Here is a 248,231-nt window from a genome sequence, read left to right on the forward strand (position 1 = left end):
TGTAGTGTAAGGTTAGTTCACATAGCGATAGTGTTAAAATATACCACAAGTCAATAAATAAGATTATATTGCCTTTTATTTTTATTTTTTTAATTTTTTTGAGATGAGGTCTCACTCTCTCACTCACGCTGGAGTGCAGTGGTACGATCTCGACTCAATGCAACCTTTGCCTCCTGGGCTCAAGTGATCCTCTCACCTCAGCCTCCCAAGTAGCTGGGACTATAGGCGTGCACCACCATGCCAGGTTAATTTTTGCATTTTGGTGGAGACAGCGTTTCACCATGTTGCCCAGGCTGGTCTTGAGCTCCTGGACTCAAGGAATCCGCCCACCTCAGCCTCCCAAAGTGCTGGGATTACAGGCATGGGCCACCATGTCCAGCCTCCAATTACATTGCCTTTTATAAGCTGCTTTTGGATCAGATTAACGCATCTGTGGCTTCCGTGGAAGAATATATTGCATTTAACAATCACAGTTACGGCTGGGCACGGTGGCTCACGCCTGTAATCCCAGCACTTTGGGAGGCCGAGGCGGTTGGATCACGAGGTCAGGAGATCGAGCCCATCCTGGCTAACATGGTGAAACCCCATCTCTACTAAAATACAAAAAAAAAAAAAAAAAAAAAATTAGCCAGGTGTGATGGCGGGTACCTGTAGTCCCAGCTACTCGGGAGGCTGAGGCAGGAGAATGACGTGAGCCTGGGAGGCGGAGGTTGCAGTGAGCCAAGATGGCGCCACTGCACTCCAGCCTGGGCGACTGAGCAAGACTCCATCTCAAAAAAAAAAAAAAAAATCAGTTACAGTGATTTGCTAGAATTTACCTCCAGTGAGGTGGGAGCCCAGAGGGTGCCCATCTGTGCAGAAGAGAGACAGGGTGTCACTGAGGGCTGGCTGGGTCCTTGCTGGCTGTGGAGGACAGGTGGAAGGGTGGAAGCGGGTCCAAGGAGAGGGGGCCTGGGGCTTGGTGGGGGTAGACCAGGAGGAGGCAGATGCTGGACAGAGCACGAAGGTGAACTGCTGGGACTTGCTGCCCGCATAGCTGCTGGGGACAATGAGACAGGAGCTCAGGAGGACACTGCGGTTTATTGTTCAATGCCTGAGATCATGGTGATGCTCAATTCCTTTGTGGTTTAAAAATCAACTCCTGCGGCCGGGCGCGGTGGCTCAAGCCTGTAATCCCAGCACTTTGGGAGGCCGAGACGGGCGGATCACGAGGTCAGGAGATCGAGACAATCCTGGCTACCACGGTGAAACACCATCTCTACTAAAAAATACAAAAAAACTAGCCGGGTGAGGTGGTGGACGCCTATAGTCCCAGCTACTCGGGAGGCTGAGGCAGGAGAATGGTGTAAACCCGGCAGACCGAACTTGCAGTGAGCCGAGATCCGGCCACTGCACTCCAGCCTAGGCGACAGAGCGAGACTCCATCTCGGAAAAGAAAAAAAGAAAATCAACTCCTGCCCAAGCCCCACTCCAGGCAGACGTAGTTCTCCCGTGCTTGTCCCTCCATCCTCCATGTCACCCTCTCCTAGTCACTGCAACCGTGATCAATCAATCCCTGGTTGTCAACTCAAACCTCAGTTTCTCCTGGAAGCTTTGCTGCCCCCTCCCTGGGGGTGCCCTGCCTCGTGCCCTCCTCCGCCACCTGTGACCCTCCCCCATACTTGGGGTATGTGGCTCGTGCTGGTACTTCTCACTCCCTGGTTTCATCTACTCGGCTGGACTGGCAGCTGCTCACTGGCAGTCTGTGTAAGCAGCTTCCCCTGGAGCCCATCTCCAAGGTGTGATGGGACTCTCGCCCCCTGGAGTTGTGCAGCAGGCAGTCCTGGCGAACAGCCCTGAGTCCAAGCAGACATGGATGGTAGTAGGATTTTCCAGAACAGTGTCCCCTCTATTAGTCTTCCCAGCATGTGCCTTGAGTCCACACAATATCAACCTGCTCATACACCCACACTAAAGATTACAAAGGGAGCTCCTGCCCTGTTTTCTTTACCTTCTATTTTATTTTTGAGACAGGGCACCACTGTGTTGCCCAGGCTGGTCTTGAACTCCTGGACTCAAGCCATCTGCCTGCCTGAGCCTCCCAAAGTGCTGGGATTACAGGCATGAGCTGCTGCACCCAGCCCCACCAAGCTTTTATTCATTGATTTACATCCATCCTGCCCTCAGAGCCTCCAATGATTCTGGGAGGTGCACAGGGCCGGTGAATGTCCCCATTATGCAGATCAGGACCTGGGAACCAGGGAGGCCTGAGTGGCTCAGGGCCACTGTGGTGAGGTCTGTGTCTCCTGACTTGGGTCTTCACCAGGGTCAACCCCAGGTTTTCTGTGCAGCCCCTCCTGGGTGCAGCCAGGTGCCTGGTGGTGACAGCACCACCAGGGGGCAGCAGGTACCCATGGCATTATTGGCGGGTGGCTGCCTGGGTCCCAGACCTGGCTGGTCCTGTTGGCCAGAGCAGGCAGGCCAATGGCAGTGAGGACAGAGGCCCCCTTCTTGCTGAGGGAGCCACCTGGGGAAAGAGACATTTAGGGCATTAATGCCCCGTGCTCCAGGCGAGGGGTTGGGAGAGTGGGTAGTTCTTCCTCTCTCAGCCCTTTCTGTCCCACCACCATGGGAAGCCTCTGGATAATTTATCCGTCCATTCTTCACAAGCAAGTCGGGTGGGAGCGGTGTCTCCCCACTCTAGAGCCGAGGGGTCGAGGTTTTGCACGAGGAGGCATGGGCGCAGGCTCTCAGATGGGACTGGAGGGGCCGGCTCAGGTTTCACTCCTGGCTTTTTGATTTCTCAGGGAGATGCTGATGGGTCCAACCTGCTGCCCCATCTTCCTCCGGTGAGCAAGGCTCTCCCCCTTGCCCTAAAGGTGCCCACTGCTGCTTCCTCGGGGAAGGGCAAGAGACGGGAGCCGCCGGCTCACCTGTCACCTGGCCTGAGTTTACCGCTGCAGGCCAGAACCTAAGCGGGGACCCCTTGCTTCCACTTCAAGTGGGGAAGGGGCGAGTCTGACTCTCTGCAGAGGCCAATTTCCAGGACAGAAACTCCATCGGAGGCCCTGGGCCCAGGAGACCCTCTCTGGGCTCCCTCCTAGCATCCCCCTGTTCCGGCCCCTGCACAGGGAAGCCAAGGGGTAAGGGGTCCGGGGGCTGCCCAGTGCTGCCCCAGCTCGTACAGGCCCAGGATTCCACCAGAGTCCAGGGTGGGAGCCCTCAGAAACTGCACCCCAGCCTCCGGGGCTGAGCTAGTCTCAGAGAAAGGCTTGGACTTGCCCGGGGTCCCCCAGTGAATCAGCAGTGAAAACCCGCGGTTCCTGGCAGCTGAGCCAGGATCAATATAATTTCAATTGCAGAATCTGTTTGTCCTTGAAGCCCCTCCCACCGCCACACGTTGCCAGCTGGACAGAACGCGCCCCCACCACCCAGGGTGTGGCCCAGAAAGGAGATCAGGGCGGATCAGCATGGGGGCCGGCTGCGACCCTGGGCCGGAGAGCACCTTCCTGCGCTCACTTATGTCACGCATTCCGTCCTGGACGCCAGGAACTGCCCGCTGGGCAGCTGCGAGTGGCCAGGACTCTGGGCCAAAAGCTGGGGAATCCTGGCCTTTATGCAGCGTCGGGGGTCTTCCTGTGGGGCCCCGGCCAGGGCGGAGGACAGGAAGAGGGCTCTGGGAGTCCTGGGTCCGTGCGCCTTCGGCCTCAGCCTCGGGTATCCCGCTGGGGCGGCTTGATGGGCCGAGGGGGCTCAGGAAGCTTCGGCCCAGCCCGGTGCCCCCTCCCGAGTCTGTCATTTCCGAACGGCCATGCGAGGGCGCCCAGCGCGACAGGGACCACCTCCTGACCTCCACGGAGACCCAAAGACACCCAGGAGGGACGCCCGGCCATCACTCCAAGGGTGAGGTCACTCCCCCATGGAGAAGGGCCCCCCAAAGTCCGAGCGCCCTTGAAGAAAGTCGCCTGGACCTGGGCCTTCGCCTCAACCCCCGCCCACCGCAACTTTCGCGGGCGGTAGCGGGGCAGGAAGTGGGGGGGCGGGGGCGGGGGCGGTGCTTGGGACGCCGGGAGGTGCCAGACGAGTGCTCCGGCCCCGCCCCTGCCCCGCCCGGCCGTGGCCGCGCCCCCTGAGCCCCCTGCGCCCCCAGCGCCCCGGAGCCGCTGAGCCGCGGAGTCGTCGAGTCGCAGCGCGGGGCGTGGGTCCTGCGGGCGGGGCGAACAAAGCGGCTGCGACGCGGACGGCCCAGGCCCGGGACGCGCGGAGCGAGCGACCCCACCGGGCCTTTGTCTCGGGCGGGGCAGGAGCGGCGGCGGCCGCTGGGCGCCCGGAGCGCAGAATGCGGCGCCCGGCGGCGCGGATCGGGGAGCGCTGCGGCGACTGGCTGCGTGGAGTCCGGCCCGGGGCCCGCGGGCACTTGCGTGTGTGAAGCGGGGAGATCCGGCGCGCTGCCCGTTGCCAGCCCGGCGGCCGCACGTGGGCGGGAGCGGCGGCCCGAGAGGAGCCCGAGGAGGAGGAGGAGGAGGAGGAAGAGGAGGGGACGCGCGGCGGCGCAGCGGGGGACCTGGGGCAGCCCGCGCGAAGCCCCGCCCCGGTCCTGAGCCCCGCGCGCGCGGGCGGGATGCCCCGCGGCCGCTGCACTTTGGCTCAAGCGCTACCCTGAGCCGGTCGGGCCCGCGGGCGCCATGGAGCAGTGGCGGCAGTGCGGCCGCTGGCTTATCGACTGCAAGGTCCTGCCGCCCAACCACCGGGTGGTGTGGCCCTCGGCCGTGGTCTTCGACCTGGCGCAGGCGCTGCGCGACGGGGTACTCCTGTGCCAGCTGCTGCACAACCTCTCCCCCGGCTCCATCGACCTCAAGGACATCAACTTCCGGCCGCAGATGTCCCAGGTGAGCGCCCGGCGCGGCGGGAGGGCCCCAGGGCTCCGGCGTTCGCGCTGCCCGACGCGCAGACGGACCGCGGGGGCTCGCAGCGGCGGCGGCCCAGGCGCCCTGGCTGTGGCGGCCGTGCTCTGGGACGCGGGCGGGCGACAGGAGGGCGCGCCCCGGCCCTCCGAGCCGCGACCTCAGGAGGCGCGAAGTTGGCCAAAGTCCCTCCAGCCTGGGTCGCGCCGCAGTTCTCCCCGCCCCCGGGCACTGCTCCGGTGCGGCGGTTCCGCGGTCTGCGCCGCCTGGGATGGGGGAGGCTGCCGCGCTGCGCTTGCTCTGCGGGGCCCTGCGAGTGGCCCCTCAGTGCCCAGGGAGCCTGCCGAGCCGGGTGTAAGCGTCGTGGGTCGTATCCTCGGGCCTCGCGCCTCCTGGCCGGACGCCGGTGGAAGAGCGGGCGCGGTCGCTGTGCCGGCCCGGGGCGCGGCTGGAGGGCCCGGGAGGGGCGCGGGGCGGGAGCCCTCGGGGCCGGAGGGAGCTGGGTTCGCCCCGGGCACCGCCCCCTCTCCGGCCTCCGCCTCTTCCAGGACCCGGGCCCGGGTCGAGCCGCCTCGAGGATCCCCAGGGCTACTTGGCGCCGGTCCTGGCCCCCATCTCTTTCCTAACACCCCCACCCCTCCTTCGGGCGCTGAGTGTGGCCTTTGTCGCTGCGGAGACACGCGTGCGGCCGCAGGGCCAGGCAGGAAAATGCCTGCCCCGCCGAACGGAGCTGCTTTTCTTGGCCTCTTAAAGGGAACTTGGCTAAGACTTGAGCAGAATCGAGGCTTCCATCCTCTTCTCCGGGGGTCGCGGAATCCTTACTGGGAGCAGCTTAGAAGAGGTCGGGGGAGGCAGAGGGGGTGCTAGCTCGGTCCAACCAGCACCGACGAGGCGCCACCTTCCAGCCAGCTCAGCAGCCCCTCACGGCGCGCAGTGGCAGCTCCATGTGGAGAGGGACCATTCACCAGTGGGACTTAGGACGTGGTTCCTGGGAAGGAGGGAGAGTGAGTCACTAGCGAGTCCAGGCTGGGCTGCCGAGGCCTCTGCACTTTGGTGGTGACTGCGTTTCCTAGGAGACCGGGCCCTTCTCTGCTGGGTGGGGGGGGGGGGGGGTTGCTGACAAAGGCAAGCCCTGAGGGGAAGGGGCCGCCTTCCCACTGGGTAATGATTACCCAGCACCGCCTGGACCGACTTAGTAGGAGCCCTCAGGAGCCTCCCTGGGAGCCAGCCCTTCTTCCCGCAGGGTGTCAGTGGTCAGGTGCAGGTGGCGGTCACTGCTGCAGAGGGCTTCCCCAGATCTGTTCTCAGAGCCCCACCGGGACTGGGAAGTCTGGACTCCATTTTATGGCTGGAGAAACTGAGGAGAAGGGTAGCTGTGGGGGAGCAGGGCTGGGCCTGGAACCAAGGCGGCTGCCTTTGATGTGAGTTCCAGGGGCTGCCCAGGCTGACTTGCTGGAGCAGGATTTCCGGCTGCTTGCAGGCTGGGGCTCAGGGCAGAGGCAGGGCAGCTGGGTCAGCACAGAGGAGGCTTGGGAGGAACCCAGCCTTGCGTCGTGGACTCGCTGGGTCTCTGGGCTGCCCCTCCCCAGCTGTGGTTTGGGAAGATGGGAAGAAGAGGGGGCCCTGGCTGTGGCAGGTGGCTTGGCTCAGCCTTTGCACTGGAGGTTCAAGCCAGAGACTTCCTGGGGTCTCTGGAGCCATTGGCCAGGCAGCAATATGAACCCTGACACAGGCCCCTTGAGCCCTGCTGCTGGGCCAGTGGAGGGGTGTCTGGGGGTCCTGCTGCTGAGCCGGTGGAGGGGTGTCTACCGGCCCTGCTGCCTGACTGGTGGAGGGGTGTCATAAGGGCCCTGCTGCTGGGTGGGTGGAGGGTGTGTAGGGGCCTGGGCGGTAGGAGGACCAGATGGGTGTGTGTCTGTGTGGCTCTCTGCTCTGATTGAATGCTGGCACTGTCCCCTCCCAGGTAGGCAACGACCTCCAGAGCCTCAGTTTCCCCATCTGTGTCATGAGAACAGTCACAGCAGCCCCCTCTTAGCCATGCTGTGAGGATTTGCTAAGGGCAGGCACAGAAGGCACACCCTTAGCACAGTGCCCATGAAATGACCATCACCTGGACACTGGCATGTATGGATGGCCCTGTGTAGCTGAGGCTGACCTTGCCCTCCACTCCTCTGTCCCATGGAGGGTGGGCCACCTTTGTACGACTGTTGCCTGCACAGGGATGGCTGCAGGTGGTCCCTTAACCCTCACGTTGGCTATGACAGCCCTATCTGTACGTTCACACGTGGAGAAACCCCTTTACTGCATCTGGCTGCACACAGGAGCTGGGAGAGGGACTTCATTTCTCTGTATGGCTGGTGTTTATTATCTGGGAAACTCACTTTTCTTTTTTTTTGTCTTTTTGGAGATGAAGTCTTGCTCTGTCGCTGAGGCTGGAGTGCAGTGGCGCGATGTCGGCTCACCACAACCTCTGCCTCCCGGGTTCAAGTGATTCGCCTGTGTCAGCCTCCTGAGTAGCTGGGATTACAGGCATGTGCCACCTCACTCAGCTAATTTTGTACTTTTGGTAGAGATGAGGTTTCTCTATGTTGGTCAGGCTGGTCTCGAACTTCCGACCTCAGGTGATCTACCTGCATCAGCTTCCCAAAGTGTTGGGATTACAGGCATGAGCCACTGCACCCAGCCTGTATTTTTAGTAGAGATGGGGTTTCACCATGTTGGCCAGGCTGGTCTCAAACTCCTGACCTCGTGATCCACCTGCCTCGGCCTCCCAAAGTGTTGGGATTACAGACGTGAGCCACGGTGCCCGGCCCACACCCAGCTATTTTTTGTATTTTTAGTAGAGACGATGTTTCCCTGTGTTGGCCAGACAGATCTCGAACTCCTGATCTCGTGATCCGCCCGCCCTGGCCTCCCAAAGTGTTGGGATTACAGGCGTGAGCCACGGTGCCCCACCCATGCCCAGCTATTTTTTGTATTTTTAGTAGAGATGGGGTTTCACTGTGTTGGCCAGGCTTGTCTCGAACTCCTGACCTCGTGATCTGCTCACCTCGGCCTCCCAAAGTGCTGGGATTACAGACGTGAGCCCCGGCGCCTGGCTGAAACTCATATTTCTTAAGGGGTGGGGCTGGGAGGGGGAAGAGGTCATCTCCACCCTTGGTGGTTGGGTCATAGAAAAATCACAGCTGCCCTTTCTTACCTGCCCTGCTGTGGCCTAAGCACAACCTTAGGTGGGGGCTGCCGCCTGTGTTTAATGGGTGAGGCTGTCAAGGTTCGGAGAGCTTGAGTGACTCCTCACCATGCCACCACTCCTGCCCAGATCAGTAAGTGGCAAAACCAACATAGGGATTGCAGTCTCCCTCCCAAGACTGTTTAAATAAATGATGACTGCAGACTTTCCTAAGCTGGCTTGCTGTCGTGCGGACTTTCTGAGGGATGTCCCTGGCCTCGTTCTTGGGTTGTCATGGTGTGTGTCTGTTTTCAAGGGGTGGCTGGGATGGGGGGTGGGTGCCTGTGATCCCTGGCTAGTGAGTTGCAGGGCCCCTCAAGGGCACATGCTGGGGAGTCTCCCACCTCCCTGCCAGTCATGGCATATGGGGCCGTCTAGCCCGGAGGCCTCTGTGATGTTCCCTCCTTCCAGAATTTCCCCTGGCTTCTCATGGTGACATCCTATTTTCAGAGGACTTGGAGCACCCCTCCCACTTTGAGTTTAATCTAGGCTGGGTTATTTGCCCTAATGGATCATCATAGCAATGTGCATTTATGCAGCACCTGCTGTGCACAGAACCGGGTGCTAGGAGGTGGTCACAGGGATCCCAGTGGCCCACCTGGTCATTTCTTCTGAAGCTGGCGGGATCTACTTTATTTTATTTTATTTTTTATCCAAAGTGCCTGGAAGCCCCATGGGTTTAATTAAGCTAATTGGGTATGGCCACAATCTGCTGACCCTAACAAGAGACTGGGTATGTCTGGAGCAGCTTCGGTTGGGAGGTCCCGAGGTTGCCTGTGCCAGCATCTCCAGATTGCACCCTTAGGGCACCACCCACCCAGTCTCTGACTTGCGCACATCGCCCTGGTGGCCTCTTTCCAGTAAAACAGATCAGGCAGCCATTGCTGGAACACCACGCAAAGGCTTGGCCCCAGGCCTGCCAGAGTCTGTCCCCAACCTCCACCTCAACTCCCTGTGCTCCCTGCCTCTTCCCAGACACACCAGCCTGGCGATGTTTTTGGCACCCCCCTCCAGGGCCTTTTTGATGTGTGCCATCATAAGCTGTGCGCTTGCTGGAAGACCTTCTCTCCTTCTAGCCCGGTTCTTCCTGTAGGAGCTGGTATCGGGGCTCCCTCCCCTTCGCAGCCTCCTTGGGTTTCACCCTCTCCCCACCCTGTCCTGCACGCGCTTCGAACCTCCATCTCACTCCTTCACTGTTCCAGGTGTCCCTCTGGCCTCCTCCTCTCCGCTTTTTGTCATTACACAGTACCCTTGCTGCTCGTTCTGCAAAACTCAGCAGCTGGACAGCTGGAGAGTGTGAAGGATGATCCTAACGAGAGACCGACTGTGTCTGGAGCACCTTTGTGTGGCTCCCTCCCTTCCAGGTCTGAGCCCCTCCAAGGCAGGGCCATGGCTGGGCTCGCTCCTCTCTGGGTCCCTCAGAACCTTGTGCCTTCGTTTGAGGAATAATAAATAAATAAATACATAAATAATATATAATTAAATAATAAATAAGTAATAATAAAACCCTACCGCATGCCACGCGGGCTTTGTGCCTGTGAGGGGAGGGAGGAGAACAGGCCGGGGCTGTCCCCACTCTCATGAGGCTTCTCGTCACACGAGGACCCCAGTGGATGTTGATGAGGAGCTTGGTAACTGAAAAGCGACAGAGAAATGCCCGAAGGGCCCCCGGTGCCAGCAGAAGGAGCTTGGCTGGTGTAGCTGGGGCACTGGGCTGCCGGGAGCAGAGGAGGGGATGCTGGCTGTGAGGAAGACAAGGACGTCTTTTCTTTTTTAGGGGGTAGATTGTATTTTCTAAAAAAATTCGAAAATATCTCAGTCGTAGGAAAGTTACAAGTACAGCACAGGTAACTTTTTCTTGAACCATTTGAGGGGAAGTATGGGGCTCGATGCCCTGCACCCCAAATGCATCAGTGCTTTTCCTACAAACAAGGTCATGCTCCTCTGTAACCACAGCACCACTGTCTCCATCCAGCCAACAGCAGCAATCCGTGACCCGTCCGCTTCTCCACAGTTGTCCCAGCAAATGCTCTTCACGGCATAGAGCTGCCTGAGGACCCTGGGCTGCCGGTGGCTGTGTCCCTCTCTGTCAACCTGGGCCCACTCCTCAGCCTTTCTTTGATGTTCATGACCTTGACTCTTTGGAAGGTTACAGCCTCCTTTGGTTACAGGATGTTCCCCCATCAGCAGGATCAGGCCACGCACCTGTAGGGGCCTAGCTCAGCCTCCGTGCTGCATCCTTCCTGCTTCCTCCTAGCAGCTGGCACCGGGCTTGGATGTGCCCCATTGCAGGTGATGTTATATTTAATTACTCTGTTAAGGTGGAGATTGCTTGATTTCACTGTAAAGTTACTTTGCTTCCCTTTGCCCTTAACACATACTTAAAGAAGATACTTTGAGTCAATATAAATATCTTGCTATTTGCTGCTTCTTTTCTCCCTCCTTTCCTTCCTCTCATCCTTCTCTGCTCATCTCTCTCACTCTTTTCTTCTTTTTCTTCTCATCCATCTCTGCTTTTCTTTTTCCTCTCTCCCTCCCTCATTCTGTCCCTGCCTGCCATGTCTGCAGTTTGGGTTATGGTTTCCTGTTTTATTCCATGCATATAACCTGTTACCATCATTATACTGATGCTCACACAGTCTCAGGTTTGGCCAGTGAGAACCGTGTTACACCGGCTTTTGCTTCCCTGTGTCTTTTGATTCGTCGTCATCATTCTTCGAGTGCAGAGGACATGTGAATACCATGCCTGACTTCCTGGCACAAGATGTTCCAGGCTCACTTTGCGTTTCCATCGTCCCAGCTTAGGAACCAGCTGTTTGTTCAAGGAGCTCTGGCTCCTTGGTAGTGGAGAGGGGTATTTAGAAGGCAAGATAGGCGGTGCGCGGTGGCTCACGCTTGTAATCCCAGCACTTTGGGAGGCCGAGGCGGGTGGATCACGAGGTCAGGAGATCGAGACCACGGTGAAACCCCGTCTCTACTAAAAATACAAAAAAAAAATTAGCCGGGCGCGGTGGTGGGCGCCTGTAGTCCCAGCTACTCGGGAGGCTGAGGTAGGAAAATGGCGGGAACCCGGGAGGCGGAGCTTGCAGTGAGCTGAGATCGCACCACTGCACTCCAGCCTGGGCAACAGAGCAAGACTCCATCTCAAAAAAAAAAAAAAAGAAGGCAAGATCAGGGCTGGGCATGGTGGCTCATTCCTGCAGTCCCAGCACTTTGGGAGGCTGAGACAGGCAGATCATTTGAGATCAGGAGTTTGAGACCAGCCTGGCCAATGTGGTGAAACCCCTGTCTCTACTAAAAATGCAAAAATTAGCCGGGCATGGTGGCAGTCACCTGTAGTTCCAGCTACTTGGGAGGCTGAGGCAGGAGAATCGCTTGAACCGGGAGGTGGACGTTGCAGTGAACCGAGATCACGCCATTGCACTCCAGCCTGGGTGACAGAGCGAGACTCCGTCTCAAAAGAAAAAACAAAACAGAAACCCCACAGAAATAGTGCATCTGCAGCATTAAAATTTCATGCAGGGAGGGAGATTAGGAAAAATATCTGAAAAGGCTCCTTGGAGGGACAGTAATGAAAGTGAGGGTGAGAAACTTTCATCTTGCGAGCACTGGCATTCCCGCTGGGCAGGAGCCCGGGAGCATGGGGTGAGGTGGAGTGGGAGCCCTGACTGTTAGTGACAGGGATTCACCGGGAGTGGGACTTGAAGGCTATGTTGAGCAGGATCCAGGCTCAGGCCTGGGGTCAGCAGGAAGGACCCCAGGCCGCAAGGAGGGTATAACCTGGCATTGGCGAAGATAAGAGATTTCTGCCGAGTGTTGCGATTGCAAAAACCCTGGCTTTGGTGTAGGGCAGGATGAGACCGGGAGGAATGCTGGATGTGAGTTGTGGAGGCCGCCGTGAGAGTGACCTGCATCTGCCTGCGGTTTGGGCCTTGGAGATTAGTCGGGCCCTGGCGTCAGGGCGGTGGACTTCTGGAGGCAGGACCTTGTTGGGGGTCTGGCGTGGGTAAGCATCCGCCCCACCCACGTGCCTCTGTTGAGCCTTTTCTTGCTCTGAGGCCCAGGTCATGAGGATGTCTCCTCCCTGGAGGAAATCTTTCTGGTCTTCCTGGAAGTACACTGGGTTCTGGCCTGGGTGGTGGGCAGTGTGGTGGCCTCTTTCAAGGTGACTTGTGAGGACACATGTTCGTCCCTGTGTCCAGGCCATGTCTGTGGGCTGTGGCTTCCCAGTTTGAGAGGTGGGATTCCCAGGACAGGGACGGCGTTGGCAATCTGGTGGGGCCAGTGTGGAAGACCCTGGCTTTACGCAGATGCCCAGACCCGAGCCCCCAGCTGAGGCTCCAGCAGGCCTCCCTCCTGACTGCCCCTGAAGTCACCTTCTTCTCTCCCGGTGTCCCAGCCTGGCCGCTGCCGTCTCTCTCCTAAAGCAGGCAGAGGTCTCTCCCAGTGTCCCTTCCCAGCCATTGCTGTCTCTCTCCTAGAGCAGGCGGCGGCAGATGTTTCAGTGCAGGGCTGGTTGGTAAATATTTTAGGTTTTGTGAGCCAGACGGTCTCTGTCACGACTGTGCAGGTCTGCTCTTGCAGCACGACAGCAGCCCTGGGTGGTCTGCAAACGGAGGAGTGTGACGATGCTCCCATGAAATTTGTTTTTGTAGAATGAAATTTGAAATGTATATCATTTTCACATATCATGAAATATTATTCTTATGCTTCCCCCACCAACCTGCTCAACCATTTAAAAACATAAAAACCTTGGCCCGGCGCGGTGGCTCAAGCCTGTAATCCCAGCACTTCGGGAGGCCGAGGCGGGCGAATCACGAGATCAGGAGATCGAGACCATCCTGGCTAATACGGTGAAACCCCGTCTCTACTAAAAAAAATACAAAAAATTAGCCGGGTGTGGTGGCGGGCGCCTGTAGTCCCAGCTACTCAGGAGGCTGAGGCAGGAGAATGGCATGAACCCGGGAGGCGGAGCTTGCAGTGAGCAGAGATAGCGCCACTGCATTCCAGCCTGGGGGACAGAGCAAGACTCCGTCTCAAAAACAAAAACAAAAACAACAACAAACAACAAAAACATAAAAACCTTCCTTGGCTTGCAGGATGTACAAAACCAGGCAGTGGGCCCTATGAAATCAGGCGGCGGGCCCTCTAAAACCAGGCAGCAGCCAGAATCTGCCACGCCCTGTCCTAGGTCCCCTCTTGCCGTCTCCTGCCCTGCCAGCCTGGTCTGCTGCGCCCTATCCCAGGTGTCCCTCTTGCAGCCTCCTGCCCCGCTAGCTAGAGTCTGCTGCGCCCAGTCCCATGTGCCCCTCTTTAGGCCTCCTGCCCCACCAGCCTGGTCTGCGGCCACGTGTGCTGCAGCCATGCATGGTTTGGCGCTGCTACCCTGGAGGCACCCCCCTGCCTGGTGTCACCCCCACCGAGTCTCCCTGGCCTTCCGTGCCCCAGTTTCAGGCACAGTGACTGCCTTCCTGTGCCTCCCAGTTCAGGGCCTTTCCACTGCAGTTCCCTGAAGGGGAACCCTCTTGCCTGACTCACTGCTGCCGTCTGCTTAGAGGCCTGTCCTGGAAAACCTTTCCTGCCCCCAGGCCCGCTCGGGCCCCCTGGCAAGGGCTCTTTGTCTCCCGGACTTTCCCCTTCCAGGTCGCACTGTTTGTCATGTTTACTGTTCCATTTGTATCTAAAGCTTTTGGCAGGGGCTGGTCAAACAGGAAGTGATCAGTAAGAGCAGAGCTTTCTCCCAGGCCCTCGTTGTGCCAGGAAGCGGACTGAGCGCCTCCATGACCGCAACCCCCACCCTTGGGCAATCTAGAGGGGACTTAGCTCTCAGCCCCATTTTCCTGATGGAGGCCGGGCTCCTCATGTCTGGAATGACACTGCCAGAAAGAGATCACTGGAAATGCTTGGAGACATGAAGAGTGGCCCGCAGGGGCGGCAGTGGGGACCGCACTGGCCTGCTCGGCCACACTTAGCATCTTAACGGTGGCCGTGTCCCTCGAGCTCAGCCTCGTTGTCTGAAATGGGATGACTTTGGCCACCTTGCAGACTCTTGGAAAGATTTGATGCAAAAAGTGTGTGCCTGGCACCCAGCATAGTTTCTACCCCATGGTAGGCCCCATTGAGCCTCAGGACATGGCACCCTCACCCCGAACCTGGTGCCTCACTCCCAGTGAAGGGCACCGGCCCTTGCCCGCTGCCTGCCCTCCCTCAGCATCAGAGCTGGGGGCAGCGGGCAGCCTGAGGGAGCGGCTCTCCTCCTGGGGCTGCTGCCTTACCACCCACCTCTCCTCCCCTCCCCTCCCCTCTGGCTGCCAAGTGGAAGCTGAAGCCCTGGGTGTGCTGCTGGGTGCACCTGGACACCGCACTGGTGTAGTGGGGTGTGGTTGTGGTCACTAGTGCCTGTCTGCAGAAGGAGGCATTCTGGGGCAAGCAGAATCAGGTGAGCCAGATGGTCCTGCAACACCTAAGTCTGAGATGGGGAAGGGAGCTGTTAATTGTCACATGAGGACCATGGGTGAGGAAGAACCTGCCGGCGACGTGGGACGCTGAAGAAGGGGCCTCACCCCATCTCTTGCTTCTCCCCAGGGCCTCCTGGGTTGGACTGGGTAGAAGGTGGGGCACGTGCAGGCTTTGCTGTTGGCAGGGTCAACAGCAGGCTGTGCCACTCCTCAGCAAATGCGGTATTTAGATTCCTGGGGCAGGGTGATGGTGGAAAGCTTCCTGGAGGAGGTGGTACTTGAGATGCTCTGAAAAGTAGATTTTGGTAGCTAAGGTTTGGAGACAGGTGGTTGGAGACAGGCTCTGGGTGGCCACAGGCTGGAGGTGCCAGCACACTGCTTCATCCTGGATCATTGCTGGAAGGGGTGTTGCAGTTTATGAAATCCATGTTCCAGCAGCAGTTGGGACAGAGGACGCTGCATGCCAGCAGCTCTGACGATTGGAGACATAAGGCAACGGCCGCCGCTCACTGCAGAGCTCGACCTGGCTGGCACCGGGCCACCTGCTTGGTGTCCTTCCCTCCGCCTTGCAGGGGATGGTGTTTCCCTGCAGCAATGATGAGTCTGAGACCCTGGGAGATGCGTGATAGAAGGTTCCAGAGAGGTGGCTGTGCCCCACGGCTGGCGGGGCAGCTGGGTGGTGATCAGCCTCTGTGGTGTCAGGGTTGGGGGCAGCACCCCAGTGTCCTGGGGAAAGATCTTGTTGCCAGGGCCCCTCTGCCCTGACACACTCCCTTTCTCTATTCTGGATGGGTTTGTTTCAGGACCGCCCAGCACCGGCACCTCCCCTGGTCCTCGGAAGACCCTGCGCAGCACCAGGTGGGGGCAGCTCTGCCTCTGTTAATGGATGAAGGAGGGGACGGGTAATGGGCCAGTCTGAGATCATGCAGCTGTGTGGGGGTTGAGGCCTCGTGCCAGCCCATGCAGGTCTCTTGCCTCTGGAGCACCCCCCTCCACCAGCAAAACGGCCCATTGGGTTGCTGGGAGGTTGGGAGACAGAGAACGAGGTGCCTGAGTCCAGAGATGGCCCCAGGGCTGACTGGCTCTGTCCTCTGGCCACACGGCTCCCGGCCTCCTGATCCTCCTGCTCCCGGGTGGCTGGCGGCCCAGCTGTCCTCCACTCCACTCTGCTTGCCGCGCACCAGCTTGTGGCATTGGGCAGCAGACGCAGAAACCCTGTGCTTGTGTTCCTGACTTTCTGGAAGGGTCAGAATAAGGATGAATGGAGAGAGGAAGATGGTACTTTCAGATGAGAGACAAGGCAGGCCGGAGGCAGGGCCGCCTTCAGGTGACTCCGGCAGGCTCCCTGATGAGGTGGCAAGGCGGTGGGGTGTGCAGCTGGCGCCGCCTTCCCCTCACCACTAGCACCTGTGCTCCCCGAATGCTGTTTCAGCTGTGTGAGTTCAGCTGGGGCCTGCTGGGGAGCGTGAGGCCCTGACAAAGTCAGCAGGCTGACAGCAGGAGGTCCTGGTGGGCCACAGGTCAGTGGTGGGGCTCTGGGACATGGCCGGAGGCGTGCCTGGGCTCAGGTCAGTGCCTGGCTGCCTGTCCTGCCGGTGGCGGTGGCTCCGGGCTCTGTGTCTCTGCTGCAGGAAGTCTCCATTGGCTCATCCTCCTGCCCTGTCAACATCCTTTGTCCGAGTTCCGGATGGCTGCGGCGTCCGCTCCTTCCTGCTGCCCTGGGAGCCCAGCTGTCCTCATGCAGCCCCTGCCTGGGGACCCATCTCCTCCGGGCCTGGCCTCGTGTGTGGTTGGGCATTGGGCGGCCGACACATTCCTAGGGTGGAGACGGCACAGTGTTGAACCTCTGACACCCGCTTTCAGATCCTGCCTCGGCACCTCGTGGCTGTCCCATGGCGCCTCTCCGGGCCCTGTATCCTCCTCTGTCAAAGGGGTTATTTTAGGAGCCCCTCCCAGGGGTTGGCTGAGGACCCGGCCCTCAGCCTGGTGCCTGGCAAGTGGGAAGTGCTTGGCTGACATGTCTCCCTACCGCTGCAGGGTGGAGCCATGAGCTCACCTCTCTGACGCCCCCACCCCTGGCATGGAAGCTCTTCTGAAGCCTTAGTGCCCCTCCCCACGTGCTCACTTGACACCTCTGGGGTGGGTGCTCCGGGACCTGCAGACCTGCTCTCACACTGGGGTCAGGAGCTGCCTGGAGGAGACCCTAAACCCAGCAAACTCCCCCGCCCTGCCCCCATCAGCTCTGATGCGCCCCCTTCACCCAGGCAAGCCCCATGCTCAGGTGCCCGGTTTTTGGTCCCCTGAAGCTTTGTGCTCTGAAGGACTCTTTGCCTGGCGCTGCGGACACTGTTTGGCTTCTGAATCCAAAAGATAAACAAGAATAACAAACCCAGGGCCGCGGAGGGGATGGTCTGGGCAGTGGGAGCTTGAATTTCGGGCCAGACTGAGCGGCCGTACCCCTGAGTTAGGTCTCCTCCCGGTGCATGGCAGCTGCAGGTTTTGCAATCCTGATGCTGCTAGAAACACGTGTTTCTGTTTTGTGGGGTTCATTTGTCAGTCTTTTTTTCTTTTTTGAGACGGAGTCTCGCTCTGTCGCCCGGGCTGGAGTGCAGTGGCCGGATCTCAGCTCATTGCAAGCTCCGCCTCCTGGGTTCACGCCATTCTCCTGCCTCAGCCTCCCGAGTAGCTGGGACTACAGGCGTCCGCTACCTCGCCCGGCTAATTTTTTGTATTTTTAGTAGAGACGGGGTTTCACCGTGTTAGCCAGGATGGTCTTGATCTCCTGACCTTGTGATCCGCCCGTCCCGGCCTCCCAAAGTGCTGGGATTACAGGCGTGAGCCACCGCACCCGGCTCATTTGTCAGTCTTTAAAGAGTTTGTATAAGGTGAAGAAAAATCATTTTAACAGACCCACTCCTTGTCCCCCTGGGCCAGCTTGGCCTTGAAGTCATCAATATTTCTGTTGGTTTGTTTTGTACTTTTGGTTTCAAAGGCAGCGCGAAAACACGGTATCTTTCCGTTCCCCACCAGGTGCTTGTCGGCCGTGGCCTTCCCAGGATCGAGGAGCGTGTCTCTAAGTTTGCTCAAGGCCTCCGAGCCCTGTGTTCTTTGAAATCTGCATGGGGTGGGGAGGGGGTGCCTGTCTGTCATCTGTTGTCAGGGACTTTAAAAAATGCTGTGTTGGGCCGGGCGCGGTGGCTCAAGCCTGTAATCCCAGCACTTTGGGAGGCTGAGACGGGCGGATCACGAGGTCAGGAGATCGAGACCATCCCGGCTAACACGGTGAAACCCCGTCTCTACTAAAAATACAAAAAAAAAAAAAAAAAAAAAACAACTAGCCGGGCGAGGTAGCGGGCGCCTGTAGTCCCAGCTACTCGGGAGGCTGAGGCAGGAGAATGGCGTAAACCCAGGAGGCGGAGTTTGCAGTGAGCTGAGATCCGGCCACTGCACTCCAGCCTGGGCGACAGAGCGAGACTCCGTCTCAAAAAAAAAAAAAAAAAAATGCTGGCTGGGCGCGGTGGCTCAAGCCTGTAATCCCAGCACTTTGGGAGGCCGAGACGGGCGGATCACGAGGTCAGGAGATCGAGACCATCCTGGCTAATACGGTGAAACCCTGTCTCTACTTAAAAATACAAAAAAAACTAGCCGGGCGACGAGGCGGGCGCCTGTAGTCCCAGCTACTCCGGAGGCTGAGGCAGGAGAATGGCGTAAACCCGGGAGGCGGAGCTTCCAGTGAGCTGAGATCCGGCCACTGCACTCCAGCCTGGGTGGCAGAGCAAGACTCCGTCTCAAAAAAAAAAAAAAAAAAAAATGCTGTGTTGGCTGCCTCCAGGGTCATCCTTCCACAGGGAGATCCTTTCTGCAGTGGCTGGAGTCGGAGGGGGTCCCCCAACCCCCCAGTGGAGGAGGTGGCAGTGAGATCCTCCTAGGGGACCCTGGGACCAGCATCCTCTGGCAGGCGGGCCAGGGAGGGCAGTTTCCCCAGCCCTGCCCAGCCCTGCCTCTCTTGGCCTCACCCTCAAATGCCGTGTGCCTCCCCGCCCCTGATTTTGGACATACGTCCAGTTTTCAGCTACGTTTCTTGGAGAGACACGTAGGACATCTCCAGAGGCAGGGGGCGTGGGAGCTGTGTGTCCCAGGGCAGGTGGACAATCCATCCCCTTTGCCAGCTGAGGGGCAGAGGCCCGAGGCACTGAGCCACCTGGACTTGGTGTGGTCTTTCTGACTCAGGTGCTGCTCCCTTGACCTTGGCTACTCCCCCAAGTTTGAGGGCTATGTTTTAGTTTTTCTGGCTTATTCTGTCCTCCGGTGTGTCTGTGGTTGATGTCCGGCAGGGGCTGCAGGCTGCGTGTTGAGGGGTGAGCTCTGGACACTTGCCTGCAGCTCCAGTGTCCCACCTCTGACTGTTGTCAGGAACCAGAGGTGCTGGGTGAGTGACAGCTGTCATGGATGGAGATGGACCGCCTGTCATGTCATTTGCCTGGGTGAGTGACAGCTGTCATGCATGGAGGGTGACTGGCCCCAGGGCCGTTGCCACATGTCCCTGGTGCACAAGGTGCCTAGGCAGTCCTTGTCTAGCAACATTCTGTGTCCCAGGCCCCCTGGGGTGGCGGAAGGTCTGGTCCCTCATGCTCATGAGCGCCACATCCTGAGACCCTCCTGCCCCCTGTGACTGGGCCATCTGTGCGTCCCTCCCCCAGGCCCCAGCTCATCTTTCTGCTGGGACAGGAGAGAGAAACGATCCCACAGTCATTTTGGTGAAAGCCAAGACCCCCTTCAGATCTGAGCTGTTCCATGTACAACGGCTGGGCTGCTCCTCAGACGGACACCAGGCACCCATTGGATGCCGGAGGTCCTCGTGGGATGCTATGGGGGCCTCACTCTGCCTGAAGTCCCTCTTGGTTTTATCTGTTTTCATTGCAGAGCTGGAAGGAGGCAGGCTTGGGGCAGGGCAGCTGGGCGTGGCCCGGGCCTGGAGTTGGGCCGGCTGGGCTCGACGACTCCCAGCACCTGAGCCTCGCTGCATTGTCACTCCCCTCTGGCCGGAGTCCCTGGCTGTAGGAGAGCCACACCCTTCATCCCTGGGGTGTCCAGGCACAGCGCAGTGTGGTTGGGACCTAGGGCTGGAGTCCTGGAGCTGCTGACACTGTGGGTTTTTGAACTTGACCTTCCTGGAGCCTCAGTTTCCTTCTCTGTAGGATGGGGATAAAAAGAATGGTTTCCTCAGTGGATGAGTGGGGCATACACTCGGAGTCCGTCCATGCAGTGGAATATATGTAGATGAACCTGGAAAACGTGATGCTAAGGGGAGGAAGCCAGGCCTGAAAGACAAGTCCTGCGTGATTCCCTTAAAATGTCCAGAATAGCAACTCCTGGCACAGAGCAGAAAGCAGATGCGTGGCTGCCGGGAGAAGGTGCTGGGAAGAGTGCCCGTGGGCTTGGGGGTCTGTGTGGGGGCGTGAAAAAGTTCCACAACTCCATAGTGTGGAGGGTTCATGGTATTGTGAATGTATGACACTAAATGTCACTAACAGTAAGGTTTGTGTTATGTATACTTTACCACAATTAAAATAGCCTCTCCCTTGTGGGGAATGAAGGTCTCATTTCATCAACTCCCACCCAGAGGCAGAGCCCATCTCCTTACTCGGGCTCCAATCTAGGGTCTCGCTGTCTCCTCCTCCTTCGAGGGTGAGGCCAGGAGAGGCGGAGCTTGTAGTGAGCCGAGATCCCGCCACGGCACTCCAGCCTGGGCGACAGAGTTGAGGGGTTCATGTGAGTGGCAGTCTCTGCCCAGAGTTGGCAGGTTTTATTTAATCCTGTTTTGTAAGGCTCTGAGGCTGCGCCCCCCAGAAACAGACCCTGAGATGGGAGGTGAGCCAAGTGTGGGAGGCCAGGTAGGGAAGGAGAGAGGCAGATAACATTGACCGAGCAGGTTGCTGCGGTGGGCGACAGGCTTGGCCCACTGAGCGCTGAGCGAGGATGTGGGGTTTGTGTCCAGCCCTCCTGGCTCCTGGTGAGGGAAGCCATGGACATGGAGGGGTGCTGGGGCAGGTTGGGGTGCCTGCCGCTCCTAGTAAGGGGATGGGTTCTGCCTTGGGGTAGGAGCTGATGAAATGAGACCTTCATTCCCTTCATTCTATGGAACGGCCTGTTGGTGCTGTCACCTGCCTTGGTTGGCGTCAGCAGGAAAAGGCTGGAGAAAGGGCCTTGAGGTGGATCACACCCGCTCTGGGCCATGACACACGCTGGGTTCTGTCAGGGGCATGAATCACACTGAAGGCCTTGCAGGAGGGTGGGTGAGGCCTGCTCCCCACGGTAACACAGGGTACAGACCTTGAGGGAAACTGTTGGCCTGAGAGACTGGAGGTTCTTGGAAGACTTCGGGGGCTAGTCAGAAAAGTGAGTGTCCTGTCTGGAAGTCCTGGAAGCAGAAGCCTTGTGTGCTGACCTGTCTGTCCATGGTGCAGTGCTGGGCACAGTGCTGGGTGCAGGGCGTGACCTGTCTGTCCACAGCACAGTGCTGGGCGCAGGGCATGACCTGTCTGTCCGTGACGCAGTGGTGGGCGCAGGGCGTGACCTGTCTGTCTGTGGCGCAGTGCTGGGCGCAGGGTGTGACTCGTCTGTCAGTGATGCAGTGCTGGGCGCAGGGTATGACCTGTCTGTGGCACAGTGCCGGGCGCAGGGTGTGACCTGTCTGTCTGTGGCGCAGTGCTGGGTGTAGGGTGTGACCTGTCTGTCTGTGGTGCAGTGCTGGGCTCAGGGTGTGACCTGTCTGTCTGTGGCACAGTGCTGGGTGCAGGGTGTGACCTGTCTGTCCACAACGCAGTGCTGGGCACAGGGCACAAGATGCAGGGCGTGTGTGGATTTTCTGAGTGGGTGAATGGTACAGTGAGGAAGAGGACCGTGTTAAGGAAGCTGTTTCCAAGTCCAGCCCGGAAACTGTAGCTTGCTCATGTTTGCCCTTGGGCAACTTGCTCAACCTTTCTGAGCCTCAGTTTACCCATTTACACAGTAGGAAGGTGGTGCACTCCCCGTCCTCCAGGTGGATGTGGAGTGGTCATACCCGACACAGGGTGCAGGTGTGTGCTTAGCCTAGCGCAAAAGCAGGCAGCACACGGAGGCCGCTGCCAATGTGACCACTCCTGCCCTGTGCCCTGGTCACCTCCCCTGACGTTCACTCCCATCTGGCGAGTGGCTGCCTTAAGGGGAAGCTGGAGGTTGGAGGGGCACTGTGGGCCATTCTGGGACCACCTCCCTGTCTAGGTCCTTGTGCAAGGGAGCCGGAGTTGCAGTGGGCCTGGGTATTCACCCACCCAGCAAGCGTTTACTGACCCCTACCCTGTGCCTGGCTCTGGGCAGACGGGCAGCCCTGCTCACGGCCCAGGAGGACACAGGCAGATACTGCAGAGGCAGTGCGGAGGGAGTGTGAGGAGGTGCTGGGCCCAGGTCATCCAGGGTCATCCTTCCACAGGTTTACCCAGTGCCCGCCTCCCCCGCCTCCCACCCTTCCCTTGGCATCTTCAAGGTGGTGATGGGGAGCTTCTCCGCGGACTTGTGAGAGACCCCTCATCGTGCAAGTAGCCAGTGCCTAACTCAGGTTAAGTGAAGAAGGAAGATGGGTCCAGTGGGCACGTGAGATCTTGGGCCACTTGCATGATGCCTGGGCCTTGGCTGCCTCATCTGTAGAATGGGGCCATCATTTCTGCCTGGGTGGGGCAGGGTCTGGGGCTTCCTGGAGGAAGTGGCCTTTTAGCTGAGCCCTGCACGACGATCGGAGTGCACCAGGTGAGCGTGAAGAGAACGTTCTGAAACAGGTTCATAACACCCCAACCTCCACCTTCCTGGCCTGGTGATCTGAGGTCAGGACTCTGACCTGCTGGATCCTGCTTCCGCATCCTCATTTCCCTCCTGAATTGCCGTGTTGTTTTTCTGCCCCGTGGTTCTTTCCCAGCAGTCAGCTGGGTGGGAATTCGATGCTTATACCAAGGCCTGGGTGGGGGGCCTGCCTCTCGTCTTCCTCTTTAGGGACACGCAGGTGTCCTTTCTCTTAATGGGGGTGTTGATGGGTGGGTAGGCGTCTCACCAGCCGCACATTGGCAATGTCCCAGGGACAAAGGGCGACGGCGTCACCCTTGTGCGGGTGTCTGGGGTTCCTCACCCACCACTTTGATCACTGGAATTGGCAGGGAGAGCGTTGTGCTATTGTGAGCTCATCGTCCTTCTCTGTAGGGCATGCGTGGGTTGGGCGCTGTCAGCTCGTCCGCCCTGGCTTCTTTGGGTCTTCTTCCTCTCCGGGGATGGTCTTCTGCACCGCTGCCCTTTGCAGATGGCCTTCCGGGGAGGGCCCACCTCCAGGGTCAGGACCAGAGGCCAGTGGCATAGGGATGCCGGGGTGACAGGATAACTCTCCAGTCCCGCCCGGGGGGCATGGGAGGGCGGCTGATGTTACTATACACCAGAAGCCCCTTCTTTTGTGGTCGTGGGACTTTGACAAATTTCTGAACTCTGAGTTTCATGGTACAGCACCAGTTTTTCCTGCACGGAGTGGGTGTGAGGATGCAGGGAGGTGACGCCCTGGGCGTGCTAAGCGCTCAACCAGGCGGGGCGGATGCTGGACAGATGGTCGCATTGAGGTCTCTGCGTCTGTGTGCAGACGGGGGAGCTTGTCCAGATCCCCTGTGCCCATGGGCCTTCCTTGGGCCCTCCGTGGCACTGGGTCTTCACTGCCCGCTGACTCGGTACCAAGGCAGGGCTCCCTGGGGATTCCTTACTGTTGCCTTCTCTCTCCAGGAGGGAGGCTGGTTGGTGAGCCAGGCAACGGCTTCCCCAGTGCCCGCCTCCTCCGCCTCCCACCCTTCCCTTGGCATCTTCTAGGTGGTGATGGGGAGCTTCTCCACGGACTTGTGAGAGACCCCTCATCATGCAAGTAGCCAGTGCCTAACTCAGGTTAAGTGAAGAAGGAAGATGGGTCCAGTGGGCACATGAGATCTTGGGCCACTTGCATGATGCGTGGGCCTTGGCTGCCTCATCTGTAGAATGGGGCCATCATTTCTGCCTGACGCCTCCAGGAGTGGGTGGGAGGAGGGTTTGGGCAGGTGTCTGCAGTCAGGTCCCCCTCGCTGGAGTGACTAGCAAAAGCCGCCGCTGCCTTCGGATCTGCATGTGTGATGACTCTTGAGGGAGGCCCTGCGGACGACTCCGACTGTCTGTGTCCGTGCTCTGGGTGACAAGTTCCGTTTTCTGGTGTTTCTTAAGGAGATGTTTCTCAGGGTGGCTCAGGCTTGCAGGAGGCGGGCCGCCCCTTGGCTACTTGTGTCTGCAGGAGCCAGTGGCAGGGACGATGTCTGCTTTTAATAATGACTTGGGTTTTCTACTGTTTTCTTTGGGTGAATCTCCATTTTTCTACATTAGCTAATGATGCAGTGTGTTCTTGGAGCCTCCCCGATCCCCGCCCTGCCCCAGCATCGGGGCGCCTGGGCTGCCAGCCTGGAGATGTTCTTAGAGAAGGCTCGGACGGACGGGTACCCAGCAATTCCTGACTGTTTAGTTAGCGGGAGCCGAGGGGGTGGCCGTGAGAACAGATGCCTTATCTGGGAGTGAATAACCGAGTCAATAAATCCAGGCCATAAACCTCACCTTTCGAAGCAGTCGTGTGTGTGTTTTATGGAGTGGCTGATCTGTGTGGCGACTTCTTGGCAGCATGAATTCTCGGGACTTCGATGTGTGTGTGGGTGTGTGTGGCTATGGGTGATTCAGAATGGCCTTTGGGGACAGGAACTGGGGCTTGGTCTGCATCTGCGCTGTGTGACCTGGGGCGGAAGACTCCTCTTCTGTGCCTGTCTGCGTCTCTGGTGAATCTGGGCCGTGCTGTCCACTTCCTCAAGGTTGTTTTCTGCCCTTTGAAGTGACCAAGGGGATCCACAGTCCCAGGAGGCTTTTTTTGCCTGCAGAGGTCTGTGCACTCTTTTGGGATGCCATTGGACCAGGAGTTGCCGTTTCTGTTGGGGGAAGCCCTGGCTGCCTCCCCATCGTGAGTCAGGACCCGGGTGCTGCAGGTGGCCCCAGGCTGTGGGTTTTGTTGACAGCTGGGGACCCATGACTGGCTCAGCCCACACCCTGGACCGGCTCCTGGGGCCCCTGTCCTGCCCTGCTCCTTCCCTCACTGGCCTTGGCCCAGCATGTCGGCAGCCTCCACACGCTGGCCATGGTTGTCCTTTGCAGCGTGAAATGGGTGGCCTGGGCAGGAGGCCAGTGTCACAGTCACGACTCGCCTCCCCAGTGGAGTGGTGGAGGCCCCCCAGCCTTTCTCTGGCATTGCCGTCTGGTGGCCTGGGAGGGGTGGGCCGGCTCCTGGGCTGCCCCTCTGTGTGTGGGTGGGCCGTGGGTCTGGCCAGGACGGTTTGTAGGCTAGAGAGTCATTGGCCTAGAACATGTGGCTGCCTCTCGGGTTCCTGGGGCACAGCGGAGTCACCGGTCCCACAGTGCCTGCTTGCAGCTGCTCCTGGGCTGTTGCGGCGACCCAGATGGTGATCAGTTAAACGCTGAGGGGCCAAGTGGGCCCGGCCCCCAGAGGGCTTTCCCTGCCCCGTGACAGCCCCTCGCAGCAGCAGTTACGACTGTTCCATCTGCAAGCTTTGGAGACTGAGGCTCAGAGGGCACACAGACTCTGCCTGAATTCGCTGGGGGGAGCGATGGTGGTAGTGGAACCCAGGGCTTCCCGGTCCAGACCTTGGTGTCGCCGCCTCCCGCAGGAGGCATCGCAGGCTCCTGAGATACTGTGACTTGCACCTGTAATGTATATTTTTTTTTCAAAAAGGAAAAGATAGAATTTTCACACACCATTCCCTTCTCATGCAAATGAACCTTGGGAGAAATTGGCCTGTCATCTCTTTGGGTGTATTTTGTGGTCATTTAGCTGCTTAAATGAAACTTCTGTTAAGCAGGGAGAGCCAGGCTGTAGATTGAAGCAGGAGTACAGAAGCCGTTTGCATTTACCATGATCGAGCAGTGGCCTGCTAGGTCAGGGGCTGCCCTGCGGACGGACGAGACCATTTGACACCAGAGGCTGTGGGGCAGGTGACAGGCCTGAGGCTTTCTGCTGCCTGCCCTTGGGGCCTGAGGAGAGGCAGTTTTCTTGTTGGTGGCTGGGCCGGAGGCTGGGGCTGGGCTCTGAAGTTGGAGGTGCTGGGCCAGCAAGGCTGGGCTCAGGGAAGGAGTGCACCCATTTCTGCAGCCCCACATGTCTGTCAAAGGGCCCAGGCGCCCCAATCACAGGCTGTGTGTGCCGTGGACAGCCTCGTGATCGCTACCGCCATGCCTCTTTGGGCTCCTCTGTAGAATGGGCTGCGGGGGTGGTCAGGTGAGGTCTGGTGAGGTCCCGTGAGCCTCGGTGGCCTTGTGTGGGCCAAGGTCCCTGGCTCCCAGCGAGCACCGAATGTGGGGCCGTCCCCCAGCCTCCACTTGGGAAACTACCTCTTTACGAGTCTGTGTTTTCGAGACATGGCAGGCGGGGGTTTTCATTGTGTCGCTGGCTGTGTGGGGTCGTCCGGTGGGGCCCTTCCCTAGGCTTTCCTATGCCCAGGGAGCTGAGGACCTGGCATTTGTGAGTGATTGGCCCTTGGGGCAAGAGGGAGATGGTTGAGACCTGGTCTGTCCTTCAAGGAGTCCTGCAGAGTCTGTGGGGAGCAGGAGGGGTGTGGCCATTGTGGGAGCTGTTGAGTGGGCAGGGAGGGTGGAGGGGCAGGACAGCAGAGCAGCGGGTGCTGAGGCCGGGGGTGCAGACCACCCTGCATGTCTACGGGGGTGGCAGGAGCTCTGAGCCACTGCCTTGAAGGCTGCAGGGAGGCAGGGCCGGCTTCATCCTGGGGGTGCCAGGGAGCCCTGGGCAGGGTTGGCGCGGGCGTGGTGTGCTCAGATTTAGCTTTGGAAAGCTCCACAGTGTCCGTACTACAGGGACTGCTGGAGGAGGAGGCCTGGAGTCCCAGAGGCTGTGGCAGAGGCAGATGGGGGTGCCCAGGCTGGGGGGTGGGGAGAGAAGTAGGAATGGAGAGAGACGGACGGCCCCGCCGGAGCGCAGGAGGAGTGGGTGGGCTTGGGATGGACTGGACTTGGGTGATGAAGAAGGTCCTCTGGGGTCAGGCTTGAGCAGGGCAGTGGGGCCCATCTGGAGTTGGCCCTAGGGGTTCAAGTCCCCCATTGGCCAAGGTTGCAGGGATGTCTGGGCTCTCCCAGCGGCCTACCTGATATCTGCCCTGAGCAGGATTAGGGGTGTTTCAGCTCCGCCCCTGAGGTTCCCTGGTTGGTCCCGGGCTTCTCCTCTCAGTGGCGCTGATGCTGGTTGGTGCCCAGGTTTGCTGGACTTGAAGGTGGGAGATCAGTGGTGCTGGTGGATCTAGCCCCAGCCTGGGAGTGACCAAACTTAGCAGCCTCTGGTATAGCCAGATCCGTGGAGAGAGATGTCTTTGGCACAGACTGAATTCCAGATTCTCCCTCCTTCCTGGTTCCTTATATTCTCTACCAGGCGAGCAGCGCAGCGGTGAGAAGCCGCAGTTCATCCGGCAGGAGGGAAGCAGGTGCAGATGCTTGTACTCGCAGGCCTGGCGGGCACGGTGGAATCCAGCTCTCTGGGGGAAGCGTGAATCCCGCATGTGGGATTCATCTCAGGCAACAAGACGGCTTTCACCGACACCCGGCCAAACTGCCTCAAAACCCAAAACAGTTGTCTCTTATTTTAAAGTGGTTTTTGCCTGTGGAAAGAGTGGTTTTTCTTAAAAAAGGGCACTGCCTTAGATTGATTTTTGGGGGACTCACTTATTGCTATTGATCCGTTAAAGCTTTAATCAGGAAATAGCCTCGTGATGGTTCTGTTGAGGTGGAAATAGCCTCGCAGTGGTTCTCAGTGAGGCGCGTTTGCTGCAACTAAGGGTGGCTGTGCTGTCGCGAGCCGGTGAGCCAGCCAGCCGGGGGTCTCGCCCTCCAGATCTGAGCTGGGGACAGGGCCCTGCCAGGAGTGAGCCCACGGCTGACAAAGGACAGTGCCATGGTCTGAGGCTGCATGAGAGGCAGAGGCCGAGGGTGGCTGTCTCTCCCGACTGCCAGGCTCTGTGATGGGACACTGTGTGGCCGGAGGGTGTCCCCAAGCGGCCCCAGAGCACGGGTGGCGTAGGCTTTGTTCTCTAGACAACCAGTAGCTTCATCCAGGCCCCCCGGGATGACCCCAGGGGCAGGGACCCTGAGGAGCGTGGGACTGGCCCTGAGCACGTTTCTCTTCCTCTTCATGTTGCCCGGCACATGGGTGACACCAGAGCTTTGCCAGCGCATCTCTGAGCTTCTCTTGCCTTTTGGTGGTTCCCCCCGCAATGACCTTTTAAAATGTATTATTTATTTATTTAATTGGTACATAATAATTGTATGTTGTTTATGGGGTACGTGTGACACTTGGTTACACATACACCATTGTTCATGGGGTATGTGTGACCCATTAATCCATGTACACCATGTGTAATGATGAAATGAGGGTCATTAGGATGACCATGATCTCAAACATGAGGCATTTCTTTGTGTTGGGAACATTTCACGGCCTCTCTTCTAATTATTTTGAAATATACAATAAGTTATTGTTAACTAGAATCCTCCTCCTGTGCTTCTCAGCACTAGGACTCACTCCTGTCTGATTGCGTGTTTGCCCCCATTAACCAACCTCTCTTCACCTTCCTGTCGCCCCACCCGGCCTCTGATGTCCATCATTCCACTCCCTCCCTCCATGAGATCAATTTTTTTAGCTTCCACATATGAGAGAGAGATCATACGATATTTAGCTTGTGTGTGTGTGTGTGTGTCTCACTCTGTTGCCCAGGCTGGAGTGCAGTGGTGTGATCTTGGCTCACTGCAACCTCTGCCTCATAGGTTCAGGCCATTCTCCTACCTCAGCCTCCTGAGTAGCTGGGACTACAGGCGCCTGCCACCACGCCCGGCTAATTTTTGTATTTTTAGTAGAGATGGGGTTTCACCACGTTGGGCAGGCTGGTCTCAAACTCCTGGCCTCAAGTGATCCACCAGCCTAGGCCTCCCAAAGTGCTGGGATTATAGGTGTGAACCACTGCACCCGGCCCATATGACATTTAGCTTTCTGTGTCTGGCTTTTTTCACTTAACATGACTTCTAGTTCCATCCACGTTGCTGCAATGACAGGATTTTATTCTTTTTCCTTTTTCATGGCTGAATAGTATTCCATTGTGTATATATGTCACATTTTCTTTATCCATTCATTCACTGATAGATACTTAGGTTGATTGTGAATAGTGCTACGGTAAAAATGGGAGTGCAGATGTATCTCAAATACTGATTTCCTTTCTTTTGGTTTTATGCCTGGCGGTGGGATTGCTGGATCAGGCAGATCTATTTTTAGTTTTTTGAGGACCCTCTGTACTGTTTCCTGTAGTGGCTGTACTAATCTACATTCTGACCAGCAGTGCACTAGTGTTCCCGTTTCTCCACATCCTTGCCAGCGTCTGTTGGTTTCTTGTTGATAAAGCTATTATAACTGGGGTGAGATGGTATCTCGTTGTGGTTTTGACTTGCATTGCTGTGATGATTAGTGATGTTGAGCATTTTTTCACATGCCCATTGGCCATTTGTATGTCTTTTGAGAAATGTCTTATTGTTAATAACAGATTATTTGCCCGTTTAAAAATCAGATTATTATTATTATTACTATTTTTTTTTTTTTTTTGGAGACAGAGCCTTGCTCGGTTGCTCAGGCTGGAGTGCAGTGGTGCGATCTTGGCTCACTGCAACCTCCGCCTCCCGGGTTCAAGCGATTCTCCTGCCTCAGCCTCCCAAGTAGCTGGGATTACAGGTGTGCACCACCACACCCAGCTAATTGTTTATATTTTTAGTAGAGACGGGGTTTTGCCATGTTGACCAGGCTGGTCTCAAACTCCTGACCTCAAGTGATCTACCTGCCTCGGCCTCCCAAAGTGCTTGGATTACAGGCATGAGCCACCATGCTCAGCCCTGTTATTAAGTTGACTTCTTTTTTTTTTTTTTTTGAGACGGAGTCTCGCTCTGCCGCCCAGGCTGGAGTGCAGTGGCCGGATCTCAGCTCACTGCAAGCTCCGCCTCCCGGGTTTACGCCATTCTCCTGCCTCAGCCTCCTGAGTAGCTGGGACTACAGGCGCCCGCCACCTTGCCCGGCTAGTTTTTTTTTTTTGTATTTTTTAGTAGAGACGGGGTTTCACCGTGTTAGCCAGGATGGTCTCGATCTCCTGACCTCGTGATCCGCCCGTCTCGGCCTCCCAAAGTCCTGGGATTACAGGCTTGAGCCACCGCGCCCGGCCCTTTTTTTTTATGTTTTAAATTTTTTATGTTTTTTGAGGCAGGGTCTTGCTCTGTCACCTGGCTGGAGTGCAATGGTGTGATCACAGCTCACTGCAGCCTCTACCTCTTAGGCTCAAGTGATCCTCCCACCTCAGCCCCCAAGTAGCCGGCACAATAGGTGCATGCCACCATGCCTGGCTAATTTTTGTGTGTTTTGTAGTGACGGGGGTCTTGCCATATTGCACAGGCCAGTCTCGAATTCCTGGCCTCAATCTTCCCGCCTCGCCCTCTCAAGAGTGTTGGGATTATAGGCGTGAACCACTTCGCTGGGCTGAGTTCTTTATGTATTCTGGTTATCAATCCCTTGTCAGATGAACAGTTTGCAGATATGTTCCCCTATCCTGTAGGTTTTCTCTTTACTTTGTTGATTGTTTGCCTTGCTGTGTGGTAATTTTTAGCTTGATGTAATCCCATTTGTCTATTTTTGGTTTTGTTCTGTCTGCTTTTGAGGTCTCACCCAAAAATTGTTTGCCCAGACCAATGTCTGGAAGCATTTCCCCAATGTTTTCTTTCAGTTGTTTTATGGTTTTGGGTCTTATGTGTAAGTCCTTAATCACTTTTGATTTGTTTCTTGCATATGGGGAGACATGGGGGTCTAGTTTCATTTTTCTGCATATGGATATCCAGTTTACCTATCACCATTTATTAGAGATTATTCTTTCCCCACTGAATGTTCTTGGTGCCTTTGTTGAAAACGAGTTGACTGTAAATGTGTGGATTCATTTCTGGGTTCTTTATTTGTTCCACTGGTCTAGGTATGCGTTTGTTTTCATGCTAGTATCATGCTGTTTTTGTTGCTATAGCTTTGTAGTATGTTTTAAAGTCAGGTAGTGTGATGCCTCCAGCTTTGTTGTTTTTGCTCAGGATTGCTTTGGCTTTTCAGGGTCTTCTGTGTTTTCGATATGTATTTTAGGATTGTTTTTTCTATTTCTGTGAGGGATCTCTGGTTATTTTGATAGGAATTACATTTAATCTGTAGATATTTCGGTAGTATGGTCATTTTCAAATTATTAATTCTTCCAATGCATGAACATGGGATGTCTTTCATTTTTTGGTGGCTGCTTGAATTTTTTTAAATCAGCGTTTTACAGTTTCCCTTGTAGGGATCTTTCACCTCCTTGGTTAAATTTATTCCTAGAAATGTCAGTTATTTTGTAGCTGTTATAAATGGTATTGCTTTCTTGACTTTTCTTTTTTTTCTTTTTTTTTATTTTTATTTTTATTTTTATTTATTTATTTATTTTGAGGCGGAGTCTCGCTCTGTCGCCCGGACTGGAGTGCAGTGGCCGGATCTCAGCTCACTGCAAGCTCCGCCTCCCGGGTTCACGCTATTCTCCTGCCTCAGCCTCCCGAGTAGCTGGGACTACAGGCGCCCGCCGCCTCGCCCGGCTAGTTTTTGTATTTTTAGTAGAGATGGGGTTTCACCGTGTTAGCCAGGATGGTCTCGATCTCCTGACCTCGTGATCCGCCCGTCTCAGCCTCCCAAAGTGCTGGGATTACAGGCTTGAGCCACCGCGCCCTCTTTTTTTTCTTATTGAGACAGTCTTGCTCTGTCGCCCAGGCTGGAGTGCAGTGGCCGAATCTCAGCTCACTGCAAGCTCTGCCTCCCGGGTTCATGCCATTCTCCTGCCTCAGCCTCCCGAGTCGCTGGGACTACAGGCGTTCGCCAGCAGGCCTGGCTAATTTTTTGTATTTTTAGTAGAGACGGAGTTTCACCGTGTTGGCCAGGATGGTCTTGATCTCCCGACCTTGTGATCCGCCCACCTCAGCCTCCCAAAGTGCTGGGATGACAGGCATGAGCCACCGCGCCCGGCCTGATTTTTTAAATTCTGCTAGTCCATTGTCGGCGTATGGAAATGCTACTGCTTTCTATATGTTAATTTTGTATCCTGCAACGTTACTGAATTAGTTATCAGTTCTGGGTATTTTTGGTGGAGCTTTTAGGATTTTCTATATCTCAGATCGTGTCTGCATACAGGTACAGTTTGACTTCCTCCTTTCCAATTTGGAGGCCCCCTATTTCTTTCCTGTGCTTAGTTGCTCTGGCTAGGACTTTCAGTACTATGTTTAATAAGAGTGGTGAGAGTGGGCATCCTTATTTTATTCCAGTTCTTAGAGAAAAAGCTTTCAGGTTCTCCCCATTCAGTATAATGTTAGCTACAGGGTTCTCATATATGACCTTTATTGTATGGAGGAGTGCTCCTTCTGTACCTAGATTTTTGAGGGTTTTTATCACAAAGGGATATTGAATTTTATCAAATGCTTTTTCTGCATCTGTTTAGATGATCATGTGGTTTTTGTCCTTCATTCTGTTGCTGTAATATATCATGTTTATTGATTTCTGTATGTTGAGCCATCCTTGCATTCCTGGGATAAATCCCATTTGATCATGGGAAGAGATCTTTATACAGTGTTGTTGGATTTGGTTTGCTAGGATTTTGTGGATGATTTTTGCATCTGTGTTCATTAGGGTATTGGCCTATAATTTTCTTTTTATGTTGTGCTAAAATGTATTTTTCATTATACATATATGACATTCATTATAAAAAGCATACACATGCAAAATTATGTATCATATAATATATACATAAATATGTGTAGGTATATATATTTATGCAAATGTAAATACATGTATGTGTGTATATGTATTTGTATAAATATAAATACATCTATTTGTGTGTATGTGTATATATACATATATATACACACACACATATATGTGTGTATATATATATATATCAGAGCTCACTGCAGCCTTGACCTCCCAGGCTCAAGCCATTTTCCTGCCTCAGCCTCCTGAGTAGCTGGGACTACAGGCGTGTGCTGCCATACCTGGCCAATTTTTGTATGTTTTGTACAGACAGGGTTTTGCCATGTTGCCCATGCTGGTCTTGAACTCCTGGGTTCACGCAATCTGCACTTTGGACTCCCAAAGTGCTGGGACTACAGGCGTGAGCCAATGGGCCTGGCCTATTCAAATATATATAAATTTTTTTTTTAAAGTTTGTTAGTCGTCTTACTACCTAGAGGAGAGCTATTTACATTTAATTGTGGGCACCCCTGTTTGATTTACAGAACTGGGCTGTGCTATACTTTCCATTAGGACTCAGCTTTTCTCATGTCCTTGCCTATCCTAAATGGTTTTCTGTGTACTTTATTTCATTGATTCCAAGATGACATAGTTTTCCATGCACGTGCTGACATCTCTGAAGCCAGAGTGGGTCATGGAAGCCTTGTAATCAGAGGCATAATCAGAGTTTCACCGGCGTTTTATCCCCTGGCGATACATAAAATCATGCCATGTTTCACATGTGACAGTCCTTGGATCTGCTACAAGGTGGCATTTTATATTCTTGTTTTAATGTCTTTCTGGTGCTTGGAAGTTCTGGAGTTGACCAGATCAAGCCCTTGTGATTGGACGCCCACAGCCCTGCTGTGTACAAAGCCTACCTTGGTTACTCCCAACACAGGGACAGCCACCCTGAGAGCTGCCTGTGGGTATGACTGGACCCTGCTGGCCGACTTGGAGTGTGGAGCTCATGTGTGGGCTCTCTGTTGACACGCACCCTTGGCGAGCTGGCTCATGAGGATGGGCTGTGCCATCTCTGCCCACCCTGGGTGCCCCCAGCCCTCCCCACTTGGTGGCCTCTGTGCCCTCTCTCCCTTGGTTCTGGTCAGTGGTGTTTCCTGGGTCTTCCTGGCTGTGCTAGTAACCCTGGGCTGCTGACTCTGCTGAGGGCTTGGATCCCTGATTGATTGATCATTAATTGATACTTATTAGAGGAATGCTGTCTTCACAGAACCTCCTGGTGCTGGGTCCTGGGGACGCTCTTGTAGCTTCGATCCCGAGTTCTGCCAGGCACCATCCTGGTTTCTGTGCAAACGGCCTTTGCTCCAAGACATAATTACTGCCTTTATTAAGTTCTAAGATGCTTATTGGTAGAAATAATCAGTCCAAAATAAAAGTGACTGTTAATAAAGCTGTAGCCAATCACGTTATTGACTAAAGTGGATGAAAAGTCAAACCTCTTGGCGAAATTGAGATTTGCAAAATTTGCTCTGGAAAAAGAAGACTTTTAGCAGCCATGAAATAACTTCAGGAGGGAGGAGGTAAGAGGTCTGGGGAAAACCCAAGGATGGAGCCAGGACCTCAATGTGGTTTTGAAGCAGAAAAGATACTCTTAATAACATAAAAGGGAAAATTGAAACCTACAAAATTAACAATGATGTCTAGAAAAACGTTCAATGAATTAATGGACTCAGTGGAGCCCAAATCAAATGGTGCTTTCAATTCCCTTAATGTTGATGAAATTATCACTAAAATGTTGGTGTTCACAGCCTTGAGTCTGGAGTTTTGTGGGGGGCGGGGCAGGGGCGGGGCTTCTGCTAACTGTGCTTGGAGAGCTGGAGCCGGGCCTGGGCGGGCGTCCCAGGGTACCCTGATCTGCAGGACCCCCGCAGCAGCCCAGGTGCCCCGGGTTGGGGGATGAGCAATCCCTCGAGACCCAGGGGAGCAGGGAGGACCCAGCTGCTCCCACCAGCTCCTCTCTGCAGGGACAGCAGCGCCCCTCTGCCTCTGGGTAGAAAGCCTACCTTGGTTACCCCAGCTGACAGGGACTGCCACTTTGAGAGCTGCCTGTGGGCATGGCTGGACTCTGCTGGCTGACTTGAGTGTGGAGCTCAAGTCCAGGCCCTCCTAGAAGCTGGGGCGTTCCCTACATCTCCCTCCTGCCTTCAAAAGACACTGGTCATTGAATCTGGGGTCCACCCTGATCCTGGGTGGCCTCATCTTGAGATCCTTACCTGTTACCCCTTCTTCATTCCCCTCTGTGCCCAGGAGGGTCCCATAGAGGAGCTGGTGGGTAGGGTGGGGTTGGAACTCCTGTGGGTTCTGTCTGCTCATTCCCTCCACCTCCAGTGCTGAGCCAGCTGGCTTTGCTGTGTCAGTGCCAAGCCTCTGGCTTCCATGAGGCCATCCAGGTGGGAATGGTGGTGGCTGAGGACCATTCAGGAAGCGGGTCCCCGGCACCCGGCATGCGGGATGATGCTGGATTCCGGCAGGGGCCACTGTGGGGTGAGGAGTCAGGGTGGGGGCACCCTCTGGGTGGATGAGGCTCATGGTGAGGGTCTCCCAGTTCCCAGCCTAGGCCTGGGTGGCCACCAGAACAAGGGGCCGCTCTGCTCCTGCGGGCTCCCTGGTATATGCTGTGCAAGCCCGGGTCTTCTCCCTGAGACACTGGCCTGTGGTTTTGTCCTGTGTCTTCTGCAGCTGGCTCAGGAGTTCGCAGGCAAACCAGCGAGGGGTTTGCAATAGGAAGTAAAACCGGCTGAGGCTTATGCGTGCTCTGGGGGCTGTGGGCAGCTGGCATTCAGAGGCACCTGGGCTGGGCCTCTCAAGCCAGCCCCATGGGTGTATGTGAGGTCAGACCCCAGAGAGGTGAAGCAGCTGTGCTCCTGTTGAGTGGGGAGTGGGAAAGGGCTCCCTCCAAGCCTCTGACCTTAGGTCACTGAAACCCGACTGGGTTGGAGAAGGGGATTCCAGGCCCCTCTGTGGTCTGCAGTCCCAGATGCTGGTGTTCCCCGACCCTGGTTCCCATCAGAAGAAGCCTGACCGGTTTCTGGGTGCAAAAACGCACATTGCTCATTCCACTGTCCATGGCGTCTTGGTCACAAGCCCTCATTGGCTGGCTCGAGTCCTGGCCTGGGTCCCTGGGAGGCCTGCTGTGAGAGTGAGGGACTCTACTCTTACTGGACACTCCTCCAAGATCAAAAGGTTGACTATTCTGTTGGACCGCGGTGATCGTTTTTTGGGGACCACTTGGTGAATGAAGCCAAGGTGGCCTTGGTCCATGTTGGGCCAGCTAAAAGTGCTCAGCAGCTCCTGCCTGGAGAGCTCAGGGCCACCCGTGATGTGTGCCAGTGGAGGCCCCTGCTCTTTCACCTGCCCTTCCAGGGAGGCGTTGCATTGCAAGGCGGGCCTGTGGTCACCGTTCCTCTCCAAGCACGCCCTGCCCTGTCTCTGTGCTCACTGTCCTCCTGGGCTTCTCCAAGGCCGGCTCGAGCACCCTTCCCATGACGGCCTCCTGCCCTGTTGGCTCTGTCCCCGGGGAGCCTGGCACCAGCCACCGTGGAGTAGGTGGCCCCTGAGCTTTACTGATGAGAGTCCTTCTTCCCTCAGGGAGGCTGCAGCTTCTCTCTGGGTTCGGGACCCCTGCGTTCCGCAAGAGGTGTTACAGAGTCAGGCAGACAAAGCGCCACATGTCAGGGCTGGGGGAGGAAAGAGCCTGGCCCGGATGCTGGGTACCTCCCTTTTCTGTGCCAGTCAGCAGGGCGTTCACTGACTCCTGGTGAACAGGAAAAGAATGCACTTAACTTCCCGTTTTCTCCGCAGATAAGTCCTTGATCCCCTGGCTTGGGAAATAATTGGCGGTTGCTATTAAGCGGAGACACGATTTGGGGAGAGGCTTCAAGGAGCCACTTTCATGACACCTCTCATGCATGTGGGAGTCAGAGGCTCCCGTGGTGGGCACTCAGGGTCAGCCTGCAGGGTGTGAGGCTCCAGTGGGGTCCGCCAGCTCCCCTGGGCCTCTGTCCGGTGTGGAGACCTTGTCAGAGACCAAGGAGCAGGAGGCCGGGGCAGGCAGGAAGACTGAGAATTTAAACTGAGAGATGATGAAAACCCCCATGGATAAGAACTTTCTGGCCCCGCTTGGTCCTGGAGGGTGCCCTGACCTCACAGTGCACCTGCAGCGATGCCTGTTGGAACGCGTCGTCTTGCTGGGATCCGCTGGACTGTCGGCCCTAGCTTGGTTGGTTGCTGCTTTTTCGCAGTTCTTTCTCTCAATAGAGAGTGGAACAATGAGCAGCAGCCCCGGGGCAGGGGTGACGGCAAAGAGGATGCCTCAGAGACGAGGGCCTGGCGGTTGTAAGGTTTTGGGGCACCGGTGTTCCCGGCTCTCAGTGTGTGCTTTGTGGCTGCCACAGCAAATGACCACAAACTTAGGAGGTTCAGACAACAAACGCGCATTCTCCTCCAGTTCCGGAGGCCAGAGGTACGAATTCTCAGGGACATCAGGGCCGCAGCCCCTCCCTCCGGAGGCACTAGAGGAGGGTCCTCCTGCCTCCTCCACCTCTCTCGGCTCTGGGCCTTCCTTGGCTGGCCAGCCTCTGCCTTTGTCTTCTCAGGGCTTCGTCTCTCTGTCTGTCTCCTCTTCTGTCTCTTAAGAGGATGCTGGTCATTGGATTCGGGGCCCACCTTAACCTGGGATGGCTTCTTCTTGAGGTCCTTACCTCAGTTACATCTGCAAAGACCCTTTTCCTAAATCGGTCATGTTTGGAGGTTCTGGGAGTCAGGACAAGGTGGGGGGCGTGGTGCACAGTCCAGCCCCTACACTGCTTACTCTTTCTTCCGTCCAGACGCTTACAGGGCGTGTGGTGCCCCTGTGCCCTGGGCTCCCTGGTAGGGAGGGGCAGGGGTCAGAGCCTGCCCTGAAAGCTCAGGCCTGCAGCAGAATGGGGTGTGAAGGGGGTGGTGAGAGGAACAGTTTGAGGGGTGGGCACCCTGGGAGCGAGGAGTCTGACGCAGAGAGCGGGCAGGAGCTTGGGGAGGTCACCGTCCGGTAAGCCTGGAGCAGAGGCCTGAGTGGGGTGGGTCAGGGTGCAGGGCCTGGGTCTGTGCCTCCCAGCTGTGCCTCTCTTGTGGCTTCCATGCAGCAGCTGTCCCAGGTGACAGCCAGGGGCTTGGCCAGGCAAGTTCTGAGCATCTCTCCTGCAGCCTGGGGGTGAGGACTGTTGGTGGCAGTGGGACCATCTCTAGTGCCTATGGATTTGCCATTTTCAGTAGCTGTCAGCACGGAGAAGAGCTTGGTCAGGAACCCCATTGTCTGGGGCTGTCTCTGCTGCAATCCCTGCCCTGGTCCTGGGCCCCTGGGGCTGTGGCCGGTGCGGTGGCCTGTGCAGTGGCCTGTGCTCAGTTTCTCAGCACCTCTCACTTCCCTGGGAGGCCCCCACCCCCTCCTCCAAAAATAACACCTGGGGCAGGGCGGGGAGCACCTCGCAGGCCTGGCCTGGGAAACTTGGGTTGTGACTGTCTCTTCCTGTGGGCAGGGCCCAGGGCTCTCTTCCTGGTACCTGGAGCCTGGCACAAAATAGGACCAGTCACAAGATTGAGGAATGAATGAATGAAGGATGAATGGATGAATGCAGGTAGTGATGGAACCGTGCTGTGCGGCATCCTTGTTGGCTCCACCGTTTTTACTTGGTGGAGCTCATCTTGGCCATAGGCTCTGGGGTTGTGACAGTCACTTGGAGTGGCCTGGGCAGGGTGTCCCGGCTGAGGTGGGGCCAGCTGTGACAGTGACAGCGGGTGCAGGGAACTCAACACTCCTTCGTTTCCTGCTCTGCCCACGGAGATGACGTCCCTCTTGTCCTGGAAGGTACCAGGCCTCTCAGGGACTGCCTGTCCCTGACCTCCCCTCCTCGCCCTGTCGTGCAGCTTGGGGAGGCGGGGAGCTAGGACACCTGTGCTGTCAGCGAGGGGGTGCCAAGACTCAACATGCTGTATTGTTCCCAGTAGTCAAATATGTAGAAAACACCACACACACGACAAAAAACCCCTAAAAACCCAGAGTCAAGAGACGACAGAGAAACGCCCTCAGTGGTTAGTGGTGTTTTAGGATGGGAGTTCTTGTCGGTTTCATGTTATTCTACTTCCCTGCCCTTATCCAGGCGGGGTTATTTCTATACTGGGAGAAAAAACAAACCCGTTTCATCCCAGGGAGAGGTGTCCTGGGCACACCTCCTTCCCTGGTGAAGTGAGACCGGACCTGTAGCAGCTGGGACAGGGGAGGCCCCTAACTGCCAGGCTGAGCCTCAGTTTCCCCACCTGGTAAAGCAGGGACGGTTATCCCAACCCAGAGAGCACCAGAGGGTAGGCCTGCACAGAGTGAGGAACCAGAGAGACACCAGTGGTGTTGGAGAGAGTCCTGGGTACCGCAGGCAGGTGGGTGGGCGGGGGGAAAGGCAGGGAGCTGGGCGGGGAGCTGGGCAGACCGCAGTCTCCCCTTTTTGTGACTGCGAGCAGGTGTGCCCAGGACTGGAGTTCAGCTCCCTGCTGAAGTACCAGCTCTGGCCCAGTTTTCCTTATTGAGGATGGCTGGGTTTCCTGCCTGGCCTGTCCCTCACAGAGGTCTGTGTCCCAGGCCCTGGCAGGGGCAGCCTCCCTCCCACTGGGCTCCCGCCTGGGTGGGGGTGGAAGGCAAGGCTGCAGCTGCAGCATTCCTGACCTCGGCAGGCCCAGCTGTTGGCCTGGCAGCAGGGAATCCCCCTCCCGCTCCCTCAACCCCTGGTGCTCTGCCCGCCAGCCGAGGGGCCTGATGCTGGTTTGCCTGGAGTTTCCAGAAAGCACAGCTTCTCAGTTGATCTTCGCATTTTCTGACTTCTCAGAAACTAGCTGGCTGTGTTCTTTTTATACATTCACAGGACTCCCTCCTCCCAAACCCAAACCAAAGCTGAGATAACTTTTTAAGAAATTCTAAAAGTAATGTCTACTCGTTGGTAAAAAACAAAACAAAGCAAAAGAAGAAACAACTCAAAACAGTAGAAAGACACAGTACCCCAGACTCCCATCCTCCCCCAGGCCCCCAGACCCGCTGGGCCCAACCCCACGCCTGAGAACCAGAGACCCTCCCCAGGGGCTTGGGCTGAGGGTCACAGGGTGGGGAGGGGCTGCGGGGCCCAGGTGGACGAGGGGATCACGGCACCTCCGGAGATCATTGAGTTCCTGCCTGTGACCTAGTGAGGAAGCTCCCTCCTCCTCAGGAATCCAGGGAATTCTTTCAGAGCCACTGGGTTGGGGAAACTGAGGCTCCAGGAGGGTTAGTGACTTGTCCAAGGTCACTCAGGAAGCTGTGCTTTGTGCCTCTCGGCCCCGTGGGCTCCAGGTCTTGACTCTGTGAGTAAGCAGGAAAGGAGCAGATGGGCAGTGAGGTGCTTGCTGCCCGTCTGAGAGTTCCCCAGAGCAAGGGCTTCCAGCTGGGGCCCTGCCCTTGTGCTGAACAGAAAAGGCGGGAACTGAGCTTCACTGAGCAGCCTGAGCTGGAGGGTTTAGAGGCCTCCCTCAGGCTGGCAGAGGTCAGAGCTGTGGGGAGCAGTGGGGAGGAGTAGGGGTGGGAGTGGAGTGGAGTGGAAGTGGAGGGGAGTGGGGAGGAGCATGGGGGGTGTTGGAGTGGTAGCAGTGTGGGGGGAGTGGGAGGTAGTGGGGAGGAGCGTGGTGGGGGGAGTGGGGAGGAGTGGGGGTGTGGGGAGGAGCATGGGGGGAGTGGGGAGAAGCAAGGGGGTGGGGTGTACCATGGGGAGTGAGGAGGAGTGGAGAGGAGTGGGGGGAGGGGAAGGAGCGTGGGGGTGAGGAGGACTGTGGGGAGTGTGGAGGAGCATGGGGGAATGGGGAGGAGTGTGGGGGGTGTGGGGGGACTGAGGAGGAGCGTTGGGGGAGTGGAGGGAGTGTGGCACGGGGAGTGGGGAGGAGCATGGGGGAATGGGGAGGAGTGTGGGGGGTGTGGGGGGACTGAGGAGGAGCGTTGGGGGAGTGTGGCACGGGGAGTGGGGAGGAGTATGGGGGTAGTGGAGAGAAACGGGGGTGGGGAGGAGGGGGGGAGTGGGGAAGAGCATGGGGGGGAGCGAGGAGGAGTGTGGGGGCCATGCTTCTGACTCAGCTTCCGCAGCCAGGAGCCTCGCCTTGGCGTCGGGCATGGAGCCACCCTCCCTGGCTGGGCTTCTCGAGGGTGGCATGGCTGTGTTGCTCCCCGTGGGGTACCCAGAACCTGAGTGATTAAAGGGTTAGGACCTGAAGGGGCAGGAGCACCCCACAGGAAGCAAAGTCTGGCTGGAAATGGCCTGGTCAGGTTCTGCCCTGCCTACACCCCCGGCCGAGCCTGGAGGCGACCTCACCGTTGCCTCCCTCCTGCAGGGGCGCCCTAGTTTCTCATAGTGTGGGTGTCTGTGGGGTAGCCAGAGGAAGGAGTGTCTGCCTTCCTTTTTCCTCACCTCACTACACTTGCGTTCATTGCAGGCAAACAGCAGTATAATGAAAACGAAGTACATTTAAACAACAGGAAAAATCTGTTTACATCTTACTCTCCACCTGTTTGGAGTTCAGAATGATTTATCTCGGTCCTTGCCCTCCTGCAGATGTATTTTTCTTAGCTTTATTTATCATAATGCAGACACACACACCACACATACATACACTGTTACATACACACATCACGAGCATGCACACATACTCACATGTGCACACACATGAATGCACGCACGCCTGTACACCCCTAAGCACCTGCATACCCCCACGTGTATGTGCATGGACGCCCCACATGCATGCACATGAGGACAGGCACATCACGGACCCTGCCCTGCTCGAGTGTCAGCAGCATCGCCCGCTCCCCCCGCAGGTGTGCGGCACATGTAAGTGCTTGGCTGCAGTGCCACGGCTCCTGCTTCCCCCAGTCTTCCATGGCTGGACCTGGGATGTCGCCTCTGGAAGCCTTCAGGCACGCGTGGATTTCGCTCAGTTACACTGTGCACCTGTGATGTGCTGCTGCGGCCCTGGGCACTTTGGGTCCTTCCCAGCACCAGGCGAGAAAACTCCCTGAAGTACAGACACCTTCCTGGTGGGCGTCTCGCACGCACTTTGTCCTCTTTGTGCCTTGCCCCCCCACGGTGACAGAACTGAATTGGCAGCCTGGGCCATGCGTGCGGGGCCACAGGCCCTCAGCAGGTGCTGGTGGGCAGATGGACAGATGGACGGAGGGACATTAGCTGTGGTGTGTGCCCGTGGGGACAGCCTCTTAACACCAGGCACACTCCGCTGCTAGAAATCCCTAGACACGACTGGGATGGTAACAGAACATAACAATTGACTCTTATCTTTTCGAAATGGTGGGTGCTCACCATGGAGTGTCTCCCCAGCAGCTGAGAGGCGCGGTGCTCTCGGTGGCAGCATCGGCCGTGTTTGTTGCACGTGAGAAGGGCGTTTTAGATCCCTTGACGTTTATGGTGCTGGGATCTTCAGAATGTCACACCTGTGCTTGTGTTGTACCACATGTGGGGGCCCCCTGCCTGTACAAGGGGTGGTGGGAGGCGCTGCCTGTCAGGTGCTGGCTGCAGCCTCTGGCAAGTAGTGGGTGCTTCTGCAGAGGGAGGACACCTAGGGGTGGAGGCACATAGGTCTTGGTTTTGGGGAACTCGGGCTAGGTGCCTTCTGCGGAGACAGGGAGGCAGCTGTTGGACAGGTAGGCCCAGGAGTGTGAGACGTGTGGTTAGCCTGGAGCCGGGGTCGTGGGAGCTGGGTTTCCCAGGGTGGGTGTGGGGGTCCTTCAGGATTTGAACCTGCGTCTCCCTGCGGGAAAGGTGCCCCACCCTTTGCCTGAGTCCCCTGTCCCCACTCAAGGGTGTCTGAAGCTGGGCCCCATGGTGGTTAGAGGGAGCTGGGTCTGAGGTCCCACACAGGTGCTCACTGACTTCCCAGAATCCCTCTGGGGACTTTGCTTCCCAAAGAGCCCTGAATTGGGCCTGCGGGTCAAAACCACATTTTCAGAGGGCCCCAGTGTGCCAGGCCCAGGGTCCAGGGTCTCCCAACTCTGAGCCAGGGGTGCAGGGCATTGCGGAACCCATGCTGGCATGAACAAGGACAAAGGGCAGAAGAAACCAGGAGAACTCCTGCCTCAGTTTCTCATCCAAGCCCTATTCATTCCATTGTGTGCCCATTCATCCCACAGCCGTTCCAAGTGCCTGTTGTGGTGGGCTTGGGGGGCACAACGCCAAGGGCACAGGACTGCCTGCCACCAGCTGGCCACCAGAGTTGCCCAACAAAGAACCAGAGACCACTGCCTTCCAGCAGCAGCTCTGGAGGCCACAAGTCTGAAACCAAGGTGTCAGCAGGGCTGTGCTCCCTCTGGAACCTCTAGGTGTTGGCAGGGCTGTGCTGTCTCCAGAGCTTCTAGATGTTGGCAGGCCGTGCTCCTTCTGCAGGTTCTAGGTGTCAGTGGGGCCGTGCTCCCTCCAGGTTGTAGGTGTCATTGGGGCTGTGCTTCCTCCAGGTTCTAGGTGTCAGCGGGGGCCGTGCTCCCTCCAGGTTGTACAGGTGTCAGTGGGGCGGTGCTCCCTCCAGGTTCTAGGTGTCAGCGGGGGCCATGCTCCCTCCAGGTTCTAGGTGTCAGTGGGGCGGTGCTCCCTCCAGGTTCTAGGTGTCAGTGGGGGCCGTGCTCCCTCCAGGTTGTATAGGTGTCAGTGGGGCGGTGCTCCCTCCAGGTTCTAGGTGTCAGCGGGGGCCGTGCTCCCTCCAGGTTCTAGGTGTCAGCGGGGGCCGTGCTCCCTCCAGGTTGTGCAGGTGTCAGCAGGGGCCGTGCTCCCTCCAGGTTCTAGGTGTCAGCGGGGGCCGTGCTCCCTCCAGGTTCTAGGTGTCAGCGGGGGCCGTGCTCCCTCCAGGTTCTGGGTGTCAGCGGGGGCCGTGCTCCCTCCAGGTTCTAGGTGTCAGTGGGGGCCGTGCTCCCTCCAGGTTCTGGGTGTCAGTGGGGGCTGTGCTCCCTCCAGGTTCTAGGTGTCAGTGGGACTGTGCTCCCTCCACAGGCTCTAGGGGAGGATCCATCCTGCCTCTTCAAGATTCTGGTGGCCCCAGGCACTCCTTGGCTTGTGGCCGCATCATCCCAATCTGTGCCTCTGTCGTCACACGACCTCTTGTCTTCTGTCTTCTCTTCTAGGGACACTTGGATTTAGGGCCCACCGGGTAATCTGGGATCATCTTATCTCGAGAGCCACAGGTTTTTTTTTTGTTTTGTTTTTGTTTTTGTTTTTTTTGAGATGGAGTCTCGCTCTGTTGCCCAGGCTGGAGTGCAGTGGTGAGATCTTGGCTCACTGCAATCTCCACCTCCGGGGTTCAAGCGATTCTCCTGCCTCAGCCTCCTGAGTAGCTAGGATTACAGGTGCCTGCCACCACGCCTGGCTAATTTTTTGTATCTTTAGTAGAGACAGGGTTTCACCACGTTGATCAGGCTGGTCTTGAACTCCTGACCTCATGATCTGCTTGCCTCGATCTCCTAAAGTGATGGGACTATAGACGTGAGCCACTGCGCCCAGGCTTGAGAGCATCAATTTAATTTTACCTGCAAAGACTGTTTTTCCAAATACGGTCACAAATAGGCTTCTCAGCGTCTGGATGCAGGCCTGCCTCTTTGGAACCCACCCATTCAACCCATTACACTTGCTGTTATGGACTGAATGTTTGTGTCTCCCCAAAACTCCTGTGCTGAAATCCTACCCCAAAATGTGATATTATTAGGAGCTGGGGCCTTTTGAGGTAATTGGGTTTAGATGAGGTCGTAAGAGGGTACCCTTCGTGAATAAAATGGTCTCTTTTAAGAGTACTAGGAGGGACTGCTTCTCTCTACACTCTGCTATGTAAGGGTACATAGGAGAAGCCACTGGAACCTGACCATGCTGGCACTAGGCTTCCAGGCTCTGGAACTGCAAGAAAGAAACCGTCCCTGTGGTTTATAAGCTCCCCGGGTTATGGGATTTTGCTATAGCATCCTGAGCTGCTGCCTAAGCCTCTGGGCAGATCACTACACTTCCTGAAGCCGCACTCTGCTTGTCTGTAAAATGGGGAAAACGCCTCTGCCTTGGGGATCATGTTCCTGTAGCAGAGCCCCACAGCCTAAAAGCCCTGTCCCCAGCACAAGGTGAGTGACCCAGCTGTGGTCTGGTGTCAGCTGCTGTGGGTATGACTGCCACCTCTGCTTGACAGGTGAGGAGACTGAGGCTCTGAGAGGTGAAGGGCAGGTCCCAGGGGTCCAGGCTGAGAGGGGCTCCAGTCTAGCGGTCCCAGCGCCCACATATGGGCCTCACGAAGCACAGGGACTGCTGGGGTGGAGGTGCCACATTGGGTCCAGCTGGGGTTGCCTGGCAGGTGACAGCCACTCCCCGGTGGGTGGGGCTTTGTAGGCACCTGCAGGAGAGGCTCCAGCAGGAGCTCCAAATGGGGACATGGTGGGCGTGAGGGACTTTTTCAGGCTGAAAGCCCCACAGTGCCTGGCCCACTCCTGCTCTGATCCTGCTGGGTGCCAGCTCTTGTCTCCAGCCCCCATAGTTGCCCGTTTGGCAATTGGCTAAGAAGAGTTTTTGACACTTTGCTGTCGCGTGGCTGGCTTGTGGCCTTCGGCAGGGGAAGAGGCCGCCTCCCACCTTGCTGCCTCCATAGCCAAGGGCCGTGCCTGCCTTTGGTTTGCAATCATAGGAGGAGGCTCATTTTCACCCTCAGGCTTGGGAAGCTTTCTGGTGCTGCAGTTGCATTTTTCCTTCAATATTTTTAGCCCAGCAGGAAGGGATAATAGCGAGAATCGTTCCTTCAGACTGGAGAGCGATCATCCGGTGTCTGCTGGCTGCGAAGGGATCCACTTGGCTTTAATTTTAGTGGGCGGCGGGGAACGGGAAGAATCGCGCGCTCTGCTTGGGTCCGTCTGGAGTTGGATTGCCCAATTGCGCTGGAGAGAGGGTGCCCCGGAGAGCGTGCGCGTGTCCTGGTGTTGACCTTGGAGGCTACTTTCCGGAAGAGGGAAGAAATGGAGAAAATGAGGCGGCAGAGACAAGAGCCTGTTTCACAGATGGCTTGTGAGCTGCAGCAGAGAGGAGGGACTGAGGTCCTGTGAGAGCAACCCGGAGGGCCGAGGCGCAGGCGTGCGTCTGGGCTAATCGCTCAGAGCCAGGCGGCAGGAGAGTAGGATTTGAACCCTCCGGCACTCAGAAGCCGGCTCAGGGAAGATGGTTATAAAGAGAAATACTAGAAAAGCAATTTCCTGCTAGCTTTATAGAAAACCTGTGGTTTGACCCTGACCTTGAAGTCCTGATTACGTGGGCCACTCTTTATACCTCCCGCCTTGACTTAAACCCACTGTCAGCAGCAGAGGTGGGTCCTTGGAGGGCTTCGGGGCATGGGCAAAGGCAGATCGGGTTCATCACTCAGCCTGCTGGCCTGGTGCCTTGGCCCTGGTGCGTGCGCAGCTGAGGAAATGGGCCTGAGTGAAGGAAGGTTCATGTTCAATCGTCCAGACAAAATCGACTCGCGACACTCCTCAGTCAATCCCTGGCTGAGCTGTGCTTTCCCTGCCTGGAGCAGCGAATGAGCTGGAGTGGCCTTGGACATCTGCCTTGGGAGCCCTGCACTGCAGTGTCTCTTTAAGGGCTCAGTGGGGTCTGGGCATAGTTGCTCTTGCCTGTAATCCCAGCACTTTGGGAGGCCAAGGCAGGTGGATCAGTTGAGGCCAGGAGTTTGAGACCAGCCTGGCCAACGTGGGGAAACCCCATCTCTACTAAAAATAGAAAAATTAGCTCGTCATGGTAGCACAGGCCTGTAGTCCCAGCTGCTTGGGAGGCTGAGGTGGGAGGATCGCTTGAACCTGGGAAGCGAAGGTTGCAGTGAGCTGAGATCACGTCACTGTACTCCAGCCTGGTTGATGCAGTGAGACTGTCTCTCACACACACACACAAAGACCTCGGCGCAGGGGCCCTGGTGATGGCCTGGGAAGCCTCTCAGTGTTGATGATGACTGTCAAGTTAGACCAGTTTTTTTTTTTTTTTTGAGATGGAGTTTCACTATTGTTGCCCAGGCTGGAGTGCAATGGCACGATATCCGCACACTGCAACCTCCACCTCCCGAGTTCAAGCGATTCTCCTGCCTCAGCCTCCTAAGTAGCTGGGATTACAGGCCTGTACCACCACACCCAGCTAATTTTGTATTTTTAGTAGAGATGGGGTTTCACCATGTTGGTCAGGCTAGTCTCAAACTCCCGACCTCAGGTGATCCACCCGCCTCAGCCTCTCAAAGTGCCAGGATTATAGGTGTGAGCCACCGTGCCCGACGACAGACCAGTTTTTTGTTTTTTTTTTTCTTTGAGACGGAGTCTCGCTCTGTCGCCCAAACTGGAGTGCAGTGGCTGGATCTCAGCTCACTGCAAGCTCTGCCTTTCGGGTTCATGCCATTCTCCTGCCTCAGCCTCCCGAGTAGCTAGGACTACAGGTGCCCGCCACCTCGCCCGGCTAGTTTTTTGTGTTTTTTAGTAGAGACGGGGTTTCACCGGGTTAGCCAGGATGGTCTCGATCTCCTGACCTTGTGATCTGCCCGTCTCGGCCTCCCAAAGTGCTGGGAACAGACAGACCAGTTTTAATGCAGATGCAGACGTCCCTGAGTCTCGGTCTCCTCATCTGTAAAATGGGCGATAAAGGACCACCATCCCGCTAGAATGGTTATTGGATCTGACCAGCTAAGGGGTCCCTGGTGGGCTGGTGTGTAGAGTTGTGCAGGTGACATTGATGTGTGCAGGAATAAGGGGTCGAGGCCAGACGCTAAGTTCCACCTGCATGCTTGTTTTTGGAAGAGATGCCTCTGGAAGTGAGGGTTGCCACCTAAGCAGCAGTGACTGTCCTTGGAGACCCCGGACACCTTGGAAGGCTTCGTGGACTCTCTGCTGCTTGATGGGAAAGCAGGGCCCTTTGAGAGGTGTCAGCAGTCAGAGGGCACCTAAGGGCGCTTCCTAGACATTCATTCACTTGTTCATTCATTAATTCATTTGTTCATTTGTTCGTCTACCAGATACTGAGCCCCTGCGATGGGCTAGGCATTGTCCAGGGTATTTGGGACCCAGAGGGAGCAAACGGCCTCAACTCCTGTCCCCGTGAGCCCCTGGCCAGCCTGTCACCCAGGGTCACCTGTTTATCTACCTGATGGGCCCCAAATTTGATCCATTCCATCAAGCTGCATCTGTTGAATAGTAATCAAGCTATTTTAAGTGGCTTTTGGAATGAGCTTGGCATAAATAAAACAGGAAATTAATTTGTTTCCCCATTTTTTATTGATCAAAGACATCCTCAGGTGCCAGTCAGAGCTTCTGATGAGCACGGCGCAGCAGCGTGGCCCCAGGGAGTCAGTGCCACTCCAGCCGGAAGCAGAGCAGCTGGGCATGCAGTCAGTCTCTGCTAAGCGCAGTGTTAGTAACACTTGTTGAAGTATTTCAAGAAATCGCACTATGTCTGTGGGTACTTCCTGGAGCCTTTGCTGCAGAGCGTGGAGGCCGCACACGGAGACCCCGACTTGCTCAGAAAGACCCAAGGGCTTGAAAAGAGAGTGCCTGTTCTCCTGAGGCCCAAAAGCTATGGTGTCCTGTTTCTTTGGGGGGTGTAGTGCCCAGATTCCTTTTTGCAGCAAGGGGCACATGGGGCGGGGGTCTTCACCTCCCAGTTGCTGGGCTGCTCTGGCCATGAGCAAAGAGCCTGAGGCCAGGCCCTAGAAGTCCCTTGTCAGCCTATGTCCCTCCCCTAGTCCCTGGCACCTGCCTTGAGGAGCTCTGCTACGAACTAAAGGCCAGCGGGGTGGTGGGCTAACAGCTCCAGAGTGGGACCATGGTGGTGAAGGGCCCAGGTTCTCGTGCAGTGTGGGTGCTCCTCAGCTCCAGCCAACTGTGTCCCCCCAACCCCCCTGCCGGCTCTTCCAGTGACCAATGTCTCAGGGGATTTCTGGACTTCCCCAGTGAGATGGCCTCAGTACAGTCTCTTTTTATTTTGAGTGAGAGTTCCAGCATCGTGGAAATCAGAGGGCAGGGTTCTCCTTGCCCATTTTACAGATTGAGAAACTGAGGTACAGAGAAGCTGTGTGGCTGTTGAGGAGGAGCAGGCCTGGGTTGTCCCCACCTGGAGCACCTGCTGTGGGGTCTGCACTGGAATGTGGCTGTGTGCAAGAGGCCGGGTCGGGGAGGTGGGACTGTGCGGGACAGGAGTGGGTGGTTCAGGGATGCCAGCCAGAGGCCTGGGAGAAGTCCTGCCTGTTGGTGACAATCTACATGGATGGGGAAGGTTGGGCCAGGCGATCTGGAGACCCCAGCTTGGGGCTTTCCCTGTGGGACCCCACCTCCAGCTGAGTGTCACTCCTGGGACTAAGGACACCCGGGCCCCTGACCTTCCTGGTGGGGCAGCCGAAGGGATTTTCCCGGGGATGGGCCTGCCAGAGGCTGGGAGCATCCTGAGAGGTACTGGGCCTGGGTTCAGATTGCGGGTCGCCTGCCTTCTGGTGCCTCCTTTTCCACATCTGCAAACGAGGGGGCTCAAAATACAAGTTGTTTGTGGGGACGGAGCAAATGTGGATGTGAAAGTGCTAGTGGGCTGTGAAACGGGGCATGCATGCTAGTTAGTTATTGTATGCCGATCAACCAGTTCAGCCCCCTCCTCTCTGGCCTCATTCCCAAGCCTTGGTTTCTGTGGGTGGAGCCTGCCCCTCAAGGCCAAAGGCCCGCTCCTACACTCAGCACCTCCCCATCTCCTCTGAACAGACCGGATTTTCCTCAAAGTACTGTTGTCATCTTAAAAAAGGAAAAAAAATAATGAGATTTCCCTGCCCAGAAACCCACAGATGGGATAAGGCCAGCAGTCTGGCCTTGGGGGTCAAACCATCCCAGATCTGTTGTTAGCTCGGTTACATCCTTGCTAGTGACCTTGGGCAGGCCAGGTGACCTCCTGAAACCTCAGTTTCCTCATCTATAAATTAGGAATTGCTGCAGTGACGCAAGGGAGCTCTTAGTCAAGCGCCTGGCCTTCTGGAAAACCTGGCGACCGTGGAGCGCCTGTGATCACTGAGTCAGCGCACCGAGATGCGCAGCCAGTCGTGGCCGGAAGGACCTGGAGCTCTGTGCCAGAGCCTGATGCGCAGCCAGTCATGGCCAGAAGGACCTGGAGCTCTGTGCCAGAGCCTTACTGTGCAGATGAGGAGACTTGCCTGAGCTCTCCTGGGAGGAGGGAGCAGCGAGGGTCACCTCCCATAAAGGTCAGCCCAGCCCCACCTTCCTCCTGCGTGGTCCAGCTGGGGCCGGGGCGTCAGCTCCTGAGACTGTGTGGCACCTGCCTTGAAGATCCAGGCCTTGTGCCACCATCCTTGGTGAGACAGGACTTTCTCGCATCTCCTTAGGCAGGGGCCTGCTGCCCTTTCGCATCCTGGCCACTCCTTTTGCCCCGGAATCCTGGGCCTACCCATGAGCTCACTGCTTGGAGCCTTGGTTGTCTGTCTGTGTAATGGGCCCGTGCACACCTCACAGGCTGTGCAGGTGGTGAGTGAGTTGGCTGCAGGTGGTGAGTGCGTTGGCTGTTGGTGCACGTTGGCATCCACCCTGCCTGTGGTCATCATCAAGCTCTGCCATTACTCCATCCCCATCGCCCAGGGGTTGATGCCCAAGCCACCTGTGTCCAAACTGCAATTCCCCAGCTGAGGCCTGCTGGCTGTGTGACTCAGGCAAGTAGATTTGCCTCCCCTGGCTTAGTTTCCCCTTTTGTAGCCCTCTCAGGGCATGCCAGCTAGATGTCAGCTCTGGAGGGCGGGGCAGGCCTGTCCTGTGTCCCACTCCAGCACTGCCGGTCACCCGTTGCCAGTAAGGGGCAGTGGAAGGGCTCACATAGGCTGAAGGGCACCCCTGCTGTTGGTGGGCTGCCGTGGGTTCTGCAGGGCAGACAGGCCTGTCCCTGCCATTGTGTCCCCATCACAGTAGATTGTTTCAGAGACTCTAAAGAGACGTGACCGTCCTGTGAGCATGTGAGCGTGGCCATGAAACTTGCCCTCCAGGGTGCCGTAGGGCCTCATCTGTGGCTCAGACCCTGGGTCCTGGCTCTGGGGTCTTGGCTCTCTGGCCCTGCCCTGCCTGTCCTGTCTGTGACGCCCCGCCCTGGCGCCTTGCAAGAGCTGAAGGACAGTGCAGCTGAGCCTGGGGAGGTGGGTGGCTGGGCATGGAGCCTGTGTCACCACACTAATCCGATTTCAGCCGATTAGATCCGTGGCTGCCGATGAATGGGCTGGAGAGAAAGGGGCTGACGTTTCCAGGGCACAGTACGCGCCGCCTCTCGTTGCAGCGACAGGGCCTGGACAAGGGATTCTTAGGGCCCAGGGGCAGGAGCCCTCCCTGCAGTCTGGGACTGTGGACAGTGGGAGGTGGGGTAGCCCATGCCCGCTCAGAGTGCCCTAAGCAAACACAGTGGGAACCCCATAGCCGCCAGCCTGGGGGAGAGGCCACTCACCCTGGGACCCTTGTCACAGGGCTTGTTTTCTGGGGACAGACCCTTGCTGTGACCACTCAGCTGGACTTACAGTCCAGGATGCTGGGGCAAGCAGTGGCTGCCTTTGTTGGGGGGGGGGTCCCGAAGTCCAGGTTGGATCAATGAGAGAGAATGCCACTTGCTCCTGCAGCCACAGGTGACAGCTGAAGCCAGCCCCCACAGCTTGAGCATGGACAGGGGACTTTTCACCTGGCACTGACCACCATCTGGGCCTCCCTTACCCACTGTCCCTCGGCCTGTGTCCTCAGTGGGCCCCTGTGGCCAAGACGCACTTGCGGCAACCTCAGCCTTGGGTCCAGTCCCTGCCAACCGTCGGGGTCTCTGTCTAGAACCTGGACCTTGAGGCTCTGATTGGCTCCAGGGCGACCACAGACCTTGCAGACTGGGCCACCGAGGAAAGGGGCTCAGGGATGGCAGGAGGGACCTGGTGCCTGCTCACACACCCGTCCTCTCAGAGGGCCTTGGCCCTGGCCAATGCCGACGTAGCTTCATTCTTCGCGCTGCTGCCCTCTGATCAGGTGCCCACGTCCTTAACGCTCTGTGCCTCAGTTTCCCTTCGTGGAAAATGGGATGAACTGTAGAAAGCACAGGAAACGCTCACTGAAGGGAGGCCGGGCCCTGTGCGGCCTCCTTTGAGGTGGAGGCTGACGTGGTGCCCAGGCTTCGTCCCGGTCTCTGTCATCCCTGTCCATATGGTCCCTGTTCCTGCCATCTGCATCAGCCTGTGTGGCTCAGTTTTGCAGAGACCACCCTGGGTTGGGCCCAGAGCTGCACCAGGAGGACTTCTTAAAGGTTAGGGTGACCAGAGTGGCCACGAGTGGGGCCGGGCCAGGCACAGCAGTTGCTGGGCCCACGGGAAAGGGGTGCTCTGGCCCCATCCTGCGCCCGAAAGGAAGCCTGGGCCTGGCCGGCTGTGATTATGGTTGGGATCTGTGTAATTAACTCTAAACTTGGGAGGCTGAGGAAGAATGAAAATAAATGCTTCGTGGAAATTACAGACGAGCCATATGCAAAAAATAGTCGCGCCGGGCTGGAAGCCACAGCGCACGCGGCAGTACAGACGAGCGAGAGGGTGCAGCTCGTTCCCCGGCGCAGGCCCACTCCCAGCTCCAGTGTCTGGCGCTGCCCTCACCAAGCGCCATGGACGTGGTGGCTTTAAGCAGCAGAACCTTATTATTCCTAGGGCTGCAGACCAGAAGCCTGAATCAATTGTGTGCAGCAGCAACAGTTCCTCTGGGGCCTCCAGGGAGAACCCGTCCCACACCCTCTCCTGCTTCTGTCAGCAGTGGCCACCCTTGGTGTGGCTGGCCCACAGCTGCATCACTCCCAGTTGCTAAGGAAAGGGGCCCATCGTCACATGCCCTCCTCGTGGGTCTGTGTCTCCATGTCTCTCTGTCTCTCTTCTAATTAATCTTTTTATTGTGGTAAAATACACATAACATAAAACTCGGCATCTTCTCCAGTTTTTCTCTAGGCCACTGTCCAGTAGCATCAAACACATTCACTTTGTTGGCAGGCGCCACCACCACCATCCACAGGACTCTCTCATCTTCCCAAGCGAGAGCTCTGTTCCCCACAAAACCACAACACCCTGTCGCCCAGCCCTTCGAGGGCGCCCGCCATTCTGCTTTCTCTCTCTGTGGATCTGACGACTCCGGGGGCCTCATGAAAGTGGAACCATGGCCAGGCACAGTGGCTCATGCCCGTAATCCCAGCACTTTGGGAGGCCGAGGCAGGCGGATCACCTGAGGTCGAGAGTTGGAGACCAGCCTGACCAACATGGAGAAACTCCATCTCTACTAAAAATACAAAAATTAGCCGGGCTTGGTGGCACATGCCTGTAATCCCAGCTACTCAGGAACCTCAGGCAGGAGAATTGCTTGAACCCAGGAGGCAGAGGTTGTGGTGAGCCGAGATCGCGCCATTACAGTCCAGCCTGGGCAACAAGGGCGAAATTCCGTCTCAAAAAAAATAAAGAATCACACAGGATTTGTCCTTTCGTGTCTATATTCTTCAGAATTAACAGGTCGTGGCCGGGCGCGGTGGCTCAAGCCTGTAATCCCAGCACTTTGGGAGGCTGAGACGGGCGGATCACGAGGTCAGGAGATCGAGACCATCCTGGCTAACATGGTGAAACCCCGTCTCTACTAAAAATACAAAAACTAGCCGGGCGAGGTGGCGGCGCCTGTAGTCCCAGCTACTCCGGAGGCTGAGGCAGGAGAATGGCATAAACCCGGGAGGCGGAGCTTGCAGTGAGCTGAGATCCGGCCACTGCACTCCAGCCCGGGCGAGAGAGCAAGACTCCATCTCAAAAAAAAGAATTAACAGGTTGTGAAAAACAAAGATCATGGAGTGTTTTAGATCCACATTGTCTAAACTAGCAGTTACTAGCCACATGTAGCTTTAAAATTTAATTTAAAATTAGCAATCCAGTTTTTCAGTAGCCACCTTTTTTTTTTTTTGAGACAGAGTCTCGCTCTGTCACCCAGGCTGGAGTGCAGTGGTGCGATCTCGGCTTACTGCAACCTCCACCTCTTGGGTGCAAGTGATTCTCTTGCCGCAGCCTCCCGAGTAGCTGGGACTACAGGCATGAGCCACCGTGCCTGGGTAATTTTTGTATTTTTAGTAGAGACGAGGTTTCACCATGTTGGGAAGGCTAGTCTTGAACTCCTGACCTCAGGTGATCCTCCTGCCTCAGCCTTCCAAAGTGCTGAGGTTACAGGTGTGAGCCACTGCACCCGGCCTTACTAGCCACATTTCAAGTTTTCGGTGGGCACAGGCATCTAGTGGCTGCCCCACTGGACGGCACGTGGATAGAACATTCCTATCATTCCAGAAAATCCTGTTGGAGAAGATTGTACCAGATTAATGGAGACTGAAGAGGCATGGCGGCGTACACTGTGTGTGATCCCAGATTGGAACGTGGGCCAGTTTTTTTTTTTTCTTTTAACTATAAAGGACATTTTGGTTGTGCTTTATGTATTAAGGAAATGCAAGTAAGGTCTATAGATAAGATAACCACGTGGGGTCCATGTTAGTTTCCTGGTTTTGCCATAGGTACTGTGATTATGGAAGAGGATGTCCTTGTTCTTAGGAAATACACACTCAGGTATTTAGGGATGAAGGAGTACCATTACTGCAGTTAATCTCGAGTGTTCAGAAACACACACACACACACACACACACACACACGGAGAGGGACTATAGGATAAAACAAATGAGTCTGTTGTCTATGAACAGCCGCCGACCCCTGCCAGGATGGGAGGAGTGGCCTGAGGCAGAGGGGGCTGGGGTGAGCACTGCCTGCTGTGAGGCGGAGGAAGGGGCCAGCAGGGGCGTGTGTCCTGGCTGAGGGACCCTGCACTCCCAGGGCATTCTCAGTGCTGCTTACTTCACGCTCTTAGGCTCTGATTCTGACCTGCACTATATCTAAATCTGTCCATTCCTCTCAATTTCCAGTGAGCAGGGGCAGGCTCTCTGAACTTCTCTTGGAGCTGGGTAGTTTGTCGGTAGGGGACGGTTACTGATGAGGATGACAATCCCAGGCTCTTCTTGGGCCATGTGTGCCGCGGCTTCCCCTTGTGCATCCCTATGCTGAGCTGGACTGGGGGGCTGACGGCTCCCACACCCCACTGCCCACTCTGGTCATCAGGGCACGTGATTAACCCTGTGAGGCAGGTGGCGGTGGGAAACCAGGCCTGGTCTGGCCACTCTCCCTGGTCTCCCTGCTGGAGTCAGCAGACAGGATTCCAACCCGGGCCTGAGTGACTCCACATCCTGCCCCCCGGGCCATCTCACCTGCTGCCTTATAAGTTTCCTTACCAGCTATTTCTCCACAAGGACTGGGCAGATGGCCATTCCGCCCCGCCAAGCCTGCCGTCCCGGTGGCACGTCAGGTGCGGTGAGGGCCGAGAGCTCACTGGTTGGCAGTGGGCAGAGAGGAGATGGCCCACGCGTTGATTTGGGATTTCTGGCTTTTGTGCTCCCTCCACCCTTCCACTGTGGTTGGCACCTGCCACTCTCTGGGTCCTCCATGGCTTCCTGGGGGTGGCCCCTGGCTGTTGGCTTTGTCACCCGTGAGTAGGAGGGATGTGTTGGTGTTGTCAGAAGCCTCGTGTGTGTGCGCACGCCTGTGCATGTGCCCACGTGAGCATGCACCAGCCATTCTTGTTGACTCAAGGCTGCCCTATTCTGCTTCAGCCGTGACTGTCGGCCTTGACGTGTGCTGGGTGCGCTTGGGAGGGCTGGGTTGGATGGCATGGAGGGTGCTGCCTTGCCGCCCTGACTAACCGTTATGGGGAGTGGCGTGTCTTCTGAATGCAAAGGCCTTGGGGGTTTTGCAGCTGTGTGATGAGGAGGCCGGGGGCAGTGGTGGGTACACACTCGGACGTGGGGCTGGGCTGTCTGCTTCCATCCAGGCCTTGCTTCTCACCCAACAGCCTTGGGATGGGGGGTTTCGTCGTCTCTCTGAGCCCATTTCCTCCTTGAGAAAACAGGAATGAGCTTGGATGTGCTGGCACACGGAAGCCAGAGCTTGCTGCTGTTGCTGTTATGGTTTTTTACAGAGCTTACAGTTTTAATAAGTTTTTCCCTACCCTTTGTTTTCTCTCTCTAGTTCCTGTGTTTGAAGAACATACGGACCTTCCTGAAAGTCTGCCATGATAAATTTGGATTAAGGAACAGCGAGCTGTTTGACCCCTTTGACCTCTTCGATGTGCGAGACTTTGGAAAGGTGAGCAGTCACTTTCTCCAGCCCCAGTTGCCCAGCCGTGGTGGCCGATTTGCCGGCTCAGTGGCTGGTGGGGCAGATCCATGGAGCAGCCTGACTGGCTCCAGCACAGAGCCAGTGGATTTCTGCATCCTCGTGTCCGGGAGGTGCAGGCAGGTTGTGTTACAAACAGGAAGGTGTGGAAGCCAGATTTGTGTGTGTCAGGGCTGGAACAGTGGGATGGCCCGTTTCTCTCTCCAGTCAGGGTGAGGCCAGGCATGGTGAATTCAGGCGGGTGGGGGAAGAGCAGAGTGCAGACAACCCTGGCCCTTCGGTTCTAGCCAGAGGACCCTGAGCATTTACCTCCTGCCCCGAATCTCTATTCTTCCTCTGAGAATGGGCCATCTCAGGGACACTGGGAAAAGCGTCTACTTTGTGCTCTGTGAATGGATTCTCTCGGTTATCCCGGGACAAGCAGAGCTGTTTCTGACTCCACGCAGGTGTTGGGCAAAGAGGGGGTGATTCTCCAATGGTGACCCCGGGAAGTGTCTGTGTTCTCAGGAAGCCTCACGTGGTACCAGTCCTGCAGGAGCCCGGCTGATGCACATGACGGGACCCTGAGGCTGGCAGGTGCAAAGGGCCCGGGAGGCTGTAGTTCATTGGTGGCCTCCTGGTTGTCATGCGCGTCCGTGTGAAGAGACCACCAAACAGGCTTTGTGTGAGCAAGAAAGCTTTTTAATCACCTGGGTGCAGGCGGGCTGAGTCCGAAGAGAGTCAGCGAAGGGAGATGGGGTGGGGCCGTTTTATAGGATTTGGGTAGGTAAAGGAAAATTACAGTCAAAGGGGGTTGTTCTCTGGCGGGCAGGAGTGGGGGTCACAAGCTGCTCAGTGGGGGAGTTTTCTGAGCCAGGATGAGCCAGGAAAAGGACTTCCACAAGGTAATGTCATCACTTAAGGCAAGGACTGGCCATTTTCACTTCTTTTGTGGTGAAATGTCATCAGTTAAGGCAGGGGCAGGGCATTTTCACTTCTTTTGCCATTCCTCAGTTACTTCAGGCCATCTGGGCATATACGTGCAAGTCACAGGGGATGTGATGGCTTGGCTTGGGCTCAGAGGCCTGACACTTGTGAGCCTGGGCACAGAGGGACTCGGGCCACCTGCCTTCCAGAGCCCAGCAGCTCCACGGTTACTCTTTTTTTTTTTTTGAAACGGAGTCTGGCTCTGTCGCCCAGGCTGGAGTGCAGTGGCAGGATCTCAGCTCACTGCAAGCTCTGCCTCCCAGGTTCACGCCATTCTCCTGCCTCAGCCTCCCGAGTAGCTGGGACTACAGGCGCCCGCCACCTCACCCAGCTAGTTTTTTTGTATTTTTAGTAGAGACAGGGTTTCACCGTGTTAGCCAGGATGGTCTTGATCTCCTGACCTCGTGATCCACCCGTCTCGGCCTCCCAAAGTGCTGGAATTACAGGCTTGAGCCACCGCGCCCGGCCCACGGTTACTCTTTTTAAATGGATGGGATCAGGGCCGCGATCGCTTCCTGGTGGATCGGGGGCTGGACGCCAGAGGTGCTGACAGTGACCGAGGAGGCCCCAGGCCCCTGCCTGCTGTTGGGCTGCTTCTAGGAGACACTGCTTCCTGGAGCACCAGGAGAGTGGATTTCCACCTGCCGATGGGAAATAACAAGATATTTACTGCCTGGTTTATTTGCACATCATTTTCAGGGACTTGGTGACTAAGGAAATGCTCTGTGAATGCATGATTTGTGAGTTGCAGAGGGAATTCGGGTTTGCAGTGGCGCGTGCTGAGAAGTCGGTTCCAAGAGGAGGGTGTGGAAGTGCTGCTCGGCCTCAGGTCAGGACCTGGAACAAGGGCCTTCCAGGAGCCACTGGACCTGGCGCTCCCCTTTCTCGCTCCTGGAATTCTCTAGACGTGAGATCCAGGGACCTCTTCATGAGCACATCTCTGTGTAATCATCCAGTTCTTAGAAGGTTGTCTCTCTTAAATGACTCACTGAGGCCCCCCTGCAGCAACGCACATGCCTGGGAGTTTGATGCCTGGTGGAGGCCCGTGGGTCCTGCTGTCCAGGGCTTGCCTGCTGGCCTAGAGTCAGGGAGGCTTGAATGGCCTGGGCTGGTTTCCTTTCCTGTAAGTGGCTTCTCAATTATTACAGATTTGTTTTGAAATGGTTTGGAACTCTCTCCCACTCCTTCCTTGCAAACAGCAGAGATGAATTTGCCTGCAGGGCCCTGTGTAATGGAGAGGCTGATGGTTCTGGACTTAGAGAAGGGCCTTCAGGGCCGGGCGCGGTGGCTCAAGCCTGTAATCCCAGCACTTTGGGAGGCCGAGGCGGGCGGATCACGAGGTCAGGAGATCGAGACCATCCCGGCTAACCTGGTGAAACCCCGTCTCTACTAAAAAAAAAAAAAATACAAAAAACTAGCCGGGCGACGTGGCGGGCGCCTGTAGTCCCAGCTACTCGGGAGGCTGAGGCAGGAGAATGGCGTAAACCCGGGAGACGGAGCTTGCAGTGAGCTGAGATCCGGCCACTGCACTCCAGCCTGGCGACAGAGCGAGACTCCGTCTCAAAAAAAAAAAAAAAAAAAAAAAAAGAAGGGCCTTCAGAACACACACACACACACACACACACACACCACACACACTCTTGCACCAACCCCATACATGTTCACACTCAGGCTCAGACACACACAGCTCACATACACACATACACTCATTCACAGACATACAGTCTCACACACACACATTCACAGAGACACCCATGGACACACCACACGCAAACGCACATACACACACTTGAACCCGTCTTCCATATTCACACCCACACCCAGACACACACAACTTACACACATTCACAGACGTATCGTCACCCATACACGTTCACACAGACATCCACGGACAGCCCCACAGCACAGACGTATCACACACATTCACACACACATAGTCTCACATGTACACACGTACTTATACACGCAACTGGTTTTTATAATAACTCTAGAGAGAAAAATACAGGAGAACCCTGGCCAAACCTAATTCTTGGCCAACAGTTAAAATGTAGCATATTCAGTATATAATTTCATTTTGCTTTTAATTTGCTATGGCGGAACGCAGTGATGTAAGACGTACATAAATTTGGATTAAACTCTCATTATTCACTTTGCCAGCTGTGTGGCCAAGCAGTTTGCAAATGGGCAGCCCTTGCCATCGTCCGTGGTTTCCAGTGAGGCGGCTGCAGCTCTGAGGGGCCGCAGAGGGGGCTTCTTGCGCCGGCCTCTGGTCTCCCCATGTCTCACTGTGGCGGTCAGTGGTGGTACTGGCCAAGCTGTGGCATTTCTTGTGGGGAGCTGGGAGTAGACGGCGGGTTTGGACCATGAGTCATGGTGTGGAGTGCTGGGAATGGAGGTGATGTCACCGTGCAGACCCCCGGGCTGAGCTGAGGAGCCTGGGTGAGGCCCACAGGAGGTGTTCGTGAAGCACAGGTCATTGCTGCTGCTGCCCCCACTGGTCGCTTGAAACATGTCCAGACTTCCACACACAGATGGCAGCGCCTATCGTTTTTCTTTGCATTATTTTATTTGTAAAGATGCAATGGCTGGGCTGGGCGTGGTGGCTCACGCCTATAATCTCAGCACTTTGGAAGGCTGAGGTGGGCGGATCGTTTGAAGTTAGGAGTTTGAAACCAGTCTGGTCAACATGGTGAAACCCTGTCTCTAATAAAAATACAAAAATCAGCCGGGTGTGGTGGTGGGCGTATGTAATCCCAGCACTTGGGAGACTGAGGCAGGAGAGTTGCTTGAGCCCAGGAGTTGAAGGTTGGAGTGAGCAGAGATCATACCACTGCACTTTAGCCTGAGTGAGAGTGAGACTGTCCTAAAAAAAAAAAAAAAAAAGACACAATGGCCGCACCTTTTGGAGACAGAGCAGGTGGCTGAGCACGTGGACTTGGACCTCGGCTGGCTGGCTTTGAGTCCCAGCCCTGCCATCTCCAGGGTGCGGCCTCGGCCAAGTGAGTCAGCTTCTCTAAGTCCCATTTGTAAAATGGCGGTGACAGTACCACCCTCAAAGGTCCCTTGAGTGGGTCAAGCCATGTGTGCAGGGTCTCAGCACTGCATGTGCCCCGGGGCCCTGCCACTCTGGTCTCCGCATCTGAGCCACGCCCTTTGCCTCCTGGAGGCCGTGTGAATGTGGCCTGTGGTGTGTCAGGGACAGCTGGCTGGGGACCGGACCCCCTGGGACCGTGTGCTGGGTGCTGGTGCCCTTGGGAGCAATGGAGCCGGAGCCCACACTTGCCCTCCAGAGTGGGCCTGGCCTCAGCCCCGCCAGCCCTATTCTCCGTGGCGGTGCTTTCTTTTTCTTTTTTTTTGAGACGGAGTCTCGCTCTGTTGCCCAGGCTGGAGTGCAGTGGCCGGATCTCAGCTCACTGCAAGCTCCGCCTCCCGGGTTTACGCCATTCTTCTGCCTCAGCCTCCTGAGTAGCTGGGACTACAGGCACCTGCCACCTTGCCCGGCTAATTTTTTAAATTTATTTTTATTTTTTTTTAGTAGAGACGGGGTTTCACCGTGTTAGCCAGGATGGCCTCGATCTCCTGACCTCGTGATCCGCCCGTCTCGGCCTCCCAAAGTGCTGGGATTACAGGCGTGAGCCACCGCGCCCGGCCCGTGGCGGTGCTTTCTTCCTTCCCTGGATGTTTTTCCTACCATGGTCAAGGTGTGGTCAGCACTTCCAAGTGGAGGCTGGCCTGGGGCCAGCGGAGGCTGGGGTGCTGGGACATTCACCACAGTCCGGAGCCTGACAGTTCTGCTCTGCCAGTGCCTCCTGGCTTTTCTGGGACAGGTGCTCTGGAAAAACAAAACACAAGCAAAAGCCCAGCTTCTCCCTGCGGCCTGGTCTGCCCAGGTGCTCAGACTCCTGGGGACCTCTTGCTGGGCCGGGGCATTTTGTTCCAGCCCCTGCCATGGATAGAGGGGAGGAAGGGTCTGAGCAGGGAGGGGACTTGCCAAGGCTGCTGGTCTCTGGCCTCCCGGACTCCCAGCTTGTTGACCACAAGGAGCGGGTGTGGAGGGGCAAGGCTGATGTGTCCTTCTCACCACAGAGGTGAAGAGCGGATGCCCCTTTCCTTTATTTGGGGCGTTTACTGAGCGTTTCCCACATGTCCAGATTCATCTTTTGTTGTTCATGAGCTCTGCCCAGTAGGGACACCCTGGCCATTCCAAATGAGCTTGGTGGCCTCCAGCAACCTCAGACCACAAAGAGGTGGCTGTGCGCCCACCCCCTGTTCCTCCCACCCGTGGCCTGCCCAGGAGCAGGATGGCAGCTGTTTCTCCCCAGAACACAAGGCTCTGCAGTCAGAACTGACTGTTGTCTGGGATGGGTGGGGCTGGTCAGGGGTAGCTGAGGGGTGTGGGGCTGGGGACTCCAGGGCTACCAGGGGCAGAGCTAATTCTCTTACTCCTTGTTGATCGATTCCTAGTTATATTCACAGCATTCAGGGCTGAAAGGAGCCTGACGGACTGGTGTTCATCAGGGTCCTCCAGAGACCAGAGAGAAGCAGCTGGGTAGAGGCAGACAAGAGGGACCGACTAGGAGCATCGGCTCTTGGGACTGTGGAGGCCCAGGGGCCCCTAACAGGCTTTCTGTGAGCTGGAGACCCAGGAATGGGGGTGACAGGGCTTGGCCCCAGTCCCAAAGCCTCAGAACTGGGGAAGCAATGGTGAGATCTTCAGTCTAAGGCCAAAGGCCTGAGAACCTGTGGGGCAAGTCTTGGAGACCAAAGCCGGAAGTTCTGATGTCCAGGGGCAGGAGGCAAAGAGTCCCAGCTCCAGGAGAGAAAGAGGGAATCACATTTTCTCTGGCTTTTTGTTCTGTCTGAGCCCCTAGCCGGTTGGATGGTGCCACCCACAGGAAGGGCCATCTCGTCACCCGCTCACACGCCCGTCTCCTCTGGAAACACCCACACAGCCACACCCAGAAACAGTGCTTCCCTGGTTCTCCAGGTATTCCTTCATCCAGTCAAGCTGACACCTAAAATTCACCATCACAGCTGGCTGGTATCTCTGGTTGGTTTAGGAAATGCCATTTCCCCTATTAAGGAGGTTTGTGGTGTTTCAGGTCTTGTCTAGGCTCTGGTTTGTTGTCATTCATTTTCTAAACAGCTGCCTCCCGGCTCCCCAAGTCTCTCATGTTGTGGGAGTCATTCCTTGGGAAGACAAAAGCCATTCATTTATTCATTCATTCACTCCTCCATCCATGTATCCATCCATCTATCTATCCATCATCCATCCATCGATCCATCCACCCATCCATCATCGATCCACCCATCCATCCATCATTCATCTATCCATCATTCATCCATCCATCCATCATTCATCTATCCATCCTCCATCCATCTATCCATCATCCAACCATCCATCCATCCATCCACCATTCATCTATCCATTCATCTACCCATCCATCCATCCATCTATCCATCATCCATCCATCCATCCATCAGTCATTCATCTATCCATCCATCTACCCATCCATCCATCCATCCATCATCCATCCATCCATCCATCATCCATCCATCCACCCACCAATTCACCCATCCATCCACCCATCCATCCATCCATCATCCATCCATCCATCAATCATTCATCCATCATTCATCCATCCATCAATCATTCATCCATCATTCATCCATCCACCCACTCACCATCCATCCATCATTCATCTATCCATCCATCTACCCATCCATCCGTCCATCCATCCATCCATCCATCCACTTGCCATCCATCCATCCATCAATCATTCATCTATCCATCCATCTATGCATCCACCCATCTGTCCATCCATCCATCCATCCACCCACTCACTCTCCATCCATCCATCCATCCATCCATCAATCATTCATCTATCTATCCATCTACCCATACGTCCGTCCGTCCGTCCATCCATCCATCCATCCATCCATCATTCATCCATCTGTCCATCCACCCACCCATTCACCCATCCATCCACCATTCATCCATCCATCCATCCATCAATCATTCATCTATCCATCTACGCATCCACCCATCCATCCATCCATCTACCCCCTTACCATCCATCTATCCATCCATTCATCATTCATTCATCTATCCATCCATCTACCCATCTACCCATCCGTCGGTCCATCCATCCATCCATCCATCCATCCATCATTCATCCATCCGTCCATCCACCCACCCATTCACCCATCCTTCCACCCATCCATCCACCAGTCATCCCTCCATCCATCCATCAATCATTCATTTATCCATCCATCTATGCATCCACCCATCTGTCCATCTATCCATCCATCCATCCACCCACTAACCATCCATCCATCAATCATACATCTATCCATCCATCAATCATTCATCTATCCATCCATCTACGCATCTACCCATCTGTCCATCCATTCGTCCATCCATCCACCCACTCACCATCCATCCATCCATCCATCCATCAATCAATCATTCATCCATCCATCTACCCATCTACCCATCCGCCCATCCATCCATCCATCCATCCACCCACCCATTCACCCATCCTTCCACCCACCCATCCACCCACCTACCCATTCATCCATTCATCCATCATCCATCCATCCATCCACCTATCCATCCATCCATCCACCCATCCATCCATCCATCCACCATTCATCTACCCATCCATCCATCCCCATCCATCCATCCATTCATTCATTCATCCACCCATCTATCATTCTGTTAAGCATATAATTTACCAAGTATTTAGTAAGCACTTACTATGCTGGAGATAAAATGAAGAGACTCACATAGTCTTTGCCCTCACAGGGACCCGCAGATTAGCTGCTGAGCAATTAATGGTAGGAGAGAGGAGTGAGAAAGTGAAAACTCTGGCGCTTTGGCCCCGAGGCCTGCTGGCTCTGGCCCGCATTCAGCACTGAACACTGGAGTCTTTCCTCTGTGATTTAATCATGGAAAGGATCACTCTGTGTGTTAAAGGGACGCTATTATGAGTGAGACTCTCTCCCTCTCCCAGGGATGGCCCCGTGTAGAGGCGGAGCTGGTTTGGCCAACATTTTCCCTGCTCATGGCCCTTAGCTGCTGCTTAAGGGCGGTCTCCACTCCCTGGCCCTTGGGTTTTTTCTTTTGCCTTCCCTTTGGGACAGGGCCAGAGGGTTTCCTTAACCCAGGAGGAGCGCTGAGAGGGGACCCCCCCGAGTCAGCCAGGTTCCCTCTGCTCTTGGCCCCTGGCACCTGGGGAGACCTGGGCAGCAGCCAGATGGACCCTTGGAAACCTTCCTGGTTTCAGAGCCCTGGGAAACCCCCCAGGTGGTCCACTGCACCTGCCTTCTGGTTCCTCCTCTCATCCAGGCTCCGTGGAGCCAGGTGGGCCCTGGAGGAGGTGGGCGAGAGCAAAGCTTCCCTTCAGTCAGACCTGGACGCAAGTTGGACTCTGCAGATACTTGGTCTCGTTGAGCCTTTGTTTCTGCAGGGGTCAAATGAAGCTCAAGACTGTCCCCTTGGAGGTGTTGCTGTAAAGGACTCTGAAAAAAATGAACAGCAGGTCCTAGTCATTTTTATTAGTATTTTCTTCCTCTTCACTCACCCCACAAGTTCCAGTAGGAACTAAAGGATCCAGAAAGTTTATTCCAGAAGTGTTTCTCTTCTGGCTGCCTCTCCTGGTATTTTTTTTTCAAAAGGTTGCATTAAAGCGATGAGGTTTTGGCTCAAATAAGTTGTGTCCAGCTTCCTGTGCTGCCCGGGGTGGGCGTGCTCGGAGCCGGGTTATGGCCAAGCGTGAAGAGTGAGTCCGCAGCCCTTGCTGATGGGAGCCGTTGGCGCTGCTCTGCGGCCCGTAGATCCTTTCCTGTTTTCCTCTGTGCTCTGTGTCTGGGTGGTTTGTCCAGTTGCCTGGCTGGGGAGGAGTGTGGAGAAGTCCATGGGCCGCCAGCTCTGGCGGGTTCTTCCGGGGATTGGTTTGCCTCAGCTTGGAATCCGGTTGGGCATTTGGAGGGAGAATTCTGGTGAGGCTGCAGGGTTTCTGTGGCTTGCTTCTGAGATTCTGGTCCCTGGACTCTGCAGATCATAATAATTCTGACCGTAGGGACCCTGATCTCCTTATTGCGAGCCGGGGCTGAGCACAGGCCTGCGGGTGGGCAGGCAGGCACCCTGGCAGCACACTCACTGTTTACCATGCGCCGTGGCGCTGCCTCTCTTATCCCCACCTAAGCAACTGGTGCACGGTCACGTGGCTGTGGGTATCTTGGGTCCTCAAACCCTCGCCGCTCTCCCTCCCCCAGGTGCCTGGTCATGGCATTGTCATTGGGATCCATCCAGCTCCTTTGCGGGGCTGTGGGCACGTGGCTTTCTCTGAGCCTGATGTCCTCGCCTGTGACGTGAGGACAGTAGTCCCGCTTCCCCTGTTGATCGGAGGCTCCTGGGCGCCGGGTCACAGGCAGCTCTTTGTGTAGGGGCAGAGCAGGGTGAGCAGAGAGTGATGAGGGTGCTGTGGCTGTCTCCCTTTGTGGGGACAGTCACCATTGACGGTGTGCACTTGCACCCTAGGTCAGAGGACAAAGGGACGGACTCTTTCAGGAGGTGAGGGCAGGGAAGGCAGGTGGGCAGGAGGGAGGGAGAAGGGAGGGAAGAAAGGAGGGGAGGAGGGAAGAGGGAAGGACGTGCTTCTCCTGAGCAGCACAGGGTGCTCCCTGCCTGCAGGAGGGGTGCTCTGAGGCCCCCTGGGCGCAGCTCCTTCTGGTTGTTGGAGGGAAAGCTCTGTCCTGCCTGGGCCCTGTCCCCTGCTTCTCCTCACTGCTGTAGAGCTGCTGCAGCCTCTCCTGCCGCTGGGCTCTCTGGCTGCCCCCTGCCTGGAGGTTCTCCCCAGAGGTGCTGGTGCCTTCCCAGCGTCCTGCTTCCCACCCTCCTGCTTCCCACCCTCCCCAGAGGTGCCTTCCCACCCTCCTGCTTCCTACCCTCCCCAGAGGTGCCTTCCCACCCTCCTGCTTCCTACCCTCCCCAGAGGTGCCTTCCCACCCTCCTGCAGGCGCTTGCTCAGCTCTGGCCCAGCGGGGCCTGCCCTGACGGCACCTTGTCCTGTGCAGGGACAGGTTTAGGAGTGAAGTCTGGGCCGGGCGCGGTGGCTCAAGCCTGTAATCCCAGCACTTTGGGAGGCCGAGACGGGCGGATCACAAGGTCAGGAGATCGAGACCATCCTGGCTAACCTGGTGAAACCCCGTCTCTACTAAAAAATACAAAAAAATTAGCCGGGCGAGGTGGCGGGCGCCTATAGTCCCAGCTACTCGGGAGGCTGAGGCAGGAGAATGGCGTAAACCCGGGAGGCGGAGCTTGCAGTGAGCTGAGATCCGGCCACTGCACTCCAGCCTGGGCGACAGAGCGAGACTCCGTCTCAAAAAAAAAAAAAAAAAGGAGTGAAGTCTGATGCTGCTTCTCTGGTGTCCCAGCCCAGGCCACCCAGCCCAGGCCACCCTGCCCGGCCCCAGGCACCCGCGGCGCTGGCTGGGCAGTGCACTTCACTCCAGCTTCACTTGGGGCGGAATGAACCTTCCCAGAGGAAATCACTAGGCCGCTTCTCTCGCTTGAGTTAAAGAGCAGTGCGCACCTTCCAATAAACGGGCTTAATTCTCCTATTTATTATTCATTAAAACATTTTGGGAGGTTCAGAGACTTCTGAAGCAGTTAAAACTGGCTCTCAGCACTGTCTGGAGGTGGCTCCATGGCTGCTTACGGATTCTCAAGTGCCAGCTGGCAACGCTGGACACACACCACTGGTCACCTGAGTGCCAGCCTCTCCTGCTGTCCCTCCCTCCCTCCTTCATGGACGTAATCACTTGTGGCTACTGGACCTTTGTGTCCACGAGCACCTGCACCCTGCAGGGACCTTAAGAAGTGAGGAAGGAAACAGGCACAGAGAAGATGCATCTCTGCAGTACAGTGGAGCTGGGGGCATCCTCAGGTCCTGCTGATGGCAGAGGCCCCGTTTTTATCTGCTCAGCTGTGCCCTCTTCTCTCCGACTACCAAGGCAACTGTTTGCACACAGCGCAGTTGGCTATATGGAAGGCACACGGAAGACAGCCATGGTGCCGGGAGGCAGAGAGGAGGCCGGGTGGCAGTAAAGAGGCCAAGAGGCCGTGAGGATGCTGGAGGGCAGTGAGAATGCCAGGAGCCACTGTGGATGCCAGGAGGCAGGGTGGAGGCCAGGAGGCAGCAAGGAGGCAGGGAGGGTAGTGAAGAGGCCGGGAGGCAGAGAGGAGGCCAGGAGGCAGAGTGGAGGCTGGTGAGGCTGTCTGGGGAGAGGAAGTAAAAGGTCTGACCCTGGAGGGGAGGGCGCTGACCAGCAGTCTTTAGAGGACTCAGTGCAATGACCACCGGTGTCTGTGCTGACGGCGTCAGTTCAGACCCTGACCTTCAGACCCAGATCGTTCCCTTCAGCTGAGAATCTCAGACCACTTTGGGCCTTCTCAGGAGGCTAGGAGGAGGCAGGGAGGGCAGGGCCCAGCTGAATCAGACCAGTTCCACTTTTATCTGTTTTTTATATGGCATTTTGCTGACATTTTGCTTAAAGAAAGGGTTCTGAAGAGGCTAAAATCATAGCTGGAAACCATCGGTCCGTCACCGCTGAGGAAACTTGCCTCCTTTGAGTTGGGCCTGGGGCCACTGGTGGTGGGGACAGGCCACATCACTACATCCAGGATGATGGGAGTCGGCTGTGCACCTGCTGCAGATGAGGGACAGGCAGCAGCCGTCATCCCGGTCCCTCTGGCCCTGGGCTTGTCAGCAGCTGACAGGCCTCTTGGCTTTTGCGTGCAGGCAAAGGGGCCCTTCCTCCTTGCCGGATTAAGACCCCTCCCTCTCCACCTCTGTTCCCCTCCTCTTCTGCCTGGGACCCTCTTCCATCTGCCTTGGGTCCCCATGCCCCCATGGAAGCGCCTGGCATGCGCTGCCACCCTCTTCCCCTGAGCCAGGGCAGGCACCTCGAATCCATCCTGGTACCTCCCACCTGTCAGCATAGTACCCCAGCACCTGGCAGTCACTGGGAGCTGGCATGAGGGAGGACCCCAGTTTGTCACCCCAGACTTCTCATCCACTCCCTGGTTGTTGTTACAACCCCTGGCATTACCCCTTCCCGCCCACCAACACCCACCCACTGTGCGGACTTGACCTTGAAGGTTCAGGCTGGAGACTGCCGGTGCTTCTGGGGCCAGGTGCGTGGACCCATGGAAACACCACTGAGGGCTGGGACAGATTGTGATGCTGAAGATCAGGCCGTCATCGGGACCCAGTTTGCCCCACAGGTTGCTTCAGGTCTCGCGGCTGTTGTTTCCTCATCTGTAAAATGGGTCTAAAGATTTGCCTCCCCCATGGCGAGGGCTGCGGGAGGGAGATTCCAGATGGTGCTGCTGTGTGTCTGTTTGGGGCGGGTCTCTTATGGAAGCTCTCGGGAGTGGTGCTGTGATTGTACCAGCCGCGTTTGAGCATGTGAGTGATGGCCCTGGCAGTGGGCAGGGGTGCATCTGTTGGCCATTCCAGTGGCCTGGAGTACCAGCCTCACCCGGCCAGTGCGTCCTGCCCCACACCTGCCATCCACCTGCCCCGCGTCTGGGGCTGGACAAGTATATCCAGATGCTGTCTCAGCCGTGTCATTGATTTCTCCATTTTACATCTGCGTTGATGAATGTGTCCCCCAGGCCCTGTGTGGCCAGGGGAGAATGCAGCAGTAACCTTGGGGTATCGATCCAGCACCCCTTATCTCCACACCCAGGCCCCGAGGCTCCATGTGTTTGTTCATTTCCTCTTCGTGTTTGTTCATGAATTTGCTGAGTGCAGAAGACTTTGTGCTCACCCGAGGCCTTTCTGCCAGTCGGTCCGATGACTCTCAGATGCTGATGCTGCGGTGAGTTCATTTGCACTCCCTGCCTTAATGCTGGCGGTGAGACGCGCTGGTCTTTTCAGCAGCATCCACTTCGCACTAATTACTTATTAAAATGCAGTCACTCCTTGCTAGGGAGGGGAGCCGCCTCGGGCTCCCAGCAGAGCCCAGCGCAGGGGCTGTTGGCAAAGGCCTTCTGAGTTTCTGCTTGAAAACGTTTCCTCTTTTATATGCTAGTTGTTGTCATTTCAGGACATTATTCACCCACCCACTTTCCGGTGAACTTGACAACCAGATATGCTGCATGTGGGCACAGACACACACATGCACGCACACACACACATACGGAGTCGGTAAGCCCATCGGATACTGACTCACCGTTTTATAACTGGTGATGGGAAAGGTTTTTCTCTTCTTCCTTTTCCAGGCGGGAGCCATGCCCATCATTACCTTCACACTGGACAAGGGTGGAGGGTGGGTCAGTTTTGGTAGCCAAGTCCCTATAGGTCTGATGAGCTGCGTGCCTGGAGACCAGGCTCAGCCCGCTGTGCTTCATGTGAGGTGGCTGAGCCTGGCACGCCAGGCCAGGAAGCCTATGGGTCTTTGCATCAACCCTGCTTACAGGGTCCTAGGAGGCTGTGATTTCCAGACCTGAGTTCAAGCTCTGGGAGTAGCCTTGGCCAAGGAGTGGATCCCTTGATCTCCATGCCAGTGGTGTGAGGTAGGGATTCTTGCTCCTGTGCCAGGAAATACGGTGCCAGGTTGGGAACTTGTACCTGCTTGAGGGTCATTACTGTTGGCTTTTTATAGAAGGCTGGGAGGGGGGGTGAAGGAATAGAAACCAGAGGGATAAATGCAGAGGGAAGGATTTGGGTGCTGGTTGGAGTGGGGCCAACTCCAGACAGAAAGGCAGAGGTGCCGGGGGTGAGTTGGGGTGCTGGGTGTGAGTGGGTGGCCAAGACCTCTGGAACAGTGTTTCAGCAAATGCCAGGCCCCACGGGCCACCCAGCACGTGGATATCCAGTTTTCCCAGCCCCATTTGTTGAAAAGACTGTCCCATGGAATCGGGACAAGAGCCTCTGCTGTGTTCTGTGACTGTGGGTGGCCTCCCATCTCTTCCCTGTGCCTACTACATCAGTAGAGGTAGGATCCTAATTGAAGACTTGGTTAATCCTGATCGATTGGTAGTGGCCGACTGGAGGGCTCAGCTGAGAAGGGTCCCGAGGCTCAGCCATTGATTAGCGTTGTCTGCCATGGGCGTGGTGTGATGGCCTGGGTACATGTGCCAGGGGTTTCCCACTCCTGGGCTAACTGGTCTTAGGTTTTGTGTCCCCAGAGAGGGGAGAGAGCACAATAGCTGAAGGGTGCTTTCCAGAAGCCTGCCTTGTTCTTGCCACCACTGATAAGGTAGGTCCTGATAAAAGCATGTGTTGGGAGGACTCAGCCTGAGTAAAGCCAGGGCTGGATGCTGGGTGGGCATCTGCAGAGGTGCCACAGGTGTCTGTGACAGGCTGCCTAGTGTCTACAGAGTTACATTGATTTTTCTGAGACGGCTGAGGTTTGGGGAATTGCTATAGTTGTGGCCAGGGCTGGTGTTGGGCCTCCCCATCCCTCTGCAGTGGGGCTGTTGCTAGGAGGTGGCCCTCTCTGCTTCTGTGTCCTCTGCTCAGCTCAGCTGGTGCCAGGACATGCAGCCTCAGATTATTGGAGCCTGGGAAGACAGGGAGCCAGGGGCCACTGCCTACTGTGCAGAGTGACAGGGACCGTGGTGGGCAGAGGCATGTTAGACAGTTGAGCTGGTCAAGGAGGGCTTCCTGGAGGAGGTGCTGGGGTTCGAGATCTGAGCTGCAGTTCACCAGGTGAAGGTGGTGGTGTGGGAGGGCTTAGGGGCAGCATGTGCAAAGGTCCAGAGGCTGGTGGCAGTGGCCTGGCCTGCTCAGGTTTAGAAGGGAGGTCTGCTTGGAGTAGGAGACTGGGAGGGGCAGGAGCTAGGGCAGTGCCAGGGAGCCCTACCAGAGAGATTTGGGGTGCTATCCTGGGGTTTTCAGAAGGGAGACCCACGTTCTACAAAGCTGCAAACCGGGTTGTTAGAATTAGTGATAGTAACTTAGCACCTGCTGGGCTGCCAGGTACGGCGCCCTGGGGAGTGATGTACACGTGTTGTCTCCCTTCCCTCTTAGGACTTGGCTCTGGGAAGAGGGGCCTCTGGGTGGCTGTGGTGGCAGCAGCCCATGCCTGAGGAGGTGCCAGGAGCAGAGGAGGTGTGCTCAGGCCTTACCATTGTTCCTCATTGTACGTGAACTGGTCACTGCTCTCCTCCCTGGGCCTCAGTTTCCCCATCTGGGAATCAATCCATTTGATTGGACTGGCTGAATGACCTCTTGGATGGGTCTTTGTGACTTCTCTTTCCTGTGAGTCCCCAACCCCTTGGCTGAGAGCTTGCATTTTCTTAGCTGGTCCTGGTGCAACTGGTGCATACTTCCCTTTTTTTTTTTTTTTGGTCCATGTCCACAGTTAATTAAGTTTTAATTGGCTAATTGTTCCTCCCAGTGCCCCCAAGACATTAATTGTGTCTGTTGGAGCCTGACAATTTGATGTTTGCAGTAAAAAAGCTGAGTGAAGGCCGGGCGCGGTGGCTCAAGCCTGTAATCCCAGCACTTTGGGAGGCTGAGACGGGCGGATCACAAGGTCAGGAGATCGAGACCATCCTGGCTAACACGGTGAAACCCCGTCTCTACTAAAAATACAAAAAAACTAGCCGGGCGAGGTGGTGGCGCCTGTAGTCCCAGCTACTCAGGAGGCTGAGGCAGGAGAATGGCGTGAACCCGGGAGGCGGAGCTTGCAGTGAGCTGAGATCTGGCCACTGCACTCCAGCCTGCGTGACAGAGCGAGACTCCGTCTCAAAAAAAAAAAAAAAAAAAAAGCTGAGTGAGACCAAGAAGGAGAAAAAAAAATAGCAAAGTGTAAATAATTAATTAGAACAAAGTATCATTTCTTGGCACCCTGGAAGACCTTTCTCCAAGAGTACTGGTTTTTTGAAGGTAGATAGGAGCGGGTGGCCAGCCTGGGACTCAGGCGTCAGCCGTGGGGTCAGGCCCTTAGGGTTGGGGAAGGCAGCGGCTCTGGAATGACAAAAGTGTGTGGCTGTGAACTTGCTGGGCTTCCTACATCCCCAGCAGCAAGGGCCACGGAGAAGCATGCAGATTCCTTGGCCACCCTGCCCTGGGGACTTCGGCGCTGGAGCCCTGGGCGATCCTTTTGATTCTCAATCTTTAAAAAAAATTATTGTGGCCAGGTGCGGTGGCTCACGCCTGTAATTCCAGCACTTTGGGAAGCCGAGGCAGGTGGATTGCCTGAGCTCAGGGGTTTGAGACCAGACTGAGCAACATGGTGAAACCCTGTCTGTACTAAAAATACAAAAAATGAGTGGGATGTAGTGGCGCCCACCTGTAATCCCAGCTACATGGGAGGCTGAGGCAGGAGAATTGCTTGAGCCCGGGAGGCAGAGGTTGCAGTGACCCAAGATTGTGCCACTGCACTCCAGCCAGGGCAACGGAGCGTGACCCTGTCTCCGGCGGGGGGAGGGGGGGAGATAAAATTATTGTGATAAAATAACATCACATAAAAGTTGCCATTTTAAAGTGTGCTGTTCAGCAGCATCGAACAGACTCACAGTGTTGTACAACCATCCCCTCTGTCTTGTTCTGGAATTTTTCCCTCACCCTGAAACAAAATCCCATTTCCTCCTGCCCCATCCTACCAGTTCCTGGTAACTACTAATGTATGTTCTGTTTCTGTGGATTTGCCTGTTCTGGACATTTCATGTAAATGGAATCCTACAATATGTGGCCTGTAGCGTCGGCTTCTTGCACTGAGGGTGAAGTTTCAGCTCTCACCTGCTCTGTAGAACCGCCAGTGGCTCATTTCCTTTTTGTGGCTGAATCATATTTTATTGTTTGGATCGACCACAGCTTGTTCATCCATGCACCTGTCGGTGGACCCTGGGCTCTTTTCACCTTCGGCTCCTGTGAATATTCATGGTCATTTAGTCCTGAGCCCTCTGGCCCACAGCCCCCCTCCCTTCCAGGGCTCAGGAGACCATCACCACCAGGAGCCCAGGAGGTGACATTGCTCCTTGGACCCTGAAGGCAGTTGTTCTTGAGGGAAGAGCTGGTGATACCCTCCTCCTAGTGGACGTGTTCTTATCCGAGCTCAGGGGCAGGCCTGCTGCAGTGCGGGAGGCTTAGTGTACAGATTGGAGCCGTGGGTAAGGCGAGGCTGGGGGCTGTTGTGATTAGTGCTGTTGTTAACGTCACACAAATAATAAGGGCTGGGCGCGGTGTTGGCTCAAGCCTGTCATCGCGGCACTTTGGGAGGCCGAGGCCAGTGGATCACTTGAGGCCAGGAGTTTCAGACCAGCCTGGCCAACATGGCAAAACCCCATCTCTACTAAAAATATAAAAATTAGCTGGGTATGGTGGCACATAACTGTAGTCTACCCCAACTACTCGGGAGGCTAAGGCAGGAGGATGGCTTGAACGCAGGAATTGGAGGTTGCAGCCAGCAGAGATGCACCACTGCGCTTCCAGCCTGGGTGACAGAGCGAGGCTGTCTCAAAAAAATAAAAATAAAAATAAATAATGCCTTCAAGACCCTGCTTTGAATTCTTTTTTATTGTTATTATTATTATACTTTAAGTTTTAGGGTACCTGTGCACAACGTGCAGGTTTGATACATAGGTATACATGTGCCATGTTGGTTTGGTGCACCCATTAACTCGTTATTTACATTAGGTGTATTTCTCCTAATGCTATCCCTCTCCCAGCCCCCCACCCACCAACAGGTGGAGGTGTGTCATGTTCCCCACCCTGTGTCCAAGTGTTCTCATTGTTCAGTTCCCACCCATGAGTGAGAACATGCGGTGTTTGGTTTTCTGTCTTTGTAATGGTTTGCTGAGAATGATGGTTTCAGCTTCATCCATGTCCCTGCAAAGGACATGAACTCATCCTTTTTTATGGCTGCATAGTATTCCATGGTATATGTGTGCCATATTTTCTTTCTTTCTTTTTTTTTTTTTTTTTGAGATGGAGTCTTGCTCTGTTGCCCAGGCTGGAGTGCAGTGGTGTGATCTCGGCTCACTGCAAGCTCCGCCTCCTGGGTTCACGCCATTCTCCTGCCTCAGCCTCCCAAGTAGCTGGGACTACAGGCGCCCACCACCGTGCCTGGCTAGTTTTTTGTATTTTTTAGTAGAGACGGGGTTTCACCATGTTAGCCAGGATGGTCTCGATCTCCCGACCTTGTGATCTGCCCGTCTCGGCCTCCCAAAGTGCTGGGATTACAGGCTTGAGCCACCGCGCCCGGCCTCTTTTTGTTTTTTGAGATGGAGTCTTGCTCTGTTGCCCAGGCTGGAGTGCAGTGGTGTGATCTCGGCTCACTGCAGCCTCCACCTCCCGGGTTTACTTAGCCATTCTTCTGCCTCAGCCTCCCGAGTAGCTGGGACTACAGGCGCCCGCCACCATGCCTGGCTAATTTTTTTTGTATTTTTAGTAGAGACAGGGTTTCACCGTGTTAGCCAGGATGGTCTCGGTATCCTGATCTCGTGATCTGCCCGCCTCGGCCTCCCAAAGTGCTGGGATTACAGGCGTGAGCCACCGCGCCCTGCTATGTGCCATATTTTCTTCTTTTTTTTTTTTTTTTCCTGAGACGGAGTCTTGCTCTGTCACCCAGGCTGGAGTGCAGTGGCCAGATCTCAGCTCACTGCAAGCTCCGCCTCCCGGGTTCACGCCATTCTCCTGCCTCAGCCTCCCGAGTAGCTGGGACTACAGGCGCCGCCACCTCGCCCGGCTAGTTTTTTGTATTTTTAGTAGAGACGGGGTTTCACCGTGTTAGCCAGGATGGTCTCGATCTCCTGACCTTGTGATCCGCCCGTCTCGGCCTCCCAAAGTGCTGGGATTACAGGCTTGAGCCACCGCGCCCGGCCGTGCCATATTTTCTTAATCCAGTCTATCAGTGATGGACATTTGGGTTGGTTCCAAGTCCTTGCTATTGTGAATAGTGCCACAATAATATACGTGTACATGTGTCTTTATAGTAGCATGATTTATAATCCTTTGGGTATATACCCAGTAATGGGATTGCTGGGTCAAATGGTATTTCTAGTTCTAGATCCTTGAGGAATCGCCACACTGTCTTCCACAATGTTTGAACCAAATTACACTCCCACCAACAGTGTAAAAACGTTCCTGTTTCTCCACATCCTCTATTGTTTCCTGACTTTTTAATGATCACCACTCTAACTAGTGTGAGATGGTATCTCATTGTGGTTTTGATTTGCATTTCTCTCATGACCAGTGATGATGAGCATTTTTTCATGCGTCTATTGGCTGCATTGCTTTGAATTCTTTTGGCTATATACCTGGAAGTGGAATTGGTGGATCACATCACATATAGTTCTATGTTTAATTTTTTGAGGAACCTCTGTACTGTTCTGTGCAGTGGCATCACCATTTTCCATGCCCACCAACTGTGAGCGGGGCTCCCGTTTCTCCACATCCTCACCAACACGTGTCTTTTTGTTTGTTTGATAATAGCCATCCTACTGCCTAGGTCTGAAGCTCATTGTGGTTTTGCTTTGTATACCCTAATGATTAGTGATGTTGAGCACCTTTTCATGTGCTCGTTGACCACGTTTACATCATCTTTGGAGAAATATCTATTCAAGTCTTTTGTCCATTTTAAAATCAGATTTTGTTGTTGTTGAGTTGTAGGAGTTCTTTTTTTTTTTTTTTTTTTTTGAGACGGAGTCTTGCTCTGTCGCCCAGGCTGGAGTGCAGTGGCCGGATCTCAGCTCACTGCAAGCTCCACCTCCCGGGTTTATGCCATTCTCCTGCCTCAGCCTCCCGAGTAGCTGGGACTACAGGCGCCCGCCACCTCGCCCGGCTAGTTTTTTATATATTTTTTTTTTAGTAGAGACGGGGTTTCACCATGTTAGCCAGGATGGTCTCGATCTCCTGACCTTGTGATCCGCCCGTCTCAGCCTCCCAAAGTGCTGGGATTACAGGCTTGAGCCACCACGCCCGGCCGGGAGTTCTTTACATATTGTGGATATTAACCCCTTATGAGAGACATGGTGTGCAAATATTTGCTTCTCTTCAGTAGATTGCCTTTCGCCCTCTGGATGAGTTCTTTTGCTGGGCGGAAGTTTTAAAGTCTGATATAGTCTCATTTTTCTGTTTTCACTTTTGTGGCCTGGGCTTTGGGGTTATATCAATAAATCATTGCCAGATCCAATGTCATGAAACTTTTCCCCTATGTTTTTGTCTAAGAGTTTTATAGTTTTAGCTCTTATGTTTAGGTCTTTGATCCATTTTGCCTTAATTTAATTTTTGTATATGGTGTAAGGTAGGAATCCACCTGCATTCTTTTACATATAGGTATCCAGTTTTCCCAGCTCCGTGTGTTGGAATGATGATTCTTTCCCATTGAATGGCCTTGGAATCCTTGTTAGAAGTCACTCAGCCATGTACCTGAGGACAGATGTTTGGTTCGTAATACAGAACCTGTGGGTTGGCAGCCAGAAGCCATCACCTGATGGGCAGGAATGTAAATGCTCACCAATGACCATTTCAGCTGCTCACCATGAAGGGGCTGCCCTGCCAAGGCCAGTTCTTCTCTGCCCTGTGTCCCTACATTTAAATTCCCCTACCCCGGCATTGTTACTGCCAGGCCGCTTGGTCCACTGGGCACATCTGCTTCCCTGTGGGTGTCAAGCCCCTTCCTGGGTGTGTGAAGCCCAGGCAGTTAGACACTCTGGGGTCACAGCTATGATAGAGCCAGAGGGAGGACTTCTGCAGGGTGGGGTTCCTTCTTCTAGCCCAGCCAGGCATAGCAGGTGGGTGCTGCCCCACCGCCTCCCAAGACTAGGCTGGAGAAGCTTCCCACTACCACCGGGCAAACAAAGCAGAGGGAGCCGGGTCCCCCCTGCAGCACAGGGCTTGGGGTCCAGCAGGTGGGGCCCATTCCATGCCTGTATGTGGGCGTCTGCACCAGCCAAGCACACCTGTGTGCCACTAGCTGGCCTGCTCGCCCTGCCAGGGCCTGGAAGCAGGCAGGCTGACTACTGCCCACCAACAGGATTAGAACCACCCTCGCTTCCCGTCCCATCACAATGAGAACCACACCCGCCTCCAGCCCGATTAGAACCACCATGACGGTTCATTTCCATGACGGATGGGGCTCTGCTGAAATTCAGGTTCATCCGCAGTTGATTTCTTGTTCTTGCTCAGGCCAGGGGTCCTTGTGCGTGGCCGAGCCCCTCAGCGCCGCAGAGGCTGCTGAGAGCATTTGGTCAGGGGAGCAGGGCCTGGGCCGTATATGGGCTTATTGTAGGAGTTCTTTATATATTGTGGATATTAACCCCTTATAAGAGACATGATTTAATCAAAGACTAATTATGAGCTATATCCCCAGTTAGAGTTTCTTTCCCCAGCCTGCAGGGAGAGGCACTGGGAAGCTGGGTTTCTTCAAGTGAGACACAACTTTCTTTCCTTTTTTTTAATTGTTTTTTTAAAAAAATAGAGATGGGGTCTTGCTATGTTGCCCAGGCTGGTCTCCTGGCCCCAGTCGGTCCTTCCATCTCATCTCTGCCTCCCGAAGTGCTGAGATGACAGATGGGAGCCACCATACCTGGCCTAGACACAGCTTTCCCTTTGGACGTTCAGTGATCTGAAGAAGAAGCCATTCATTCACTCATGTGTTCATTCGTTCATTCATTCATTCATTCATTCATTCAGCAAACATGGTGCTCCTGCCATGGCCACGTGCAGGGGTGCAGTGGTAAGGGGGCAGAGCCCACAGCCCTGCATGCACAGCTGTCGTCTGGTGGGAACTCTCAGGTGTCTGAGACAGCAGGCGGAGGGAAGCGGGCTGACTCTGCATCTCCTGCTATCTCCCCTCCAAGGACCCCTCTGAATAGCCTCCCTTCCCCTCTCAGGGCCGCACAGCTTCGGAGATTATGCATATTAAACCAACGACATTTATTAAGTAATTGGGTTTCTCATTTTTTAATTAATCAAAGACTAATTATGAGCTATATCCCCAATTAGAGTTTCTGATCCCGCACGATGGCAGGGCCCCCCACGGAGGGCACTCAGGGCCAGCTGGGAAGAGGGTGGGCAGACAGGTATGAGTTAGACTTTTGGGGATGTTCAGGGTGCTTGGAGACTCCTGGAACATGACCTTCAGGGACCTCGGTTGGGGCCCCTTTCACTAGTGGAGGTGCGGCCCTGTGTCGTCAGGCAGCCGCAGCAGTAGGTGGCCAGTATGTTGTCCGGCGCTGGCCTGCTATGGGGAGACAGCGGAGGGAATGCCGATGGTGACAGGCCGCGCCCCCCGCCTTGAGCCGAGCAGCTGAGCCAAGGCTCCTCTGTGTAATGGGGCCTAGGGCGGGCAGGACCTGGTCCTCCACGGGTCTGCAGGGTGCTCAGAGGGTGGGATACCTGGGGAGGGGGCACCTCCCCTGCTGGTATCAGTGACGCTTCCCCATGTGGCCTCATGGACCTCAGTGCTCAGGCCTCCCAGGTCAGCTGGGCACATGGAGGGGCCACTGGACACATCTGCCCAATGACCATGGGCTTTTGATGAGTGACTTAGTGGCATGGTTCTGGGCCAGCCCAGCACCGCCTCCTCTGTGAAGCCACCCTGGATTGCCCCAGCCTGCAGGGAGAGGCATAGGTGCTCACATGGCTAGCGAAAAGATCTCTCAGCCGTCCTGCAGCCTGAGCCCCTGCTGTGCAGTGGGGACACTGAGGCCTGGTGAGGGCCAGGGCTGCTTCGTGGCCCTCTGTAGGCTGGAGGCAGAGCCCAGGCTGTCTCTCTCCTGGCCTCTGGCCTCCATCTGGACCTTTCTGGGGCTGACTAGAAGGAGGCTCTTGGCTCTGCCTCTGATGGCAGATCCCTTTACGTGCTGACCTATCTGGCGGCCGCACGTGCAGGAGTGAGCGAGGCCTGGTTCTTGGTGTGTGGTAGGAGGGAGTACCTGTCAGTTCCCCGTGCAGCTGGAGGATGCGGTCGACACTGGGACCCTTGCCTGGGCCTGTCTGGCCTCCTGGCACGTGGCTCAGCACAAAGAACAGGTGCTGACTGACGCCTGGGGCCCGGCAGAGCAGGACTGGGCAACGTGGAAAGCGGCCTTGGGCCTGCCACTGTACGTGCAGCAGAACTGCCTCTGGGCTCCGTGGGGGACATGCGGTGGGGCTGTGGGTGAGGCAGGGGTGGCGGGGGTAGCCGGGGGGTTGGGGACGTTCCATCTTCCATGTCTCTGCCCCACAGATGCCAAGAATGTACTGTTTGTGCTGCTCCTCTGAGACTGGCCACGTCCATCGGGCCCCGCGCTCTGCGCTGTTTCCGGCTTGTGTTCGTTTCTGGTCTGAGACTGAAATATCTGAGCTGGTGGCAAAAGTGACTGAGCATCTTTTCTCTCTCCCAAGATGGGAGGAATGTTCAGGAAAAACCTGGTGTCCTGGCAGCTTCCCTTACTGAGTGGGCAGCCCTTGACCTGTGGCTTAGAACGGCCTGGAAATTGCCAGCCGACCTGGCCCTGGGGGACGGCGAGGCCCTAGGCTGGGAGCCGGGACACCTGGGCTCCTGGAACCCCTCACCCAGGGCTGTGCCTCCGGGCAGGTCCAATGAGGAGGCCCCACCCAGTGAAGCAGATTGTGGCCTGCAGCTCCTAGGATCTGGTTTCAAAGCCCGGCAGGGCTCTAAGAGTCTCCAGCCTTTCTGAGCCTCTATTTTCCCGTAAGTGCCAGCTTAGCAGGATTGCTGTGAAGCTCAGGTGCCAGCCGCAGAGAAGGTTCCAGGACAGCAGGCAGTTGTGATTTTACCTTTCAGTGGTCAGTCAGAGATGCCAGGGCATGGCAGTGAGGGCGGTGCGTGGAGAGGCTGTGGGCAGAGCCAGGCCTGATGGAGAGGGCAGAGCTAGGTCAGTGAAGATAGTGTGAGGCTGGGAGGTGGGGAAGTCTTTAAAAACACAGCCTGGTGGCCAGGGGTGGTAGCTCACGCCTGTAGTCCCAGCACTTTGGGAGACCGAGGTGAGCGGATCACGAGGTCAGGAGTTCAAGATCAGCCTGGCCAATGTGGTGAAATGCCATCTCTACTAAAAATACAAAATTAGCCTGGTGTGGTGGCACACACCTATAATCCCAGCTACTTGGGAGGCTAAGGTTGGAGAATCGCTTGAACCCAGGAGGCAGAGGTTGCAGTGAGCTGAGGTCACGCCATTGCACTTCAGCCTGGCAACAGAGCAAGACTCTGTCTCAGAACAAAGAAACAAACAAACAAAACCATGGCGGCTGCTCCTTGGGAAGCTTAGGATCTCAGGGGTTGAGAACGGGACTTTGGACTCAGACAGCCCTGGATTTGAGGTCTGCCTGTGTGTTTATTAAAGGCGCGACCTCGGGCATGCTATAGGACTCTGTGAGCCTCGGTTTTCTTACCCGTGAAATGGACATAACAGTATCAGCCACGTGGAGTTGTGAGGCAGGAACGAGTGAGCTGTTGTAAAGGACTTGGCACTGTCCTGGCACGGGTGGGGGCTCAGAGATTCCAAGCTGACTCTTACAATGGGTGCCACCGAGAAGGAGCTGCCACCTTTCCAGTGCCTCTGGCCTGGGTTTCTGAGTGTTTCCTGGTGGTGGTGATAGCCAGGGCTAGCAGCTGGGCCAGGGTCCGGACCAGAAGATAGAAGTGTGGGAAGTGCAGACACAAGGCTCAGAGCCAACGCCGCCTTCCTCCTCTCTGGTTTGCTTTTCTGCCGCAGCTGAGACTGCGCTCCTTTGTTTAAAAATAGTTTCTAGCCGAGCTGGAGGCACCCTGTCCTCTTTAGCATTTCCGATGGTTTCCCTATTAATGTCACTGGAGGAAACCACCCCGAGATACCTTTCAAGTGGAAAAGGAGAGCTGTCCTCATACTGTGGGCATATCATTAGGAAAAGCAAATTAAATCATGTTTAATGGTGTTAGAGTCTCAATCACTTTGGAGAATGGAGTTGGTGAAGCAGGGAAATGAGAAATTGCTGACGTCCTTTGGAAGGAGGTCAGCGAAGGAGAATCTGGGAGTTGTGCTCGTGGAAGTAGCGATGGGCTGGGGCTAGGGGGCTGGGGGTTCAGCCGGGAGGGTGGGGCTGCCTGGACCAGGGCTGGGGACCAGGGTCTCCAGGAGGCTATGTCAATTCTCTCTCCCACTGTCCCGGTCTCCGTCTGGAGGGTGTGGGTCCAGCCAGCCTTTTCTGTCCCCAGGGTTCTCTCTCTGGGATTTGTTCGGTCCTGTCCTTGGGGGCCCAGCATAGGTCAGTGTCAGATGAAACCAGCTCAGTCCTTCAACCGGATGCCTGGCCTGGGTCAGTTGCTTTCCTCCCTAAGCCTCGGTTTCCCCGTCAATAAAGGGGAAGATGGCACTCGCTCAGGCAGGCTGGGGCAGAGATTGAGGCCCAAAGGGGGCAGGCAGAGTCCCAGCTGCGTGGCCTGTGTGGGATGGGCAGGGCTCCTCTGTGCTGTGTTGACATTTTCAGTGGCATAAGTATTCCCTTTGGAGGTTATGCGTCTTTACTAGAAAGGATAAACAAATAAAACCCTTCTAGCCAAAAAAAAAAAAAAAAAAAAAAGTTTTCTGTTTTTCTCATGGTGGGTTCCCAGCTCTCTGTTAAGTCATAAAAAATAGTCAGCTTGACATTCCACCATTAGAGAATCATTCCTTTGACTTAAGAGTTTGTCCCTGTTGGCGCAGGCAATCCATTAGGCTCCACCATTGCCTTTGGAGTGCTGAGTTTGTCACCTCCTGTCCTGCAAATGGGTTCCGATCAGGAACAGATAAAGAACTTGGCCCCTGGAAGAGGAGGGCGGGGAGGGAAGGGAGATGATTTAGTGAGCTCTAGGACTGGGCCGTCCATAGGCCCCTGGGTGGGGAGTGGGTCTGGGGCCTCCTGGGTGGGCTTTTTGTGCAAAGAGATTTGCAGCAGACAAAGAGGAAAGGCCAGGTGGGATGTACAGGGGACAGGACCCTGTGAGAGTGGCAACCTCATCCTTATTAGTCCATGCTGAGTGTTCACAAAGCTCTGGGCTTCTCTGTATGTGTGTCTCAAGTAATCCTCACGTTTGATGGACAAGGGCACTGAGGCTTAGAGAGGGTTGGGTGACTGACTCCGGGTCACACAGCCAATGGCAGAGCTAGGACATTCTCCTCAGCTCTGCCATGCCAGCATCTTCCTTCCCACCCCTTGACCTAAATGGTCCTAACGGTCCTCACGTCCGCATTCAGAAGGTACTTAATGCTTTTAGCATGGCTGGAGGCATCCGGGGTGTGCTTTGCAGGGAAACCGACAAAGTTGTGCTGGTCCTGGAGGCCCAGCGATGAGCCTCGAGCCAACGCTTCCTTCCAGCGCAGCTTCTGGAATCAACACCCAGGCACTCCCGGCCCTTCTCTCTCTCTTTCTCTGTTCACCCCCTCCTTTCCCCTCCTCTATCCATATCGCCAGTGAGACCCCCACTCACCCAGCCCTACATCCTCAAAGTGCCTGGCTCCCCAGCAAGAGTCCCAGCACTTCCCAGGGTGGCAGAGAGCCAGGCTCTGGGACGGTGACGTGGACACTTTTGTTAGTCCTGGGCCTGTGCGCCCGGGCCCTCGTTAGCGCCCACCACCTTCCCTTTCTACAAAGAGGGCTTTATCCCGCGGAGAGAAACTTTCCAAATGAATCACTGTCAGTTAGCATTCAGCGCAAGTCACAGGCTCGGCTGGCAATTCATCTTGCGCCTTTCTTCCTTCTTATCGAGTGGGACCAAGCCCAGCTCGGTGTCGCCTGTCCGCCTCCTCCATGGAGCCTTGGATAACCCCACTGGCTAGGAGCAGAGAGGCAGTGTTTGAGCAAAGCCCCTCCTTCCCTCCATTCTCCCTGGGGGAGCAGCCATGGCCTGTGTCCGTTTCCTGCCAGGCTTCCTTCGGAAGGGAAGGTGCATGTGTGCACGTGTGTATCTTGTGTGCATGTGCGTTGTGTGTGAGTGTGCATGGGTGCCTCGTGTGCATTCCGTGCAGGTGTGCACATGCATATCATGCGTGCATCATGCGAGTGTGTACATGTGCGTGTGTGTGCATGTGTGCGTCGTGTGTACATGTACATCGTGTGTGTGCACGTGTGCATTATGTGTGCAGTATCTGGTATGCATATGCATTGTGTGTGTGTATGGGTGCATCGTGTGCATTTCGTGCATGTGTGTACATGTATATCATGTGTGCATTGTGTGAGTGTGTATGTGTGCATGTGTGTGTGCACGTGTGCATCGTGTGAGTGTGCATGTGCATGTCATGTGTACATGTACATCATGTGCATGTGTGTGCATTGTGTGTGCACGTGTGCATCGTGTGAGTGCATGTGTGCCTCATGTGTGCATTCTGTGCATGTGTGCACATGTATATCATGTGTGCATCATTGTGAGTGTGTACGTGTGCATGTGTGCATCGTGTGTACATGTACATCGTGTGCGTGTGCCTGTGTGCATTATGTGTGCATTGTGTGGGAGTGTGTGTGTGTGTGCCTTGTCTGTGAGATTGGCACAGTTTTTCTAGGGGGTAGTGTCAGCTCCCACAAGCATACAGCCGGCCCCGAGGCTCACTGACCCGGGCACGGTGCCCCAGGCCTGGCATCGGAGCATCTCCGTGGGGTTGGATCTTCTCAGCCGTGGCCCTGCTGTTTGCCCTGACTTTGCTGCCTCCTTGTAGGTCTTCAGAAAACTGGCAGGTTCCATGATGAGTGTTGATTGTGCACCTACTGTGTGGGCATCTGGTCCCCTGCCTCCCATGATCCACGTGTGCAGGCTCCACCTTCGGTTTTTTTTTTTTTTTTTTTTTTTTGAGACGGAGTCTCGCTCTGCCGCCCAGGCTGGAGTGCAGTGGCCGGATCTCAGCTCACTGCAAGCTCGCCTCCGGGTTCACGCCATTCTCCTGCCTCAGCCTCCCGAGTAGCTGGGACTACAGGCGCCCGCCACGTCGCCCGGCTAGTTTTTTTGTATTTTTAGTAGAGACGGGGTTTCACCATGTTAGCCAGGATGGTCTTGATCTTCTGACCTCGTGATCCGCCCGTCTCGGCCTCCCAAAGTGCTGGGATTACAGGCTTGAGCCACCGCGCCCGGCCCACCTTCGGTTTTTTACCAGAGCAGATGGAGCAAAGGATCGGTCATTTCTGCACTTTTTGGAGAAACTGCCCGTGAAGATTCTGATTGGTGTCCCTGGCAGAGAAGCATCCGGATTGGGGCACCAGCAAAGTGCGCACCACCCCTGACAAGGGCTTTGGTTTCTTCTTGCTGGTGAAGTGAGGTCCCTTCTGTGCTGACTGCCAGGTGGCTGGTGCCTGCGATCGTTCCCACCTTCCTCTTACCTTTTGTGTCTCCTGCTCTGTGTGGTGGCAATGCGTGTTTTTATTGTCCTTCAGCGCCAGCTGTGAGCCATTGTTTGAGAGCACAGGGGGCGTTCCAGCCCAGAGTCACCAAAACACTGGGCTCTGGGACATTGTCTCACCAGAGGTGGGTGTTGGGGGCACTCCTCGCAGAGTGCCAGCTCCCTGGAGAGGAAGGGGGCAAAGGGCTCCACCCAAAGGTGATGTTTGTCTTGGAAGTGAGGTGAGGTTTGCATGGTCTGTGAATAGCCCTGAGTGTCCGGGGTCAGGCTGGGCCTTCAGAGGAGACAATGCCTGCCTCCTAAACCCGGTTCCAAATGGCATCCCGTGGACTGTTACGGCTGAAGTTGGATTTTCCTTCTTAAAGTCACCAGGATCAGGAGCCCCGATTCTGATGAATGGAAGCTGTGTCTGGAACGAGTGGTCACTGGCTCACAGGACGACTGTGATTTTAGAGGGGCCTGAACTAGTACTTATTAGCTTAATGCAGAAATAAAAGAACACAACTATCCCCCCTAATAGTCAACCACCGGTGACTGCAGCCCCTGAGGACGGCTGCCTGGCAGCTTGGGAGCGCCTCGGGACTGCTGTGCACGCGTGGAGAACAGCATCACACATGTAATTTGTGTTCCGCGATTGAAATGGGTACAGGAGCCTCTCTCCGTGTGCCCCCACCCCCAGAATTTGACCACAGCTCCCATGCTCGGACCCAGCACCAGTGACATATGGGTGTTGGTATATCCTGACATGCTGGGGTACAAATGGAAAAGCGTCACTCCTGTCCTAGTTCCATCATGTAGGCACACCATCCTCTGGAAGCCTCTGGCTCATTTGCATGGCAGGACTATGGGGATTTGGACACAGCCTCGTGTTCAGCCTGGGCCTCGTGTTCCCAGGCCCGGAAGCCATTCCCACCTTCTCGGACGGTCCTTCTGTGACAGTGTCCTGATGCCGTAGGTTTCTGGTGTGTCTGTTTTGTACTGAAACACTCCTGGTTGCCAGCCCTTCTCCCACGTGTGCTGGAGGCCGGGACTGTAGCCGTAGCTTACCCAAGTTGACCAGCGGGAGCTGGTGGCTGTCCTGAGCTCGACTGACACCCCATCTTTGAAAATCAGGTGTCTTCGGAGGGCAGAGAGGGGATCAGGAAGAAAAGCTAATGGATGCCAGGCCTAATACCTAGGTGATGGGTTGATCTGTGCAGCAGACCACCATGGCACATGTTTACCTATGGAACCAACCTGCACATCCTGCACATGTGCCCCGGGACTTAAAATAAAAGTTGGAAATAAAAAAAGAAAGAAATTCAACTTACTTTCTTGGCCTGGGCAGTCCTGACCTGTGGGGCTCTGGGCCACCTGAGAGTGGGTTTGGAGGACGTTCGGCGTGTGGTTGGTAACTGGCACCCCGAGGCTCTTGCTGGAGACCTGTGCTGACGAGCAGCCCTCTCTGCCCAGGCGGACCTTGTTTAATGCACTCACTTTTGGACATGGCGTCTTTAGTGTGTGCGTGATGCAGAGGTCAGGAGGTTGATGGGGGAGCAGGAAAGATGAATTACCTGATGTTCAGCTAAAGTGCCTGCCATCCTGGCTTAGGCCTCAGGAGTGACACTGGCCATACAGTGGGGTGTCACCAGTGGGCACTGGAAAACATTTTGGGGCCGGTGAATATGTTCACCATCTTGACCGTGTTGACAGTGTCACGGGTGCGTACATACGTAAAAATAAGGACGTGACACGCTCTGGAGCGTGTGCAGCTTATCCCTGTGGATCTTTCCCCCATAGAACTGGTAAATTCAATACAGTTGAACCTCAAGGCCTTAGTGTCACCAGCCATAGTTCACGTGTGCAGGCTGCGTGTGGCTGGCGGCCCAGGCATCCGCAGCACAGACACGGCGTTTCTCTCTTCACGGAAAGTTCTCCCGGGCGGCACGCTCCAGGGCGAAGGGCTGGGGAATGGGTGTTCCCGGTGGGACCTGCTTAGTGAGTGAGGCAGGCTCTTTCCTTTTTAGTTTTTATTAAAAATGTGCTTCCGGTCCCCAGGGCGTGCGTGAATACATTCCTTTCAGTAAACATGAAACGGTAGAGATCAGACCTGTGCTCCCGAGAAGTGGTGCACCCGGCCCTGCTTCATGCACCCCGTGTAGCCTCTGCCAGGAGCTGGAGTGCTCAGGAGACGATGGCACTCCCAGATGTAGCTTCGTCTCTGGCTCTGTCCCATCACTGCCATGACCCATAGACAGTGTGTTGGGATGGGCTTGCCCTCTGCAGGACTGGATTACACTCCCGTGCCTGCCTCTGCACTGGTGCAGACAGCTGTGGCTGCACTTCTGTCCCCGATTTTCTTTTTCTTTTTCTTTTTTTTTGAGTTGGAGTCTCGTACTGTCGCCCGGGCTGGAGTGCAGTGGCACAGTCTCGGCTCACTGAAGGCTCCACCTCTCGGGTTCATGCCATTCTCCTGCCTCAGCCTCCTGAGTAGCTGGGACTACAGGCGCCCGCCACCATGCCTGGCTAATTTTTTGTATTTTTTCTTTTTTCAGTAGAGACGAGGTTTCACCATGTTGGCCAGGATGGTCTCGATCTCCTGACCTTGTGATGCGTCTACCTCGGCCTCCCAAAGTGCTGGGATTACAGACATGAGCCACCGCACCCAGCCTTCTGTCCCTGATTTTCTAGCCGTGTGACTGGGGAAGTGACTCCCTGAACCTTGGCCCCTCCTCTGTCAAGTGGGCTCAGTGCTGGTTACGTGAGAGAGCCCACTGCTTGGTTCCCCCTTGAGTCTGGCGTCTCCACCCAGAAGGTCTGAACTCGCAGCCTGCGCCAGTTAGAATAGGCTTGACTGCTTCTAACAAAAACCCCAGTACATCAGGAGCCAAAACTCACAAGGCTTTGTTCTCTCTTGGAGGGTTGCAGTTAGGCAGTGTAGGGTAGGGGTGACAGTACCATAGTCTCAGGGACCCAGGTGCACCCAGCTTCTTGTTCTGCCTCTTCAGCACCAGCTTCCATCCTTGGGGTCATGGTTCACAATGGCTGCAAGAGCTCCAGCCATCACTTCTTCATTCTAAGCAATAGAGAGGGCTGGGATGGGGGAAGCTGATTCATTGAAGCTGACTTTTCAGAAGCTCCAGTCACGGTGTTCATTCCTCTTTACTGGCAAGATTCTAGTCACATGGCCTCATGTAGCTCGTGTGGCCCGTAGGGGGCTGTCTGATGGAGTGCTAGCATAGCTGGTAAGGACACAGGGGAGGATGGAGGATGGGAGACCAGCAGCCCTGTCCTTGCCCTGTGAGCAGCTGAGTGAAGGAGGGAGAGAGTAAGTGGCAGGCTCATCCCTCTTGGCACACACAAAGAATCTGAAGTTAATACATGTGTTTTGGGATATAAGAGGGCATGTTAATCAATGGAAATATTAATACAATCCTCAGGCACAGTTTCCAAACAGAGGAGAGGAGAAAAGGCAGAGTGTTTCCTCCGGCCTCACACACTGTGTGTCTGTCATCTTCTGTAAGGCTGTCTCCCCCTCTTTGCCCAGTCAGACCATCTGGTCTGCAAGCTCTGGCTTCATGTTGTAAGTGACCAGGAGGAAGAGATAGCCGCTGGCTGGGCTTGTGGATGGCACAGCCTTCCACCCTCGCAAACCTGCAGTGAGCATGGATTTGTGCTAGGCACTGTTCTGAGCACTCTCTGTGGCTCATTGAGGTGGGTCCCATAGCTGGATGCTGTTTAGATCCAGGGTTTGTTTGCTACAGCAGTTGAGCTACCCTGACTCATTTTGCAGATGGAGAAACAGAGGCAGAGAGAGATTGTTAGTTGCTCCCACAGTTAGCAGTGTGAGAACCGAGTTTTGAACCTGCTACTGAGCTCCAGGACTCAAACTCAGCTCTGGGAGTGGCTTCCAGACCAGGGACTTGGGGGAGGCAGCTCACATCTTCACCCCATTCCGAGGAGGCAATGAGGCCAAAGCACCCAACCCAACCTCCCGGTGTCCAGATTTGTCTCCACCGGGAGACAGTTTCTCGGAATGAGTCAATAACCATCTTCATCAAATGCTTCCTCTGTGTGGCTGGGCTGGCCAAATCCATCCTTCCTTGTGATTGCTGGGGGTGCCTGGAGTTGGGTCCCTGCTTTGCAGTTTTGTAACTTAAAGTTCATTTCTTTTAGAGTTCGATGTTCTTACCAGATCACGTTCCTTCCCAATCATTCCTCCTGGGTCCCTGCCCATTTTCGTGGAAGGTGTGAGTTCTGTGTGGAGATTCTGGGAGCGCAGCTGCCTGCATGCCCGCTGGGCCCATGATGGCTTTGCTCTCACCAGATTGCGGGTGCCTGGGTCCCCGCACGTTGTTTTCAGAACTGCAGGGGCTGCAAAATCAAACCAGGCAAGTGGTTGAAAGTCCGCTCCCGAGGGGCCCTGCTACTGGCGCCGGTTTGTAGCTGCATCTGCCTCAGAGAGGTGCAGCGCTGGCAAGGGCGTGGGGATGCCTTCCCAGCAGTTGCCTTAGTAGGAGCATACATCCACCGCAGCCTGCTGCCTTCACCTCCCCAGGTCTTCCTGGGCCGTTAGGTTCAAAGATTCCAGACTTCCAAGGAAGCTCTGGGCTTGGTGCAGGGTGCCCTTGTGTACCAGGTGGTGCTGTGGGGGCCTAGGATGGGCTGGGGTGGTCACTGCAGTTGGGGGGCGGGTCCTTGTCTGGCTTGAGGGCATCAGGGAAGGGTCTGAGAGGTGAGGGAAGATTTCCAGGGAAGAGGGTGTGAGGTTGAGTGACCGAGGGCCCCCATTGGGGAAGGACGGGGTGCCCACCGGCCTTGCATGGGGAGTGTCAGCTTTGGGTGTGGCGATGCTGGGGGACAAAGTCTCGGTTTTTAGGGTGGCATTTTCCCTCTGTCTTTTCCTGCTGTGGGTCCAGGCTCACCCCCTCTCCGCCCATCTTCTGGCCCCTTGGAGCTTATGCTTTAAGAGGCCACAAGGACTGTGGTGCCAGTTCAAAGGGGAGGGCTGCCCCTCACTTTAGCATCCACCCACTTCCACTCTTTGCGGGGCCAGTGAAGGAAGGGGGCGTGGTGGGAGGGGTGCCCCCAGACCTTCCCTCCACTCTTCGGGGGAGGACAGTGAAGGAAGGGGGACATGGTGGGAGGGGCGCCCCCAGACCCTCCCTCCACTCTCTGGGGGATAGCAGAGAAGGAAGGGGGGTAGGGTGGGAGGGGCACCCCCGGCCTTCCCCACTGTGCCGTCTGTGCCACTGCAGTTGGGACTGCCAGTGACTGGCATTCTCTTTGTTACTTTCAGCCCGGTTGTTTCAAAACTCATTAGGCTTGGCATTTATTTATAAAGGCTGGCATGGCCCGAGCCGAGCGGAGAGCAGGAATTGATTTACGAGGATGGCGGTGGATCTAGGAAATGTCAGCCTTCCCTCCAGAGTCTATAAATCAGTTTGGATTCTGGCGAGACCTTCTCCCATCCCCTAAGTCAGCTGCCAGGGGTCTCCCCAACTTTGTGGAGCTTAAATTTAGGCAGTCGAGGAGCTAGTCTCTTGGGTTTGCTGAGCCAGCTGGGTTAAAGATCCTTCTCCCCATCCTGTCTCCAGGCCACCAAGGTCAGCTGGAGCGTGGCTGAGAGATTCCTTCTGTCTTTTGTATGAGGGACAAGTGCCCAGCCAGGATCGGCCTGGGCTCGAACCGTGATGGGATGGAGTGACTGGCATCCGGGAGCTGCCTGGGGGAGCAGTGGCCTTCCTCCGGTGTGGCCTGTGGGCTCTGAGCTGGCCTGGTGGGCTCGTTGGCCTGGGCAGGGCAGGGCTTCCCGGGTTCAATGTTCTGTAGGGAGCGAGGATGCATTTGAGGTGCTGGGGCCCATGTATCCGTGTGTCCAGCGTGGGCTGGCACCGGCAGTCATCTCCCTGTCGTCACTGCTCTTGGCAACATGTTTGGGGCCTTGGCTCAAGGAGTTATGGACAAGGGAGTGTGGATACCGGAGAGCCACACCAGGTCCTTGCCCCACCCCTTGCCACTGGCCAGCCAGGCTGAGGCAGGCCTGAGGGGGCCGAGCAGCACAGTGGCCATCACTCACGAAGGGGCTCACTTGACCCAGTGGTAGGCCAGGGGTCCCTGCTTCTGCAGGTCTCTATGTCTGTCTGTTGTGAAGGGATGGGACGGGGCGAGGGTCCCCAAAGTGTCCCAGCTGCAGTGACTTGAGTAGGCCCCCAGTATAGAGCCACGGGGCTCCGCGTGTCCGAAGAGAGGGCCACCACCCTCTGACACCACCTACACCTACACCACCACGCCCAGCTAATTTTTGTATTTTTTTTTTTGTGGAGTTGGGGTTTCGCCATGTTATCCAGGCTGGTTTTGAACTCCGGGGCTCGAGTGATCCTCTTGTCTTAGCCTTCCAGAGTGCTGGGATTACAGGTGTGTGAGTCACCTCGCCCAGCTACAGGAGTCTCATCTGTGCTGCAGCCCCATTGACCCACTACAGAGGTGGCTACCCTCCCAGGGCTGGTATTCCGGCCCCATTGTCCATCAGCTCCCCAGACTTCACGGGGCCCTGAGGGTCTTCCGGGTCACCTCTGTGCTGCTCCAGTCTCCAGGCTGGCAGCAACGGCCACGGCAGGCGACAGGGCCCAGGCAGCTGGACCTGGGGAGAAGGGATGGGCATGTTGGACTCAGGATGGCATCATGTCCTTGGTAGGCCCCTCCCCGACTCAGAGCTGCTGTTCTTCTTTTTTTTTTTGAGACGGAGTCTCGCTCTGTCACCCAGGCTGGAGTGCAGTGGCGCAATCTTGGCTCACTGCAAGCTCCGCCTCCCAGGTTCACGCCATTCTCCTGCCTCAGCCTCCCGAGCAACTGGGACTACAGGCGCCCGCCACCATGCCCGGCTAATTTTTTGTATTTTGTTTTAGTAGAGATGGGGTTTCACTGTGTTGGCCAGGCTGGTCTCGATCTCCCGACCTCAGGTTATCCACCCGCCTTGGCCCTCCGAAGTGCTGGGATTACAGGCGTGAGCCATCACGCCCAGCCAAGCCACTGCTCTTGCTGTGGTGCTGTGAAGTGTGGGCCGGGGCTTGGTGAGTGACTTTGCACAGGGCAGCTGCTCAGAGCCCCCGCCCTCGGAGAAACCTCCATGTGTGGTGCTGCCCGTGGCACTGCCCAAGCCACAAGATGCACCCTCTCCCTTCACCGGTGCCCTGAACGCTTCCTACATCCCTTTCCTGCCAGGGCCCCAAGTCTGACTGCCCAGTGCAGCAGTGCTGGTGCTATGGCCCTAGATGCTGGACAAGGGCCAAAAACACCATCATTTACTCAGGTGAAAGAGTATTTTGTGCTCAGAGGCCCAGAGAGGGCTTCTGTCCACACCCCGATAATCTGGGGCCTTCTTGGGGAGGTGAGCTTCACGGAGTCCTCAGCACTGACTCAGCAGCTTGGACAGTAAGAGGTGCATTGAGAAGCTCGTGGGGAGGACGGAGCCCTGGCTGCACATCTGGCACCCGACGGCCCCATGACCGGTTGCCGTGGCCTGGGAGGAGTGGGCATGTCGTCCGACTCCACTGGGAGAGGGTGTGCTACACGCCTGCATGCTTATGCCCATGTGCCTGGTACCCACATTCGGGCTGGGCTGGGCGTGTGCTTTGTTGCAGGGGCTGCTTTCCTGCAAGTGCATTTGCCGTTGTGAGCCTGGGCACTCATCGAATTCCACGTGGTCGTCTGGGAGCGATTGCATGTGCTTCCTGGTTTGAATTTCACAGGACCCTGGAGGACAGGAACTCAGAAAATGAGGCATTGATCGTCGCTTTTATTGGTATATTAGATGCATTGAGGTTTTGAAAGGGAGGACTTGGGATTCTCCTCTGCCTTTTTAATGTCTTAGAGCGTCTAGAAAAAGCATGTGCTCTTCAGTTCTCTAGAGGGGTTTCCAGAAGAACAAAGCTGCGTGTGGCAGAGTGGTTCTTTTTAGAATGCGAGCTCTTGGGGACAGCCTGGCGCTTGGGCTGGGGCCGGCCCGCCGGGGCACGGGCTGGAGCCCCATTCGCTCGTTTGTGATTTGGGCCACAGAATATGCGGGATAGGAAGCAGCTCAAAATACAAGCTGATTCCACCCCTTTCCCAGTAAGAGGATTTGGAGTTTCTTAGTCAACGTGATTTTATAAGCTTTTAGGAATAGATGAATAGTTAAACATTTACTTAAATATTTGATTTGCTCATTTGTTTAGATTTTTAAAAACATAAAAATAACGCGTTCTTGTAGAGTTGCCCTTTTTTACTCACGGTGTGTGAAATGGGTTTCTTCAAACTCTTCCCCTGGCTTTCAGGCTCAGGGTCTCTGCCTCCCCCCGCCCTCTCCAGGTCTCGATGTGGACCTGACGAAGTGGATTTGTGTGCCCTCCAGGGACCCCTTTTCCCTCGCCAGCATCCCCCTGGTGAGAGTTTTTCCTGACGCTGTTTTTCAGTGATGCCCACGCTTGTGAGATCAGAGCCCTAGAAGCGGGGGTAGACCTTTGCTGAATTTCTTTATGGTTCAAAACCAAGTGAGCCACCAGACCCCGAGGCTGGCTGAGGCTGTGTCTGATTTTGTGTCCTGAGAACCCCAGACAGGACTTATATGCAACCCCCACCCCCATATTTTCTTTTTTTCTCTTTTTCTTTCTTTTTTTTTTTTTTTTTTGAGACGGAGTCTCCCTCTGTCACCCAGGCTGGAGTGCAGTGGCCGGATCTCAGCTCACTGCAAGCTCCGCCCCCGGGTTCCCGCCATTCTCCTGCCTCAGCCTCCTGAGTAGCTGGGACTACAGGCGCCCGCCACCACGCCCGGCTAGTTTTTTGTATTTTTTTAGTAGAGACGGGGTTTCACTGTGTTAGCTAGGATGGAAAAAAAAATAATAATTAAAAAAAAAACAAAAAAAACCCCCAAAAAACCATATTTTCTAAGTGATACGAAACCTCTCCCTTTGAGCCCGATGTGGGGCTCCAGGGGACAGGGCAGACCTGGCACACCCTCATAGAGGGAATCCTGGCGCAGGTGGGCATGGGACCCTGAGCCGGGAGCACCGCCCAGCGTGGGGTAGAGGAAGGGGCCTGAGGGACGGTGCGACGGGGAGGGAGGGAGCCCAGTGAAACAACCGAAATGTACTGGAACCAAAATGAGGCTGCAAGTCTGAGATCAGGGTGGCGGCGGGGCTGGTGCCTTCTGGGGCAAAGGGAGACCGTAACCTGGGGCACTCTCCTTGGCTTGCAGACAGCGTCTTCTCTTTTTGTATTCTCGTCATCTTTCCTCTGTGCCTATCTCTGTGTCCAAACTACCTCGTTTTTTTGAAACGGGGTTTCACTCTTGTTGGCCAGGCTGGAGTGCAATGGCGTCATCTCGGCTCACTGCAAGCTCTGTCTCCTGGGTTCAAGCAATTCTCTTGCCTCAGCCTCCTTAGTAGCTGGGATTACAGGTGTGCATCACCACGCCCGGCTGATTTTGTATTTTTAGTAGAGATGGGGTTTCACCATGTTGGCCAGGCTAGTCTTGAACTCCTGACCTCAAGTGATCCACCTGTCTCGGCCTCCCAAAGTGCTGGAATTACAGGCGTGAGCCACTGCGCCTGGCAAACTTCCTCTTTTTGTAAGGACATGGGTCATATTCTATCAGGGCCCACCCCAGTGACAACATTTTAACTTGATTTCTCTTAGAAGTCTCTGTACAAGTAAGGTTAAATTCTGAGGTCCTGGGGGTTAGCACCCCATGCATCTTTTTTGAGGGGACACAGTTCAACCCGAAACACTCCCTCATTTGTCTTTTGAGCAGCTGTGTGTCTTCCCCCGCACCAAATGTGGGAACCTCTCCGCAGCCTGCACCCCAGCACCCCTGGCCTCTGGATATCCCAGCGGGGGTTTGTGGGTGAACAGTTTCTCTGCTGGAGCTCTGGGAAAACAGAAACATCTCAGTGTGGGACTTCTCCCCGCTTCCAGTGCTGGTGCATTTCAGGCTTCTCAAACCTGGGGATGTGGTAGCCCCGGGGCCGCAGCTGTGTCTGCATGGAGGAGGTTTGGTCAAATTCAGAGGGGTCTGTTTTCACGGGGCTGGGTGTCCTGTGTCCTGCAGCAGAGGCTCCTGACACGTCCCAGGCCCCGTGCGTGTTGTGTGGATTGTCCTGCGTGGTCCTCATCCGTCCCAAGCAAGTGCCCGTTTCTATCCCGGTATGTAGACAACGAAGTTGGGAATCAGGGAGGCCAATTGCAGGGGGAGCTGATGGGCCTGGCCTTAAACTGGGTCTTCCTGGGTCCAAGTCTGTGATCTCCATGGTTCTGACGAAATTGTGTCACTTTTGGCCCAGAAAGGTGGGGATGGGAGGTTCTGGTCCGACTTTCAGGACATGGAGGCTCGGAGCATCCACAGACTCTCCTGACATGCAGACCGCTAAGGCGGGCAAAGATGTGTGGTAGGAGGAGATGCACGGTAGGGACGTCGGCCCATCTCCTTTGGCCTCTGGGGCGCAGCTGTCCTCCCCACCCCAAGCCCCCTTCGATGGTGGCGGCACATTGCCACCGACCCCATCAGCCTGTCTCCTGGGAAAAGGTAGACTCTGGCAGTGGGTGCTGGGGTTCCAGAGTCAGGGACAGCGGGGCTCTCTGTGCTTGCGGGAGGGCCTGGTGTCAGAACAGTGGGGAAATACCCCAGGAGGCCTGGGCCCAGCCCAGTGCCTACAGACCTAGGCAGGGTCACCAGGCTGGGCCGGAAGAGCCCCTCAGGGCAGCTCTGGGCCTTTGCTGGAGGGCGGGAGAGGCCCCTGCGGCTCAGGGCCGGCCTCCCTTTGTGGGCTCTCTGGCGAGGGAGTTGGACTTTTTTATGTGGCGCCCACGGGAGCTTCATGAGGCCAGGCCCGAGCTGGTGCCATGGCTGTCCTGACAGGCTCCCCTGGTCAGAGCCATCACAGACCATCCTGGATCCAGGAGGACACAGACCCTGCCTCTTGACAGGGGGAGTCTCAGAGAGTGTGCCGCCATCTTTACTCTGCATCAGGGTCCCTGTCGCAGACAAGGAATCACCATGCCTCTTCTGAGGCCGGGGAGGAGACGAGCTGGGGAGACCCATGGGGACTGGGTAGCCAGCCTGTCGAGTGGCAAATGCCTAATAAACGGTCACCACTGTGACCACTGGGCCCCTGGAGTGGTGCTTTTATATGAAATGTTCCTAAAACTGGGCCGTGGTTTTAAATATCAGTTGAGAGTGTGGGGGGTAAGGCTCTCGGCCCCCTAAAGATTCACTGAAAAATCCCACAGGAGGGGCTGGGCACGGTGGCTCATGCCTATAAGGCCAGCACTTTGGGAGGCCGAGGAGGGCAGATCACCTGAGGTCAGGAGTTGGAGACCAGCCTGGCCAAAATGGTGAAACCCTGTCTCTACTAAAAATGCAAAAATTAGCTGGACATGATGACACGTACCTGTAATCCCAGCTCCTCTTAGGGGGCTGAGACGGGAGAACTGCATGAACCTGGGAGGCGGAGGTTGCAGTGAGTTGAGATCCTGCCACTGCACTCCAGCCTGGGCGATAGAGCAAGACCCTGTCTCAAAAATAAATAAATACATAAATAAATAAATAAAATCAGACAGGAGGTGGATTGATTAATTGGAGAAAAGGCAAGAAGATTGAACATTTATACAGGAGAACCTTCTAAATAAAGTCCCAAAGATAGGGGAAATTGCTCATTTTTATGCGTAGGTTCCACAAAGTATGGGCAGGCAGATGAGCCTGGATTCTTCCTGGCCTCTCTGAGCCGCGCTCCTTCCTTCTGGGTGTGGGGCAGGATCCTCCCTGGAATGGTGAGTCTTATGATCTACAGTCAAACAGGGTAGGTCAGGGAATTTCTTTACGGCCAGTTTTTACACAGATAGGGCGGAGGGACAGTTAGAGTGTTATTTTTAGGTTTGATGGCTGGCTTTAGGGGAAAGGGGTTCTGGTTTCTAAGACCTGCTTGGGGGAAGAGGCATTCTGGTTTCTGTGGTCGGCTCTGGAGGAGAATGGAACTAGTGACAGGAGGGCCTTCATGTTGGGGTGTTTTCGGAGCCCCAGTATTACCATGGGGCCTCAGCAGTGGCTTTTTTCATGAAATGTTCCTCAAATTGACCCATGGTTTTTCTTTTTTCTTTTCATTTCTTTCCGTCCCTCCCTCCTTCCCCTCCCTTCCCCCTCCCCTCCCTTCCCCTTCTTTCCTTCCCTCCTTTCCCTCCTTCCCTTCCCTCCCCTCCCCTCCCCTCCCCTCCCCTCCCCTCCCCTCTCGTTCCCTTCCCTTCCCACCTTTCTTCTTCTTCTTCTTTTTTTTTTTTATTGAGACAGGGTCTTACTCTGTCACCCAGGCTGGAGTGCAGTGCTGTAATCATGGCCCACTGCTGCCTTCATCTCTGGGTTCCAGTGATCCTTCTGCCTTAGCCTCCCGAGTAGCTGGGACCACAGGCATAGAGGCCAGGCATGGTGGCTCATGCCTGTAATCCCAGCACTTTGGGAGGCCAAGGTGGGCGGATCACCTGAGGTCAGGAGTTTGAGACCAGCGTAGTCAACATGGTGAAATGCCTTCTCTACTAAAAATACAAAAATTAGCTGGGTGTGGTGATGGGCGCCTATAATCCCAGCTACTTGCTACTTGGGAGGCTGAGGCATAAGAATCGCCTGAACACAGGAGGCGGAGGTTGCGGTGACCTGAGATCGTGGCAACTCCAGCCTGGGCAACAGCGAGACTCCGTCTCACAAATAAATAAATAAAATAAATTAAATTTTTGGTAGCAATGGGGTCTCACTATGTTGCCCAGACTGGTCTCAAACTCCTGGGCTCGAGTGATCCACCCACCTTGGCCTCTCAAAGTGCTGGGATTACAGGCGTGGACCACTGTACCCGGTCTGAGGAGTCCCAACTCCCCGTGGGTTTCCTCAGGTCATCTCCTCCCAGGCCTTGGAGGAGACACTGTTATTCCCCATTTGTGATGAGGCCCCTGAGGCAGACTGAAAATACCTGCGCACTCTCTGTGACTCCTCCCATCCAGAGGCAGGGCCAGTGTCCTCCCCGGATCTGAGATGACCTATGGTGGCTCTGACCAGGGGAACCTGTTGGGAGAGCCACGGCACCAGCTCGGGCCCGGCCTCATGAGGCCTGGAAGCTTCCCTGGGCACCACATAAAAAGTCCAGCTACCTCGCCACTCAACTGATGGTTTTAAATACCAGTTAAGGGGATTAAAAATGGTCTTTTAATTTATTTTTTATTTTTTTGAGGCAGAGTCTCGCTCTGTCATCCAGGCTGGAGTACAGTGGCACGATCTCGGCTCACTGCAACCTCTGCCTTCCGGGTTCAAGTGATTCTCCCACCTCAGGCTCCTGAGTAGCTGGGATTACAGGCGCCTGCCACCATACCCGGCTGATTTTTGTATGTGTATATACATATATATATATATATATATATTTTTTTTTTTTTTTTTTTTTTTAGTAGAGATAAGGTTTTGCTATATTGGCCAGGCTGGTCTTGAACTCCTGATGTCAGGTGATCCACCCGCCTCAGCCTCCCACAGTGCTGGGATTATGGGGTGAACCACCACTCCTGCCCTAAAAAGGCTCTTTCTGTTGAGGGTCTGGCATTGTGGAGAGAGCGCTGGACTCAGCCTTGGAGCCCCTCTGGCCACCCTGCCGGCTCCTGGGTGACACTAGGTCAGTCTGTGTCTCCCTGGCCTCAGTTTCCTTCTCTGTGAGAAGGATGTGGGGCAGGCCCATCTCCCTGGTCCCTCCCAGCCTCAGGGTACCTGGATGCAGTATGTTGGAAGAATTTGGGATTTTCAAAGGGGGAAGTGATCGTGGACTTCCCTGGTAGAAACCTTTGGGTGGTCTGGCTGGGCAGAGTGTCCCTAAGCCCTCTGAGGCCGCTTCCAACCACCAGCAAGCCCGCTGCCTGTCTCTGCCTTCCCAGAGTTTCTTTTTTTTTTGAGACGGAGTCTTGCTCTGCCGCCCAGGCTGGAGTGCAGTGGCCGGATCTCAGCTCACTGCAAGCTCCGCCTCCCGGGTTCACGCCATTCTCCTGTCTCAGCCTCCCGAGTAGCTGGGACTACAGGCGCCCGCCTCGTCGCCCGGCTAGTTTTTTGTATTTTTTAGTAGAGACGGGGTTTCACCATATTAGCCAGGATGGTCTCGATCTCCTGACCTCGTGATCCGCCCGTCTCGGCCTCCCAAAGTGCTGGGATTACAGGCTTGAGCCACCGCGCCCGGCCCAGAGTTTCTATAGGTGGTGGGTGCTGGACACTTCTGAAGAGGAGTTTTAATTGGCAGAGGCTGCCGTCTCCCTGGTAGGGAGACATTCTAGAGGCCTGGGGGCGGGTTGTTTTTTCTTCACTCCATTAATAGCAGTGACCTTTTTGCCTCCAGCGTTAATTAAATACAGACATTTCAGGCATCTGCATGGTCATGGTCTGGCATTATCTTGACCTTAGGCGACTTTGAAATTCCGTATTTGGCCTTCACTCAACGAGGCATAGAGGAGCAATCAGGGACGATCTGGAAATTGAGAGCTTAGAGCCACACCTTGTGGCCACCCAGAGGTGGGCCCATGTTGCTGCGGAGGTGGGGAGAGAGCAGAGCTCTCTGGCTTGACCACCGTGGATGAAGCTGGGCTCAGCTCTGGGCTGGGGGAGACAGGAAGGACCTCGCCCTCCTGGGACGCAGTTTTATTCAAGGAGACACAGCCCAGCCACCTGGGTAACAGGTGATGGATGGGAGGCAAGGGTGGAAGTTGTCTTGAGGGACCCGCCAGACGGTGGATTACAGGGAGGCAGAGCAGGGCGGTGAGGGTGAGCCCAGATGTCCGGTTCCCCACCTGGGTGTGCCCTGTGCTGGGCTCCTGACCCAGCGAGAGGCTGAGGCTGGCACCTGCCTGGACACCTCTGCCACTTGGGCGGAAGGAGGGGGACTTAGTCTCTTGTTGCTGCTCAAAGGAGAGGCTTTCTTCCTGTCCGCTCATTTTCCTGCGTCCTTCAGCAATAACCAGCATGTGCTGATAGGCTCCCGAGCCGCTTCCTAGTGCCACGTTCTCACAAGACCAACATTTGTTTTGGTTGGATTTGTTTTGTTGTTGTTGTTGAGAAAGAGTCTTGCCCTGTTGCCCAGGCTGGAGTGCAGTGGTGCCATCTCGGCTCACTGCAAGCTGCGCCTCCCGGGTTCACACCATTCTCCTGCCTCAGCCTCCAGAGTAGCTGGGACTACGGGCGCCGCCACCTCGCCCGGCCAGTTTTTTATGTTTTTAGTAGAGACGCGATTTCACCATGTTAGTCAGGATGGTCTCGATCTCCTGACCTCGTGATCCATCCACCTTGGCCTTCCAAAGTGCTGGGATTATAGGCATGAGCCACCGCGCCCAGCCTGGTCGGATTTTTTTTTTAAAGTTTCTAAGCAAAAGAAAAGAAAAGAAAATGTCATTTATATTAATATCGATATTTCCTCCTAAACGCAATTGTAGACACAGCTGGTAGAAGTTGTGAAATCAAACCAGAGTGGAATTACAGTGTGGCTATGTGAATAAAGTGGTCACAGATCCAATTAAATGAGCAACTACCCTCAGAGAGTGACCTTAACACCAGTTTGAAAGTTTCACCTGGCCGGGCGCGGTGGCTCAAGCCTGTAATCCCAGCACTTTGGGAGGCCGAGACGGGTGGATCACGAGGTCAGGAGATCGAGACCATCCTGGCTAACACGGTGAAACCCTGTCTCTACTTAAAAATACAAAAAACTAGCCGGGCGACGTGGCGGGTGCCTGTAGTCCTAGCTACTCGGGAGGCTGAGGCAGGAGAATGGCGTAAACCCGGGAGGCGGAGCTTGCAGTGAGCTGAGATCCGGCCACTGCACTCCAGCCTGGGTGGCAGAGCAAGACTCCGTCTCAAAAAAAAAAAGAAAGTTTCACCTAGTGGAGCCGATGATGAGCGTCGCCTAGACCTAACACCGCGAGAATGGCTGTCATCCCCACATTTAGACCTGCTCTCACGTTTATAAAGATTTTATTCTTTTTAATTTTTATTTATTTATTTTTGAGACCGAGTCTCACTCTGTTGCCCAGGCTGGAGTGCAATGGTGCGATCTTGGCTCCTTTCTACCTCTGCCTCCTGGGTGCAAGCGATTCTCCTGTCTCAGCCTCCCGAGTAGCTGGGATTACAGGCGCCCGCCACCACGCCCATCTAAGTTTTGTACTTTTAGTAGAGGCGAGGTTTCACTGTGTTGGCCAGGCTGGTGTGAACTCCTGACCTCATGTGATCCACATGCCTCATGCTCCCAAAGTGCTGGGATTATAGGCGTAAGTCACCCGGCCCGGCCTACTAACGTTAATAAAGATTTTAGTGTGGCCACCAATTAAGAAGGCCGAGACCCAGACAACTGTGGCCTTACAAGACAGTTTTTTGCCAATGTGTAGAAAGCCGATGTTCTCGCTCTTTTTCAAGTAGTAGCATCGTTGAGATGCAGTTCACACACCATGGGATTCACCCGTGTGAAGTGTGAGTTCAGGGGTTTTCAGTGTATTCACAAGGCCATGTATCCACCATTAATTTTAAAACATTTTCATTACCCCCAAAAAGAAACCCCGAACCCATTAGCAGTAAGTCTTCATTCCCCCAACTTTCCGCAGCCCCTGGCAGCCACTAATTCAAATTTCTGTGGATTTGCCTGGTCTGGAAACTTCCTATCAATGGACCGTCACAATAGATTGTCCCTATGCATGACTGGCACCCCCTGGCACGTTGCGGCAAGAATCAGAGCTTCTCTCCTTTTCATGTCAGAATGATAGTCCATAGTGGCTCCACTGCAATTTCTCTATCCATTCATCTGTTGACGGACATTCGAGTTGTTCATTTAAAATGTTTATTTTATTTTTCTGCCAAGGTAATTATAGATGCACAAGGCAGAAAGAGTCACGTTACAGACGGGCTTGAAATGAATGGTGGCCTCCTGCCTCCCCGACCCCAGCCCTGCCAGGCCTCCCCCAGGAACTGCACCTGCAACTGTGTCTTTAATTCTCCTGCAGTCACCTTTGGAGCCCTCAGGGATCTGCACAGAGCCCAGCACTTGATTCCCTGCTTTCAACACCTGTTGATTCTTTGCTGTAGGAGATGAGCCCCCTCCCCTGCCCCTTGTGCTGATGTTCATTCTCCTGCGGGTGGCCCTTCGCACTTTGGCTTGGAGCTTAATTCCCTCTTTCTTGCCGCCCTGTCCCATGCCATCTCCTGACGCCCCCACGCGATCTTCAGAACATCGACCCCTGCCCTTCCTCCTGCCTCCCGCGTCAACAGCGGTGACGCCGATGGCAAGGGCTCTGTGTTCCGCCTGTGCTGTCTCCCATCCTTTGCCCCAGGGTCTAGGGCAGGTGAAGGCTAGCAGAGTGCTCAGCTCTGGACCCTGCCTGGGGTCGTGGCAGGCCCTGCTGGGGGACAGGCTGCTGTTTCTCCTCAGGAGGCCCAGGTCTGGGCTTCTTTCCCTGGGTGTCCAGGGTGGGTGCCAGGATCCAGAGCCTCCTGGGGTGCCCTGTGTTCTGGGGAGAGGCCCACAGCCTTCCTTAGATTCCTGGAGGGGTTTGTGGTCCCCTTGGGGTTAAGGATCTGCCTGAGACAGTGGGGAGAGTGCTGGCCCCTCCTCCTCCTGGGAGCCTGTGAGCCCTGCTGGGGCCTCAGGCCTCCCTGGACAGAGGGCAACTGTGGCAAAATCTCCCAACAGCTGCCTTGTGCAGGGTCACCCATGGGGTTCTGGAGATTTTTGGGGGCCTCTCCTTTGGGCTCAGAGGGCTTAAAGGCAGTTTCCGCCTTTGCTGGTCCCCGTGGCCCCTGTGGTCCCTGTGGCCACGGTGTTCCTGTTGGTTTCGTGGATGGACGCGCCCAGCCGCCTCTCCTGTCGTCGGCCTTTGTTGAAGGAGCTTAGGTCTCCTTGGGTCAGTTGCACCAGGTCTGGGCCTTGCTGCAGCTGGTGTTGATGGCCGGCACCATGCCTGGCCAGGCTGGGCCCCGGTTCCTCTATCCTTGGGAAAGGGTGAGACCCTGTGTGTCCACGGTCCCTGGAGCCCTCACAATGCACTTTAGAGCGGGTGTGGTGGTGGCAGTGGGTACTGTGGGGGATCCAGCGAGGTGACCTCTGGGGTCTCACCCACCCAGCTTCCCTGACCGACAGTGGAGGCGGGGGGTCGGGGATGGATCCTCAGCCGTGGGCTGTGGGGTGGATGTCGTGCTGCTTGGCAGGGTGGCCTTGGACCTGTTACTCTCTTCCTTCTCTGCGAGCCTCAGTTTCTGCAGATGTAAGGTGGAGATTACAACAGAACTTTCCAGAGCGCTATGAGGGTCCGTGAGGTCCTGTAAAGCGTTCAGCTGTGTGTGCGGTACATGTGGGCACCTGACCCTCGTGGCTGCCGTGTGGGTCAGGTGCGGTGGGTTTCAGGGGCAGTGGTTGGACTCTGACTTCTCTGCCGCTTGCTGCAATGCTGGGCCTCGGTCACCGCAGCTGTGGGTGGAATCGCTGTCCCACCAGCCTCCGAGGATCACCATGCAGTGAAAGCTACCCCGTGGCGACAGAGGAAGGCTTGGGCTCCTCCTGTCCTTGGCTGGGCTGGGCACTCACCCTGTTCTACAGGCGCCGTTGACTTTCTGCGAACCTCGTTTCTTGAAGGTGACCTTTGGAGCTGCCCGGAGTGGGTGTTGGCTCTCTGGGCTCCTTTGTCTACATTTTGCTTTTATGAAGGCCGGGGAGGGAGGGCTCACCGCTGGTAGGTGGATGTGCGGGGCAGGTCCTTTGCCGCCTGAGGACCCCAGAGTTGTCACTAGGGTCTTCTCCTCCATCCTGCCCCTCCACGGCGCTGCCCGACTGTGGGACTGAAGACCAGCTGGGGCCCAGCTGCTGTCGCTGCTGCCCCTGCCACCCGAGCCTCCTACCTTCTTTCCTCCTTTCCTTTCTCCTTCTTCCCTTCCTCTTCAGCCCTCTCCACCCTCCACCCTGCAGCTGTGGGACCTTTGTGTGACCCCTCCACAGCCTGAAGGGACCTGGCTGTCAGACTCCTACCTTTAGAGGCCTGTGGATTTGGGAGGGTGGCGAGAGGAGTCTGTGGGGGAGGTGGGACTCAGGCTGTCTGGTAAGTGCCCACATCGGACTCAGATCTTGGACCGTGCTGTCCTCTGACAGAATGGGCAGCTGAGTCCGCCTTACTGTGTGTCCAAGGGCCAGGGCCCTTCACCGCCCAGCAAAACCTGCACCTCGTGACCAGGAAGGAGGTGTTCCTGGGCTCACTTTGAAGTCTTTTTGTGAGACATCGTCCTGATGATAATTCTGGGGGTGGGCTTGGGCAAGCTCCGTGGATAGAAACTGCTTGGCTCTTTCTGTTCCCCGTATAAGAACCTGGAATGCTTTTTATTGTCCAGGCTGGGCCAGGTCCACTTTTCTCATCTGCAATGGCCTCTGAGCCGAAGCCTGGCTCGGATTCGCCCCTCCTCTTGCATCTCTGGCCTGTGAATCTTCTCCCTCCAGCCCTGCAGCTCAGCCTGCCCTGCCCTCCCGGGCTCCGTGTGCCCCCATGTCCCTTGTTGGAGCCTAAGGACAGTTGTCCCTGCTGGACTCTGATGCCCGATTCAGGCACAGAGACCCACGAGGGACGGCCAGGCAGGTTAGGTGCTCGGCTGCCCTTTGGCCGAGCCCTGCATGGGGCCCAGGGATCGATGCAGATTGATTTTTGCTGACCCCTGGGATGACCTTGGCCAAGTGGCTTAATTCCGTCTCCTCCCCAGTGTGCTTATAGACAGAGGTGTATGCACCAGTAAGGGTGCTCTAAAGAGTGTCGGCTTTCACTCCCCACCTCCTCAGCCACCACATTTCCAAAATAAACAGAGGCCTGTTTGTGTTCAAAGGACGCTCCTGGCTCACAAAGCCCTGCAGCCCCGCGGAGGCACCAGGAGGCCTCACTTCCAAGCAGCACAGCCCCATGGAGCCAACCCGGGCCACCTGTTCCCCCTGGCACCTGAGCAGCCTCTTGCTGATCCCCACCCCTCCCCTGCATCTCCCTTTATCCCCCTCTACCCCTCCCCTGCATCTCCCTTTATCCCCCTCTACCCCTCCCCTGCATCTCCTTTTATCCCCCTCTACCCCTCCCCTGCATTTCCCCTTTATCCCCCTCTACCCCTCCCCTGCATCTCCCTTTATCCCCCTCTACCCCTCCCCTGCATCTCCTTTTATCCCCCTCTACCCCTCCCCTGCATCTCCCTTTATCCCCCTCTACCCCTCCCCTGCATCTCCCTTTATCCCCCTCTACCCCTCCCCTGCATCTCCTTTTATCCCCCTCTACCCCCCCCTGCACCACTGGCCTCTGTTCCCTCATCCCCCACCCTGCCCTTGGGTCCCCTCCACCCCTACCCTATACTCCCATCCCTCTCCTTCCCCCTCCTCCCCACACCCCACCTCTTTCATACCTTCCTCCCCACAGCCCCTGGCATCCCATCCTTTGTCCCTCTCCTTCATCCTCCCCATCTCCCTTTCCTCTCTCCCTCTCTCTCCATCTCTCCCCCGACTGCCTTGGTCCGCTCACCCACTTCCTCTACCCCTCTCCTCCATTCTCACTCCACGCCCTCTATCCCCATCTCTCCCAACTCCATCCCCGTGCCTCCCCCTCCATCTTTCCCCTCCATCCTCTTCCATCCCTCCCCCTCCATCCTCCCCCTCCATCCCTCCATCCCTCCCCCTCCATCCCTCTCCCTCCCTCCCCTCCCTCTCTCCCCTGCATCCTTTCCCTCCATACCTCTCCTTCCATACCTCTCCATCCCTCTGCCTCCATGCCTCTCCTCCATGCCTCCCCTCCATCCCTCCTCTTCATCCCTCCCCCTCCATCCCCCATCCCTCCCCTTCATCCCTCCCCTTCATCCCTCCCCTTCATCCCTCCCCCTCCATCCCTCCCCCTCCATCCCTCCCCTTCTATTTCTGCTCTCTCTCTCTCCCCGTCCATCCCCCATCCCTCACCCTCCATCCCTTCCCTCCATCCCTCCCAACCATCCTCCTCCCATCCTCCCCCCATCCCTCATGCTGGGAGTTGGTGGGGGAGGGAGGGAGGAGAAGCTGGAGCTGGAGACTGTGTTCCCAAGGGTGGCATGAGTGCCGGGCCCTGTTAGCCCCCTGCACCCTTGTCCCCCGTGCCTCTGCTTGCTGAGCACCTTGAGGAGGGTTCCGGTGCTTCTTTGCAAGAGCCTTGGAGAGAAAATCCTCTTTGCCTTTTTTACTTTTTTCACTCCTTTACCTTATTTCGTTTAACTTCCTCACTTCAGACCAGAAAATGCCCAGGTAGATACTAGAAGACCTTAAAGTATTTTTGTTCATCAGGTGTGAAAGGTGCAGGTCCTTGCCAGTTTGCAGGGATGGGTAGCTGGCAGTGAGGAAGCAAGAGAGATGCTCCTCCATAGTGCCCACATCCCAGGCAGTGCCATCGTCCCCACAAGCAGCTCAGGCATGCTGAGTATCTCACTCTGCTGTCACCAGTGTGCGGCTTCCACCTTGTGCTTCAAGGTGGCTGCTGAGCTCCTGCCATCTCGTCCATGTTCCATGCAGCAGGAAAGAAGCAGGGGAGGCGGCTGTTTCCTTCTAAGTGCATGAACCTTCCTTCCTCACCTCCCCTTCCTTTCTTACAGTGTCCAGAATGTGGTTCTGGGGCCATTCCTTTCTGCAAGGGAGGGTGGGGAGCGCTGTCTTTAGCAGGCAGCCCTGAGCCATCAAGCATCCACCTCTCGTGGAAGAAGGGGAGAAGGACTGTAGGGGGTGGTGGGGGGCAGTAGTCTTTGCCCCAGCTGGGGAGAGCTGTGGCCCCTTGACCCTTGGCACTTTTCCCATTTCTGCCCTCCCAAGTGGTTTCTTGCTGTACCTCTTGGAAGGAAGAAATGTAGTCCGGGGCTGGGAGTCTGCAGTGTGTGCTCACTCCTGGGCTTATGGCCACGATTCCTCCTGGATTCCCCACGGCCTGCGTGAGGCGCGCCGTCAGCCCCTCTGTGACAGGCACAAGGCTCCGTGTGGTCACGGTGGAGCTGAGTTCTGGCTCTTCAGAAGAAACCACTGTGCAGACTCCTGGCCTGGGCTCCCTGGTTCCACCCCTGGAGTGTCAGCTGTGTGGAGGGCACTCGGTCGCTGCAGAAGCGGGTGCCGACGGGCCGGCTGGCTTGATGTGTTTGTGCAGTTGCAGTGTGGGACTGCGGTGGTCCTGGCTGCGGGGCTGTGGGCTGCCCGCACCTGTCCCAAGGAAAGCTGTGTGCTCCCCCAGGCCCTGGACCCAGTGCCTTTCCCTCCCAAGCATCTCTCAGTCTTTCCAGCAGTGTCAGGGTGGCCCTGGGGAGAGAAAGGAACCAAGGGTCACAGATCACTGTGCCCATAGCCACCTTCACCCTCCCCCTTGACTCCCAGGCTCTTAGGAGGTGTCAGGCCAGTCTAGAAAGCCAGCAGCTAGCACCCAGAGTGGGCGTGCCGTCTCCTACACAGGCGCAGGCACGTTCTAGGCTCGTGCCCCTGAGCCCCACTCTTCAGCGCTCCCTGTAAGAGAAACATTGTGATGACTCTAATTTCCTGGGCGAGGAACCCAGGCCAAGACATGGGAGTGGGGAGGCTTGTCTGGGGTCCCCCGGCATCCGACCCCTAGCCTGTGGTTTGCTGGGTCTTGGTTTCCCACCCCGAGGGCAGAAGAGCAGGTGTCACTGAGACCCCTTTCAGCTCAGCTCCAGATCCCTGCTGGGCCTGCCTCAGGCTGCCCTGATCTCAGCAAAGAGCTCCTCAGAGGTGAGGCTTCCCTGGGACGTGTTGTCCCAGTCCCCCGGCAGGGGCGCTTCATTTCAATGCTGTTTGTGTCGTCTCCTTGTGAATGATGGGCCTCCGCCAGGGCCCGGCGTCCTGTAATTGGGGTAAGTGTCACTTTTGTTTCTGCGGTGGGGGAAATTAAATTGTGTGTGCACACAATTAATCTTGCTAATGGCAGCCTCCCTGCATCTGGAAATTAAATGTTAAGTATCTTGAAGCCAGCCGCTGGGATGACGCCCTTTGGAACAGATCAGTTGGCTCAGGCTCGTGATACTAATTGGGGTGGAGTCTGGTGTTTGTCTCGCTCTGACCCTGTTTGGGGGACGTTGGTCTCATCGTGTCCATGGTGAGGCTGAGACTTGGAGATGTGGAAGCTGGAAGAGCCCTTCCCAGAGCTGCGTCCGTCTGACCGTCTGTCCTTGAGAGTGACGTGGCTCCTGGACACCGTGGTTTCTATGGAAACTGCCCTATGGCCGGTGGTGCAGGGACAGACGTGTCTGGACCCACCTGCCCCTGTTTGGACTTGGGTTCAAAAGAGCTGGCGGCCTGGAAGGTCCAGGTGTGCGTGGCCCCCACATGCAGCTGCTGCTTTGTTTTGTTTTATTGACTGTGGTAAAACACACAGAACACAATATGTAGCTTCTTAACCATTTTCCAGGGCACAGGTCGGTGGCTCTGAACACAGTCACATTGCTGTGCAGCCGTCACCACCGTCCATCTCCACAACTGCTTCGTCCGTCTGCCCCCATTCAGTGCTCACCCCGCCTCCCTGGCCCCTGGCTCCCCACTTCTGCTTGCTGTCTGCATGAGTCTGCCGGCTCCAGGGGCCTCATGTAAGGGAGTCCTGCAGGGACCTCCTGTGGGGAATCCCGTGGTATTGGTCCTTTGTGACTGACTTATTTCCCTTAGCACAAGGCCCTCAAGGCTCATCCAAGGGGTGCTCCTGGGCAGGGTCTGCCCCTTCAGCCTGAGCTCAGGTTTGGGAACTGGGGGTTCCCGGTGGGAAGCAGCAAGGAGTGGCTGCCTCCCGTGGACGCTGCCTTGCTCTGCGTGGAGGACGGTCGCTGTGAACGCGCCTCGTCTTTCCTTCAGGGCTGGTGGTGAGGAGGCTGGCCGTGCAGGATCCTTACCTTCCCTTCCTCTGCGTCCGGAGGCCTGTCCTGGGCAGGTGGGGAGCTGGAAGTCCCCGGGAGAAGTGGAGGCAGCCGGGGCCACAGGAGAGCCCTGGGCCGGTCCAGCTCTGTCACCTCCACCTGCAGTGTGGCCTTGGGCAGTGATTTCTCTCCTTGGGCCATAGTTCCCTCATCTTACAATGGGGGCTCATCCCACCCACCCCCGGTTCTCATGGGGATGTAATGGGCACTGAAGGTGAGAAGCCGTGAAGATGCAGAAGCAGACCCTGGGTGGGGGGCGTGGGATGGGAGACAGAGGCAGAGGCAGGGGCAGGGGTGGCTCCTGGCCTCACTGATTGCAGTGTCTGGCCGGCCATCAGCCCTCTGGTCTGTGTCCTGGCTGCTATGATCTCATCCCTCAGCCTCTGATGTCCTTGGGGTGCTGGGGTCGGGGAGGGTCTCTGCTGGGGGTAAGTGGAGTCCATGGTGTCTCCAGGGAGGTGCGTGGGGAATGAATGTGTGACTGTGGTGATGGCTGCACAGTATGAGTGCTGGTCGGTGCTGCTGACTTGTGCGTTTGAAAATGGTTAAGAAGTAGGCCGGGTGCGGTGGCTCAAGCCTGTAATCCCAGCACTTTGGGAGGCCGAGACGGGCGGATCACGAGGTCAGGAGATCGAGACCATCCTGCCGAATGCGGTGAAATCCCGTCTCTACTAAAAAAATACGAAAAAAACTAGCCAGGCGAGGTGGCGGGCGCCTGTAGTCCCAGCTACTCGGGAGGCTGAGGCAGGAGAATGGCATAAACCCGGGAGGCGGAGCTTGCAGTGAGCTGAGATCCGGCCACTGCACTCCAGCCTGGGCGACAGAGCGGGACTCCGTCTCAAAAAAAAAAAAAAAAAGAAAATGGTTAAGAAGTTAAGTTACATTTTGTGGAGGGTCGGGGGGTGCGGTGGGGTGGGATCCACGTGGCCCTGGGGCTGCCCTTGCTGTTTTTAGAGTTAGGGCAGGATCTCAGGCCCTGTGAATTCCCTGAGGCCAGATATCCACGCCTCTGAAAATCCAGCTTCTGGGGCATGCCCTCCCTGGAGTGGCAGGTGGGTGGGCTTGGAGCAGCTGTGTTCAGCTTTGTTTCCCATCCAAGGGGGTCTGGGGGCCTCACTGCCCCTTCCCCCTCCCCCATCCTGGGGTAGTTTTATGCTTCAAGGCAATGAGTTTCCATGGCGAGTCTCCGAGGACGGTGGGTGTGAAGAGGCCCCTTCCTGTTGAGTGGGCCGGCAGATGGCCCCTACCCCACCCTGCCCCAAAGGAGGTGCGACTTCTGCGTGGGGCCTGCTGCCTAGGCCCTCCTCTGAGTTGGGCTGAGCCCCAGGGAACCCCTCTGGGAACCACTACTGCTGAGGGAGAGTAGGAGGGCGGGGCGGGGGGGGGGGGCTTGGCACCTGCCTTGTCTGGCTTCCCTCCCCTGTGTGACTGGGAAAGTCCTGTCTGAAGGGCAGCCTCAGCCCCTGTGCCCCCCGGGCGTCTTAGAAGAGTGGAGCACACCTTTTCCTGCCCACCTGCCCCAGGCCGGGTCGCTGCGCTCCGTGAGCCCAGCAGACCCCTGGAGTACGGATATGAACACAGGTTTTTGCGCTTGCAGAATCCGCCTGCTCTCCTAGTAACAGAGCTCTGACCCTCTGTGTGCAGCCATGGGGGTTCCGGACGTGGGTGTTGCCAGCAGAAGAGGAAGGTCTTGCCGGGGTAAATAATGTGTGCAGGTGCCCTGCGGAGCGGGGCCGAGTGGGCTCCGTGCTGTCTCTGGGCCTGTCTTGTTTTCTTGTCTCCAGTAGGAGATTGGGGATTTGCATCCCCCAGACACACGTGGGCCTCACTGACTCCGACACAGGGCCCGAGCTCAGGTGTGTGGTACCCTCAAGTCTGGGGCTTCTCCTTGTCTGGGACGGGGTTAGAGACGGACCCTGGCCAGAGCTCAGACTGGCGTCAGACGGACGTGGGTTTGAGTCCTTCGAGCTGGGCAACCTTCAGCAGGTTTCTGAATTATAATGGACCTCCCTGTGGCAGGGTTAGGCCCAGGGTAGGCTCTGAGACTCCTCCTTCAGAATGGAGATGCCTCTGGGCTGAGGCAAGCATCAGACAAGGCCCAGCCCTCATGTGCTGATCTCGTGGAGTTTCTTGCACGTGACGGAGGCTTCCCACCTGCAGGAAGCTTTGGGGTTGCCTGGGACCCTAGGTCCCACATGGGTGCTCCTTCCTGTCTTTCCCTTCCCGCCTGTGTCAGCCCCTTCACCCCGGTTTCTGAGCTGCATCCCAGCCTCCCAGGGTGTCTCTGGGCCCAGCTGGGCCTTCCCGCCCCCCACCTGTCAGTACGGAGATGGGACCAGATCAGTCTCCTCCTCGTGCTTCTCTCTCTGGGATTTGTAACAACTTTAAACTTGGTTGTCTAGCACAGTCTGCTTAATGGTGGGTGTGTAGGTAGCTGAGAACTTTGGTTCTCAGGAACACCTGAGTTTGGTTGTCACCAAATGGGCCTGTGGTTCCTTCTAGCCCAAGGGTAAGTGGGTGAGTGCTTTGTGAAGGCTTTGTGCCGGCACTGTGGTGGGTTTGCGAGGTCAGGGACGTGGCATGGAGCATGTGCCCACCTCCACCTTGGGGCAGCTGAGCGTCACCAGGTGAGGCCAGATGCAGAGTCCAGTCGTTTCAGAGCCATTAGATGGAAATTCGAGGCGGGGGCCCAGCAGAACACCATGCCTTGGGAAGGGTCCATCCTGGGGTCACATCTCACCTGCAGCCTGAGCACCTTGCTTGTGTAAAATCTGAATGACAATTGCACGCTCCTGGCGGTGCACAATTATTAATAAATACAGCACTTGCGGAGTCCACAGTGGCAGGCCCTCAGAAAATATTGGCCGCCGCTGTGCCCTTGGAGCAAGACTTGTTTTGGAATGAGAGGGCTCTGAGAAACACGAGTCGCTGAGCTGTGTTTGCTCATCGATGGGACAGGGATGCCTGAGCACACCAACCTTGAACTTGTGGGGAAGAAGCAGAGGCAGACAGTGTGGCTGGGCAGGGCAGGCGCTCCCACTGCAGCTGGACTTGGACCAAGTAGACAGCCGCGGGGGCTACATGCATGCCCCTAGCTGGGCCGCCCTTGGTTGAGTGGGCTTACAGGTTCAGAAGAATCAGTTGCAGGACACTGTGGAGCAGATGAAGTCACTGGTTCAGAGACGATTCGTGCATTTTGATGAATATTGGCTGTGCTTTCCAGTCCGCTGGAGAGAACCCTCTGGAAGGGCCCAACTTATCTAGGCTCTGTCTGTCACTGTGGCTGGCTCAGATGGGGTCGTCAGCCTGGAAGTGGAGCCTTTGGAATTATCTTTGGAGTTTTTGGAATGATCTAGGCTGTGCCTGTCACTGTGGCTGGCTCAGGTGGAGTCATCAGGCTAGAAGTGGGGCTGAGGGTGTGAGTTGTGGACAGTGCTGCGCCCCTCTGGCTGAGTGGGAGGGGATGCTGGTGTGCACCTGCGGTCCCTGATAGAGCTGCCTGCTCAGTAGTCCTTCCTTCCCTGGATGTTTGGTTCTGCTCCATACCAGCATTCTCATGGAGCCATCAAGCTTATCCATGTGTTTTGAGTGAATAAAGCTAATTAAAAGTCTTTGGAGTTAAAACATGTTTAAAGCCAGAGGGTTTTTTTTTTTTTTTTTTTTTCAAACTTCTTATTGAAGCATCTTATGCATATAGAAAAAGGCAGCTGTGCTAAGCGGACAGCGTGGTGATGTTCCATAAAGTAACAGCCCAGGAACCAGCCTGGGTGGAGTGGTTGGCCTGGGTGGGCCAGCATCTGTTGAGTGCTTACAGGGTTCCCACCACGCCCCCCAGGCTGGCACCCCCCTCCCTAATCAATAGACAAAGTGTGGCCGGAGTTGAGAAGGGCGGCCGGCCCACTGCAGTGCACACCCAAGTGCCTAAGGAAGCACTGCTTTGATGAGCACCCTTTGAGTTGTACTTTGGAGAATACTGAGGTCCGGCTGGGAAGCAGGGCAAGGGCATCCCAGCGGAGGGAGCAGCGCCAGCACCCGCGTAAGAGCGAGAGGCAGGGCGCGTGGTGGTGGTGGGTAATTAATGATCACATGTTCGGCTGGGCGCAGTGGCTCAAGCCTGTAATCCCAGCACTTTGGGAGGCCGAGGCCAGCGGATCACGAGGTCAGGAGATGGAGACCATCCTGGCTAACATGGTGAAACCCCGTCTCTACTAAAAATACACAAAAAGTTAGCCGGACGCAGTGGCGGGCGCCTGTAGTCCCAGCTACTTGGGAGGCTGAGGCAGGAGAATGATGTGAACCCGGGAGGCGGAGCTTGCAGTGAGCTGAGATCCGGGCACTGCACTCCAGCCTGGGCGGCAAAGCGAGACTCCGTCTCAAAAAACAAAAACCAAAAAAAAAGGATCACATGTTCATTTGATATGCTCCCATGCTGCTCATCTAGGTGGCTTCATTGCACGTGTGTGCGTGGGGGTTGGTTACCATTTATTCTGGATTCCCTCTCTTTGCTCATGAGTTGCTAGAATCAATTTTTTTTGTTGTAGTTGTTGAGACAGTCTCGCTCTGTTGCCAGGCTGGAATGCAGTGGCGCAGTCTCAGTTCACTGCAACCTCTGCTTCACTGCAACCTCTGCCTCCTGGGTTCAAGCGATTCCCCTGCCGCAGCCTCCCAAGTAGCTGGGACTACAGGAGCGCGCCACCATGCCCGGCGAATTTTTTGTATTTTGGTAGAGACGGGGTTTCACCATGTTGGTCAGGATGGTTTCGATCTCCTGATCCTCATGATCTGCCCACCTCAGCTTCCCAAAGTGCTGGGATTACAGGTGTGAGCCACCACACCCGACCTACTAGAATCAATTTAAGCAAAGTTGCTAGTCACCTGTGGACCTCAAGTGAGAGTTTTGGGGTGTACTTGAGCCTCACAGTGGCACTGGATCCCAGGGAGGCTTCTCGTCTGCCGCCTTGGATAGTGAGCTCCCTGTCGGGAGGCGTGCAGGAAGCTGCTGGTGGTATTGCACGGGTGACCGGAAGCCTCCCCAGGTCCAGTGCCTGGGGGCCTGCTCCGGCCGAGCCGAAACCTGCCTGCTGCTGGGCCGCCTGCCTGTCGTGGCTGGGGATGACTTGGGAGTCTCTGCTGGGCCGCCTGCCTGCCGTGGCTGGGATGACTTGGGAGTCTCTGCTGGATCGCCTGCCTGCCGTGGCTGGGGATGACTTGGGAGTGTCTGCTGGGCCGCCTGCCTGCCGTGGCTGGGGATGACTTGGGAGTCTGCAGGGTGAGTGGTTGTTCTATCCCCTCATTGTTTCAGCGTGTTCCGATGAATTTTGAAGTGCCTGAGCTTCTGCAGTAGGTCAGCAGCTGACTCGGCTCTGTTCCTCTCCCTGGCCCCGAGTGACCCCTGTGGCCCCACACTCACCTGGCACACCCCGGCAGGGAGGCTGTCTCAGCGGGTGGGTCTCCGTGCCTTCGCTCCTTTGTGGGTCCACCATTTGTGCAGAGAATCGTTGTCAATTACCAGGGCTCTTCGCATGATTAGGGGAACGTAAAATGAGCAAATGATGAAGGGCCCATCTGCTCCAGGAGTGGTGTGTGGGGAAATCCAAGCCTTTTGCAGGCTCAGGGACTTGACTTTCCATGCCAATTAGGAGGGAAGGATCCAGAGAGAGCAGCAGGGGGTGGGGGCACAGAGATGGAGTCTGGGGAGATTGTTCCCTGGGAAAGAGGGCCATTAGGGGGCCAAGCCTGGTATGGGGTGGGTGTGGGGCTCACATCCCGAACCCGGGGTGCCAAGGCTCTCTGGGGAAGGTGGACCCCCTGTCCCTGCAGTCACAGCGCACCATCCCTGACTTCTTGGCATGGCAGAGTCCCTCTTGTCCTCCTGGGCCTCTCAGCTGTCGCCCCCCACTCCCCAGGGGTCCTGTCTCAGTGGCTGGCTGCCTCTGCTGCAGGGGTTCAGGGGCCCCGGGAGTCATCTTATGGCCTTTGTATCCCTAAGCCTATCTGCTCTGAAGGGCTGAGCACTGCATTTGCGACATTTGTCCTTGTTCTGGCGTCCACTGTCTGCCATAACAAAGTGTCACAGGCCTGGTGCCGCAAAACAAGGGGGATTTATTCTGCCCTCTCCTGGAGGCCAGAATTCCAACCTCAAGGTGTTGTCGGCAGGGCCATGCTCCTTCCAGAGGTCCCGGGGGCAGCATCTGACTTCACATGGCCTCCCCTTTCTCCCCATGTCTTTTTTCTTCTTTTGAGGGCCCTGGTCACCGTGGATTGAGGGCCCACCTTACTCCGGGGTGACCTCATCTTCACTCATTACATCCGCAGTGATCCTGTTTCCAAAGAAGTTGGCATTCTGAGGTTCCAGGAAGGACATGAACCATAGGGGATGCTATCCAGTCCCGTACAGATGTCGGCTGGCTGTGACGGCAGCATGTTCGGGCCAGGCACAGCAGGGCCGCCCCTTTGGGGCTGTGAAGGCTGAGGAGACAGGGTCTGTGCCCTTGGGGGCCTGCGTGCTTCACCTCCTTCATTGCAGGATTCAGTCTGGACCCAGCATGTTCTTTGCCTTGCTTTCTGTTTATGGACAGTCTGCTTCCTGCCCTGAAATCTCCAAGAGCTCTGCAGGGCATGGCTGGGCCTATCTGTCCACTGTGTCCCGTACAGCCTGGGGCCTGCCACACAGCTGTCTGGGATGGCTGCCTCTTGCCTCTCTTGTTTTTGGCACCGTATCTTTTGGGGGAGGAGCCTTCTGGAGAGTCAGTGGAGACTCGGTTGAAACCTTGATGCCCTCCTTTGTAGCCCCGCACACCCCCTGGGCACCTGCCAAGCAGGAGGCGTCATGCTGGGATCCTGTGCCAGGCGCCCTGGCAGGTTCTCAGCACATACTTGCTGCGTGTCTGATCTGCACCCTCCCCAGTATTGCCGTGATGCTAGCCGGGGTCACCAAACTCTTCCACCCCCACATGCTGCCCAGAGTAGTATGAAGGACGGAATTGGTTTTGATAGGACATTAAATAATTAATTCCTGTCTGAGCTGAAAATATAGAATATTAAATTATACATTTGGTATCAGACACATGAGAGAGCTTCTCAAAGTTCCCGATCACTTGTAGGCCACCCTCGAGGACGTCTGGGGACCTCGGCGGTTTCCAGTGGCTGGCTGCCAGGCCCAGCCTGGATCTCAGCCCTTTCTCTGCACCTTCCCCCTTCCTCATATTCCCGGCTGTGGGCTGGGGAGGCTGCAGGATGCTGTTCAGGGGCCCAGGGCCTTGCCGGTTCCTTGTCTCCACCTGCTGCCTCTGCTGGAGGCTGGAGCTGCCTAGGAATCTGTCAGAGCTCGGCCTGGAGACTCCTTTGCAGCCTTCATGCAGGGCCTCCCCTCCCATCACCCAGGCCCTGTGATGGGATGCAGGAGATCTGGGCAGCTCCTCCTCAGTCCTGTTCACAAGCCCCGTCTCATGGGGAAACTTGCGGGCAAGCCCAGACACATTCCAGAGGGCCTTGTCCCATGTCTGCGCTCTGCTATCTGCAGGTAGCATCATGCCTGCGGGAAGGCTACATCTCTCTGTGTCTGGAGCCCATGTCTCCAAGGAAGCTTTTCTGGGGACACGTTCTCTGGGCTGTGTGATGGGAAGCCCAGCAGCCTGAGCGATAGTCCTGGCTCCGCCACCCCAGACCCTGGGCCGGCAGGGCCTGTCTCCCTGCCCAGCCACTCTGGGACATGGGTGAGCCACGGCTCCCAGCTCTGGGCTGCTGGCCCCTCGCCGGGACCTGCCCTGTGGAGAGTGGGGTGTTGCTGCCCCTGGGAGCACCTGACAATGGGGGGTTGTGCTGTAGCCACCGAAGGCGACACCTAGGCTTGTGCCCAGGGATCCTTGTGCGCCTCACCTGCCTCCATCCTGAGCCACGGCCAGTGTCCTGGAGGGCCGACCGCAGAAGCTGACCTGCTGCCCACCTGACCCACCAAAGGGGCAGCCCCCACTTTACCTGGATATTTTAGAGCAGTTTTAGACTCAGCAAAATTGAGGAGCTAGTGCAGAAGAAGATTATATTCCACACCCGGGTTCCCATCCACACCTTACAGTAGTTAGTGCTTTGGTTACAGTGAATGAACCGGTGTGGACCAATTGTCGCTAACTGAAGTGACTCTGGTTTCCTCAGTTTCCCCCTTATGTCCTCTGTCCCAAGACTCATCAGGGACCGCACATCACATTCACCTGGCCATCTCTTGGTCTCCTGGGCGGTGGCATTGGCAGTGCCCCCCGCACCCACCCCTTCTTTATATACAAGATTCTTACTGGAGAAGCTGTCCCTTTCGCTTTGTATAAAAGGCATCTTTTATAAAACCATTGGTCAGATCCACCCTTATCTGACCTGGGAGTTCCCCACGGCTGCCCCTAAGGCCATTGTCCTTCCATACCCTCCTTTATCATTTCATGAGTCCCTGAGCCTGGCTGACAGGTCCCTCACCACCTGCCTGGTTCAGTGGCTCCCTCTCAGCTCAGCTGCTTCCTGCCCACTCTCCCTCCCTACGCTGCCTGCCGGCTTCTTCCTCCAGTGGGGCACACAGAGCTTCTTGGGGACACACCTTGTACCCTGGTGTCCGGGGCTGCTCGTGAGTGCCAGGTGGGCAAGGGGCTGGTGGAGGGATGCCTAGCCCTTTCTCCTGCAGACAGTGCAGATGGTTCCAGGTGGGCCCTTCCTTGGCCTGTCTTCCCTACGCAGCGTCTCTTCTTTCTCCTCCACTTCCAGATGGCCTTGTTCTTATCTGTGTCCTCACCCTCGTGGTCTTAGATAATCTATTCTGGAAAACGTGCATTTTTGAATCCTACCCTTAGACAGGAAAAGAAAAATCCATAAAGTGGCGTTTTGTGAAGTCCCTTGATGGGCCAGGATTAAGCAGTCATCAAGGTAAAACCGCTTGGAAGCAAATCTGGACGCCAGAGCTTCGTCTGCGGCCGGTTTCCATCTGTTTCCATAAACACAAAGCACAGGGGAGGAAAGATCACTTTAGACTTTTTTCCTGCAGGGGCTCATATTGCACGGATCGGACTTGCAGCTCGCGAGGAGACAGGGATTCTCGGATCGGTTCTGCTTTGGAAAGGAGAGCAGGTTCTTGGTGGTTCATCTGAGCCAGCAGTGCTGTTCGTCCTGGTGTGTGCGGCTTGTTACTTAGATTTGCATTTGGCAGAGGACTCAGATGTGCACTTGGTTGCCCTGTGGGTCTGTAATGTCAGGTACTCAAGGCCGTGGCAGTGCCCTGGGGCCACCTACTGATCGATGCCTTCTTACAGGAGGCTTGCCCACATTTATGGTGAGCCTCTGACACACACTTGTCCATCACCCAGCTAACTCCTGCTCATCTCGCAGGCCTCAGGGTGACAGCACCTCCTCCAGGGGACCCTCTCTGATTCCTGGACAGCTCCTGCCCCTTGCTCTGCTTGGTTAGGGACTGTGCTGGACTCCGTGCTTCCCAGCTGCTCTGTTCTTTACCCTGCGGCATTGATCACACCCTGCTGGTTCCTTGGAGCTCCAGAGGTCACCCTCGCACAGTGCTTGGGATGCAGCAGCTGCTCAAAGTGGGCTGCACACCTGAGTGAGGAAGCAAGAACCCCTAAGGGTCCTCGTTACAGAGGAGGGCCTGGGGCGCAGAGAGCTCCGGCACTGTTGCGAGTCTGCAGCGGAGACAGGGTCCAGAGCCAGGTTCAGCAGCACAAACCTGGCCCGGTCCCCTCTGGAAGGCTGTGTCACGGGATGCCTGGGATGGGGACAGATGATGCCTGGGGAATGGAGGAACCCCGAGTAGACACCTCCCTGCCCCTGCCCCGCCATGCTCCTGCTCCATGGAGTCAAAGGCTGGATTTGTGGATCTCTCGAATGGGACGACCCGGTCCCTGGGGAAAGGGTGTCTGCCCTGGTGGAGGAGCCCTGCATATGTGCAAGGAAGGCCAGGCTGCCTGGGCCGAAGGCGCTTCCACACCAAGTGCTCAGCCACTGTCCCTGGCCTCTGCCCCCACCGCCCACAGCTCTGCACACCCATTGGAAACCCACTAGCTGGATGGGGACCCTCTGGTGTGGGTGGTGGGGAGGTGGCCGCTGCTTGGGGGATCCCCCTGCGGTGGTGACTTCCTGAGAGTCACCACCTCCTGAGACGGGCGGCAGGTGAGGTCAGCAGGGATGGCCTCTCTAAGGTTGAGCTCTGTCCTGTGACAGGCGTGCACAGGGGACTTGGCAGTGGTGGAGGTGGGGGCTTGCATCTGCAGGAGGGGCAGCAACGATGATGGTGATGGCAGCCGAGCAGCCGTGGGCGGTGTGTTGTCTCCCTTACTCTCGCGGGTGCGGCTGCCCCCATCTCACAGCTGAGGACACTAAGAGTCCACCTCGCTCACCATGGGCCACCTGGCTGGCGATGGATGGGGAGCTGCGTCGGCCAGACTCCGAACAATCTTAGTGCTTAGTTCCGTCAGGTCCTTTCGGAAACAGCCACCCAGCCTCGATCGTGCTTGGATGGCAGTTGGCTCTAGAGTGCGTGTGGTTTGCCCGAGGCCTTCCTTGCGTGGCTCCTATGGCGGTGGTGGTGCCAGCAACCTGTCCCTGGCCCCTGAGCCTCCCCCGGCTGCCACATGTCCGCAGAGGTGCCCGCCCTGTGGTACACCTGGAGCATCCGTGAGACGCAGGCCGGTGGAGAGTGCTGAGCTCGGCCCTACGTTAAGACACTGGTCAAAGAGGCCTTTGTCTGCTGAGCCTAAGGGCCTGGGTGGGCCCCACACCCTCCTTTGCCATCTTTAGACAGCCTAGGGAAGAAATACTGGGGGTGTCGGGGGGCCAAGTGCTTTCCCAGGCGCTCCTGCGGGAATTCAGAGCAGGAGCAGGTGTGGAGCTGACGTCGCAGAGGAGATTGACACACCTCCATGTCCTGTGTTACGCTTGCACTTAATAACCGCGTTGCTCAGTCATCGTTTCAGACATAAGGGTAGATATTGGAAAGTTTTTTTTTTTTTTTTTTTGAGACGGAGTCTCACTCTGTCGCCCAGGCTGGAGTGCAGTGGCCAGATCTCAGCTCACTGCAAGCTCCGCCCCCCGGGTTTACGCCATTCTCCTGCCTCAGCCTCCCGAGTAGCTGGGACTACAGGCGCCCGCCACCTGGCCCGGCTAGTTTTTTGTACTTTTTAGTAGAGACGGGGTTTCACCGTATTAGCCAGGATGGTCTCGATCTCCTGACCTCATGATCCGCCCGTCTCAGCCTCCCAAAGTGCTGGGATTACAGGCTGGAGCCACCGCGCCCGGCCGATATTGGAAAGTTATTGCCGTAGTGTTAAAGATACAGTTGTTGATCCCCTTCCCATTAAAATGGCCATTAATTAAGGAGGCCGGTGAAGCCACTGGAAACTCATCAACCCCTCCAGGTGACGGCTGCCGTCACCTGTCCCCATTAGCAGACTGGGAACGTACAGTGGATGACCAGGCCATGAGAGAGGGGTTCTGGGGCGAGGCTCAGTCGGGAGGCTGAGGCTGTTCCTTCTGGATGCTTTCCCTTTAAGAGCACAAGGCACTCCTTTCTCCTCTGCAGCATCAGACCATCAAGGTGATGTGTGCAGGTGACCACTCTGACCCTCAGTTTCATCATTTGACAAGGGGCATAGTAACACTGACTTCACTGGGTGGCTGAGGATTCATGGAGGCAGTGGGGTAACTTCTGAGCCCAGAGCCGAATGCGTCACCCAGAACACGAGCGTTGGCTGTTCCAAGAAGGTTCCTGGCAGTGTGAGGCTCCCACCCTGCTTGTGGGCAGTGGCTGATTTTGGGCTTGTCCACCTGGCCTGTGGATAGCTGTGTGTGGGGTGTGGGTCCCAGCTTTGTGGGCTGTGTCGTGGCATCATTGTGCAGAGTGTGGAGGGTGCCAATTACCTGCTGGGAAGAAAAGCTGCTGGCAACCATTTGAGGGCAGAGGGAGCCTCTCCTCACACAGCCAGGGCATCCCGGGGCCAGAGGAAGGTGGCAGAAGGGAGTCTAGCAGGCCGGGCAGGGGTTCTGTGGGAAGCAGAAATGGGGTGGCGGTGGCTTAGATAACCACGTACCTTTCAGCCTCCCCTTTCCCCAGGTGGGTGGGGAGGGAGACTCGGGGCAGGCAGCAACTTGCTCAAGGCCGCACCAAGGGTTTAAGCTCAGCCTGGCCCAGACACCAGCCCTGGCATCCCCTGCCCCTCCCTCCGTAGCTGGCCACTGTGCACCCAGACCCAGGGGGCCAGCCTCCCCCATTGTCCCCTTCTTCAGGCCAGCTGTTTCTGTGTCTCCTGGCAGAAAGGACAGAGATGGTTTCTCTCTTCCCTGCCTCATCCCTGCACCCAGGCAGCTTTGATCAGCCTCTTAAACAGTTCTGGCTGTGTCCTGTCTGGCCGTGGCCATCCCTGTGGCCTCCTGCCCGGGCCCTCCCGCCATCGTCTTGCACCTGGCCTGGTCAGAAGACTCCTTGGGGCCGCTCCCCTCCCACAGTCCTGCCCTCCCTCCACCCAGTCTCCTCTTTGCAGCTGGAACCATCTCTCAAACACCAGCCTGACCCTGTACTCCCACTGCCCTAGGTGAGGCCAGCTCCTTGGCTCTGTATCCGACAGGCCTCCGCTCTCTGGTCCCCCGTGTGGCCACAGCCGCTGTCCGGGCCTGTGTGTGGGCCCTCCCCCTGCATGTTCTGCTTGCTTTGGCTGACTGGCTGCTCTCCCTCAGTCCCAGCGGGCCTGCCTTCCTTAGGGGAATTGTCTTTGCTCCACACCCACCCTGTCCCTTGTCGCCCTACCACTGTTGTCTCCACAGCACCTCTGCTGGCTGCAGTCAGTGGTGCTGGGTGTGGGGGTAGGAGTGGGAGCAGGGCGTGCTTGAATGGGGCCATCCCAGGGGAGATGTGTGCTCCTTACCAATATTGTATCAGTCAGGGTTCTCCAGAGCAGCAGAGCTGATAGCATATGGATAGATAGGAAGATTTTTTTTTTTTTTTTTTGAGACGGAGTCTCGCTCTGTCACCCAGGCTGGAGTGCAGTGGCCAGATCTCAGCTCACTGCAAGCTCCGCCTCCTGGGTTCACGCCATTCTCCTGCCTCAGCCTCCTGAGTAGCTGGGACTACAGGCGCCCGCCACCTCGCCCGGCTAGTTTTTTGTATTTTTTTAGTAGAGACGGGGTTTCACCGTGTTAGCCAGGATGGTCTTGATCTCCTGACCTTGTGATCCGCCCGTCTCGGCCTCCCAAAGTGCTGGGATTACAGGCTTGAGCCACCGCGCCCGGCCTAGATAGGAAGATTTAATACCAGGGACTGGCTCATACAATCCAGAGAGCTGAGAAGTCCTGAAATCAGCTGCTGAGAAGCTGGAGGTCAGGAAGGCTGGTGGTGCAGCTCCAGTCCTGATCTGAAGGCCCGAGACCCGAGGGCCCCGATGGCGTGAGTCCCAGTCTGAGCCCAAAGGCCTGAGAACCAGGAGCACTGATGTCTGAGGGCAGGAGGTAATGGTTGTGTCCGCTGGGCAGTGAGTGAATGTGCCCTTCCTCTGCCATCTTGCCCTGTTTGGGCCCCCGCAGTTGGGTGAGGCCCGAGGGCATGGGAGGCATCTGCTGTACTCAGCTACCGAGTCAGATGCTGGTCTCTTCTAGAATCCCTGCCCAGCCACTCCGGAGATAATGTCCTACTGCCCTCTGGGCACCCCTTAGCCCGGGCAGGATGGCGCCATAGCATTCGCCATCATAAACGTCAATTCATTTTATCGCCTCTTGTACTAGAGGGAACTAGAGCGGGGGCCTCACGTGTCTTCCTGTGGTGTTTCGCTCCTGGCGCAGGGCGGTTGGGAGCTGAGCTTTTGAAAGGACTGGCAGGGTTAGCCCGGCCGTGCTCTGCAGTGCCGGGCAGTCTGTGCCTTGAAGGGGATTGCCTGTTTCTGTGCTACTTTATCATAGGCCTGCGCCTCCTCCAGGCAACCCTCACTTCGAGCTGCTCAGACTCGGATTCTGGGTTGCCCAGAGCCTGCCTTATGTCTGCGGGGCCCCCTCTGCCTGCTCAGGGCCTGCCCTCTGCCTGATGAGTTCCTTAGCGGGCAGCAGGGCAGCCCGTTCCAATCAGCTATGGATAGAACCCGGGGCTGTGGCGCTGGGCTGTGTGGTGGGGGCAGTTGACTCTGCGAAGCCAGGCCAGGCAGTGGCTGGGGCCTGGGTCTGGCTTTGGCACAGAGGGTTCAGCACTCGGCTCTGGCCCTGTGAACCCGGGTTCCTAACCCACCCTAAGTGACCTCCTGAGCCCTGGCTTGCACACACGTGACCTTGGCACCGTGAGAGTTCAGAGCTTGCTGGCTGTGACAGAAATGCAGGTGATCTCGTGAAGCGCTCAGCCTGGGGTCTGCAGCGGGAGGGCCTGTGATTCTGTTTTTATGGTGACTGTCCTCATTCCCACTCTTGTTCTTTCTGGGCCTGCTCTGCCCCAACTGGCTTTGGGGCCTTGGACGAGATGCATCCATTTCTAGACCCGTCTTCTCCGCGTGTAAGGTGAGGGTTCTGGATGCCTGTTTCCCTCGAGGCCTCTTGCAGCTCAGACGTGGTGCAGAGTGGTTGACTCCATGAGGCCTCCACGGCCCACTCCCTGCCTGGACGGCTCTTCTGCAGGGGTGGGGTGGGGAGGGAGATGGATCCTGGGGTCCCACATGGGAATCCGCCTGTGTTCCAGCCCCTTGGTTCACTGTGTCCACCTCTGGGAAGAGGGAAGGGTCCAAGGAAGAAGCAGTGCGGGAGGCTCTTGGAGGGGGCGAGACATCCATGTAGAGAGAGGGGTGGGGTGGGGGAGGCCACAACCCCTCCCTCCTGCCCTTGCGGTGCTGCTCCTGTAACCCCGCGTTGGCCTCACATCTGGGCGGGTACTTTGAGCTTCCTGTGGAATTCGTGTACCTTGGAGGCAGTAACTCACACGCTGGGCAGCAAATCTGTGTCATAGCCTCTGGCCTTGCCTCTGAGTAAAGAGGGACTAATGCGGCTTGTCTGCAGCCTGGGTCTGGGATGCCTGCCACACTGGAACCCACCTTTATCCACCCTTTTTCCTGGTGGACAGGGGAGGGAGGCGCCGTCTCTGCCTGGCTCCTGCAGCCACAACAGCACTGAGTGATGCCCAGGAGGGGCCGGGGAGTGTCTCTGGGAATGAGTGAGCAGCATTCGCAGACAGTGAGTGGCCAGGCCTACCCAGCCAGTCGTGCTGGGACAGGTTTACTGGCCTCGCAGGCTGCAGGGCCCCACTCAGAAACCTTGTTTTCATGCCTGGAGGCTATGGTTTGTCCCTCAGCTTCAAATCCAGGATGGATAGCCGGCCCTCCGGGGCAGGGTGGCGTGGAGAGCTGGGCTCTGCTGCTGGAGGCACCAGCCGTCTGCCCCAGCCCCAGTGACTCCTCCTCAGAAACGGGAGAGCCACAGAACCGTCTCATGAGGGTTTCGAGGGAATAAAATGAAATAAACCTGGGAAAGATCTGGCAGGCAGGAGGCCTAGACGGTGGTTAGCTGTCGTGGAGGACACCATGTCTGGGAGAGAAGAGCCTCAGGCTCCAAACGGGAACCCCTGCTTCTAGGCCGGGCTCTGCCTGGAAGTTGCTGGGTGGGCTTGTGAAGCTCTTGCATCTCCCCAGCTGGGTTTTAGGTTTCCCACCTCACAACTGGAGAATTTGGACCAGATGGCTGCTAAGCTGCTTCCACGAAGGATGGGGAATTCCCCCCAACAGCCCCGACCCCCGACTGATTCCTGTAGAGTTTCCTGGTGGGGAGCAGCTGCCGCCTGATGCCTCGTCTGTGCTTGCACTGGGACACAGGACTTCCATGCTGGCATTAGGAACTGGGGACAGTGGGCAGTCAGCACTCAGGGGACCCGAGGCTATTGGTGCAGATGTTTCCCAGGGCAGTGCCACTCCCTTATTGGGTGCTGATCACTTTCATAGGCAGCATCTGCCCAGAGCACTGTGCAGAGATAGCTGCAGAGGCCAGTGTCTTCAGGAGGGGCACGGTGACCGGTTAGTGACTCCACTGTGAGCACAGTGGGAGTGGGAGATGGCAGGACGCCCCTTGCCATCTGTATGTCTTGTAGTTTCCTTATTCCACACACAGGGGAACCGAGGCCCAGAGAGGAGTGGCTGAGATCATCCATGGCAGGCTTAGGACTTGATCCCAGCTGTGGCATAATGTCCTGGTCTGAGCTTCTGTACAGTTTTGCTCGGCATCTCAGATTAAATTGTAGCTTCCCTCACATGCCCAGCACAGAGCAGGCACTCAGCTAACATGTGAGTCCGATTGCCGTTGTGTATTTTCCTGTCTTCCTTCCTCCGTCCCCTACCACCCCACCACCTCCCTCTGTCGCCCAGGCTGGAGTACAATGGTGCAAGCTTGGCTCACTGCAACCTCCACCTCCTGGGTTCAAGCGATTTTTCTGCCCCAGCCTCCCAAGTAGCTGAGATTACAGGTGCACACCACCACACCTGGCTAATTTTTGTATTTTTAGTAGAGATGGGGTTTCACCATGTTGCCCAGACTGGTCTAGAACTAGCTTCAAGTGATCTGCCCACCTCTGCCTCCCAAAGTGCTAGGATTACAGGCATGAACCACCCCCTTGCGTGCTTTTCTGTCTACCTATCTGCCCCTCTTCGTGAGCAGTAGACTCTGTCTTAGTCAAGAAGCTTCCAGAGCCCCATGGTTGGAGTGGCCGCCTGGAGAGGACGTACTGCTCTGGATACTCCACCAGCGCACGCCTCCTCCAGTGCTCTAGGAGGCCATCTGGGCCCACTTCTCCCCTCCAGCCTCTTTTTTCCCTGGGTCCCAAGGTGCACAAAGCGACATTGACCCCCGGGGCTTCCCTGCCAGCCTTCCTGCCTCTGCTCCAGGCCTTGGGTTTCCTCTAGAGGTATCAGGAACTGGGCCTAGGACCCCGTCCCCTTCAAGCCAAGGAGAGACATGCTGGTTGGGGCAGCTGGGCCGGTGTAACTGACTGCAGTGGGGAAAGGACGGTGCATGGGGTAAGGACGCCATCAGCCGTTTTCCTCTAGCCTGGCCACATCATGGCAGAGAAGAGGGGGAAGTTAGACTTGCAATCACCCATCCAGCACAGCCATGGAAACATGGAGGATGTGGGTGCTGGGAGCCGAGCATGCAGGGAGGAAGCCAGGGCTTGCAGTTTTCTTTGGGGCTGGCCCCTGCCCTTTTCTTCTCTTCCCTCTTGGGGTTGGCCAGGTCACTGAGGCCCTGGTTCACAGACGATCAGTCTCCCCACATCCCTGGCCCTGGCCAGTGTCCCGTTCACAGCTGGGCCATCCCTGGGGGTTTCTGCTCAGCCACCCCCTTGAGGAGCTCACAAGAATCTTCAGGTCTGCCCTCTGTGCCAGTGCCTGAGAGTCCTGGATGTGATTCCAGCTGGGAGAACCTTCCAGACTAGAATCTCAGCCTTTCATTCCCAGTGGGGCAGACACTCAGAGGAAGGGTGGAGCGAGGACCCCATGGAGCCATGATCTAGCTGGAGGGTCTGTCCCCAAACCACCTGCTGAGGGCTCAGAAGGGGCAGGGTTGGCCCCCGCTCCTGGGCAGGGGTTGGCACTCAGGTACCTTACTGTTAGGAGCTGGACTTTGAGTCAGACCCAGGCTTCAGCCTTCCACAGCAATGAGACCTTGGTCGAGTCATGTTACCTCTCTGAACTTGGGTTTTCTCAGTTGCAAAACAGGGTCAGTGGTGCCTCCATGGTGGGTAGTTGTGACCCCCACCATGAGGGAGGACATTTGTACAGAAAATGTCAAAGGTGTATTAGGGACTCAGGGAGATAGGTATGAGGCTGGCCATCAGGGGCTCATCTTCTCTCTCTTCTCTCCTTACTTCATCAGAAGGGACTGGGGCAAAGGGATCCCTCTGAGTCAGCATCCATCTACCCACCATCTGTTCATCCGTCCATCCACCCATCCATCTATCCATCCATCCATCCATCCATCCATCCGCCTACCCATCCGTCCATCTATTCATCCATTCATCCATCCATCCACGCACCCACCCACTTACCATCTGTCCACCTGCCCCTCCATTCATCCATCCACCCCCGATTCATCCATCCACCCACCCACTTATCCATCCACCCACCCACCCACTTATCCATCTATCTGTCCATCCAACCATCCATCTACCTGTTCACCCACCCACCCACTTATCCATCCACCCACCTACCCACCCACCTATGCACCCACTTATCCATCCCTCCAGCCATCCATTCATCCACCCACTCATCTATCCATCCATCTGCCCATCCATCCATCCATCCCTTCACCCACCCACTTATCCATCCATCCATCCACCCACCCACCCATTTATCCACCCATCCACCCACCCACTCATCTGTCCACCCATCTGTCCATCCATTAATCCATCTGTTCACCCACCCACCCAGTTATCCATCCATCCATCCATCCATCCACCCACCCACCCACCCATCTGTTTACCCATCTGCCCATCCATCCATCCATCTGTTCACCACCCATACACTTATCCATCCACCCACCCACCTACCCACTTATCTGTCCATCCACCCACCCACCCACCCACCCATCTGCCCATCCATGCATCCTTCCATCCTTCCATTCATTTACCCACCCACCCACACACCCTTATCCATCCATCCGTCCATCCATCCGTCTTTCCACCTACCCACCCACCTGTCCACTCATCTGCTCATCCATCCATCTGTTCACACACCCACCCACTTATCCACCCACCCACCCATCCACTTATCCATCTATGTTGTAGACAAGGAGCACCCACAGAGTGTAAGGCACAAAGATTTGGGCTGCTGGTCCCCAAGGCTCAGGTGGTCTGTCAGACTCCTGCATTTGAGGGTGTTGAACCAGACCCACTGAGAGTAAGGAAGCATATATTTGGGTATCATTTTGTTGAAAGCTCCAGGAGGAGTGGGCCAATTCTGAGCTATTTATTTACGGAGAAGACGTTCTCACGTTTTTCTTTCCTTCTAAATGACTTTCGAGCCCTGATCTTCTTTGTAAGGACAACCAGACCCTCCTTTCATGCATTCCCCTTCAGAGTTGCTGCCAGTTGCCTGGCTGAGTGAGTGACATTTTTCATTTTGCCGCTCAGGGGCCTTGGGGCGGCTCCCACCTCTCTTTCTGCACTCTGCTGGCTCCCAAGAAGAAACTATTGATGTCGGGCCCCACAGCCCTGCCATTGCCCAATGCAGTGGCTGAGAAGTGCCTTTCCTGCTTGCTTTTGTTTTTCCAGCCTCTTCCTGGTGGCAAAACCTGAATGTGAAGCTGTGATTGCACATGTTTTGTAATTATCACTGCTCTATGGTCGCTTGTCATTCTGAAGGCAAGAACCCCAAGTTTTTCTGACCTTGCTTTTCCATGTGAAAAAAGAAAAAAAAATGAAGGATAACACAGGCTGAGCTAGAAAAAGTAATTTATAATGATTTGCTTCTGAATATGCAGCAGTAGGAGCTGTAGATTTCCAAGGCAGATAGGTGAGTTTCCGGGGCAACATATTTAAATGAGTTTGATAATCTTGCCATTTGGCTCCATTGGGCTGCGTGTGTGTGTGTTTCCAGATGCGTGGTAATGGCTGATAAGGAAGGTCTGCGGCTGGGGCCAGGTCTGTGCAGTTCCTGCTTACTGATTGCTAATGACAGCAGGAGGGTCGGGGCCAGACAGCTCTTCTGATCAGCAGAGCCTCTGAGAGGAGACTGGGTCGGCGGATGGCTCATCATCACGTGGTCGCCAGCACGGCTCAGGGCTCCAATTTCTTTTTAATTTTTATTTATTTTTTGAGATAGGGTTTCACTGTGTCACCCAGCCTGGAGTGCAGTGGCATGATCCTGGCTCATTACAGCTTTGACCATCTGGGCTTAAGTGATCCTCCCACCTCAGCCTCCCGAGTAGCCAGGACCACAGGTGCATGCCACCACGTCTGGTTATTTTTATTTTTTTAGTTTTTGTAGAGATGGAGTCTCGTTGTATTGCTCAGGCTGGCCTCGGACTTCTGGCTTCCAGCAATCTTCCTGTCTCAGCGTCCCAAAGTGCTGAGACTGCGTGTGTGAGCCACTGCACCTGGCCCTAAAGACTTTTTTGTTGTTGTTGTTTAAGAGATGGAGGCTGGGTGTGGTAGCTTATGCCTGTAATCCCAGCACTTTGGGAGGCTGAAGTGGGTGGATCACCTGAGGTTAGACCAGCCTGACCAACATGCTGAAAACCCATCTCTACTAAAAATACAAGATTAGCTAGGTGTGGCAACACTTGTCTGTAATCCCCAGCTACTCAGGAGGCTAAGGCAGGAGAATCGCTTGAGCCCGGGAGGCAGAGGTTGCAGTGGGCGGAGATGGTGCCACTGCACTGCAGCCTGGGTGACAAGAATGAAACTCTGTCTCAAAAAAAAAATAGATGGGGACTCACCGTGTTGCCGAGGCTGGTCTTCAACTCCTCATCTCAAGTGAGACTGTAGCTGGGATTACAGGCATGAGCCACTGCACCCAGCTCGATTTCCCTTTGTAGGGCACACGTGCATCCACCTGGGTGGTGGTTCTGGGTCACCGTTGCCTGGCTTGAGTGTCTTGACTGAGGTTTGGCCGGAGGAACCATGTGCTCAGGTTCACATCCCAAGTACCAGGGAAAGCTGTGAGGCTGTAGGGATAGGACGGGCCAGAGCGGCATTCCCAGGAGATGGAGGGACACTTCAGCGGCTATGGGTGTCTTCTAAAGTCATAACAAACATGCGCGCTTCTGGCCCTGAGCCTAGTACTTTGCTCTGTTTTCGTTTCTTCATTCAAGCAAGTGGAGGATGGAGTGTAGCCATGAGTCCCTCCGTGGGCCTTCCTGATCGGGCACAGTCCCCTTTCCACAAGCTGAGAGCGTGCGAGTCCCTGCTTTGGGCCAGGCTCCATCTCATTCACCTACAGCCACATGGGTAGACACTATTATCCCCATCTCACAGATGAGTCAACCCAGCCTCAGGGAGCCTCAGCACGGTGCCCGGGAAGGGCGGATTTGAACCAAGGGCGGTCTGGGCTCTTCCCTCTTTGCAGAGCATCTCCTGGCCAGAGCCAGAAGACTCATTTCTCTTCCTTCTCCCTGCCGCGCCCCACCACCTCATGGGGATGTGGCACCTGTGGCACCTGCTGTGCTGTGGGCAGGTTGTGCCTCATGTTGCCGCACAGACCTGTGCCCCGGGCAGCTCACTGCAGTCGGGTTGAGTCAGGACCCGACTGTCACTTCAGATCAAGAAGCACGGAGGGCAGCGAGGATGCCCGTGGCCACCTTGGGAAGTTTCCTCAAGACGAAGGGACTTTTAAACGTGGAACAAGACAGTTAACAATCGTATGGAGAAGCCAGTGGCTGCCTCGTTCCAAGTCTCCTGGTCTGTCTGTCTGAGGTGCACTTGGGGCCTTGGGTGGGGAACAGCTGGGAGGTCTTCCTGAGACCTCAGATCCCTGCCTGAGCAATTCCTGTAGGTGGTGTGGGAGGAGTCGCTTATTTCCATTGGTTTAGGAAATGATGCTGGAGGCTACTCTGAGCCCAGCACTCAGCTGAGTTGGGGCCAGGTGGACCGCCCCACACTGGACCATTTCTCCTGGCAGCTGTCAGCATCCTCGGCTGTCCAGCTAGAGGACTGTGGATGAGTCGCTGGATGCGACAGAGCCTTGCTTCTGGGAGAAGGTGCATGCGTTTTCCAGCTCCAGGTGGCGAGAGTTGGGATGGGACATCTCGGGTCTAGCACTGCACAGGGTGTGGGGGGCACTGGAAACTGTTGGCCACTGCTACTCTTGTCTTCACCTGGTGCATTGGGGTCTGTAGGTGGTGGCCAGGAGGGTATGGCTGGCCCTGCCAGAGAGTCATGGAAAGGGGGATTCCCTCCAGAGGCCCTAAGCAAAACCAGTACTCCTGGAGGCTTGACGAGGGTCAGAGAGGGGCCTGCAGGGTGCTGGGAACTTGTAAACCTTGTCAGAGCACGTGGCGCCCTTCCCTAGGGCCCCAGGCGGCCCCACCATGGGGGGCCCTCAGTGGCTTCACTGGCTCAAGTGCAGGGTGATTGGGTCACTTTTTTGGCTTCCATCTCTCTGAGGCCCCAGAAGGAGAAAGCGAGAGTTGCGCACGCACCACTTGGCGAGATGGGCTTCCTGGAGGGAGGCCTGATGGGCACTGGATGTTGAGCCTTGATGCTGGCCTTGGCTTGCCCAGCTGCAGACTTGCTTTGAGGACCCCATGGTCCCCTGTGTGGGTGGATACCTGCTCTGACTCTGCAGGGAGTGCTGGGACCACCAGCAGACCCATGGCCTTGTCCTCACTTGGCACTCATGGGCAGTGTTGCATCCCGTCTAGGGGTGTGTCCTCCTGCAGGACCCAGCAGCCTTGTGACGAGACCTCTGTTAGGACCATGTTTTATAGTTGAGGAGACAGGCTCAGGGAGGCTGAGAGTCACCCCAGCTCTGAGGGGGAAGCTGACATTCGAACCTCAACCTGTGTGGCCGGGAGTTCCTGCTTCCATGTCACTGCCCCACGCTGCCACCCTGTGATGTGTGCTAAACAAACACCACCCCATCATCTATCATCGTAATGGCAAAATTGGCAGGCTCCTCTTTTTTTTTTGAGACGGAATCTTGCTCTGTTGCCCAGGTTGGAGTGCAGTGGCGCAATCTCGGCCCTCTGGAACCTCCGCCTCCTGGGTTCAAGCCATTCCCCTGCCTCAGCCTCCCAGGTAATTGGGACTACAGGCGTGTACCACCACGCCTGGCTAATTTTTTTGTAGTTTTGGTAGAGATGGGGTTTCACCAGGCTGGCCAGGCTGGTCTCGAACTCCTAACCTCAAGCGATCCACCCACCTCGGCCTCCCAAAGTGCTGGGATTACAGACATGAGCCACCACGCCTGACCAGGCTCCTCTTTAAAATCATCGCAGTGTAGTTGCCCCGCACTGACTGATGTTGAGTAGACATGTCCTCACTCCCACCGATGGGCCCCAGGCTCACGGGGATTTGACGGCTGTTTTGCTTGGAGGTTTTTGTGAGTTCCTGCTCTGTGGAAGGCGTAGGGATTTCTACGAAACACAGTGGTCCAGTGAGCATGGGCTCCTCCCCTCCCCTCAACACATAGAGTCCCTCTTTAAATGAAATAATGCAAACTAAAACATGATTACTAGGCTTAGAACTAGAAAGGGAAATCCTCAATTGTCAGAAACCAAGAGGAATGTCAAAGACAGAAAGAGAAGCCAGGCCAGCTTGGCTCCCCACCCACCCCCTGGGAGGCCTGGAACCAGGCCCACCCTAGGGCCTGGGCCCCAACAGCTGGGGTTGCGTCATGGTGGAGGTGAGGGAGATGGAATGGACGCGGTGCAGAGAGCTGAGCCAGGAAGGCCGAGAGGGCCATGCAGTGGGGACCAGAGAGCTGTACTCTGGCACACAGAAGCAGCTGACCATCCCAGGCTGGGCAGGGAAACAGTGTCTGGCAGGATCCATCCTGCATTGGCACCAGGCCCGAGGTGGGGCCTGAAAGCCAGGGGGAAACCAGGAGAGCCTCACAGTTATGCCTCTCAGAGCTTTCAGGGGGCTCCCTCCACCCACTGAAAACAGTTCCCATTGAGGATGCACTTACAGCATAGAACGATATATATGTGTGTTTATACACAATACATGTAATCTGTGAATATATGTATGTTTACCAGACTAGCCAGCTGGTGCTGAAAAAGAACAGATCAGCATGGGGGAGGGGACTAGCAGATGCAATTGATGAGAGAGAGTTTCTATTCTCGGATAAAAGGAACAGAATGCAAAAGAAAAGAAGAGAAAATGATGAGCAAACAGCAGGACAAAAAGAACAGATGGACTTTGAGAAAAGAACTAAATAGAAATTCTCAAAATGAAAATTGAGGTTGTTGAAACGAAAAACTCAATATGTGTCTTAAGCAGTAGTCTAGGTGGAGCCAAAGGGAGAATTAATGAATCAGAAGATAGAACCGAGGAAGTCACTAAGAATACAGCACAGAAGGATGAAGTTACAGGAGGTGTGAAAAAGAAGTGAGGCAGACGACGCAGAGAGAAGGTGCAGAGGTGCAGTGGAGACTGGGATGAGGTCACGTGTGGATAGCTAGACATCTGGGTTCTTTCCAGAAGGCCATGCAAAATTGGGGATTGTCCAACAGTGAATCCCACAGTCTACGTTTCCTTCTTCTTCATGGCCCTGTCTTTTTTGACTGTGGATGTTTAAGTTGCAAGTACGGTGAGCACAGCACCTCTGTCCTCGGTTTGGAAACTCGATGCAGTAAAGTAAAGATGATGAAGTGTTTTTGTGGAAGGAACCGTCTAGTGGAGTTTTCGGTGCCTGAGCTCTGGGGTCACTGAGGCTTCCTATCCTCTGCTGAAACTGCAGCATGGAGCTTTGCATTTATGGTCATTGTGATCTAAAGGTTTCTCAGGTGGAGTTGTAGCTGAAGGGCCTACAACGTGAAGACGTTGGAGATAAATCATTCAGCAAAGCCAACTTAGTTCCTACCCTGGAAGAGCTCACAGACCACATCCCCTTCCCTGCATCCTTCTTGGTCCCTCTGCTTCCCCGTCCAGTGTGTAGGGGCTTCAGGGACCCTGCCTCTGTGAGGCATCCACAAGTGGACAATTGGGACATGCTCCTGGCTTCCCGCAGGCTTTGACCCAGTCTGTGGCGTTACCCGTCTGTCCAGTCCCTAGGGGACAGAGGGCCCCAGTGGGCTGCATATCCAGCCATGTGGGCCTTGAACTATAAATGCAGATTCCCAGGCCCCAGAGCCTCTGGGGTGGGGGATAGGACCTAGGGTCTGTCCTTTAAAGCACCATCTTGAAAAGGTTGTACTGCGGCTGTGTGGAGGCTGACAGGCTGCCGATGTCTGAGAACCTTTAGGTCAGAACAGGCCGTGGTTGGGTGGGGATGGAGCCAGGGCTGCCAGGGCTGCCATCCAGGATCTGGACTCAACCACCACAGCCTGTCCTCTGAGCTCTCCAGTCCCCACCTCGTTCCTCAGTGAGTCTCACTGAGCACAGCCCAGTGAGGCCTGGACATTGGTGAATGGCACAGAGGCCTGAAGCTTTGGGAGCTGGCAGTGCAGGTGGACTCCCCCGCAGGCCTGGTCCATTCGAGTGGCACATCTTTCCCCTTGTCCTTCCTCCCTGTTCCTTGTCCCCAGCACACACGCTCCTTTCCTCCTGCCCCGGCGGCTGTCTTCGGGAGAGGGAGGGAAGGAGGAAGGGAAGTGCGGCTGTGCGTCTTCATTCGTTTGTTAACCGGCACTTGGAACAGACGAGGTAATAAAAGTAGGGAAAATGTCATCCTTTGACATTTGCGATGTCGGAAGAGTTGGCTGGGGCTGTGGGCTAAGAGGTGTTTGATCATTGCCTGAGAGCCAGGTCCCTGGGGACACCAGCTTTCTGTCCTGGGAGTGGGGCGGGCATAGCCAGAGTTGCCCTGGGGAGCTACTGTGGGGCATCCCTCTTCCTGCAGGAGGTAACTTCTGTTCCCAACCTTTCAGGCCAGTGGGTTTCTTTCTTTTTTTTTTTTTTTTTGAGACGGAGTCTCACTCTGTCGCCCAGGCTGGAGTGCAGTGGCCGGATCTCAGCTCACTGCAAGCTCCGCCTCCTGGGTTTACACCATTCTCCTGCCTCAGCCTCCCGAGTAGCTGGGACTACAGGCGCCCGCCACCACACCTGGCTAGTTTTTTGTACTTTTTAGTAGAGACGGGGTTTCACTGTGTTCGCCAGGATGGTCTCGATCTCCTGACCTTGTGATCCACCCGTCTCGGCCTCCCAAAGTGCTGGGATTACGGGCTTGAGCCACCACGCCCGGCCTGCCAGTGGGTTTCATACGGGGCCGCCTCTGCCCCATCTGACCACATGGCTATCTCAGTGGTCCGGTGTCTGCTCCAGCAGCGCCTGCCCTGGGTTTTGGGTCACTGGAGTGTGGTCCCCCATGGTGGGCACCTGAGCTTCCCCCTGTCCCCAGTGCCAGCCAGGAAGCCTGAAATTCAGGCAGATGGAAGGACAGGGCTCCTCTAGCATAGCTGGTCACGCTGAACCCATGGAAGGAGCTGCCCATCAATGCTGCAGGCCCTCCAGAGCCCTTCATACGCCACTCATGACATGTTCATCCTGGGGCAAAGCGCCCCAAGCTCGGGGCTGAGGTTGCTGTGGTCATAGCAGCTGTAGAAATTGTCCACAGGAGCCACAGATGCACGGGCGCTGGAGACCCATGTTCTGGCCTTGGCTGGCTCACCCACCACGCCTCCTCTCTGTCTCTGGTTCCATCTGTACGACCCGACCTGGGGCCTTTGCGCTGACTCCAGGTTGACAAACATGTTCTTGTGTGTCAGTGCTGACCGAAGGCTGGTGCCTCCTTAGACTCCATGGAGGAGGACTCTGGGCCTGTGCCAGGCTCGTCGGAGGAGTTGATCAGCCACGTCTGCTGTGGGAGGTGTGTAAGGGGGGCTCGGGTGCCCTGTAGTTGCCAAACCCTTTGAGATCTAACATTCTTCCAAATAACTGTAAGGACATACAGCAATATTGCTTTCATTTTTGTTTTCCGTAAATGCTTAGAGCTCTTAAAAGCCAAAAACACTCGCAGAGCCAAGTTCCTGATTATTTGTGAAAGGCCCCTTGTAGCATCAGCATGGGAGTGCGGCTGGGCCGGCTGCATAATCAGCCCATTGAGTGTTGTCTGAGGAAGCACAGAAGAACCCTGTCCTTCCACGACCCCAGTTTCCCTGGCCCCGGCCCCTAACCACGAGCACCTACAGGAAGGCAGCATGCAGCCGCTGGCTCATTGGTCGAACCTGCTGTCTCCATAGTTCATTTTCTTTCCTCTCCCCCTTTTGAAAATTGCTGCTGGAAGTGAAACGGCCTGAAAGGAAGCCTGGGGGGTACATCCGGCTGGGGGGCTTTGGCCAACTGACCGAGCCTCAGTTTTCCTGTCTAGCAAATGTGCACCGCAGGATGGCCTCGTGGGGTTCTCTGGTGTGGTGTGCGGCACACAGAGCGCCCTCTGGGCTCCATTCCTATGACACCAGCACCCAGTGGAGGGTGTTTATGAATTCAGCACGTGGCCGTCATGAGCCTTTTCCGGTTGCCCACCCCCAGACACACATGTACATACACGCACACACAGCCACGTAGCCATTCAGTGCACACACAGACTTGGAGCACACACAAGCAACATGCACACACGACCACACACGCGAACTTGCGCACACACATGGACTCACACTCGGTGCAGTTTCAACATCGAGGCCGCACCTGCCTCCTCAGGGCCTGAGTCTGGCATGCGGGAGCTCCATTCACCCTGTGAATTGTGACAGCTTCTTGGCCATCTCATGTGTGTGACAATCTGTATCCCTGGGCCAGCCATCTCCTGTCCTCTGCCCCAAGTTCCTCATAGTCATCTGCAGAGCCTCTTGTCCTCTCTCCGGCCTGCTTGCCACCCGTCCCTTTGGAGATCTGTGGAGTAGCTGTGTTGGGGCTTTCAATGCCAGGAGACAGGTGGGTCCTGCCTATCCATAGGAGGCCCACATCACAGGGCAGGCTGGTTAGGGGCAGCAGAGGGAGGAGGAGCAGCTACTGCTCCTCGCCAAACCTTCCTCTTGACCAATCTGTTGGTCAGGGGAGACAAGGAGAGATCCCGTCATGCCGCTGTGCACCTGGAGCTCTTGTCCTTCTGTGTCCCGAACCCTCCATGGAGCCAGGCATCTGGTTAAATGTCATGCAGGGGAGGGCTTGAAGGGAAGCAAGCAGAACCCTGGGATATTTGCATGTGTGTGGTACCCTGGCTGCTGGGTGACTTTGGGCGGGTTGCTTGACCTCTCTGGGCTCCCATTTCCCCATCTCTGAAACTGTAGCCATGTTTCTTACCCAGATGTGATGTACTTAGTTAACAGTTCTCAATGTCCTGCAAAACACTGTCCCCAGTTCTGTGATGCCTTTTCTGGTTTCTTGTGAAATTACAGGAGTGTCTTTTCTTGTCTCTCACAGGTCATCTCCGCGGTGTCAAGGCTCTCGCTGCACAGCATTGCGCAGAACAAAGGAATCAGGTGAGCTCTCTGGAGTGCGCTGCCAAGGCCAGGTCCTTTCATCTCTGTTGACACCGGCGTGCCTTGTCACAGATACTGGGGTGGGAAGCAGATGCCCTCCCTCTGCCTGTGTCTTTATCACGCATTTGCAGCGTGTTGTCGAGTAACTTGTTGGCGGGGGAGGGAGGCTTCAGCTCACACCGGAGAAATCTTGCAAGCATGTTACTGACGGCTGCAAAATCTCTTTCGATTTAGGTAATAAGATCAGTAAATTAATCCTTTCACAGATCATTGCCTACCTAAATGTACTCTCCACACATCAGAACCGGGGGCTCTGCCGAGAATGAGGTAGCTGGGGTCTGTTTGCAGGGATGGGGCCGGAGCAGGGTGGACTTGCCTGGCTTAGGGGCTGCAGGTCTCTGTGCAGGGCATCTGGACAAGTCAAGCCAAGGAATTTCTCCACTCTCCGTTCATTCTGCTTGGACTGCAGAGTTCAGCCTCAGAGGGTCCCCTGACCCCTGTGATCTTGCCTCCTGCTTCTGACACTTGGATGGCACTTGGGCATCTGTGAGAGGAGGGAATGGCCCCAGATAAGAAGTGGTCACTGTGGATTCTGACCCACAGATTGAGGTCAGGGAGACCAGGTTCCTGACGGGTAGGGGACGTGTGTCTGGGAGACCCTTGGGAGGACAGGGGCAGCAGAGTGAGAAGGAGAGGCTGGGATGGCAGAGAGAGCCTGGCCTGAGAGCAGAGAGGATGGGGTCACATCTGGGCACAGGTGACATCATGAGGGTGCCCTGATTTTGGGAAGGGGCCTCACCCGGATGTGATCCGTGAGGGACGCCGTGTGTGACTGCAGGCTGGGGGGGGTCCCAGAACGAGGGTGCTGGAGCATTTGGTGGCACAGTTGCCCCTTGGTGGGGGCCATTTGTTCAGGTTCACAGAGACTCTGGGCAGGGCTAAATGTTCCTAAACTCATGGGGACTTCCGATGTTGGATTCTCAGAGGACTCGGAAATGCCTTTGAATGGAGGTTTTTTGAAAATATGAAATATAGGATAGACTCTTAAAATTCCATATTAATCACATACAAAAGAATATTTAGAACACATTTGGGGCATAAAGAATAACAGTCGAAACCCTGGTGCCCAGCGCCCTGAGTACTTTCTAGAGGATAACTAACGCTTCTGGGGCCCCACCAGTCCCTCCAGCAGGTGTGTAGGCTGTTTCCCAACTGGTGCAAAGTTTGTAATAGGCACCATTTAAAACACGTTAATTTTTTTTAGAGTATCATTTCTGGATACAAAGACTATGTGTTGTTTGTTTTTGTTTCCAGAAATGATGGTTCCTTCTTCCTTCCACCAGCCCGTGACATACAATACTGTCAGTGGCGTGCTTGTACTCCCTAGCCTGTTTTTTCTTGTTTTGTTTTGTTTTTTTAACATATTATTAGGAAGGAAAGAGAGTCAAGCAACAAAAAATCAGTCATTTTAATTGCTCCTGCACAAAATACTAGACTTTTTATCTCTTCTCCAAATCCATTAGACATTCTCCCAAACTGGAGGCCTGGTGCTGCAGACCCCACGTCAGACGAGTGACCTGATTCTGTTCCTGGGAAGGCTGGTGGCCCAGCTTGGCATTGGCGCGGTCCTGCCACAGGTGGCCACAGCCATATCCCCTCTCCTGCTGCAGACAGTCCGTGGTCACAGTCCTGGGTCACAGCTGTGTCTGCGTCAGGCTCTGGATGCCCCTGCCCTCCTAAGGCTGAGGTGCTCTGTCTGAAGCTCCGAGGGCCTATTTCCTTTGGGGTTTACAGGTGGCAGCGGGAGCCCACTGGTGGCTTCGGGATGGTGAGGACAGTGGAAAGGGCTGGCCTTGCATCTATCCTGCATGTCTGTCCTGCTGTCTGATGAATGGGGAGGCCCTTTGAGGCCCGGGGTGGGGACCCTCCTCCCTCCCTCCCTCCCTCCCTCTCTCCCTCCCTCCCTCCCTCTCTCTCCCTCCCTCTCTCGGGCCACTCCCTCCCTCCGGGCCACTCCCTCCCTCCGGGCCACTCCCTCCCTCCACCACCTCTCTGGCCCCTCCACCCAGCCAACCCCAGAAGACGATGCTGGTGCTTCATGCCGCTCCTCCCAGGACGGGCGGAGCAGTCTGTTGGCCCTGCTTGCTGGCCCTGGCCCTGGGGCTGGCAGATGTAGTGGGAAACCTGCCCTCTTCCCTCTCAGGTCGGGGAACTGCCTAGGCAGCGTGTGGGCACACTGGCCCCTGGGACTGGGAACACAGACCCCAGCCCTGAAGGCTGCCGCCCCACGGGAGACCTGAGTGGAGGCATGATGAGCCAGGGCTGCGTGTCGGTGGACCCAGCTCTAAAGCCTGTGTCCTGGTTAGCTGTGGGGCTCGTGCTGGAGATATCTCCCCGAGCCTCCCTTTTTATATCTACAAGATGAGGTCAACACTGGGGGCGTCTCGGATTTATTGAGATGAGACCTGTAAATCCCAGGGCACAGGGCCTGGCCCAGAGAAGGGCTCACTAAATGTTCTCAGTGACAGTAGCAGGGTATGTGTGGGGTCCCCAAGACCATCCTCGGGTTCTCGGATTCACCAGGAGAAGCCATTATGGCTGCGGAGAAAGGTCTAGACTCAAATCAGCAAATGGAAAAGGCCCCGGGGTGGAGCCAGGATACACCGGGCGTGGGTTTGCATTTGTCCCCTCCCCATGGAGCCTTCTGCATAGTGCTTAGTTCTCCCGGCAATGGTGTGTGACAGTAGGCACGTGTGGCAACAGCCACAGAACATTGCCAGCCACGGAAGCCCACCCAAGCCCTGGAGTGGGGGTCCTCACTGGTGGTCAGTGGGGTTGGGCATGCCTGTGAGAGTGACCTTAGTTACTCCATCCCCAGCCCCTCCCAAGGCCACACTGATCCTGCATTGCCCACAGCCCTGCCATAAACCACATCGTGAGCGTACACTGTGTGGCCCAAGGCCTCAGCTGTACAAAGACGCTCTTATCCAGAGGGCTTATCCAGCGGACACTCCAGGACTTAGAGGTTAGAGGTCATCTCCTAGGAGCTGGGCAAGAGCCAGTCTTTTCTTTGGCATGTAGAGGGGTTGAGCACCCCACGTCTGCTGAGTTACCCCTTTCTGCACACAGGACAGGCAGATGTGAAAGACGAAGGGGAGGTGTTTGCAGGCCAAAGGAAAGGGCCTCCTGAGTACAGAGCGAGGCTTCACAGGAAGACCTCTGCAGGCCCTTCTCCCCGAGGCCTGACTTTCCTGCCCTTCTCCTCCACCCTCCCTCCTCTGAGCCCCACTCTGGGACTTTTCCTGGGTCCTTTCCCTCTGCAGCCCTTGGGGTTGAGCGCAGACCTCCACTGGTTCACACACTCACCCGAGAGTTCAGGAGACAGGTGACAGGCAACCCTCCCAGGCAGCCCTACTTGGTGGCTGAGTCTGAGCAATGTCCCACCTTGCTCCGGATGGGCTGAGATTTCCGTGGGGAATTGAACCTTCTGGGGTCAGCCACCAGCACTTCACAAGACACTAAGTGTTTCGTTTCGAGCGTTTTGTAGTGTTAGTGATTAGCAAAAGGTTCTAGTTTAGCACAACCCCTTCCTTCTTGAAAACCCGCAAACCAAGCCCACAGCCCTGAGGAATCTCTCCCGCGTTTCATGGCTGGATAGGAGCCCAACGTGCTCCTTCAAAAAAATCATTTTCACAACCCTTGCACTTTGCATAATGAGCTGATTTTCCATAAAAGCTCCAATTATACTTCTCAGAGGCTGATGAATTGGAGACTTAATCTAAGAATCCCGCCCTGGTGCCGGCTGGGGGATCAAACGTGTTGGGGAAGTGGGGCGAGGGGGAGGATTGTGGTTGTAGAGTGGGAGAGGGGTTTGTGGAAGGCACCCAGCGAGGCGTGTGGGGATGTGGATCTTGCTGTGGTCAGAGCTAACTCTCCAGATTGGGGGTGTCCTAATTTGGGGTCATGACAGCTCTGAACAGCTGGGAGGGAGGAGATGGTAAAGATAGGACTTCCTGAGAAGGAAGCCGAAAGGTGCCCTCAGCCTACGAGGTCAGGACCCATGAAGGAAACTTCCATCAGCCAAACAACCTTGGGCAGGGATTCTCTTGGAACCTTTGTCTCTTCTGTTGTAGGCTGGGAGCATGGCCCTGCCTCGTGCGGCTGCTGTGTGTCTGTGCACCGTACAGCCCAGCACCTGGTCCTTGGTGAAGGCCCATGGCTGCTAGGTGGATGTCCTAACCCCCAAACCCTGAGAGTGTGACAAGGAAAAGGGTTTTCGCAGATGTAAATACACATAATTTTAAGAGGGAGGCAGGAAGGTCAGAGTCGGAAGGAGGAGATGTGATGACAGAGGCGGAGTTAGCGTGATGGGGCTGTGGGCCAAGGAATGCAGGCGGCCTCTTCAGAAGCTGGAAAAGGTAAGGGATGCATTCTCCCCGGTGCCTCCTGAAAGGGACCAGACCCTCAATACCTTGATGCCAGCCCCTAGAGCCCACTTCAGATTTCTGACCCCCTGAACTGTAAGAGTCTATGTTGCTTGTAGCCACCAACTCTTCAACTCTCTGGTGACCTGTTAGAGCAGCAGCAAATGCCCCTGAATTGGCTGGGAGGCTGTCTGAAGGCCCAAGTATGTGGCATGTCTGGGCATATACCAGCATGGGGTCCTGGTCGGGAGCACATACCAGCATGAGGTCCTGGTGGGGGGCACATACCAGCATGAGGTCCCGGTGGGGGGCACATATCAGCATGGAGTCCGGATGGAGGGACTCAGCCCTGGCTCCTTGCTGGGCTGGGCTCCTGGCTTTGATTGTCTCGTGCTGGCCCAGCTCTGCCACCCTCTCTTCTGCTTCGGACTTTTAAAAATTCAAATACATTCATATCACATACATGTAACCCTTTTAAAGTATGCAATTTAGTGGCATTTAGTACGTTCACAGTATTGTGCAACCACCGCCTCTATCTGCTTTCAAAACATCTTCACACCCCAGAAAGAAACCCGTTATCGTGAGTAGTCACCGCCCTCCCCAGCCTCGGGCAGCCCCCAGCCTGCTTTCTGTCTGCCTGCTCTGGATGTTTTGTGTCCACAGAATCATACCGTGCGCGCCTTTCACACGTGGCTCCTCCCACTCCGCATCTTGTTTTCAAGGTTCACTCAGCTGTAGCCAGTCAGTGCGCCGTTGCTCTTTATGGCCGTGTCACATTCCATTGTGTGGCCGGGCCATATTTTGCATATCCATTTATCACGTGATGAACCTTTGGCCTGTTTCCACCTTTTGGCTCCTGTGAATAGCATTGCTGTGACGGCTGCAAGACAGGGGACAGGGGTCACGCTGAGGTTGGAGTGAGAGAAATGGACGTAAGCTGGAACTTCCTGCTTCAATATGAAGTGAATTCTTAGAATATCAGACATACCCGTATCGAATCTAAGCACAACAAAACCTTAGGAACTGTAAGCGGTGACCTCGCATTTTCTTATGGCTTTGAGGACCCGCCTTTTGGTCTTCCCATGTGCAGGGGGAGCTGGTGGCGAGCTTTATCCCGGAGCACTGAGCAACCAGACCTAAGATGTGGCTCATGTAGGGAGAGGCCGGGTGCCTTCCCGGGATATAGAGGCAGCTTGCAGAGATGGCCTCTTGCTGAGTTCTTTCCTTTCAGCCTCTGCTCCTGCAGTGGCCGGGAGGGCACTGGAACCCCGTTCCTTGCTGGGTGGCCCAGATAATGAGAAAGTCTATGCAGTGGTGAGGGCTGCATCCTTGACTTCCACTCCCAAACCTGGTTTTGCCTTCCCGGATCACCTACTAGGTACCAAATACCTCTCAAGTGAGACATCTCAGCCAGAGGCTCCGTGAGTGGACCTTGGCAGACTCTGCAGTTCCTACACCTCCGTGAACGAATGTGCTACCCTCTGTGCACACTGTTATTCAAGGTGAAGGATAAGCACGCCAACACCTTGTCCTGCCCCAAGAGTCCCGGCCTCTTCTCCCCGGAGTCTTTGGTGTGTTTGAAGACATTGCTGTGGCTCCTGTAGCCTTCTCTCTTGGGCACAGCATCCCCGGCTCTCAACGCTTTCTTCCATCCGAGCTGGTGTCCCTTTTCCCATCTGGTGCTGCCTGCTTAATTCCAGGTAATTGGGCTGAGAGGAGATGGGAACGGGAAGTGGCAGTCATTATATGCTTAGCAGCTCATCCCGCCAGCAAGATGGGTTTAATTGTCCCACCTGGTGACATCAAACGTCCTGGCCACCTGTCCTCAGTGGGTCTGCTGTGAGGGGACAGGATGACATGTGAGTCCCTGGGCCAGCCTAATTGGAGAGTCTTTTTTTCTTTTTCTTTCCTTTCATTACAATAATGGATTCAACCTCCTCTGCATAGGGAGTGGGAGGGGAGTAATTGGAAGATATTAAACTCCTTCCTGGAGAGGGGAGGTCAGAAGAGGCCACCTTTGGATTGCTGGGCTTCGAGGCTGGGGTCCGGCCCCCTCCAGCCTGCTTCTGGTCACAGCAGCCAGCTCTCTGAAGGGTAGACTCGAGTCACCAGCTGGCTTGCTCCATCAATCTGGCACCTGTTCCACGCCCTTGTTGCCCTGGTCAGTAGCGCAAGCCAGCGGCAACTCAGTGAAGAATAGCACTGGGCAGGCCCAGCACTCTGGCCTGGCGTGGTCACTGCCTCATTTGCACCACTCTCCTCTGCATTTGTCTAGCCATGGCTGGAGCCTCCAAGTTTAGGCTGAGCAAACTGTGTTAGATGGTGCGTGTGTATGGGTGTGTGCATGTGTGTATGTACACATGCACGTGGGGGTGTGTATGCAGGTGCACATGGGTATGTGTGTGCATGTGCAGATGGGTGTGTGTATACAGGTGCATGGAGTGTGTGTGTGTGCAGGTGCATGGGGTATGTGTGCATATGCAGATGTGTTTGTGTGTACAGGTGCATGGAGTGTGTGTGTGTGCAGGTGTATGGGGTGTGTGTGTGCATGTGCAGATGGGGATGTGTGTGCAGGTTCATGGAGTGTCAATGTGCAGATGGGTGTATGTGTGTGTGCACGTGTGTGTGTATATATGCTCATGTGCCCACACATATCTCTGCACTGGGAGCTCCCAGCAGGCCTGGATCTTGCTCATTCTGTATCCCAGTATCTCCAGCAGTTGAGTCTGAATGTAGGGATCATGCCAGCAGGAGCAGCAGGCACCCAGAGTGTTTTGGATCCTCCCTGGGGCTTGCTTGCAGGTTCTCAAGGGCTGGTGCTCCTCATGGTGAGGACGGGTGAAGGGAGGGTGCTCGGCTGTCCTGTCTGGGCAGTGTTGGCACGGGGAGGGAGAGCCCAGGGCACTCAGGCCTGGCTTGGTTTCTTTGATTTAGGGATGCCAATGCTGATGTGGCAGCCAAGGCTAGTGACAGAGCTGACCGTCGGTGGGCAAGCGCTTTGGTGTAGCAAAGGGGCATGGCATGTGTGGGTTGGCCATAGTGCAGGGTGATGCAGACTGTGCTCGGCCGCTCCCTGCCCCGCTCCAGCCTTTTGGGTGCTTGTCAGTTGGAACCTGCCACACCTGTGGGAGCTGCTGCTGGTGGGTGGTACTCAGAGTGCAGAGAGGGGACAAGCAAGGGGTGATGTCAGCAGAGGCCGCTGGGGCAGGGCCTCCCCAGTGCCTGAGGGATTCCCTTTCCATGCACTAGACCTGGCCTAGTGTCCAGTTCTGCTGCTCAGCATGGGGGCAGCTCTGCACCAAGCCTTCCACCCTCTCTTGGCCGACGACCCTCTCCCCATGCTTGCTGACCGGAGACCCACACTTGGGAAGGAGTGAGTGGCCCTGGGGTAGAGGGAGGCCACATCTGCAGAGACAGCAAACACTGACCTTTGCTGTACTAAAGCCACAGCCTGGCCCACTGGCCACCAGAAGTGTGCACCTGGCCCCACAGAGAAGGCTTTGAACCCATTCCCGCTGTCCAGGGCCTGACGCGGCTTTTACCTGACAGCTGAGTGGTTGGCGGCTGGAATCTAGTCTTGCCACCTACAAGACCTGGGATGTCGTCTGTGAATAGGGTGACTATGGCATCTTGTGTGTGGGGTTTTCATAAGGACTGAGTGGGAGAATCGGGTGACTCTCTGGGCCTGGCACATGGGAAGTGCATGGCACACATTGGCCAGTACGACCTGGGGTGAGTCTATGTCCAGCACAGAAATGGCGAGGGGGGCCCAATGGGTCAACGGGGGCTGTGCCCCCACCCTGCACCCCTAACCGAGCGGCAGGGCTAGGGAACACTGGTGTGTCCTCTCTGCGGTTGCCACCATGAGGATGATGGTGTGAAGGAGACACATTTGTTCAGAAATACAGTAACTGGCTGTTTACTGCGTGGCTGGTGTAGATGAGCTCCCTCATGCTGGAGACGGTCAGGAGAAGCAGGGCTGGCAGCCTGGCAGGGGGCCGTGAACAGCCAGCCTGAGCTTCTGCAGTGGGGCAGGGATCTGCCTGTGTCTGTCTTTCAAAGACAAAATGCAGCTGAGTTTCTCTCTTTGCTCAGCTCCCAGATCATCACAGCTATTGTCAGATGAACTTGCTGAGCTGCCAGTTTGCCCACTGAGAATACTTCTCCGGCTCATCTAATGGATTTTATTATTACTTCTTTTCTCGTCTCACTCCCTCCTTCCCATCCACCCCCCACTCCCCGCCTTCTGTTCTGCCTTCTTTCCTTCCTTCTTTTTATTCTTCTATCTACCCACTTATCTACCCATCTACCACTCATTCATCATCTATCCATGTATATATCTACCCATCTGCCTGTCCATTCTTTCATCCATCCACCCATCCAGGTACCCTACAACCCATTCACGCACACACCAAGCCACCCATCTCCCAGTCCATTCATCAGTCTGTCCATCGTCCACACATCCATACATCTACCCACCCATCCATCATTCAAGCACCCTACAACCCATCAAGCACCCATCCACCCGTCCCTTCTTCAGTTTGTCCATCTGTCCACTCATCAGTCCATCCGTTCACTCATTTATCCATCCTTCCTTCCTTCCTTCCATACATCCTTCCACCACCCATCCATGTATCCATCCATCCATCCATTCACTCGTCCATCCATCCATCCATCCATCCATCCATTATTCACCCACCCATCCATCCATCCACCCATACACTCATCCACCCATTCAACACCCTTCTGTTCATCCATTCATTTATCCATCCATCCATCCATCCATCCACCCACCCACCCACCCTTCTGTCCATTTCCCTTTGCCCTATTTCACATGAATTGGTCTCAGTGTGGTAATCTAGAATCATTAAGGCCGCAACCTTTGTTGGCCAAGAGTAATAAGGTTAGGACCCATCTGCTCCCCCGCACATAGTAGGCACCGAATAATATGATGTGGGTGGATGAATGAGCTGACTTGGTTCACTCAGGTGGTGAAGTGATGCTGGATCAGTTTCTTGCCCCTGAACCTCAGTGTCCTCACCAGTCAGTTGGAGTTACTGGGTTATGAGGATTCAGAAGATATGTCTGTAAAGGTCTTAGTATAGTGCCTGGCACACAGTGGGTCCAAAAGCTGAGAGTCAGGAGGAGGAGGAGCTGCCACTCTGTGCCTCAGGTTCCTCATCTGCAAATGAGGATCTCCCAGCACTCACCTGGAAGGCTGCAAGAATTAAAGGAGGCCGTGTGACCAGACTTTCCACGTGGCACATGGTAGCAACGTTGTCTCCTGAGTGCACGGTGGAGGGCATGTGGCTCTCCATCTGCAGCGGAACTCAGGAATCCCCTAAAGCCCGCAGAGCCCCAGGGGCATGACTGTCCACGAAAGTGGTTTTAGAAGATGCTGGAGTAAAATGTACGTGAGCAGTTGTGCGTCTGCTCCAGTTTTCAGCTCCCGAGCATCACACCTGCCCTACGCCTACTCAGGCAGCTCAGGTGCCTGGAATTTGGGATTGTTCTTCATGGCACCGTGGTGGGGGAGGACATCCTAGGTGTGCCAGTCGACAGCAGGGTGGTACGTTGCCCACCACTGGCTGGTCCTCGTGGACGAATGTCCCTTGTGTCAAGATGAGAGAACCCTCTGTTTGAGGAAGAGCCCAAGGGTGTGAGCTTCCTCCTGGGCTGAGGCACAACAGGGCAGTGAGATGGGAAAACAAAGGGATTCAGGGCAAGTCCTGGGACCTGGCAGGTGTCTCCAGGTGACGCCAGTGGACTCACGGGGCCCTGCTGGCTCACATTTCAGAGCCTGTGTCCAGCTCCTAGAGCCTGGCACATTTACATCAGAAGGATCTTTCATTCCCTCCCATTACAGATGGGGAAACTGAGGCCCAGGGAGCATCACTTTCCTGAGGTCTCATGATGTTGATACTTAGCCCAGGGAGTCCATTGCAGTCCATTTGTTTCTTTATTCGTTTGTTCCCTTATTCCCTCATTCATTCCTCATTCTATTGGTGCCTTGTTCTGCTGGGCCCGGGGCCAGGCGCTGGGACATAGCAGGAGCTGGCCAGCCTTGGGATGTGCCTGGTTCTGTGGGGAGTGAACACCAGGCCACTGGTCATGTGCAGGTGAACACACTGCAGCTGTACCTGGGTCAGGGCAGAGCAGGGCAGGGCATGGTGGGTTCCAGACCCGGAGGCTCAGGTTTAAGGGCCTGGCCTGAGGTTGAGAGACTTGGGTTCGAGGCCCAGCTGGGATCCTTGCTGTTGGTGTGACCCTCAGCAGGCTCCTTAGACCTGAGCTTGTTCCCTCGTCTACAAATGGAGGCCCATGTGGGCCCGATGGGCAGAGCTGGTGCTGAGGGACCCAGCTCGTGAGGCGCAGCCCCAAGCAGTGGTTCTCAAAGTAAGGCCTGAGGACTGTGCGTCTGGGCCCCCTGGCTTTCCATGTAGATCCCAGATAAGCCTGGGGGAAGTGGGTGTATGGGGTGAATGGTGGCCCCCCAAAAGCTATATCCCCCAGAACCTGTGAATGGGACTGTATTGGATAAAGGAGTCTTCACAAATGTAATTAAATTAGGGACCTCTAGATGAGATCATCCTGAATTATCTGGTTGGGCCCTAAATCCAATGACGAGTGTCCTTATAAGAACCACCCAGAGAGAGACACAGGAAGAAGAGGAGAAGGTCGTGTGAAGAGGGAGGCAGAGGTTAGAGCCATGTAGCCATAGGCCAGGGAACACGTGGAGCCCACCCGAGGTGGAAGAGGCAGGAGGGACCCTTCCCTAGTGCCTCCAGAGGGAGCGCAGCTCTGCAGCACCTGGATCTCAGGCTTCTGGACTCCAGAACTGAGAGAACTGGAGAGAAGAAGTTTCTGTTGGTTTAAGCCCCCCATTTGATGGTGCTTGGTTACGCAGCCCCGGGACACAAACACAGCAGGGACATGGGTTTTGCTGCAAGGCTGGCTCTGGGATGCAGGGTCCAGGAGCGGGTCCCTCAGCCACGCCTCCTCAGCCTAGCCTGCCTGTGGCGCAGAGGCCTGCACTCCCTGGAGGCCGGACCAGCACCCTCACGAGCCCTAACCAGGGCTTCTTTTCTTTTTTTTTTTGAGACGGAGTCTGGCTCTGTCACCCAGGCTGGAGTGCAGTGGCCGGATCTCAGCTCACTGCAAGCTCTGCCTCCCAGGTTCACGCCATTCTCCTGCCTCAGCCTCCCGAGTAGCTGGGACTACAGGCGCCCGCCACCTCGCCCGGCTAGTTTTTTGTATTTTTTAGTAGAGACGGGGTTTCACCGTGTTAGCCAGGATGGTCTTGATCTCCTGACCTTGTGATCCGCCCGTCTCGGCCTCCCAAAGTGCTGGGATTACAGGCTTGAGCCACCGTGCCCGGCCGCTAACCAGTGCTTCTTAATGTAGCCCTGGCATCCACAAGACCTCCTGGGCCAGGAGGAGGCTTGCAGCTGGGAGGGAGGTTTGGGGTTCAAGGGCCCCCCTCCAGGTAGCAGGGATGAGATGTGAGCCTTCGGGGACAGTGTCCTCCTCCTTCCCAGTGTCCTGTCCCAAGTATAATAACACAGTGTGTTTGGGGCAGGAGGACTGTCCTGTGCTTGCTCATTGGCATGAGGTAAAGCCCTTCCCAATTCCTGTCCTTCCCTCTAGGGAGCGAAGATGGTTTTATTCTGTAACAAGCAAAATAAACCAAGGCCGCCTCCTCAGCAACTGTCACCATTAAACATTTATCTGGGCAGCTGGGTAACATTATCGGCTCGTTTTCAGAGACTGAGAAGAAACGACGCATCATGTTTTGTGGTGGGATTTATACATAAGCAGATGAGACGTGCGATCATTAAAAATATCCAGGAACAGAAGATGACGTCTTGGCATCTTGGTGGTGTCTTGGGAGCCTGTGGTCCGGGAAGTGGGTCGGAAGCGAGCCCCTTCCCGCCCACTGTGCTCCCTGCAGCGCTGTGCGCCCTGCAACCCCATGCTCCCAGCGGCCCCGTGCTCCCTGCAGCCTCATGCTCCCGGTAGCCCCGAGTGTTCTGCTCCTGTATCAGCTCCTCTCACCACTGGAGCAGAGTCTTTAGTAATAACAGGACAGTCCCCTGAATGTCCCCTGCAGTGGCCTCACTGTGGCCAATCGTGTCCCAGGCACTGGCTGCTTGTTTCAGGATGGAAAGAAGGCTCTGCAGCGGGAGCAAGTAACTCCCGAGTCTTGGTGACTTATGGCAGCAAATGTGTCTCGCTCACAGCACTAGCCAACAGCGGTCAGAGGTCGGGCTGTGCTCTGCTCCCTGCCATTTGTCCTGGAGCTAGACTGACAGATAGTGTCCAGCAGGAACAGGGCGGGTTGTCTTGGCAGGGCGGAGTAGACAGGGCAGCTCCTGTGCTGGCTGCTGTAGCTGCTGCTCGGAGTCTCATAGATCACTTCCGCCCACATCTCTTTGGTCAAACTGAGTCCTTGGACCTCACCTGGAGGCAGGGGCAGGGCAGGATTATCACCTTCCCACAGGGGTGAAACCAGAATATTTGGCACTAGGCTTTCAGCCTGGCACACACCACTTGACACTGCTCATCCCTGAGAGGAGGGACCGATTGTCCCCTTTTTACAGCTGAGGAAACTGAGGCTGATAAGCCTGTGGTCATGCATTCAGGGTGTTATGGAAATAAACCTAAACATGGGCCTGGGTGACTGCAGAGCCAGTGCCAGGCTGCCATGGGATGGAGCCAGGATTTCAGGGGAGCCTGAACAACGCAGGAGCCTGCCTGAGCCCAGAGCTGTCTGCCTCACCCCCGGCTCATGGCTTTCTTTCCCCAAAGATGCCCAGCCCCATGCGAGGCACGTTCCCAGGGGCCCGTGCCCGCCAGCACATGGCCTGGTTTTGAAGGCAGCACTTAGCAGCGTTTCAACAGAGAGGAAAGAACCCTGGGATCGGCCATCTGGCGCCCTCGCTTGTCGCTTTCTCCAGCCTTTTGTTCCGCTCTTTCCCTCTTATCTTTATTGATGCATTGATTTAACTTGTAATTACTTTGAACACTCACAAGCTGGCCAGTCTACCCAAGGGCAAGAAGCTTGAAGTTTCTAGCTCTTAGGACACAAAGGAGCTGCGGCCACTCCAGCGCCCGTTGGGAAGTAACCACCATCCTGAATGTTGGGTTTACCCTTCACTTTTATCAAAATTCAAATACAGTTTTGTTTCATCTTCATTGCTTTGGATCTTCACATGAAGAGACCCACCCCTGTTGAAGTGGACTCCTGGGACCTGCTTCTCTTCCTCCCTGTTAGCGATCAGCACAAGTGTGGCAAGCCACTCTGTGTCCCGTCTGTCACGGGCGCCCCTCTGGAGCTGCCCCGTCCACCCGCCATCATAGCAGCAACGACCAGGCGGCACAGGGCTGTGAACCTCCCAGGCGCCAGCTCATTAAATGTTCCCCTTGATCCTGGGAGTCAGAGATTTTTGCCGCCATTTTGCAGAGGAGGAAGCTGAGGCTCAGAGAGGTCACCTCTAGCCCCAGGGCCAACCCGCTGGGCAGCATGGGGCTGGAACTTTATCTGACGTCCTCAAGTGGGATCTGCCTGGGAGTCAGGGGGCCAGGGTTCCGGGCCCAGCATTGATCCAGGCATGGAGCCCCTGGCCCAGGGTGTCTGGGCTCTTCCCGCTCGGTTCTTGGTAGAACTGGCCTCTGACAGCTGGGAAAACCAGCCTCAGGCCTCACCTGCTGACCCTGGGGACAGGAGGCACTCCACTGCCCCTTAGGGTTGCTGGTGGGGAGACTGACGCAGGTCTCGACCCCATCCAGCACCGAGGTTCCAGCCCTCTGGGAAGTGGGCTGCTCATGCTGGGGCATGTTGCTGGCTTTGGCCCGAGGTCCCAGCTAGGGTTGGTGACTCCTGAGTTCTGGGTTTTCTGCTATTTGGAGAATTTTGTTATTAGATCCTCCTCCCTTCCCTGAGCACCCACTTGGTGGGAGGGGGCAGCTACAGGACGGGAACCCTGTATGTCGCTCCAGGTTGGGGATCTGGCATTCTGGGAGCAAGGAGGGTTTGGATGGAACAGGTATCCCAGGAAGGCAGAGATGAGGCGTGGCCAGTTCTGGTTGGAACTTAAGGCTGTAGGCCTGAGGCTCCAAGGTGGGTAGTTGGGAACCTGGATAGCTGGCCCTCGCCCAGCCCCTCCTCACCCAGGGCCGCCTTCAGGCCCAGGGCTGGCACCACCTACAGGGGTCAAAGCCCTGTTCTCTGCTGCAAAGGAGCCCAGCCAAGTCCATCCCCTCAGGGTTACTGTGGGAGAGCTGAGCTCCGTCATCCTCCTCATGCTTGCTGGGAGCCCCTGCCCAGTGGCCTGGTGATCCGATCACTGGGGTGGACAAGTCGCGCCCTCTCATCCCTGCCGCCCATCAGCCAGTCATGTTCACCTACTGTGTGCAGCCCCTCCAAGGCCCAGAGTTCCCGGGGACATGGTCTCAGGGTGGCAGCGGAGGGATGGGGCGAGGTGGGAGCCCTCGGATGCAGTGGTCTGTGCGCCTCACTGAGGAAGCCATGCCCTGCCTGGGCCCTGACGGCCATGGAGAGTTCTGGGGCAGGGAGGCCCAGGCAGAAGCCCTGGGGAACTGTGCTTGGTGGCCCTGGATAGAGAGGGGCCGGGGCCAGGGCAGCCAGGGACAGGACTGGACAGGGGAGGGAGCAGCGTGCGAGGGGAGCCCTGGGGGTTCCAGCAGGGCAGTGGCCTCTGAGATTTTGTCCGGAGCCTTCCTCTGGCCCTGCCTGGCCTCGAGGGGCTCCAGGGTGGAGGCCAGGGCCACTGAGGGGCTGCTGTGGACGCCCAGGTTGGAGTGGTGGAGGGTTGTGGGGCAAGGTAGCAGGAAGAGGGTGAGCGGGGCTGGTAGCCAACAGGAGGTGCCAGGGGTGACACCCAGACCCTTTGGTGTGGTCCGTCCCTTATGATGACCCGGGGCTGCTGTCCGAGACATGGCCAGGTGGTGTGAGGTCCTGGCTCCCAGCCCAGCTCTGCCACTTTCTGGCTGACCTCCTTGGGCAGCTTCCTTCATCTCTCTGGGCCTCAGTGTCCTCTTTGGGATGGAGACAGAGCCCCGTGTTGTGGTGCTGTCGGGAGCATCAGCACAGCTTCCGTCCCGTGAGGACTTCCCTTTTCCCTGCTCTGTGAATGCAGAGGAAAGATTGGGTCCCCACTGTGCCCTTTCAGCTGGGTAGGTGTGCCCCCACCCCTGCTCCAAGACTCCACCAGTGGACAGAGGCTGGTGTCTGTGGAGCAGCTTGACCACGCTGTCCTGGGACTCCCGAGACTGGCCCCACCTCGGGCAGTTGCTGCCACAATGGAGGGTTGTCCAAGGCTCTCCTGGAAACTTGCTCTCTGCTGGGACTGGCATCCCTAACTATCTCACCAGGGCTGATAAATGCATCGGCCACCTGGAGTGTGTCCATCCCAGTGTCCCTCCCAGCTGGGCTCAGAGAGTACACCATGATTGACTAGTGATGCCTGCCATGGGCAGGGGCTGGAAGGGTAGTGGCTGCTCCTTGACAGGCCCTGGGGTTGCTGTCCCTGTCACAGCCGATCCTCCAACGCGAGGCCCTCTCTCACTAGGGAGACTGCCAAGGCTTGGCCACCCAGCTGACCCTTCATTTCCCAACAGAGAAGTCGGCAGGAAGTGCGGGGAGGGGGAAGAGGGCCTTCAGCTGCTATGTCGCCCAGTCCCCCTTGGCAGCCTAGAGAAGAGAGGGGTCTTGCCTGAGGTGACACAGCAGAGTGGTAGTTGCAGAGAACCCCCAGTGTGGCCGCCCACTCTGGCCCTCCCACCCCAGCTCTCCAAGTAGGGGTCCTGCATGCAGCTCCCAGCTTCCGAGTGTTTGCTGGAGGGTCTGCATTTTAAGCTTGTTGCCTTGGGCATGCCATGTGGGCTCCTCCTCCTGGGTCTCAGACCAGAGCCCCTGCCATGCAGCCCGTGGATTCAGTTCCCAGCCTGGCCCAGCGTGTCCACCCTTCTGCCTCTGGCCAGGGTGGGACACACGTGCAGACGAGCCGCCGTGGCTCGTGTCCACCCACCCAAAACTGCCCAGCCTGGCTTGTGTGATCCGGCGACTGCATCAGACGTGAGAGCTGGGGAAGCTCAGGAAGCCATTTGTGTGCTGCCCTCCCGCAACAGACCCCCACTGGCCCAAGGCAGGAAACTGCTGTGTTCAGGGAGAGGGAAGAAAAGGAATGGTGTTTCCAGTAGCTGACAGAGCGTTCCATGTTCACAGGAGGAGCTCAGAGCTGTCCTGGTCGGGGGCTGCTGAAGAACCGAGGAGCCGTCTGGGGCCCTCATGGGTACCTTTGGGCACAGAGTGTTGACCTGCAGGCCTGGAGTCTGGAAGCGTGGGCAGACCCAAGCCTTGCCTGTTTCCTCCTCATGAATCAGACCTGTTGTGTCTGAGTTCCTGTGCCATAGTCCTCATCAGTCACTCTGTCCACCTTTCTCTGCCCAGCGTGACTGAGCTCGGTCGAGGGTCCTCAGGCCAAGGCCAGGGGGACAGCTGGGGCTCTGGCCCATCAGTGCCCAGTTTGGAAGCGTCCTGATCCCCGTCCTGCGTCTGCAGGGAGTGTACCATAGTTTTCGGTTTGCAGAAGTGAGATGCACGGAGGCCTGACCCACAGCTGGGTGGAGCAGCCGTGCCGGGGCCTGGGGGTGCAGGCCTCAGCCCTGGAAAGCCCCTGCCGGCCTGTGGGCTGCAACACCCCTGTCCCAGAGCCTCCTCCCTCAGCCCCATTCCCTGATGGACAAATCCTAAGTGTTTGTCCAGGGGGCTTCCTGCCAAGCCTGGGCAGGTGTCCGCTGGGAAGAGGGTTGGCATGGAGTGAAAGGCAGAGTGGCTTTGCAGGCTCTGCATGCTCGCCGGGGAAGGATGCCCCGTGGGCCGCTGGTCATTTCCTTCCAAACCGGTGCCAGCCAAGATTCCCTTACGAGAAGCATGTTGGAAAATAAAAATATATATTATGCTTTACAGCTGCTGAGAAGTCACATTCCTGTGTCATCAGCAGCCACGCCAGGCCCCTTCCTCTCCCAGACAAAGTAGCGTGGGCAGAGAACCAAGCATTTCTTTCCGCCTGGGAGATCTGTGTCTTCCTCTGCCTTGCTGGGGTTCTGGAAACAAGGGCAGAAGCAGCCTAGCTGGATTTGGGGGTCATGTGGGGTCTCTCCTCTAGGGCTCTAGTGTATTCACCATCTCCCCTGGTGACCTTGGAGCTGGCCACACCCCCACCTTGCTGGACCTGCCATGGCAGACGTCAAGGTCACTGCTGGGGCTATGACAGTGGCTGTGCCTCAGTGCCCCCACCTTCCAACCTGCCACCCCATGGGGGACAGACCCTCCTACTTCCATCCTGACTTTGGTTTCAGATCCTGGTAAACACACTGGGCCAGCCCATTGGTCACTCTCGACTCCAGCCCCATGAGACTCCTGCCCCACCTGGCACTTGAGTCCTCATCTACCCTCTGCCCAGGCTGCCTCCTCCAGCCCTTAAACCATGCCCATGTCCATCATCACATTCCCCCTCCTTCCTTCACATATCGCATCTGAGGCAGGTGGCTTGTCTGAATATTACAGTGAGTGAGCTGAGTCCAGGGGATGTAGGGCCCTTAGTAAGCTCCCAGCTAGGAGGTTTGTGGCCAGGGTTCCTACCCCAGCCTGTCTTAAACAAAGCTGGAACTCTGGGCCCAGGTACCGTGCCTCACACCTGTACTCCCAACACTGGGAGGCCAAGGTGGGAGGATCGCTTGAGACCAGCCTGGACAATATAGCAAGACCCCATATCTACAAAAAAATACCAAAAAACCCAAACAAAGTCAGAACTCTGAACTCAAAATTAGACTTTACTCTTCACACCAGCTCCCTTGCCGCCTCCTGCGAGAAGCCCTTCCTGGTTTCCCCAGGTTCAGACTCCCTGCCACCCGAGGTGTCTCTGTGTGCTCCCTGCACCCCTCGGCCCTGTGCTGCCTTCATGCTAGGCGTGTCAGGCTCATCTCCGACACTGGCATCCCCGAGCCGGGTGTGGCCATGGGTGGGATGCCAGGTTCGACCTGGCCTCCTCCCATCGTGATAGCGCTTCTGGGCTGGGTGGGATGCTGCGCCGAGAAAAGAAACGCGATCCGTAGGCTTGTTTTGACAGTTGGAGCCGTTTAGCAGGAGAACCGTTTCTAATAAGCCAAGCCCTGGTGCTGCTTCAAGGCCTCCCTGCCAATTAGAAGGCAGCACCCAGGTGACTCCCTCAATAATTCACGGGCCTGGCGGGCCCTCCGGGCTGCTCTGCCTGATGTGCCTTTTAAGTTTGCCTGGCTGCTGTTTCCCCGGCACACAGTGCCAAGAGGGCTATGGCCCGGCTCCCGTGCCCTGGGCGTGGGGTCCCACGGTCCCCCCACCCGCGCTGTTCTCTTTCTCCTCACCATGGCCTCCGCCTGGGTGAGATGCCACTGCACCTGGTGGTGTTCCAGTGCCAGGCCGGCGCCTGGCCCTCCCGAAGCCTGATTCGGAAGCTGGTTTCAGAATTGGAAACTGAGGGTTAGCCAGCCCCCCTCCCCCGCATAGTGTCAGCACGTAAATGCAAACACTGTTGTCTGCCATCTGCAGGACTAAAGCGGCCAACTTGTTCCAGTTTAAGCACCCAAAGTCCCGCATCCTAAGAAGTCCCTGTCCCGGCAAACGCGGACAGTAGATGTCAGTGCTGGTCACACCTGGCCTCAGAGGCTGAGGGCACTCCCTTGGGGCCATGAGCGGATCTCACCCTCCAGGATGTAACTCAAGGCTCTGCCTGTTCTCTCGGAGGGCTCCGGCTGGGCGAGGAGCACCAGGGTCAGGTGGAGCAGCCTCCCTGATGCACTGCTGGTGCACACGGTCCTTGGCAGTCACTGTGCAGGGCCTTTTTTTCTGTTAGTCGGGTCCTACTTTCTTTCTGTACCGGCCAAGTGGAGTCATTAGGGACTGTCTCAAGCATTGGATCCTTCACCCGAGATGCCAGCAGAGTATGGGAAACAAAAACCGTGTCCCAGACTCTGTGCATGACGGCTGGATGAGCCAAACACTGATTTCTGTACCTTCTGGAATCTTCAGTACCTCCCAGGATCCAAACGTTCATTTAGGGCTGCGTTCTTGTTCAGATGTACTGTGGGAGGAAGGGCTCAGTGGGGTGCCCTGCCTGAGCCATGGCAGGGCCGGGTGGACCATCTGTGGGGAGCGGGCACTTTTCCAACTGTGATCCAGGAATTGGTGCCGCTGCGGCTGGCTCTGGAGGCAGAGTGGGTTCAGAGGCCAAGCTGGTGGAAAGCAGAAGGGGACAGACCCGCGCTGGTACATGCAGGATGCTCACTAGGAGGCTTATGCACCATCTCCCTTGGTCTTAGCAATCGCTACTACCCGCCCCCATTCTGCAGGGGGGAAACTGAGGCTCAGAGACGGGCAGAGCCAGGGCTTGAACCCAGACCCATTACCTGCAGAGGCCTTGCTCTTAGCTTTCCCCACAAGGTCTCCCCTCGAGTGAGCACAGTTGAGGTGCTGGGGTCTGTGCTGTGGCTTCTCCCTGATGTTATCTCTGGGTGTTTGGGGACGGAGCCTGGGAGCTGCATCTTGGCCCCAGGCAGGACTGTCTGTGGACACTCACTCCAGGATGAGACGCACACCTGCTGGGTGGATTCGCTCTTTGAGAGGCAAGAGGGGCTTCCCTGCTCTGAGGTGGCAGTAGCCCCTAGGGAAACAGGGCCGGGACTCCAGGGGTGCAGGAGTGGCCACGAAACCTGCATGATGGAGCCCCGGAGTCCGCTCAATATGCAAAGGAGGCCGCTGCTAGATGAGGTCAGCAGGCCCTGTGCTGCATCCAAGCTGGTTTTGAAGCGCTTGAGTAGAACCTGGGGCGGTGGTGTTGTGGGGGCCCAGCCTTCTCTCCCTGTAGCCACTGCTGTTGTGGAATCTTAGATCAGCGCCAACAAGGGGATGTGTTCCCCATCGAACCCCACATTTGAGGCCCCACAGTCCTCATGGAAGCACAGTAAGACGTGAGCTGTGTGGGCTCATCCCCTAGAACTCAGGTACCCGCCACCTGCCTGGGAAGGAGGGCAGCTGTGTTTAGGGTCCTCTCTTCGGCTACTCTGGTCTTTGTCTTAAAAACAAATCTGGCTGCCGGCTCCTCAGGGCCTTCCAAGAAAGCAAACCCAAGCTGTCCTCCCTCTAGCTGAGATCCTGAGGGTCTGTGCTGACACAGACCTGTGCTTGCTACCCTCAGCTTGGAGACCCCTGAGTGTCCAGTGTGCCCCTCCCTTCAGACTGTGGGGCCGCCAGGCAGCTGTTGGCACAGTGGCACAGGTGGTGCTCTGCGGAGGCCATCTTTTCCCAGAAGTCCTGAAGGCAAGAATAGGAGCCTGATTTATTATCCCAAAGCGAAATTCAAGCTACTCCTTCTCCCTGAATCAGTGACGAATGGCCACCCAGGCCAGCCCCACGCGGGTGCCCCGTAAATCCCGGGGGAAGGACAGGAGGGGAGTGAAGGAGCCCTTTGGAAGCAGGAGCTATGTTTCCTCTGCTCTTACTTCGGGGTTTGGATTTGGGCACCCCGTGGGGTGTTCTGTTTCCCGGTCTGTGTCCTCTGGCTGGTGACTCATCTGGCCGTAGCATTGGGACTGTGATTGTCCTGCCCAGAATTGAGCTAACTGGGGAGGCCAACTGGGGGCTGGGGGAGCTCCTTGAGCAAGCAGTGGCTCAGGGGCAGGAGTGGGGAGTGGGTGCTGAGGAAGCTTGGGGAGTGGGATTGGACGGGTTGTTTGGGAGGAGCGGCTGCTGCCCAACGGCAGGCTCTGCTGAGGATTTCTCTGCACTCAGCACTTGTGGCTTCTCTGCTTCCTGTGCGGACATCCGCTTTGTCCCCTCCGCGGTGCAGTGGGAAACGCCGCTTCCCGAAGCCAGGCACGAGGAAATGCAGGCTCAGGAAGGCTCTGGTGGGAGGAGAGGGATGCAGTCACTCCTGAGGAACCAGGATGACTGCTCTCAGGACAACTTCTGGATAGGCTCGGGTTGGCCTTGTCTGCTTCTCATTCCCTGCTCTTAAAGGCAACACCACAGGGCAAGGTGTGGGTAAGGGACACTGGGGAACTGCGGGAAGGAAAATCAGCTGGTGCCTGAAGATGGCCTTGGGGGTTGGGAGGGGAGTTGTGGGGTGGAGCTAGGCCTTGTTGCAAAATGATCACAGTCTCCACCCGACCCACCCCCACTGGGCTTTAAGTTACAACTAGGATGTGGCCCCAGAAACTCTGCTCAGACATTCTCTGTGCAAATATGTGTCCCACTGTTTAATCAAGGTCAGTGTTACAAAGTCCCTACTGAGGGGTGACTTGAATACCTCTGTGATCTCTTACAAGCTTTCCATGAAAATGCCTCCTTGTATAGGCTGGGCGCAGTGGCTCACACCTGTAATCCCAGCACTTTCCGAGGCCGAGGCAGGCGGATCACGAGGTCAGGAGTTTGAGACCAACCTGGACAACATAGTGAAACCCCATCTCTACTAAAAATACAAAAAATTAGCTGGGCGTGCTAGTGGGCGCCTGTATTCCCAGCTACTTGCGAGGCCGAGGCAGGAGAATCACTTGAACCCGGGAGGCAGAGGTTGCAGTGAGCTGAGATCACGCCATTGCACTCCAGCCTGGGCAACAGTGTGAGACTCCATCTCAAAAAAAAAAAAAAGAAAGGGGCCGGGTGCAGTGGCTCACGCCTGTAATCTCAGCACTTTGGGAGGCCGAGGCAGGTGGATCATGAGGCCAGGAGATCGAGACCATCCTGACTAACACGGTGAAACCCCGTCTCTACTAAAAATACAAAAAATTAGCCAGGTGTGGTGGGAGGCACCTGTAGTCCCAGTTACTCGGGAGGCTGAGGAAGGAGAATGGGATGAACCCAGGAGGTAGAGGTTGCAGTGAGCCAAGATCGCACCATTGCACTCCAGCCTGGGTGACAGAGCGAGACTCCATCTCAAAAACAAAATAAATAAATAAATAAAAAATTTTTAAAGTGCTTCCTTGGATCTAATTTGAGGCTGCCATTTCAGGGGTTAAAGAGCAGCCTGAGAATATCTGACACCCACCCTTCTGTCTACTTATCCATCACCCACTAATCCCACCCACCAACCCTCTCATTTGTTCATCCATCCACTCATCCATCTGTCTTATCAACCCACAAAGTCCAACTACTCTCTCATCCACCTGTCCTCCCAGACATCCATCCATGCACTCATGAATCCAGCCACCCGACAACCCATTTATCTGTCTTTCCACCCACTTACTTACCCACCCACCCATCTATCACTTATCCACCCGTCCCACCAACCTAGCCATTTACCCATCTAGCTACTCATCCATCCATCCATCCATCCATCCATCCATCCATGCACCCATGCATCAGTTCATCCAACCACCCGCCCATCCATCCATTCATGCATCTGTTCATCCATCCGTTCATCCATCCACCCACCCACCCACCCATCCATTTATCTACCCACCCACCCACCCACCCATCCATTCATCCATCTACTCACCATCCATCCATCCATTCATCCATCTACTCACCCATCCATCCATCCATCCATCCATTCATCCATCCATCCATCCACCCACTCACCCACCCATCCACCCACTCACCCACCCATCCATTCATCCATCTACTCACCACCCACCCACCCACCCATCCATCCACCCACCCACTTACCCACCCACCTGTCCACCCACCCACCCACCCATCCATCCATCTGTTCACCCACTTACCCACCATCCATTCATCCACCCTCCACTCACCCATCCACCCACACACCCAGGCACCCACTCAGCCAGCCCGCCAACCATCCATCCCCCCATCTATCCACCCATCCACCCATCCATCCATGTACTCATCCATGCCTTTCTAGCGCCAGGCACTGTGCTAGGCAGAGGCCAACCCAGGCTGAGAGACTGAGTCTTCCCACATGCGGTAGGGCTTGGATTCAGCTCTGAAGGATGCTAGCACTTGGGTGAATGGTGGGAGGGCAGGGGACTGAAGGCAGACAGCAGAGCAGGTGCAAAGGCCAGAGTCAGCATGGGTGTGAGGGGTGTGGGGGCAGTGGAGTGAAAGGGGACCGGGACCTGGTGAAACCTCCTCTAGTCTCCTGCGTATTCCTGCCCCAGCGGCCGGGCACTGAGGCCCCGCATGGTCCCTGACAGGCTGCCTCCCTCTCCTGCTCTTCCCCTCCTGGCAGAGCCTTTGTTGGGCTGTGGCAGAAAATAATTGGATTTGCAGCTCCATTCTCAAGGGGATTTGTGGCCTCAAATAGGGATCTTAGAATAAAAGTAGTAAAGATTTTACGGGCAGCAGTATAATTCTTTGGACTTTAACATTCCTGCTTTATCTCCTCTGGGTCGGGCAGGTAAAGGAGATGACAGGAGGGGTTGAACAAGACACCAAATGAAATGCAGGAAGGGAAATTTAAACAACAACCACAGCTCAAGGTCAGGTTTTTAAAAGACAAAAGGTTTTTTTTTTTTTTTTTTTTAATTTATTCTTTTGAGATGGAGTCTCACTCTGTCACCCAGGCTGGAGTGAAGTGGTGCAGTCTTTGACTCACTGCAACCTTCGCCTCCCGGGTTCAAGTGATTCTCCTGCCTCAGCCTCCTGAGTAGCTGGGATTACAGGTGCGCACCACCACGCCCGGCTAATTTTTTTGTATTTTTAGTAGAGATGGGGTTTCACCACATTGGTCAGGTTGGTCTCGAACTCCAGACCTCAAGTGATCCACCCGCCTCGGGCCTCCCAAAGTCCTGGGATTACAGGTGTGAGCCCCTGCACCTGGCCGACAAAAGGTTTTGAAATGACTATTGTGCCTTATTTTAGTGGGCTCTCACTTTCTGTGTTAGGAAACAAGAATCCGAAATCATCATGGCGAGTGGGGCTTCCTCACGAGGCTTCCGAAGGCAGTTTTCTTGGACAGCGGAAAGTGCCCTGAGTGAGGATGATACTAGAAACACTAAATCACAGCTGCTGTTGTTGGACCCCACTAAGTCCAGTGCATTCTGCCGTCCTGCAGGTGCTCTTCCCAGCAGCCCTCTGAGAAGACACTATTACTTCCATTTTCCACGGGGAGAAGGCGGACACTCAGAGAGGTTTAGTAGCTTGTCCAAGGTCCCAGGGAGCAGGGGATGGACCTGGGGTTCACACCTGGGTTAGCCCAGCTCCAGAGCTTTTCCTCTCCTTCGCTGCCCCGGGCTTAGCTCTCCTGGCAGGGCAGGTGGGTTCCGTCTGAGTCCCAGGACTGATGGAGGAGTAGAGCCCTGTGTTAAGAACGCTGTGCTTCAGGGATAGGAGAGCTTTGATTGATGAGTGATGTCTGCCTAGGCACAGGAAGAGTGAGAGGCAGGTGTGTGTGCTTACTCACCGTTAGGGTGCGTTTCCTTCCAAGTGTGAATGCATCTCTCGGTTGGCTTAGCAGGACGGGTTCTGGAAGTACAGTCCCCGAATGGCCGACCTGTTGATAATCCAGGATTCCATGGGATGCCCCATTTCCCTAAACTGTCACCCACACTCTGTGATCAAATTTGAACAAGAGCACAACCTCAGGAGTTTGGTATTTTCTCTTCCCTCTCTACATTCTGCGTGAGAAAGCATGTTCGTACTTTGCCACGATGTCATTTTTTACATAACATACTTTTATAGGAGATGAGTGGGGTTTAAAATATTTTCTTACGATGAGGACACGTTTTCATAATGAGAATTTTGATTCTGTTTTTCTTTATTACGGAAGTCATACCAATCATCGCTGAAAATGTAGAAAAAGCAGAAATGACTGATGAGGTCGGAGACAGGGATGGCTGGACGTAAGCGAGGGGCTGGTGTGGGAGCGGCGACGGCCCAGGGCGGGTCCTGGCAGCGGGGCTTCATGCTGAAGGGAAAGAAGCCTCCACCTCTGGGTCCTGAAGCCACATCTCAGCCTGGCAGAGCCTCCCTGGCTCGTGGCCCCCCACGTGCTCCTGTGCTTTCCAGGGTCACCCGCGTGTGGGCCGGCCCCTCCAGGTTGTGGCTTCTCAGCTCCACCCCCATCAGCTGCACGGGGTCTGTGTCAGCCTGGGGCTCTGCATGTCACAGGAGGAGATGGATTCCTTGAGGGGCTTCTTGGCCGTGAATGGTGCTGTGTCAGCAACAGAGCCCTGGTGCGGAGGATGTCGTGGCAGCCTCAGCTCTGCCCGTGACTCGGGACACGCACCTCCACTGGGGGATGTGGCTGTATGGTGATGGGTGGAAGGAGGGAGAGTGGCTGGAGGAGAGAGCCGAGCTCACCCATGCAGAGGTCAGGCCTGGCCATGCTGCCCCCTTGGACACGGGCTTTTACCAGGAAGCCACAGGGGCACACTGACCAATGGCCTGGTGCGTCTGGCTTGGGGACCTCCAACCTGAGACCTAGTCCCTGCAGGTCTGTGACAGAGCCAGGTAGGACCCAGGCCTCCAGCTCACAGCTCAGTGGACTCCCCCCTGCCCCTCCCTCAGGAGCACAGGCCCCCAGCCTCCAGGTGGGGCAGGGCTGCCAGGATGGACTGCGTCCCTGCTGGATCTCGGGCTGAGCAAATGTCAGCCTGACCCCAGGCAAGGAAGCAATCCCAGCTGGCATCTGGGCCCAGGCAGCCCCCCGCTGGGATCTCCCGTCCCATCCTTAGTGACAGGTTTCCTACCAGAACACGCACCCGGGGGCTACACGGGGATGCTTGGTTTAATTAAGGGGCCTTTCAGGTCTCCTGTAGAGATGAGTGGATTTGGCCCGTAGCGTTGAACCAGCTGCAGCCCCCTCTTCTGGGTGTTTGATCTGCCTCTCCTGCCTCTCCTCCATCCCACCCCTCCCTCCCCTCCGCCTCTGCCCCCTCCCCGAGGCTGGCCCGGCATTTCAGCTCTGAGTGGTTGGCCTGTGCTGGCCCAGGCTTGCCTTGTGCAGGGAGGCCTGTAGACTCGGGGCTACACCCATCTGTCTGTCTGCAGAGGACAGAGCAGAGCGATGCTTTGGTCCTGGGGGAGGAAAACCGCTTCCTTCCACCCCTCCAGGTTCTTGGGGGGGGTTTATGAATTGAATTGACATAAGACAGATGAACAGGAGAAAAACAATTATAATTATATACATATGCATGAGAGTTCCACAAAAATGAGACTCAAGAAGAGCCCAGATGATTAAAGTTTATATATATAAATATATTTATATACCATCCTGAACTGAAGAAAGGCACCAGGGTTGGGGCGTCTTGGGGGAGGAGGGGGAGGGAGATCAGTGCCACGTTCCTTCTGGAGAGTGCCCATGGGGCTCCTGCTCCCTTTGTAGGAGGGGAGGCTGCAGATCCATGCAGAAGGTTCCGAGGGCTTTTCATTTTCGGGACTCTCTTCCTGACCTCAAGCCAGGTGCTGGTGGGTGGGGTAGGTGAGCCCCTACCCTTGGTACCTCAGAACTCACCCCTCCCTTCTGGAGTCCCCTCCTGCTTCCTCTCCTGCAGGGACTGAGCTGGCAGCCCTCCCACCTGCCCACTAGGAGGTGTGCAAGGAGCCTTCTCTCCACTGTGAACCCCCTGGAAGTGGGAGTGCGGGTAAAGGGGAAGGCAGGTCGCTGGGCAGATGAACGCCTTCTGCAGCCCTGACCTGGGCCTCTCATCTGCCCACTGGACACCCAGAGGCCAGAGTGCCCGTGACACATTCCTTGCCCCCTGGTGAGCTGGGCATGGGTCTCCTCTTGCCCTACGGCCCAGTTGGCTCATTCTGTGACTCCGATCACTATCCGCGCACCCCGTGTCCTTCCAGAGAGTGGACAAGAGCCCCTTTGCTCCTGCCTGGGCCACACTGGGCTCTGCTGCGGGGTCCGGCTGGGGTCCCACTGGCCGGCAGTGCCGGGACCTGCTCACCTCCCTCTCGCCTTCTCTTCCGCAGGCCTTTTCCCTCAGAGGAGACCACAGAGAATGACGATGACGTCTACCGAAGCCTGGAGGAGCTGGCTGAGTAAGGCGGGGGGATGGGAGGAGGGATGGGAAGAGGGGAGGAGGGAAGGAGGGAGGGGCGGGGGGGTTCCTGGTGGTGTCCAGGGAGTCAACAGGAAACAGTGGCAGCCTCAGTGCAGGCAGAGCTGGCCCTGGCTCTTCCCACCGGGGTGTCTCCTCATGATGGATCATGGCGTGGGCTGCCATGCTGAGTGGGAAGGCATGCATCTGTGAGGCCTCAGAGATGAGCAGATCTTCACACCCCTTGTACATTCTAGAAGGCTGCCAAGCCAGTCTAATGGCTGGCCCAGGTGTTGGCCTGTTGCCCTACCAGGGTCCTCCAAGAGGGCTTGTCTCTGCGAAGCTGTGGGGCAGAGAGGGGGCTCGGCCATGCTCCCCAAGCCGGGTCTTGGGATGCCGTGTCTTGAGGAGGGAGCGGTGCTACCAGAAGCAGAGGCCCCTGGAGCGCAGGCTCAGGGCACAGGAGTATGTGGGCTTGGGGTTGACACGTGGCCCAGCAGGCACTGCCCTGCCTCAGTGGACCCGCCTCTGCTTTTCTCTGTGTCCACCTCATTCCTCCCTCTGAGAGGCCTCTGCTCCACCAGGCACTGCCCAAGCCTGGCCGCTGCACCAGGGCTACAGCCCCACTGGGACCTGTGGGAGTCTGTGACCAGGCTGGGATCACATGACCCGCTCCGGGAGGAGGGAGGTAGGAGGGTAGGAGGACGGGGCCTCACCTGCAGGTGAGGGACCCAGGCTGAGACCTAGCGTCCTTGCTGGGGGCTCACAGCCTGGCTCATCCACCGCCCTCCCAGGCCACCGGGACATGGTGTCTTCGGGCTTCCTTGCTGCCTGGGGGCGTCTGGAACTGTTTGACAGCAGCTTCTGTGTTCTTAGCTCAACCACAGTTTCTTCTGGGAAGACTCTTAGGGTTTCTCTCTCCCTTCATCTTGGAGCACAGACTGAGAATGGCAACCAAGAGAGGAGTAAGAGGGGGAGCCGCGTGTACTGTGCACCTGCTGTGTAGGCTGGAGCTTTGCCTGTCTTACTGCTCAGCCCACATCCAGAGCTGCCTTTACGTTGCGGGGCCCAGGAAAATACTTCCCACAGGATCCCTGTCTATAGACACAATTCAAGTCATCCCCAGATCAGCACGCAGCGCCACGCTGGTGGCCCAGTCTCATGCACTTCTGTGAAGAAATTCCTCACCCACCAGCTGGAGTGGCTGCCATCAGCCCGTCCCTTTGATGCTGGGCTGGCCACGGGGTCCTGGGGAAATCCCACTGGTCAGACTCCCAGAGCTCCTCCAGACATCCGGTCGGCCCCACGTGGGTCTGAGGGTTGTAGAGCATCCTGAAGGGGAGAGGTAGGCACAGGGGCCATGCAGGTCACAGCCAGGCCTGGGGCGCCCACCTGGAGGCCACTGTCCACCCTGACCAGCCTCAGGAATCTGAGGGAGACTTCGAAAATTCCCAAAAGCAGCTGTTCACTCCTGGAATCCCAGCACTTTTTTGGGAGGCCGAGATGGGCAGATCACCTGAGGTCAGGAGTCGGAGACCAGTCTGGCTAACATGGTGAAACCCTGTCTATACTAAAAATACAAAAATTAGCCAGGTGTAATGGTGGACACCTGTAATCCCAGCTACTTGGGAGGCTGAGGCAGGAGAGTCACTTGAACTCAGGAGGCAGAGGTTACAGTGAGCCAAGATCGCACCACCGCACTCCAGCCTGGGCCACAAGAGTGAAACTCCGTCTGGGAAAAAAAAAAAAAAATTCCCAAAACTGCTCACTGCAGCATGCAGGCTCCTGAGACTGACTGAGGGACTGTCCATCTCAACTGTGTAAGGGGGGAGGAAACTGAGGCTCCGATGGGACAGGGCTTCTGGCTGGTGGCATAGCCAGAGGGAAGTCCCTGAAGGATAAGCCCCAGCCCCCAGCAGAGTCTGCAGCCACCCTACTTGCTATGCACAGAGTTGGAACCATACCCCCCGTACCCTTCCCGGCATTCCGTGCCTTGGAAATCCTTCTCTGCCACATCCAGGCCAAGGTGTCTCCCACTGTGTGAAGCCTCTTGTGCGCCATCCTGGCCAGCGCCCCCTCAGCACCCATGCCTCTGTTGGGCCTCTAGGCTGCCCAAGGGGTGCGCCATGATTAGGGAGTTAAATGCCTGTCCCCTGCCTATCAGAGGGTCAGACCCTGTGTCTTCTTTCTGTCTTCTCCTGGTCCATCCCTAGCAGGGCAAGCCTTCTGCACGTGGTAGGACGCCTGTACCCACGTGACAATGACAGCAACAGTGGATGGTGCTTACGAGCTTTTTTGGGGCTGTGCACTGCTGGGCTTCATTCCCTCGCGTCCCCCACCCTCAGTTGCTCTGTGAGGTCTGTTCTGTGGTTGTCCTCATTTTACAGATAGGAAACTGAGGCCCAGAGAGGGGATACCACTGGCCCATGTCACCCAGCTAGTAAGTGGCAGAGCCACGATTTGACCCTAACCCCCCACCACACGGAGCCTGTGCCCCCCAGAGCCTGGGGAGCTCCTGGCCGGTGTGAGGGCAAGTTCCTGACCTGCTGTGTCTCCTAAGTTACCAGCCTGAGGTTGGGGTTCTGTGCTCTCCAGAAACATCCCTCAGTGTTTCTGGACAGTCATCACAGGAGGGCTCCGGATGATGGGGACCACATTGGCCTTGTGTGGCCAGGGACTGGCATAAAATGCCCACTCCATAGAGCCTCCTGGGTGTTAAGCCCTGGACACTCTCTGAACTAAGTCCCCCACATGGCCAGGCCTGCCCCTGCTGGTTTATAGAGCACATTCAATTTCAAGGATTTTTATCTGGAGAGTCAGGCTAGATCCCAGGTTGCCCATTTTCTTTTTCATTTTTTTTTTTTTTCTTTTTTTGAGATGGAGTTTTGCTCTTGTCACCCAGGCTGGAGTGCAGTGGTGCGATCTCAGCTCCCTACAATCTCCACCTCCTGCCTCAGCCTCCCGAGTAGCTGGGATTACAGGCATGTGCCACCACACCCGGCTAGTTTTTATATTTTTAGTAGAGACAAAGTTTCACCATGTTGGCCAGGCTGGTCTTGGCTCCTGACCTCAGTTGATCCACCCACCTCGGCCTCCCAAAGTGCTGGGATTACAGGCGTGAGCCACCGCACCTGGCTGGGTTGCCCATTTTCCATCTTTCTCTGCCCATCCTGATTGTGACTGATCTCTTGAACCAAAATGCAAGGTGGAATTCTTCTCACCCAGAAAAGCAACTCCGGCAACATGTGGCTTTACATCGTCCAATAATGTTATTCCCTGACATTAAGACTGAGCCTCCTTAATCCAATGAGCTCTTTATGACTGCAGTTATTGCAAACGTAAATCATCAGTTCTAAGGAAGGGGAATGCATCTGAATCTTTAACTTGCGATTTGGTCCCGGTGGCTCGAGTTTAATACATTTTTTATGTTGTTTTCCCCCCTCCTTCTTTCACTGAAAGGCAAGATGTCCTATCCTTTCTCTGTGGACTTGGTGTGGATATTTAGCCATTATGGCAATTTACAAGACACAAACGCATGCCATTTCTTACTTGGATCCTACTTGGGGAGAGAATGTAATTGTTAATTTTCAAGGCTAGAGCTGGGGAAATGGTCTAATCAGAAGCCAGGTGCATTAGTATTATAGTTGAAAGATTTCTTGAATTAGAAAGGAAAGAGGTTTAGTTGACTCACAGGCTGGGGAGGCCCCAGGAAACTTTACAGTCATGGTGGAAGGGGAAGCAAACACGTCCTTCTTCACATGGCAGCAGCAAGGAGCAGTGCAGAAAGCCCCTTATAAAACCATCAGATCACTATCACGAGAACAGTACGAGGGATATGAGGGTCACCGCCTCCATGATTCAATGACCTCCCACCAGGTCCCTCCTACAACACACGGGGATTATGGGAACTACAATTCAAGATGAGATTTGGGTGGGGACACAGCCAGACCATATCAGCAGGCACAGAAGTGAGGAGAGGGAAGGGACGTTTGGAGCAGAACGCACCTGTTCTTTGCTTTGGGCCCATAGCCAAATGCCCAACATGAGAGTCACCTTGAATGTCTAAAGGACTCCCCTGGCTACCCAGACCCCAGACACTCTGCAACTGTTTGGGGAAAGTCAAATACTGGCTCACAGATGCATCTGTCTCCCAGGGAACCTGGAAATGTGGTTTTAGGAGACCAGCGAGGGGCACCGTGTGAGTGCCTGTATGCTTTCTTTTTTTTTTTTTTTTTTTGAGACAGAGTCTCGCTCTGTCGCCCGGCTGGAATGCAGTGGCCAGATCTCAGCTCACTGCAAGCTCCGCCTCCCGGGTTCACGCCATTCTCCTGCCTCAGCCTCCCGAGTAGCTGGGACTACAGGCGCCCGCCACCTCGCCCAGCTAGTTTTTTGTATTTTTTAGTAGAGACGGGGTTTCACCGTGTTAGCCAGGATGGTCTCGATCTCCTGACCTCGTGATCCACCCGCCTCGGCCTCCCAAAGTGCTGGGATTACAGGCTTGAGCCACCGCGCCCGGCCTTATACTTTCATTCATTCACACAATCATCCTAAATTCCATCGTCAGCTGGTTCCTCAACACTCTCTGTGTGTCAGTCTTGGGGCCAGGAGCTAGAAACACATTAAGATGAAGACACATTTCCTGCCTCCCAAGACCTAGGCCCCATGGGGAGTGTGGAAACCGAAGGACAGTTTCAGGGCAGTGTGGTGGGATTACAGCGGAGTCACGTCAAAAAATAAGAAGGGACAAATGAAACTAATCTTAAGAATGTATTTTGTAGGCTGGGCATAGTGGCTTACACTTGTAATCCCAGCAGTTCACTTTGGGATTGCTTGAGGCCAGAAGTTTGAGACCAGCCTGGGCAACATAGATCGTGTCACTGCACTCCAGCCTGAGTGACAGAGCAAGACCTCATCTCTCAAAAAAAAGAAAAAAAAATGTGTCTTATATTTAACCCAGCATATTCAAAATATTATCTGGGTCACCTTGTGATCAGTATCACAGATCATCCTTGGGCAGCGTACATTTTGTGGTTGTTGCACTGAGTCCTCTGATCTGGCATGGAGCTTGCACTTGGGCGCAGATCACTACAGCTTGTTATGTTGTGAGCCGGACAGCCACACATGGCACGTGGCCAGTGGCTGTGTGCCGGGTCGCATGGGTCTTGGATCCAGAACATCTTAATGGGAGCTGGAACCAGTCCCCTGCGTGGGCACGTATAACACTGAAGTTACTTTCTCAAGTGCTCTAAGCTCGCTTTTGAGAGCTTTGAATAATGCATAATCAAATAATAAGAGCAGCTGGTTGAAAAAATTAACACAAAATATTGCCACTTAAAAATGCTTTATCGAGCAAAATAAGCCCAAATGGACGGCCTGTTTTTAAATTGCTCTAATAATCAGTACCTTGCGTTTGCATAATGGCTTTTCCTTGGCAGGCACTGTGCTTCCCTTCTCGTTCCTGCCCAAGTCTTGGGGGCCCTGGGCTAGATGCCTGCACTGGGGGTCTCCCAGCCTGGGGTCCAGAGGCAGGTTTGTACACAGAAGAGTGAGACACAAGATGGTTGGCTGTGGGAGCAGAGTGGGGCTGGCGGAGTGCTAGGTCAGAAAGAAAGGAAGGCTTCTCAGAAGAGGGGACAGCCGGACCTCAGCACCCAAGGAGGAGCTTGCTGAAGACCTGGGCAGTATCCCAGCACGAGGAGCTGGGCAGGGTGTGGAAGGCGAGGCTGGAGGGCAAGGTGAGGCTCCCCATCTGGAGGCGTGGCTGAGGGTTGTTCCCGTGCAAGTCTGGTATATTGTGCTATTGTGGGACAAGGCTTGGTGTTTGCAAGGTATGGGAATTCTAGAAGTTCCCTGGGGACTCACAGGGAGGACCACCGTTCCCCCAGGAAGGCACAGGGCTCACATCCAAATGTCTGCTGTGACCCCAACCTGGTGGCACTGCAGTGACAGTGCTTCTCCGCGCAGTAGAAGGACACCTTGGGTCAGCCTGTGCTGGCTGCAGGGGGCAGCGCTGCTGGGCATCCAGGAAGGTGGCTGCATGCCAGCGATGCCCGTGCTCAGTGGTCAGCCCCAGTGGGCACAGCGGTAGGTGGCGATGATCTTACTCAGTGGTCAGCCTCAGTGGGCACAGCGGTAGCTGGCACAGTGGCTTCTTCCTTCCAGCTTCGAGAAACATCCCTCTGATCGCTCTGGCCTGGAGTTCCAGGGCCCTCTGTCTCCCTCCTGGCACTGCAGCCAGCCGTTCCTGGTTCCTATTTTCTGTTCACTGAGGCTGAACATGGTCCACTGCAGTCTGTGGGAGGCCCTGGGAATGCTGCCAGGTCTCGATGGAGGAGGATTTGGAAAGGGCACCCGGATTGGGTGCCACAGAGTGCCATGATGAGTGTGTCTTGTGAGGACACTGGTGCCACTGTGGCAGGGCGGCCCTTGCCTGTGAAGTAGGCTGCACACCCCAGTCCCCAGCAGGGCCAGGCCGCCTGCCTCTGCCCTCCCTCCTGTGGTGCCAGCAGGTCAGAAGCCCCTGAGAATTCTTAGGGGAATTGAAGGGACATGGGAGAAATCTGAAAGCTCTCACTCGGGGCAGATGAGAGGCCAGAGGAAGGACGTGGACATGAGACTGAGCTTTATTTAGCTAACCGCTTGATCCTGTGTGGCTGGGGGAGGGGTGGTTGGACCTGGATCCTCTTCCCGGGGTGTGCTGCTAGATGTTTGACGGCCAGCTGGTAAACATGCCTCACCAGGAGCATCCTTGTCTGCAGAGCGGGGTCCTGTGACCCCACAGGCTGCTGTGGGAAGGCACTCCACCACTCCAGTGGCTGCATGAGGAGGGAGTGATCCCAGACACAGCCAGGCTCTGTCGGGAACCACTTGCCCTCCTGGCTTCTCCCCAGAGAGCCTCTGAGCGGGAGCATCCTTGAAGGGAGAGCGGCCCCTGAGTGCCAGCGGGGAGGGAGATTCTGGGGCCAGGGCTCTGGGCGAGCGCGTGGATGTGAGGCCGGGGCTGCTGGCTGCTTTAGTGTGGCGAGTCGCCAGGGCCCGACGTCTAGCTGGCCTTTCCTTTCAAGGGGCTGCTGCTGTAGGCGGGTTAAATGCCACTCAGGGCCTCAGTTTCCCGGTCTCTGAAACGAAAGCGTCCTCCCGGAGGGTCTGTGAATCCCTCTGAGCTTGACAAATCTACAATTTTATGATTTAGGAGCCTGCTTTGCATAACACTGGTTTCACTTTCCTGGGAGCTGAAGTGATTTTCAGGCTTAAACAAATGTGATGGTGACACGGCAGGGAGTGTAATTTATCCGCGAATATAGAGCTGCATGCTTTATTGCATCATAAAATGACTGTGCAGCTTTAAATGTGTCACGTTAGCATCGTTGGGATAATTTTTTAGGATGCATAAAATGTGGAAGGAGTTTCTGGTGTCGAGGCTGTTTGGACGTCTTCTTTCTACCCGGGGAGGGAGTGGGAGCTGCCTGCTGGCGGTGACCTGGGAGGGGAGAGGCCACGCTTCTCCCACTGGATCCTGCCCTGGGGCCTTGGCCACTCTGTGCTGTGCCGTTTGTCTGCAGGGGGACAAGGAGTGAGGAACAAATCACTGTCTTCTGTGGCCCACCCTCCCCACGTTGTCCTCACCCTGCCCACTTCTCCCAAAGGAGGTTTGTTTAGATGCCATCTCCTGAGCTCACGTACGTTCATCTTCACGCTGGGAGGTCCACGTTGTGGAGGACGCCTGCATGTGGAGCCCAAGTTGAGCTGGGAGAGGCTGGGTCTGGGATGCTTTATGTCCACCCCAGAGGATTGTTTTTCCAAAGGGGACAAGTTTGAAAGCAGACGCCACAAAAATGGCCCCACGACAAACAAGCAAATGAATCCAGCCCTGTTAGACAGCCCCCGGCCCCAGGCACACGTAAACCCTGCCGTGGTCTGAAGGAGGCCAGAATGAAACCCCCTGCCCCAGCGGAGGTGTTGACAGGTGTCCTCCTGTCCCTCCCTGGTGGCCCGAGGCTCGTGCGGGGATGGAGGGGAGGCTGGAGGGACGGAAGACAGGTGGGGTTTCTTAAGGCGGGTGACGGCTGGGACAGAAAGGCCTTTGCCCCGCCAGGTCCTTCATCGACAAGGACACCCGTGGCTGGACTGTGGCATCATCTGCTTGGAGCTGCCTCCCCGCTGGCCGTGGTGCCTCATTTGCACAACAGACCCTTTAAGACTGCATGCTTGGCCCCACCCGGGCTTCTCCTTGGCAGCATGTGGCTCCCTCAAATGCTACCGAGGGTCTCTTGCTGCTCGGTGTGACTGTGAGGCCAGGCCTGGCTGTGGGGATTGGTTGAATGGAGGGAATGAAGCCAGCATCCCCGGAGGGTGCCACTGTCAAGATGCTTCCAGTTGTATCTCACTGAGCCCTGCAGGCGGGGCCCTGAGCCCTCTGCCTGGACAGGAAGCAGACTGGGCTCTGAGAGAGGCAGGCGCCTGGTCAGGGTCACACAGAACTAGGGTGCAGAGCTGCAATTTGAGCTCAGCTCTGTCTCTCCGAGGGTCATTGTCAGACCACCCCTCCCTAACCCCAGGGGTGGCTAAAAGAGCCCTGTCCCGCAGACCTGGGACCTGGGACTTTTGTGGGACCCTGCACTTCTCACTCTTGAGGGTCCTCTACCTCCCACGTGTGCTATCCAGGCAGCAGCCTCTGGGGGCAGACCCTGACAAGCCAGGAGGGCAGGAAGGCTTCCTGGAGGAGGTGTTCATTTTGAAGAGTGCATAGGATTTGCCAAAGTGTGATTTAGGAAACCTGCTCTTGCCCCCTGTGCCAGGCCAGCCACTGCCTTGCTTTGGGCTGGGGTTTTAGGAGTGTCTGGGTCTCTGCTGTGTCTGTTCTCAGGAACTGAGGGCCAATGGGCCTGGCTCGGAGGTGATCCTGTGTACACAGTCCAGCCTTTCTCACTCTTGTGGTCGAGACAAGCCCGGTCCCTGTCAGGAGGTGGCTGCGGGACTGCTGGGCAGGGGCTCCCTGCTCTCACTTTCCGTGTTAACGGAGCCATCAGCACTTCCCTGTGGGGCTGGCTGTGGAGGCCGCAGCTGGTTGGGATGAGAGCGCCGTGCTTTCAGGGGCTCTCCCTGCCCCCCCCGGACGTCCTGTTGGGCCCTTGGTACTCTGGCACCACAGTGGGCCCCAGCTGTCTCCAGAGGCCCTGCTGCCATGTGTCTGGGGGCTTCAGTGACCTCGCAACCCTGCTCCCCCACCCCCAGCACTGAGGGAGAGGCCATTTGTTCCTTCTCAGTGGGAGATGGCAGGGGAGCCCTCTGACGCACGCAGAGCAGGCATGCGTGACCACCCCACCCGCTCCACATTCCCGTGGGTGTGAGAGCAGGTATGGCCTGGGACTTCCGGAGGCTTTCATTTTTATTACCTCGTTAAACTCGAGTGCTGTCAGGACCGATGCGGTCACACCAACTCTCCGGTCTCACGTCATGCAGTCTCTGCAGATGGAGGGGACAGGCACAGAAGAGGCGGCTTTAAAGACATATACATTCATCTTGCCATTTTCCAGGAAGGAGTAGACGGCTGGGCTGCAGCCCGAATGAAGGGGCTGCGTTGTGTCTGATGAAGGTCCCTCCCCGACTAAAGCGCATTCCTGGTACTCTCCTGGAAGAGGAAGACTTCTCCCTTTTGATTCCCTTGTATTCAGCATCGACCTGAGTGACACACAGTGGCACTTAACAAATATTGCTCTAAAATGAACAAGCGTCACATGCTGGGTTTTACTATAGAAGTCCCATCATGTACATAGTATCTCCTATATTGACTGCCCAACTCCTATTCATTCTACAAAACCCAGCCCACAGGTCACCTTCTCTAAGAAGTAGCCCCCAGCCCTACCAGGCTGAATTGAAGTTTACCTTCACCAGATGCTTAGAAAGGACAGCAGGACAGTCTCTGCCACCAACTTTCCCTTGACTTCCTGCTTTTGTTTCTCACTGCCGAGATAAACGCTCCATAAGGGTCATTTGTGAGGGAGCGGAGCACAGAGAGGACGCCTAACTAGGCCTGGGCCTGGTGCATTGCGGTAGGAGGAAGGGCTGGGGGTAATGAGGTCCCGAGAGCATTCATGATTCCTGTACTGGAGGATCTGAGCCATAGGTCCATACGGTGTTCGACGGTCCCCGCTCCTGTCCCCCTGAGAGCCAGGCCCTGGGCTTTGCCACTTCATCTCAGCCCTCACAACACTTCCGGGTTGGTGCTCCAGCCCCCATTTTGCAGTTGCACAAATTAAGGCTCAGAGAGGGTAGGTGACTTGCCGGAGGTCACACAGCATGCTTCACATGGCAAAGGAGGAATTGAAACCGTGTGTTGTGGCCCGGGACATTCCCCTGGGCCCAGTCCTTGTGACCTGGCCCCAGGGGCTGTTCTTTTTTGGCTCCTGAGTATTTTTAGATGGTGGGAGGCTCTTTTACTGCTTAGAAAGAATCCCCCCAAAAGAGGGAGTTACGGCCAGGAGGGACAGTCCGGTGGACGGGTCTCCTTCCGGGAATCCAGTAGCCGAGGCCTGTGCAGGTGCGCGCCTACATGGCTTGGCGAGCTGGGTGACTCCCATGCCCTCTTTGAGTCCTGGTTTCCCCACCTGTAGAAAAAGCAGGGCCTCCCTCCCTCATGGGTCATGGTGAGGGTCTGCCAGGGCGTGTGAGAACGAGCTCCCTGATGTGTAAAGTGGTTCTTGCCTGTCTGTCTATCTGTCCATCCGTCCTTCCCCACATGCACACCATCCAGTTCCCAGCCGGCTTCTTCAGAGGCTTGATGCGTCCTCTGTCTGCCGCCCCCACTCCAGCCCCCTGGGGATGAAGCACCCCGTGGTGTGGACCGAGGTCAGGAAATGTCCGACTCGGTCTCCTAGTAACACACTAATGGCAGCTTGGTACCCTGCTTGGCGGCATCAGACAGCCCGGGGCCAGTGCGGCGCATCTGAGCCTGTCAGCAGCACTATTTTATGTCCGTCGTAAACACACAGGCTCACCAGGGGCAGAAAGCAGAGTTTGTTGGTTTTCTTTAATTTTCTGTGAGCGGCGGGGGCGACGGCCTCTGAGCAGCTGCCTTTCTGTAACAGAATCGGGGCAGGCGGGCGAGGCTGTTGGGCTGGGGCCTCAGGGTCTCGGGCAGAAGGTGAAGGTGGCAGGTTTTGCTGTCCCTGGAGGACCGCAGCCGTGCGCAGGGCCCCTGCTGGAAGATTTCAGGCTATTGTGAGGACAAAAATAATGGTCGGGATTTAGCATCTGTCAGCACAGCTGACTCCCAGAAAACAGCAGTAGCGAGAGGATGAGACGGGGCAGGAAGGAAGGAGGGGTGGTCACTGGCCCAGGGTGGAGGGAGCTGGGCTTGGGCTCAGGTCTGACCTTGGAGGTCCATTCACATCTGGGCTTCCACATTCCTGCCTGGCCATGTCGGGCCTCCTCATGGGCCACTGGTCAGAGAAGAATCACCCCTGAAACTCATGAAATTAAAGCAGCTGAGCAGAAATTAAAGCAGCACCAACCTCCCCGTCCAACTTTCTAGTCTCCCAGGTTTTAAAAAAATCTGTCATTTTTAATGCTGGCCACTCTGTGTGTTGAACCGCGGCCGCTGTGCTCAATGCCGTCTCATTGAATGAGCGCCTCCTTCCGCCCTCTGGGGTGATGGGCCACGCTCCCACTTACTGAGCACCTACTGTATGCTCAGCCTCTACTGGTCTTGTACGTGATGGCTGGTCCTTGCAACTGTCCCCCTCCTGTTGCAGATGGAGGAACTGAGGCTTAGGTTATCCTGCCCACAGTGACACAGCTAGAAACAGGAAGGTCTACAAAAACAACCCTAGTTTGCCTCACCGCCTCCCCTCCAGGGGCTCAGGAGCGAGAGTCGAGTTCCTGCCAACAAGAGACCCACTGCAGCCCACCTGTTCCGAAGTGATGAGGATGGGCCAGCTCTGTGGACCAGACTCTGGTGAGGCATGGGCGTGGAGTTTTTCCACGAAGCGTAGCCTCTGATGACACGGAGCCTCCACACACACTTCTTTCTAGCCGAGACACTGATGTGAAAAGGATCAGTGTGTGACATGGCCACCGGCCACACAGCTACGGGAGGTGATGTCATTGTGCCACGGAGATTCCGGAGCCACTTGCAGACATGGCAGGGCCTTGGGGCGCTTTTCAAGAACTGTGGGAGAGTGGGCTGGGTCCAGAGAGAAGCCACAACGGCCCAGCCCCTCCTCTGGGATTGCGTGGAGGGTCATGTGGGGCTGGGGCTGGTTCCGTGTGCCGGGTCCTAGCTGAGTCTTCGTCAAGCTCATGTCTAGTGAGAACGCCGAGGTGAGGGTCCTTGCACAATGGGACCCCCTCCCCTGTCACTGTCCCGTACTCCTAGGAGACTTCACACTCCTCAGTGGATCTGAAAGGCCCATTCATGGTGTACCCCTCTCCCAACCCAGACCCTGAGGGTTCCCTCTTCCTCCCAGTGGACAGCTGTGGCCCTCAGGTACACTGGGCCTGCTGGTCATGACGTAAGTGAACCTGCCTTCCAGGTGACTAAGACTGGTCATGTGTCACCTCCCTGTGCCAGAAATTTGTTTATGGAGATGGCACCTTTGCCAAGAAGCCAGGTAGCAGTGGCATTTCCACGTCAGTGATGGCCAAAGGAAAGGAGCTATTGGGGGGCAGAACTTGTTACACCCCAGTAGCATCTGCCGCTAGGATCTGTTCCGTACCTGGGAGATTTCCTGGTGCCAGGATTCAGATGCAGCTGCTGCCCGGTCAGTCTCCCCACTTAGACTGTGAGGTCATTGGGACAGATGGCCATTGTCCCCTCTGTCCCAAGGACCCAACCTGTTTCTGATGCAGAATTGGTCGTAGGAGAAATACTGGTTAAACCCATTAAATCTGGTAGATTTTTATCTTAATTACTAAGTTTATATATTATTAACTTTTTAAATCAAATACGTTTGATTTTATTTTCCTAATTTAATTTTATTTTAAAAAAACCACTTCTGTACTGTTCCCTTTATTTTTCCCTCTCTCATAATTTAGAATATGTATGTCATGAAATTTCAGTTCCACTGTTTTAGAATTTCAAATGACACGCAGGAACCTGTCTCTCCCAGTGTTCATTGAATACAGATGGTTGGGAGAGTACTTCTGACGAATGAAAAGTGCTATCCGTGTAGCCAGGCCGACGGCCAGTGCTCTGGGCTCCACAAGGAGGGCCTGGTAGGAAGGGAGCCTAAGGGTGTGACAGGCAGAACTGGGTGACCCCAAGTTCCACGCCCCCAGCATCAACAGGCTTCGGATAACTGACATTGGACGGAAGGGAGAGAAGGGATGTTGTCTGCATGTTTAAGATGATTCTGTCCCAGACAAAGATTCGCAAATACAGCTTCTCCTCTAGTGTTTTTGGTTGCTCACTCTTTTTTTTATTTGAGATGGAGTCTCGCTCCGTCGCCCAAGCTGGAGTGCAGTGGTGCGATCTCAGCTTCCTGCAAGCTCCGCCTCCCGGGTTCACGCCATTCTCCTCCTCAGCCTCCCGAGTAGCTGAGACTACAGGTGCCCACCACCACGCCCAGCTCATTTTTTGGTATTTTTTAATAGAGACGGGGTTTCACCGCGTTAGCCAGGATGGTCTGGATCTCCTGACCTCGTGATCTGCCCGCCTCCACCTCCCAAAGTGCTGGGATTACAGACGTGAGGTCGCTCACTTTTAACCTTGGCGAATGACAAGAGGTTAATGGAAAGTGGTGCATGAAGAATGAGCCTGTATGAAGGAGTGTTCCTCATAGTCATGGATTAAAGAAAGGAAAACAACACAGGTGTGGCTGGGCGCGGTGGCTCACGCCTGTAATCCCAGCACTTTTGGAGGCCGAGGCGGGCGCAGTGCTTGAGGCCGGGAGTTTGACACCAGCCTGACCAACATGGTGAAACCCCGTCCTCTATAAAAAATAAAACAGGCCGGGCATGGTGGCTCAAGCCTGTAATCCCAGCACTTTGGGAGGCCGAGACAGGCAGATCATGAGGTCAGAAGATCGAGACCATCCTGGCTAACACGGTGAAACCCCGTCTCTACTAAAAATACAAAAAACTAGCCAGGCGAGGTGGCGGGCGCCTATAGTCCCAGCTACTCGGGAGGCTGAGGCAGGAGAATGGCGGGAATCCGGGAGGCAGAGCTTCCAGTGAGCCGAGATCGCACCACTGTACTCCAGCCCAGGCGACAGAGCGAGACTCCGTCTCAAAAAAAAAAAAAAAAGAAAATAAACAATCAGCTGGGCATCGTGGTGAGTGCCTGTAATCCCTGCTACTCAGGAGGCTGAATATCGCTCATAGCATCTCGGGTCCAAGAAAGAAATCACCAAACGCAAGAAACAGAAGAAAGTGAGTCATGCTCAGAAAAGAAGAGTCAATGGAAGCCAACCTTCAGATGACCCAGATGTTGCAATTGGCGGCTTCCAAGAAGCATAACCAGTGGGATCTCTGTAGATGGCTGAGGGGATTTATTATGGGAATTGGCTTTCGCAATTACGGAGGCCAGAAAGTCCCGCCATATGCTGCCTGCAAGCTGGAGACCCAGGGAAGCTTAAGTCTGAGTCCAAAGGTCAGAGAACCAGGGAGCCAGTGATGTGTCAACCCAGGGCCAAAGGCCTGGGTCCTGGTACGGGGTGGGCAGGCGCTGGTGTGTGTTCTGGAGCCTGAAGATCTGACAACCAGGCGGAGTTACAACGTCTGAGGGCAGGAGACGATGGATGTCTTAACTTCAGAAGAGAGCAAGTTCGTTGCCTTCTGCCTTTTTTTTTTTTTTTTTTTTTTTTTGAGACAAAGTCTCGCTCTGTCGCCCAGGCTGGAGTGCAGTGGCGCGATCTCAGCTCACTGCAAGCTCCGCCTCCCGGGTTCCCGCCATTCTCCTGCCTCAGCCTCCCGAGTAGCTGGGACGACAGGCGCCCGCCACCACGCCTGGCTAATTTTTTGTATTTTTTTAGTAGAGATGGGGTTTCACCGTGTTAGCCAGGATGGTCTCGATCTCCTGACCTCGTGATCCGCCCACCTGGGCCTCCCAAATTGCTGAGATTACAGGCGTGAGCCACCGTGCCCGGCCGCCCTCTGCCTTTTTTGTTCTACTTGTGCCCTCAGTGGAGTGGATGACACCCATCCACATTGGTGAGGGTGAATCTTTACTTGGTCTTCTGATTCGAATGTCGATCTGTTCAGGAAACCCCTTCACAGACACACCTAGAAATAACGCTTCACCAGCTCTCTGGGGAGTCCTTAGCCCAGTCACATTCACATACAAAATCAGCCATCACAGCAGCTGTTACAAATACGGTCAAGGACTTAGAGGAAAATGTGCGACGAATGAATGAACAGATGAGGAGCCTCAGCAGGGAAATAGAAACTACCGAAAACTGGCAAATGGAAATTCTCAAACTGGAAAGCACGACATCTGAAATGAACAATCGCTGCACACGGCACAGGGAGAAGTTGTTTAACTTGAAGGTAGTCCAGTGGAAGTTACGCACTTTATTATTTTTTATTTTTTATTTATTTTATTTTTTAAATTTCATTTTATTTTAATTTTTTTGAGACAGAGTCTCGCTCTGTCACCCAGGCTGGAGTGCAGTGGTGTGATCTCGGCTCACTGCAAGCTCCGCCTCCCAGGTTCACGCCATTCTCCTGCCTCAGCCTCCCGAGTAGCTGGGACTGCAGGCGCCCGCCACCCTGCTGGCTGATTTTTTTGTATTTTTAGTAAAGACGGGGTTTCACCATGGTCTCGATCTCCTGACATTGTGATCCGCCTGCCTCGGCCTCCCAAAGTGCTAGGATTACAGGCATGAGCCACCGTACCTGGCCTATTTTTTATTTTTTTGAAACGGAGTTTTGCTCTTGTCTCCCAGGCTGGAGTGCAATGGTGCAATCTCGGCTCACTGCAACCTCCTCCTCCCAGGCTCAAGCAATTCTCCTGTCTCAGTCTCCCAAGTAGCTGGGATTACAGGAGCTCACCACTACACCCAGCTAAGTTTTTATTCTTAGTAGAGATGGGGTTTCACCACGTTGGCTAGGCTGGCCTCAAACTCCTGACCTCAGGTGATCGTCCCATCTCAGCCTCCCAAACTGCTGGGATTACAGGCGTGCGCCACCACGCCAGGCTGGAAATTACACACTTTGAATAACAGGGAGGAAAGAAGCCTGGAGAGAAGAGACAGAGCCTGAGACATGTGGGATGATGTCAGGACGTCTAACACTGGTCTCAGTCTCAGAAGAGGAAGAATGAAGGAAGCAGAATAAACGCTGAAAAAGAAAAGGCCCAATACTTCCTAAATTCCAAAGCCTCTGTCGTAATACTACAAAATGTCTCTGAGAGAAATTAAGGAAGACTTAAATAAAGTATATACTATGTTTGTGGATTGGAAGGTGTTATTGTTAAGATGTCAGTTCTCCCCAAATTAAACTGCAGACTCAGTACAGTGTCTGTCATGATCCCAGCAGACATTTTTAAAAAATTGACAAGATGGTTGTACAGTTTACGTGGAAATGCAGAGGACCTTGGAATAGCTTAATCAATCTTGTAGAAGAACAAAGTCAGGAGATTGACGTTACCTGGTTTCAAAAGTTTCTTCAAGAGTGATGAAACCTATCAAGACAGAGGTGTTAGCGTAGAGATAGACAAATAGACTGATGGAATAGAGTAGTTTTTCCAAAATAGACTCACCCTTATTTGGCTAATTGGTTTTTGACAGATATCTAAGCAATCCAATAGCAAGGTTTTTGTTTGTTTTCTGAGAGTCAGGGTCTCACTCTGTCGCCCAGATTGGAGTGCAGTGGCACGATCATAACTTACTGCAGCCTCAAACTCCTGGACTCAAGCAATCCTCCTTCCTCAGCCTCCTTAGTAGCTGGGAGAACAGGCATGAGCCACCATGCCCTGCTCGAAAAAGAGAAGTTTTGAGAAATTGTTCTGGAACATGTGGTTATTCCTATGGGAAAAAAGTGAACCCTACTTCATACCACGCACACAAATTAACTGGAGATGAATCAGAGACCTAAACATAATGGCTAAAAACTATGCAGCTCCTGTAAGAAAATATACTGTGATTGAAAGACAGCAAAGATTTCTTAGACAAGACGCAAGGATTTCTTTGGACACAGGACAGAGCCAGGATGCGACTGAAGAAAGATGTGATAAATTAGGTTTTATTAAATTAAAGGTGAATGCTTGAATATCATTAAGAAAATGAAAAGCCAAGCTAGAGACTGGGGGAAGAATCACAAAACATATCTGTATCCAGAATATGTAAAGAACTCACTGAATTCAGTAAGAAGACAGACAACCAAATTTTAGAAATGGACAAAAGTCTTGAACAGATCCTTCACAAAGGAAGGTAGACAGTAAGGACACAGAAGACCCTTCGGCAGCGTTAGCCATCAGGAAAGTGCCAAATAGAACCACAGTTCTGTTTCACTCCACAGGCACTCTGGGGGCTGGATGGAAAAAGACTGGCAACAGCAGAAGCTGACCAGGATGCGGAGCAGCTGGGGCTGGTGAGCGCTGCTGGCTGGGGGTGTGGAATGCACCCACTTTAGAAAAGCATTTGTCAGCTGCTTATGAGGTTAAGTCTAGACCTTCTCGTTGACCAGCAGTTCCACTCCTAGTGGAATTTAGTTTCCAAAGGAAAAGAAAGCCTGTGTAACCCCCCTACCCACCACACATGCGTGCACAGGCACACACACACACACACACACACACAACTTGAATGCTCATATAACAGATTTCATTCACAATAACCAAAAACTTGGAGGCAACCCAAATGTCTGTCAAGAAGGAGAATGGGTAACCTGTTGTTATTCATGCCGTGGATTATTACTCGGCAGTCAACAGGAATGAGCTGCAGATGTGGGCAAGTCGGAATGGATGTCTCAGAGACCCGATGCTGAGGGAAAGAAGCCAGGCGTGAAAACTAATGCACGATGCCATTGACATTCTACTGCAGACAAGGCTCGTCTGTGGTGAAGAACAGTCGGAAGGGTGGTTGCTGGGGTCAGGAAGGAGATTGATGGAGAAGGGCAGGAGCTCTGGTGAGATGAAAGTGCTCTCTGGCCGGGCGCGGTGGCTCAAGCCTGTAATCCCAGCACTTTGGGAGGCCGAGACAGGAGGATCACGAGGTCAGGAGATCAAGACCATCCTGGCTAACACGGTGAAAACCCGTCTCTACTAAAAAAGATACAAAAAACTAGCCGGGCGAGTTGGCGGGCGTCTGTAGTCCCAGCTACTCGGGAGGCTGAGGCAGGAGAATGGCGTGAACCCGGGAGGCGGAGCTTGCAGTGAGCTGAGATCCGGCCACAGCACTCCAGCCTGGGCGACAGAGCCAGACTCCGTCTCAAAAAAAAAAAATGAAAAGAAAGTGCTCTCTGATGTGGGAGCGCATGAGTGACCCAGGTGTATCCACTTGTCAGAAAGTTACCACTAAGGATGTATTTTGATCCTTAAAAAGCTTAGCAAAAATATTGTGAAAACCCTATGCCTGCCATTTCTTACCAAGCTGGAGATGCAGCAGGTGCTACATAGATGTGGACTTGTACCTAGATCCCAGCGGGACAGTTCTGACTGGGCCAGGGAAGAGGCAGGTGGGTGGGGGACTCTGCCTTTCACACCCCTTTTCTAGGTCCACCCGGGCTTCAAAGCATCTTTCGAGTCTCATCTGTTCAGGAAGATTCTGACCATCCCAGCCTTCCCTGTCCTCTCCCTCCTTAGTATGTTTGGGCTCGGGATGGAGCTCGTGCCTCTTGCATCCCGGGATCAGTGGATTGTATCCTGTATTTCCCAGAATACGCTCAGGCCTTGTCAGAGCCAGGCACGTCATCGAGAACTCAGTAAATGGCAGTGCTAGGCCAGTGCGGTGGGAGGCACGAGCGAAGGATGTGTGTCCATGACATCTGAGAGACCTGCAGCAGCTTGGGCTGGGTTTCCCATCTGCACCGTGACAAGCCTGGGGCTCCTGCGGGAGAGGAAACACGTTGCATGTCGTCAGCAGCCGGTTCTGGTCGACCCGTGATGGAGGCGGCACAGGGTCCTTTATGAACAGGCTCCTGAGTGGTTGAGGGGAGCCCTGGGCTCTGTTGGAACGCCCCACCGTGTGGCCATTTGCCATCCCTGCACGGGATGTCCTCCAGGCCCCTGTCCAGGTCCGGCTTGCAGCCTTTTTTGATCCATGTCATCAGCTCTTGCAACATTTCACAGCCAAACCCCCTCCTTCCACCTGGCTTGTTGGAGAAAAGCCGACGTCTGTCTCTAGACAGTCTGAGTGGCCTCATCTGCCCTTGAGTTGTCTCGTTCAGCAGCCTGGAAGCTTCCCCGTCTCGCCTCGCCTCCAACTGTCAAGAGTTCTCCACAGAGGCTTTGCCGCCAGCCTCACTCTGCCGTGTGACGGAAACGTGGGGTGGCTGGCAGCCGCTGAGAACAACCCCTGCCGTCACTTTTGCCTGCGTCCCTGGTAGCCTGGCAGGCAGAGCAGTGGGGGCTGTTTCCTTGGGGACAGCATCTGGAGAGTAGGGGAGGTAATTTGTGTCATCACAGGTGACAGTTTCTAAGGCAGTTGCTGGACCTGGCTGGGGACGGACCTTTGAGATGGGTTAGTAAGAAAACCTATGAGCTCACAAACACCCTTCCTGCCTTCATGTCTGTTCCCAGGGCAGCGTCTGTCACCAGATTGTGGGCCCAGCCCGTCTGACGGCTGCCTTTGCCCTGGCTTCAGTTCTCCTGCACGGCTGAGCAGCACCCAGACGGACCTCTCACGGTGGAGGGCGGGCAGGGAGGGGAGAGGACAGTGAGCGCATGCCACAGCCCTGCCCCTTGCTGACCATTTCACCTCAGTGTGTTTGTTTTAATTTGCACAATGGCCACAGTGCTGTCTACCTCCAAGGATTCTGTGAGGCCCAAAAGAATAACTTTTTCTACAGGTGCTGGCACACAGAAGGGCTTGCCCATGCGTGGGTGGCTCTTTGAATGCTGGTTGGAGGGTTCCATCAGCCCGGTCTGTCCCAGGGCCGTCTGCCCGCTGCCAGCTTTGCTCCTCTGGCCGGCTTTCAGCCACCTCACTCACACCTGTAGTGGTGCAGAAAATGAAGTACTCGGAGTGACAGCTTCCTCCTCCTCCTTTGCCCGCCTGCCTGCAGGAGGCTCCACAAGGCAGGAGCTGGGCTCGCCCCCAGCTTCCGCTCTAGAGAGGCACAGATGCTTCGCCCACAGACAGAGGCCGTGTGGCAGGTGCATTGCAGCGTGTCCTCCAGGGAAGGTGCTGAGGGCCTTCCTCGAATGCACACGTGCCCTCCCTCTCTCAAGTAACCTCGAATGGTCCTCCCCAACCCAAGCCTTAAAAGGCGACAGCTGATATTCAAAGGCCAGGTTCGGGATGAGGCCATGGCATACAGCGTGGCTGGGGAGCCTGTTCCTGAGTGCCGCAGGGATGGTTCCTGCCCCGGCTTCCGTCCCTGCCTCGCCTCCCTGCGTGCCGGTCATGGTGGCAGTGGAAGGGGGTGCTCTGCATTTATTTCTGTCCTTCTCCCATTGAACTTTGCCACCCACTTTGAGCCCAGGCTGTGAGATGCGTCCTTGTGCAGGGGTGAGGGCTTGCAGGGCTGAATACACCACCGGTCTGGGCCTGGGATGACTCCTGCCCCTCTGCCCCCAGGTGCAGTGAGCCCCCAGCGGGTCCTGTGGAAACGGGGACGGGGAGTGGGGGGGGGGTGGTTAGATTGGCTCAGGTGCTGATTCAATGAGAGACTTCCCGAGCCCCAGCAGGTCAGGTGTGGAGTGTCAGGAGGGCTGAGGAAGCCCAGTGTGGGGAGGGGCCAGGCTCATCTGCTGCTACTCACAGAGTCACTGGAAACATAGCCAAGGAGCTGCATCTAGTCCACGGGTGCCTGCAACAGTCCAGATCACAGGCCAAGTGGCGATCCTGGTGGATGTCTTGGAGGAGGCAGCCCGCGAACTGAGTCCTGCAGGCGGATGGGTGGCTTGTTGGAGTAGGACCGTGAGCTAAAACAAAGCTTTATCGTATTAGACTTTGGTGGGAATTTCTTTGGCTCTGGTTTCAGAAGGCAAATGACAAACTCCGGGTCACCCTCCATGTACCTGGAACCTTTGCACCTTGGCTCCAAGGACTGAAAGAGCCAGGGCTGAGCTGGAAGCACTCCGGGCTCCAGGTCACAGCCTTGGGCTGGGGGAGAGAGGCTTCTGGTCTGGAGGCAGGAGCCGGGTGCTCCCGTCGGGTAGGGTTGGGAAGATTCTGGTGAGGGCAGGGGTCCCGCCCCTGGACCTCTGGCCTACGTCCCCAGTATTTACCAAAGGGCTGGAGAAGTGGGGGCTTTGTCCTGGCAGATCCCTCTGAAATGCACGTTGTGGAGGCAGCAGGCAGAGCCCTGGGGGATGCTCCCTGCGCTGCCCGGTTCATGCCCACAGAAGCCCTGCAGGTGGGGCCCACCCCACTTGGTAGACTGAGGCCCTGGGCAGGTGACCTCACTGTGGCCCCAGCGGCCTGCGTCCCTCATGGACCCTCGTGCTCTGCGGCTCCCTGGTCAGGGTGGTGGGAGCCTCCCCTCCCCTCTAACCTGCCTCCTCCTGTACAGCGAGCATGACCTGGGGGAGGACATCTACGACTGCGTCCCGTGTGAGGATGGAGGGGACGACATCTACGAGGACATCATCAAGGTGGAGGTGCAGCAGCCCATGGTGAGCCCTGCTCCGCTCCTTCCCTCCCCTCCCCTCCTCTCACCTCCCCTTCCCCTCCTCTCACCTCCCCTTCTCCTCCCCTCCTCTCCCCTTCCCTCCTCTCCCCTCCCCTCCACTCCCCTCCCCTCCTCTTCCCTCCCCCTTCCCTCTTCTCCCCTCCCCTCCCCTCCTCTTCCCTCCCTTCCCCTTCCCTCTTCTCCCCTCCCCTCCCCTCCTCTCTTCTTCCCTTCCTTCTCCTTCCCTCTTCTCCCCTCCCCTCCCCTTTCCTCCTCTCCCCTCTCCTTTCCTCCTCTCCCCTCCCCGTTCCTCCTCTCCCCTCCCCTTTCCTTCTGTCCCCTCCCTTCCTCTCCTGTCCCATTCCTTTCCCTCCCCTCCCCTCCTCTTCCCTCCCGTCCCCTCTACCCCCTCACCTTCCCTCCCCTCCCCTGCTCCTCTCTCTTCTCCCTTTCCTTTCCCTTCGGTCCTCTCCCCTCTCTTGCTCTCCCCTCCCCTCCCCTCCTCTCCCCTCCCCTCCTCTCCCCTCCCCTCCCCTCCCCTCCTCTCTCCTCCTCTCCCTTCCCCTCCCCTCCTCTCCCCTCCCCTCCTTTCCTCTCCACTCCCTTCCCTTGCAGAGCAGCCTGGCCCTTGCTTAACACAATACTGAGCCATCCCCATGTCTGAGCCACCGAGGGGAGCTCCTCTGGTTGCAGGGGGGCGTCCAGCGAGTCCACCCCTTGGTCCTTCCCAGTCCCCTCGGGGCTCCTCCAAGGAGCAACCTTGGAAACTCTCACTGAGTCCTGGTCCGCTCTGTGCCCTTCCTCTCTATGGAGATGTTCTCAGGTGCCCCAGAGGCGACACCACCACTGTCGTGACCCCCGCCCGTGTTGGCATGGGATTCTTCTTCCAAGGGTTTGCAGGACCCTCAGTCCTTCCTGCCCAGGGAGCCTTAAGATAGTAACTTGGCTCACAGTCTAAAGCACGCATCATTTTCCCCCTTTGTGTGGAGAGTGATGAGACCAATATTGGCCCAATTAGCCAGCTGTGCGTCTTTTATGTTTGGAGGATGTTTATTTCCATGCAGGCAGTGGCGAATCATCTCTCGGATGCCAGTTTGCTCCGCATGGGTTTATTGCCAGCAGCTGCTGTGTGGAAGGTGGGGATCCAGCAGAGCTGGAATGGGGAGACAGGGACCTGGTGGGGCAGGTCACAGGCCCTCGGACCCCCAGGCTCCCGAGAGTGGGCAAGATGCCACTTGCCAACCGTGGAGGCTTTTGATCCCACTGTCTTTCCCCGAAGAAATGGGAAATTTCTCAAAAAGCTTATCTCAGTGTTTTCTTTTAGTGTGGGAGGAACCAGCTGGTGGTGAAGAGGCAGAAAGCTGGGGAAACCAGTCCCTAAAGAGGCCTTGCCCGGAGGCCTTGCCCGCTCTGCTGGCATCCTGCTGGGAGAGACAGGCAGGTGCAGGGCTGGGGGTCTCACAGCCCCCAAACTGACTCTTAAGAGCAGGTTTCTCTGCTTGTCCCTGAAGGGTCTTGAGCTGAATTTTGTTCCCCGCCATTACCGGGGGGTCTCCCCACAGGGATGATGGCCCTTTGTGGAGGCAGCAGGGCCTCCAGTTTGCCTTCCTGGGGAGCCTGGCTGGGCAGCTGTTTGGGCTGGAAGGCTGACCCATGGCCCTGCTGCTGGGGGCTCCCCTCACCTCCCCAGAGCTGGCCTGAGAGGTCCCAAGGTGGCCGGCGAGCCGTCTGGACTTGGGAATGAGCTCTGACTGGTCAAGGCCAGTTCACTCCCCAGGTCGTTTGAAAGCTGGGCATCCTTGGCCGGGCACGATGGCTCAAGCCTGTAATCCCAGCACTTCGGGAGGCCGAGACAGACGGATCATGAGGTTGGAAGATCGAGACCATCCTGGCTAACACAGTGAAACCCCGTCTCTACTAAAAAATACAAAAAAAAAAAAAAAAACTAGCCAGGTGAGGTGGCAGGCACCTGTAGTCCCAGCTACTCGGGAGGCTGAGGCAGGAGAATGGTGTGAACCCGGGCAGCGGAGCTTGCAGTGAGCCGAGATCGCACCACTGCACTCCAGCCTGGGCGACAGAGCAAGACTCTGTCTCAAAAAAAAAAAAAGAAAAAAGAAAGCTGGGCATCCTGCAGGTAAACTTCAGCAGGTGGGTGCATTGCCTGTGAGGTTGTGTGGGGGATCCTGGCCCTGGATCATGCAGGCCCTCTCTCTCAAGACCCCCATCCATGCCTGGCGAGAGTGGGTGCTCCCTGGAGCCCACTGCTGTCCCTGGTTCTGAAGAGGTCTCAGACCTCTTTGAGAAAACATGTGAAGGGACGTGGAGTGTCCACAGAACCTGCCAGGCTGGGTAACAGCGTTGCCTGTGTCTGGGGTGGAATGCACCCTGCTGTCAAGCTCTGCATAGTGTCCTTGTGCCCAGCGCTGGTCCTGCTGGTCTCGAGCTGTCCAGTCTATCCAGGCAGGGGCTGGGGGCAAGGGGCAGTTCCTGCTTCCTACCAGGGTCCTCTGAGATAAAACAGCTGCTTCCATGTCCTTCCCTGTCATGTCTGGAGCTCTCTAAACAGCCCCAGTAGATAATAGAGATGGTGACTTCCCCAAAGGAAGGTAAAGCCAGAGGATAGCAGGTGCCACTTCCAGAGCCTGAGTAAGGGTCTGTTGTGGAGGCTCTGGCCCCTGAGCCGTCACCCTGCCCAGCTGGGCGGCACGAGGGGCTGTGATGTGGCTTCGGGTCTGTTGGCTGGTTGTGGGGTGGTGTTCTGATGTCCCAGGCCCAGGTCACAAGGACAGTGTGGGCCCTGCTAACTGGCTCTGTTTCTGGTTTCTTTCTCCACGCTTGCAGATTAGATACATGCAGGTGAGTGGCCTGGAAGGGGAGGCTGGGGACATCCTGCCTGCGCCGTCTTCTTGACCTTTCAGGGAGGGCTCAGACCTCTCTGAGAAAACTCAAGACCCTGCCCCCAGGGAGACATGGTCAGGCACACATGACTTCAGGCATCACAGACCCTTAGCACCCCCGTGGTCCTGTACCCCATCTTGCATGTTGCCTTAGAGATCTGCAGCCTGGCAGACCCAAGGGGAGCCTTGGGGATTTCTTGGAGGATGTTGATGGTCTTAGGGCTGACACAAGTGCTGTGGGTCTCAGCACCATTTCTCCAGAGCCTTCTGACAGATGTGGTTCACCCAGCCTAACAGAATCTTCAAGATAGTGTTGGGAAAATCCCCCACTGCCCCACAGTGACCCCACCTGTCACCTTACCCTGGACCACTGGCCAGGCAACCTCTGAACAGTCCTGCCCTGGCCGCATTCCACCAGAGGTGGGGGCAGGCCCTGCTCTGGAGGAGGCCCCAGGAACCCTGCTGGTGGAGGTGGGATCATCTCAGGCCCCCTGGCTAGAAAGCAGTGGACACTTGGGGGAAGAGTCCAGCCTGCAGGTGGCTGGTACTGAGACATGCAATGTCTCAGTGGATGTGGTCTGCATGGAGTTGAGCACACAGTCTGCTGTATAGGGAGGACTTAGGCACGCAGTAGGTGCTTTAGCAACTCACTCCTGCTCCTGTGCGGGAGGGGATAGCTTCCGCGGCCCTCACCCCAGTCTGGCAAAGAATTGAGATTCAGAATCAGAGGAGTAGGAGCCTGGGATTGTAGAAGCCTCTATCTCCAAGCCTTCCTTGGCACTGTCCCCATGTCATGTCCCCTCCCCGTGCCTCAGTTTCTTCATCTGCAAAATGGATGCGAAGGGGTTGGCCCTCTCTGTCACCCCTCCGGCTGCAGCACTGCACACTCAGTGACCTCGTGGCCAAACCCGAGGAGGTGTCCTCGTGTGCGGTGGTGTCCGGGTGTCACGGTGCAGATGTGCAGGTGGCAGGTGGCTGGGCCTGTGGGGTCCTGCTGACACCCCCTTCCCTCCTCTAGAAAATGAGCATGACTGAGGATGACAAAAGGAATTGCTGCCTGCTGGAGATCCAGGAGACCGAGGCCAAGTACTACCGCACCCTGGAGGACATAGAGAAGGTGAGGGCGGGCGGTGGCTGCTGGAAAATGGCAGCGGCCACTGTGGTCATCCACCCCCTGGGAGTGCATCCCGTCCATCCCCTGGGAGTGCATTCCAGAGGCAGGGCCACAGGGCCTCTCTGACAGGCGAAGGAGATTTGGTGGCCCTCCCAGCTCTGCCTCCGGGTATCCCCTACCCAAAAGGAGGGTGCCCTCTCCTTTCCTCTGCAACCCCTGAAGCCCCAGCCTGCGCCTGTCCCTGCCTCTCCACCGAGCCTAGTCGGGGTGGGATTACGGCTTCAGCTCCTGAACATTGCTCTAAGGCAGGCGCTGAGCTAGCTCCTCATGTATTCCCCCCCATCCCACCTAGAGCTGCTCCCCAGCCTCTCCACCCTCAGCCTCTGCCTCTGGAAAAGGGAAGAAAGCTCCCATGGGGAGCTGGGAGTGTCCTGCACAAGGCATGGTCGGGCCTGGTGACCAGAGCTGCAGACTCCAGCTGTTCCACTCTGGTGCATCTGAGTCCTCTCCCGCTGGCCTGCTGAGCTCCTAGAGGGCTGAGGATGCGCCTTCACCTGCCCTACCCGACTCGGGCCTCCTGTAGGCACCTGATCGGCCTGGCTCTGGGACATTTCCCCGGCACTTCTGAGTCTTCATTGCCAACTGCTAGTGTTTACTGGGGAGAAAAACCAACCTTGTTTTTAAGCTGGAGTCTCATTTCTATCCTCCGGTTGTGGTGTGGGGTCCGGGGTGGCCGTGGTGCCTCCAGCCAGGAGACCTGGTCTGCCCTCTTGGACCCAGGCTGGCTTTGCTCCGGCCGGGCCCCCTCCTGCTGCCCCATCCTCTGGTCCCTGGCCAGCGGCCTTTCTGCACTCACATCTGTACATCCTGGCCCAGGTCCTTCCAGCTCCCTTGAAGCCCTGCTCATGCCCTGGCAGAGTCCCGCCCCTTCCGAGAATCCTGGCTCTGAGGTCGGCCTCTGCTGGGGTCCTGCTGGCCTCTGCATCCCTCTATGGCTGAGTGCTACCTCAGAAAGCAGGAGGGCTCTTGGGGTCTGTCTGCACCCTGCCTGGGGCTGCCACCTGGGTGTGTTTGCTTGGACAATGCTCTCTGCGTCATGGGGTGGCCAAGGAGTGGTCCCGCAGCTGGGCCCAGAGGATGCCTGCAGAGCTGCTGGCCACCCTGACCAGAAGCCACTCGGGGAGCAGGAGAGGAGAGGGTGGCAGGGCCTCCCCAGGCCTCCAGAGCAGGGTCGGCAGCCTCACACGTCCTCATTTTCACTTCACATCCTGCCTGAGGCTGGGACTGGAGGACTCTGGTCCCAGCCTGCACCCCCGCCGGCACTTCTCCAGATGGAAAGCATCCCTTTTGATGACAGTTTTGGGGTCGTGCTCAGGAGCACAAGCTCAGTGTTTGAGTGCTGGGTGGGGACCACGGCCCTGTCCATCCAGAGAGTCCCCGGGGTGATGGTCCTGCTTCCTGGGTCTCAGTCCCTCACCGCAAGCCTCAGGGCAGCCATAGCACCCACGTCCACCCTGTGTATGAGTGGCCACCACAGGACTCTGCCCCTGTCATGCTGGGAGCATTAGAATCTTTACCCCCACACACCTCCCCGCCCTGAACTCATCCCCAGAGAATGGAGCCTGATGTGGCCAGAACACAGGTGTACCCCAGTCAGCATGGAGCACCCCAGTGTGCCTGCCTCGGAGCTGCCCCAGGGACCCTCCCCAGCAGCTGTGACCTTGAGAGGGTGGGCGACAGCAGCTGGCGGACTTCTCTCTTCCAGAACTACATGAACCCCCTGCGGCTGGTGCTGAGCCCAGTGGACATGGCGGCTGTCTTCATTAACCTGGAGGTAAGGGTCCTGGCACCCCTCGCTCATGCCGGGCTCTGGGCTCTAACTCGGCACTGGCCATACATGTCCTGCTGTCCCCAGGGCCTTGGAGAGCTGCACCCCTGCAGCTCTGTTGTGGCTCGTGCTGGCCAGAAGGAGGAGCCCCCACCCCTCTCTCCACGGTCTTTGGATTTAGGAGCCAGGGTAGCAGGTTTCTGGGCTCCCTTTGTCTGCGGGGTGAGGGCGGCACTGACATGCATGGCTGGAGGCACGGATGACCCTGAGAATGTAAATGAAGTTTTTGTCAGCGGCCAGAGAGAAGCGTGTCCCTCCACCCCTTTGAGCAGACCCCCTTGCCTGCCCTGCGGGTGTCTGAACGCTGTCATAGAAAGGCAGTTCCCCATGCAGAGTCACCTTGATGTGGTTAGCAGAGCAGGGCACTGGCACCAGGCTCCGGCGGCCATGCGTGGGTGGGCTTCCTCCAGGGACACGCTGCTCCTGGCCCTTCCTCCTGGCCTGGTGGCCACAGGTGCCAGCAGCCCATGCAGTGGCTGTGTCCTGCCTCCCTGGGCGTCTCATTAGCTGCAAGGGTGGGCTCTGGTCCCTGCCCTGGATAAGGCTGGCTTGGACCCCAGAGCTTCCTGTAGTCTGTGCCTCTGACCCAGAGTTCATCTGGCCTTGAGCTATGGTCCGGATGGAGGACGGCAGACAGAAAGGGGCCTGGGGAGGGGATGGGGGTCCTGGGGTGCGGCCTGGGCGCAGGGGTCCTGCACTGTGCCGCCCCACTCTGTAGAGCCTGCCCTGAGTCGGCCGCTGTGTGTCAGATGGGCTGATGCTGGCTGAGGGCGACTTCCCTCCCGCACGTACTGGCTCTTCTGTGCACCATTGCCATAGAATCTTCTACCGGAATCACACCCTGGCATGCACAGATACGTGGGGTGCAGGCCCAGCACCCGGGCGCCTCACCCCCTTGACAGGAACCACAGAACCACAGGGGTGCCTTAAGGGTGGCGCTCCCGTCTAGCCTTGGGTGGGCCTGGCCAGGCACTCACAGCTCTTTTTCAACCCAGGACCTGATCAAGGTGCATCACAGCTTCCTGAGGGCCATTGACGTGTCCATGATGGTGGGGGGCAGCACGCTGGCCAAGGTCTTTCTCGATTTCAAGGAAAGGTGAGTGGCTGCTGGCCCTCTGGGGCTCCTTGGCCCCTCCCTGTCTGCGGAAGAGTTTACACAAGTGGAACTCTTGGGTTTTGGGGTGTCCCGAGACAGGGGCTGCCCCCTCTGGACCCCATCCTCCCTTGTTGAGGATGCCGCCCACCCCGAGCCACAGCCTGGATGATGGAGAGGATGTGGGGCCTCCTATCCTGTGGGAGCTCGGCAGGGGCAGGATCCAGATTCTGGACGTTTCTAAGTAGCTGTGAGGGGTCGCCATCCGAGTGGCTTGGCTGTCCCAGTGGAGATCTTGGGCCCCTGCTTCTCCCTTCTGTGCCTTTGTGGCTGGTTCTTTAAAGTTAGGATGCGGACAAGGATGAAAGGAGGTGGCACGTGAAGCTTAGCTGATGCCCAGGCTGTCAGAGGCTGGCGAGATGGTGTTTCTGGGGGTTAGACGATGCCCAGCCTGTTGGAGGCTGGGGAGATGGTGTTTCCAGCCATGGAAGTCGCGAGAGAGCCCCATCAGGGGACGGTACCAAGCTCTCTGTCCCTTGGAGATCCTTTGGAGGTGCCCGAAGGGGTCTATGCTAATGCTTCCTAAACCTGGCTGCTCACTAGAGCCACTGGGGAGCTTGTTACAAATACCATGTCCGGGGTCCACTCTTGGAAGGGTCTGCTGTGGGGCCTGGGGATTTGTACAAGACCCCACAGGCGCGTCTGACCACGCGGCCCTGGGCCAGGCATTGGATGCCCAGGTCCATCTCTCCGTCATCTGTAGGAGGGTCCCCTGCGTCATCCGCCAGGTGACCGTCAGCATAGTTCACACCCCTCCCTGTCCAGGCAGCCGGGGACAGGCCCAGGGCTGGATTCTCAGGCGCGTTGCCTGGGAAACCCTGCAGGTGCTTCCCTGTGTGCTCCGTAGCTCCAGGAAAGGTGCTCCCCCGTCCCCTGTGAGGAGGGTCCCGGAACCTGCTCTCCAGGGGCCATGGCTTGGGGGGTTCCCGGAGACGCAATGGAGCAGGCAGTGCTTGTGGTCAGGTGGCAGAGGTGACCAGGAGAGCTGACGAGGCCCAGCAGGTGTGAGCACACTGGCCAGCCCTGGAGGCGTAAGAGTGGGCAGGGGTCGGGGGAGGACAGCTCCCTAACCTGCCCCAGCAAGGTGTTCCCTTCATCTGCGGGTGAGCCGATAGAGCCCAGCTGGCGGGTCGCACTGGCTGGCGGCTCAGTCCTTGGCAGGTGTGGGATACAGCGGACCTTCTCAGTGCCTTGTTCATGCTGTCCCTCGGCCAGGAAGGGAGGGAGCCACGGATGAAGCATGGTTTACTTTGAGGCCCATTAAAGGCTGAAGCCCTGGAGCAGGAATGGCTGGCTGTGAGGTGGAGTGACAGGGTGGATAACCTGCCCTCTCCCAGGAGCCTCCCTTCGCGGTCAGGCTGCCCTGTGACACCCCTGGCCCCGTCCTACCAGCAGGACCTTGCATGTGTGGCTCCTGCCCAGGAACAGCGGGCATCTCTGCCTTGGTGTGCCACTGCAGTGTGGGCAGCGCATCCAGTCACAGGCCCGGCCCGAGAGCTCTGTGGACAGGCGGCTTCATCCGTGGGAGCAAGGCCTGTGGCCAGACCCGTCAGTCAGGGTCTGTTTGGGGAAGGGGCTGGCAGCATTTCATCAAAGCTCATCACCAAGTCATCGTGGTTCCATCCCAGCATCCAGCTTTTCTGCCCCGTTCCTCTCATTTTGGAGTCGGCCCCAAGGTCCTGGTTCTCGCTTGCTGGATGAGTCCTGAAGCTTTCATAGGGTGCCTGCTGTGTATGGCTACTGAGCTCTGGACCGAGGATACGCAGTGAACAGAGCTACTGGCCTCTCACTGGTTGGGAGGGATGAGAACCAAGACAAGACAGGAGCTCGGGGGCGCTGTGGCGTTGCTGGAGAGCCCAGGAGACCCGTGAGGGCTGCTAAGCTGAGAACGGGTCCCCTTGAGCACAGTCCTGCAGGGGTGGGGTGAGGCGGGTGGGGGAGCAGAAGCTTGGGGGAAGGTGAGAAGCAGGAGCCCAGTAGTTTCCTACTGGGCAGCTCTCCAGGGAAGGACTGGAGGGTCCTGCAGGAGCTTTCAGGGAAGGACTCTGGAGGGTTCTGCAGGGGCTTCCAGGTCAAGGGAAGGATTTAGAATTTTTCTTTTTTAAAGTGAGGGCATGAGGAAGCTGCTGAGGGGCTTTGTGACAGGGTTCTGGCAGCTCGTCAGGGGTGAAGGGTGGAGTAGTGTCCCCGTGTGGCGTGACCAGCCCTGAATGGCAGGGGACAGTCACCTCCCTCTTTTTGACGTTATGCCTTTATGAATGTAGCCTTGGTCCTCAGACAAGGCAGGAGCTCCTCTTAGCCTTTCCCTGTAGGCCTAAAAAGGGGCATCTCCCACCCAGAGGGACACTGGGCCTTGGGAAGGAGTTTGCATTCTGCAGCTCTGGATGTAAGACAGAGCCATGTGGTTTTTCTCTGTGGCTGGGGCCGGCCAGGCTGAGCCTGGAGTCCAGCCCCTGGTGGCTTCCTTGAATGAGGCAGTGAGTCATGCTGGGGGAGTGGGGACATACGGGGACGTGGAGGCAGGAGAGCTACAAAGGGAATAGCCTCAGGGAGCTGGCAGCCCCGCAGGAAGGCCACGGACTGGCTTTCAAGAGGAGCTCTCAGGCCGGGCGCGGTGGCTCAAGCCTGTAATCCCCAGCACTTTGGGAGGCCAAGACGGGCGGATCACGAGGTCAGGAGATCGAGACCATCCTGGCTACACACGGTGAACCCCGTCTCTACTAAAAATACAAAAACTAGCCGGGCGAGGGTGGCGGGCGCCTGTAGTCCCGCTACTCGGGAGGCTGAGGCAGGAGAATGGCGTAAACCTGGGAGACGGAGCTTGCAGTGAGCTGAGATCCGGCCACTGCACTCCAGTCCGGGCGACAGAGCGAGACTCCGCCTCAAAAAAAAAAAAAAAAAAAAAAAAAAGGAGCTCTCTGTGGAGCTTTGCACAAGCACTTTTGGGAGGAAAGCAGAACAGAACAAGATGAAGGCCATGCCCTCCTCCCCTGGGGCTGTGTGGGATTTCCCTGTGCGTTTGGAGATGAAGGATCCAAGACAGGCGAGCGCTTTGGTGCACCGAGACTTCCGCTCGGAATCCTGGAACGAGCGAGGCTGCCCTGTGGATGGTTCCTACCCGAAGTCCAAGGCTGGGTGGTTCCGGGGTGCTACCTGCAGGGAGAGTCCCTGGCCTCAAAAACCCCAGTAGGGGTTGGCTTGGCCACCTCCTCTGGCAGGGCTGCCTTTGGGAACCTTAGCTCCAAGAAGCCTTAGCTCTCGCTCTGTCTAACCCCTACTTCCCAGATGGGGAAACGGAGGCCAGAGCTGGCAGCTCAGCCGTGGACCCGCTTGTTCCTGCATCCTTCGTCCATACCTGAGCCCATGGCCTGTGGCCCTCAACCCGCGCTGGCCTGTCCCTGGGCATCTTGAGAGGTTGGGGCTTTGTGGACTAGAGGCAGAGGTGACACCGTGAGGAAAATGGGCAGAGGAGAAGTGTCTCTGGAGGAGGCATTTGTGCGCTGTGTAGTGGGGTCAGAGTTTAACATACTCAGAAAGTTAAAAAAACATAACCCTTGGCCGGGCGCGGTGGCTCACGCCTCTAATCCCAGCACTTTGGGAGGCCGAGGCGGGCGGATCACGAGGTCAGGAGATCGAGACCATCCTGGTTAACACGGTGAAACCCCGTCTCTACTAAAAAATACAAAAAATTAGCTGGGCGCAGTGGCGGGCGCCTGTAGTCCCAGCTGCTCGGGAGGCTGAAGCAGGAGAATGGCCTGAACCCGGGAGGCGGAGCTTGCAGTGAGCCAAGATCACGCCACTGCACTCCAGTCTGGATCACAGAGCCAGACTCCATCTCCAAAAAAAAAAAAAACATAACCCTCATACAAATACCCATAGAGCTCTGGCCACGGTCTGTCAACTCACGAACGAGGCCACGCGTCTGTCAACTCACACAGCTTGCCAGCAAAGAGGAGAGGTAGGGCAGGACACTGGACATGGTGGGCTGTGCCTTGCAAGGTGACCACACTGGGACCTTTGGGGCCATGTCCTCTAGCAGGACAGAAATCATTTGTGCCTGAACAACTCTCCCCAGGGGAGGAGTCAGCCGGAGCCAGAGGAGGCTGCCCCCAAGAGGTGCTCCAGCCAGACCAGGAATGCATGAAGTCCTGTGTGTGCATGTGTGTGCTTGTGTGTGTGTGTATGTGTACACGTGTGTGTATGCGTGCATGTGTGCCCCTGTGTGCTGCCTTATTTCCAAGTTTTGGCTCCTTTTTCTTAGTAGTAAAAGTGGTTAGAATTAAGGCCTGTAAACCTTTGCCTCCTTAACTGACTTTCTCCAATAGGCTTGGAGTCACCGTCATTTTCTCTCCATTTTTCGGGGAAAAAATCCAACTGTGCCCCCTGGGGACTCTGTGGCCCACGCTGCCTGGCATGTGGCAGGTGTTCAGAATCCTGTGGTGTGGACGGAGGGTGAAGGCGTCCATGTGAGTGACCTGGTTTGGCTGTAACAATGACCGCAAACATGGTGGCTTGAAACAACAGAGATGACTCCATTCTGGAGGCCAGAATCCTAAATTAGTCTCACTGAGCCAAAGTCCAGATGTGCCCGGGTCATACATCCTGCAGAGGCTCCAGGGGGATCCTTCCTACGTCCTGCAGCTGCTGGGGGCCCAGGCGGTCCTGGCTGTGGCTGCTTCGTTCTCTGTCCCCGTCTCCACGTGGCCTCCCCACGTCTCTGTGTCGTTTTCTGAGGCCACTGTGATTGGATTTAGGGCCACCTTCCTTCAGCATGGCCTCATCCGTCCTTACCTTGATTGTATCGTGACCAAATAAAGTCACAGTGTGAGGCTCTGGTAGACCCACTACAGCCGAGTTCTGGTCCGAGGCCCTCTCCATTGCCAGCTGCCCGTGGTCAGTGGGGCTGGGGGTGTGCAGGTGCTGGCATCTGCTCTGCACCTGGGTCGGGTGACAGAGGGCGCGGGCCCCTTAAGTGTCCTTCTGGACTCAATGGAAAGAGAGTGTCTCTCTGCAGAGGCCTCACCCGGGGGCCCTAAGGGCCAGGGTTGGGAGCCACGTGCATTCGCTTTGGAATCTGGCCCTGTTCCTCCTTGCTGGGCGACCTCAGAAGTCATGTCACCTCTCTGAGCCTCAGGGCCCCTGTCCTGAGAGTGGTTCTGTGAGGATGCAGTTGAGTCCAGGTGTGAAGCGCCTCCCACGGCCAGGGCCCTTTCGGGTTCTTCATGGAGGTCTGTGTCTTTCCCCAGGAGTAGTTCTCCTTCTCCTGTTTGCTGCAAGTGTCTGCCATTCCCCCCACCCCCACCCCATGCATCCTTTTATCAAATGGATGGAAGGACCTGTGTCCAGGCTTGCGGCTGTGGCCGCTCACAGCCGTGTGTGAGTGGCTGGTGCAGGCAGGCTCCGGGCTGGGTGCTGGGCCATGGGGAGGAGTGAGACCCACTGCAGGAGCTCAGGGCTGGGGGGCGGGGATCACCCGGGGCAGCCTCCTCTTTGGGCTCCCACTGACATTGGACAGCCGTCTACCTGCTGCCCTTTGACCTATCTCCTTGCTTTTCCCTCTGGCCCTGCTGGGGCAGGGGTTGAGATGAAGAAGGTGGCACAGAAGGGGCAATGATAAGGGAGGGTTTTGACGGGTGAGTAGAAGTTTGCCAGATGGAGAAGGCTGCCAGCTCAGCGGTGCTGTGGCTGGTGGGGGCGTTCCCAGTGGGGCATGGTGCGAGAAGAGTAAGGCTGGGATCCGCACCCCAGCCCCTCGTCCGCCTAAACCTCAGCCCCTGGTGACCTGGTGTGAAATTGAAAGGGGAGCTCACAAGGCTGGTTCGGTCACGCTAGAGCTGCTGGCACCAGGCATGTTATCCACTGGGCTTCAGTTGGGTGATTTTTCCACCCACATGAAGACTTCCCTCGATGGAGAGGGGCTGGGGCCGTCCCTGCGCCCAGCTCACCTGAAATGCTCGAAGCCGAGTCCGCGGTGGTGCACAGCCAGCAGGCAGTGCACTGCAGCCCAAGAACCTGGGCTTTGGGCTTAGTGACTGCTGGTGTGCTTCCCTTCTCAGCACAGGCCTCTCTGAGCCTCAATGTCCTCATGGGTAGCATGGCAACAGTCAGAGTCCCAGAGCTTCCAGCTGAGCCCATGCCTGGTGGGAAGTCAGGCAGTGTGGTGTCCCGTGATCCCTCCTGCCCGAGCGTGGCCCCAGCCCCAGCAGCAGCAGACATGGCTCCATGCGGGGAGGACCCCTCGCCGGAGGCTCTGGCTTTCTGCCTCCCCAGCCCAGACTCCCCCTTCCACCTCTAGGCGGTCTTGGGAAGCTCTGAAAGCCTCGAGGTTCATCACCTGCCCTGGTTTCCCCACCTGGAGTCCTTAGGCCAGGTCAGGGGCACTTTTCAAAGGGGCCACAGGGGTGGACTGGGGGCCTTAGGGTTCCGGGACCTCCTGCCACGCTTCTGGTCTGGTGTCATCATCAGATGGGAGGCACAGCCTGGAGGCAGGGGTGCAGCCCAAGGACCTGGGCTTTGGGGTCAGTGACTGCTGGTGATTCCCTTCTCAGCTACGGGCCTCTCTGAGCCTCAGTGTCCCCATGGGTAGAACGGTGACAATCACAGCCCCAGAGCTTCCAGCCCGGGTCCTGGCACCAACTGATGCCCAGTGTGTGTGGCATGTCTTCTGCGCCTGGCTCTGATCATTCTCTTACGGTGGAGAAAACACCGATCTGGAGCGGGGCAGGTGCAGGCAGCCGCTAGGGCTCGGTATCTTGTCTGCTCACTTTTCGGCTGTCTGGTGGTCTCTTTAATGTCCCTCTGTTCCTTCTCTCCTTCCTACTCTACTGGGGGCTTCTGAAGCTTTTGTTCTTTTTTTTTTTTTTTTTTTTTAAGGGGAAAAACCTTTTCTCGATTGCTTCCAGAGATGATAGGTTTTCACCAACTTTTATATGAAAATGATCAGTGTAATAACAGACTCATTTAGGTGGAAGCCAGGGAGCAGGTTCCCATTTAAAGTGGTTCCCGGTCAACACACGCCCCGGCACCAGGCAGGAGGCAGGCCCTTTGCAATGATGATGATGCTTCCGTGCAGACCTCCCAGATCTGTGGACACGGGACACACCCGTACAGACCCCACATGTGGGCCCTGTGGGACCGGCCACGGGTGCTTTGCTTGACTGTGGCTGGGCCAGGTGAGCTTCGAGCAGGTTCAGGTCCTTTATCACAGTCATGGACCGTCAGCCTTGAGTGGCAGAAGTGTCCCTGCAGGCTTGTGAGGGAGGATTCTCGGGTGGCCTGAGGAGGTGCCAGCCACTGGACCCCACGTGCAGCGCTCAGAGGGTGTCAGGGCCTCTGTCGCCCTGGCCGCGGTGAGGACAGCCTCTTGAGCATTTGTTGGGAGTGGGAAGTGTGTCCAGATGCCTGTCCATGTGCCTGAGCCAGCAACAAAGGGACGTGCTCCCTGGGCAGAAAATGTGTTCCCAGCCACGGTTGTGTTCTTATGAGCCCAGAACTCCAGAGTTGGGAAGAAAGTGAGCATTGTGTGGTCCAAAACCCCATAGGTGTGGGGAGTGGGGCCTGTCTAGGGCCCATGTGGCAGAGCCACCTGGATGGAAACCTGTCCCTGCATCAAGACGCCATGATCAGGACGCTTCTTCCCGAGGGCCGCCCTCCACAAAAGCCAAGCTACAGGCCCAGCTGCCTGCCCTGAGCCCCAGGCCGGGTGCCCTACAGCAAAGCAGCTCTCATGATGGAAAAAGAAATGGCCCAGAGGCCATGGTGACCTGGTCCCGAGAGCCTGCACTGGGCTTCCTGGGCCAGGGAAGCCTCCAGACGCTAACACGCAGCCCTGCCAGAGAGCACATCAGCAGGACGCTGGGTCCGGCCTAGCCCTACAGGCCAGACTGTCAGCTCCTAGCAAGTTCATGGAGGCCTCAGTCGCCCTGCCTGAAGGGTGAGGCTGATCACACCCATCTTTACAAATGGGCAGAAAAAGTCGTCAGGCTTGTCGGCAAAGCACCTGGCAGCAACTGCCTCGGCAAGTGGTGGCTCTTGTCATCCTTGTCACCAACATGGTCACCTGGCGTGGTTCTTCTTCTTTGGGACTGCCGTGTTGGTGGGGTGACAGGGTTTTCAAGATGAAATTTCAGGCTGGTAACCTAAGACCCTGAGGCTCCAGAGGCCGGGAACCCTGGGTTCCAGTTTGTAGAGATGCGGGCCCAGTGCAGGGCAACAGAGAAGGTGCTGTGGCTGAAGAGACCAGCACAAGGCACTGAAGTGGGAAGCAGAGTGGCTGGGAGAGCGATGCCAGGGCCAGGAGGAGGCGGTGGGCAGGACACGAGGGCCGTCCTCCTGGGCATCCTCCCGGGACCTTGCTGGTCCTCCCAGGTCCGGGGGCCACATGATTGCCTGCATCCCTGGTGAGGAGGGGGCCGTCACTGACTGCTGTTGTCCCCTGCTTGTGGAATCCAGGCACCATGTAGAAGCACCAAGGGTGACACTTGGGGGTTCCCCACCTGGCACAGCACCAGGGTGAGCCCTGAGCCAGCACAGGCCTCGGTGCTCAGGGCCTAGGGACAAGAGTCTGAGCCCTCCTGGGATCTTCCTTCCTGGGGCGATGCTAGGGGCTTCTCTTTCCTCCAGTGTTGGCCCTTTTCAGGGGTGGGATGGGGGGTGGAGAGCTCCACCCTGAATCCCCAGCCGGGACCTGACTAGAACCAGCTGGGACTCAGGAAGAGTGGGGCACCCCCTCTCCCAGCACGCCGGCAGCCGTCCTGCGGCCCGGTAGCATGTCAGGAAGGGTAAAGCAGCCTCCTGGCCGTCGAATATGTCCACGTGCAGGGAGCTGTCAGGGGAGGGGACTGTTGGTTGCGCACCAACAGCCTGCTGGGAAAAATGGACGGGCTCACTGCAGCCCCAAGCAGCTCATTAAACCTGTGTGTGTGTGCAATGTCCAGGCTCCTGATCTATGGGGAGTACTGCAGCCACATGGAGCATGCCCAGAACACTCTGAACCAGCTCCTGGCCAGCCGGGAGGACTTCAGGCAGAAAGTCGAGGTAAGTCCTGCCAGATATTGGCCCTGGCCCTGGCTCTGAGGTTGCAGCTTGCAGGCTGGAGCTCATTAGGTACCAGCCTCTCTCTTGCCCATTTGTTGGGAAGGTGGTGACGGGGGTGGTGATATAATGTTTTTTTGTAGATTTTTCTTTTTTGCATTGTGTTGGGTTGGGGATTGGGTTGGGTGGAGGTCACCATCCCAGGCCAGGACACAGCGAGACTCCCCATGGAGAAAGGGCCTTGGGACTGAATCTAACTCAGCAGGGGGCTCTGGCTGACCCCGACCCTGGCCTCTGCTGACCCCAGGGAGCCCGGGTAACATTTGCTGGGAACTGTAGGACCACCCACCCCTCATCCATCCTCACCCCAGGCCCAGGGCGAGTCTCTATCAACTGGGGGCTCTGACTGACCCCTGACCCTGGCCTCTGCTGACCCCAGGGAACCCTGGGTAACATTTGCTGGGAACCATGGGGCCACCCACCCCTCATGCATCCTCACCCCAGGCCCAGGGTGAGTCTCTATCAACATCTAGTTTCTCACGTGAGCCCCTCCCAGCCCCTCCTGTTCCCAGCTGGACTTTCCAGGCTCCATCTGGTCAGTACACCCTGTTTTCTGTGTGGAGCCTGGTGTAGAGCCCTCTGGCTGTAGCAGTGGTGGAGGCAGCGTGGCCCCCCAGTGGAGATGCCCGATGCCCCCCAAGTCCAGACAATGAATGGGGGAATGCCGTGGTTCCTGGGAGTGGCCCCCACAGCTCAGTGCAAGCTGGCGCTCCACCTTGCTTCTCCCAGACGCCAGACCAGAGAGGGGCTGGTCAACGGGGGATACCCTGCTGCCCTTCTCCAAAGGACCTGGCCTGGCAGAAGAGTCAAAGCCACATCCAGGCAGGCCCAGCAGGCGCTCTGGGAGGGTTCCTGTAGCATCGCACGTGTCTCACTGCGTCCCGGCCTGGCCAGTGCGGATACGGCAGGGTGGGAGAGGTGGCGCGCCCCCGCCCACGTGTTGTGGAGCCCATCCCTCTGCACGCACCGGGTGCATGGACTGGTTCTGGGAGCCTGGCTAGAGAAGAACCAAACGTCTCGGCCCGAGTTCTGGGCTTAGATCTCCCCTTTCTGTGGGCGAGGGTACAGGTGGGTGGATTCAGGCTTTCCTCAGGGAGGGCTCTCCCATCACCCTGTCGTCCTTCCAGGAGTGCACGCTGAAGGTCCAGGATGGAAAATTTAAACTACAAGACCTGCTGGTGGTCCCCATGCAGAGAGTGCTCAAATACCACCTGCTCTTGAAGGTGAGGCCCTGGGCCCCGGGTGCCTGTGGGGTCATCACTGCCAGAGTTAGATGAGGGCTGGCAGCTTCCAGGGGGTGTGGGATGCAGCCCACAGACAGACTAAGTTGAATATAAACAAATCAGTTCGTGCTTAGTTCATTATCACTGCTCAATGCGTGTGATGAACAATTATCACAGTAAATATACATGGGAAGACGACTCAAGTCACTATTGAGGTCAGAAAACTGAAGGAGACAGAAAAGTGTCCTCACACCAGGAATAAGAAAGCTACTGTGGGCCGGGTGCGGTGGCTCACGCCTGTAATCCCAGCACTTTGGGAGGCCGAGGCGGGCGGATCACGAGGTCAGGAGATCGAGACCATCCTGGCTAACACAGTGAAACCCCGTCTCTACTAAAAAATACAAAAAACTAGCCGAGCATAGTGGCGGGCGCCTGTAGTCCCAGCGACTTGGGAGGCTGAGGCAGGAGAATGACGTAAACCGGGAGGCGGAACTTACAGTGAGCTGAGATCTGGCCAGTGCACTCCAGCCTGGGCGACAGAGCGAGACTCCGTCTCAAAAAAAAAAAAAAGAGAAAGCTACTGTGGTTGATCTCTGAGCTTCCTGGTGACCACAGCAGAAATGGAAATGGAAGGGCTTCAGGAAAGACAGACCTGGGAGGGAAGGCGGTGGTTTCTGCCAGCCACCTTGTGAAGCCTTTTCCCGTGAACTGTTGGCACAGAGCCTTGCTTTTTGCTGCCTTCATGTCCTTTCTCACGGTCACTCCCTTCCTTTATCCACAAGATCTGGGAGTGCCCCACCAAGACGTGGGGTGTCCACCTGTGGAGGGGTCACTCTCTGTCCTTTGGTGGTGGGCAGCCAAACCCAGCCTGGGCTGGCAGGTGGGGTGGCTTTCTTCTGAGGACTTTGTTCTATGCTCACCCCCTGCACTGGAGGGGTCAGTGCAGAGGCCAGGACCCCCGAGTGGTAACACATGACACTCTTCTCCCCCCTCCAGGAGCTTCTGAGCCATTCTGCGGAACGGCCTGAGAGGCAGCAGCTCAAAGAAGCACTGGAAGCTATGCAGGTGAGTGGGTAAACTGAGGCAGGGGAGAAGCCATCGTGCAGCTTAGCACACCATGCCCGCGTGGTCTTGGACTGAAACTGGGCTCATTAACGGTGATTGTGACTATAGACATTTTCCTGGGACAGCAGGAGTTGGGGCGGGGCAGGGCAGGGGGTGAGACCCACAGGAGGTGGAGGTGACGGGTGGAAGGGCACTGCACGTCAGGTGACCCCTCAGGTGTCCCGGGTCCTAACGTCACCTGTCCAACAAGACCTCCTTTGAACCTCCCCTCCCCCTGCTTTCCCCCCAGGCACTCGCCTCCATTCTGGGCTTTCTGGCCCAGTGCTTCTCACTCCTAGCTCTGAGCCTTCTGCTTCTAAAATGCTACCTCAGGGCCATCTCTCTGCTACCTGCCTGGGGAGCTCCTTCACTCCTGGCTGTTTCAAGGACACCCCCCTCCCGCATCAAGCCAGCCATGCCTCCCTTTCTCCCCTTGTCCGAGTGAGCTTAGCTCATGTCACTCCCTTGCTCAGAAACCTTCCATGGCTCCCTCTGCCCATGAAGCAGGCATAGGCTCCTCGCTCTGGCACTCCAGGCCTTCTGCAGGATGCTTGCCTCCAACGTTGTAGCTGTGTTTGCCACAGTTCCAGGCAGACTGGATCCCTCCCAGGCTCCTGCACGTGCCCTGCACTTCCCCAGGTCCACGTGTTGTCTCGGGTGCACCCTCCTCCTCGTCACCTGGCTGCGTCCTGCTCATCCTGCCTTCGCCATGGACAGGACGGTTTCCAGGGAGGATCGCCCCTGACTGGGTTCCATCCTCAGGGAACTGGCTTCCCCGTGGGTGGCACTCTTACTCCTGGACGCAGTTGTTCATGCCAGCCCCTTCCCAGCCAGGCCTGTGTCAGCCACGGTCACCTGTGTCCCCAGGTCAGGCATGGCACCCGGCATGGGGTAGGTCCCCTCCAGCCGCATCTGGATGGAGGATGATGGCTCCCCCAGCATCTCCCTCGTTGGGAACACGGGACACCTCTGCCAACTCCCCTCAGGGCTGCAGTCCTGCCCTCTGATACCTAGCGCCTGCCCTCTGATACCTAGCGCCTGCCCTCTGATACCTAGCGCCTGCCCTCTGATACCTAGCGCCTGCCCTCTGAGCAGCCCCCTGGGCTGTGGACCCCCTTTTCCTTTCCCAGGTACCTCATTTAAGGAGCGCCCTCTGGGCGGGGGCAGGGCTGTAATCTGTCTCCGTTTATAGCTGCTGTTGGGCTGGGACGGGAGGAGACCAGTGCTTGGCCGCCGGTGCTAGGAGGTTCTCTGAGCAGGGCTTGTCCTCTGGGAGAAATTTATTCCCAATCCTGTGGGCACTCATGTGTGAGCACGGGAGGTGGTCCCAGAGACCTTCAACTCCTGTGCCGCTCGGCTCCGCTGGGCAGCGAGCACCCTGAGGAGTGCTCCAGGAAAGCTTCCTGCCATGACGGGCTGATAAAACTTTCTTGGTGTCAGCTCTGCTGCCCCCAAGCCGCCCCTCTCCAACACCTGCTCTGGCCTGACTGCTGTGAGCCACGGTTTGTGAGCCAGCAGGGATGTGTCCTCGGGGCCTCTGAGACAGTGACAGCAGGTGCAGTGGGCCGTGCACCCGGGCCCTGAGTGTGGTCTTGCATTTCATACTCTCAGCACTTGGTGTCTGGCTGGCGGGTGGCTCTGAGCCCCTCGACGGGACAGTTTCGCAGGAGTGTAGCTCACGGTGCTGCACGAAGTACTCTGTGACTTGCAGGTGTGCGTCTGCCTTTCTGAGAGCCACCGAACCTCATCATCAGACTTCAGGGCTGGGGGGATTTTAGAAGTCTTTGGATCGATTCCCAATTTATATAGGAAGTCATTCATGCAGCCACTATGGGAGTCGTCACTGTACCTGGGCTTGATTTCCCCTTGGGACTGAGAGCTCACTCCTTGTAAGGCAGTGTCTTTGAGAGTCGGCCGCCGTGCCTCGGTGGGCCTGAGGTCTGTCTCCATGGGAATTGTGGTTTTAGGTCTGAGCTCCATGAGCTGACTGCAATCCTGCCTCTGTATCAAAGTACAGACATTTCCCTCACCTGCTCATTCATTTGGGCAACTTCCATCTGTTCCTGTTTCATGCCAGGCATTGGGCCAGGTGCACACAGGGGCCACGGTGGTCAGAGTTGTAATGTTTCTGCTGTTGGGGTTGAAGGGGTGGTTCTGAGCTCTAGACTCACCACTAGGGTCCCTGTCTCTGGGAATTTATTCCTCATTTTAAAGGCAAGTGGACAAGAAAACAAAACACCCCTTTCAGACAGCGTGTTGCAGCTTCCCCAGGAAGCTCTCCACTGCGGGGTGGGTGGGGAGCCGACTGTGAAGTCTTCTAGGAATGAGGAAGGGCGGGAGGGATGGGAACCTGCTGACGACCCGGCTCTGGCTCTGGCTGGTCACTTGCATTTTGGGGAATTCCGCCCGCTGCTCTGGGTGGGCAGGGCCAGGAACGCCCATGTGGCCGGCTCCCTTGGGTTCCCACGCGGGCCAGGTTGAGATACTGCGTTTTCTGTCTGGACTGAAGTGGGCACTGCTCCCTGGTGGCCAGCAAGAGAACTGCAGCACGGCAGACAGGCGCTGGATTGGGGATGGCCAGACCCATGGAGAGAGGGACTTCCTGACCCCTCATTCTGTCCAGGCTCCAAGGGGAGGCCGTGGCTTGGAGAGGTTGGGGAGGGGGAAGCTTCCCAAGAATGGGGCCTAGGTCAGCCCAAGCCTAGGTGGCTCTTCTGTGGCCTGATGTGGCTCCGACACACAGGGCTGCTTCCCTCTATTAGGATGTTTAAGAGGGACCACATGGTAGGGTAGAAATAAGCAGCACCAGCCAGGAGTTTGGGGCTGTTGGCATCGTTCTTCACTGACGAGGTGTGGCTCTTGGTCAGTGTGTTCCCTTCCCTGCCTCAGTTTCCTCATCTGTCATGTGGAGGTGGTGCTTTTCAGCCCTCCTGTCTCGAGGGTGGCTTCCCCAGCAGGATGGAGGAAGGAGGTCCAGAAACGCCCAGTGCCTGGATGCTGGGTGGGGGGAGGTCCTTGAGGATTGGGCTCCTGCATGCATGTGCATGTGTGCACACACACGCTCACACACACCCTGCACAGCACTGCTTGCTCACACACACAATCAGACACACCCCACTCAGCACAACCTGCTCATATACACACACACACCACCCAGCACAACCCTCTCACACACACAATCACATACATCCCACTCAGCACGACCCGCTCACACACACAATCACACACACCCCAGCCAGCACAGCCCGCTCATACATACATGCTGTCACACAATCACTCATACACACACCACAGCACAGCCCCCCCCCACACACATGCTTACACACACGCATCCCACCAGCACAGCTCACTCTCACATGCACACAATCACACACCCCACCCAGCACAACCCGCTCACACACACAATCACACACACCCCAGCCAGTACAGCCTGCTTGTACACACATGCTGTCACACAATCACTCACACACACACCACAGCACAGCCCCCACACACACACATGCTCACACACACACATCCCACCCAGCACAGCTCACTCACACATGCACACAATCACACACCCCACCCAGCACAACCCGCTCACACACACATGCTCTCACACACCACAGCAGTCCACACACACAGTCACACATGCTCACACACACGCACCCCACCCAGCACAGCTCACTCACACACACAATCACACACCCCACCCAGCACAACCCACTCACACACACATGCTCTCACACAATCGTTCACGTACACACAGCACAACCCACTCACACACACACACACATGCTCACACACACACTCCCCACCCAGCACAGCCCGCTCACCCTCTGCCTCTTGTCTTCAAGGACTTGGCGATGTACATCAATGAAGTTAAACGGGACAAGGAGACCTTGAGGAAAATCAGCGAATTTCAGAGCTCTATAGAAAACTTGGTGAGTGGGACGGACTCTTCAGGCTAGGGAAGGTTGATGCGGACGGTACCTATAAAGTCACGTTCACAGCTGCAGTATTGAGTGAGCTCCATGGGCAGCCACACCACGGCTGCCTGTTGAGAGGGTGGCGCCCAGCAGCTTCTGAGTTGGATCTCAGACCCCCCCAGCATCCACCCTCCCTTGCCCACCATGGCCAACCCAAGTGCCCTGTGCCCTGAAGATGGCCTGTACTTAGGGGGCAGGGGAGGGGATGCGGAGGGGGCAGGGGAGGGGACAGGGGAGGGGATGGGGAGGGGGCAGGGGAGGGACTGTATTCATTGCCCAGCCCCCTTTCTCCCCCCAGCCTAGACAGAAGACTCCTTCAAGTCCAAGAGGAGAACTGTGGCTCCCAGGGGCAGGAGACAGCCCCGGTCCCTGGACCCCTGGCCCACCCTCACCTTGACTCTCCCCTCCAGGGGCAATGGACAGGTTTTGGGCCCAGGCTTGGTGGGGCCGGCAGTCGCCTCTGCTCCTCGGACTCCATCAGGCAGGGGTACCACCTCCCGGGACACTCCCCAGAGCCTGGCCCTGCAGAGGCCAGGCTGGGGCTGCTGAGTCAGTCACCTCGTCCTGCCTGGGGAGAGGGGATGCACCACCCCGGGAAGCAAGCTCCCTGGTCTATACTGACCAGAACGGACTTCCCGAGGATCTGCCGGTTCTAACCCGGGATTCTCCCCCTCAGCATTGCTGGCGTTTGGGGCCGGATCATTCTTGGTTGTGGGAGCTGCCCTGTGCATTACGGGATGTGGAGCCGTGTCCCTGGCTGCCACCCACCAGATGCCAGTAGCACCCCCACCCCCTCAACTGATGCCAACCAAATATGCCCCTGGACATTGCCAGAGGGTCCTTTGGGTAGCAGGATTACCCCCTGGTTGTGAATCACAAACATTTCACCCTGGTGATTTCACTCGCGTGAAGCCGGCGGGGAAGGTCCCTGATGCCCAGGCTACACCCACCCGGTGCCAGCAGCACAAAGAGAACACCCTCCGCAAACGCGGGGCATGAAAAAGCGCCCGCAATACATCAGCAATGAAAGAAAAAAGAAAAAAGCTTCTGAAGGGCATTATGATACTGCCCCCTTCATCTTTCATTTTAGAAATAAATTAAAGTGTGTGGGTGCAGAGGAGGCCGAGGACGGCCGCACCCCGCGCCATCAGCACCTGGTGGGTCCGTGCTGCTGTGAGCTCCTGTGCAAGGCATTTGCAAATGTGTACAGTGAGCAGGACATGAGGAGAAAAGTTCGTTTTGTTTTGTTTTTTAAGTTTTTACATAGGAGCAATACTTGTTCATTAAACAACAAGAACAGGCCGGGCACGGTGGCTCATGCTTGTAATCCCAGCACTCTGGGAGGCTGAGGTGGGTGCATCACTTGAGGTCAGGAGTTTGAGACCAGCCTGGCCAACACGGTAAAACCCTGTCTCTACTAAAAGTACAAAAATTAGCCAGACATGGTGGCGGGTGCCTGTAATCCTAGCTACTCGGGAGACTGAGGCAGGAGAATCTCTGGAACCCCGGAGGCAGAGGTTGCAGCGAGCCCTGATTGTGCCACTGCACTCCAGCCTGGGTGACTGAGTGAGACTGTCTCAAAAACGTCGACAACAACAAGAATCAAACAGCATGGCCAGCAGGCGCCATGGCCAGCAGGCACCAAGCGTCCCCATGAGCCAGTCCCTGTATCCGGTCCTCGCTCCAAATCCCATCACCACAAGGAAGGTGGTGAGAGCTGAGATCGGAGGCCTGGAGCAAGTTGACTGAGGCTGTGTGGCACCAAAGCTGTCCTTGCGGCCTCTGGGGCTGAGACCTTGGAAGGAAATGCTGAGCCCGTGCCTCGAGCACCCCCCAGGCAGGGCCCTGTTCACATCTCCCAAGCATTTTCCTCCACCTTTTCCTGTCTGCATGGACACTTGGAAAGCCACGCAGGGGACATGTCAAGAGAAACTGTCTCTGAACCAGAAGAGTCAGAGACAAAACCAGACAGACAACGAAAATGAAACCTCAGCGAACCACACGGGGGTCTGAGTCAAAGCCTCACCCTTGGCTGGACCCCGGCCCCACCCGCCCTGCAGCAGATAGGCGCTGTTTGTTTTCTCTTGAACGTGGGTTCTCGGGCTTGGGCGTCTGGCTTTTCCGACCGGGTCCCGCTTGGGGCTCCACACAGTGGCGGCCTGTGAACAGAACCGGCGCCGTCAATCGCCCTTTGTCCCCAGAGCTGAAGGGAGCCCCTTGGCGGGGCTGGCCAGGGAAAGGACAGAAACTGCCAGGCCCCGTCCCTTCCCAGTTTTCTGCACCCTCCCTCGTCGATCCTGAGCACCAGTTGGGAGCCACGGGGGCTGTTTCCCTTTGTCCCGCCTCTGCTGCCTGTGGGGAGCTCCCTTTGGTGCACGATAGTCTGCCCTGCCCGTGTGGTCAGGAGAACTGGGGCTGTTCCAGCCCCGGCTGACTCCCCCTCTCCTTCTTCCCAGCAAGTGAAACTGGAGGAATTTGGAAGACCAAAGATTGACGGGGAACTGAAAGTCCGGTCCATAGTCAACCACACCAAGCAGGACAGGTGAGCGGGGGGCGTGCTGTGGGCTGGGTGGCATCCCGCCAGGGTCTGGCTCTCCCTGCCAGGGAGCCGCTCCTAAGTGGCTCTGGAAGCCGGGCCTTCCTGTGGAAAGAGCTGCCTGGTGGTGGCTTGGTGTTGTTCAGTTTTAATTGCTTCCTTCCTTCTTGTCAGCGAGCGGGCGCCACAGCAGTGGGGCTTTTGTGCCTGTGGCGGGCACCAAGCTGGGCTGGGGCAGCCAAAGGTGAGGGCCAGGCCTCTCACTGCCAATGCTCAGCCTCCGGGGACCCAAGACAGGCCTAGAGTGGTCGGATGAGCTCTTTGCTAAATGACTGCCGGAGAGTGTCCAGGCCCACGGTGGCCCAGGCTTGTCCAGGGCCCTCCTTATGCACCTACTGTGCGCTGGGGCAGGGGTCACGGCAGATCTGGGTCCCGCCCTCTTAAGGCTCCCAGTCCAGTGCAGAAGCAACTGGAAGTGGCCGTCAGGGCTCAGTGCTGCACAGGAAGCCCTCGTGGGGGGATGCAGGAGCCCCTTGAAGGGCTCCTGACACAGCCTCAGTCACGAGGGTAGGGAGCCAAGGAAAGCTTCCTGGAGAAGCAGTGTAGGAACAGCCGAGACCTGACTGAGGCTCAGCATTAGCCTGGCGAGCCAGGTGAGGGCAGGGCTCACCTGGAGAGGGAGCTGCGTGCCAGAGCCTCAGGCTCAGCTCCTGCTGCCTCCTCGGAGCAGAGCACACAGTGCTGGGGTGCTGATGCCCCGCTGCGCTGCCTGGCCCAGGTACTTGTTCCTGTTTGACAAGGTGGTCATCGTCTGCAAGCGGAAGGGTTACAACTACGAGCTCAAGGAGATCATCGAGCTGCTTTTCCACAAGATGACCGACGACCCCATGAACAACAAGGATGTCAAGAAGGTGGGGCCTTCCAGGTCTGCCCCCCACCACCCAGGAACGTGGGGGTGGCCTGGAGAGAGGCACTGGGTTCCAGACCTCAAGGGAAGGGGACTCGAAGTCAGCCGCTGATGCTGGCCGGGTGGGTTGGGGTGAGCGTCCCCACCCTGCAGGAAGCCTCCCCTCTGAGTCACTGCCTCACCATCATGACCCCTGCTCCTCGCCAGGCCCAGCGAGATGGGTGAGCGAGAGCAGAATCCCACTCCCACTTCAGTGAGGCGACTGGAGCAGAGGGGAGAGGCCTGCCCAAGGCCTCTAGCGAGGGTGGGGTTTTTAACCTTGGCTTTCCATCTGACCAGCCTGACTCTAGCCCATGTTGTCCCTTGTAGCAAGCAGGCTTTCCTCTCCCGTCCCACCCTGCAGTGCTTGGAGGAGGGCTGTGGGTAGGTCTGGCTGTGACTTGTCCAAGACTCTACATGTAGCTGACCCGGGGCCTGTGGCTGCTAGGGCGGGGCCAGGGCTGCAGGGGTGGGGCCTGTGGCTGCTGGGGCGGGGCCAGGACTGCAGAGGTGGGCCTGTGACTGCCAGGGGGTGGGGCCAGGGCTATAGGGGCGGGGCCAAACCTGCTGTGGGGCAGGACCGTGGCTACAGGGCTATTGCTGCCTGACTCTCTGGTTCAGTCCTGTTTCAGCTGAGGCTTTTGCCCATGGCACTTGAGCACCTACCATGTTCAGCCCTGGTGGGGCGGGGGGTGGGGGGTCAGGAGCCCATGTTCTGAAAGTCCGGGCCCTGGCATCCAGGGCTGGCAGTGTAGCCCTGGTCCAGACCCAGCGAGTGCAGGCTGGATGAGCCGTTGAGGGTGACCCTCCCTGCCCTGTTACCCAAAACAAATAACGGGCCCACAAGGCAGTCCCTGCCTCCAGCACCCAACACTCGGGGAAGAAAGTCCTTTCCCCGCTGACTGCCCCACCCCCAGCCTGGGCACTGGAGGACGTCCCACCTGCCAGGGCTCCTGGCGCCCCCACACCGCAGCACCCACCACAGGGCCGGGCCGAGCCTCTCACTGACCGTCTCCCCCTTCCTCTCCTCTCCTCATGCTTCCTAGTCTCACGGGAAAATGGTAAGCACCTAGCGCCCAGGTCCTCCCACCTGCCTCAATCATCCCAGCCTGGTGCTGGCACTTCTGCCCGGAGCCAGGGAACCCAGGGGCCTGAGGGCCCGGGCTCCTGGTTTTCTTGGTCCTCCGTCCTCCTCTCCCTCTCCCGATGATGAAATGTTTTGTATTCACGATGAAAGACCCAGGAAGACAGTGTGAAAGGAAAACCCCATGACCCTCAGTCGCTGGAGCTCGGGCCAGAGGCTGGGGTTTCTTGGTCTCTCTTCAGCTCTCCATCATCCTTTGTTTTTCTGTGTTCTCTCCCTCCTCCCTCCCTCTTCCTCCCCTTTTCTTCTCTCTTCCTTTTTCTTTCCTCTTCCCATCCCTGCACCACCCTTCCTCTCTCCATCCCTCCCTTCCTTCCTCTTTCCCGCCATCTTTTCTAACCAGTGGGCTCCTATTTGCCAAACTCTTTTTTCTGAACCACTTTGAAAGCCCTTTGTCCAAGAGCTTGGAGAGATGGCGAGGCCTGTGGGGTGGCAGGGAAGGAGGCAGGTGTGGGTTGCTCAGTGGGGAGTGGCTTCGCAGAGGGTGCCCCAGGCCCATGGCTGTTCCCTGCCTTTTTGTTGTTATTGTTCTACTTCAGAGAAGTGAGTTTTTTTTAGCATCACATTTAGGAAGTGAAAGTGGGTGGTCAGGCCTCGTGGAGAGGCCCTGGGTGGGGCCCTGAGCTCATCCTCCCTGGGGTCCTGCCCGCACGGAACATGCATCTACATATCCACTCGGTGGAGCATCCTCGCACACGGGCACAGGCAGGTGTGCAGATCTGCCCATGCACATGTGTGTGCAACCACAGGAGAGCACACACAGCATGGGTGCACATGCATCATACATGTTAGAACGTGTGTGTACCTGCAGGGACGGACACAAGTGTGTGTGTACACATGCTCACAGGAGCACTGGGCACACTCAGGCACAGGTGCACACTCATAGACACACGTGCAGGCACAGATGCACACCCATGCACACGGCACACTCGTATGCATGCACAGGTGAAGGCACAAGCGCATATGTATTCTCACGTGAGGATGCGGGCACACAACTATGCATACACGCATACAGAGACACGTGTGCACATACAGCGTGGGCAAGAGTGCAGGTACACACATGAGAACATATGTTCACACAGGCACAGGCACCCATGTGTGTGTGCATACACACACGTGCACATACCGCACAGGCAAGAGTACACGTGGGCATGTGCCAGGATGTCTGAAGCCGTGTCCGTTGCAAGCATGGCCCCTCTCCCCCGCAGTGGTCCTACGGCTTCTACCTAATTCACCTTCAAGGAAAGCAGGGCTTCCAGTTTTTCTGCAAAACAGAAGATATGAAGAGGAAGTGGATGGAGCAGTTTGAGATGGCCATGTGAGTTCCAGGGTGGCAGCCCCCAGGTCCCACGCAGATCAGTTGTGTGGGGGGTGGAAGCCCAGGTGGATTGTGTCTGTGACTCCTGTCAGACCAGGGGTGGAGGGAGGCAAAGTTGGAATGTCAGGAACACAGACAACCTCCATCACCCCTGGGACGCCAGCCTCCCTCGGTGACATCCTCTTTAACGGTCGATCCAGAGTGAGAGGGCTCTCCCTCTGCCATAGCCTGTCCCAGGCAGGCTCCGCTGTCCTGCTGGAATGAGCCATCCCACCCTTGAGGCTGAGCCTGGCATGCCTGGCCCACAGAGCAGTGACCGGCTGGGAGTGGCCATGATGCCAGAGGATTCCTAGTGACCCCAGTCTTCAGGGTCTTATGGGCTGGTGGCTTGACACCTGTTTTTGAAGCCACAGAACTATTTTTCTATGAAATCCAAGAGGTACCCCTAGATATGCGAAACAGAGAAAGGTGATGAGTGGGTTCCCAGAACACGGACCCTGGAGGGCCAGCAGGGTCGTCTGTGCTTGAGCTCTGCGGGCAGGTGCGCTCGCCTCTCTGACCGTTTCCATTGGTGAAATGGAGAGGGGAAGGCCTGTGTTCCGGACTTCTTGGGAGGATCGAAAGGGAACCACTGGACACAGCGGGGCCAGGGCCTGGCTCATGGGAATAGATGCAGCCAGCTGGTTTGCACCCAGGCTCTGTGGGGGAGGCCTGGGGCATCTCCTCTTCGGCCACTTGCTTTCCCTGGCCTGTCATTTTCTCCCCAACATCCTATTGTGGAGAAGTTCAAGTGTTCATGGAAGCTGAAGCAACATGATGATGAATAGCCGTCTTCTCACCACGCCGCCGCCATCCGCATCACCCCACCCTACCCCTGGCCATCCAACAGCGGGTCTGTGTCAAAGTGAATTGCACACCAGTGCAGCCTCGCTATGTACCTCAAGGGGCCCAATATTTGTTTAGCTTCTGAAATGTCAAGCTTATATCCAATGAGGCAAACAAATCTTAAGTATATGTTTTCTGAGTTTTAACAAATGCCCACACCTGCCCACATCCAATCCCAGTCAGGACCTTAGACCACCGCCCCCACCGGGAAGGTTCTCTCAGGCCAGTGCAGCAGTGTTAAAGCTTCCTCTCTGACCTGCCTTCTACCAGCAGGGAGTCTGGGCCCCGAGTCTGCCCCGTGTCGGGGGCAGAGCCAGGCTTGGAGTCCAGGCCCTTCCGGATTCTGTACAGCCTTGGTCTGGAGCCCAGCTGGTTCCCAGGATGGCCACATGACAGGGCTTGGGGAATCTGGTGGGTGTAGCATCTGCTCTCTTTCCCTCCTGCCAGGTCAAACATCAAGCCGGACAAAGCCAATGCCAATCACCACAGTTTCCAGATGTACACGTTTGACAAGACCACCAACTGCAAAGCCTGCAAAATGTTCCTCAGGTAGGAAACCCCGTCCTTCAGCCCTCATGCCCACCCCAGGTCCCTGAGGGAGCTTAGTGTCTATCTGTCCTGTGTTCCCTGTGGGAGGCCCTGAGGGGTTAAGGGAGCATATCCCACAAGAGTCAGGCCCGTGCCAGGCATGGTGGCTCAAGTCCCAGCACTTTGGGAGACTGAGGCAGGCGAATCGCTTGAGCCCAGCAGTTTAATACCAGCCTGGCAACATGGCAAAACTCTGTCTGTACAAAAAATACAAAAGTCAGCTGGGCGTGTTGGCCTGCACCTGTGGCCCCAGCTACTCAGGAGGCTGATGTGGCAGAACTGATTAAGCCGTGGAGATTGAGCCTCCAGTAAGCTGTGATGCCACCACTGTGCTCCAGCCTGGGTGACAGAGTAAGACCCTGTCTCAAAAAAAAAGAGGCCCAGCCAAGCCCTTAGAGTTTCAGATCTAGCCAGGGGGTGATTGTTCCTGGGTGCCCGGGATGCTGTGTGGGGCGGAGTGGCAGGCTGGGGTAAGTAGGAGAAAGCAGGTGTCAGGCTGTCTGGTAAAGGAGGGTCCTGGTTACTCAGGGCTATGAGGGATGTGCGTGCTGGGAGGGAGCCAGCCAGGTGAGCCTGGGGGGGAACAAGGGCCTTGACCTTGGCAGAGAGGCATGAGGAGCCGGCCCCAGCCTCGACCTCACCTCCCGCCCTCCCCTGTGCAGGGGCACCTTCTACCAGGGATACATGTGCACCAAGTGTGGCGTCGGGGCACACAAGGAGTGCCTGGAAGTGATACCTCCCTGCAAGTTTAGTGAGTACTCCCTGAGTCCCTGACTGTGCCCACTCACTTCTGCCCTCTACCACCCGGGTACTAGGCCTCAGACACCATCTCCCATGGGGCAGGGACCAGATGAGGACACCGGTGCTTATGTGCCCTGGGGCAGCCACCCGCCACACGTCACACACTTATCAGTAGACACAGCCGGGATGAATTCCATTCCAAGCCCTCTCTCCTAATGGGTACTTGAAGACCCCTCCCCATTTCCTACATCCCCTGCCGCGCTCCAGGAGGAAGCTTCTGGAATCTCCACCCCCAAAGCCGGCACAGAACGTTCTCGATAGGTGCATGGAGGTTTCTCATCACAGAAACGCCGGTCATCCTGGCTTCTCCCAGCGGGTGAGGCCTGGCCATCAGTAGCTGTAGCCGTGTCAGTAAATGGTTCAGACACACGCACATGCGCGTGTACACACATGGCACTTACAGTGGTTCCTTTCTGTTCATGCCCCTCTAGGGAAGCTTGAGGCTCAGGGAAGGGAGAGGGTTGAGCCAGGCTGGCAGTGGGCAGAGGCAGAGATGCGCCCTGGAGGCTCCCCTGAAGCATCTTGGGTTGGGGGGCGTACATTTGGAGTTGTGCCCAGCTCAGGGCAGCTGGACAGCGGTGCAAAGCCTGAGATGGCTCTTTACAGAGAAGTTTCAGACATCAGGATGTCACCTCCATCATCAGCCCCAGAAACTGAGGCTTGAAACTTTCGGCAATTTGTCTAAACTTATTAGCGGAGCTTCCATTCAACAAAGAGCCCCCGGTGGCCCCAGGCCGAGTATCTGGGTCTTGTCTCCTTGGGCCTCCTGGAAGTGTTTTAAGACAGAAAAAGCCAGCTTGTCACCCGGAGACGCCAGCGCCCGGAATACATTTTGAGCTGTGACTTTAGATCAATAGTTAATTCACCATTTACTGTGAGTGCCAGCCCAGTACCCTAACCGGAGGAGAGGCCCAGAAGGTCAGCCCAGACCCCCTTGTCCCCACCACAGGCCCAATGCAGTCCCCCAACTGTGCGCAGGATCCCGCAGCCCCTGGAGTTAGTACTGGAGGATTCTGCAGGCAGCCTGTGGGCTGAACACGGCTTTTCAGCTGTGTCCATCAATACTGCCCTCTTGTGGCCGCATGTCCCTCTCCCAGACGACGGGCTGCAGCCACTTAGAACCTTTTTTTTCTTTTTCTGATTCTAAAAGTAATACATTTACTTACCAAAAATTTGGAGAAAAGGAAAAAAAGAAATGAAATTTTAAAGAAAAAGCATCACCCGTGCACTTACTTAGAAATAATGAAAGGCAGGATTTTGGTATATTCCTGCCAAGTTTTCTTTTTCTGTGATTTTTCTGTTTTGCCCCCGATTATTACTGATTTTCCATAGAAAATTGGAAAATGTAGAGAAGTGTAAAGGAGGAGAGAAAAACTACTCCTGCTATCCCCAGGCAAAGCCAGCTGCCACGAGGCCCCGGGCACTGTCCTGCTTTCTGCGGACATGCGCGCCCGCCCACCCCACCTCTGTACGGTTTTCAATTTTTCCTAGTATGTGTAGTTAGGGTTCCACCAGAGAGGCAACTGCAGGTCTTTTGGAAGCCAGCGTTGCTGTCTGCATTCTCCCATGTCCTGGCAGTGCCCTGGCTGGCAAGGGGTCCACCAGAGAGGCAACTGCAGGTCTTTTGGAAGCCAGCATTGCTGTCTGCATTCTCCCATGTCCTGGCAGTGCCCTGGCTGGCACCAGCTCCATTCTCAGGGACCTGGGACTCCCCTGTGTCCTTACCCCTCTCCTCATCCCTCTGCCGGGGGACACTGTCCTTGCCACTTGTAGCCATTTTTCCCTTAAGAATGTCCAAGCTCCCTTCCCTCTGGTCCAGGCTTCTACCTTTGCTCTGTGGTTTGGCTCTGGGCAGTGTTCCTTTGACCATTGTAGCTTTCACCTCTGGGCTGTGCCCGGGCTGGTTTAGCTGTTTGCTGCCCATGGGGGCCGAGATGTCCCAGAGAGATACTGGCCTCTCCTGAGAGCCTTTCCTGTGGGAAGCCTTCATCAGGCACAGTCATAGCTGCTGTCCAGCTGGCTCCCCTGACCCCTGCCCACTAAGCTGGAACCTGTTCTCTGGTGTCTATGGATACCTGTCTGTCCAGGGCTGTCTGCACTGTGAGTGCTGGGTGGGGTGGAGGTCACGTCAGCCATGTGTGTAAGCTGTTGGGCTCCTTGCCTCCTCTGGTGGTGGGTGGCAGCCAGCTTGCCAGATGGCTGGGCCCTAAAGGGTCTTGGGAACATTGGCTCTCCTGACACGCTGGGGTCTTGTGTCCTTGAGCATGTTGGCATCCGGGTGTCTGAGCTGAGGACGGCAAGCAGGTAGCATGCGTACCAGTACCTCCTCATCACTTGCCCCAGCAGGCATCACTAAGCGATTGTGGAAATCTCCCCATTGCATGCCAGGTACCACCCAGTGATCCAGGCAGCTGCTGCCATTCAAAAGAGGTGGCCCAGGCGGGACAACCTTTTCGCCAGCTTAGATCTATTATCCGGTCCGAGTTCTCCCACGGGCCCCCTAAAGCCAGAGCTCAGAATTTGCTGCCAGAAGTAACCAAGAGGCTTTCACAGCCATGACCTTGGACCTGCGTGTCCATGAACCATGTCCAAAACAGACCACTTTGTAGCTTGGCTCACTAACCATCTTAAGCTTGTCCCAGAGGCTTGGGTCAGTGTGAGTGAGAGCCACACGGGGCCTTGGCATCGGTGGCCTCCCCTCTAACACCGGACCTGCTTCCTTTCCAGCTTCTCCTGCAGATCTGGTAAGTCCACAAACTGTTTCCCCTCCCTCTGCTCCCGCCCCCGCCACAGCCCTCTGTGCCCAGAGCCAGAAATACCCAATTGTCTGCTTCTCACCACTCCTGGAGCCACACCGGCTTGGATGAGCCACTTTCAGTCACAGGAGGCCTCTGCTTTCCTTGGTGGGTGTCAGTAGAGTCCTCCTAGGGGCCCCAGTGGTGTCTTCCTATCCCAGCTGCCCCCCCTACCATTCCCTTGCCCACTGGCTGCTCGCAGCTGTGGGTACAGCTCTGGGTCCTGCGTGCCAGCCCTCCTGTCCCTGAGTCCCCCAGTTGGCTCAGAGCCCTCTCTTTAGCTGATGTGGGGATGGAGTCACTTTGGGGGCTTCATGTACCCCTTGAGCTATGAGGTCCACATGAACCAGCCTTCATGGAGGAGGGAAACTTCGTTGTATTTGGCATTGTGTGTCCTAGATGGAGACCACAAAGCTCAGGCTCAGAGCAGGTGGTCAGGGCAGGCTTCCTGGAGGAGGTGGGGGCTCGTGGTAAGGAGTGGGAGAGGGAAGGGCACAGACCTTCCAGGAATGGAGGTGCACAGAGGTGGAGTATATTGCCAGGGTGGGAGTCACATAGTGTCCCTCTCCTCCCCTGCTCCTATCTTGATCCCTCCATCTGGGAACAAGTGGGGACAGGGAGGAGGGGGTGGGTCAGTGCATTGGCCACAGTCAAGGAGCAGCTTTCTCTCATCACTGTGTTCTGTCCTTGTCCTCACAGGACGCCTCCGGAGCAGGACCAGGTGAGTCATCTGGTCTTGGGCCCTCTGCTGTCACCCATGTCAGCCGTCACCTGGGAGCTGAGCCAAGGCCCAGGTGTGGTGATAGCCGGGTCTGCCCAGCCACCAGCTGCTCCAGGCTCCTGGATGCTGCCGCCTGGGGCCCCTCCCTCCTGCCTCTCTGGCCTCCTTGGCACCTCCTTGGGAGTTGGCTCTGTTTCTGATAAGGCAGCAACAGGCTGTGGGGACAGGACCCAGCCTGCAGAGGGGCAAGGGCCTTCTGCCCAGGGAGGGGCACTGAGCTGCAGCCAGAGACTTGAGACCAAAAGGTGCTGCCGTCTTCCCACCACGTCCTCCATCCCCTTCCTGCCTTGCCGTGGGTTGCTTAATGGAAACATGCTTTTAGACACAGCATAGAAAGCATCGTGTTATCTGCTAACTTGAGTGCAGTCCAGGCAGTGCTCAGTACAGCCTCACCCTCATTAGCAAAAGACAAAAGATGAAAAACACCACTACTGCTGGGACCAGGCGGGAACTGGGCTGGGAGACATGTCGGCTCTTTGAGAGCTGCAGGCAGGGCTGGGTCGGAGCAAGGCTTGTCTAAGAGCAGCCTCCAGATTCCCTGGGGGCACAGTCAGGATCCCCATTTCAGGCCCAGAGCTCCTCTTTGAGCTCTGTGGCCTTGGGCAAGCTGCTGGGCCTGCTGACCCATCGCCCGTCTCTGACACGAGGGATCCCTCGTCTTCTGCCCCGCACAGCTGCCTGTGGGCCACAGATCTCAAGGGTGTTGGAAGAAAGCACGAAGTGCCATCTGAAAATAAGTTGCTGTTCCGTGATGACCCCTGAGTCTGTTTATTGCATCAATAATTTGCTTATGATATTTATCAAAAAGACACGAGGCTTATAGGAAGGATTTAGGGAGGGGAGATGCAGGCACAGGGCTGTGTGTGCCGGGGGAGGCCGAGCTCGGTGATGGGGTGGGCTGCGGGCTGGGGCCAAGTCAGTCACCGAGCGAGCTGCTGAGTCACTGAGTGAGCTATCCTGTCCTTTGCAGGTCCCAAGATGGTGGCCATGCAGAATTACCATGGCAACCCAGCCCCTCCCGGGAAGCCTGTGCTGACCTTCCAGACGGGCGACGTGCTTGAGCTGCTGAGGGGTGACCCTGAGTCTCCGTGGTGGGAGGTGGGTCCTGGGGCCTGGGAGGGTTGAGGGTCCCCAGCTCCGGCTCCTGCCTGCTCCCTGGGGCAGAAGCATAAAGTCCTGCACATCCCCAGGCAGAGGCAGAGGGGCGAGAGATCACCAGGGAGGAGGAGGCACAGGGTGGCTAGCAAGGCCTGTCCTGCCTCAGTGCCCCTGTTCTGCACCATGGCATGCGTTCTTGGGAACCTTAACCTGGTCTTCCCCCGGGTGTTTGCTTTCACATGGTAGGGGATGCAGCGCCCCTTCCCGGGAGAGGCCCTCCTGCGCTGGCACCCAAGCCTTTCTCCATTGGCCCCTGTCCTTCCTGCCTCTGTTGTGTCCCATAGGCCCTCCTCAGGCTTCTGCCCTGGCCATGCCATGCCCACCCTCCTCCCCACACCTACCTCAGTTCAGGTCAGCAACCTTCACGCGATCATGGGGTGAGTGGGCAGGTTCACTCCTTCCCCAGGTGGGCACAGATGGCGTCATCGTGATGTGGTTTATGGTTTTGAGCCAGGAACGTGCTGCTCTGTTTCCAAGGTGCGCAGAGTGGAGACCTCTGTGGGTGTTCATCCCCACCTTCAGCCGATGGCTGGGTTGTAAAGGGTTCTGGGAGCATTTGCCTTCCTCCTGACACACTGAGACCCCACGTCCTTGAGCATGCTGGCACTGGGGCGTCTGAGCCAAGGACTCAGACACCTGCTCCTGGGCCCCTCTACCAAGCCCCAGTGCTCAAGGGAGCCCCAAGACCCACAGGTCAGCAGAGCACCACAGGACCTTGATGGCACTTAGCCCAGCAAGGCAGCCTCCCGTGGGAGCTGACGTTAGAGCCGAACGTGTATTCATGTTCAGGTTACAATGATGCTGTGGTCATTTTGTCATGGTCATTCTCAGTCCATACTCGGTGATGAATTTCTTGTCCCAGACCCTACATTCATGTAACAGGAGGTTCAGAGGGCGCAAAAGGACATCTGTGCTGTGCAGAGTCTCAGTCCTGCTCTGTCCCTCCCTGGGTATGAACAGGACTGCCAGCTTCTTGGAGGGCCTTGCAGAGGTGCTTTGCCGATTTGCCAGGCCTTAGTGCTCTCATGTCTAGGGTGGGACCCCCGGCACCTCCCTGCCTTAACTGGCTCCCAGGTCAGCTGAGGTCGGGAAGGAAGATGTTGGCTCTGCCACCCTCCAGGACCGGGATTGAGTCCATCTCAATGGCCCCACACTCCCATAGGCCAGGCTCAGCCCCCTTGCCCTAACTATCTGTTTCCTCTGCCAGGGTCGTCTGGTGCAAACCAGGAAGTCAGGGTATTTCCCCAGCTCGTCTGTGAAGCCCTGCCCTGTGGATGGAAGGGTGAGTCCTTTCCCACAGAAGCTTTCGGAGCACCGTGGCCTGGGTGCTGAGGGTCCTGGGAGCTGTCTTCTCACGTGGACATTTTTGGCTTCTTCGGGACGTCCTTGCTAAATTTAGGCTGCTGTGAGCTGCTTCCTGGAGCCGGAGCCCAGAGAGAAGATGGGTGGGGGCTGCGGGGCTGCACGCTCTCCTGTGTGTAAAGGGCTCAGCCCATCGGGTGGCATCTCGTTGTGGTTTTAGAAACACCAAAATGGGCATCTCTGCAGCAGCTATAATGGGATGAAGACCAGCCAGCTGCCTTTCACCAGATTTCGGGGACTCTATAAGTTCTCTTGGACTATTACGCAGCCTTAGAAGAATAAAAAGGCTCCTCTCAACCATATGGATTCAAAGCTAGACTTTATGCTATTTAAAACAAAGGCAATATGGTATTGCTTTCATCTCAGGGGTATGGAGCAGATTCTCAGCTGTGTGACGAAAGGCAGCAGTCAGCCTTGAGTAAAATGAGTTACCCCACCTCCACCCCCAAAAAGGACAGGTCAGAGTGAAAGTGTGAAACCTCTGAAGGTGCAGGGGGTGGGTGCCCAACCCCAGTGTGGCAGCCCCGGTGCCCCCCACCCCAGCCCCGGTCCTGTCACCCTTTGTGCCACCTCTGCTGAAAGGGCAAGTGCTCAGCACTTAGGGTGCTTTGGATGACCAAGGGGACCAGGCACCGGGGAGGACAAGGGTCACGAACTCACTAGGTGGCCTGGGGCAGGTCCCTTCCCTTCCCCAGGCCTCAGTTACCCCATCTGCATGGTGAATAGGGTGCGCGGGTGAACAGTCTCTGAGACTGTGCCCAGCCTGCGGCCCAGTGAGGCCAGGGTCGGGGGCTGTAGCTAGGGAAGGAGCCCTCCCTGCTCACTGGAGCGGCAGCACCCACCTGAGTGTGGCCACCACCAGACCCCCACCCCAGGGCTTCGGGACCTCTGGAGCAGGGAGCTTTGGCTGTGGGTGTGCTCACGTCCACTGGCTGAGAACTCCCCACACGTTCGGTCCTTGCCCTCCCAAGGGACCATGTCAGTGTTAGCTGGTGGCTATGCCGGCATCTGTTCCGTCAGACCTGTGGGGCATCTACCCAGAGATGAGGTTGTCCCGGCCACTGCCCTTGGGCACCTCCCAGGCCAAGAGCACTGGGGCTAAGTCCACAGACGGTCCCATCCAGGGCAGCCAATGCTGGGCCTGGGGGTTAGGTCACCGACAGCGACCCCCTCTGAGCCCTGCTCTCTGGGTGGCCCTGGGGGGACGTTAACATTCTTGTGCTTTGCCACCAGCCACCCATCAGCCGGCCGCCGTCCCGGGAGATCGACTACACTGCATACCCCTGGTGAGTGGATTGTGGGCTGCGTATGTGGGCATCTGGTGGCCTCTTTGTTATGGAGGCATGCCCGCCGGGTCTGGGTGATGCCTGTGAGTGGCCCGGCAGGGTGGAGGCCCCAGGCTGCCTCTTGCTGTCTCCAGGGCACTGAGCCCAGTGGCTCCCAAATGCCTTCTCCCTCCTGGCCTATCCTTGCCAGGAGCCTGGGGGAGTCCCCCTCCTGTAGGTGGCTGTTAACCCTCTCTAAAACAGCTCAGCTGGCTCAGATATTTCAGGGAATGAAACCCTTTTAAAATTTTATGTGCACTATGTAAAAGTGGTATATTTAAGGTCACAGGTGTAATCCACTTACTGACTTAATATAGTTGCTTGATGGGAACAGTGAGGCTGTTTGAAATCACAGAAGTCCCAACTCTCCTGACAGTGTGGCAGCAGATTCTGGGAAGGCACTCGCCTTGGTCTTCCCAGGGTGGGCTTCAATGCCCCCCAGACGTACAGGTGGCAGGAAGAGCTTCGTTTCAAAGTCTGTTCAAAATTCAACTGACATAGATGTTGGCAATCTCCAAGGTGTTACCAAAAAAATCCACATAAGCAGTTATGCCTTTACTGCTTTTGAAATAGTGAAAATATATTTTAGGAAGGAAATTGGATCTACTGAATACTCTGTACTCCTCTGGCAGGCCTTCGGGGTCTGTAGAGCAGAAGACAGCGCATGGGACTGGCTGGCGGCCACAGTCACCCCTCTCTTTCACCCCTCTCAAGATCTGTCCTGAGCCTCACTGTATCCCACCGTAGGCAGGGTCAGATGCCAGACCCCACCCACAGTGGTGTCCCACTCATAGGGACCCAGCCTGTTCTCTTGGGTTCATTAGGAGGTGAGCTCTCAGATGAGGACTGCAGAGTACTTCATGTGGCCTGCCACGCACGGAGGGCTGGGCGCCCCTCAGACGCTGTCCTCCCTGCGTCTCTCGTTTCCTCCTGGCCCCCTCCTGTAGGTTTGCAGGTAACATGGAGAGGCAGCAGACGGACAACCTGCTCAAGTCCCACGCCAGCGGGACCTACCTAATCAGGGAGCGGCCTGCTGAGGCTGAGCGCTTTGCAATAAGCATCAAGTAAGTGGTGGCTCTGGGCTCGAGGAGACCCATCCCCCAGTGCCGTTCTGAAGTGGAGACCACTATCCTCTCCACGTCCTGAGCTTGTGGGGTTGGGGTGGACATGTCATCTGTTGCCCAAGTGAGGACATTATTGAGATGAAAGTGGTGCTGAGGACTCAGGGGGTCTCTACAGGTGTGCTGGGCAGGGCCTGAAACCCTGTGTGGCATGCACAGATGGTCCAAGTTTACATCACTCCTGGCTGCCCTGTGGGCTAGGTTGGACATTTCTGGGTTATAGGAACAAGATAAGCTCAGGTACAAGTGGGTGGGTGAAATGCTGTGTGAGCTCAGGGATTTCCCCAGCAGCCCCACAGGTTGAGACAGTGGACCTGTCACACTGCTCTGAGGCAGCCAGGGGCCTAGGAGGGTGTCTCCTGTGACTACTGCTGCCTTGCAGCTTTGGCACAGTCTGGGCATCCTCTTGCCCTATGCCCTCTCCCTGGGAGCTGCCTCCTCTTGCCCTATGTCCTCTCCCTGGGGCGTAGTTAACTCTCCAAGAGACAGACCCTAATGGGCTGGAGCCCACCAAGCACTGAGCTGGTGGGACATTGCTCACCTGAAAGAAAATTCTCAGAAAGCCTTCTGTATGCCTGGCCTGCAGGAGGCTAAGATGGGCCTTGCTGACTGGGAGCTGGAGGTGGGTCACACACACTCATGGTACACATTAAATCCAGGGAGAAACAAGTTGGGTGCTTTATGTAGGCCTCACAGAGGACCAGGCAGCCAGGCCACCATTTGTTTAACAACTGTTTATTACATTAGCTGATTTCCAGATGTTAAACCAACCTTGCATTCCTGGAATGTCCCACTTGGTTGTGGTGTGGAGTCCTTGCTATGTGTCTGGTTTATATAGATAAATACAGTCATGGGCCACATAATGACATTCCAGTCTGTGAGGGACCCCATATGTAGTGGTGGTCTCATAAGATTATAACAGAGCTGAAAAGTTCCCATGGCCTGGTAACATCACAGATCAGCCCATTACTCATGTGAGTGTGGTTATGCTGTTGTGAACAAACCTACAGTGCTGCCAGTCATATAGAAGCATAGCAGAAACAATTCTGCACATACATAGTATGTGATCATTGTAATACCTGACTGTGTTATTGGTTTATGGATTCACTATACAATACTTTTTATTTTAGAGCATACTCCTTCTACTCATCAAAAAAATACTTAATTGTAAAACAGCCTCAGGCAAGTCCTTCAGTAGACATTCCAGAAGAAGGCATTGTTATCATAGGAGTAAAAACAACAACAACAAAGAAAAAAAATAGAAGAAAGCTTATAGAATAAGGATACAAAGAAATAAAATATTTTTGTACAGCTGTACAATATATTTGTGTTTTAAGCTAAGTATTATTACCCAAGAGTCAAAAAGTTAACAAAAATTAGAAAGTTTATAAAGTAAAAGAGTGACAGTAAGCTAAGGTTAATTTACGATTGAAGAAAGAACATTTTATTTATTTATTTATTTTTTATTTATTTATTTATTTTGAGATGGAGTCTCGCTCTGTTGCCCAGGCTGGAGTGCGGTGGCGCGATCTCCGCTCACTGCAAGCTCCGCCTCCCGGGTTCACGCCATTCTCCTGCCTCAGCCTCCAGTGTAGCTGGGACTACAGGCGCCCACCACCACGCCCGGCTAATTTTTGTATTTTTAGTAGAGACGGGGTTTCACCGTGTTTGCCAGGATGGTCTTGATCGCCTGACCTCGTGATCCACCCATCTCGGCCTCCCTGAGTGCTGGGATTTCAGGTGTGAGCCACTGCGCCCAGCCAGAAAGAACATTTAAAAATAAATGTAGTGTAGCCTCAGTGTCCAGCGTTGATAAAGTCTACAGTGGTGCACAGCAATGTCCTAGGGCTTCACATTCACTCACCACTCTCCAGCTCACCCAGAGCAACTTCCAGTCCTGCAAGCTCCAGTCTTGATAAGCGCCCCATACAGCTGTCCTTTTTTTTTTTTAATCTTTTCTACTGTGTTTTTACCATACCTTTTCTATGCTGACCTCATGTTACAACTGCCTACGGTATTCAGTAGGTCTGTTAGCTTGGGAGCAATAGACTGTGTCATCCAGCCTAGGTATAGGGTGTGCAGTAGGCTCTGCCGTCCAGCCTAGGTGTGGGGTGTGCAGTAGGCTCTGCCGTCCAGCCTAGGTGTGGGGTGTGCAGTAGGCTCTGCCGTCCAGCCTAGGTGTGGGATGTGCAGTAGGCTCTGCCATCCAGCCTAGGTGTGGGGTGTGCAGTAGGCTCTGCCATCCAGGCTTATATAAGTGCACTCCGTGGCGTTCGTACAGATAGAAGTGCCTGCCTGCACCTCTCAGAACAGGTCTCTGTGGTTAAACACCGCCTGACGGTATGGGAGAGAGATTTGGTTTGCCAACTGCTTGCTAAGGATTTCTGCCTCCATAGTCATTAGGGACATTGGGCTGTAGTTTTCTTGTAATGTCTGTGTCTGGCAAGGGGGTGGGTGGCATTCAGGGGAGGGGTATGGGGGCTGCTCTGTAAGGTCACATTTGAATTGAGACCTGAGAACATAAAGGGGCCTTGAGAACAGAAGGAGGTGAGTGTCTGGCAGGGGCAGCAGCCGGTGCCAAGGCCCAGACAGGCTTGTGCTTGGCACCTCTGAGAAGCAGGCCTGAGGCCTGGCTGGCCAAGTGGACATGCAGGGAAGGATGTCAGGAGATGTCAGGCCTGGGCCCAGTTGCTCCACAGGGAGGAGGAGAGGCTCCTGGTGCCGAAAAGCAAATGAGCAGAAGCCCAGGATAGGAGGCCTTAGCAGGGCTGGAGGCCAGGAGAGGCGGGGAGTTGAGCAGCCAGGGATTCTGGGCCCCAAATGAGCAAGGAGGGCAGGCAGGCAGGTAGCCTGAAGGTCTGGGGTAGGACAGAGCTGACAGGGAGTGGCCCTAGGGGCTGGGGACGAGGGGCTTTGCTGCAGCAAACACAGAATGAGCCTGGCTGCCAAGGGGGCCGGGGCCACGTGGCCCTCATGCAGTGACCACCGGGGCCATGTGTTTGCCCAGGTTCAACGATGAAGTGAAGCACATCAAGGTGGTGGAGAAGGACAACTGGATCCACATCACAGAAGCCAAGAAATTCGACAGCCTCCTGGTAGGTGACTCGCGGCTCCAGTCGGCTCCCATCCCCAGCCACGGGGAACAGGTGCTTCCTCCCAGCCCTGAGCAAGTGGCCATGTTTCCTGTGAGGACTGATTCTTTCCAGTGTGGGAAAGGTTTAGGGAACTAGTTTTTAAGGCACTCGGACAGCTAGAGCTGTGTCACAGCCTCCTGAATTGGGACTTCTGACCCCCAAAGCCTGGGCAAGGTGGTTGACCCTGGTGGACAGTGCAGGGGTGGGGTGAGGACAGCCCAGGCCACCAGCATCCCCAGATTCCTTTCGTGCCCATCCTCCTGCGAGAGCAGAAACTGACGCCCAGTGGGGCTTCCAGCTGGGGCCTGGCTGGGTAGCCTCGTTATACATGTATGGCTTCAAACAACTCCTTCCCTGACTCACCCCCACCCTCCGTCCCAGCCGGAATGCAGTTAGAGGCATAGTCCTTGAAATGATTTTAAAGTTATGCCTACATTTTCTTTTCTTAATTACAAAAGTTGTATATATTGAGAACTCCTGACTAGAGGCCCCCAAGCTCTTAGCTTCCCCACTGTGGCCACAGAAAAGCACAAGGTCAGGCAGAAATCCATAATCTCAGGCTGGGCGTGGTGGCCTATGCCTGTAATCCCAGCACTTTGGGAGGCCAAGGTGAGTGAATCACTTGAGGTCAGGAGTTCGAGACCAGCCTGGCCAACATCGCAAAACCCCATGTAATACGAAAATTAGCCGGGCATGGTGGCACATGCTTGTAGTCCCCACTACTTGGGAAGCTGAGGCACAAGAATTGTTTTGAACCCAGGAGGCGGAGGTTGCAGTGAGCCGAGATCGCACCACTGCACTTCAGCCTGGGTGACAGAGTGAGACTCCGTCTCAAAAAAACAAACAAACAAAAAATCCATAATATCCCATCCCCACCTCCAGAAAAAACAAAAGTGGAAACGAGTGTTTGCACCTCAGTGAGTCCTCAGGACCTCTCTACATGTAGCAGCTTAGGTGTGCTTTATATTATATACATAATAACGCTGGCAATACCCCAGCTGATTGTTAGTGGACTTTTCAAGGCCACACACACTGACCATCAATGAATCTTTCCCTGACTGATGGCCGCATGGCTCTCTGTCACTTGGAGATCCTGTTATTTCTAGAAGCTTGCCCCAAGTGCTGGATACAGAGTTTCCGTTTTTCCATTATAAAAGCTGTTGGCAGTCAGCATCCGTGCTGGTCCGTCTTTTGGCATCTTTTGCAGATTATTTTTTCTAGAAAGTTTTTGGGGGAGTTGCTGGTACCTTCGAGGTACTGACCACCCACCATGGGCTGGGGGGGGAAGTGGGGAGTTCTGAGGAGTCCAGGAAGCTAGTCTCCCCCACATGAACCAGGAGGTGGGAGAGGGAGGCCAGGTCACTGCGGGAGGACTTCTGGAGGTGGCAGCTGTCAGTGAGCGTGTATGCCCTGCAGGAGTTGGTGGAGTACTACCAGTGCCACTCACTCAAGGAGAGCTTCAAGCAGCTGGACACCACACTCAAGTACCCCTACAAGTCCCGGGAACGCTCGGCCTCCAGGGCCTCCAGCCGGTCCCCAGGTAACGCCCCAGCCCAGCCAGCACACCAGCACTCCTCAGAGGGGTCTGCCCTAGCCCATTTCTCAGGACCCAGATCCTGCCCTCACGGACCCAGGCCAGGAGTCCCACCCTTGGGAACATAGCCCCAGCCCCCCGCCTGCGCCCCCAGCTGTCACAGATGCTATCGTGTGGTATCTCCTGGGCCACGTGACAGGCGGGGCTCTGCACCTGCTCAGAATTGCTGCTCTGTCTTGGCTCCCTCATCCAGAGACCAGCGGGGGTTGGAGGGGCCAGGTCCAGGCAGAGACCCCTGCGCATGGAGCTATCACTGGTGGGAGAGAAAAGGGCAGGCCCACCCATTCCCAGATCCCCATCTGTGCCCAGCCCCTGGGCCTCCTCTGTGAGAGGCAGCCTGTTTGCAGATTGGACTCCTCAACCCAGAACAGGGAAGGCCACATGGAATCAGGGGCAGGGGCAGGCCCAGAGGATGCAGCTTCCCGCTCAGGACTCTGTCCAGAGTCACCCTACATCCTCCAGCCCGCAGGGACCTGCAGGGCCATGGGTCCCACACAGGCCGAGCGGGACAGGAAAGGAACAGCTGGGCTTAATGAGGGCATGAGAGGAGGTGGTCCCCATTTGCTCTCGAGGACGCAGGTGCAGAGATTGGCTCCAGGGGTAGCTCAGGTGTGGCTGAGCGGCGCCTGTGCCTGGGTGGGGCTTGACAACCCACACTGCCCCCTGCCTCCTTTGCCCCCTATAGGGCCTTTCCTGCCAAAGGGCCTGCCCCGCCCCATGCCCCCTAGCCTGTAGCTGTGCCCACCGTGACTGTGCATGGATGCCCTGCTGCCCGCCTCACGTTCTCTCTCGCCTCTTTGCAGCTTCCTGTGCTTCCTACAACTTTTCTTTTCTCGGTCCTCAGGGCCTCAGCTTTGCTTCTCAGGGCCCCTCCGCTCCCTTCTGGTCAGGTACCGCTGCTCCCCAGGGCGTGGGGGTCCAGGCCTGTGGCAGCTGCCTTGGGAGACCCAGCACGGAGCTGCCCGCTGGCCCCACAGCCCTGCCTGACATGGCCACAGTTGTCCGCAGTCTGGCGCAGGGTGGCGGGGAGGAAGGGGCTGGGGAGCCCAGGCAGAGGCTGCTGCAGGCACCTGAGGACACGTCAGGCTTGGTCCCACCCTTGTCACCACCCACCCCCTGTGGACACGCCCACCCTGATGGCCACTTCCCCAGCCCCGTCCACTGTCATTCCTCCTTGTTCATCAAGAGCTTTGCCTCTGGTAACAGAAAACAGGTGGCCACGAGGAGGCGCTGTGGGACTTGGGTGCAGGGAGGTGGGGGTTTTAGTCAGCCCTGACCTCATGGCTTTCAGCTGCCAGAGTCAAAGTCCCTTCCCAGCACCTGTGTGTGTTTCACCCTCAGCCATGGTCATTGTCACCTGTCTATCAAGATTCTGTGTCTGGGCCAAGCTGGTTCCCCTGGGTTGCTGGTTGGATTTGGGCTCTGGAATTGGGGGACCACTGGAATGATGATGGTCAAAGCCTGGGCACCTGCTCGTGTCCCTAAGAACATCCTCATTGCAGGGACTTGGATGTGCTGTGTCCCCAGACCCAGGGGGCAAGAGGGCCTGGGATTGGAGGCCATTGTGTCCCTCCAGAGCCTGGATGCTTGACATCCTTCCTCTCTGGGTACAGAGCAAGGTTCTGGGCACCAGGGGAGAGACCCAGCTTGGCCCAAGGGCCTCCTCGATCCCTGGTTGGGCCCCTACTGCCGCCGTGTGATGCTGCCCATCTTTCTCCACAGTGTTCACGCCCCGCGTCATTGGCACGGCTGTGGCCAGGTACAACTTTGCCGCCCGAGACATGAGAGAGCTTTCGCTGCGGGAGGGTGACGTGGTGAGGATCTACAGCCGCATCGGCGGGGACCAGGGCTGGTGGAAGGGCGAGACCAATGGACGGGTGAGTGGCCTTACCCTGAGGGTGCGGGGCTGGCCTCGCTGCAGCCCCCACCTGGTGACTCAGGCAGACTAGTACCACAGCTATGTCCATATCCCTGGCCCTGTCCCAGGCACCCTCTGCAATCTCCTTCATCCTCACAGCAGCCCAGAAGGCTGGCGTTCACGGGGGAAACTGAGGCTCCAGATGTTTACCACGAACCCAAGGTCTCATAGCCCAGGAATTGGCTACAGAGGTCTGATCTGGATCCAAGCTCCTAGGACCCTCCACCCTGTTCCATTTTTATTCTGGGCTGCCCTCACAGCTGCACTCTTCAAATTACTTGTAAGTCCCCAAGCTCTGTTTGCAGGAAGGGAGGTCACAGGACTGAGGAGGACACGGTGTGCTTTCTGGGCTCCTCCTGCCATTCTCTAAGGCCCCATATGCCCTGGTGAGACAGTAGGACACATTGTGTCCCTACCCACCTCCATCCCTTCACACTTTCCCAAGTGCCAGGTGGGCTTAAGAGCGCCCCGGGCACCCTAAGATTCTGCATAAGTCCATGGCCTCTTTATCCCAACACCCCATCTCTACCTCTAGCTTTGACCCATGTCTCTCAGTACGTATCCATCCAAGCACCAGAGCTCCGTGTGCCACCAATTAGAGAATGCCCAGCTTCCTCTTTGAGCTGCAGGTGCACAGGGCAAGTGCATGGGGCTGCAGAGGGCCAGTTAACCTTGGCTCCCAGTGCTGTCCCTTCCATTGTCCAGTGGCAGGAGCCGCTCTGCCTTCACCTATCAGGCAGTCTGCCCCTTGGAGGCGCTCAAGTCTGATCCAGTTTTTACCCAACTGCCTTGCAGAAGTGTCAAAGTTACTGAGGCGTAGGTAGCCCACCTAGAGGGCTGGGACCACTTGTTCTCAAAGTGGTCCTTGTGTGATTGGCATTAAAAGTGCCTGAAGCTGTAATATAATAAGCACATACCTGGTCCCTTTCCCAGATCCAGGTATTTTCTATACAGCATTAAGTTTTAGAACAACTAGTTTGAGTATTACTGGATAATTCCTGTCAATTTGACGCTGTTATCATTATGAAACATCTCTTCTTTTCTCTGGCATTTATTCTTGCTGTAATCTCCTTTATCTGCTGTTGTAGTGACACCAGCTTTCTTGGGATTAGCGCTTTGTGTGGCATATTATTTTCTCTCATACTACTTAAACTTGTCCTTTTCCTTATATTTAAAATGGGTCTCTTATAAATAGTTGGGGAAGCCAGTCTGATCTGACAGTCTTTGACTTTTAATAGGCATGTGTAGTCCATTTACATTTAATGTAATTACTGAGCTATTTGGGTTTAAATAAGTAATCTAACTTTATTTTCTATTTGTCACATCTACTCCTTTTTTCTTCTCTCTTGCCTACTTTTGAATTAACGTATTTTTAATTCTACTTCCCCTGCCCTACATTGGTTTGTTAGTTACACACTTTTTTTCTTAAGTGGTAACCTTACACCAGAGATTCCCTTAAATGCGTACTTTTTTACTATTTCCCAGGCAATGCAAGGAAGGACCTTGCAACTTTTGATTGTATCCATTTTCCTTCCAACTTTTGTGCAAGTGTCATCATGTATCTTAATTCTATATATGTTCAAACCTCAGAAGACATTGTTTTTGTTTTAGGCAGTTGTGCTCATTGAGATTGACCCCGTGTTTACCTTCCCCGGGGCTCCCCATTTCCTCTTGCATTATTGTATTTCCACCCAAGACCATTTCTCTGCTGGCTGACATCCCCTCTCTTTCATATTTTTTAAAGTTTATCTGCTATTCATGAAGTCTCAGTTTCTGTTGAATCTAAAAACATCCTTATTTCACTTTCTTTTTAAATATTCACATTGTAAAATGTTTGTAACTGATAATTTTGAAACAAAATTTCAAACATAAAATTTCAAAATTTCATCTTAAAAGTGGGAGTAACCTGCCCAGATATACCAGTTGTGAATGTTTTGCTCCCTTTGCTTTATCATTTGCACTGTGTGTGTGTGTGTGTGTCTATTTCTCTCTAACTCATTTGAGAGTAAATTGCAGAAATCGTATTTCTTTACCCCTAAGTATTTCCTAAGACCAAGGACATTCCCCTTTGATATAATACAATGATCTAATCCACTGTCCCTATTCAAATCTTACCAGTCATCCCAATCATGTCTTCTCTAGCTCTTTTCTCCTGGTCCTGGATCCAATCCGGGATCATGAACTGCTGTGATCCTTAACTCTCTTTAATCTAAAATATTCCTCAGCCTTTCTCTGCCTTACATGACTTGTACATTTTTGAAGAGTTTCAGCCAACTAGTTTTATAGTATATCTCTCAATTTGGGTTTGATGTTTCTTCATGATTAGATTGAGGTTGCATTGGGAACACCACAATGGGGACGTTGGCACTTTCTCAGTGCTGTAGTGTCCTGTTAGGAGATGAGTTATACCAGTTTGTCTCATTATTTGTGACGTTAACTTTGATGATGTGTTTAAGATTATATTTGCTATGTTCTACTGTGAAGTTAACTGTTGCCTGTCATTAGCAAGAAATGTGTAGGGTAATACTTTGAAGTTAAGTAAATGTCCTGTTCCTCTTCAAACTAGTTCAAATGTACTAGTTTTATCTTCCCTTGATGAATTTTATCTGTTCTATTATTTCTATTATGGCTGAAAAAATAGTGATTTTTTTTTACTATCTATAGATATTAGTTGGCATTCTACTGTAAGGAAAACTTTCTTTTCTCTTGTACTTATTCATTCTCCCCAGGAATCAGTCATTTTTCCAAGGAGACCTAGTTCGTTTCTGTGAGTTGTTTTGAGTTCATTTTTGAAGTTCATTTTTGAAGTTTTGAGTTCGTTTTACTGTAATATGCCTAGGTGTGATTTTCTCTTTATTTATTCTGCTGAGGATTTGCAGAGATTTTTTTGAACCTGTGGCTTGATGTCCATCACTTTTGGAAATTTCTCAGCCAGAATAGTATCTGCAGACAGTGTGTCTGTTCCATTTTCTCTCTTTTCTCCTTGTCGGACTTCATTCACATGGATGTTAGAACTTTTTACCGTGGCCTCATATTATTCCCACAATTTTATGTGTTTTTCGTCCTTTTTTCTCTCTGGTTTTCTATCTAGTCACTTTCTAGTGACCTATCTTACAGTTTATGCATCTTCTCTTCTGCTTTGTCTAAATCCCTCTGTTGGATTCTTCATTTCATTCATTATATTTTTCAGTTCTAGGATTTCTATTTGACTTCTGGTTTAGGTTCTCTGGTAAAATTACCTGCCTTTTCATCCATTTTCTTAAACGTACAAATTAAGAGTTATTTATCTCCCCTGACAGATGACCTCAGTACCTGTGGGTTAATTTCTACTGCCTGCTTTTTCTGTTGGTTTTTGTCATTTGGTCCTGACTGAATGCCAAGCTTGTGTATTAAGAAAAAAACTGTAGCTGTTCTGGGTGATGTTCTTTTCCTCAGGAGAATTTATTTTTTTTCTGACTGGCAGGTGGAGGGTGGGCAGAACATCTTAAATTGGCCAAGGGTGGTGTTTTTCTGGGTTGCTTTTATTCCTGGGCAATGGTTCCATCAGGTGCTTCTGAATTACAGGCCTTGCTGAGAACTCTGGACTTCCCAAGGACCCCCTATCTTCATGAGTCTCTACTTGCCCCTACCCCAACACAGACATGCACACACCTGCTTACACACACACACACACACACACACACACAGACACGATCCTGCCATCTTTTTCAGATTGGCTGGTTTCCTTCAACGTACGTAGAAGAGGAGGGCATCCAGTGACGGCAGGAACGTGGACAAGACGCACAGATTTTCTTGGGAGAGTCACTCCAGCCCTGAAGTCTGTCTCTAGCTCCTCTGTGACTCAGAGGGGAAATACCAACCTCCCAGTCTTCCACCACCCACAGGGATGGGAAGGGTGTTGAGAATCCTAAACTCGAACCGTTTCACTGTCAGCCTGCCCTTGGCGACCCATCACTGGGTATGCTATTGTACATAGAGGAAACCTGGGCTCGCCCCACCCAGAGCACAGAGGAGGGGGCACCAGCAGCACTGCAAGCCAGGCTCTGGGTAGCAGCTGAGGCCGGAAGCCCATCGCCTGCCCCCGTCCAACTGAGATGGCGGTCAGGAGCCCAGGTTTGAACAGCAGATGCTGTCCCAGGAAGGGCTAGGGACAGCAGAGGGGACCTGCCCCCAGCCCCTGTGCTTAGCCCCTGGACTCAGCCTTGCCTGTCTTTTCCTGCTGCTCCCAGGGGGAGGTGTCAGGCCTCGGGAGGCAGATGGGACCAGAGCCAGGCTGCTCACTGTGGGCCCACTTGCCCCACTGTGCTAGGGCGCAGGAGGAGAGAGCACTACGGTGGCCCTCTGCAGCCACTCTGGCTCCCCAGACTTCCCTGACTCCCCCACTCCCCTCCATGCCAGGGGCACACCCAGACCCCACAGGGCAGGCCCCTGTCTTGGGAGGGGCCTTTGGGAGGATGAAATTCCAACCCTGCTCCCTGGTCAGTGGTACTGTTTCCTGCCTTCTCTCTTGAGAGACCCTTTCTGGAGTCCCGGGAAGGTGTCTGCCTGGCCCCGGCCCTGCTGCCAGGTCAGTACATCTTTTGTAAAAACCCTGAAATGGGCAGGGAAGAAAACAGGGATTTCTCCTCTCTAGATCCTTGCCAGGTCCTTCTCCAGGAGGCCCCTCTGCTGTCCTGCAGGGTGGTCCCTGAGGGTCTGCCCAGCCTTGGCATGAGAGGCTGGTTCTAGCCCCTGGCAGGGCTTCCTTCCAAGGGTCCCTCCAGCCTTCAAACTGGGCCTTGGGCAACTCAGAGTAAGTGCTCTTGGGGGTGGCTCTACCCCATTACCTCCCCCAGCCACAACTCCTGGCCTTTGACCTCCGGCTGGGTTAGCCAGACCCTGGTTTCTCTACCTGGCAGCAGTGTCTCCCTCCCAGCTCCTTGCCAAAGCCTCTGTTGAGACCTGGGCTTCCTGTAGCCCCTTATCCCTCTGGCCAGCTGCACAGCCTATGGGAGGTGCCTGGCCCAGGTTGGGTGTGGGGGAGGCTGATCCCTGCTGTGGGTGGCGCTGGGGACCTGCGGGCTCCTTCTGAGTTTGGCCTTGTGGCCTCTGAGCCTTATGCCTCTGGGGCGTAGGGAAGAGGTGGGAGGAGTCACGGGGATGGGGAGCGGCAGGATGAGAGTGGCCCTCGACAAAGGCTTGGGAAATGAGGGGAGGTGGAGGCAGGGCAGGGGAAGCGAGGAGTCGGCCTGGGAGAGAGCACCCTGGGGCCTGCGTGTCGGGGTACACCCAGCACTTTGCGCCCCACGGCCCAGCAGGCGCCGAGGATGGAGGGGAGGAAGCCAGTAGCCCCTGTGTTTACTGTCGTCAGAAAGGTCTTGTGTTTTCGTTTTGGGGTTTTTGTTGTGTTGTGTTTTTTTGGCTTGTTTGTTTTTTAAGGGGAAAAAAGTTTGTAATTATTTCATCCAAATCTCCCATTATATTTCTGTGAATAATAAGAGATTTTATAATAGCAAGAAAATGATGTATATTTTAGTTTGTTGACAAATAAGTCATCATGATCACAAAGGACACTGAGAAAAAATAATTTAGAACCCTGACCTTTCGTGAATTTTTTTTGTTTTGTGTTTGTTTGTTTTGAGATTTGTATTTGGTTTGGTTTGGTTTTTGCACTGCACAAAGGCAGGAGGGTTGGAGGGCTGAGTGCAGCCGGGAAGTCCGATGGTTTTCAGCAGGAGACGGGGTGTCCTCTGCCGGGGGCTAAACTGCAGAGGCCTGAGATTAGCTGTGAACATGTGGGAGCCCGATGCATGCGGGTCAGGGATCTGGGCCCCCCTCCCCCCGCGCTGGTGGCAACCCCAAATGGACACAAACTGTACATTTACCAATGGGTTTTTTTCAGACCATGGTTTTTACTTGCAAATAAACCTGAGTTCTTTTCTGCAGGAGTGGTCAGCCTTTCATGCCAGGGGAGGAGGGGATGGCTGGATTCCTCCACCTAAGTCCAGCAGGGTCTATCTGACCGGGTTGCTTGGATCTCAGCATGGCCCAACCTCAGCAGGGTCTGAGAGAGAAGGAGGTAATGGTGCCATGGCCACCTCCCGGCTGGCACAGCACCACGGGTTTCCCATGCGGTGCCCTGGAATTCTCCAGGTGGCATCGGGCATACAAATGGGACTGGAATTCCTGCCCCATCACTTGGGTACCTCCTGAGCCCCTGTTTCTTTACACGTATATTGAAGATAAAAATAGCCTCAGTGCGGTGGCACACATCTGTCATTCTAGCACTTTGGTAGGCTGAGGTGGGAAGATGGCTTGAGCCCAGGGAGTTGAGACCAGCCAGGGCAACATAGTGAGACACTGTCTCTACGACACTTTTTTTTTTAATAGTTGGGCATGGTGGTGCACATCTCTGGTCCCAGCTTCTCAGAAGGGTGAGGTGGGAGGATCACTTGAGCCCAGGAGGTCGAAGCTGCGGTGAGCTGTGATTGCACCACTGTACTCCAGCCTGGGCAACAGAGCAAGACCCTGAATGTAAAAAAAAACCAAAAAACAAAAAAACCCTCCATTTTGGTGGGTTCTGTGGTGTACGATAGAGAAAACCAAAATAGAAAATGAGAGATTTATTTCTCCTTCCCCTCATGGAGGACCGTCCAGAGGCAGCAGCACTAGGCTCCTTTGCCTTGCCCTGGTCCCTGAGTCATCAGGAACCCTGGCTCCCCCCTCCCTGCTCCCCCGGCTTCAGGGAGAATCCTCTTTCCTGATTCCCCGTCCTCAGAGGCTCCTCCTTCCCGATCCCCCATCCTCAGAGGCTCCTCCCTGATCCTCCGTCCTCAGAGGCTCCTCCCTGATCCCCCATCCTCAGAGGCTCCTCCCTGATCCCCCATCCTCAGAGGCTCCTTCCCGATCCCCTGTCCTCAGAGGCTCCTCCCTGATCCTTCGTCCTCAGAGGCTTCTCCTTCCTGATCCCCTGTCCTCAGAGGCTCCTCCTTCCCGATCTCCCATCCTCAGAGGCTCCTCCTTTTTGATCCCTCATCCTCAGAGGCTCCTCCTTCCCGATCCCCCATCCTCAGAGGCTCCTCCTTTTTGATCCCTCATCCTCAGAGGCTCCTTCCTGATCCCCTGTCCTCAGAGGCTCCTCCTTTCTGATCCCTCATCCTCAGAGGCTCCTCCTTTCTGATCCCTCATCCTCAGAGGCTCCTCCTTCCCGATCCCCCATCCTCAGAGGCTTCTCCCTGATCCCCCGTCCTCAGAGGCTCCTCCTTCTCGATCTCTCATCCTCAGAGGCTCCTCCCTGATTTTCCGTCCTCAGAGGCTCCTCTTTCCTGATCCCTCATCCTCAGAGGCTCCTCTTTCCTGATCCCTCATCCTCAGAGGCTCCTCCTTCCTGATCCCCCATCCTCAGAGGCTCCTCCTTCCTGATCCCCCATCTTCAGAGGCTCCTCCCTGATCCTTCATCCTCAGAGGCTCCTCCTCCCTGATCCTCCATCCTCAGAGGCTCCTCCTTCCTGATCTGCCATCCTCAGGCTCCTCCTTCCTGATCCCCCATCTTCAGAGGCTCCTCCCTGATCCTTCATCCTCAGAGGCTCCTCCTCCCTGATCCGCCGTCCTCAGAGGCGGCTCCTCCCTGATCCCCCATCCTCAGAGGCCCCTCCTTTCTGATCCCTCGTCCTCAGAGGCTCTTCCTCCCTGATCTCCCGTCCTCAGCATGCCCTTCCCTCCTTGTGGCCGCCTCATGGTCCACAGTGGCTGCTGGAGCTCCTGCCACAGAACCATGAGAGAGAACAGAAATCCCCTTACAGCTCTGGCCAGTGCCCGGTCAGGAAACAGCCCATTTTCTAGAGGTGGAAACTGAGGCTGCGATACGTGAAGTGACTCGTCCAAGGCCACACATGACCCCTGCACAGCTCGGTCTGATGCCAGAGTCCACGTTTCTGTTCGGGCAGCACCCAGCTCCTAAGCAATGACTTTCTGCTTCTCAGGCCAGCCCCTGGGTCTCCCACCCTTCCTGCAGACTGGACCCTCGCCAGCCTTCGCCCCCACTGAGGCTGCTGGGAGGCAGACCCGATGGGCAGGGTGAAAATGCCCCCTTCTCCAGGAGCTTCCAACACTGGGAACCTCTCCCTTGGGCCGAGCCTTCTTCTCCCAAACGTGCAGGCTGGACCATGCCCATCTCTCCTGGCCTTGCCCGCATTCACTGGTATGGCAGCCGAGTCCCCAGGAGGGACCCCTTGCCTGAGCCGGCCCCACCCTCCTCACGCAGCCCTCCCTGCTGCTTCTGGCCGCCTGGGGGTGGCAGGCAGGTGTAGGTGCAGGGCGGCCCCTGGACAGCTGACCGTGGAGCGGGCGTCCCAGGCTGGTGATCAGAAGGCTGAGTCAGGGAGAAGTGATGGGGCCCTGCATTCTGAGAGAAAATAAAATAGCTCCTGTTTACTGAGTGTTTTCTTCTACCAGGCATGGGGGCTCTGGGCGAGCACATCCCTCCTCTCCCTCGGTCTCTGCCCTCCCTCGGTCTCTGCCCTCCCTCCGCCCCTCCCCTCGCTCCACCCCTCCCCTAGCTCCATTCCTCCCCTTGCTCTGTTCCTCCTCTTGCTCTGTTCCTCCCCTTGCTCTGTTCCTCCCCTTGTTCTGTCCCTCCCCTCGCTCCATTCCTCCCCTTGTTCGGTCCCTGCCCTGCTCCGTCTCTGTCCTGGTTGGCTCAGGCTGCCATGAGCACTGTGGCTCAGGCCCCAGACCCGGCTGCCTCAACTGAAATCTCCTTTCTCATGGTTCTGAGGCTGGAAGTTGGAGATATAGTGCTGGAGGTCATTGGTTCCTCCTGAGGCCTCTGCACGCTCATCCCAGAGGTCTCTCCCTCTTCTCCTTGGGGACCCCGTCCTCTTGGATTAGGGGCCACCCTCAGGGCCTCATGTCACCTCACCTCTTCAGAGTCCTTCTCAGAGTCACATTTGCAGCAGGTTCTCCATGATGGCTTTGCAGTAAGAATCACTTCCACTCACTCCACAGTCCTAGCGAGGGCCTACTCTGTGCTTTTTTGATTCCCCAGGAGGAAACCAAGTGGAAAAGCCATGGCCCCGGGAAGCTGATATGTGGGGAGTGGGGAGGGGTAGTGGCAGAATTGAGGAACCTCTGGATTGGTTTTTTTTTTTCTGCTCCTTTTCTCTCTCCCAGTGCTTGTCCCTCTCCCCCTCCTTCCCTGAATGTGTTGCAATTTTCTACAGGACTCATACAATTCCTACTTGACCCACTTTGGCTGTTTTCTTTTCTTTCTTTTTTTTTTAAGAGATAGGGTCTCACTCTGTCACCCAGGCTGGAGTGCGTGCAGTGGCCCAGTCCTAGCTCAGTGCAGCCTCACAGTCCTGGACTCAAGCAATCCTCCCACCTCAGCCTCCCAAGTAGTTGAGACTACGGGCACGTGCCACCCTGCCCAGCTAATTTTTATTTTTTGTAGACGGGTCTTGCTACTTGGCCCAGCCTGGTCTTGAACTCCTGGCCTCAAATGATTTTCTCGGCCTCCCAAAAAGCTGAGATTATGGATGTGAGCCATCACACCCAGCCTAGGTGTTTTTCTTTTATCTATTAAGTGTTGCAAAAAAATGAATTTTGTGCTAAATTCTCTCATTTATCCAGTCAATTTTTATTGATTCCTTACCTGAGATTCAACATTGAACAAGACCAACAAGGTCCCAGCCAGTTTCTAGTGACATATCAGGCTGAGCTGACATGGAGGCCTCTCTCCCTCCACTGCCAACACAGAAATCCTTGAAAAAAAACATGCATAAGGCATATCTGAGCTGGAAAGAAGGGCCCATTCCAGAGAAAAAGAACTCGAAGCCAGAGGAGATACTGGGAGCTAACCCCAGAGCAGTCTCCAGGGTCTTGGCCCCTCTGGGCCTGGGACCGCTTCCAACACTCTCCTGGCATTGGGAGCCACAGTTGCAGATCCCCCGAGGCCAGAAGCCAGCACTGGACCCCCTGCATAAAGTTAGACTCTCAGAGAACCCCCGTCATGCAGAGGCGACTGACACACATGGATAGCTGGGAGTGTCTGCAAAACAAAGCCAAAAGCATGGAGCAGGATAAATGTTTTAAAACATTTTTTAAAGTTTACAGAAACAGAATAAAAAGGCACACCATACCCCATGCCAAATGAACCAAGAATGGTTAACCTTGGAGTTCAAAGATTAAAAGTAATCTGCTGGGCATCCAAGCAGAAAGGACAGGTCCCTTAAGAGGGGAAAAAAAAAAAATCAGGTTTGCTTTAGACATTACCCCAGTTAACACTCAACGCTAAAAGGCAATGAACGATTCGCACGTGGTCTTCATGGCAAGAGAGACCCAAGGGTTTGATGCTCAAATAGTTGCTTACTTGTCAGGTAGCAAGTAAGGCACTGCCGCATGTAAAGACTCAGGGGCTGTCTGGCGGGGTGGCTCACGCCTGTAATCCCAGCACTTTGGGAGGCCAAGGCAGGTGAATCACTTGAGGTCAGGAGTTCGAGACCAGCCTGACCAACGTGGCAAAACCCCTTCTCTATTAAAAATACAAAAATTAGCCAGATGTGGTGGCAGGCACCTGTAATCCCGGCTACTCCGAGGCTGAGGCGGGAGAATCGCTTGAACCCAGGATGCAGAGGTTGCAGTGAGCTGAGAGTATGCCACTGCACTCCAGCCTGGGTGACAGAGTGAGACTCCATCTCAAAAAAAAAAAAGGCTCAGGGGCTGTTGCTCAGGGGAGAACTTGTTAGAACAATGACCGGGGGCAAACTCCGGCTGGATGACTGGGAAGCTGCCCTAAGGACTGGGGCAGAGTGTGGAACTGGAATCTCTGGAAACAAGTCCCTTTTTTTTTTTCTTTTAATCAAACAAAAGAGATTTCTAAGTTTTTTGCATTTCCTTAAAAGTGAGGACTTTGGCCGGGCGCGGTGGCTCAAGCCTGTAATCCCAGCACTGTGGGAGGCCGAGACGGGCGAATCACGAGGTCAGGAGATCGAGACCATCCTGGCTAACACGGTGAAACCCCGTCTCTACTAAAAAAATACAAAAAACTAGCCGGGTGAGGTGGCAGGCGCCTATAGTCCCAGCTACTCGGGAGGCTGAGGCAGGAGAATGGCGGAGAAGCTTGGGAGGCGGAGCTTGCAGTGAGCTGAGATCCGGCCACTGCACTCCAGCCCGGGCGACAGAGCAAGACTCCGTCTCAAAAAAAAAAAAAAAAGAAAAAGAAAATGAGGACTTTGTCAAACATTTTTATCTACTCTGGGAAATGTACAATGATTAGAAAAGTATATGTCATAATAGTTTCCTTTTTTTTCTTTGAGACGGAGTCTCGCTGTGTCACCCAGGTCGGAGTGCAGTGCCGCGATCTCAGTTCACTGCAGCTTCTGCCTCCCGGGTTCAAGTGATTCTCCTCCCTCAGCCTCCCAAGTAGCTGGGATGACAAGCACCTGCCACCACGCCTCGCTAATTTTTGTGTTTTTAGTAGAGACGGGGTTTTACCATCTTGGCCAGGCTGGTCTTGAACTCCTAACCTCATGATCTGCACGCCTCGGCCTCCAAAAGTGCTGGGATTACAGGCGTGAGCCACCACCCCCAGCCATCATAGTAGTTTTCCAAACTTACAGTAGCACTCTAAAACCTTGAAAACAGACAGCTTGGAATAGCTTAAGAAGTATAACCTGGGCCGGGCGCGGTGGCTCAAGCCTGTAATCCCAGCACTTTGGGAGGCCGAGACGGGTGGATCACGAGGTCAGGAGATCGAGACCATCCTGGCTAACACGGTGAAACCCCGTCTCTACTAAAAATACAAAAACTAGCCGGGCGAGATGGCGGGCGCCTGTAGTCCCAGCTACTCGGGAGGCTGAGGCAGGAGAATGGCATAAACCCGGGAGGCGGAGCTTGCAGTGAGCTGAGATCCGGCCACTGCACTCCAGTCCGGGCAACAGAGCGAGACTCCGCCTCAAAAAAAAAAAAAAAAAAGTATAACCTGAAGATTTTAAAGTTTCGGAAATTAGCCTTTAATAAATTGTACAGAACATTATTTTTATAAAAAAAGATTATGTTTTCCGGACACATAGGTATTTAGATTACTTCTACCCTGCAAGACTCTCGTGAAACTAAAACACTTCAAATAGCAAAGGAGAAAAAAGTCAAAAGAAAAGGAAGAAAAGAAAAGCCAGTTCATAGCATGTGAATTACTTCTGGATGCTCTGGTTCTTGAACGGGCCTGTGCAGCCTCCTCTGTGTATTTGAGCATTCCATGTCTTCAATACCAGACTTGAAAGAAAGAAATTGGAGAAAGCACAGAAACAAGTCTTAAACACAGTGGAAGAGGTAGTGCTGCTAGGCAACTGTGATAAGCCCTGCAGAAGGCAATCACTAATGTAAAGAAGTATAGTGAGTTCTTATACCTGTATGTTGCTTTGATGTCCATTTTGAATATAAGTTTAACTCTCTCACACCAGAAGCAGAGCTTGGTCACCCTTGACACAGTTGACAGTTTTTTTTTATTGTTGTTTTTGTTTCTGTTTTTGAAACGGAGTCTCGCTTTGTTGCCCGGACTGGAGTGCAGTGGCACGATCTTGGCTCAGTGCAACCTCCGCCTCCTGGGTTAAGTGATTCTCCTGCCTCAGCCTCCCAAGTGACTGGGATTACAGACGTCCGCCACCACACCCAGCTAATTTTTGTATTTTTAGTAGAGATAGGGTTTCACCATGTTGGCCAGGCTAGTCTCAAACTCCTGACCTCAAGTGATCCACCCACCTCGGCCTCCCAAAGTATTGGTGTTACAGGCGTGAGCCACTGTGCCTGGACACAGTTGATGGTTCTGCACCTGCAGCACTCCCCCAGTTCCTCAGTGTCTCAATCCAGACATCTGTCTTGTGCCACCGCCTCCTGGTGACCACCTCGCTGTGGGACAGCCGGAACAACCAGCCGGACCGAGGTACCCCTTGTGTGGCCGTGCAAATAGGCCACAGTGATGGCCTCTCAGTCACAGTCGGCGACCACGGATCATGAGGCTGCCTGTCCTATCCCCACCAATTAGAACCCTTGTGGGAAAGCTGTAACACCCTGGACCCCAATAAAGGCTTTGGTCATGGGTTGGTCTCTCTATCTCTGTCTCTCCCCCTCCCTCTCTCCCTCTCCGCCCCCGGCTCCTCACCGGTGGGAGCGTGGGTGTCCTGGACCATCCACCGTTATCAGCCCCGAGAGGCACAGCCCTTTCTCTCTGGATCTGGAAGGAGCGCACTGCTTTGATTCCATGTGTCCTGTGCCACTGCCTCCTCTGTGTCTACCTGAGCCACATGCCCCAGCCTCACTCTCCTCTGGGTCCAGCCTCTCCTGGAAGGTGGATGACATGGATATGACCTCTCTAGAGAGAGGCCTCAAGACTAAATTAGAGGAAAGCAAGACAAAAAGACATAAAAACAGTGGGGAAGAGAAATAGGAGCGGGTGGGGGAGGACGGGGCACTGGTTTCCTCGGTTTGTCGGGGTTCAATGATATTTCTTGACTTTTACCTGGAAAATCACGTGATGGAGGCATAAGTAGACTTCACAGCACAAGTACAAACATCAAGAAAGATAATGAATTAAAGTTGGATGAAGACAAACGAAAGGAAGGGTGAGGAAGATAAAAAAAATTAATGATGATACAGTTTCCGCACACGGAAGGAGCAATGCATGCTGTCTCCAGGGGCTTGCCTTCTGCTTCCAGCAGTGTGTAAGTGCATTTATTTTGCTATCGCTGTATGGTTCTGTAGGTCATAGAAGCCCAGCCTAGGTCTCACTGGACTAAAATGGAGGCGTCAGCAGAGTTATGTTCCTTCCTGGAGGCTCCAGGGGGAAACCATTACCTTCCCTTTTGCAGCTTCTAGAAACTGCTGCATCTGTTGAATCATGGCCCCCTGCTCCATCTTCAAAGGCAGCCTAGTGGCATCTCTGACCACTCTTTCAAAGTCACATCTGTCTCCCTCTGGTTACAGCTGGGAAGGGGTCTCCACTTTTCAGGACTTATATGATTAGATTCACCCACCCAGATTATCCAGGACAATCTCCCTGAGTCACACCTGCAAAGTCTCTTTTGCAGTGAAAGGTAACATATTGACAGGTTCCAGACTGTGACATAGTCTGGAACATGGATATCTTTGGTGGGGAGGGGGGACCATTACTCTGTCTTCTGCAGTAGGGTACATATCGTGATCAACCCTTCTGATAAGACAACAGAAACACTGGGAACATATTTGTAATTCCATCAATGAGCTGGTGATAAAGAAACAAAAACAGATGCTGAAGTAAAGGCAGGAAGTCAGACAGGCGGGCTGGCTTCCTCCTTATGGGTGTCTGCCCAGCTGGGTGAGCTTAAGGGCCAATCTTTATCACCTGAGTGGGTGTGCGAGCGAGACAAAACCCAGGGCCTGCCCAAGGCAAGCCCCTCTTTAAAGCCGGGACCCCAACAGGCCTCACCCCCAATGTCAGGAAGAGTAGTAATATACCCACCCGCATACACACACTGCCGCCACCACCACCACCAAGGGATTGCAAAGGAAATTCTCTTTCTTGTACCTTGACAGTGGGTGGAAACAGAACTAACCTGAGAGTACGTGTTACAGATTGCATTGTGCCCCCGCCATCTTGAAACTTGCAACTCTCAATACCTGTGAATGTGACCTTCTTTGGGAATAGGGTCTTTACAGATGTAATCAATTTAAGATGAGGTCATTAGGGTGGACTCCAATCCAGTATGACCAGGGTCCTTGTAGAAAGGGGAAAGTTGGACACAGAGACCTGCACACAAAACACCATGTGAAGATGGGGACAGAGATTAGGGTGACATGTCTACAAGCTAAGGAACATCAAAGATTGCCAGCAACCACCAGGCACTAGGGGAGCGACATGGAACAGATTCTCCCCTAGAGCCTCCAGAAGGAACCCACCCGGCCGAAGCTTGTATCTTGGACTTCTGGCCTCCAGAACTATGAGACAACAAATTGTTGATCCGGCTGTGGAGTGTGTGGTACTTTGCACCACGCCAGTAATATGATGTGCAACTCTGATTTGACACCTTAGAAGATTCCAGCCTGAAATTACACTTCCTTTGGTTCTGAAAAACCTGGAGCTCAGAGTTTAAAGTAGAATACAGGGATTTTGGCTCTCCTGGGTGCCTGGAAAAAGGAAATGCAAATCCACTTTCAGCCTCCAATAATCCCCAGGGGTAATGTTCTAAGAAATACACATTAACTGTCAAAAAGCATAGATCACACAAGGAAACAAGATGCATTGCACAGAGGCAGCAAAAACCACGGGGTGCAGAATCAGATCCACAGAAGCAGAATACAAAGTAGTTGTGTGTAATGTAGAATAGAAGGGATTGGAAATATGTGTAAAGAGCAAGAAACTCTGAAAATAACCAAGTCAGATGGGAAAAGATCAAGCAGAACTTCAAGTGCTGCAAAATCTGGGTTGGAACTGGCAGGAAATTGGATTTGGAATGGACACTACATCATATGGTGTGACCCAAGGAAGAGGTGCAGTTGGGGGGACATTTACAAGGCACACAGGAAGGCCAATGCCACTGCTAGACACACAGTGGGTTTGCATTCCAGAGAAAGATGCTGTCGCCCCCACCCCGTGACTACCTTCTTATAGTGGAAGCATGAGAAAATGGCTTGTCAGGTGGAGGAAACATGAAAATGACTTGAGTTCCAGTGGCTTCTGGGAGTTTTCAAAAAACGCCTGCTGCCCAGCCCCCCAGGACCTTGGAGTGCAGGGGAACTTGTACCTCCCTTTGCTAAAAGAAGGAAGTTATTGGTCCTGGAGGAAGCTGGATTTTGGAGCAGTCTCTCTGAGAGAAGGAAAATGGCCCTTGATGTCTCGCTGTTCATCACAGTGAACTCTCAGGTCAAGCAGCCCTTTTGTACCACAGATACTTGTATCACAATGTATGGGTTTAACCTCAGATTAGACAAGAAAGAATCAGTGAACTGGAAAATAGTTCTAATGACATCCCTGACGATGTAGAGATGAAACTAATGAAGATGGAGATGGAAGGAGAAGTTCCAACGTACATATAATTTAGACAAATTCCAGAAGAAGAAAGTAAAAGGGATGAGAAAGTAGAATGGATGAGAAGCAATATTTGAAGAGACACTGGGGTTTGTGTCTGCAAGTAAACTTGAGAGGTAATCTAGGTCTTCAACGTAAGGACTGCAACTCTTAGGTGAGTCCCAGTGCTGAACTAGGCCCAGAGACAGTGCACTCGTGGGACAGGGGCAAGGGCAGGGGAGCATACAACATACTGAGATACCAGCTGGGGCAGCCAAGAGGGTTTTGGCATCAGCCCTCCCCTAACCCAAGGCTGCACAGCTTGTGGGTCTAAAAGAGACCCCTTTCTTCCACTTGAGGAGAGGACAAGGAAGAGTGGGGAGGACTTTGTCTTGCATCTTGGATACCAGCTCAGCCACAGCAGGATAGGGCACTGGTCAGAGTCATGAGGCCCCTGTTCCAGGCCAAGTTCCCAGATGACATTTCTAGACACACCCTGGGTCAGAAGGGAACCTGCTACTTTGAAGTAAAGGACCCAGTCCTGGAAGCATTCTCAATCGCCTGCTAACTGAAGAGCCCTTGGGCCCTGAATAACCAGCAGTGATACCCAGGTACTATGTTGAGGGCCTTGGGCGAGCCTCTGAGACTTGCTGGCTTCTGGTACCAGCATGGCCACAGTGGGGTAGAGCACCAAGTGGGCTATTGGAGTGCTCAATTCCAGGACTTGACTCTTGGACAGCATTTCTGGATGTGCCCTGGGCCAGAGGAGAGCCCATTGCCTTGAACGGTGAGTCCCAGGCCAGGTAGCATTCACCACAAGCTGACTTAAGAGACCTTGGGTCTTAAGGGAACACTGGCTGGTAGTCCTCATGGCCTGGGGTCGTGGTGACTATGGGGTGAGGCTCCTCTGCCTTTGGAAAGGAGAGGGAAGAGTGGGAAGGACTGCTTCTTGTGGTTTGAGTGCAAGCTCAGCCACAACACAGTACAACACCAAGTAGACTTCTAAACTTTTTAATGCTAGTCCCTGACTCCCAGATGGCACCTCTGGACCCACCTGAGACCTAGGGGACCTTGCCGCCCTGAAGGGAAAGACACAGGCCTAGCTGGCTTTTCCAC

The 248,231-nt window shown here is 55.8% G+C and overlaps 1 protein-coding gene across 2 annotated transcripts; it reads left to right on the forward strand.

Moving 5' to 3' along the window:
• The first annotated feature begins 4,106 nt into the window (after positions 1-4,106).
• On the forward strand, positions 4,107-237,024 carry VAV2 (vav guanine nucleotide exchange factor 2). 2 transcript variants are annotated; one of them, XM_033238640.1, is made up of 28 exons: positions 4,107-4,868; positions 55,699-55,815; positions 136,054-136,112; positions 163,476-163,544; positions 185,156-185,258; positions 189,170-189,268; positions 191,031-191,099; positions 192,149-192,249; positions 201,243-201,342; positions 202,527-202,622; positions 203,619-203,687; positions 207,563-207,649; positions 210,151-210,236; positions 211,009-211,141; positions 213,529-213,638; positions 214,971-215,072; positions 215,774-215,862; positions 218,640-218,656; positions 219,407-219,428; positions 220,459-220,586; positions 221,854-221,928; positions 223,242-223,294; positions 224,281-224,397; positions 227,462-227,549; positions 229,005-229,128; positions 229,986-230,072; positions 230,905-231,059; positions 234,812-237,024. In XM_033238640.1, exons 1-28 carry the CDS (start codon positions 4,665-4,667, stop codon positions 234,857-234,859), a joined length of 2,607 nt encoding a protein of 868 aa, XP_033094531.1. In that variant the 5' UTR covers positions 4,107-4,664; the 3' UTR covers positions 234,860-237,024. The 2 variants fall into 2 exon arrangements, with proteins under 2 accessions (XP_033094531.1, XP_033094530.1); XM_033238639.1 differs by lacking the exon at positions 229,986-230,072 and having other exon boundaries at positions 4,109-4,868.
• The last annotated feature ends 11,207 nt before the right edge of the window (positions 237,025-248,231 follow it).

This window comes from Trachypithecus francoisi, unplaced genomic scaffold (assembly GCF_009764315.1).
Source record: "Trachypithecus francoisi isolate TF-2019V2 unplaced genomic scaffold, Tfra_2.0 Lachesis_group16, whole genome shotgun sequence".
In the NCBI taxonomy this organism is placed as follows: Eukaryota; Metazoa; Chordata; class Mammalia; order Primates; family Cercopithecidae; genus Trachypithecus; species Trachypithecus francoisi.

What these genes read in the sequence shown, in the direction of transcription:
- VAV2 (XM_033238640.1), top strand. Translation starts at nt 4,665, where the DNA reads ATGGAGCAGTGGCGGCAGTGCGGCCGCTGGCTTATCGACTGCAAGGTC. An exon ending in AATACCACCTGCTCTTGAAG is followed by an intron (nt 202,623 to 203,618) that starts GTGAGGCCCTGG and finishes TCCCCCCTCCAG; the next exon opens with GAGCTTCTGAGCCATTCTGC. An exon ending in AAGCACTGGAAGCTATGCAG is followed by an intron (nt 203,688 to 207,562) that starts GTGAGTGGGTAA and finishes CTTGTCTTCAAG; the next exon opens with GACTTGGCGATGTACATCAA.